The sequence below is a fragment of the Squalius cephalus genome (genome assembly GCF_949319135.1).
Source record: "Squalius cephalus genome assembly, chromosome: 17".
Taxonomy (NCBI): domain Eukaryota; kingdom Metazoa; phylum Chordata; class Actinopteri; order Cypriniformes; family Leuciscidae; genus Squalius; species Squalius cephalus.
The window spans coordinates 12,074,558-12,302,311 of record NC_137138.1 but is presented as its reverse complement, the minus strand read 5'-3'; the positions used below and the strand labels follow the sequence as shown (position 1 = coordinate 12,302,311).

Genomic DNA, 227,754 nt, shown 5'->3' with positions numbered 1-227,754 from the left:
TACATATATTGCAGGAGAAGACTTAAACCTGTTCACAGTCACTTATGTCCTTTGACATCAAAAGTGATACTACAGGCATAACATTACATGCGCGTATCAGGTGCCAGACAGACTACCATGATAACACAATAGGTTTTTGTTTGTTTGTTTGTTTGTCTTACATAGAATGCACAGATATGCATAACAAAGACAATTTTCTCAGAAAAATGATTCAGTTGTCATTTAGTCATTATGCTGGTGTTTATGACTTTTCTGGTACACCCCTGACAGAACAAGGAAGACTTTTATCATTTTTATTATTGCAATTACGGGTGTTGTCTCAACCTGTTTGGAAGGATTTTGATAAGGATTGTGTAATGATAAAGTCACTCTGACTGTCATAATGGCTAATTTTAACATTTGACTAGTGATAAATAATTGAGTAATAATCTTAAGCAGGGATTCTTATGGGCAGGCATCCGATGTTTTCTTTTTTTTAAATAATTGTGTTTAACAGTGGAATTCTGGGTGAAAAACATACATTACCCATGATGCTGTAAAGAAAATTATACCATTCTGCTAGTTGAAAAAAAGCAACAAACGCCTAAAATAGCTCTTTAGCTCCACCCACTCCCATGAAGTACTGCGAAAGACGTAATCAAGTCGCTCTCTCTACGCTCTCAAAATATGCAATGTTTGTGTGTGTATATATAGGCCTATATATATATATATTGCAATAAACTTAAAATATATTGTTTTATATATATTTATATAAAATATTGTATATGTTTTTTCCTTTGTTCTCATTTTATCGCCAAGTTAGTACCCATGGTTATTCATTATATGATTAATTAGATCACAACTGTTTGCATATTGTTTGTTATCCTGTGCATTTAAGCCGTTCAGTTCTTTATTTTATGGTATTGTTTGTGTTTTGAGCTCACTGTTATGCTGCAACTCTGTTGCATGATCTGGAATACTGTCTTTGTTTTGTTTTATTGAAGTTTTTTATTATTTACACACTAACCTTCTTCCTCGTCTTCCTTACTAACCGTGACAATTGCGCTTCACCTCGTAGCTGATTTATTTGCTATTATCTGCTCTTATCTGCTCTCTTACATATCTGCATCTCGAGAGATTGCAGATATATATTTATATATATACACACATATGCAGCCATCTCACCTAGTTACCTCGACAGTTTTCTGCATCCCTCTGCCTAAATTCCGAGCTCGGAGCCCTCGATCTCCTCTGATAGCATGCCACTTATTTTAGACTTAGACTTATTTTACTCGATTCGATCATTTGTAAGTGTGAACTTGTGAAAACAACTGCCACAGGCCTAATAGGAAATATATATATATATATATTTTTTTTTCAAAGACTTATTTTTGCCTTCTAATTTTAGGCCAGTGTGTAGACAGGAAGCGGGTTAGTGGGGTTAGGATTAGGCAATCGCACACTGCCCGAATATACAGCACGTTTGAGCTTCTGCAAGATCCAACGAGGTTCATTCTCGTGTTACCCAACACGTTTGAGCTTCTGCAAGAACCAATGAGGTTCATTCTCATGTGTTACACAGTGATCTAATTAATCATATAATGACAGTATTCTGTTATGACATATAACACAAAATGAATGCACTGTGACAGTGATCAACTGAAATCGTTAAAAACAATTTGAAATATGAAAACCATTGTAATTAAATTCTTTCATCAATCAATAAATCACATAATTATTAAAGGAATTTAAAATGTAGGGATTGTAAACACGGACTCTGTTACGATACAGGGATGTTTGTAAGCGTGACATGCAAGCCGGCACCATCAATTTGGACACCTGAGAGAACATAGCAACCAACCGTTGCTTGGCAAGAGACTGTACGCAACGGTTTAGCCATAGCAGAAGAACGATCGAAAATGAAGGTTACGAAAGCACAAACACCAATATCATCAACATATGTGTGCTAAACTGCGCTAAAGACTGCCGGATAAATCGGACTGTTTAGCCACAGTCTTCACTGCTCTAAATGATGACTATACCTTGGTGCATCCTTTGTCGTCATCGACAGACGTAGCCAAAGAGAAGACATTATTTACAATGATAATTCATTAAAAAAACTTTTTCGGAACAAGTCATTTTACTAAGTAACTTTGACGCTTCAAAAAGTTTATGAAGAGATCGTAAAACTAATCCATATGAATTGAGCGGTTTAGTCCAAATTTTCTGAAGATACATGATCACTTTATGAACAGATTGGATTTAGGCTTTTATTCACATATAAACAAATTTTATTCACATATATAGCGAACAAAAACAGAAGCTCAAACGTGCTGCGTAACGCAAGAATGAACCTCATTGGTTCTTGCAGAAGCTCAAACGTTGCGTAACACAAGAATGAACCTCATTGGTTCTTGCAGAAGCTCAAACGTTGCGTAACACAAGAATGAACCTCATTGGTTCTTGCAAAAGCTCAAACGTGTTGCGTAACACGAGAATGAACCTCATTGGTTCTTGCAGAAGCTCAAACATGTTGCGTAACAAAAGAATGAACCTCATTGGTTCTTGCAGAAGCTCAAACGTGTTGCGTAACACGAGAATGAACCTCGTTGGATCTTGCAGAAGCTCAAATGTGCTGTGTAACACACCAGAATGAACCTCATTGGTTCTTGCAAAAGCTCAACCGTGTTGCGTAACAGGAGAATGAACCTCATTGGATCTTGCAGAAGCTCAAACGTGCTGCGTAACACGAGAATGAACCTCATTGGTTCTTGCAGAAGCTCAAACATGTTGCGTAACACGAGAATGAACCTCATTGGTTCTTGCAGAAGCTCAAACGTGCTGTGTAACACACGAGAATGAACCTCATTGGCTCCGGACAGTTATTTCAGGCATCCACCAAGTCCTATCTGTTTGAATGGGGGAATCTTGAAATCTCAAAATTGCTTGCCGAACTCACAACTGAATAACATATTTCAAATCAGCAATAAAATCTGACATGAACTGTCCCATAAATGTTGTTTCTTATGCTCAATTTACATTAAAAAAGTGTATTTTTCACTATACAGCCGCATTGCGTATTGCATATGCAGTCCTTAGCACGAGACTTTATCAATCAGCGACCGGCTTTTATTTAGAGGGCGGGACTTATACCGCCATACTGTGCATTGCACTTTCTCCCATTCATAAGTAATAGAAGTGAACGGAGGAGTTTCCTTTGTTGTATTGTTTGTAGTGACTTAAAACCATCCTGTCCGTCCTGTTCATCCTCTCCATCTACCAATGACTGTCCTTTTGTGAATCTGCTCCATGTGAATCTATGAAGTGTATGTCATGTGAATTACTTAAGACTTCTTCCTAAGTGCATCCTGAACTTAAGGAAATTAAAGGAAGAAAAAGATTGGTGCTTGTCCCATGTGTTAATCAGACACACCACCAAGTTTCTACAACTCCAATGAACTTTGGATACATTTAACATCTGAAATCCAACATGAACCTCATTGGTTCTTGCAAGTCAAGCGAACATGTTTGAGCTTCCATTTACCACAACTGATTTGTGAGTTGATAAATGTTTAAATGTGAATAAAAGCCTAAATTCAATCTGTTCATCATATAAAGTGATAGTGTCTCTTCAGAAAATTTTGGACTAAACCTCTCAATTCATACGGATTAGTTTTATGATCTCTTTATGAACTTTTTGAAGCGTCGAAGTGGTAGTTACGTAGCTGTCTATGGAGGGACAGAAAGCACTCAGATTTCATCAAAAAGATTTTCAGTTGTGTTCCAAAGGTGAATAAAAGTCTTACGGGTTTGGAGTGACACGAGGCTGAGTAATTAATGAAAGAATTAAAATTTTTGGGTGAACTATCCATTTAGGTCTAGGTAGATTAGAGGGTAAGCAATCAATCAGTTTTCGTAATCAACATGTTGGATGCAGGAGAAATGGGCAGGAATAAAGATCTGAGAGACTTTGACAAGGGGCAAATTATTATGAGAAGGCGAAAGGGTCAGAGTATCTCTGAAACGGCAAGGCTTGTGGGTTGCTCCTGGTCAGCAGTGGTGAGAATTTACCAACAGTGGTCTGAGGAGGGACAAACCACAAACCGGCGACAGGGTGTTGGGGGGCACCTAAGGCTCATCGATGCACAAGGGCAATGAAGGCTATCCCATCTGGTCCAAGCAAACAGAAGGTCTACTGTGTGCATTTTAAATAATGGTTATGGGAGGAATGTGTGTAATGGAGGCCAGCTAGTGAGAGCTGTCCAGGTAAAACTCACTCCCCTGATCTAAAGAGAAGCAGTCTTTAGGCTCCTTGTTAGCGTGCCCACTTCCCATGCCGGAAACGCCGGTTTGAGTCCCGCTCGGAGTGGGGCGAGTAGGACCGGGGTTTACATTGGTGCCATGACCCGGATGGGAGTGAGGTTTAGGGGTTTGAGTGTAATGGAGGTAAAACGCACTCCCATGATCTCAAGAGGTGGACTAGAGACTGCCGTCTCTAGCGTCCTTGTTAGCGCGTGCGCCTCCCATGCCGGTTCGAGTCCCGCTCGGAGTGGGGCGAGTAGGACTGGAGGGGTTACATGTGTCACAACACATGTAGGACTGCATAGCCACAGACCAATCAGAGCATTTGACCCCTGTCCACTGTCGAAAGCGCCTACAATGGGTATGCAAGCGTTGGAACTGGGTCTTGGAGCAGTGCAAGAAGGCCGCCTGGTCCGATGAGTCCTGTTTTCTTTTACATCATGTGGACGGTCGTGTATGTGTGCACCCTTTTTTCTGCCCTTCTTTTTCCTTTTATCCCACTTCTGTTGGGATCTGTCTAAAGGCCAAAAGGGCCAAAGGGATTTTATATTAACAGCATTTATAACAGGTTTATTAAGACAAAATAATAACCAAATGAATTGCTAATGCATCCCCACTGTCTATGCAAATAAACTGACTACTACTTATATTCATTTCTGTGCAGAGAGCTTGACAGGGCACTATTAAAAAGTATGGTATATAGCCTATAAATAGGATATAAACCTAGAAGGAGAATTTGAACTTATTGAACTTGCATTTTTAATCAGGTCCTTCCTTTCTATCTTTTCTCACAATGATCATAATCCTGGTGTCACACTCATGGAATGTGGTCATGCCTATTTATTCTTGATTATTCTCTTTATATGTTAGGTGGCAAAACAGGAAACTAGTTTGACAGTCATTTTCTGAAAAGTCAATTTCTTCAATTTCAATTTCAATTTCATTTAAGCCATTTAATATATATAATATATATACTTTCAAAATCTAGTGATACCTACATTTAAACAGAACAGAAAAATAAATTAAAGATAATTAAAGATAAATTGTAATGTATGGAAGTGAACGAAATACTTCAAATACTCCATGCAACAACAACAACAAATCTTCAAAAAACAAAGTAAAATAAATGTAGGCTATTTTAAATTAATCCATACAATTTACCCCATCGAACAATTTTTAAAGAAAAAAATAGATCTGATGATAATAGCCTACTAAATAGACCATTTCGGAGTAGACAACAGTTCGTTTTGAATGGTGAGGAGGAAATTAAACAGTAGAACATGTCAATATGTATTGTGAAAATACAGAAGAAAGAGTAGGCCCAGTGTTATTACAAGAAATGAGGAAGGAGTCAAATATTGTATCTCATTGAATCCAGAACAAGAAGTAATAATACATTGTTCACATTTTTGGAGAATACTGTCTAATCAACAGGTTTTTTGTTGTTGTTGTTTTTCTTGTCCATCCTCTTCTGGCTTGGGGAGTCATGAGCAGAAGCCAGAGGAGCTGAAAGATGCAGCGCCTTAAAGGAATTAGGGATGCACCGATGTGAAAATTTTGGTCGATACCGATAATTCTTTATATTTGAAAGCCGATAACCAATATATTGGCCGATAAATCTAAATTAAAATTTTATATAATTTTTGAGCGCCTGATAAAGCCTGACAAAAACAAAAGTCTCACCATTAAATCCATGCCCCAAGCACACAATTATAATGATGTCCTCATTATAATTTTATGTAGCCTTAACCTATATGACAGACTTGCTTGACATGTTGCACTTAACTGTATTTTCCTTGTTGAAGTGATTCCAATCATATTTCAAGCAATTCAAAACTATCATGGCGAACAGTGCGCATCTGAAGTGTCTCAGCTGAAGGAAATAATCCATTACAGCTTTAATATATCAGACACATTTTCTTATTGGGATGATAACAATAACATTAAAAATGAACATATATAGGCCGAAAACCGATATGGTGGCCGATATATCGTGCATTACTAAAAGGAATTAAAAAATAAAAGTTGGGGATTGTACACCCACTGTGCAAAAAAAAAAAAAAAAAAAGTATCTGGAAAAAAAGGGGAAGTGAAAATAAAGAAAAAACTTTTTTATTTTCCCAAAGGAAATTACTTAGCATTTACTTTCTGTTGATATCAGCAAAAAACAGTCTAATGCTCAGGGGTGAATTCACTTTTGCACATGCTATTTCAGCACAAAAACCTTTTTTCACTAATCATCTAGAATCTAGCTTGACCAAATGTAAGATAAAAAAACAACAACTTTTTGGCAGCATTTATTCATCAAATGATAGTCGAGCACATTTTCTGAATGTTGAAGAGCTATTTATTTTAGGTGTCTGGATCATTGGGGTCCCAGTAGAATATGCCGGATCACAAGCCTTCAAAACCGCAAGATGAGAAATTGCAACATGCAAAATTAGTCAAGCTGTAATTTATTTTGGGGTTGTTTTAATCATTTGCATGATTTCTTCTGTGAATCAGGTGCAAAAGCAACCCAGGCAGCACATGCAAATTCATTCCTGGTAATTACTGCATACGTTGCTCTGTGTCAACATAAAGTTTTGCTTATCTATCTATTTATCTCTTGAACTTAATCTACAGACATGGACGATCCAGTGAGTTTGATTTTGATTCAGTAATTGTGTTTACAACTTTTGCTCAGAGAGAATATTTTTGTCAACAATTAACAAGTGTGTGCTCCTTTACTTTTCAATATATATATATATTTTTATAAACTGGGTAAATGTATTTGGGCTCCTTCACTTTGCTCCAATAAAATTCACATTTTGTCTCATTATGTTAATGACATGTCTCATAAACAAAAGAACAAGTGTTGACCTAAAAGAGTACTGGCATCAAACCCTAAAACATTTTTTGGCAAAGAATCACACTTCATGCTGGCTAATAACTATAAACAACACAATAAAAAGTGCATTTTCAAAGAATACTTCATACTCAAAGTAACTTCATTTGGATTTTCCAAAAATGACAATATATATAAAAAAAATTCACCAATGCAAAAGTCTCAACAGTATAAAAATAAAATCATTTCACTGCAGTTTTGGACGCTTTCTTAAAAGTATCTCTTCTAAACATTCTATAAGAACAGGATCCACTTTTGGATCTATTTTATTAGCAAACCAGTGGCCATAGTTTAGGAGCCATCTGAGCTCAGCAGCACCATAAATACACACTCCTCGCACATGGTCTCCAGTGCACGGTGGGTAAAGATTCTCTTCTAAATATGACCACTTCACTAGGCGAGTTTTACTTATCAGTTCTGAGATTTCAGGATCAGATCTTGGCACCTCACCTGGTACTCCAGGCACACGAACCAGAGTCGCCCAGAAATGTTCGTCAGGCGAGTATGTGTCCTCAGACCAAGCCAAGAAATCCCTGGCTAGGAAACTCCAGTGAACAAAAACCACAAATTCCCTTGAGAGAGTAAAGTATGCGCTGCCCACAAACATTTCAATGTTGTAAGGTGGTGGAGATTTCTCCTCAGAAGTGGTGACTGGTGTTTCATAGTACTCAAAATTGTCATTTTTCAGGATATGATGAACACTCCAGCGCCATTTCTTTCCTTCAGGCCGCTTGCTCTCCACCATGTTCCTGCCTTTCAACTCTTTTAGATCCGACACCAGCTCAGCGTTTGTCCGCAGTGGAAAGTCCTGACCACACAGGTTGATGACATACTTCCACTTTACCTCAGAATCTAGCAGGTCAGACAGGCAATTCAGATCCGCTTTGAGTCGTGAGATGCCTGCATACTGCACCCTCTCCAGTTTAGAGGCAATGAAGACGTTGGGGATGCAGCGGGCCAGACCTTTCATTGCTGAAATAAAGTCAGCTGAGGACTTCAGATCATAATGTATGCAATATATGTTATGCGGCATATAAATGGCCCTGAGTATCCGCTCCACAAGAGCTGCATCCTGGTGAACAACCAAAGAGTAAGCGAGAGGAAATTCACGCTCAAATTCAGTGCCTTGAATCGCATCATAGCCGTGCGTCGCAAACTGATCACAACTAGAGGTGGCCTCAGCGATAGTCTGGTCAGTTGCTGATACGTAGGTTTTTTGCTTGCGGATGGCTAAAGTTTTGCCCACTTCCACTGGTTCCATTTCATATATTGCTGTGCAATTAATGCCATATTGTACCATAAGCCGTGGCCTCTCAGAAACTCTAGTTTTCTGTCCTCCGCCTTTATTTACTCTTGAAAAAATGATTGTAAAAAAACATATAATAAGTACTAGTGTTACAAAGATAAATATGGCAGTTCTCAGTTTGAGGTGAAGCCAAAAACTTCTCATTCTGTAGAGAGAAATGAAAGCCCATGTTAGTAAAATTCATGCAACTTTAACCAATGAATTTGATCTTGTGTATTCTCTATATAGGAAGTGTGGTCATACCTTTGCAATGCTTTGAGGTATTAAGATGAAACTTGATCAGCGTTGGAAATATCCTCTGAGCGAACATGACCATGAGTTTGGTGAGCATGAGCAGTGCCACCTGTTGCCATAAAAATAGAATAAAAAATATTATAACTTTGGTATAAACTTAAGCTTCAAGTCTTCAAATTTTCCAGAATGATTGAAGAGTGTTATACATATATCCAGGTTGAATGGATTTACATGATGTTTACATTTTGAAAACCCACTCCAGGCTACGTTGTTTCAGGCTGGCTTTTAGTCTGTGAACTGCTTGGACTGCGTTTGTAACTATTTTATTGGCACTGTCACGAACTGCTCCGAGACACAAAGGTTGAGATCCAATTGCAGCTTTATTTGAAGCGTAATCCAGAATCGTAATCAGCACAAGCAGGGGTCAAACACAGGAAGGCAGTCCAAACAAACAAATAAACAAACAAACAAACAATCAAAACAGGCAGGGGTCAGAGGCAAAAGAGTAATCCAGGGAACAGGCAAGAAATCCAAAAAACCAAGAGACATGAAACCAGGGAAAAAACTCGGAAATGCAGTGCAACAACATACAAAACTTCGCCGTGAGTGATGGGGTGAACCAGGCTTATAGGGGGTGAACTAAACAAGAAGATGAGATACAGGTGAATGTGATAATGAGTGCTGATGAGTCCAGGCAGAGAATGATGGGATATGTAGTCTGTGAGTGAACATGAAAGTCTGGTGTGGAGTGCCCTCTGGTGGCTCTCATGGGCACTCCAGCTGGTGACCGTTACAGGCACAGAAGAAATATAGGCTACTAACTGTATTTTTTTTTTCTTAGCACTTGTTTTTTTTTTTAGTGTCATCCACACCATATCTCACAACCAGCTAGACATAGGCTATTATGTTGTTGTTACAAAACAAGAGATTAACAGTATCAATTAATTAGCCTACTGTAAACAATGAAAGCTCTAATAAATTGTTATAACAAGTTTTTTCATTATTTAATGTTAAGTCGTATTTAAGGTAGGCTACCACACATTCTTCCATCCTCCAGTCAGGTGTTTAGGTCGGTGTCATTGCATCGCATCGGACAGAAATGAAACGGCATCGTTTCCCACGCCTCACATTGTTCAACCCCCATGACTTTTCTTTTTCTGTGGAATCCTTAGAGCAGATAAACATTACGACAGGCCAGGTGTGAACTTTGAATTGGAACAGTTTTTGGGCAACACTGATGACGTGTCACAACAAGTCCACAAGTACGGTGACCGGGAGGGGACATGTTCGGTTCACTTAGTTTTGTCGTGGCCAGAACTCATGGGAACGTGATAATATGTTGTTGCCACGAGATATTATTTTGTGGGAACGTCATATTAAGTCGTGGGAACGTGATTATAAATTGTGGCCAAGAGATCATTTTGTTGAGGTAACGACATCATGTCGTGGCCATGCAAGGTAAAGTTGTGGCCTCGAGATCATATGTTGAGGGAACGATATATATTTTTCTTGTGGCCACGACTTCATATTTTGAGAGAACGACATCTATTTCTCGTAGCCACGAGTTATGTTGAGGGTACCACACCGGTCAATACTGTACATAAACAGCAGTCGGAGATGGAGATGACTTATGAAATAACATTTTACTTTAAATTAGGAATGTCATATAAAGATATAACGCGGCATTAAGACATGGGTACGTAAGTGAAAGACACCTGAAGCGCATTCTTAAGTCGAATGGGCTTTTTCGTCGGAAATTTGCTGGCTTGAAGGAAAAACTTGGGTCACGAATAAAGTCCCGTTTAAGGCAATAAACAAAAACAAATTATGAGAAACTTAAATTAACAAATAACAAAGTACATTATGGCTGGGGTAAAAGGAGGGAGCACATATCGCGTGTGAAGATTCTGTTCCCACATGTTATAAAACTGGTAGCCACGAGAAACGGATGTCGTTCCCTCAACATACGATCTCGTGCCCACGAGATATTATGACGTTCCCACGACTTAATATCACGTTCCCACGAGTTTATATGTTGTGGCCACGTCAAAACTAAGTGAACCGAACTTGTCCCCTCCCATTCACCGTACACAAGAACACAAGAAGGCATATCGAGAAATATGAAGGTAAAAGAGTAGTGTGGGATAACAAATTTAAGAATATTTTTAATATCTGCTGATCCTACATGCTTTTTTTCCTCTGCGCCTTTCAGAGAAGTAGTTAACAAACAGCTGTAGAGTTTGGTTAACTAAAGATAAGCCTCTAAAGTTTGCTTTTAGAGATGAAAGATATCCTCTGGCAGGCAGGGAAGATTAGCAGTACATGTTAATATTTGTGTGTATCCTCTTGCTAGAGAAGATCTATCCTCTTTAAGCTAGAGAAGATTAGCGTCATGTGCTAATAAGATTGTACCCTCTGTTTGTAAGACAGTAGAGAGAAGTTTTAGTGTTTTGTGATTGTGAAGTAACAAAGGAAGTCACAAAATGGTTAGAAGGAATGCTAGGCTGATTCTCACAACGGAGAAAGGTGGATTAGCTACCCCTTTATGGACAGACAAAGAGTTTAAGTCTTTGTTAGGAGAATGCATGGACTCAATCGTGACTGAGGAAGTCAGATTGAATTTGATAAAGAAATTTGGCATTCACCCAGACAAAGTATGGTCAATTGAAGATTGTAAGAAGGTACTAGGAGCAAGTATTCGCAAGAACAATGTGAAAGCCATTATCTGTTGTCACAGAGAATTTGGTTTAACACTAGCTACAGAACAGTCTAAGCGCAACTCAGAACTAGAGAAACAGATCAAAGAGCTCCATGCTAGATTATCTTCTGTGACTAAGAAAGTAAACCGCAACAAAGATGCAGAAAAAACTGATGTGGAAGAAGTTAGTCAGCCTGATAACAATTATCCTGACTTAAAAGTTTCTTTGAAACAGATGTAGCCATCCAATAAGAAACTGATGAGCCTGTAGATTCAGTGCAGGTTTGTGGGGCTAGGAGAAGATCTCAGGTAACTGAAAGTGTTACTCCCAACTCTTCTGTTGTCCAAATACAAACTGTTGCCAAAACATCTTTAGGTCCTAAGGAAATAGAGAGACTTGTTGAAAGTTTGCCATCAGTGCAAAGACATTTTTCTGAGTTTAGGAGAGAGTTGTCCAAAAAGATGCGGCTCTATGATATGTCTCTAGCTGAAGTCACCCAGCTAATATCACAGATCTTGACTGAGTCAGAATTCAATGATTTTGAAAGTGCTGTAAACAATTCTGAACTGCAACAGGCCAGTAAAGATGAATTGAAAGAGGAAGTTTTGAAAGTGTTAAAGAACATTGTTGGACCAAAAGTTGACTGGTCAAAGATCACCATTTGTTTACAGAAGAAGGGTGAAACTGTTTGTGAGTACACAGAAAAATTTTGTCAGTCAGCTGCAGCATACAGTGGTATAGCGGACACTTCAGAGAAGGTGTTAGATGATAATGGCCCTTTAGTTCGCACATGGTTTGATGGGCTTTTGTCAGAACACAGAAAGGCGTTGCCTTTCTTAAACATCACATGGGCTACGAGAACTTTGCAAAACAACTTGGACAGTTTAGCTACTTGGGAAAGAGACTCTGGTGTCAAAGAGAGAGTAAGAATTGCAGCAGTTTCTTTTAAGGTCAACTCAGAGAAGCAAAAGAAACGCAAAAGTCCTAGAGAAGCCAGTTGTTCTTACTGTGGTAAGCACGGACATTTTGGAAAAGAATGTAGAAAAAACAAAAAGTACTTTAAAGAAGTTAACAAAGTTACTCAGCTTCTGCTCAGCCTGCTTGCTACTCTGAAGCAGCCCCTCCCCTCCTCGTTAAACTCGTGGGGCAACTTGATAATGTGTTAACCATTTGGGCTGTGAGTGCTTAATTTCCCCAGTAACTTACAACAAAGATGAAAGACTGATTGACTGTCACAGCCTTTGTTTGGGGAACATTCAGTATACTCACAGCCGTAAATGTTATACCACAGAAATATTCCAGTCAGACCCCCATCCTCTATTATGATGTCTATTATGACTGATGTTTCACTGGAGAATGGAAATGTGCCAATTTTTCTCACACTGTACAGTGTGCACACAACAGGGACAGAATAGGACACACAGATGGTGAAGATTTCCTCATCCCCCCTCTTATCCCCACCTCACTGGTCCATAGGTGTCAAATCAATTAAGAAATAGGGAAAGAATGAAACAACACCAGCAGACTCTGAAAACGATACAACCCGTGTTTAAACAAATACTGCTACAACCATAGTGTTTGAACAAATACTGCTCTGTCGTCTTTTGTTTTCTTTCTTCCTCTGTACAGATACCAGTTGATGGCTGTTCCGAGATCCATATGCAACGACCGTCTCACCTGCATATGAAGCCACAACCTCAAGAAGACAACAAGACCCACTGCTGAACGAACTATCAAAAAAGAAAAAAATACACAACGCAGAGACTCACCTACGGGAACTTCAGTCATCCATCAGAGAACTTGAACAAAATACAACAAGACATTCTTGATCTTTCAACAAAATTACACCAGATGACTGAAGATAACTTTTCATGGTTCGGAAACCTGTTAGTATCAAATGTGTCAACCACGTCCAGCACAAGGAAATAACAGTTTCAACCAGAAAAGACTATTACTCGTAAGGACTTCACGGACCCTAACTTGCATGCTTGTTTCTGTGTCAGCATGCAATTACAGAAAATCAACACAGATACTATGCTACGTGCCTGTAACGATCACAAGTTACAAGAATGAACTTTTTAGTGTTTAAATTTGCATTTTGTGAGAGTTATTAGAACTCTCAAAGAGGGGACTGTGGGATTACAAATTTAAGAATATGTTTAAGATCTGCTTGATCCTACATGCTTTATAATATCACATGAAAAATTAAGGTGAACTACACTGTATTGGGCACTCAAGGTGAACATGATGGCATCAATTCACTGATTAGAAGTCAGCTGCAAGTCAGCAGTTGGTCTTTGACCTTCCTACTAAGAGTCAAACCAGGTGTGAATGTTTACATAACTTTAGTTCTTGTGACCATGTGATGTGGATACAAGTCTGGAGTACCATTTGTTTTTGACTCAATCACATTATCACAGTCGGGGGTAATTATCTCTATTGTCTTTAGATGATTAGATTTAGTGGTCATCTCTAAGACTGTGTCTAAGGTCAACATTTTAAGAACTGCCCACTGAATGCCTATAAAATACCATGTAAAGTTCCCTTAGTCAGACTTGGAAGAACACTACAGACGACACACAGCGAAGATCCCAATAAATCACTTCTGCTTATCCCAACGTCTCCTGGTCTTGCTTCGATGAAAGAAAACTTTCCAACAGTAGCAAAACTTGAGAGCACGTAGGCACTCGCCACTGAGTTGCAAGTGCACAAGTTAGTTTGCTCTAATATATCGCGAAAAGAGTAGCAAAAGTCAAGGTGCAAAATTTGAAATTGCAGTGACAGATTTGAGAAGTTGCAAGTGCCTAATCGAGGTTGTACTGCGAATGTGAATGTAAGAATAAATGCAAATATATATTACAAGTGTGTGTCTGTCATTGTATTTCTGTGAATGGCATTTTACGCATTTGTGACTACTTGTCTGCAGCTTCAAATTCAGAATACAGGTTTGTGACTATTGTCTGCGAGTGCAAATTTCAACATTCAACTTCAGATTTTTATTTTACATGTTTTCACATTAGAGCTGTGAGTGTAAATGTTCACGTACAAGTATGAATATTTATTGTATAAGTTCTCAAATTCACATCTACGTGCTCTCGAGTTTTGCAACTCTTTTACCTTCATAGAGAAACAGCTAGCCATTCAATTATGTAGCCTTAACAAGATGAATGGCGATTGTCAGTAAGTCCGCCTTTGATGTTCCTCGGAAGAAAGATAGTCGTACGGGCTTGGAACGACATGAGGGTGAGTAGGCTACCCTTACGAAAAATACGTTTATTCAAGTGTTCTATTAGTATACTTCAATTAAACTAAAAATAAGATCTCAATAATATCCTTTATGTACTTCTCAGAAATATATTTAAAATTACATTTAAGTGTACTTGACTTATACTGAGAGAAAAGTCCAAGTATATTTAGCCTGTGTTGTACTCAATCTTTTGATCGAGATTTACTTAAAAATATAATTAAGTATTCAAAGTATACTTGGCTTGTAGTTGTGTTAACTCTTTTGATCGAGTAGTGTAAGAATTGAGAAATTAGAAAATGCCAGACAGTCTGGTTGAAGAGCGACCAGACCCTGAGAGGACAAAGGACCTCTCTGGAAATTAACATTTGAACTCCCCCTTGTGCACTATCGAGACGAAAGTCTCACCTCCGAGTCATCCTAATCTACATTTCATTCCCTCATCCCTCACCCCCTCTCTCTCATGCTCAGATCACCTGAATTCACCCAAGAAAATATATAGTTTAATGTGAATGATTATCATCGAGTATTGTACATTTTGGTATCATTTGAAATGTCTCAGTGCGACTGGTACAAATGTCTCATTTCCAAATAAGTAAAACAAAAGGTAATAAGGTTTTTAAGAGTTTAGGGATAACTGGCACACAAAGGAAGGTGGTCTCCTGGCAAATGGTCTCACACCCCCAAAAGGTGTAACCTCTGAATGCAAATTTCCATTGTTAAAAGATGTTTCCATGTGAAAGAGGTTCTGTCTATATAATGGAATGCAACGAGAAGATCTGGGCCTTTTTGTAACTCAAGTTGGCCCATGATGCTAAGAGTGACTCTTACTTAAGAGTAAACTCTTAGCATCATGCATCTTAATGTTGGGTCGGGGCCTTTCTGTATTTCAGATTAGCCCGTGAGGCTAAGAGTAAGACTCTCAGCTTCATGTATAATGTTGGGTTCGCATGTCTTCTCTTTATTCCAGAGCATTTGATGTTTGTATCGATTATCTTTGAATTGATTATGAAATTGGCATGATACATTAACCTGACATAATAAATTGTTACATTTGATTATTCTAACTAACTTTGACATTATTTTCATTAACGAGTTAAAAGGAATAGTCAAACATTCGCTCACATTTAATGATGCACAGATATCATTAAAACCTTTTGATTTATGGAGTCAGATGAAATAACGAGAGAATACATATTCAAATGTATTGCATTTAATCAAAAAATACTTTAATCAAGAAAGACAGTAACACGTAGAGACCTTCCGCGCTGGTCGGATGCCGGACTTTGGGCCGATCGAGCGCGAGCCTTACATGTGGTGACCTCGACGTGATCTCACAACACAGGATCTCGCAACCTCTTGTTGATTTTGAAATCAACAAGAGGTTTGAACATCTTCTCTTGCTTCCGGCGTTGTGGTAAGTCACTTCTTTTTGCCTTTTTAGAAGTGCTAAGACAAAATCAGCCATTGTTGTATTGGCTTTGTTGCAACAAACTAGTAACACGTGATGAGAATGAACAAAGGACAGAATGAAAATTCTAAGTTTGTAAACGATCGGAAAACATGTAATTGGATAAACGAAAAGACAAGTCAATGCATTTGTTTATGAAAAGCAAGGTTGAGAAAAACAGGATGATATGATGCGCAGGTTAAAAATCAGATCTCAAGGCTAAGCTAAATGCTATGTCCATGTGTCTCCCAAAACGCTTAACAGCGATCGGACTAAAAAGCATGTTTGCAATGATTCTGTTTGGATTTTCAAATTTGTAGTTGTGCTTAACACATTGTGCTCATAGAACACTTTATAGTTGTTTGTGCTACTACAATGTGCACATAGGCTAGTTAAGTTTATTCTTTAAAACACATGATTGCTTTACTGTAAGTGTTGTATTAAACACTTAGGTAAAAGGTTGTAGATGCCATGCATTCTAGGCCACGTGTCTTGTGTAAACTGGATTAAATATCTTGTGTGTTTATGTTGAATTTGTTTGTTCCTTGGTGGAAATCTCTGCTATTTTTGATATAGCTGCAGTAAAACCATAACAGGAGCATAGGATTGCCATGTGGCTACAATGTAAATCACAAGACATTTGAAATCTAAAAGAGAAACAGCGAACGTGCATCTCATCAATCCTGAAACAAAAACCTTTTCATATTCAATGTTCCAGAGATGCATCAGAGAATGCAGTAACTCTGAACTTTGAACAAAAATTATAAATTGTTACGTTTGAATTCATTCTGAATTACTCTGCAATTATTTTTCCCAAGTAGAAACGGATTCGTATGTTACCGCAATTTTTGCGCCAGATTTATACGTGGTTTGCAAAGACGGGTTCATTTCCGTTTAGAAGAGCAAAATGCTGCTTGACCAACCTAAATTTGGGTACGTCTGTTTTACCTGTTTTAATTTAGTGTTACTTCAGATAAGTGTACGTGGGACTGACACCACGGGCTTGGCCAATTCAAAGCCATTATAAGAGAAGTAAAGTTGGTCAACAAACGTCTTTAATGGTGGCCAAAACCTCTACTGAGGTAAAATGATTCAATTAAATTCAGGTAGATGCACTTCCATGGGGGCTATACCAAAGTATCTTTGATTGTGTACGTGTGAATACGGCAAGTCTCAGGTATGTAGCCAATTACCTCTGTTTAGTGACCGAAACTGGCGGATTGTGATCATGAGACCAACGTTAAACAGAAAACGGGAGGACCTCTGAGCAACATTTTCCTAATTTAAAAAGGGGAAAATATAAAGTAAAGAGTAAATAGAATAATCAAACGTTAAAATGGCCACTTTGCCTTCATATAGTCTTTAAAAAGACTAGATGAAACGAAAAGGCATTTGAAATCTAACAAAGAAAAAAAAAGAGCGAATGTGCATCTCATCAGCCCTGAACCAAAAACCTTTTCATATTCAAACGTATTGACATGAGAACGAGCAGAAATTTGACCATGTGTTTAGCATGTGCTGGTGGTTCATTGAGTGTTAACAACAACAGAGTCCCTCATTGGCTTTCAACCTGACCTTTGTTGTACATACGATGCACTAGCCAGTACAGCTGCGACTACAGGGCCAGATCTAAACAAACAAAAAAAATATTATTTTGAAAAACGAACACTTTGACAAATAAGTTGTTCCAGAGACTCTTAAGAGACCAGAAACAATATTATTTAATTATATTCTTAAATATAATATAATTGTATTATAACTCAAATTATAATATACATTATATTATAATCACCAAGCAGGGCATTAATTGGAGAAGTGTGACATTAATCCTTAAAATTCAATTTCATTGGTGTGCTACCCAGTGCCAAAGGGGGAGGGGGTGTGCTTTTATTTTTTTCCTTTAAAAAACACGGCTAGGAGTGCCTAGAAGTGTGGCACAGGTAATAGCAAACCAAATCATCTTTGACTGGGGTGCAACAACTAAAATTTAATCTGATCAGAGAAGTAAATTTACAAGGAGGGTGTAAAATGATAAACATCAGACAGAAGTACCACATCCTTTTGCAGGTCACAAGAAATCTGCACTAACTAAATGTGTGAGCCACACCATAAAGCAGCAAATGCTAAGCAGGCAACCCACAGATCTGACTGAAATGAGAGCAACTTGAAGTAAAGCCATGAGCATTGACCCATTGGAACTCATGACACTACGAGTGATAAAAACGCAGATTAATCTCTAATGCTCATATGACACAGCAGACTGTGAAGGCTGAACTGCAAGAGCAGCTTTAGGTGTCACACACTGCACTAAAACAACGGCAATAATTCAGACTTGGTCAATGAAACTTGGTTTCATGTGACAACTGGAATTAAAATTGCACTGGACATGATAATGGAGCAAGTAAAATACTTGACAGTACAGTACAGTACAGTACAGTAGCCTATTAAATATACTTTTTTTTTACATAGTTTTTCATATACAGTCTCAGGGACGTTGTTAGGCCTAGGGGGGCTGAAGCTACCGCAAAATGTTCCTAAGCCCCCCTAAATGATAATAAGAACAACAATAACAATTCGATTTATCCATAACCGTATCCTCATTCATATTTAGACGCAACAAATTATAGCCTATATATCCAGCTACAAAAAATAGCCGAAAAGTCGGAAGTTGGACAGAAGTGCCAACTCTCACGCATTCACCGTGAGACACATGCAATTGACACTTTTCACACGCTCAGAAAAAAGGCGAAGCAAAGAAGACACGGAGGCCGACAGACTAGACAGAGGTTACTTTATGATATCAAAGAATCTCAACTCTCAGATTCTGTCAATTTTATTACGAAATTCAAACAATAAATACCGTTTTGGCGTTTGTAAATGTTACGTGACAGATCCCTAGCGTACGTGAACCGATCATCTCTAGCTAATAGTAAAAAAACACGAACACTGTTGAAAGATACAGTAGTAGGCTACAACTTACCGAAATGTATATTCCTCATACATAATATCGATCAATCAGTGTTTTTTTATCAACGTGAAGAGGTCAATAACATAGCTGGAGAACAATTATGTCACATTTACCTGAGGAAAGCCATATGAACATAATATAGGCTATAGCACGTATTTTGCCAAATATGTGTTCTATATTACATATTTATTATATTTTAACTTATATCATTAAATAAAGTGGTTGTTATTATAATAAAAAAAAAACGCATTATATTTAATTTGAGTTATTTTTAACCTTAAATAATACTACCAGCTGATAGGGATGTCTGTATGTTTACAGCAGGTGAGTTGTTTTTTTCTTGAGAAAAATTTACGCCTAGAGTACCAAATATTTATCCAAATGAGTCAATATTAAATCAAATCACAATAATTGAATTGAATTGAAATAATAAAAAAGCATAGCTTACCAGAAATTGTACCATGCACCATACAATTTATATATAATTTTACACTTATGCTATACTAAAGCGGCTGAAATGGGAACTTTTTGTGACAGCAACCCTATCATTTTTGATCAAAGATGTGGCTTAACTTCAGAATTTGAACTAAAATCAGTATTCTTATGATTGCTCTGAACATTTCTGACTAAGTTCAACAAACATGAACATAAACTTAAAAAAATAATTAATACAAATATGTGATAGATATGTACAAATAGGTGTGACGGGATTGAAGATGATAACGGGGTTGAAGAGACAAATACAGCTAAACATATACATAGTTGTTTTTTACTCAAATTCACTGTAAGATTTTCTATAAATGCAAGTTACAAATACCCTCTGGGCTAAGCCCCCCCTGTCTCCCAATCCTAGTGACATCCCTCAGTCTTATGAAATTTACATTGTTTGAAAATATTGATTAGAATATTGATATAAAACAGATATGTTTCTAATTCTGCGTATCTGAATTTTTGTGTTGGCTAGTCCACTGGTATAGGAATTTACTCTAATTCTGCTTTTCCCCATTGACTGAATTTTCCAGCTATCCATGTTTTCACTGTTATACAATAGGGGGCACTATGACACATCTTCTAGTATAGAATCTCCGGATTAAAACACAGGAGAAGAAGAAGCTGAAACAAGTGTAACGTGATCATCAATAAACAGCGTGTAAACAGAGAATGACGGGCTCTGGGGGCTGTTCCATAAAAGCCGCTTAGAAAAGCGGGGATTAAACTCCAAAACCGGACTTGAATGAGCCTAACAAATGAGTTGGGGCTAAAGTGGTTCCATAAAAGGTAATTGAAGCTCACGCAATCTCACTAATTTGATCCAGGTTTATCTAGTCTAGATAATTGCGTGTGCACGCGTTTCTTAAGCAGCCCTAGAGGTCGATCGTGGATCAAATCGATCCACCATCAAACAGCGTATATTTTGTGCTGTTTTATGCGTTTGTGACATGACAGATTTTTTTTTAAGAAACTAAATATATAAAGATACAAAATATAGTTTTGGGTATAGGACCTATGCTACTTAATAAAGATGATGTATACTTATTTAGAATGCTGAGAATTACAGCTTTTAATGCAATACTTTTTTGGAGAAAGCAAGAATCGCCAGTTTTAAATAAGTAGATTTAGTTTCTAAAGTACATTGAGAGGATAACATTAAATTAAGAGCAAATGTATACATTTTGAAAAGATATGTGCAACTCTAAAATCAAAGAATATTCCATAAAATAAAGGAATATATATTAGCCTACATTAACTACATTTTTATATAACCCTCCCTCCCTTTTATTTCTAGTTATTTGTTATTTTATTTAATTACTTATTTAATATTGAATATTTGATATTCAAATAATATTACTTGAATAACTATTAGGAATTATGTGTCATTATAAGAGTTTGATATAAATACACTGCTCAAAAAAATTAAAGGAACACTTTGAAAACACATCAGATCTCAATGGGGAAAAATATCATGCTGGATATCTATACTAATATGGACTGGGTAATGTGTTATGAACGAAAGGATGCCACATCGTTTGATGGAAATGAAAATGATCAACCTACAGAGGATTGAATTCAAAGACACCCCGGAAATCTAAGTGAAAAAATGATGCAGCAGGCTTGTCAATTTTGCTGAAATTTCATTGCAGCAACTCAAAATGGTACTCAGTAGTTTGTATGGCCCCCACGTGCTTGTATGCATGCCTGACAACGTCGGGGCATGCTCCTAATGAGACGATGGATGGTGTCCTGGGGTATTTCCTCCCAGATCTGGACCAGCGCATCGCTGAGCTCCTGGACAGTCTGAGGTGCAACCAGGTGATGTCAGATGGACCGAAACACAATGTCCCAGAGGTGTTCTATTGGACGTAGGTCAGGTGAGCGTGATGGCCCTTCAATGGTATCATTCCTTCATCCTCCAGGAACTGCCTGCATGCTCTCACCACATGAGGCCGGGCATTGTTGTGCACCCGGAGGAACCCAGGACCCACTGCACCAGCATAGGGTCTGACAATGGATCCAAGGATTTCATCCCGATACCTAATGGCAGTCAGGGTGCCATTGTCTAGCCTGCAGAGGTCTGTGCGTCCCTCCATGGATATGCCTCCCCAGACCATCACTGACCCACCACCAAACCGGTCATGCTGAATGATGTTACAGGCAGCATAACATTCTCCACGGCTTCTCCAGACCCTTTCCTATCTGTCACGTGCTCAGGGTGAACCTGCTCTCATTTGTGAAAACCACAGGGCACCAGTGGCGGACCTGCCAATTCTGGTGTTCAATGGGAAATGCCAATCGAGCTCCCTGGTGCTGGGCAGTGAGCACAGGGCCCACTAGAGGACGTCGGGCCCTCAGACCACCCTCATGAAGTCTGTTTCTGATTGTTTGGTCAGAGACATTCACACCAGTGGCCTGCTGGAGGTCATTTAGTAGGGCTCTGGCAGTGCTCATCATGTTCCTCCTCGCACAAAGGAGCAGATACCGGTCCTGCTGATGGGTTAAGGACCTTCTACGGCCCTGTCCAGCTCTCCTAGAGTAGCTGTCTGTCTTCCTGGAATCTCCTCCATGCTCTTGAGACTGTGCTGGGAGACACAGCAAACCTTCTGGCAATGGCACGTATTGATGAGCCATCCTGAAGGAGCTGGACTGCCTGCACAACCTCTGTAGGGTCCAGGTATCGCCTCATGCTACCAGTAGTGACACTGACCCTAGCCAAATGCAAAACTGGTGAAAAACAGTCCAAAAAGATGAGTAGGGAAAAAATGTCAGTGGCCTCTACCTGTAAAACCATTCCTGTTTTGGGGGTTGTCTCACTGTTGCCCATCTAGTGCACCTGCTGTTAATTTCATTAACACTAAAGCAGCTGAAACTGATTACCAACCCCCTCTGTTACTTAACTGACCAGATCAATATCCCAGGAGTTTAACTGACTTGATGCTATTCTCTGATTAAAAAGTGTTCCCTTTATTTTTTTGAGCAGTGTATGTTAATGTTAAATTTTTATTACTATTTATTTATTGTTTTTTGTCTTTTCCCCCTTAAATCATATGTAAAAGTGTCTATGTACTTTTTGGTTATTGTTCTAATCATGTGTGTTTTTAGGCTATGTGTTGGTGGGTATTATCACAAAAGAAAAAAAGTAGAAGGAAAAATAAGGAATATTTATTGGGGGAAAATATGATGTCTTTAAAGGAACTGTCAATTTGTATAATTGTGTTAAATGTGTTTGAATTGAAAGACATAATAAAGTACATTATATATATATATATATATATATATATATATATATATATATATATATATATATATATATATATATATATACTAAAATATTTGTTATTTGGACATTAGATGTGCCTTATTTAGAATTTTAAACCTGTGTGTATTTTTATGATAGCAATAACTGTAAAGGGGTAATAACTATTGTAATGGGGTAAATCAAATGTAGGCTAATATACTGTCAATTACTAAGCTCAGATTCATCTTACCAGTTCAAATTTATACTCTGCTTTTGTAATTATTTATTTTTAATTTTGTGATTTTAACTTCTGCTTTACAAAGCTTTTTTCAGATTGTGTTCTAATGTTCTTCTAATCATAAACATGTACTACAGCTGCCAAACAAAACCAGAGAGAAATGTATTCATAAATCTTTAAAACAATCTAATTAAATCTTGGGCACAAAACATTCAGCCAGTAAAAAAACCTGTAGTATATATATTGTATTTAGGCCTATCTATCTATCTATCTATCTATCTATCTATATATATAGGTCTATATTGTCTAATTTATCATTGTAGCCTTATTTAAGTTGATTTTCTGTATACTGTGTATTTATTTTTGGACTAATAGTGGTTAATAAAGTCCAATAATGGTATGAGAGAGTGTCAGTGGTAATATCATTGTGTTCCTATTGGTCAGTGTTAGAGGATCTGTGTAACAACTGAGGCTTAGCCTGACAGTTAGCCTGCCCTGGCTGGACCAGGCTAGTTTCCCAGCATAAGTTGCCAGGGTAACTGAGTTTGAACTATTTTAAGTTTGCTTTATGAAACCGAATCTACCAAAAATAAGCCTGACTAACCGAAATAAGCCTGGCTTATACTCTAATCTTGGTTTATGGAACAGCCCCCAGGTGTAAATCAAAACTGCTTAATATTACCAAATGAAATGAAGCGTAACCCATGAAGAGAAAACGACTGTGAAGCTTTGGGAGTGTTGGACTCGAGCTACTCCATCTGTGTTTTTATCTGATTTTCTCAACTTTTTTGCCTTTCTTTATGAAACTTTTCAAGTGTTGATAAAAAAGGATGCATGAAGCTAATAAAATGTTTTAAAAATGAAAGTACAGTTAAAGGTATTTTTCAAGTATAAAAAATAATATCTACATTTGAACATTGTACTGCAAGTGCAAAAATAATAATGCTATTGTTCACTTAAAGAAAACTTACAAGTATACTTGCAGAATAAACTACTAAACTAGTAGTTTACTGAGAGTAGGCCTACACTTCAGTGTGTACTTTCATAAACTAAAAATGTAGCCTACTACTTGTATTAAAAGTAAACTAAGTAGTTTACTACTCTTACACTTACAGTAGGCTAGGCTACACTTAAACGTTTACTTTTATATACTAAAAGTGGGCCAATTTAGACCCAAGCAGTATTGAAATAGTACACTTACACGTTTATTACAAGTAGGCTACACATTGATATTAGAATACTTAGACCTACTACATAAAGTACACTTAAAAATATACTTGAACATTACTTACGTATACTTCATCAAATGAACTTGAAGTATACTTCTTTTTCGTAAGGGTATGTTCGTGCAGAACTATATGACACATTTATTTATCGCGCGCGTGCACATCACACGTTCACAGTAGCTGAAGTGTGTGACCCAGTCCAACTTCTAACTTTAGTGGTTTCTTGTGGCTTTAATTACCTCGTTGAAGCATAATTATATTTGCCGTTCTCCCACGGCGACACAACAGCCCATTTGAGGTAAACTCTGTATGTAGCCTAATATAGTAGGCTATATTTGATCGAATACTCACGTTTATAAATGCAGAAAGTCAAGTAAGGTAAATTTGAATATCATTTTGGCATATGTTATTTTGTTTTTGCAAATGAATGTAGGTTATTTATAAATGCTTAATAGTAAATTTCTTTACATGAAACGTCATTAGTGTTCTGAAACGTGTACGCGGATTAAATTATAACATTACAAAGTGAAACTTACTATGCAGTTACATCGACGTCCTCCGCAAACATGGAAGTGAGATTCTGGAGCTGTAGTTCTGGTGAAAAAAATAAAATAAAAAATAAAATAAAATGTTAATTCCACAAATTTAACAAAGGATTTACATAAATCCAAGACAGTGCAGCCCAGAGAAAAGTATAGTGCATGCATGTTGCAAAATCCACTCGGTTTACTGACTGGCAGACACACACTTCTTCCCTATTTCAAATCTATTTTTAACACACCCAGACATACAGCAATAAATACCCGAACGATGAGATACACGTGAGTTCAGAAAAGTCCATTGCCATATGCAGACATGACGTTGATATTATAAAGAAATAACATTTATCTTTGATACGTTTTGCCCAAAGGCAGTTTATGCCTTATCTATAAACTGCATTCAGTAAGCTGGAAAATATCCAGCCAATAAAGTATTTTGCCTTAACTCACCTCTTTCGCAAGAATGCAAGCTATCAAATGACTGTCACACATCTGTTTTTGCTTATGACGGAGTTAATGCATGAGAAATCAAAAGTGATGTTCGAAGAGTTTGAGCAGTTCATGCCGAGTGAGATTGTTTTCACGTCCCTCCTACTTACTGTAGCCTAACCACATATGGCTTACTTCATTAACTACATGCGTGACAAAAAATGTGGGGCAATATAAACAAGTATCTTGCCTAGCTAAACAGTTTCAGTGTTGACTTTTTTAAAAACTATTGTTGATGTATTACTTTACATCTGGTGGCAGTGGGACAATGTAGTTGGATTTGTTAAACCCAGAGGAAGTGCAACATGTTGTGGGCCAAATGGTGGAAATAATATCAATTTACATAATAAATAGTAAGGGAAGTAAATACTGTGACTATATTTGACCAACTTCATCCTCATTGTTAATAGTTGTGTTTTTATTGAGGACACACACACACACACTCCATATATATGATTATATATGATTTTTATAATCTCTGTATGGGTTCACACACACACAGGGACCAAGATCAAAGATAAAAAATGTCAAGTATTCGGGTATACCTGAACCACACACACACGAAATGCTGTTCCATTTTCGAAGTTTGTGTATACATGACACGTGGGCTTGCCACAGTGACTTCCTGTTAATTTCAGTTTTCAGTCAGTCACATAAGCCAAGTTTGTATTACGAAAACAATCCCTGATGGCATAGGCTAGTTGTTAATGAATAAATAATGGTGCATATTTTCTGTATGTCTGTCTGCTGATCTTTACTCCTTTGGGGAATGTCATCAGTTACTGAATCATTGATTGGTGAACCCGCTAAACAAACAAAATGATTTATGTACAGTACACTTAATATGACAACCTCACATGTATGAATACAATATCTTTGTCCAAATCATGTTCAATGCTGATTTTTGTGAATGTGGGGCTTGCATGTCACAAACTACTGTGTGTGTTTGTATGAGAGAGAGAGAAATCCACTGATCCAGACAAGTTCCCCTTTAGAGCCGAAGAAGGTTATCAAGTCAAAATCAAGCATCATGTCCTCTCTCTCTCTCTCTCTCTCTCTCTCTCTCTCTCTCTCTCTCTCTCTCTCTCTCTCTCTCTCTCTCTCGCCTGCAAATCTTCTCTATCTCCTCATACCAGGGTCAAGAGATGTGTTTATTTAGAAATCACGAGTTATTTTGTCTTGGTCATTTCCTTTCTACTGTAAAACCTGATTGCAAGATGGTATTTGAGTGGGATGTGTACATTCATAATGTACCAAAAGAGCCATCAACTGGTCTTGCATTTTCATTTGACAGCACATGCTTTATTACATAATTATCATATTGGCTTACATGACATTGATTTTAGTTTTAACAAGAATGTCAATATTAACTTGATTATTCGTGGGCCTTATACATTTTGATAAGTATATCCATTTACGCCATCTGGTGGCTAAATAATAATACTGCCGATATATATATATATATATATATATATATATATATACACTTTAACTTGTTATGTATTTATATATAATATAATATATTACATTATGTATATTTAATATACAAACATATTTTAAAATATAATAAAATAAAACATATATTAATTTGCAAACTCTAATAAACATTATTTCCCTAAATAAATAAAGATGTTTGCCACTTTTTTTGCAGTTGATACCAGTTATTTTTTGATATATAAAACACAACATACACATACACAGTTGTTTAGAAACAATTTCTCTCTTGTCTTGTGCAAATTCTGTGAGCGTACCTAGAACTAATACAAAAAAGACACTGAACAATTCAAACAAAATACCAAAATAAAGCCTTTATTGTAGGAACTGCTGCAAATGGTTACACAATGCTGGCAGTAGGTTTACTCACAAACAGAACAAAATGTAGAACATAAAAAATAAATGGAAAAAAAAAATCACAGAAAAAAAAATGTTTGGATGTAAATGCAGGTCTAATGTGTTTGCTGGAAAGCTTGTTTCTTTGGACAAGGGCTGATGAGTCATCTTGGTGTCACTTTCTCTTTTGGAAATCCCGTATGAGGGCATCCAGCTGTTAAAGCCATTGAAACAAGTTAGTCATGTCTTAGAGAAATACTCAATATATTCTGTAATGTCTAGCGTATGCAAAAATATATATAAAAAATCAAGCCAAAACTAGAGCTGTATACCCACCAGTATTGTCTTCAGAATGTTTCTTCCCTGAGGTCTCAGGTAGCTGCATTTTCCTGCCTCACAGAGTTTAATTTCCCCTGAAACCTGATTTAAAGTAAAATAGAAGGCAATGTGATGGCTTAAAGTTCATCAAAATATGTCTTTCCTTAAACAAAGGCTAAGCTTCCACACAAACTCTCAATCCCATCAGGGTTAGAAACGTGACACTAAAATAATGCAATAAACATTCATTGGTAACACTTTACAATAAGGTTTCATTAGTTAACTTATTATGAACTAATAATGAACTGCACATGTACAGCATTTATTAATCTTTGTTCATGTTAATTTCAACATTTACTAATACATTATTAAAAATTATTTGTTAACAATGGTTAATGCACTGTGAACTAGCACGAACAAACAATGAACAGCTGTATTTTTATTAACTAACATTAACAAAGATGAACAATACAGTAACAAATATTGCTCATGGTTAGGTCATGTTAATACATCAATTTATGTTAACAAATAAAACCTTATTGTAAATTGTTACCCATTAATTAACAATGTAGTAATAAGAATAAACATACACCTAAAAGTTTGAGGTCAATAAGATTTTTTTTTTTCTTGAAATAAATTAATACTTTTATTCAGCAAGGATGCTTTAAATTCCTCAAAAGTGACAGTGACAACATTTATAATGTTACCAGCATTTTCTGTCAAATAAATGCTGTTCTTTTGAACTTTATATTCATTAAAGTATTAGGGCTAGAAAAAGAATATTAGGCATCATAACCATTTTTAACATTGATAATACAAAATGTGTCTTGAGCAGCAAATTATTAGAATGATTTCTGGAGAATCATGTGACACTGGCGACTGAAGACAGATGCGAATCACAGAAATAAACGGCATATTAAAATGTTAAAATGGAAAAAACATTATTTTACTTGTAATAATGTTTCACGATATTACTGTTTTTTCCCAGTATTTTTCAATCAAATAAATCATAATACATAAGAGACTTATTTAAACATTACAGAATCATAACCAATTCACTGTAAAAAATAAATGTTGATTAAAAAAATAAATTATATAGATCTACTTTTTTACTTAAAAAAAAAAAAAGTACAATAAATTACTTAAAATAAAAAAAAAATTATAATAATTTTTTTAAAATCTAACTCCTCACAGTATATGAAAAAAGCAACTTACCACATGATAACAAATCAGTCAACTAATGGTTTTTCATTAGAAATGATGAAGAATTTTACATTGTGTGCCACATCACAACAAGACCATGCTTTTCTAACTTTCTTGTACTTTCTTTAGTAATATTCACACACCTCTGATGTATCGTAAATGTCTATCTCTCGCTTTCCTCCAGGGTACCAGCCATGAGACCAGTGCTGAGAGCTGGCAAACTGGGCACTTAGACACAGCAACATCCCCATCAGCACAAGCAGCCTGCAGATGTGCACCATAACTGAGGGAAGAGGACAGGTTTATCACACAAAAAGAGTGAGCAATGACTGCACTGACACATTTAACCAGGTCTAGTTAATCAGGTCTAGGTTTATCAGCCTAATAACTTAAGGGAAAAAACTGACTGAAAAGCTCTAGACAACATGATGATGATCATGTTTAAAAGACAACAAAGCACAATGGATTACTCCGAATTACTGTCAATACATCAATAACAACCAAATCACAACTAAACAAATTTAAACACTGTTCTTACCTTTTATCTATTGGCACGTCTTCTCTTGAAGTGTCTTCTCTAGTAGTTCCTCTACTGTGAAGTCCTGGTCTTGGTGAACCTGATATGATCTGCTTTCCCTCAAGTGAATGGTTCTGTTCAATCACAGAGCTTCTGAGATGCGCCTGCAACTCATTCTCTGGAGTCTTCCTCCTCCTCTTCCTCACAATTTATGTTCCAGACCAGATCTCCCCTCCCTGTCTAAAAACACACTCACGCACACTCTGACCTCCTCAAACACTTTGCTCATTGTGGTTCCATTGGGAGGAGAGCATGTGGAAGATGAGCACAATGCCAATTATCATCTTCAAACACTGTTGACCCCAGCGTCCCCTATCTCACAAAAAAAAAAAAAAAAAAATACACACGTCAATGTACACATGAGTTACGCCCAGAAACATTATGCAACTACATCACACCTGCATAAATTTGAAGCTATCCAGCAGCTATAAAAAAAAGTGTCACGACCAAGTGTGCAGAAGTGCTAATTAAAGAAAAGAGGAAAAATGTCAAAGCACTAGGGAAATTATTCTATTTGTTTTATATTTTTTATTTATCGAATTACTGTATATTAGGCTATTGTATATTAATTTAGGATTTCATTTTAAAAAATTGACTCTTCATTTTATTTAATATACTTATTTATTTATTATACACAATACTAATATACTATATATATATATATATATATATATATAAAGAGTTCAGATGCAAAAGCCTCTAAGTGCCATCTGAAATTTTCTTCTAGAATGATCATTTTTATAAAGCTTGTATATTTAAGTTCAGTTATTTCACTTAAATGGCAATGTAAATTACCTATTAATTGTCATTTAAGTGAAATATATATATATATATACAAGCTTTATAAAAATTATCATTCTAGAAGAAAATTTCAGATGGCACTTAGAGGCTTTTGCATCTGAACTCTTCATATATATATATATATGAAAAGAAAAAAGTTTGGGGTCGGTAAGATTTTTGAATTTGTCTCTTATGACCAAACCTGCATTGAATTGTTCAAAAATAAAAATTGAAATAATATGAATTTAATTTATTTCTGTGATGGCAAAGCTGAATTTTCAGCATCATTACTCCAGTCTTCAGTGTCACATGATCCTTCAGAAATCATTGCATGCTGATTTGGTGCTCAGTAAACATTATTTAGATTGATTATTATCAATGTTGAAAGCAATTGAAATCATGATACATGTTTTTCCATGTCATTTTATACGTCTTTACTGTGTTTTGATCAATTGAATACATCCTTAATAAATAAAGTTTTAGTTTCTGACAAAAACAAATAACAAAACAACTATAACAATTTATCTTATTGACAACACATTTTTTTAACAGTATCTAGCAAAAGAGGCTATTCTCTGAGGTCATCTTTTAAGACATGGTACATTTTTAAGACATTAATTGTGCCATCAGCTGTCTAAATTTGATCATTGTAGATATTTATTGTACATGCATAAAATATTCAGTGAATTACTGTGTGTAATTCTGTGTAGTTTTCTGTGCGCTGTGTGTAGTCTAGTTTCCGTTGCCAGGTAAATATTTCAACAATTCCTCGATTTCTGAATTGTTGTTATTATACAGTGGGGAGAACAAGTATTTGATACACTGATGATTTTGCAGGTTTTCCTACTTACAAAGCATGTAGAGGTCTGTAATTTTTTATCATAGGTACACTTCAACTGTGAGAGACTGAATCTAAAATAAAAATCCAGAAAATCACATTGTATGATTTTTAAATAATTAATTTGCATTTTATTGCATGACATAAGTATTTGATCACCTACCAACCAGTAAGGATTCCGGCTCTCACAGACCTGTTAGTTTTTCTTTAAGAAGCCCTCCTGTTCTCCACTCATTACCTGTATTAACTGCACCTGTTTGAACTCATTACCTGTATAAAAGACACCTGTCCACACACTCAATCAAACAGACTCCAACCTCTCCACAATGGTCAAGACCAGAGAGCTGTGTAAGGACATCAGGGATAAAATTGTAGACCTGCACAAGGCTGGGATGGGCTACAGGACAATAGGCAAGCAGCTTGGTGAGAAGGCAACAACTGTTGGCGCAATTATTAGAAAATGGAAGAAGTTCAAGATGACGGTCAATCTCCCTCGGTCTGGGGCACCATGCAAGATCTCACCTCGTGGGGCATCGATGATCATGAGGAAGGTGAGGGATCAGCCCAGAACTACACAGCAGGACCTGGTCAATGACCTGAAGAGAGCTGGGACCACAGTCTCAGAGAAAACCATTAGTAACACACTACGCCATCATGGATTAAAATCCTGCAGCGCACGCAAGGTCCCCCTGCTCAAGCCAGCGCATGTCCAGGCCCGTCTGAAGTTTGCTAATGACCATCTGGATGATCCAGAAGAAGAATGGGAGAAGGTCATGTGGTCTGATGAGACAAAAATAGAGCTCTTTGGTCTAAACTCCACTCGCCGTGTTTGGAGGAAGAAGAAGGATGAGTACAACCCCAAGAACACCATCCCAACCGTGAAGCATGGAGGTGAAAACATCATTCTTTGGGAATGCTTTTCTGCAAAGGGGACAGGACGACTGCACCGTATTGAGGGGAGGATGGATGGGGCCATGTATCGCGAGATCTTGGCCAACAACCTCCTTCCCTCAGTTAGAGCATTGAAGATGGGTCGTGGCTGGGTCTTCCAGCATGACAACGACCCGAAACACACAGCCAGGGCAACTAAGGAGTGGCTCCGTAAGAAGCATCTCAAGGTCCTGGAGTGGCCTAGCCAGTCTCCAGACCTGAGCCCAATAGAATATCTTTGGAGGGAGCTGAAAGTCTGTATTGCCCAGCGACAGCCCCGAAACCTGAAGGATCTGGAGAAGGGCTCAGGGCTCGCAAAATTTCAAAATCGCTGGTAGCCCTTCGGGCAGGTACTCTTCAGATTTTGGTAGCCCGAAATGAATTTTACTAGCCCAAATAAAAAGACAATTTTTAATGTAGAAAATTGGTTAGGAGTCAAAACATGAATCAAAAACTTTTTCAAAACACAAATATCAACAATTGGATATAAAATAATCAAATTAGAATCATCAATACACATATGCATCTGGTTCTAACTGAACTGAAATTTGTGTGACCAGTATGAACATGAATCAGTCTGTGTCGGTGGCTCAGCCCCCAATGAGGGTATGATAAAAAAAAAAAAAGGTAACACTTTAGTTTAGGGTCTAATGCTCACTATTATAGTTTCATTAACATGCAGATGGCAGGGTTTTATCATCACTGAGGTCCCGAATGTGAGGTAGGCTAGTTAGGGGGGTTCAGGGAAAATTTTGCTTTCTCTGATCTACATATGTGCATTTTAAGATGTTTTAAAGGCCAAAAAAATTGGATAACAATAGCTTTAAAACCATGTCACGCAGCTGATTATTTTTCTCTCCTCATCAGCATCGCACTCTTTTTCTCTTTGTTTTTCTCTTGCTCTGTCTCTTCCCCTCCTAAAGCTGAGCTTTGACTGATATAGGCTTTTCATTTTTGTCTGTCAGTGAAGAAATCACTGAATTCTGTTTTAATTTAATGTTACTTTAGATAAGTGTATGTGGGAAACCACGGCGACTGGCGATGTTGGTCGACTTATATCTGTAGTGGCCATACCTCTGCCTGAAGTAAACGTTACTTTAAATTCAAGTGTATACAAAAACCATGGGGGCTACAAAAGTATCTTAGATTGTGTAAGTGTGAATGCGACCAACTCAGGTATATAGCCAATTACCTCTGTTTAGTGACCGAAAACTGACAAGCTTGTGATTGTGAGACCCGTGTTAAACAGAAGACGTGAGGACCTCTGAGCGACATAGTTTCCTAATATGAACGGGTAAAATATACTTAAAGAGTTTAAACTTAAACATTCGCTTACATTTAATGATTCACAGATATCATTAAAACCTTTTCATTTATGAAGTCATATGAAATAACAAGGTAATACATATGAGAAAATGAATTTAATTTAATCTTGTTGTGTTGCGTGAAAGGAAAGACAGTAACGCGCAGAGACCTTCACTCGTTCTATCAGAAACCGGCATTGGACCGATTTAGACGGGCTTACAAAGTGGTGACCCCGACGTCAAACATTCTGGATGAGCATGTTTCATTAAACGAGTCAATGTCTAGCTAATTTCCTCTAAGCTGTAAAAAGTGGCCACCGTGACCTCACATCCGTCGTTTGTGACCCCTGACCCTACACTGGCCCAGAGGGAAAAACACTGTGCAAACACTCCAGCCAGACCGCAGTGTTAATTACAGAGGAGGTCTCCTTCGAGGTGATCAGAGCAGAGAATGTGACGGACGCCGTACGACTGACTCATCACAGAGTTTCAAGTTCTGATTGAGTTCCTGTCAAACAATGTTTAAACACGCACAGGGGTCTGCTCGGATAATCCATCCACATCCCAGGTTTGACACCAGGTCTTAAGGGTCAGGAAGGATGGAAGACAAGGTGACACAAGGTGACGTGACTCACTCCCTGAATTTACCCCTCAGGGATCAAATATGTCTTTCCATGCTCAGAGATTCAAGATATTACAAATGCAGTTTATAAGAGATACATATATACCAATTCAAAGATTGAAAAACATTCTTCTTAATATCGATGTTGAAAACAGTTGTGTTGCTTAATATATTAGTGTAAACAGTGATAACTTTCAATTCATCAAAGAATGCAATTTTGTGAATATGTAAAACATTTTACTGTCACTGTAGATCAATTTAACGTGTCCTTTCTGAATAACAAAATGATATATATATATATATATATATGTGTGTGTGTTAAATCTCGCTGACCTTAAACTTTTGAATGGTAGATATTCAGAAATGGCAACTATACATTTCTAAAGTTTTGGAGATACACACAGCAGATAAAATCTCAAGCACTTTTATTAGGTTTGAACAGTATCTTGTTTAGAAAGGCCGTTTGGCATTATATAATTATATATAATTTGCATCATATATATAATTATATATACATATATATTCAAATTTAACAAAACACTAGAAAAAAAGATGCAAATTAAAAAATAAGCTCGTAAGACAATAATAATACCGAATTAAAAGCGGGGGGAAAAAACATCTAATACATTTCAAAATGGTCCCAGTACAGTTTAATATACAAGTATCTTAAAAAAAAATGAGAAAGATAAAAATAAAATAAAGGCAACAGATAGGAATGAATTATAAATAACCTTACATTATGTACAGAGGGGTGCATAAAGAGGAAAGAAAAATCAGAAAGGGGAACGTTTTAGGATTCATGGAACGTAAACAGGCTGTGGTTTAAATTTTAGAATTGATCCAATCGAAGACACAAAAGGTTCAGATAAAATCCTCAAAATGGGGTTTTTGGAGAGCAGAATCCTTTATTTTTCAGTCGTTCTCCTCAATCTTTCATTCTCTTATCTGAGCAGGCCGTTTCAATGTCACATTCAACAGGAGAATGAAGTGAGCCTCCAGACACGTGGCTTCCCTTCTCGACCAGAAGATCTAGATTGCTCTCCATACATTAAGAGCTTAAGTTTTGAGGGATTTCAACCTGAAGTCTGGAGCTTCCTCCAGGAGGAAAAAAAATAAATGCATGAAAATCTGACACACCAAAAACACAGAAAAGCAACCAACCAGTAACAGTTTGGTTTCCATTACAGATTATCATACGCCATATGGGCCACAATGTCCGTCTGTGAGACTGGGAGAACACGGGCTACAAAAGAGCTGGCGGGAATATGCTTGAAGCTACAGGAACGTGATGAGGCACTTTCCCACCTCTGAAGAAGGATCCTGCCCCTGAGAGGCTGCTATTGGCACAGTGTCTCATGTGGAAAAGGTTAGTGTGACTTTAAGCAAAAACGCAACAGTCGACTCACACAATATTCAAGCAAATCCATCAGCATTTCATGGAATATCAAGCCCGTAAGAAGCTGTACTAGAGATCCATAATTCTTTAATCCGTAACATTGTGGATCCTTTGGGGATTTCCATCGAGATCCTTGTTAATATGGAATGACTGATGGGCGTGTGATTTAGAGCGACACCCATTGGGTTTACATACATTTAGGAGCTAAAACATACATTTCATATAACTTATGTTTCCTGACACAAGGAAGTGTGGAACGAGGACTTAACCTACATAAAACATTCGCTGGAAAATAACTTTCTTACCACTGACAATCAGCTTTACACGTTCAGCTTTAATCACATAACTAGTTCAAATGACCTAAATGTAAAAGACAATCATCCTACACTGACCTTACCATCTACCTGTTCTTTTTGCAAGAAGTTAAAATTACTCTACGGACTGAAAGCAACGTGTATCGATCTAACTGGCTCAGTGGAGCAGGAAAGGGCTCATTGACTTCTGCACAACGACCGAAGTCCTTTACATGGGCAGGAACAGATGATCAGGTGATCATGTGTCATTTTTTTCTAGAACTTTCTGGATTAAATTTGCACCAGTACCTTGCAAGCAGACGGCCCGGCGGGATCATTTAACTTTGAAAGAAGGAAAAGGTAACTGCCTGTACATTACGAACCCTTATTGTCAAGTACAGTTGTTAAGGCCAATCAACAGACATCCAGGCAAGTAAACGCATCACTTCCTGGGTTACAATCGCAAACACAGAAGGTGCTTTTAGAAAAGAGGATGGGGGGGTTATTGAATAAAACTTCAAGGCAAAGTAGGGACAAAAATGATGTGAAGAGTCCGTTAAGCTGTATTTCCTCTGATCTAAAAACTAAGGGTTTAGTTTTATCTGTCTTTTTAAGTTTACGTTATCTTCCTCTACAAGGCAGAACACAAGTCGGGTCTGGCACGCAAAATTAACAAAATTGACACCACAAAGACACACTTGACAGTCTAAACATCTTACAATTCTAAGGGATGCCTTAGACACGCCCCCAAAAAAGGTTCCTGTTAAACACTCAAAATGTTATCCGTCACTCCAGTGAACCCAATCAAAAAGCACAGTGAAGTATTTTCTGCGAACGCATGCGTTTACACTGGCTCCGCGATTGGTTGATTTTGCCGCATTGTGCGTTACGTAGCTACAAGCAACAGCAAAGTGGGATTGAGCTGCCATTCAAATCGCTTTCAGTCACTCAACTGCAGAGAAAGAAGGAATTTTCTTGTAAAAACACCCAGTGGAAAAAAAAAGCACCCTCATCTTGCTACCGCTCTTTCGCGTCTGTCTCTATAGCGCCATCTTAAAATATTCATGTATGCATTTATATACCAGTAAACTATATTAAGGTCACTCTAAAAACCGCAACAAAACGGCTTCTAAAACCAAAAACAGACAAACAAAACAAAACCAAAAAAAAAAAAAAAAATACAGGAGCATATTTACACTGAGAGAAATGGGTAAGGGCCTTATTAACAAGAGCAATATTACAAAATATTCAAGAAGGCATCTCTAATGGTGTTTTCTTTGTTTTTTGTTTTTCTTTCCAACTTCGGCAGCCAACGTGTTCTCGTGCTTGCCGGCCAAAGGATTTTTTGATTCCCTTTTGCTTTGCGCTGGCAGTACGTCTCATTGAGCTGTTTACGTGAAAGTGTGGACGTGAGTGCATGACTGGGAAAGTCTGTCCGATTTTCTGCAGGTGGACGTGGCTTTACTTAAAGTTGGCGTAGTCAGAGAAGGCATCAATGTATTCCTGGACCACTTTGTAGCAGAACTCATACTGCTCCTGTGGGGAAAAGCAGGGAAACATGAGTTGAGAGGGACTTGAGATGTTTGGATTAAAGAATTGGAAGCAAAACCAGACAAAAAAAAAGGGGTGTAGGAACTATCTAAAAAAAACATCAGCATAGACCATGAATATTAATTAGGTGCTGTAATATTAGACCAATAGTCAGCTTGCAGTCCATTGGTGACGCAAACGGTTGGCTGAGGCTTCTGCTCGATCTTAATAAAAAATATTTATAACAAAAACAATAATTTGTTCCAGTTAAATTCAGCAGGTCAACACCTGCAGCGTGAACGGTGTGTTTTCTCACCAGTGTCTGCACCATGTGCGGTCTCTGTAGTCTTAAACTCTTCACTGTCTGAAAAACGTCCAGAATGCCCTCGGCCTTCACCCGCTCCAGGACCGTGCTCAGAGCACAGAATGTCCCTGTGCGCCCTGCGCCGGCACTGTTAACACACAAAAATCAATTACACACAGCTCTGTGGACATCAATGAGTCCCTTTCTTACTTTCCTTTCCTTTCCTTAATTGCCTGACCCTGAAATCCCACTGGACACAGCAGTCTCTCCATCTCTGTTTCATCATTACCCAGCGCTTTGGACAGGTTTTTGTTAAGTCATACCAAGCGCCCATGGATGCCTTCCAGCATTACAAAACCACTAAACCTTACTTGAGCTGCCAAACCAGCGAGACCTGTTAAACTTGGCATTCGTGTCTAACCAAAAGGTCCTGTATCCACGCTAGAAAAATTATGGTTAGGTTGAATAACTATTTATGTAATAAGCCGAGTAGTGTACAGCTGTAACAACCACAAATCATGCATTATTTCCTGTTTGTGTTTTATGAGTTCCCTTTTGGAGGGCCACACACAGATGTTTTTTCAAGTTAAATATAGATTACCATTAGAAAGAAAGAAAGATAAAGAAATGAATACTTTTATTCAGCAAGGCTGCATTAAATTCAAAAGTGTCAGTAAAAGACATTTATAATGATACAAAGGATTTCCATTTGAAATAAACACTGTTCTTTTGAACTTTCTATTCATCAAAGAATCCTGACAAAAATGAATTATGATTGATCCACTGATAATTTATTAAGCACCAAAATAGGCATAATAACTTGATTTTTGAAGTCAATGTGAGACACATGAGTAATGACTGATGACAATTCAGCTTTGCCTTCACATGAATAAATTACATTTAAAAATATACTAAAATAGAAATAAATTTAAATTGTAAAAATATAATGTATTAATATTTCACAATATTACGCTTTCTACTGTATTTTGACCACATAAATGCAACCTTGGTGAGCATATACTGATACTTCTTTTTTTTTAAATTACTGACCCCCAAATTTTGAAGGGTAGTTTACAATACAGCAGTCCAAAATTAACACACACAAAGCAGCAAACAAGAGTAAAAATAGGTTTTGCAAGTGGAATGTAGAATATTCCTCTCAAAAAGCCACCAAAGTACAATCTGAATATATATGAAAATACAAGTATATTAATACAAGCAATACAAAATAAAGTGCAATGCTTCTGATTGGCCAGAAGAGAAGTGTGGCTTACCTGCAGTGCACAGTGATTGGGTGGTTTCCAGACTGCTGCTGCTGTTTCTGAACTGCGGCGATGATGTTGATCATGCCCTTCCCGTCGGAGGGGATGCCCACCTCTGGCCAGCCGTGGAAATGAAACTGCCTCACAGCGCGAGACTTATTTTCCTGCGGAGAGAAAGAAAACGGCAAACATTAAAATACAGAGATAAAATTAAAACACATACGTATATCACAAATCATTTTTTTGTTCCAAGAGATCCTCTGAAGTGAACTCACTCTGTTATTGGTGACGAGAAGGTCCCTGACAGTGTAGCTTTCACTTTCCTCCTCCCTCTTCAGCTCAATGGACATGTCCCCACAAACCATCACACCATCACTAGACCAATACTGAGCACACTTCTCCTGCAGATAGTGGGGAAAAAAGACAGATTATTTTTTCTGTTTTAATGCCCCACCAGGTGGGTTCGAATATGTTTTTTCTAGCAATATGTTTCTGTTACTATCCCAATGTCCGGTTAAAGTGTAAATTTCCCTTCGGATCGCCCTTAGGTTTCCCTTAAACTTAAGAGTGTTGCAGGACCTTAAGTGTTCAGGGCTGCAGCGCATCAAAAAGCTCTTCTGAAACAGCCTGAATCATATGGATTTTCTTTTATGTCTTTTGATGAATGGACAGAAATGATGAGAGAATATTTAAAACATATTTATTTGAACTATCTCTTTGAGTTTACGTGTCATCTGGTCCTTCTCTTTCATACTTGGTTTTCTTTTTTGTTTTCCTTATCCATGTTACGTTGTTCTCTGTAAAAACGTACCGCTATCATACTGAGAAAGCAAGAGAGAACGGGAAAAAATAAAGGTGTGTGTTTGTGTGTGTAAAGTCAAAAGTGTGCATGGGCGTGCATGGGTGGGGGTTGAATGAAAAAAAAATCTGATTGGCTAGTTTAGGTTTGTTTAATTGACGCTTTTTCCACACACAAAAAATGACATTACAGATAGTTAATGTTTAAAACCAGGCACAAAATGAGTAAACGCTCTCTAAAACGTCTATACATAATTGAAACATTTGCAAAAAGGCATAATAGGAGTAGGGATGGAGAAACGAAGCCTCTAAATACTTTTTACAGCTTTTCTCTGTTTCGGGAAAAGATTTGAAGCATCGAGTGTCGAAAACAGTGCCATCTTGTGGCATGTCAAATTTAAAGCAGCCATGATCCATTACGCACAAAATAAAAGCCTGACAACGCTAAATGTGTTTAGTTTTCTGATAATATAATTCACATATTAAAGTGTGTCAATAAATTAAATGTAACAACAACAATAATTATAACAATACTAATTATAATAATACCAAAAGTGTTGTTTGAGGCAAGTAAATTGTGCTCTAATATGTTTTTTATACTGTTATATGGCAGAATATATGATAATGTAATATAGGCTATAGGTTTATATATAAAAAAATTTAGTGAATGGGAAAAGCACGTAAAAGTCCTGGCAGAAAGCGAATTATAAGGATGTAGTGTAATGACAAATTATTATTTTTTCCGAAGTGTTAACAACTTAGTGTTAACTAATAATTGTTGCAAACTGGCACTACCAACAAAATATTAGTGCATTCCTGAAACTGGGTGTCGTTACACTACATCCTTATGCATCGCTTTCTGCCAGGACTTTTACGTGCTTTTCCCAAACCACTGAAGTGACTTCGACGTCCGGGTTAGCAGTAGCATGAGCCGTCAGGCAAGTGTTATTTAAATAAACTCCTGATGTACTTACAAACTTTCCAATGCCTCGTTTTATGAGTACAGAACCTATTTGTACTACTGTATAAGTTTGGTACCATTCTGGGCATTATTAGTAGGGTAATTTACAAGATACATCATAGGATCCATTAGCGCCTGCACTAAGCCATCCGGCTGATTTCTCTAAATAAGCTCTAACTTTAATAATGTTCAACCAAGGGAAAAAATGCTTCTGGGGGGGGTGTTTGGCTCGAGGTCATGGTGCAAAGGACCCTAGGTTGATTTTACTCCGAACCATCCCTTTAAGTGTCACATTTAAGATGCTTTATGTAACCAGGCACAGATCTTTAACCACAAAAAGACACAAAGCAAGCATGATCACAGATTCTGCAAACAGAAAGTCAGGAAGCAGGTGATCTTACCTGTCCTCTCTCCTCCAACTCGGTCAGCATAACAATAGAGCAGCTCCTCCACTCCCAGATCATTCTCCAGAAGTCCTCGATGGTGTGCTGCAGGGGCCCCTGACATGCCATGTACGAGTCCTTTTGCCGATAACCCTGCATTCACACACAAAGTATGTCTACTTCATGCACTTGTATACATGTGGGCATTTTTCCAACTGTAATTATGGATGTCTATATTGTATTTGTATTGTATTTTATATTGTATATTGTATTTATATTGTTTATATATTGCAATTGTTTATATGATTATTGTATTAACAGTACTTTAAAAGCATTCATACACCACACCACTGCATATTTTAGATCTCCAGCACTCTTTGGGTGGTACCAAGCAGATTTATTCATATTCATTTATTCAAGGACACATACAGCAAGAAGGCACAATACTTAAGACAAAACAGGCTTTTGTTTATTAGTATAGCTATCTTCCAGATTGCAATGCAACTTGGGTTTCCAATGTAGCAGCCCTGGTGATATGTTCCTCTGTTGATTACCTTGATCGAGTGTTTCATTCCAACAAAAGAAAGAGGAAGTGAAAGGGCTTTCAGCCAGAACAAAGCTGTCCCACTCGCACTGCAGATCTGCTATGGAGGGACGGACTTTTGAGGTCTGTCTCAAAACATACTGAATTGTCTTGCTCCCTACTCCCTACTTAGGCTGCTGTCTTCCTAATCATGGGACTTCATAAGTGATTGATTTGGAAAAGTCTACATTGGTAGCAATTCAGGACTCTCAGATTTCAATAAAGTTTTTATTACGGATACTTTTCAGTGTAGAGTTAAAATACATTTATTTATAATAAGTCTCTAGGCCTTGGAACAGAGCGATGGCCACCTTCCCAGGCGGCTTATCTCAGTATGGGCATCCAAATAACTTCATGACTAAAAAATGTTTCTAAACCACACCCAAAAAGAAAAAAAAAGCAGACTGTGTGGTCTCTCAATAGAGCGTAGAATATTGTAGCATTACCTCCAGGGTTCACTGAGCGGTATTTCGGTTAGTTGGGAGTAAATGCTGGCTGAAGTCAGACGGGTTTTACTCACATCTATAAAAGAAGCGTTGATGTAGTCTGTGTTCTCCTCCCCTCGTTTTACAGGGATGATCACTCTGTTAAACTCATCTAGAAGAAACAGCAAAGGTTCAGAAACAAACACAGGAATGCACATACTGATAAATGGACACCTCAAATTCACTGCAAGTCGGTTTAGATAAAAGCAGCTGGCAAATGTATAACATGCAAAAGGATAAAAGTATAAAGATTAAGTATGATATAATTGGATAATATAAAGAAGTATAAACTAGGAAACTCCGAGGTGTTTTTTCCCAGCAGAGAGCATGTTAGAAACAACTACACTACCATTAAAATGTTTAGGGTCAGTAATACTTTTTTAATGTTTTGAAATGAGTCTCTTATGCTAGTCTCTTACACTATTATTACACTATAATAGTGTAAAATATTATTACCATTTAAAATAACTGTTTTCTATTTTAATATATTTTAAAATGTAATTTATTCCTGTGATGCAAAGCTGAATTTTCAGCATCATTACTTCAGTCTTCAGTGTCACATGATCATTCAGAATTTTTTTGCTGTTCAAGAAACAATTCTGATTTATTATCAATGTTGAAAACAGCTGTGCAGCTTAATATTTTTGTGGAAGAGGCGATACACTTTTTTAATGGTTCTTTGAAAAATAGAAAGTTATTATAAAATATAAAAACATTATAAAATGTCTTTACTGTCACTTTTGATTTTAATGCATCCTTGCTGCATTAAAGTATTCATTTATGAATTAACTTATGAACGGTAGTGTATTTTCGAAGTTATTTTCCCAAATCACAGTCTGGTTATTAAACATGGATACACAACTCACATGGAATGATTTGCAAAACACGATTTTTCTTCATGTTGGCAGGCAGGTTCCCTGTTCTCATCTTGTCATTCTGGATTTTAATGGAGGTAAGCTTCTAAAAGAGAGAAGGAGAGATATAATAATAAATTTAAACATTTCAAAATGGTACCAGAACAATATGTTTCCTAAACATGCAGAACAAAAGAAATAAATACAGAAAAAAAAAACAGTTTGTGCCACCTTAAACTCCGCCTCCAGGCCTCCACAGCCAGCTCCAGGTAAAGGAGCGTAGAGTTTAGACAGGTGAGACTCCAGAGACGTCACCTCTAACTCTGTGTCCCCGTACAGGTAGTGCTCTAGCAAAGCTTGGAATATAAACACGTACTGCATCTGAAGGGAGAAGAAGAGGGTGGGAGATTCGTTTCGTGATACATTTCTTGAGGTAACTTTATTGGGGTTTTTTTTTTTTTTTTTTTTATGAGCTCACATCTGTCTGGACCATCTGACAGCGCTGGGCTCTGATCCGTGTGACAAACCCGAAGACGTCGACCTTTCTTTCTGCACCCATCATGTCCAGCATAGCGTCTATCACAATGAAGGTCCCCGTTCTGCCCACACCCGCACTGAGATGAACAATTTAGAATCAGTTAATGAAAGGAAATCATACCTTCAACAACAAAAAACACGCACAAAAACCCGAAATTTGGGGGTCAGTAAGATTTTAAAATGTTTTTGAAAGAAGTCTCTTATGCTCACCAAGGCTACATTTATTTGATAAAAAAATAGAGTAATATTGTGAAATATTATTACAATTTAAAATAACCGTTTTCTATTTTAATATATTTTAAAATATAATTTATTTCTGTGATGCCAAAGCTGAATTTTCAGCATCATTACTCCAGTCTTCAGTGTCACATGATCCTTTTAATAGGTGGATTTGCTGCTCAAGAATCATTTCTCATTATTATCAATTTATAATGTCCTTGCAGAATAGAACTATTAAATTCTTTAAAAAAAATCTTACTGACCTTAAGCTTTTAAGATAGTGAAGCTCCTTACCTGCAGTGAACCACTATGGGTCCAGCATACTGTGGGTTGCAGTTCTTGACCTTTTTTAGGAACTTCAGCATGCCAATGGGAGTGAAAGGAACCCCGAAATCAGGCCAGCTGGTGAAGTGAAACTGTGTGACCAGCCTCTGGGGCTTCTTACCGGACACATCACCCACCTTAACACACAAAAGAGTTTTTCAATCTCATCATTCACCAAATAAATCTCAACAATATTTATTGTAATAACAGCTGTCTCTTTATAGGTTACAGGAATAGGCCTTTTTAAATATTATAATCTGATATCTAGGGGGCAAGGTGGCTCATGGCCAAAATAACACTGATATATATATATATATATATATATTGGTGCTTTGTGAATTGGGGGAACTTATCTGTAACATTAGATGATTTAAAAAAAGAAACAATAACACTGATAAAATCAATAAAATACTCAAATAAATAAATGGATAATTCAATTAAAGCTTAAAACCATTTATTGTGTTTGTTTTCTGTGCCTAATTTTGAAGTGCTGAAAGCTTTTTAATTCTCCCTCTATAATACATCTACAAAAACTTTTACAATTTTTCCTACGGCATTTTGGTGTACACTTTTATCACTGTCCTAAATACTGTCACTACCATCACGCCAAGCATTTGGGCCATTTCTTTTTGTTTTTACTAATTCAGACTTAACTGGCTGCTAGTAAAGTTGCTGTGATAGTCTAAGGATGTTTACACTTGTAGTTTGGTTCTTTTGGTCCAGGCCAAAAAAGAAAACGATACATTTAGTCCCTTGTACTGAACTATGATGTGCAACACCGGTTCAGGAATCAGAAATGCTTGCACATTCCTTTTTCAGGGTCATATCTTGTAACATCACGTCCTCTTTTTGGTTCGTTTAGATGTCTTTGGTTTGTGTTGCGTTCATATTTTAGTCGAACCGCACAAGAGATCGGTTTGGAAGTGGACAAAGACTCCCTGAAAATGTGCCTTATCCAATTTTCTTCAATTTTTTTTTATCAACGTAGTGATAAATGTACATCGTTTGAAAAAGGTAAAAAAATAAATAAATCAAAACTGGCACTAATTGAACAATCACCAAAAACTCACATTAACAGCTGTTAAGACTGTTGGTATATTTTGGGAGCTAGCACTTCTTTTAATTGGCTTAATTAGCCAGTTCCATTAATTTAAGTAATCAGCCTGTCCAATATAGAGGTAATGATTGTAACCCTTGTGGTCCTACCTGCTGAATGCAGAACTTGCGGATAGTATAGTCAACCAGAATCATCATGTCCTCCACTGACACGCGGATATTTCCGTAGGTCCAGCATCCCTGGTCTGGCCAGTACTGAGCACATTTACACTGCGGATATGAAGCACAGTATATCATAATCATCATCATCACTGCGGTGATCATACATCTTTATTAATGGCCATCTTCCTCAAAGTTGCACTCTAAATCCATTATGTGAGACCGCGATAAGAGCTGAGGCTGTAAAATCAAAGATCAGCTTACTCCTCTTTGACACTAGATTACATCTAATAGATTTCTTGCGGCATTTACCTCTTTCCTCTCTTTCAGATTGGTTACCATGACGATGGTGGCAGTGTTCTGTTCCCAGATCATCCTCCAGAAGTCATTGACCGTTTCCTCTTTTGGTCCTGCAATAAGAAAGTTTATTTTTTTATAATCATTAATCAAAAAGCTATGTAAAGCATTTGGATATTTATGAAAGAGATTTTTTTTTTACCTTGTGCAGCTATGAATTTGTTTTTCTCTTGGTATCCCTGAAAAAAAAAGTGTGGAAAAAAAGGATTATTATTAAGGATTTACACATGCATGCTCATTTCCCATATTTTTACATTTAGATTACCTTTCATCCAACACTCATTTAATCTTTAAAAACTCTAATGACTTAAAAATAGTGTTAATTGTAATCTTCAGCAAATCTCAAAATGAAAATCTATTTTTCATAATGTACATTATAATGTTGTGATGCATAAATTCAATGCTGTTATTGTTAACCAAAACTAAAATGAGCTAAACGGTTTTCAGAAATTGGAATTAGTTATGGATGCACTGATATAAACATTTTGGCTGTTACCAATTCTTTATATTTGAAAGTTGATAACAGATAAATCTAAATCCGAATTTGTATATCATTTTTAAGAGCCTGATTACAAAAAAAAGTCTCACTATTAAAAGCCTTGTCCCAAGCAAACAATTATGTTTTCATTATAATTTTATGTAGCCTAAATGACAGACAAGCGCTGGACATGTTGCACTTAACTGTATTTTCCTTTTTTGAAGTGATTCCAATCATATTTCAAGCAATTCAAAAACATCATAGTGAACAGTGTGCATCTGAAGTGTCTCAGCTGAAGGAAACAATCCATAATTTATAAGCTTTGATATATATATATATATATATATATATATATATATATATATATATATATATATATTAGAGGTGGGCATAGATTAATTTTTTTAATCTAGATTAATCTAGATTAATTTTGAAATTAATCTAGATTAATCTAGATTAAAATGGCTCATTTGAATTCTGCCGAAGGCATTCAGAGTATGTGTGCTACCCAAATAATGACTATAAAAGTAAGTCTTTGAGAACGGGTTTGTCAAGCCAGGTGGCGCATTAGACCAGGTGCTCATCTCCTGTTTCCAAAATGCATCACAAACTGCTTGAGAAAGCTGTTCTACTCATAGACTGTAAAAGGTTACTACTGTACTGTTACCGTCCGTAGGCAACATTAGGTAGGCCTATGTTATTATCAACTACTATAGGCTATCAATTAGGGATGGGCGATATGGCCTAAAATCCATATTGTGATATACATTGCAGCCTCATTGCGATAACGATATTATAATAAAACCATTTCAGAACAGGTTACACAGACCCTTTTTTTTTTTTTTTTTTGAAAGGGTGTATGTAGTTTTGAGAACATATATTGTGCAAAACTGTAAGTATACAACATCATTTTGCAGATAAATAAAATTTAAGTACACTAGCTGCAGAGACTTAAGTAGGTCTAATGTTTATTATGGCTTGGAGCTTATGAAACCCCAAATTTAAAATTAGAATATTGTCTAACTGATGTCTTTTCAGTTAAAAAGAAACACAACAACGATTCTTAAAATCGGGCGCTTTTAATAAAAAGAGATTATGTGCTACACCACTAAGATATATTGGGAATAATACGCGCGCGCTGGTTTTCAGTGATATGTTTCGTTTTGAATTTGAGGTGGTAGAACGGATTAGTCGTGTGTTTACTTACCGAACTGTTACACCACACAGTCTAAGTCGGACGGCTTAAATACAAACCAAGTCCAAATAATGGTTTGTTGCACCGATCTTTTACACCAGCTTTCACTTTCAGCCGTGTTTACTTAAGATGACGACGAATATGATGCGTTGCAGCCGGGTGTTCCTCGCGGCCGCGGGTAGATTGCGTCATCATAGCTTGTGTAGCTTGAGCCAGCTCCCAACGCTCCCAACCCAACTTGGAGAATAGATTAACGGCGATATTTTTTTTATCGCGCGATAAGAGTCTCGCGTTAACGCAGCGCGTTAACGCCGATAACGGCCCACCACTAATATTATATATATATATATATATATATATATATATATATATATATATATATATATATATATATCGGCCTAATTTTATAAATAATTTAAAAAAATGAATAAAAAATGAACATATATCGTCCGATACCGATATGGTGGCTGATATATTGTGCATCCCTATAATTAGAATAAAATAAAATATAAATATTAGATAAAAAAAATGTATGCCTTGGCAACTAAATGAAATAAGTTTAAGTTCTAAAATTACTAAAACTAAGACTGAAATTAAAATAAATTGAAGCTAAACAAATACAAAAATGAGCAATTGTAATGAGCAACTAAAACTAAAATTGAAATGAAAAGATAATTCAAAATATAAATAAATACTATAATACTATATAAATAATATTATAATAAAACTGCCTAAATTTACTTGTAGCATTTAAAACGATTTAAAATGATTTTATGTTTTAGGGATTTTATTCATTTAGACAAAATAGTATTAAGTTTCAAAATCTGCAGTAACATGAAAACACTCGTAGGCTAAAAATTTAAGTAACAGCGCACTCCCTCTCATGAGTAGGCTAGCGCTTGTGGTCTTACATTAATGTAGGAAGCGTTGATGTAGTCTGAGTCAGGAACACCCTCCAGAGAGGTCAAATGCACCCTGGAATGATCATCTGAGATAAAAATGAGAAACAAATTAAGAAAGGAGATTATAAGGCTCATAGCATTAATGTTTCATTTAGTACAGCCATTTTCACATAAGGAACTCCTTTGAAGGGCCTTGCAGTTCTGGTAAAAGCATGCTTTATTATCAGCTCTGGTTTAGAGATAAGTTGTGGGAAAGCCTTACAGGGCAGGATGTTGACATATCTGTTCTTCTCTTTATTCTCCTCCTTCGAGGCAGCATCACATGAGGCTTGAATGGGACATACAGGCAATGCCTGCAGAAAAAAGAAACCAATCACACAGTTCAAGTAGGGCGAAAGCATTGACAGGGACCATCTAACCAGCGGTACAGGAATATAATCAAGTTAGATTAAAACACTCTTTTGTGCTTCAAGCTGTATTGGAACTGAATATGGTACATAAAAAATCAAATCTACACAAACTGGAATTGTGTGTGTGTGTATACACTGTCTAATATGGAATTTTGTACTTTATCCAATGTGATTGTTAAGGTCTTGTGTTTTATGTGGCAATATCTGTGAATAAACATTGTAAGGGTCTGAGTATGGGTAATATTTGTGAATGAACATAACGTTATGAAAGAAAAAATTCAGATTTAGTCAGACAATAAAAGTCTTCATCATCATCCCCATCATCATCATACACCAACGGCACAAATGTATCTGCCTAAAGTGCACTCTTTTTGGGAAATTTGATGTATTTAATGCTGCCTTCATGTGTTATCAGAAATTTCCTACTGCCCACTTCTGAAGTCGTGATTACAAGATCGTCACATTCGGAAAGAACAGGAATAATGGAGGATACCAGGTTTATTCTTGTCTATGTATTGGGATAATCTTATTAAAGCCAAAATGCTATTTGGTGTCCCATTCATGACAACCATTTTTCAAAATGATCCCTAAGCTTTCCAGTGGTAAATAGTTCATGTCTAATTTTTAACTAGGAAACTCATATTTACGATAATTCCGATAGCAAATGAACGCAGCATTAGATGCCTTTTTTTTTTTGGTCATTCCAAAGATGGTGAAATGTCCAATCAGGTCAATTACTGAATCAGAGGTGTGTGTACGTGTGTTTGTGCACCTACGTTGAACTCTTCCCGGAAGAGTTTATTGTCATCGGCCATTCTTCGGTTCATCTCCTCCTCAAGCTTGTCGACAAGAAGGGGCGGGTACTTCCTGTTGGTGCTAGGAGAACGAGCCAATAGTGGCACACTCTGAAGTTCTGTGAGAAAGGAAGTGTAAGGAGCAGGAAAGCAACATGGGGAGGAGAAAGAAACATAAATATATGTGTTAACCACAAAAAAAGAAGAGTTTTTTTTTTTTCAATAAAATTTTTTAAGAATGACTTGCAGTTTGTCCTTTATCCATGTTGTGTACAGGACAACCAATAGGGGGCAACACAGTACAATTCAAGGTCAAATGTGTTTCAATCAAATCACTCAATCAAGATGGAAATGAAAAGATGACACAAGTAGTGCATCCAACTTACAAACCAAACAACGTACTTTACTGTTAACCTTAATATATTTGCTGCTTTAAAGGACAAACATTCCCAAGAACAGTCACAGAAACACACACACACACTCTTATTCCTACCTGTGTCGTCAGCTCTGCCATTGGTCAGGCGGAAGGAATTGGAGTGGCTCCCTGCCTGCTTGTACTTCTTAAACCTGCCACAACGGAGCGAAACAAAAAGCCAATCATTACCATGGTAACTGGACATTCAGCCCCATGGCCCCCTGCTGACATTGTGGGTTTCCTAATGAATGGAGCTTTCTGAACACTTTTTCTCATCTGTTCTATTATCTTCTATGCTCTAACTGCTTGTAACTTTGTCTTTATGTTGTTTTTTGAGCTGGAATCTATGCTATGTGCACTTTTTGTACTACATGAACATCTGAAAGTTTCTGAATATTGGGACTTACCTGAGCATGTACAGGACAATGATGATAAAGACAATGACCAGCAGAGAGGACAGGGCAACCATCACCGCGATGATCGCTGTGTCATCTGAGTTTAGAGGACAAAAAAGAGCTATTGAATTGCAGTTGCAAATCTTTTTTTTTTTTTTTTTTTTTAACATTAGCCACCCAATTTCTGTCATCATTTACTCATCCTCAAGTTGTTCCAAACCTGTATGTTTTTACACAGAAGACGATATTTGGAAGAATGTGAGTAACCAAACATTTTTCGGTAGCCATTGACTTCCATAGTATACAGTTCAGCAGAAGAAAGAAATCCATACAGGTTTGGAACAACTTAAAGGTGAGTTAAGTTTTTGGGTGAACTATACCTTCAAAACTTAGTACATATTAGTAATTATACTAATATAAGACCATTCAAAATTTTGGGGTCAGTAAGATTTTGTTTTTTTTCTTTATTTTTATCATGTAAAAATAAAAATCGCAGAAATATTGTTCATGTTTTATTTAAAATTTAATTGTGTGATGTCATAGACAATTTATTTGATTTATACTGAGCATCGGCCACTTTGCTCCTTAAGATTTGGACAATAGCTATTTAAAAACCCATTTCGGTTGACCACTTGTCGATTGTGTCCAAACTATTGACTGGTAGTGTATAAGCAACTCCTGACAGGTTGTGTAATAAATGGTTACTAATAAACTATAGAAAAGGCTTCATTATGCAAGCAAAGTGACAAATAAAATGGACCTTACCTTGCCCATTATCTTCATTACATAAGAAAAACAACAGAGATAGATTAGAGAATGACTAAATAACTGAAAAGAGCAAACGCAGTTCTTTACTAACAGTTGGAATAAGAACAGATCGATTTTCTTAGAAATGGTACCTGGAACGTCGCTGTCGCCAGTTGTGGTGGCATCCGCAGGGGTAAATGAAGTGTTTGTTTTGGGACTAGAAGAGGACTGAGTGGATGTCAGATCAGGTGTAGGGATCTCTGATGTAGACAAAACCGTAGTCTCGATGGAGGTGAGGGATGGGGACGCGGCAGATGGGGTTGATGGGGCAGGTGGTGTTTCGGTGGGGACGAGCGCAGTTGGAGGGGGGGCGACAGGAGGGGCTGTGGGAATCTCCGGCGTCACCATAACATCAGAGTCTTTGAATACTGTTGTTCCAACAAGTTCAGGGGACGGTGTCATAGATGGGGTGGCTGATGGGGGCGCCTGGGTGACTGCGATGAAGGGTGACGTGGGAGGAGGGGCTGTAGGTTTGGTGGTCAAGACTGCACCTGAGAAAGAGAGATTTTAAAGCTTTAAAAACAGATGCAATAATATATATATTAAATACATATGTAACAGACTTTCATAGACCATTAATGCTAAATTGTACATTTCCGTTCAAAGGTTTGAGGTTAGTAAGATTTTATTTGAAAGAAATTCATACTTTTATTCGGCAAGAATGCATTAAATTGACCAAAAGTGACAGTAAAGACATTCATAATGTTGCAAAAGAAAAGTTATATTAATCAAAGAATACTGAAAATAAAAATAATACATTATCATGGTTTCAACAAAAAATAAGCAAAACAACATTGTGTTTTAAACAGTATTTGTGATCAAATAAATGCCGTCTTGGTGAGCATAATGAACTTCTTCCATTTTAAAAATCTTACCGACCCCAAAACTCTATGTTCAACTGAAGTCTGGGATCTCAACGTTAACACTGAACATCGAGTATCTCACAAAACAAAATTAGGTGTGTGTGAAAATGCTCTATCCTCCAGGCAATTCCTGAGTAATTTTCTGGGCCTCAAATTTTTTACATTTTTTTTTTGTGTTGTTGGTTTTTGTTGATGGATTACAAAAGTTCAACTTCACATACTTTAAAGTAGACTTGTATTTAATTTCCTATTTCAATAACTGATATAGAATATTCCAGATTAAATACAATTTATCTCAATTTATTAAGATTACATAATAACTTACAGGAAGTTTTAACTCACAAGCCAAGATCAATCTGGGGTAAAAGCAACTCTGCAGGAAATGCATCATCACCAAAAAAATACCGAGGCCTTTCAAAGGATAACTAGTTTGTTTATCTAATGGAGGAAATGCGATTGCGTAACTTTTTCAAAGCTTTTTGTGTGTCATAAAATTGCCTTACCTGAAGGGTCAGGGATTGTCTGGGCCGTGCTGAGGGCCACAAAGGCCACATGGAGTAGCAGGAGCAGGGGATACACACCCATACTGCCCTGAAACAGAATACACACAAGCCAAAATCAATCTATGACATGTTTCAGTCTAATAAATGAGCACTACTTCACAAATTCACACGTTAACGGCACTATAGAGACGTTTTGGCAGGGATCGTCCGCATGGGGACTGTTGCGCTTGTCAAGAATCATATTAATTCTTCAAGTTTGGTACGGGCTGTTCTGATGGAGGTGGAGTGAAGAGACTTACCTGAAGAAACGAAACCTGCATCACTCACTCATTCGCACAATGATCTCCTGTAGATGACAGAAAGAAATGGAGAATTCATCATTAAACTCAGCAACTACATTAACATTTGCATCTATAATATCATACATTTATCACATCGTTCACATTGGAATTAACTTTTTTTTTACTCGAGGAAACTTGAAGATTATGATGCAATTGTTTTAATTACATTTTTAACATTTTAACATTTAATTCGTACAATAAAATAAAACAAGACAATTATAATTAATTACCTTTTTTAACTACTTTTTTTTAATCAAAATTTATATTGAATAGTGAAGTTTGACTAATATTGGTATCAACAACTGATTTTTATTATTGTGACAAACCTACTGCCATAAATAAAATTACATGCCATTCATAAATTAAAAAATAATTCATAAATTCATTCATAAATGTGCGCACACTTTCTGTATTGAGACGGAAAATGAGTCATTTCTCTCAGACTAACACAAGCAGAGATTTGAAGCTCATGCCATCAATGTGAAATGTTCAGATAAGACTGGGTTTTTAAATTCATGAAAACAAACTCTCTCTCTCTCTCTCTCTCTCTCTCTCAAAACAAATACAATTATATAAAATAAATTAATGAAAGAGATTGGCATCATGGCAATTTGGAAAAATCTAAAAAAGAATATCCATTTACAACTCTACACACAATCCAGCCAAACGCGGCGCACATGGCCACGTATCAAGACAAGAGCAACCGATACTAGACAGACGACGTCCAAGTGTCTTTATTCATCCAGCAGATTGCCTGCGGATTTGGTCCGAGGGGATTAAGCTCTGAGTTGTGAGATGGTTTGATGTGAGGAGTGAAAATATAATCACAACATCTGAAGCCAAGAGCCTGAGGGTAGCGGGCTGACCGCTAACCCGTGCTGTAATCTCAATGGTGTCTCACTGACTAAACAGTGATAATCCTAGTGCCAATCCGAAGGGTCAGACACTGAAATAATCCAGCCCGTCTGCCACTCGTCAAGCAAGAGCATCCGTGGTACTGCTGCTCCTCGGACGGTCCAATCAGCTTCCACCTGACATCCAAACATCCGCAGGCTCCGCCCAGTAACCCTCCAAGAGATTTCGTTGACAGTTTGAGCTGCTTACATGAGAATTTCAGGAACTACACCACAATTTATTGTGATGACTTTACATAAAGAAACCTTTATTATGGGAATAGCTCACCCAACAAACTAAAATTGTTATTTGCTTACCCTCATGTTGTTTGAAACTCTTACAGGGCTCAACAATAAGAGATTTGTCTAGAGATGCACCGACTGCAATTTTCTTGGTAGATTCAGACAAACTGCACTAGCATGCCAAGTCAGTAGTTGGTGATGTCACATTGTCTATAGACAGAGCACGTAATACGCATGCGGTATGACGTCATTGTTTTCACAAATTTGCGTTTTTGTAGTTTACATAGAGATAATGGTATTTTTTACTGGGTTGACAGAATCATAATAAATATAATTCTTGTACAGCCAACATTTTATATTTGTTATCCCCAATCACTCTCTCTTTCTTTAGGGGAAATTTAAATGTAAGATTAGTGGGATTTAGCGGGTCGGGAATTAAATCATTTAAAGCAGATAGCGGGTGAGCAGAGTGAATTTTAAGCGGGAGCTAGTTTGTGTGGAATATAACCTAGAAGGAGTGGGTGGGAGCGAGACAAAAAAAAAAACCAGTCTCGCGCAGACCTCTACTAGAAATTGGTGTGTTGAGACAAGTTAGAGCTAAACTTTGCAGGACAGTGGCCCTCTTGGAACGAGTTTGGACATCCTGCGTTAAGTGATTACAAATCTCACCCAATGAACTATCAAATGGCAAAGAAGTTCCATAAACCGTTTAGGGGCGGGTAATGCTTTTAAAAGTCTAAATATGCTCACCAAGGCTGCATTAATTTGGTTAAAAATACAGTAAAATTGTGAAATATTACAATTCAGCAGCCATTACTCCAGTCATCAGTGTCACATGATCCTTCAGAAATCATTCTAATGGCAACCACTCATAATGTGGTAGCGAGTTTTCCCAAACAGTGTCTTTATTTGTTGGATATCGTTTCACTTCGTCACGCTGCCTTAGCTCATTTTGTGCTATGAATGGCTACATGTTAATCTGTGTCCCTCCAGCGTTAATTCGGATGGAAATTCGCAGTTAGGTAATGCAAACAGCTGACCATTTCCATACAAAGAAGATGCACTGACAGTGAAATCCATCTCTGACAATTTAATCAAATCAGTCTCGCCACAAAGCCCGTTATTCTACAGCCAACCGCACGAATTCTAGAAGCTCGTTGTCAAATACAATTTGTTTAAAGGCTGAGCATGCACATGGCTGAGCATTCTTCAGGTGGAGGGCAAATCTGAAACGATTTGAGCTGTTTTTGGCTGAGCCTGCAGAAATCCTTCAGATGGGAGGGACAGATGGTCTCGTCTCTCCTCTCTCGCTCTATACATTAATCGTCGGTCTCTATCTGTTCCCATCTCTCTTTCTGGAGTTGGCAGGAAAGCCGTAAACCCGAGAGAGCACATTGCTTCCTTCCTTCCTTCCTTCGCCGTCTGTCTGATTGTCTGCCAGATCCGTCATTCAGCCCAAAAGGCGCCACACCCTCACCTAACTAACACATCACGGAAAGTAAAACAGCATTTAGGAAATGTGCCAAGCGATTGCATAATTTTACTTTTAGTCAAACCACTCGAATATGTATATGCAAGCTGTCCATCCGCTTGTTTCAGGACTGATGAGTCAGGCATGGTTATCATCTTAGTGAGTTACAGAGGAAATGGCGCACCTCTAATACATGACACCCATAATAGGGGTTTTCCTCTGAGATCTGACATCATTTATTTTTAAGTGCACAAATGGCCCGTCTCCAGCTCCACCAAGAGGCTTTTTCCTAAAGGACGAGCACGTTGGGCGTGTGCAGAATATCTACATCGCACCTCGGAGTGAAAGAGGGTTTTCAGAACATGAAAATGCATTAACGCATAGGTTGCACATTCCTCTCTTGCACAAATTGTTCCTGTTAAGTTGCACCAGATTTGAAATGAGATAAAGTTGACCTTTACAGTTCTTCTTGTTGTTAAAGGAACAGTTCGCACAAAAATTTAAATGGTAATCATTTACTCACAACATCATGATGTCTTGCATGAGGAAATTTTGTGTTAGGAAGTCATAGAGATTTGGAACAACATGATTGTTTTAAGATAAAGGTGCTTTACATGCTGCATTTGAAACATTGTTATCTGAATAAACTTACACTACCAAAATAAAGTTTGGAGTCGGTAAGACTTTTCAATGCACCAAGGCTAATCAAAAATACAGTAAAAAACTGTTTAGTTTAATATGTTTTACAATGTAATTTATACCTGTGATCTGCAAAGCTGAATTTTCAGCATCATTACTCCAGTCTTTAGTGTCACATGATTCTTCAGAAATCATTCTATGCTGATTTGCTGCTTAAGAAGCATTTCTTATTATTATTCATGTTGAAAACAGTTGAGCTGCTTAATATTTTGCAGAAACCATGATACATTTTGGTTCAGGATTCTTTAATGAATAGAAAGTTAAAAAGAACAACATATATTTCATATAGAAAACAAAACATTTGTAACATTCAAATTAATAATGGTCACTTTTGCATCCTTGTTGAATAAAAGTATATATTTATATAATTTTTTTTTTTTAATCTTACAGACCCCAAACATTAAGCACTCCCTGGGTATCGAACCAATGACCTTGGCATTACCAGTGCTATGGTTTACTGTTTGAGCAACAATACTACATCCAATAGTTGAAATGAGGAAAGAAAAAAACACTGCGAAATGCATTGCAAAGTGAATAGCTAAATTAAATCTGAATGTATTTAGATAAATTCTGTGCAGGTCAAATCCCTTCATGTACACAAGCCATAACTCAAATCATTCAGCTTGTTGAGCATAGGTGTGATATTACGTTTCTAACCAATCAGGATTGTGATTTTCACCTAGTGGATGATAAAAACCTCCCATAAAGTTGATTGGATGAGGGACCTGAGGTACATTAAAAAAAAAAAAAATAGAAAAAAAGATTAGACACTCTTTTGAATTGGGGAAGTAACAACTACGTAAGCTAAGAACACCTTAGCAACACGATGACAGCCCATTATTGCATGTGCAGTTACTCTGTCTTGAAACGGCCAAAACTGATGACTGTGATTAATTGTGCAGCTCTTAACACATACCAGAGGAATCATGCTTTAAATACAGCTAAACTAACACATATTACTAATGCTCTCTTTATCGCTCAAACCCTCAAACTTGATAGCATCTCATAAGAAAAGGCTCTAGTAGTCATGTCATGTTCCTCTTTTCCACATCCTTTACAGCAAGGCAAAACCGTCACAATAAACAGTACCACTATTCTTCGAATTACCAACCTGTGAACAGGTGGAGTGTGCTTATGCTTTTAGAAACCACAAATTTAAGAACACAAGAGTGGAAAAGAAAGTAGGGCTGCCCCCAAACAGTTGACTAAAATGTTAGTCAACGAGAAGATGTTTAGTCAGCTTCATCAACTTCATATTTGCAGCCGACACCGATTCAGAAATTGCTTGTTTATTAACCCTTGTGTTATGTTGGAATTCTGTGTACTCCCCTTATGGTTCGGGTCAAATTGACCCTAATTGGATTCAATACAATTCCTCAAAAATCACACTATGAAAAAGATTCAGGTACAAACTGTAAACTTTTAATATCAACATTTGTCAAAATATTCCAAAAAATATATATCTGAAGATATGATTTAATGAAAATGTTTTTTAACCATTTTTTAAAACTGTTCTGTTTTGACAAAATTTGAATATATATTATATTTATATATATATTTGCATATACATTTTTTGCTTTTGCTTAGAACATCATAACTGAACAATTAATCAATTAATCTGAGCTCATTTTTCCTGCTGTCTATGTCGAATTCTCAAGATATTTCAGATATCTTGAATATATAAATGAGAGCTTATTTTACTATCTGTGTCTGTCAAAGATTTTCATTTGTAATTTGCAATTAATTCTGAACACCATGATTTAGCTTTTTCAAGTGTGTTTGGTTTGGGTTAGAGCACTTTTAGATACACTTACACTTTAGAACTGGAATTGATGCCCTGACATACATAAAATAATTGTTTTTATTTTGTGTCTGTACAGTTGCTTTTGAATAGCTGCCTATGATGGTCAAATTGACCTGCGAACATCACAAACGTAATAGTAATTTTGTTTGTATATGTAAAAAAAAACAAAAAAACACCAGCATGTTGAAACTTTGCATGCATGTTCATGATGATAAATGCGAAAAAGTCACAAAATATCAAGAAAAAAAAAAGATTTAATATTATTTCAGGTAGCTTGAAAAAATAAATGATAGGTAATTTTTACCATCTGTGGCTGACAAAATATTTTTCTGTATTGAAATAAGTGTGGAAAACCTAATTTTTTAGCTTCATAAGGTAGTAAAAAATTTAAATAAAGTATAACCAAGAAATGTTATTATTTTGGGTCCGTACAGTTGCCTTAGAGCGTTAAAATATGCGGGTCAAATTGACCCGCGAACATCACGAACGTAATACTAATTTTGTTTGTATATGTCAAAAAACACCAGCATGTTGAAACTTTGCATGCATGTTCATGATGATAAATGAGAAAAAGTCACAAAATATCAAGAAAAAAAACATAGGTTAACCAGTATTTCCAACAACTATAAAATCTAAACGGGTCAAATTGACCCGCAACATAACACAAGGGTTAATAAATTATTAAAATGTCCAGACAGTCTCCTTGCTATTTTTTACTGACAGACACATTCATAAGCATTACTTTTGCCGGTGTGCTGAGCAAGTTTTATGCAGTGAGCGCTTAAATTATATGTTAAATGCTTATTATTATGGTTGTAGTATTTCTCTGTAAAATAGAACAATGATACATATAATATTATTTCTCAAACCTGAAACTGAAACCATTTTCTGATGGCAAGTATATATTTTTAAGTAAATAAATTAATATCATAAACGTCTGACTAGTCGACTAATGGCTTAAATGAGCTACTAGTCGAGTAAAACAATCTTTAGTTGAGGGCAGCACTAAAAGAAAGTCAAGACACTCTTTATTTACTGCAGTCGAGTTTGGGTCAGGGAATCAGTCAGGGCCCTATGTATGTGTTTCACTTTTCCCAAGTTCATTTTTTTTCTGTTTTAATTTTTATGGATTACATTTTAATGGTTTAAATTATATTTTTAAAATAATGTAATTTATTAGATTAAACTTACAAAAAGTTTAATTGGTTAAATTAAACTTACAAAATCAAACGAAGGCATAAAACATTAACAATTTAAATAATCTTTTAAAACGTAATCCAATGAACATTTACCAATTTATTTTATTTATTTATGTTTGGCAAACAACATTAAAATTAAAACATGGAAGAAAACTTTATTTAAAGAAAATCCCACAATTTTTAATTATTTATAGTTATTATTTTTGAAAAGTACATTCTACTGTACAATAGTAAAATTTGTCACAATTTCTTAAATTTAAACTAATTTAGCGTTTATTTTGATGGGTTGTCGTAAAGACCTTTGAGTTTATGTGTGTATATGGTGTGGTGTGATGTGATGATATGATAGTTTTTTAATCAAATAAATGGTGAAATGTTAGTGAAGACATCTCTTAGAAATGCACTTTTGTTGTGTATGTAGAGGAGATAAAACCACGTCACTCATTCACGCAGAGATGCATTCATATTTAAATAGTCTATTAGCACTAGAACATTTACAGACACTAGAACATCTCACAATTTAAAGCTGCAGTCTATAGTTTTTCCTCTTTGTCGCCCTCTCTGTTCAAAATCTGCAATTGCGGTTATTCGCGGAATTATCAACTTTACGTGGGTTGTGCCTCGGCACGGCACAGCGCGGGTGAATCCAATGTTTTGAGGAGAATGTGCGGCTGTCAGTCGCTGCGCCAGTGTGGATACTGTCATTCGGAATCACAGATTCTACTTTTGGAAGTGTGACCAACATAAGAATTTTCACCGGAAAATGTCATCTGAACAAGTAACATCCACTTTTGTTCTGACCAACTAAGGGAAAAAAAGCATTGCAGTAAATCGTGCTGATTAAATCTAACGATCGCTTATCATATCACGTCAAACCGTGCAAATTATACTTTGTTCTCAAATTGTTAATGTTAACAACATCAGCATTGCGTGACTACATTTAATGTGTATTAGGGCTACCTGTAGTTCAGTAACGTTACTCCGTAACTGTATGAATTAAGTGCGCCACTGTTACATAATTGAACCATTGAAATGTCTTACCTATCCAGCAGAAAAAAAGCCGTCTCTGCATCCGTTTTGATTCTATAACAAAACACGGAGTTCACGCCACCTTTCAAAAGTCCTTCCGATATTTATCCTTGTTTTCGCACAGGCCCGGTTGCAGTCTCTTTTTTTCTGTAGCCACTCTGAAGTCCGAAGTCTTTTGCATTTTACAACGGGTGAATCTCCAGTTGTCACTGGTGATTGTCGTTTGAACCTTTCTGGATCCGCCATCTAATTGATAAGTTTAATTAAAAAAGGCTATAAATCTCCACCTCCAACATCCTCACACGCAATATAGCCTACTAGCCGAGACTCCTTCTTTATGTGTGCAGATGTGACGTAATGACGCAAAGACATGCTCGAATTTCCCGCGGAAATCCACCAGTACCACTGGAATTAAAAACATTATTACAAGCTTACCATTTTAAATTGAGCTAAGGCAAGCAGATAGTTGTGAACACTGGCTGGTTATGTACTTGCACAAAAATGTATTTTAGATAATTTTTAACCCAAAAAACGTTACGGACTGCAGCTTTAAGTGTACAGCCCTTCTTTTGATTTATTCATCCAAAATCTGCCAAATTCCATGACATTCTGCGTTATATTGTACATATTTTTTATTCTGCGATTTCGTCTGTTATCTCTGATTTTAAATTACAATTTAAAATCAGTCAAAGCTATAGACATGTATCTTTATATATTTACAACAAGTAAAGAGCTTCTTATTGTGCGTATAGGGTATGTTTTCTAACATTTTGCTTATTTTTTACACTTTTTACAGATATAGAGACTAATCTACTTAGTTGCTTTGTACATTCAATAACATCTGTCTGATAATCTCAGATTCTCGTTGTTTTTCCGTATGAAAATTTCCTTTCATCCTCCATGTTGTTTGTTAGCTGTGGTAGCATTTTATATACCTCAGAATTCCATTTTTGGTGATTAAGTTTAAGACTTTATTTAAATGTATTACATTTGATCTGTTCTGACTGTTCTCGGCCTGCCTGGTGTGATATTCTGCCAATGTGGCCCCCGACCCCAAATGAGTTCCCCACCCCTGCCCTGATCAATACAATGCCCACTGAGGTAGCAGAGAATGCTGCAATGGAGGTCCTTTCTGCAGCCAGAGAGCATTTTCTATGGAGAGATAATGGGTATCTGTCTGTCCCCATTCACAGTTTATTAATACGCTGCTCTGCACCCTGGAGGAGTGTGCAGTGTGACAGGAATAATCTCAATGCCTCTCTTCATCTCCCTCAAACTGGGACAGCCTAGCGGACAGGCAAGATGACACTGTCACAAGAAGAAAACTCTGATGGTGTTTCATAACACACACATCCTGCCATTCCGGCAACTTCCTGCGCACCGCTTCCAGCAACTCATTCAGATGAGCCGGGATCTAATGATTTACTCAAGTTACCTGGTTACAAAATGGCTAAGGGAGAATTTTCATTCTCTAGTAAACGCACACCAAAAAACACTGATCTAAAGAAAGACAAAACAGACTCTCAGCTCAGATGAACACAACTGACCGTGATTGCTACAATTCCACACCACAGAAAACTCAAAAAGGTTCTGTCTGGGCCACGGCTATAACTTCTTTTGTTGGCTAGTTCACTAAAATCCTTGATTTGGCATGATGTTTGTGACACCGTTCCTAGGCATAACTTTAGCTCTTACTTTGATATAGTCTTTAATATCATTTTCTGGTATAAACATAAATGCATTTAAAACCTATTTAGTTTCTTCTTAGACTTAAGTAAATTATATCCTATTGTTATGATAACATTTATGTCCATAATGTGATTTATTTCTGAAAGGAAAGATGAGATCATGGAATTGGACAGTAAATAATTTTTATTTCACAATAAATATTGTTATGATTTTCAGAATAGCATATTTAAATATGCACAAATGTTCCAAAGTTTGGGGTCAGTATTCTTTAAGTTTTTTTTAAAGGAAATTAATACTTTTTTAGTTGTTTAGAACTTTCTATTAAATCAAAGAATCCTGGAAATATATGTTTCATGGTTTCCATAAACATAATAAGCAGCACAACTGATTTTAACATTGATAATAATATGAAATGTTTCTTGAGCAGCAAATTAGCATATTATAATGATTTCTGAAGGATCACGTGACACTGAAGACTGGAGTAATGATGCCGAATATTCAGCTTTGCCATTACAGGAATATATTACATTTTAAAATATATTAAAATAGAAAACGGATATTTAATAATTGTAATTACATTCATCAATATTACCATTTCTACTGTATTTTTGATCAAATAAAATGCCTTTGAGAGCATTAGAGACTTAAATAAAAAACATAAAATATATATATTTTTTAAACTTGTTCGACAGTGTATAGTTTCTGTATCACTTCAGATTATATTAATGGTTAGAATAATCAACATTTGTTTAACAAAACAGCCGTTAGAAGCATGAAACAGAAAAATGCAGGCTAAAATGAGAAATCAGCCAAAAAAAAAAAAAAAAAAAAAAAGGAATTGTGGTTAACCTGAGAGTCACATACAATAGCTATACTGAAGACTTTTTGTCTTTATTTGATCCCTAATCATTCCCACAGTGTGACTTGAGGAATTATGTGCAAACAAGTACTGAAGTCAAGGTAAACAGATACCTTTGACCCATCTGGGGGAGGAGGAGGGTTGTGTGGTGTTCTGCCGGCAGTCTTGTGTCAGGGTTTCCCAGAGAATGCTCTGGTCTAACCACATCACACACAGAGGGCAGGAAGTGGCACAGATGAGGTCAGTATTTAGCACACAGTCAGACTGAGCCACACAGTGTGTCTACACACATACAGTGGACATCCGAAAGAGCGCTTTCTCACAGCTCGTGCCTTTCTCTCTCAGAGTCGACAAAGAATTTGAGGAAAAATAATGTTATATCATTATATTTACTCACCCTCATGTAATTTCAAACCTGTATTCTTTCTTCCACAAAAGGTTCAATATACTGGCTTGGTTTTCAATATTATGAAAGTGAATGAAAACTGGGGTTGTCAAGCTTCAAAATTGATGCAAAATCACCAAGCATCATAAAAATGGTTCAGGACTTATATTTAAAGTTTTCTAAAGCTTTACGACTTTTTGTGACAAACAAAACAAAAACAAAGTCGTCATTTATTTATAATCTTCACTTAGTGATGTTAACTTTACTGCCTGATTTGTGAATAGTAAAAAAGGTTTCTAAAATGGATCGTCTGACTGATTTGCATGGATAAAAAAAATGATTAGAAGTTTGTTACAAAATTATCACAATTTGTACATCGCTACTTATTTCATGAACTCCTCATAATCAATAAAAAATTTGCTCATATGGAGCACTTTTATGATGCTTTTTTTGCTCCAATACTAATTCACTTTCACTGTCTTGAAAATATTGGTTAGGACATTCTTCAAAAATTCACTTTTTACATTCCATCAAAGAAAGAATGTCATGCATGTTCAAAATGTCATGAGGGTGAGTAAAAAATGACTTTGAGTGAACCGTCCCTTTAAGAAAACAAACTTGATTGACTATTACTCAAAGCACTATAATTCACTTCCTAATGAGTGATCAAACCCGATCAGCCTTTAACTCCTCAATGAGATGTCTCGCAAATCCTTCCATCCGTAGCTAATATAAACGGGCATGGATTCTGTCTGGGCCCTTGTGCTTACTGAAAGCAAGGAGGAAACCAACGGCCAAGAAGCCACCCTCTCCACTGATCCAATGGCTTATCCTTTCTGACATCTGTAATTAGCTAAACTGCTTCTGACTTCAGAAGTCTCACTTCAAAAAGTCAAATACAGATGAAAAATGACTAATCATACACTGTAAAAAGTGAATAGTTGGATCAACTTAAAAAAATTACTTCAATTGGTAACACCTAAAGAAATTAAGTTTTCTCAACTTAAATTATCATGTTTTATCATGAAAAACATGATAATTTAAGTTGAGAAGACTTATTTTCTTTAGGTGTTACCAATTGAAGTAATTTTTCAAAAAGTTGATCCAACTGTTCACTTTTTACAGTGTAGAAACTGGATCAGAAGTCCAACATGTCAGAAAGAGCCTCCAAGACCGTTAGAATACAGTACTATGAACTTTTGAGGATGCTACAGACAAATTGAGCATTACATGCAATGTTTATAAAATGTTTATTTTGCTAAAAAAAAATTAAAAAATTAATGCTTATCAAGACCGGGTTGAGACGAAACACAAATCTTTGCCATCAGCACATATTAGGTGTGCATTCATGTCTATATTGCTTTACATGACACGAGTGTGACAAAAAAAGGGCATGTTCATGAAGAATAACCTCTCTGGAATTAACATTCAATGTCTATTATTTAAAAAAAAAAACACATACTCAGACATGCACTATGTTGGAATTGTGTCAGAATGTGTGTAAAATATACCTAATGTCTGTGATAATTACTGGCTTTGTAGTATTGCAGGATCCGTAAAGCCATCTAGCTACCCAAGATGGTTGGATCAACGCAAAAGTTAAGCTGTGGGAGAACTACAGGGTGTCATCTCTCGTTGCCAAAAGTGCAGGTCTATTTCATAACCTCATGGATTGCAGGGAGAAGTAATAACAGGTCCAAACAGGACAAGTCGATAGAGAAACCCAAGCAGGGTAAGAATAGACCAATACATCAAATGTACAATGACATGACACTGGCTGAATTGTTAAGAACAAAATGTACAAAATATGTTATTCCGATTCTGCGAAGCTTTGGTTCCTTGCCATTGTCACATTTGGCTTGCTCAGATAAAAGACAACTAACATTGAGAAAATATTACTGATCTGACTGTACTGACACTCTCGGAGGAGATTGCAAAACTGAGCTGGATAATGAGCTGAGACTGAACTGTTGTCATTTCAAAATTGAACTTCGCAATAGACACATTGAACTGAACTGAATCAACATTGGACATAAATTGAGCTGAATAATGACACTACCATGTTCTGTAGAGTTGCTTTAGTTCAAATGTAAGTTGTTTCATAACTGATGAACTTTGCAAGACTGTTATTGAACCAATAATCTGAATTGAGCTGAAAAATTACACCAATGTCTTCTGTAGCTGAGCTGCTTTACAGCTAAAACTGAAGCTGTTTTTTCCTGTTAATTGCTGTGAATCAGTTTTGAAACTATTTGAAAGGAATTAACAGCTATATAACAAAAGTGACTTGACTATAGTCTCAATATTAATGCGTCAAGATACATCATTCAACAGTATTCTACCATGTGCGGATGGTAAAATACATATATATATATAAAACTGCATCAGCTAACCATGTGTGCAGCAAAGAGAGGGAACCTAAATTATTTTAGTTAGGCCTATTTCTCACACCTTCAAAAGGTGAACAAACAATATAGAAACATTTATATACAGTCTTTATATACACATAGTGCTCCATAACTTTTTTGACATATATGACCATTCACACAAGACACAAACACATCAAGTGGCAGAGGCCAAAGATAGTTAAATTCTCAATCCAGTATTCCCTAGGCATGCTAGCACTGCAGTGGCGCGCAAACTAACGTCGAATAGAAGTAAAACTCCTATTTATAACGCAGAAAAGGGCGAATTAGAATGGCAACTCTCACCTAAGTGCAGACAATACTTGACAGGACGTCTAAGTGACATAATTCCTGTGTTTGTGAGATACAATCTACCAACTCCCTCGCGTGCCCCCCTCCCCTGGACACACACACACACATAGCCCACTCTTTAAAAACATGTAGCGACAAAGCGCTGATCAATATGTTGACTTGCAGCGCGCACACAGCGCGTGACGCGAACGCACTGGACTGCCATTGTCTTCCCATTCGTTATTGTTACAATGTTCAGAATGTATCCAGTCTGGGATGATTAATATTGCTACAATGTGTCCAGTCAGATAGCATATGCTGCAATGTATTCAGTCTGGAACCATAGTTAAAACATTTTCCAGTCAGAAATCGTACATATTTGTAAAATGTACCCAGTTCAGAAACATTCAAACTGTTACAATATATCAATGAATAAACCATTCATATTACTATGCATCCAGTCAGAATTTATTTCAGAAATTACATTGTAGTAGTACATTGTAAATAATTTCTGAAATGAATGTAAAAAATCCAGTAAAGAAATATATATATATATATAGACATTGCAACAATGTATCCAGTCCGGGACTTTTACTGATGGTTATCTATTAGCCTATTATTAACAGATAAGCATTCAGAAATGGTGCATATTGTTACAATGTATCTAGTCATAATTTATTTATGAGTTTATTTAAATGTCTACACTGTATCTAGTCTGAGACCATTAATATTATCAAAATATTGATATTGAAACAATATATTCCAGTCAGAAATGATTGATGAAATGAATGAAATGATGCTGTAATGTATCCAGTCAGATATACTGAATACTGGTTTAATATTCAGTCTGGAAGCATTACTATTGCAACTATTTAACCGGTCTAGAAGAACCATCAATAATGTTGTAACTATGTACCGAGAACTAAATCATGTATACTGTTACCGTTTATACAGTTAGAAATGATTAATATTGGTACAATATCCAGAAGCATTAATAGTTTTTCTCTGAAACCAGTCTAAACCATTTGTTTTGCTGCAATATCTCAAATTCCATTCACGTTGCTACAATGCATCAAGTCATAAATTATAAAGACTGCTACAATTGTCCATCAACCATTAATAGCAACAATTTCTAGTCAGAAATCACTTTTAATTTCACAACCTATCCAGTCTTGAGCCATTAACATCGACACTGTGTATCAAATGATGAATCTTTCGTAACGTTCCATTGTATCCAGTCAGAAATCACGCCTGCGTTCTGGCGCACAATCTGCCTGACTTCCACTAAAAGCTATGCGTGTCTCTCTCTCTCTCTTCCTCTCCCCCTCCTTTTCTCGGCAGACCCCCCCACCCCCTCATTTTTCCCTCCTTGCCTCCCAGCTAGTTCGGCAAATGTTCGCGTTGCTTCAAACATTATTGGATGCGCTCCCAAAACATCCTTGCGCGGTGCGTAAACATTACATAAATCTGCGTCTGGGTCTCGGATGTGCCACAAAGGGCTTTGCTTTCTTTGGCTAGACGACCCACAAACGTGACAAAACCTGAGTGACACAAGGGATAAATATCAGACAAACTGAGGCGATGAACAGAAGTTTGCGCTGTTAATATACTCAGAGAAGCAGCGATGTAACTCACCTTGACAGCCCTGTCCCGCACTACGGAGCCCGGTGTTCCAGATAAAGTGCGATTGTTTTCCACTTCCCCGGCCCCTGTCTCCACACCCCAGGAACCGAGAGTGTGTTCGGGGTGGGGGGCCTGGGTGATAGGAATGATCTCGGACAGACAGCCAATTTGGAGTTGGGCAAAGCAGCGAAGGCGCTTACTGGTATCCAAAATGCATGTCTCGGAAATTCTTAAAGGTGTGCGTTAGCTTTCCGAAAAGCCTATATTCCTGCCCTCTCCACGACACGGGGAATCGGTATCCCACGATTTGTTCGCTGTATCCGGGCGCGTCGGTCGCCTCCTAATCCGCCATGTTGTGCCCCTGCGCCTGGAATGGGAAGCAGCGGATTCCCAGGCCAAGCCCCTCCTCTCCTCTTCCCACGCAGAGACGTCGCGACATCTGGCGGACGACTTGCTTCCAGGAAAGGGGAATGCGCGAATGCGCAGCGATTAGGCGCAATGCGCCACCATGCGGCCGGTTGAGGTATTGCATGGAGAGTAGTCGGAGAACAGCACAACTGGAGACTTCTTTTAGATTCTAGAAATGTATCTAGCCTCTTAAAATTTAAAAGGCAGTTATACTTTCATGTATGAACACCCAATTTATACTGTGAAAAAATATTATTTATAGTTCACTAGTAAAAAAGGCCCATTATTATATACATTTTATAAGTTATACACAACATTTCAGTTTTCCCCCCACATAATTCAACCACGTAAGCATAACATGGTTATTGTAGCAGTTGCATCATTTAGCAAATAGAGTACTTATTTACTGTAATATTACTGAAAAAGACCACACACTTGTCACTATATTATAATGTTTTATTAATGTTAATGAACTTGTAGCAATTGCAATTAAATAAATAGCTGAATAAATATTTTTTTCTTAAGCAGCATCATAAAGCAATCTGGTCGGTCTGTAATAGTCTGGAATGTCAGTGGTTCTGGCCAGAGACAATATATGAATCTTACAACACTTGTGCTCTGTTGTGATAGTCTGAAATGTTAGGCCACTAGCAAGGCTTGAGCAGGGAAAATGAGAAATGTTGGACCAAAAGACTTTGATACTGGAGAACCAGCGCTGTGGATTGGTTTAGACAGCCAGATTAGCGATGACGGCCCTGGTGAACTCATCGCTTGACGCGTAGCCTCCCAGGTCTGATGTGCGAACCTACACCCAAGAGAGCAATAAAATATATTTTTGTTGTCTGTTTGCATTGAGAGGTGTAACAAATAAATACATCAGTATCTAACGTTTTCTCTCGCAAACACACTCCTCAGACATTCAGCACATCCCGGCTATATCGGTTACTTTGACTTCCAGTTTGTGATGGTTAAACACAAAATGTTAAATGGGGATGAAGGTCTTCAAACACTGCAAGCAATCCACACAATACAAGTGACTACAAAACGACATTTCAATCCTTTTGGTTTTACATATTTATTTTTTGGCATTGAAAACATTTATTTGACAAAGCATTGGTCAGTTAATCAATGGCACGAATAAACCTTGATAAATCTGTGAAATTAAAATGTGTTGTTTCCACCTTCCCAAACACCATAAGGTAGAAAATATCAATACTGAGAGGCAGTGATATCATTTGCCTTTGATATCAGTCAGTCACGGTTAGTCAGCAATGGCACGGAGCAGACTTTCTGTCCAGAACATTTGCATCACCAAACGAAACCAATAACTGCCTATCTGACTTATGACGGCAGCAGATTTGATTAGTGATGTTTGCGTTAGTAACAGTGCGAGGGGAAAAACAATCACACTGCTGGAACTTCCGTCTCAATAAGCCAAATGGCCTTTGAAAACTTGTTGATAATCAAATTCACTGAGGTACTGGAACCACAAAGGCAATTCGACGAGGACCAGCCCCAAACAGAGATGACGTAAAAGCAGGAATACAACCGAGCATTACAGAAACAGCAGGGTACGTACAGCTTAGGATGAACGAAAACTTCCATTAAAACTTAAAACTGGAGTGAACAAAGTAGTGCAGTAAACTGATGTCAGACATGCACTAATTCAAAAGTGTGTGTGTGTGGGGTTAACACTTTTATTCAGCAAGGACACATTCATTTGATCAAAAGTGACAGTAAAGAAATCATAACGTAACAAAAGATTTCTATTTCAAATAAATGGTGTTCTTTTAAACTTACTTTTCATCTGGAAGAAAATCTAAATGCATCACAATTTCCACAGAAATAAAAAGCAGTACAGCTGTTTTCAACAATGATAATTAGAAATGTTTCTTGAGCACCAAATATTAGAATGATTTCTGAAGGATCGTGTGACATTTAGCTCTGCCATCTAGAAATAAATTACATTTTCAAATTTATTAAAATAAAAAGGTTATTTTAGACTCTTGTGGTATTAAGAAAATATTACTGATTTGACTATTTTCTGATCAAATAAATGCACCTTTGATGAGCATATCATATTTTTATCATTTAAAATATTACAGACCCCAAACTTTTAAATGGAAGTGTGATTCTGGTTAAAGATGCATACAGTGAAAAACAGAAATGAAAATGTAGGCCTACATGAATACATAACATTGGGGGGGGGGGGGGGGGGGGGCAACAATAAAACAACAACAACAACAATAAAAACGAAACAAAAATGCATTCATTAACCAGTGAAAAAAATGAATAAGAGACAATGAAAGTGAGAGACGGGAAAAGGGGATCCGGGATAGGTATTGGGTTTGGCAAGCATCTTCAAACAGTCCGATGACCCAGGTTGGCCACAATCGCACGGACAAAGTCACTAGTGGTGCTGTAACCCCCTAGGTCTCGCGTCCTCACCTGGGACACACACACACACAAATAGACACAGACAGTCACATACACCCAGAACAGGATGTGATGGCAGAGGAAGAAAGGTGGAGAAATGGGAGGTGAAGACCACATCAGAATTTATGGACAACAAGCACAAACTTGGCTAGAGTCTGACTGCAAGACAGCTTCTTTTAAGAGGAAAAAATAAATGTATCCATAGAGGACATCCATGTCAGAGTATTTAATGTATGAAAGTAATGGATTAAAGACCACATTAAATCAGAATTTATATTTTGTGGCTTTTAGTTCCTGTCTTAGTGCACTTCTAAAAGTAACAATTATCTAGCAGATGTGCATTTACTGAAAATGCTCTCAATTACAAATACCACCTGCTTTGACCAGCGACAGCAAACCATAAATTATTTCAGCTGTACTGAAGCTTGAACGTTATTTTTTTTAACACTTTAAGCCAGTGGTTCTCAAAGTGTCGCAATATTTTTTTTTACAACATTTATTCATCTTTGTTAATGTTAGTTAATAAAAATAGAACCGTTCATTCATTTAACTTTAGATTTTTAAAATGTATTAGTAAATGTTGAAATTAACATTAAGCTTTAAAAAAGCTGCAGAAGTATTAACTCTTTCCCCGCAATTAACAGATTTTTCAGGCAATCCATGCTTTTCACTGTTATACGGTAAAGCTCTTCTGAAAGATACAGAATCTCCAGACCAAAAGAAACAGCAGAAACAAGCAACAGAAGCATTGCCTGTGCAGTGTGCACATGTAAAATAAAGTGATCATCAAACATTAACAGCTTATAAATCGAAACTGAGACCTTATTGTAAAGCATTTCATTTCTTTTTTTATTTGCTGTTAAGTAAGAGGCTGGAATGGATTCATTTTGAAAGTCTTAAAATAAGGTCTTTAAATAAGACGAGAATGATAAAATATAAGAAAAGGCGAAGTTAGTGAGCGTGATAGTGAGCAGAACCTCAACCCACAAAACTAACCAAAAAGCCCCACTATCCACATAAAACAAAGAGGGTGTGTTGTGGTTAGGGTCATTAATCCAAAACCATTCACAAAGAGAAACCCACCAATTAGGATGAAAACCAGTGCCACCAGGACTATATAGACTTGCATGTAAAACATCCATCGACAACAAATTGTGCAACTTGAACTCATATAAAAACCATTGCAACTCTTGCACTTACACGATCATATTCTCTACACAATTCAGAGATACATATAAAGTTCTATCATATAGTTCTATCAGCCACACAAAACACCATTCTCTCCCATTTTATACATACATACAACACACAAACACACAATCACTTCTTACCTTGCCCTGCTTAATGACTTTCTTGACAGCCTCAGACACCATGTTTGAATGATACTCAAGGCTGAAAGAAAAATTAACCACTCACTCTTGGTTTCCCCAAAAATATGAAGCAGCAAAAACTTTTTTCCACATTGATGATAAATGTTTGCACCAAATCTGCATATTAGAATTATTTCTGAAGGATCATGTGACACTGAAGACTGGAGTAATGATGCTGAAAATTCAGCTTTGCCATCACAGGAATAAATGAGTTATTGTAAATTGAAATAATATTTTAACTGAAATTAATTAATTATTTTTTTAATCAAATACCTGCCTTGGTGAAAAAAAAAAAATATATATATATATATATATATATATATATATATATATATATATATATATATATATATATATATATATATATATATATAAAAATGTATTCCAAACTTTTGACCAGTAGTCTATATACAACAGCAAGATAACAAATCATGATGTAAAGTGTAAATTCAGATAACAAATAAGCCACATTAGATCTGAAAACCATGTTTAACATGAATAGAAAGTCAAAACCGAGATTAAAGGTAAAAATGTTAAGCTTAAAAACATAAGATATGATGGTGAAAAAGTAAATATGGAATATCAGTGCTGGATAACAGTGGGAAACTCACTTGATGTGTCTCAGCATGTTCGCTGCACTGAGGAGCATAGCGGTGGGGTTTGCGATATTCCTGCCGACAGCCTGAGCAAAGGGATGTCTGGCACCCTGAAATGAAATGCAAGAATACAGGAATAACTGTAAAAATCACACGCTGCAAAGCAATTCATGAGTCTGAATCTGTTTATGTGTAATGAATGAAGAAGGTATGAAAAACTATTTAGATTTAGACTCCAACCGTTTCAAACACAGCATATTCTGCGCTGTAACTTTCGCCTGGAACTACGCCGGCTCCGCCCACCAGCCCAGCCGCCAGGTTATCGATGATGTTGCCATAGAGATTAGGCATCACTAGCACATCAAACTGATATGGATTCTGCACCAGCTGTGGGACACAGAACAATATGCTTACTATATTTATAGGCCATCCTCATTGCCAGCCACCAATAAAAGATTGGAAATAATACCTGCATGCAGCAGTTATCAATGATGATGGTTTCGTATTTAATCTTGGGGTAAAGTTCAGCCAACTCTGCACAGCTCTGCAGGAAGAGACCATCCGCAAGCTTCCTGTGGAGATAATCCAAGGCGAGTGAGTCTATGCATTGAGCTTCCAAAACTGTATGGGCAGAAATATCCCATCACACTTACATAATGTTTGCCTTGTGGACAGCGGTCACTTTGCTGCGGCCCTTCTTGGTGGCATAGTCGAATGCAAATTTAGCGATGCGGCGAGATTTCTCCCTGGTGATGATCTTTAAGCACTCAACCACTCCTGAAACGCTCTGCAAACACAGAGGTACTCATGATGCAGAGGTACATTATCTTCATTATTATTTTCTTTAAGAAATTAATACTTTTATTCAAATTATATTAAAATGATCAAATTATCAAAAGTTTCAGTAAGGACATTCATAATTTCTATTGCAAATAAATGTTGTTCTTTCTGTTCATCAAAGAGTCCTGAAAAAAATGATCAGTTTCCACAAAAATATTAAGCAGCACAACTGTTTTCAAAATTGATAATAAATAAAAAAATTACTTGAGCACCAACCACATCAGAATGATTTCTGTAGGATCACGTGACACTGAAGAATGGATTAATGTAATCAATTCTAATAATATTTCACAATATTACTGTGTTTTTGATCAAACAAATGCAGCATAAGACACTTCTTTCAAAAAACTTAGACATACCAATTAATAATTTTTAAAAAATTACTTTTCTAAATATGTTTTGTAAAGCCACAATACAAAAACCTCATATTTATGTTAAAAGCAAACAAGATAGAAAGGGGTTTATATTAAAAGTCTATGACAATTTTGATTTTCAAAAACTGCTTTAAAAAAAAAAAAATATATATATATATATATATATATATATATATATATATATATATATATATATATAGAGAGAGAGAGAGAGAGAGAGAGAGAGAGAGAGAGAGAGAGAGACCTTAATTTAAATCACTGATTATGAACATTATGATGCCATAATGTTCCCTTCCAGATCTGTTGAATCAGGGTCCAATATGTGACTAGGAACAACTAGTTCACTGAGGACAATTGGCTTAAAAGTTTTATTTATGAAAGTTTTTGCTGTATTACCACCTCGGTCTCTTCATCTATTCTTCCTTACTTAAAAAGAAATAAATTATAAGCACAACAAATACCTCATGCTCCAGAGAGCTGTATTCTCCCTCTGTCTGCTCCCGGATGATGACCAGATCCAGGTTATTGTGGCGGGTGCTGTAACCAGGCAGGCTGTTCACATGAACCACATTGGCAAACAGGTCCAGCTTTCTCCTGTACATTATAACACAAGAAATAACCAACTAATCAAAAACTAGCAGGAGAACCACGAGTAGTAGAAATCAGCCATGATAATACGTCAAAGAAGTACCGCAGTCTCATCTCATATGATGCCAGTTCACCCTTGTACTCCATAGGAGTGTGAATCTTTCCTAAGCACAGAGAGAATTAAAACATTTATTTTAAGTGCCAAATAAGTATATTCTATGTCAGTACATCAATATATAAATCAGCTCACACTAATTTAACATGCTGAATTAAAAGCCACTGTATTAAAATGTGATTAGCTGTTAGAAACATTACCTTTGATGGCAACTCTGTTGCTCTTCATGGAGGACAGCACCTCTTCCAGTTTCTCCTCACTGGCCATGTTCTGCACCTCGCTCAGATGAAACTCCTCAAACTCCACAGGAACATCAGCTGCCTAGAGGGTGAAGTCAAAAGGAATTGGAAACAAGCATAGATGCAATTCTACTGCTGCAAAGGTATTTCAAACTTCATCTACCCCTAAGTGAAGGATGAAAGAACTTCACCGTGAGTATATCGGCTAAGAATGCCACTGAAGGTTAGATGTTCAAAAATTTCCTCAAGTCTTTGAAAACATGGCTGAGAAAGTGCATCAGTACCTTGAAAACGTCTTTGACAGCAGTCATCAGCTCAGGTCCAACTCCATCTCCAGGGACCATGGTGACCTTGAAGGTGCTGTCAGCACGTGCCGGGGGACTCTCGGCCACATTCTGACCGGTCAAACTCAGGGAGCGGGCGCATAACGGCTGCAAACGGGCAGCACTCAGACCCTGAGGGGTCAAAAATAACACAGGTCAAGGGCTATTATGGGTTGGCATCACAGACAGCTCAGTTTGTTATTTACGAAGTGAATTTAAATTCTGAATTTAACAGTCTTGATAATTAAAGAGATATTTAGTCATTGGAAAATGGATTTGCATGAACCATCCTAAAAGGTCTTTCAGATCCTAAAAGCCCCAGGCCAATTAATCAGCCAAAATGTTTTACATTTTAAGTCAACTAATTAAGAGAATACATTCCCCTTGCATCATTTCCCAAAAATATTGACAGCCTTTGACACAAAAGAAGATATTTTAAAGAATATTGGTAACCAGAGAGTAATCAGTTTTTTTTTTTCCTACTATGGAAGTCAACGGGTGTCGTCAAGTGTCTGGTTATTCACCAACATTCTTTAAAATATCTTCTTTTGTGTCCAACAGAAGAAAGAAAATCTGTTTGGAACAATTTATGACATAATTTTAAATTTATTTTGGGTGAACTATCCCTTTAAATGTTATGTAAACAATCAGTGTTTCTAAAATTGTACTATATAATGCTCATGGCAAATAATAATTAAACAGTAATAATAAAATACATGTACAGACGAGTTTTAATGGACCTCTCCCGTGAGCTGTCATCTAATATATTTATATAATTTTTTTACCAGTAACAGTTACCCATCGTCATGTGTAATGCAATTCTGAACTTAAACACGTCTACAGACAGCAGTTTATTCTCCAGTTATTCTTTGTATTTGGCCGTGTGACGCAAACTTACATTAGTAATATTTCAGTGTAAACTGAGAAAATGACAGCATGGTGTTTCAAGACTCACCTTGGCCAATGTTACTAGGCTCCCTCTCAACGCGGCCGCCATCATGCATTAACGTGAGGAAGAGGTAGCTCGCTGCGATCTTCCTCCTGAACTAGGAACCGTTAAGTGTGTGTTTCTCTACTGACCCCTGCTGGATTCAGTGTTACCGCAGTGCTTCTCAACACACACTAGGGGTCCTCAGTAAACTGAATATGCATACATTACAGAGCTCAATCCCTTTAACAAATCTACAGAACTCTACAGCCCTCAAAGGGTTTCAAGTTGAGCTTTATTTAAGTTCAAGTTCAAGTTTGTTTGACAGCAGTTAATGGTTGTAAACCATTTGTACTGGCAAATATTTTTTTTAGAGATTTATTATATTAATTATATTTCTTTTAAAAAATAGTTTAATGTGGAAGCAAACAGAACCCACATCACCCCAAAACTACATAAAGTAAATCACACTGATAATTTGTATTTGTATTTTTTATTCATAGAATTTCCCTGATTGTCCATTCAGAATAACATTTAGAACCTGAACAAATACATTCACTTCATGATGAAACTTGCATAGAATTAGTGTAGAATCAGTAGCTTGAAGATCTTCTATGTTTCTTCATTTGATAACTAATTGAAAGAAATATTTAATGTTAGTTCCTTGTGAGGCACAAGAGCTACTTACTTTCAATTAGCAATTCTAGAAAGTTAACCAGATGATGTCAAAATATTTGATAACTGAGGCCATAAATACTCACAAGTCCATAGTCATCAACATATGTATACTTCTGGTCTCTGTAATGATGCTTTCTTGTCATACAGGTCAGGACGATCCAATCACATATAACGTTCACCTGAAATGGACCACAAAAGATTTTATTAATATAATTCTAATTTTTTTGGATTATTGTAATCCAGTAAGTAACAGACATACTTACCAGGCCTAGAAGGGCCAAACCTGCACCAATATTCAGAAGTGTTGGTACGATATTGAATTTTCCTGCCTGTAGAAACAAAAGAATAGTATGTGTTAAAGAGCTAAATTTTAATGCTAACCTGCATAACAGGAGTCTAATTTATAACATTAGAAATGTCAAAGTGTCTCACCTGGCCAAATACCATGACATCAAAGCGAATACCATATCCCTTGATAAGTGTCCTGGACTCTTTGCCATCATTGTTCTTGTAATATTTAGCAAATCTATAGAGATTTGACCAAACCACACTCATTTAATGCAACCTACCTTCCTCTGAGGAACCACTTTTATTAACTGCAAACACCTCTTACCTGAAGTTGTAACCTGGTGCCACAGTATTTTCTGGGTCTTTGTTGTCTAGTCTGCGGAAAGCGTAGACAGGGACACACCAGCTCTGTGGCATGTCAAGGTCACAATCCCACCGGATCTGAACTCCCATCACTCCCCCCTACACAGAAGGAAGAACGTGCACACACAAAAAAATAGATAAATATAAAAGATAAATATAAGATAAATATACAGATAAATATAAATTAAGTGTCTGACATGGACAGCCATGGTCTGAAAATCCTCATCAGCTTCTCCGACAATGTCTTTGAGTCTGAAGATTGGGCAGTCAGGGTCTGTTTTACGGCTGAACACACACTGTGTCAAGTATGAGCTATTTACATTTGGAAGGATATTCCTTCTGTAAGGACAAAAGGAGCACATTTTATTCAGTTAATAAATTGGCTTACATTGTTTTATTTTGAAGCCACCCAAGTAGAAAAATATAATGCATTTAAAAAGCTTACTTGTTGAAGTTAAATTTGGGATATCGGATATTATTCTTGATGAGCACAGTGAAGTTTTCGGCATCTGCCAGAAGTGGTGGACTGAGAAGTCAAGAAGGGAAATAAAACATAATATTACCAACATTAGACACATACAGTATATTCCTTCAGAAATCATGCTAAAATGCTGATTTAGTGCACAATTATCATCTTACTTAACCCAAACTTTTAAATGGAAGTTTTTCATGGTTTCCACAAAAATATTAAGCAGCACAACTGTTTTCAACATTGATAATAAGAAATGTTTCTTGAGCACCAAATCATCATATTAGAATGATTTCTGAAGGATCATGTGACACTGAAGACTGGAGTAATGATGCTGAAAAATCTTTTAAAAATAAAATATTTAAAAATATTACAATTTGAAAAGAGTTATTTTAAATGGTATTAATATTTCACAATATTACTGTTTTTACTTTTGATCAAATCAATGTAGCCTTGTTGAGCATAAGGCCCGTTCACACCAAGGACGATAACTATAAAGATAACGATAAAGATATAATTCTAAAAATCGTTCTCCATATTAAAGAATAACAGAGTTCACACCACAACTATAACGATAAAGATATGAGGAACGATATCGTTGGGATCACTTTCAGAACGATTTTTTTCCAGCTGTCGAACGATAAAACACTGACAGCCAATCAGAATCCACTCTAATTTAAAGGTCTCGCGCATTTAAAATGGATCTGGATCATCCGGGCGCGCGCGTGCTTAGAATAAAAAGACCGTTATCGGTCGTTGGTGTGGACGCATATATCTTTATAGTTATCGTGCTTGGTGTGAACGGGCCTTATTAGAGACTTAAAAACTTTTAAAAAAATCTTGATTTATTAATTTGTGAGACTTTACTTTGGGGGATCAACAATCTTCTCTAAAGGACACCAGGACAGCACCTCACAAGTCTTCACTGTGTCATTGTAATTGACACATCTGCCTGTCCGAACACCTGAAAAAATAAAACACATTGTTTTGTGTATATAAAATGATCTGCTTGCTGTCTAAACAGATGGGATTGCAAAGATGACAAGTCACAGTAATGTCATAATGCATAATGTAAATACTGAAGCCATACCATCCCCACGAGCATCATTGAAGCCTCTCTTGCAGTCCCTGTGAGAGGTGCATATGGATGCTGGATTTGGATTCTAAGTCACACAAATTTAAAATAAGTTTAAGATACATGATACAGAAAATACATTTATTTGAATGTAAAAAAAAGCAATATTTTCTAATATATTAGACTAATATTTTTTTCTATTATTTAATTGCGCTTTTTTATATGAAATATTTCATTTTACAGTCACAAAAAAATCTTATCTTTTTGGTATTTGATTTCAGCCAGTAAGCTTTGTTTTACTTTTTATTAAGTGACAAACGAACAGTATAATGGCTCACCTCTGCACATTTGGACTGTGTTTGGTTAGGGGTGATAATCATGTTGGTCAGCACAAAGAATGAGCCATCCTCCTGAAACATTCAAAAGCACGTGTTTTCAAGTAATATCGAAAATATACTTCCCCATAACTGAACAATGCCCAGATGGCATGAACACTTTTCCATTTCCTTTAAGACGGTGTAAACTGCTAAGTCACTGCTATTTGCAAAAAGTATGGTCTGATGTGCATGTATATTTAGTTTTTAAAAAAATTGGATACTTCTAAAACAGAGGCTTTCTTAAATTTGAAAAGGGGCCACAAGATGTTTTAACACTATTTATAATAAAATATATTTAAATCATTTAGTAATTAAATTGCTAAAACTCTGGGGGGAAATCAGCACCACTGAGCTCTAACTTGACATTATTTACTGTATAGCATACAACCGTAGGCAAATTAATTTGAATAGGGAAATTTTGTGGGTTTTATTCTCTTCAACACAACATATTTACTCACGCTTGTTTGTTTTGGAAAATTAAATGCTAGCTGAGGTGTGAGTATTGAGTTCAAGTTTTGCATAAAAGTCTGCCTTCAGAAAAAGCAAAATGCAACTGTTTTTATACCTTTTTCTGACCTTAAAAAGCAACCAAGTGAAATTACTTGTTTAATTTTTTTTATGTATTATTGACAGTGCTAGTTTGTCTTCTCAAACAAGCATGAAAAGAAATACATTTTAAAAAATTTCAGCATGAGAAAAAAAAAGCATAGCCTGAGTTGAGGGCCTTGGGATATTGAGAGTGACTGAGCTATTAAGGTTGAAAACCACTAGTTTAAGATAATTAAAGACATAACATTTATTGCTTAAGATACATTGTTCAAATACACCACAATGAAAAACATATTGTGTATACATTTTCAAAGATTGCACACAGCCCTTAAACAGTGAACACAACATGCAGGTGCGATTAACCAGGTACTTTGTAACCCATAAAGGTGGTGGTGGCACCAGTGAGGGGTCAGTGGACATGTAAATTGTCAAGCCTGTACCTCCTCTTTGTCAAATCGACGGACTACCTGAGGTGGGATGATGTAGTCAGCCACATCCCAGATTCGTTCGCCCAATTCAGTTGTGTTTGTTAAAGCAATGCCTTTCACTTTGGTCGTGACCGAGCTGAGGACGGTGTCCGTGTCCTGGTAGCCTTTCTTGAGAACACACACATATCTGTACCCAAATAAGGGCGTTTTTATAAACGATATCATTTATTTTTAATAAAGAATAATGGAGCGTAAACAACTTACCCGATGATGTATGCTATGACTAAAGCTTGAGTGAACCGATTCAGCGTTCCCACTTTCCTGCTCCTTATCACCAATATTTTTGACGAGTAATAGTCGAAAAAACACTGACCTACTGAATCACAGCAACCTTTTTCGCTCATTATGATCGCTTGATTAAATAGTTAAAACATTTCCCCCACTGTGTTGAACTCAATCAAACTGAAAAACAAGTTCAGTAGGTTAACTTTCCTCGACGCCGCAGTCCGATCAAAACTTACACGCTTCCCGCTTAAGTATTGTTTCACTTTCAGAGATTGGAGATCCGACCATTTCCTAATTCCTTCTCAAGAGCAGTTTTAAAGGAATAGTTGGCTGTCAGGTGGTTCCTGTACATCATTAACATGTTTTGTTCAGTGAAATGATGATGACGTTGCTGTTTTCTGCACAATGAAAGTGAACAGTGAGAAGCTCCTTCAATAAACTGGCTCAGCCAGAGGCCTCCATACATTTTAATTGAAATAATTTAATAATTAAAATTCTAAGTCTTCCATAAGGTTTTCAAATACCACTGAGCTATCACTTAACATCATTTACTGAAGTGCACAACTGTTAACAAATAGTCTATTCAACCCTTAATTTGTATAGGCAAATTCTATACAGAGTCTGGTGATGAAAGATATATTTATTTACAATACAGGGGAGATTTAGGGGAAAAAAAAAATCGGACAATTTTTTTTTCTCCACAAGAAATTAACAAAAAAGTGCTATTCGTGCAGAATTGACTAAATGTACCTTCTTTTTATCCACATAAAGGTCAAATAAGACAGACAGACAAAGACTGGTGACGAAATATAACTTTATTGACAGTATTTGAGAGATATGGGAAACAAATCTTTTCTACACAAGAAATTAACAAAAAGTGCTATTCGTGCAGAGTGTATGCTAATATCTGATTACATTCCATTAACACACAGGGAGGAAACATTCCTCCTAGCTCTTTCCCATGGGTGTTTAGTGATTTTCTGGAACAATGCTGTATTGAGTGTCTGTGTGTTATTGCCTAGTTTTTTTAAACGATAAGGTCACAGTGAGTGCAGCAATTCAGAATTTGAGAGTAAACACAGCTGGAAACATGCGATTTAACAGTTTGATTCTTTTTATGAGGTAAATTCTACACAGAAACATTAATGTTTGTCATATGATTGTCTTTATGTCATATACAATTTAATAAAAGCTAATTTCATTCTTAGTGGTTAATGGAAATGGAAAGTATAAGGAATTACTGAGAAAATTATAAAGTATGTTTTGTATAATTATAAGGTTTCATGAATAACTGGCTGTTTTAACCAGCAATGTCTGCCAGTTTGTTTATGAGAGGAAATATTTCAAAACTTTGGGTTTTAAAGGGTCCATCCTTTTGGGATCCATGGTTTTCACGTCCTCCTGGAGAGAGAGGAGTGCCCGGTGGGCCTCATCAAACAGCTCAGCCCCAATTTCTTCTCTGACTCTGTCCTTCCATGCCTTGAGCTTGGGTCTGTTCTCAAACACATCCATTCCAGCACCTACAGGCTGGAACAAACCATCAGAAATGACAAGGCGTTATCAAATATGAATATTGTGTCAGATATTATTCCCCCTAAATTCTCAGGTTATCATTTTGCTTTATCTTGAATTGAATGGATACCTGCATGATTTCCACAATAGCAACCAGGTCAGCCAATGAGATCTGATCACCAACAATGAACGGTTTGTCTTGCAGGAACTTCATCTCAAAAAGTTTCAGTGATCCGTCAAAATCCTCTACTGCATTGTCGATCTTTTCTTTAGGGACCTCAACTCCCATAGCTTTTGGGATCAAAAGCTACAGCAATACAAGAAAACAATTTAGTTCCATCAACAAATAACAATCAAAAAGCTAGCAGTTAGCTGAGTAGCAATTCTAAAGATTAGGTTTCAATCCCAAAGTCACAGAGCAATTGTAGTCAGCCATCAACAAGGGATTTGCTGAAATCTAAGCACTGTTCTGTTCACTAGTGCCTTCGAATAAGAACAAATACACTTAACTCACATTGAACCACAGTATCCTGGATCCATGTATCCGTATGGAAGAGTGTTGCCATGACAGATATTCATTTACTCTAGCACGCTTTTGCAAGTCAGCTGGGTACCAGTGGTCCGGAGTGTGGAACTTCTCAGCCAGGTACATCATAATCGCAACACTAAGAGATAATTTGAACAGGAAGTAACAGTTAATTTACACAATGAACAGTTTTACAGGAGGCACAAAACAAACAACAGGTGCATCTTAAACTCGACACTTATATTCATATTTATCTGGAACAGTGGTTCTCAAGCAGGAAGCCTCAAACTTCAAGATTTATATAGAATTATTTAAAATAAAACAAGCAATAAAATAAGCTATCAACCAATAAAATAAGCTAAAACCACAACAACATCAAAAATCAAGATATTTCTTATTTCAATTTTAATTTCTAACAACACAACACACTGGAAAAACGTATTCAGACCAAAAAAGGGTCTATCAAAAATAAATCTTTATTTTTTACTTTTGCATTATCTTACTCCTCCATGGCACAACTAGTGAATATTGGAGGGTTAGCACGATTCCCAGGGGTCTTAGGATTCAAAAGTCTCCAAAAATTTAGGGTAGAAGATTCAGAATTTTGTAAAAGATGGTGTGTAATCATGAATAAAGCTTCTTTAGATCTCATCCTCTTAGTTGTTGAATAAACACAGAAAGAACTAAGATAAATGAAGAAATTACTGAAACCACAGCCTCAATTATTTCTTCCTACAGTGAAGCTGATTTTAAACAACAAGCAGAACCTAAGCTTTCGCTTTAGACTCCATCGACTACAAAAAAGTATATCCCTGGGCTGGCTTAATCGAAGTGGCACCAAGCCATTCATGCAAGGTCCATTTTCAAGGTGAAATCCCTCACATAACTCATACTTGGATTTTTTTTCTTCTTTTTTTTAAAAAGGATCATTCAAGCGACACAGACAATCATTAAGAGAATCGCACTCCTGGAGTCAAAAAGGTTGAGAGCCACTGATCTAGAACTTTTTTTTTTTAAATTAGATCTTAAATTAAATTGAAAACAAGAAATAACTTGCATTCCATAGACCACATACCTTTCAGCCAAGCAAAAGTCTCCATCTTTGATTGCTGGTAGTTTTCTTAGCACGTTGATTTTCCCAAACTCTTCACCATATTGATAACCTAAGGGACAATTACGTTTCGGTAAAATACTCATGTAATATTATCACGGTTTTTATTTTACTTAAATACAATTAGGCACAATTTAAATGTTCAAAGACGTGCAGGAATAACTGTTTGCCAAGTAAGCTTGACTAACCACATCTGCCACTAGGATTGCATGTAGTAGGCTAGTCTAAAGTAACCTCAACTTTCTCCACACACATAGCCTAATTGAATTGTGACAAAAGGGGAAACGATAGTTACATTTCATTTTAAAATGAAGAACTTCTAATTTAAAGCTTTTCCGTCTTATGAAAAACTTGATGAATGCTGCAAAATCAAAGTAAAGTGCACACAAACAAACTCCACGCAGTTTTATACAAATATATCATACCGTCAAACAGCGTCATCTTCTTGTGGTCGAACTGGATGTTGTTTTTCTTGGTAAAGATGTAAACAGAGCGACAGGGCTGCGAAATCAAATCCAAATAAATTTCCAAAGGCATTTTTTTAAAGGACCTGACTAATACACTGAAGCACAACCCAGTCCAAAACTGCAATCGAATGAATGACTGCACTGCCGCAAATGAACTTACTGCCTACTATAGGTTATATAACCATTACTAGCCTACCACACCCCGTTGAACTCTGTTCCTAAACACTAGAGCACGTCATCTTAAGTGTGTAAAGTTTTCTCACAAAGAACACAAAATGACCCAATACTGGTAACATTTAAAGTTAATTAATAATGTCAAATGAGAAAGAAAAAACTTTGGATACATTTTTTCCATTTCTTTTCTTCCCTCTCTGAAACAATGAGCGCCATCTGTCGGAAGTCAAGGTTATTTTGACCGTGACAGCTCATATTCTTTACAAATTAATTTATGTATATTGCTTTGATCAGTGTCTTGTAAAACTACAGATATTGAAGAAAACCCTACAGAAGATAATACATAATACTAATAAACTACTTTTCTGACTTTAGAAAGTCTTTATAAAACTTGCTTGGAGATAAAATGGTCTATTCACTTTACAATTACAATTTATTAATACATGTTTATTTATGTGCAGAAACACTCACAGTGTTTTACCTTTCTTCTTGAACCATGAGACACAGAGTTCTGAACTTAATTTGTCTACTTTCCCTTGGAAGCAAATGCAACCTATGTCATACCAAATCCCCCGAATGAATTACACAGACATTTTACTCATTTTTTTTATTTTTATTATTGTTTTTGCAAATCTTCATTTGGAAGGCTGAATCAATGTTCTAGACAAACACAGTCTGACTCTGTACTATGCCAAAGAAAACATGTTTGAAAATTGATGTCTTTAAAATAAATGTGCAATTCATAAATCACTCTAAACTGACTACATTGGCTTTGAATAATTTCTATGGCTTTTGTAAGCTTGTGATTAGATGATTATTTGACTGATAGATGTGGTTAATAGGTAACTGATTGATGTGGCACTTTCCCTAGAAAAGTTTGACAAACACAATGCTAATGGAATACATTATTATAATATACTCTTATAGCTTCATTTCTTCAACTTTTTAAAACTAAAAAATAGACACACCCAACCCACTATGACTTGCTATCAAAATGCTAAATGCATTTTATATTTAACATATTAGTAAACCGATTATTTTCAAATCACATAAATTAGCTACTTTTCAAGAGAACCTGGAAATGTTAATGCTAAATATTCTTAATCCTATAAGAACACAACTTCCTTATAAACCCAGCTGGCTGAATCCCAAATAGGAATCACATATGAAGAATTCACTTTCAAACAAGGAATGCCTTATAAGAAGCTCATAACTGTTCCTTTCTTCCCAATCTGCCATGGCTCCAGAGGGTAGAACAATATTAAAATTCTGCAACAGAACAAAGAAGAGAAAGACAATCAGGACATTATATTTTATAATGCAAACTATGGCTTGAAGGTTGCTTTTAAGGTAAGTTGGTCTGGTAGCCATTTTGAGTCTCAATCAGATCCCTAGTTCAGAAGTCAGGGCACTGATCAGGGAGTCTGACATTTTAAGGGCTGTCTCAATTGCAAAATCCTATCAGTGCACTGAAACATTTGCTCCCTAAAAGTCCCACAATGCACCATGAAAACCAGGGAGCATTGATGCCCCGTGGGGCTGCGTCCAAAATCGCATAGTCTCTTGAGTAGGTACTTTTTTTGAAGTACTTCACAACCGCCAACAAGTACGTTCTATGTAGAATGAATGTGTGTAGTATGAATGTAATCCATATGTACTACATTTGCCCTGTTGTAATTATCATGTGACCTACCAACATCAATTATATCGCTTTACTGCCATTCACAAATCCTCTCCCGTGGTCTCATGGGATAGTAAAGTGTCCATCATATACACACTTCAGAATCTCGCCAGAAGTAGTAGGTCATCCTACTCTTTTATGATTTTTATGACTCAGACATACTTCTTTTGTCACATTGTTTTTCACCCAGTATATAATAGGGAAGTATGCGATTTCGGATGCACCATATGTTCCCTTGACTGAAATTCTGAAGCGCAATACAAAGCATGTGAGCCAACTCAACACACATAATGACACGCGATAGATGTTTTTAAAATTCAAACTATTATTTAATTATATTTCAGCATAAATATACATCTCTAGGCAGATAATGAACAATCTAGCTAACATTTGTAATTTTGTTTACGCCTGAAATGTATACTAAGCAAAGTGTTTATCATAATGTACTTTAAATAACATATAAAAAATAATGTCAGAAAGACATCAGTTCTGCTGTTGTGCATACATGCCAGTAATGATGTTGTACAATGAGGATGGTGTCATGTCGCCGAAAATAGCGTCACCAGCAAGGGTTGCCTGGTCTGTGCAACAAAAGTAACCCAAAAATAGCTCAATGAGATTTTCTCCATCGGGCAGCCGAATTCTCTGCTGAATTTGAACGCCTGGGGGGTGTTTTGGGTGTGTTGGACCGCCGAAATCATACTTGCAGTGATGGAAAAACGCAGACTTGGCAACACTGGTCATCAGTGTCCCATGGCTGTATCCGAAATTGTTTACTTCTCAACTATATAGTAGGTGAAAAACAGTATGTGACAAAAGAAGTATGTCCGAATTCAAAGTACTCATAAAAGAGTAGGCAAAAAGTACTCAGATGACCTACTTCTGGCGATTTATGAATGGTAGTGAAGCGACGCAACTGATGCTGGTACGTCACATGATAATAAGACCATGGCGAATGTAGCCTAATACATCCAGATTACATTCATACTACACACACTCATGCTATTTATTCAAAAGTACCTACTCAAGAGAGTATGAGGTTTCAGAGGCAGCCAATGTGTAGTGAGCCAGGGTCCTTACCAGTGCCAGAATACGTACATGATATACTGATTCATGACCTAAGCAACTAGTAGGGAGCTGAATGAGATGCACCCACTGATTTGCTACTTACTAACTTGTCAATGGCAGGTGGGGTTATATATAATTAAGGGGGAGGGACAATATCAGATAGTCACGCACATTACTGTAATGTCAATCAACAATATTTTGGTCTGTCTTTCACAAAGATAGTAACAGTTAAATAAGTATGTTAAAAGTTTTTTTTTAAGTTTTTGTTTATTAGATTTCAAGCTCTACACTATAACTTTTATTAAAAGATCGCCAATATATTCAAGGTGTGTTCAACCCTGTGTTTTCCGTCTTTTTTGTATTAATTTACCGTTCATCGCTCAGCCCAAACTCTCCTTTCAGGAACTGGAAGATTTTGGCGCTGTGCTCCTTATTCTTCTCCGCAGTATCAGTCACTCCAATGGCAGACACGGACATCAACACACACGGGGAGCAGGACCCTGCGATCATCATCGGCAGGTCAGCCTTTACCACCAGATTCATCCTCTGGAGACACGGAGGCGGAAGTCATATGATCAAGGTCAAGGCACGTGGAGAGAAAAATCTCTTCTGTCCACAGACCATTGTAAGAACCACAATTTTTTCTTTTTATTTGCATAACTTATTTTGTCATACTTACGTCTTCCGGTTTCCCCAACGCTGCAGCCAATGTAGTGCATAGTCTTTTCAGAAAGTCTTCTGGAAACTTGCTTGCAGGTAAGTTAGTTTCTAAATCTATGAACGGCATTTTTTTCACAAGTTACTGCTGCTGACTAACGTGTGAGAACGACACGTTACAGCCCCTCTTTCTTCCGTGTGATGCACCGCCCTCTCTGATTGGTTGAAAGACAGAGACGCCTGTTCACCGAGCTCTGTGATTGGTCAGCGTGCCGAATTCCTTTCACGCCTCTCTTGTGCGATGAGATTTTATCAAAGATTTTTTTTCCAAAATTAATGTCAATGAAATTGCAATGTTACAAAATAGTGTTTCTATTCTGCATACTGAATCCAATGCTCTGTGCCTTCTTGTTTGTGTAAAGTAAAAAATGCTGTCAGTATTTGTTTTTTCTTTACTTCTGACAAACCGAGGTTGTGTAATCAAGTCTTGCTGTGCAAATGTAGTTAGGAAAGAGTGCCATATCACTAGTTATCAGGCTTTTGTTTTGTAACTCTATTAGATCCTTGTAAGTCATTAACAAATCACTATTAAACGGCATACACTGTTTCACGTGCACATTAAAAGTTACACATCAGAGCAGCATGACGACATATTTGTATGACGTGCCATCCTTAAAAAAATAAACCAAAGAAAAAGGATAAATAGCAGCTTTTTAATTGTACAACATCATTTTACATTACATGATCTCACATTCAGAAGTACTGGTATGTATTACACAACTATCTACATAATAAGTAATTCAAATTAACTGCTGGAGATTTTGAGGACCAATCTTCAATCTAGTGTTTAGATCTTCCAAGTTCTCCATCACACCAGAGATGTTACACCTAAAGAGACAACATATCATGAAGTCATAACAAATAACGGTTACACTTTATTTTAAGGTGTCATTGTTACAGTGTAATTATATATTTAAGTACTAAGTAATATTAATTAACTACATGTACTTACTATAGGGTTAGGGTAGGATTAGGGTTTGGTTGAGGGTTAGTTGCATGTAATTATGCATAATTTACTGTTATTACTATGGTAAGTACATGTAACATATGTAACAAGGACACTGTAAAATAAAGTGTTACCCAAATAACAGTAACAGTTTTTATTTGACACATTACATAAATGCAAGTGTATCTTTCACTTTATTCGTGAGTAATTCTCACAAAACAATTTGTCGCATTTCAAGCACTTTAAAAAAACAAAATCCGATCTGAAATTGTTGTTGTCTGTTGGCGAGAGGCTTACCCTGTGAGAGTTTGCACTGCTTAAGAGCTTCATTGAAGCCTTCGCACAAGGTCAGGTCAGCCTGAGTCGTGGCGCAGTCCAGGAACTGCCTCACCTCAAAGAGACATGGGCCAGACTGAGAGGGTGGAAGTCGTGAGGGCTCCTGAGAACATGAAGAAAACAGACAGAAATACAAGATGAGGAGATGTAACCACTGCCATGCTTCTCGGTTTGTTCCATATTCTTCATGAAGATAAAAAAAGCACATTAAAATCCATCTTATCATCATCACATCTGCAAGCCAGCAATCTATTAGACAAGTTTATAGTGACGTTGATAGTGACATTAAGGAAGACGAGTGCAACAGTCGGGTTCTGGAAGTAAAAATCCCATTCATTTTCTCCATAATGTAATAAGTTCTTTAACAACAACCTATAAACCATTAAAGACAGAACTAATGTGAGTTACGAGGTTGTTAATCAATGGTATATGCTTTTATTGATCTAAGCCGCATTATTTCAACTTTTTTAAATGATCATGTTTAACAGCAGAATTCCTGGTGAAAAACTACATTACCCATGATTCTGCACCGATCAGAAAAATGTAAGTCCCATGACGCACTGTGAAGGCGCTCCCTACGCTCCCAAACTACTTAAATATTTGTAAACAACATCTCTAAATCAACAGTTTTATATCTGTGTTTTTTAATGTCATTTGCAATGCTTCATAGGATTTTAGTTCTTTTCCTCAAAGCCTTTAAGTCTTGTACCTTTATCTTTTTGTAAATACTTTGCTTCAAATCAAAGGTTGTAATGTTTTAACTTTGGATGTGGTTCATGGCTTATAACTCTGTAATGAATCCATTTTTAAAAATCCCAATAAAACAGTTGCACTCAATGGAAAAGAAAAAAAATGAAATATGAGAAATATGACGTTTTCCAGGCATCACCTGATATGTAGGTGCTGGTTTGGGTGCCTCCGAGCTGCTGCTGCTGCCTCCACTGAAAGCACCTGTGATGGCACTGCCCATCACGTGCCCTACAGCCGAACCGACTGCCACTCCGGCTGCTGTGGTGGCCATTTGGGCCATGAGACCTGGCTGCTTGGGCTGGACCGCGGCAGGGGCCACTGCCATTGGAGGAGGTGGTGCGGGGGCTGGAGCATAGGATGGGGCAGGAGCACTGACAAGGAAATAAGGTGAACTATGTTATTAAGTCTAGCAACTAAGTATAAGCAAGTTATACATACATAACGAATATATTTTACATTAACCTGAATTAGTATCACGTGATGCAAACACGACTTAGTTTGAGCTGCTTTTGGCAACTTTAGATGGAAAGAAGATAAGTCTTATACCTGCTTTCGTCATAGGCTATTAAATGACAGACATTAAGCATAAATAAATAAATACTAAGCAGATATTAATGCTTTTCAACCCCTTGTCATTACGAATAAGGTTTTTGGTTTGACCTTTCACCTAAGTTACTGCTCTGGATGCATTTGATTTGGGATACACAAAGGGAATATCTGAATTCCCTAATTTCTAAGCAAACAAATATTGTTTAGTGTTTTTTTTTTTCTACAGTCCCAAAGTCTGGAGTTTTTCCTTGAATGCAGCTAACATGTCGTGTAACTTTACTTCAACGCTGAGTCAAAATAAGCTTGCAGCTCGCTAACGCAGATTTACAGTGTGTAAAAAAACTATCAGTTGGCAATGCATAACGTTACCTTGCTTGTGCTGTTGAAGGACGACTGCGGCTTCCTCTTGCCATTTCAAAAGTAGATCGTAACCGCAATTAATGCCGCAATTATTATTATTATAAAGTCTCGAACAAAGCGCGGGGGTAGTTATATCCTCTCTATCCACACAGACTACTGAATGACAGCCGGTATGCGCACGTGCGTTTGACCTTGTGTGGTAACTCTAACTACAGCCATGGCGCATGCGCGCGTCTGTGTTCTAGAAATTTGTAGAAAAGCGCCGCGATTAATTTGGTTTATTTTTGTCTGTGTGTGTGTGACGTAAATGTATTATGTATAACAGGTATGCTCACGTGATTCCTAAGATTTTCCTAAACTACCAAGGCAAGATTGTAGAATAGCCTACTGGCTCCTCTCTCTTATAGGATATTTGAGATTTAGGGTAGAATGATTTGACATATTTTTTCATTTCATTTCATTTTCTAAATTCATGATTGTGAATGTGAAATCCTTTCCTACATGTTACTAAACAGAAACACTACACTACATTACATTAGGTTCGTCTAGTACATCTTATGTCACACTCACAAGCATTCCCACTAGATGGCACTAAAATATCGGCATTGAAACCATCGAACGAGTGGAAAATGTAGACAAAAATACAGAGGCTCTATTAAATGTGTTATGTTTTATTGTAGGCTATCATGTGCTTGATTGAGATTCTTTCATTGTTTAATGCTGTAGGCTATTTTATCTCTCAGTTGGGAAGATAGACTCAGGCCTATATGCCTAGCCTACTGTTTGTCTTCTTTAACCCATTCGATTTTCCACATAGTGTCATGTAGAATTATTTGCATTTGAACATATTCAGTTCTTTTGCTGGTTTTAAGTAGGCCTATGTTTAAAAATGTGATGTGATTATGTTTTATATGTTCTATGAGCATCCTTGCTTTTCTAAATCAAATTTAAGTTCAGATAAATCCTGTAATCCATTTGTTGATAGTTCTGTCAATGTTCACCTCATATAATTTCAAACCCGTATGGCATTCTTTCTTGTGAATGCCCAAGCTCTGATTTTTCAACTCATTTCAACTCAAACATTGGGAAATTTTCAACTCAAAAACAGCTTCACCATTTGCTTTCATTATAGGCATTCTTCTCAAGGATAACGTTTTTGTTCTACTTAAGATAGTCATAGGTTTGAAATAACATGAGGGTGAGTAAATGAGGACAACGTTTTGGGATGAACTATACCTTTAAATTCTTGAATCACACAAGCATCTGCTATAGTCAAATAAATCTGTGAAGAAAGGTTAAACTTTAGGCGAAATGGAAGATTGTAATTTGACATAAATGCTTTTTAGTCAAATCCAGGGACATAAACAGAAAAACAACACAAATAATGTCCAAGATTGTGTTGTGGTTACAGCTGGCCTGATCATTTCTGCTTAGTGTGTGGCATGCATGGGGGAGCTCAAATTTACTTAAATTGGCATGATTCACACCCCATTCTCAGATGGCAGGAGGTGATTCAGCATACATTAGGTTTTGTATAAGGTTCTGACTTATTTCAACATTATAGGTGGTCTGTTGTGTCTACATTATATGACTTTATGAGATTGAACTTAAATAACCAATAGGGCTCAACAGGAATTTCATTACCATTTCCAATATGGTCCGTGATGAGGCATGCACCAGAGTTTCACAAGTGTCTGTGGTGAATTCCAAAAATGATTCATTAAGTCTAAAAAGCAATTAAAAGCAAAAAATCCAAGAGGTAAATATAGTGCAATCATTCTGTTATGTAAGTTTTGAAAAATTCTGACAGTTTAAAGGGTTAGTTCACCCAAAAAAGAAAATTCCGTCATCGTTTACTCTCCCTCAAGTTGTTCCAAACCTGAATGAGTTTCTTTCTTCTGTTGAAAATATTTTGAAGAATGCTGGTAACCAAACAGTTGACTGTATCCATTGTATGGAAAACCACAGTATGGGGGAAAAAAATACTATGGCAGTCAATGGCTTCCATCAACTGTTTGATTACCAGCATTCTTCACAATATATTATTTTGTGTTCAACAGATGAAAGAAATATATCACTGTGCCAACATTTGCATCTCGCATCACAGTGCTAAACAACAAGTTGCACTAAAGCCAGCTTGTGTTTTATAACCTCCACTCCTTCTCCATGCTCTTTCTTGTGGTCACAGGCACATGGGATGGAGGGCTCAGGATGAGGAGGGGTAGAGGCTATGATTCATTTCCACGGGGCTTTCTTTCATGTTTCCACTGAGTGACGTTTAATAGAGCCTCAGGGGTCTGGTTGAAGCTGCTTCCATGGTGGAGTGTTTGAGGAGTCTGGCTTGCATTTTATCAGACTGAGGGGGGCCCAGACCCCGAGAAAGACCGACAACAACACAAAAGAAGCTTGTTTTGAACCTCTTGGTTTTCATGATCGAAACCTTAGCTTTATTGTTCTTAATCAACATAGAATTTCACAAATAAACATGTAATTAACAGCTGTGCTGTTATGGAGCCTATGGACCCCTGTAGTTCAACTTGCATGGTACACACATACTGAAGGTATGTAAGTCGAATGCGTAAATGTAAAGCAAACATCTTGTGTGATAAGCATAAAGATTGCTATTATTATTACTGAAATGCACAACATAGACCAACACAATACCAATACAGTAAACATAGAAGTGAGTCTTTTGTTGAGTTGTTCATTAGATGCTTCTGAATGCCATTCGTACCCCAAAGGTTCATGATCCTGGTGGGATGTGAGGGTTCCAGCATTGTAATTTCTTCACAGGATTCCTTATTATTGAAAAGTCCCTTGGGGCACAGAGGAAGAAAAGGGAGGCTTCAGGTAGTTTTGGCTGTATGATCTTTTTCCACTGTTAACTTTCTCTCCCTATAGGCGTCATTAGTGATACCCGCCTCTTACAAACCACTGAATCTTAAAGAGTTGCACTCCCAAAATAGCTATAAATGCTTTAAACATTTGGCACTGAAACAAAGAACTTGTCTCAATCAGTAAAAACCCACCTGTAACTGCAACCACGCGTTCATCTCTGTAATCAAATTGCACAATGCTGTGTGGTGTTTTTATGTGTGTGTGTTGATAAAATACTAATTTAGCAGGGAAACTAACGAGTTACTAAACTAGACTATCTACCAGAGGGGTAATTACTAGTGAAAGATTTCTACTGAGGAATCTCAATGTAAAGGACATTGACTAAGCAGAGAAAATGTATGCACTTTATCTTAGATGTACAGAATAGGGGAGGCAGACAGGGGTTATTTTCACTCATTTTACTCCAGACTATTTCTGTATAAGTGCACATCTTAAAGCTATTGAACATTTCTATAATATTTGCCCTGGAAAAAAATGAGAAAAAAAACCCCACATTGATCTATTATGACAGCATGTCCTATTAGTGGGACATGTTGTTACACTATGGGGTAAGATGTCACAACTGAACCAATCAAATATCATATTATAGCATTTTCAGCTAAATTTAAGCAGTAATAATAATAATAATAATATGAAACATGCACTTGTAACATGTATGTTCTGTTTTGGTTTAGTTTCGTTGTGTTTTATTTCTGTGTTCCCTTATTGGTTTAATGATTCTGTTCACCTGTCATTCTATTAATTACCTCAATTAGCCTGTGTAAATATTCTCCTGTTTTATTCAGTTCTTTGTCTGGTCTTTTCTTAGTGTTGTGGATGTGTTTTTCCCTGTTATTCTGCTCTATATTCTGTGGTTTATTGTATTAAAGACACTTTACTGGAATTCGTTGTCCCTGTGCGCTTTACTTTAGGCCTATAGGCCTGTGACAGCACTATGGTTCACAAGTTTAGGGTCGGTTACATTTTTATTCAAGGCTTTTAAAAGCTCTAAGTCTTTTATGCTCACCAAGGCTGCAACAAAAACACAGTTAAAACAGTAATAATATGAAATACACTATTACAATTTAAAATATCTGTTTTCTATTCTAATATAAATTGTACATTTCATTTGATGGTATTTTCCAGCATCATTACTCCAGTCTTCAGTGTCAAAGGATCCTTCAGAAATCATTCTAATATGCTGATTTGGTGCTCAAGAAACATTTCTTATTATTATAAATGTTGAAAACTGTTGTGCTGCTTAATATTTTTGTTTTGTGGAAACTGATCTTTTTTTCAAGATTCTTTGATTAATAGAATTTAACAGCATTTATTTGAAAAAGATTTGTGACAATGTAAAAATCATTCTTGTCACTTTTTAGCAATTTAATACATCCTTGCTGAAAAATTAAATCTTACTGACCATAAACTTTTGAACACAATAACAGCATATTCTATTCCCATATGTTTAGTATTAGCTTTAAGTGTCATTTCAGGTCCTGTACGGATACAATCACTTGTGGAAGAGAACCAGCTGGAGAAGGCATGAATTCAGATCATGTGCTTGATGATACATGAATCATTTTCAGCATGTGTCAAATCGGTCTTTTACCATAAAACATGTATTTTCACCCCTGGGAAGAACCCAAAGCTGTCGTTCACAATTGACTCACCCAACTATTTTTGGAGGAATTAAAAAAGGACTATAATTCATGGAAGGGCGAGAAATAAGTGTTACCAGAAAACCTCGTAAAACGGAGTTCAAGTGTTGAATGTCAAAAGACACATTTGTATTCCATTTACTTCTAAGGCTCGGGTTTTGCTATCAGAAATGTCCTTGATACGTTTAAATGTTTATGAGCCAGTGTGTATGATGGCATGAATTGTACCATTAGACATCACTCTCTTAAACGGATCAATGTGTCTGCGTGTCAGTGATTATGTGATTATGTGATTCAGTCACAGCTTAATGCAATGATGGGAAGCCTAAAGATCTCCTCCCTAATGACCCCTTGTAGATGCTGACTTTGATTTTTGCAGGTGTGCAGATGAGAAAGAGAGAGAGAGTAGACATACCAATGTTTACAACCAAAACATCAAATAATGGCGTAAAAAGACAAAAAAGCACATTTGAGAAGCATCTCTAGAGATTTTCCTGTTTGCGTATACTTTGATACTCCCTGCTGTAAATGCGCTTTGAATGTTCAGTAGCAGAGAATTTACAGCAAGGAGGCCCTTAACTTTACAGCTATCGGTATATACACAGTTAAGCTCACCGCAGGGCTGTCGCAGCAAAGTGTGAGTGAGTTTAAAGTAAATAGTAGGTGCTGTTAAGGTAGACGTACCTTTAGTAGATGTGGAAGCGTCTGTTGGTATATTGCGTTCACACGGAGCTGACAGTGCAAACAGAAGTGAATTCACTATCTGTGCTTTTCATTTTCTGATCTCTCCGGCTTTGCGCACCTGGGATGCCTGGCAGAAAACCGAGAGAAATAAAACATGTCCCCCCCCGCCCCCATCTAATGGGGGTTTACAAGTGACCCTGTTATTTGAGATGAGTCAGCCTCATTGTGGTTCTTTCCAAAGTGAGGGGGATTGATGGATTTTAAAGGAAGTCTGGACAGTCTTCCTTTGTTTTCAGACAGCTATATGAAGACATAATTGATTTATATGTGTGTCTCATTGGCTTTGTTGTGGTTGGCTCAGGTCAAAGGGTTAACGAACACTGGCATTTAGTTTGAGGAAATGGGCAGCACTCTTAAAAATAAAGCTTCAAAAAGAGGTTTTTGCAGGGAAGCCATTTTGGGTTCCCCAAAGAACCTTGAAAAATCTCTTAAAATAACTATTTTAAGAAAATTTTAATAATCTAAAGAACCCTTTCCCATTAAAAAGAACATTGTATGCAATGTAAAGGTTCTATGGAAACACAGATGCCAATTAAGAGCCTTTATTTTTTTAGGCTGTAGGTGAAATCCACTCACAAAGGTGGATTAGGTTCAGGAGTCCTGGACCAAGTAAAGTGTGTAACAACACGCTCTCTGTTTATCCACAGGATGGTGCTAAAATGTTTTATTAGGATTGGAGGGTTCATGTAAAATTGAATTTGAAATTGTGCAGAAGCTTCATCTTAAAAAATAGATGAATGCCTCTTATCGATTGATAGAACGCTGAGGGGAAATAGAGCTCCAGCTGGAGATAAACAACATCTCCTGAATAAAAGCTTATCTCTGAAATTGCTTGAAATACCCAACGGTCAAACCAAACCTTTTGGGATTAGTTCCAGTGAAGTTTAGAAGAAAAAATCGGGCTTTAAACAGTAATAATTGTTTGCTTGTTTTGAAGAAGCTTGCGTGTCCCTCCGAGGACAGCTATTGAAAACCATCATCAGCCCACTCTTTCAAAAAACTGCTTCGCATTGCAAGATTTCTCTTGGTTTGGATCCAAATGCGTGGAGCAAAATTAAACAAGGCTCTTTGTTACAGTGACGGAGACAAAGAAGGGTCTGACTCATTTGGCAGGAGTTCTAAAACAGGATATAGATATAGGTTTCAGCATTTTCCCCAGCTGTGATTTATATCAAAACAAAATGAAAAACTGCCAAAAGTTTGAGAAGAAAAATCAAGCTGGATCTTTCTCCGTTAGTTAGTACACAACAAACGAGTGAACAAACAAAGCACATGAAAGATGTGGAATGCTGTTCGAGTCAGTCAAAATGTTGATCGTTGGAACAAAGTTGTTCTATAAGGTCAGTATTTGACACTGGCACATCAGCTCCGTTCCTCGAAAAATACAAATTTCTTGACACCACAGACTGATGCTGTTGAAAAGAGATCGGCAAAAGCCCTTTAATTTGCTTGCTTCCCGAGCAGGCAATTTCCTCAACAATGGACTCAACACTAATGACACTGTTCATGCGCTTTAACCAGAGGCATCTGAGAAATGTGTCTTCTCATTGTCAGGTGCTTTTAGGGTCAGGTGGATAAATCAAGCATGCCACTTTCTGAGCGGTGCCAAATAGAGAACACAGCCTTTGTTTCAATCTCAAAAAAAGCAAGTCTGTATTTTACTCACGTATAAACCTTTCATCTCCAGTATTGTTTCTCCTCTATTAATGATTTTAACCCTTATGTATATGAGACAGGTTACTGTTTATAGTAATTTCAAATTTAATGCCTTATATTCCTTTTTTATTTTTTTATTAGTTCTTACAGTAAACAAATTCAAATTGGTAAAAAAGTGATACAAAAGTAAAGTTTTTATAACCCAATTATTCTGAATCAACACTATATATGTGACCCTGGATCACAAAACCAGTCACAAGTCGCACGGGTATATATGTGGCAATAGCCAACAATACATTGTATGGGCCAAAATTATAGATTTTTCTTTTATGCCAAAAATCATTAGGATATTAAGTAAAGATCATCTTCCATGAAGATATTTTGTACATTTCCTACCGTAAATATTATAAAACATTTATTTTTGTGAGTGAATGCAACACAATCGCGAACATAAATGGCCAACTTTAAAGGTGATTTTCTCAATGTTTTGATTTTTTGCACCCTCAGATTTTCAAATAGTTGTATCTCGCCCAAATATTGTCCTATCCTAACAAACCATACATCAGTGGAAAGCTTATTTATTCAGATGATGTATAAATCTCAATTTAAAAAAATGGACCATGACTTTTTGTGGTTTTGTGGTCCAGGGTCACACATATATACACACACACTATATATATATTGCATTTTTTTATTTGTAAAATATTTAACATGATATCATTTTAATCTGTAGATAATATAATTTAGGGGTTAAATGGAACAGGTGCACTTTAGAAATTGGCTTAAAATCACCTATTAAACAAGTAAGCAGGCGGACACGTATTTAATAAAACGACTTACAAAATGTTAACAGCATATTATTACCTTATCCAACTGTTAGAGAGGAGGGTTACTAGCCTATCTAAACCTCTCCTGCTAACCCACATCACTGAAAACCAATCCTGCTCTCTACCCACAGTCTCCCCTCTCGCGACGGAGCGCGCCAGAGGAATGGAGGGCTGGATCACGTGATTGCCGATGAACTTGCCACCCCAGCCCCTGAAAGACAAGTGTAATTTGAAGAAAAGAGAACAAAGAAATCAGAGAGTATAAATCCCTCGGCTAGTCCGCGCTTGGTCACAGTAAAGCTCGACAGACAGGCGCGCGCGCTCTCTCTCTCTCTCGCGCTCGTCTAGTAAAGTGTCCCGCGCGCATGCAGGTGGTGCGTGCGGCTCTGAATCACAGCAGGATGATGCGATCTGCACAGCTTGTCGCTGCAGTCTTATACTGTTCAGTGTGCATTCATTCCCTACCGGTTCCAGACGGAAACAGCTACAGGTACAACAAACCTGCTGCGGTGAGTGATTTTAAAATTATTTTAAGAGACTATCTCTATAGAAAATAGTAACAATTAACATAAGTAACTTGAAATAAAGATATACTTGGGGGAAAAAACATATCTAAACGAATGAGTCGCAAATATTGACATATAAGCCTATGTTTCACTGTGAACAAGTGATGAAGTTTCTTGGAACATGATTTATTACCCGTTTGTTACCATTCACCTGTTTCACAGGGATCTACACAAGATATGCTAGGCCTATATAATAAACAAAACTTGTGTAGATGAGAAAAGAAGGCAATACCTCTGACCAGCAGAGATTAGTTTTTGTTTAGTTTTTTTATCACAAAGCTCATAGTTGCATCAGTGAAATGTTTGGCAACTGGAGATTAATATTATCTACGTTTTTTGTCTTTGAAAAAGCAAAATTTTGATTAGTTGCGTTCACATTTTATGCTGCTACCAGTATTCTCTTAATGTTCTTTATTTAGGTATTTAGTTATTTATTGACTTGTTTTACTCATTTACCAAACAACTCATACACCTTAAGAATCTTGTCTCGATTCTATTCTATTGGATTCTGTTATATTTTTATGACTGTGCCATCGAGAATTTCGTTGTAAATGTTAATAAGTGTAGTTTAGCATATTTGCATTTGTCTAAAGGGTGGGATATACTATTGGAATGTTGTTGTTTTTGTCAGGTAGTGTGTTTGGGTCAATGAGTTATTGGCAGTAAGTGAAAGGCAGTGTTTTGTGTGTGAATGCACCGATTCAAACTGGCTTCCAAAAACACCATAACATAACGTCTAAGGGTCTAAAACAATTTATAATGAACCTTAGCATAGAATTCTTATTTCTGTTTAGAAATGGAATTATAGGTTCATTTACATTTATAAATGAACTCACTTCAACTGCTCCATCAGATGCCATTTAGGATGTGGTGCAAGTGTTTGATTTTGTATTTTTATTACATATAGCCATTGTTAAATAAATTCACTGCTTTTGCATTAATTTGTCAGTATCATGCCTTTGAATACATAAAGCTGAATGTTATAACCCAGCTCTTTTATGTTGAATTGGTTTCAGAAAAGATGTTTAACTGTCCTGTAGTCTTTATGGTTTAAACTTCTTGCTGATCCTCGAAGAACTAAAATCTGGCTATAAGAACTTTGTTTTGCACAAAGAAAGAGAGGGCTTGTAGGGCTTAGAGGAAGTGGACAAAGAAGAACTACAGATGGCTGTTGTAACCCAGTTGGCAAATATCCATACAGAGATTTTTCCAGGGAAAATGTCGGGCTAAAAAACACATATCTATTTGAAACTGTGAATGAAAGAGCAGAAACGAGTAGTTGTAACAGGGCGGAGAACAACTGAACACTGTCTTTGTTTCAGAATGCAAAGCATTACCACAAAATGACAATGAAACAATGCATGCTGTCAATATGGTTATAAAGAACAGCTTACTTTTATTGTATGTTTGTCTTGACCCACTTTGCCAATCAAATAGGAATGGCACCTGCAATCAAACCAGCTCCAGCCGTTTTTAAAAAACAGTGTTCATGTTTGAAAGTAGAGAGGCAGCTCTGATGCGGAGCATGTGCTGTCAATTTGTTCTTGAATGTTGACAAAGCGGGAGCAGGAGATTATGCAGGCAGGGACAAGTCATCTGGTACGCTGAGCAGGATAACAAACCCTGTGTTTGCTGACAGAGAGGAAAATGGAAGGATCCAGATAGCTACCACTGCATTTGTTGACCCCCCTGAGAAAAAGAAAAGCTGATGTCCTTCTTTAAGGCATTGTGCACGCATCGCAAGCTCCATGAGAACTGCCAAAACATTATACAACTCAGTCAACACACTAACCAAACATGACTAATGTGCAGTCCACAGGGTTATGCCAAATTCTGAATTCCCTTTCAAATCATGAGCTAGAATTTGAATTGAATTGGCCACACAATACAAGGAAGTTTGATTGGAATTTGAGAAGAAGATTTTTATCTATCTATTTATCCATCCATCCATCCATCCTCTTTAAAATCATCTATCTATCTATCTATCTATCTATCTATCTATCTATCTATCTATCTATCTATCTATCTATCTATCTATCTATCTATCTATCTATCTATCTATCTATCTATCTATCAATTGACCGACCGGACCGACCGTTCTATCTATCGGTCTATCATTCTATGGCACCGGTCTATCTGTCTGTCCATCTGTCTGGATTTTTAAACCTTCTTTTTTTTTCTTCAAATTTTTAAACAAGTCTTTGTCAAGCCAACATTCAAAATTTGTCTTGACAAAAGTTTGTTATATTATTTTCTTTGAATTTCCGTTGCATCCAGTTTCAAATTCAAGAACTGAATTGCAATTTAAAATGTGTTCTCAATTCAGTTCTGAATCGTGCACAATCCAGGTTTTAGAGAACCTTTGTAAAATTTTAGGGAGAGGAAAGGAACAGATCTTCTTACCCATTCTAGGCACCCTTGTTAATCAGCACCAATTATTTAGTTTTGGTTATCCTTATAACTCAGTCTCAACATATGAGAAAAAAGAACACACAAAGTTAGAGAGGGTCGAATCTATAGGTCAGGGTCATTTGCAACACAACACCTGTGGAGCGGTTTGGTTTAGCTTTCTTGCCCGTAGGCTCACATGAGAGCATGATTGACACCAGAAACCCTGATGTACCTGGTTCTGATTCAACCCCCCATTTTCCAGTCACCTGACCTTTAGATCTAGAAACCTCTCACCAGCTGTTTCCTATTTCTACTGAAATTAAGAGACAAAAGAACTTATGGTCTTGAAATACCTTTATTTCAAGTTAATGGCTGCTTCTGGCAATACATCAGATGTGATATCGGCTAATCGTTCCACATGGAAGCGAAAGAGTTGACAAGTGGAAACCATTAAAACATTTATAAGCACTTGTATTTTCCCTCCCTAGACTTGACTTTAGAGTAGACACTGACGGTCTGCCTTGGATGCACTAGGCTACACTCTTTTTGCATGAACATCTTCAATCAACATCCTTCAATCCTTATCCTGTTCCCACTAAACAATCTTCCTTTTCAGTGTAATCACTTACTGTAACTTATGTATACAACCCCAAAAGAATGCAGATCTCTGGAGGTCTCTGCATGTAAATATTTACCCTAGTCCGATTTCCTCTGGTTCGTTCATTATCTCTAGTTGTGGGCTATTTGCAATGTGCCAGAAAATGCCTGTTATAGGCTGGAATTTCTTGTTTGTAATTTTTCCCTGGACAATGGCATGCTTGAGAGAGACAAAGAGACAGAGCCAGGATGTTTGTATCATAGTTTCACTGGAAATAAATAACCAAGCCAGAAAAGCAGGATGATAGGAAGTGCTGTTGGCTGTATTTTTAAGGCTTGCTGAGTCAGTAGTAAACAGTCATCCGAATGTAGATAGGCGTTTGAGTTTGTTTTGGAAACGCATAATGTTTGGCTCCTGGTGCCGGCTGTGCTGATGAATGTAAGGGATCTGTCAGGAGTTGGTGACATCATTCGGATGCCCCATAGAGAAAGATTCGGCTACAAACAAAGAGGTTATCCTCAGGAACCCTATAGAGATGGCACGATGCCAGGCACGCCATCTCTCTCTAGACCTTCTTCTTGCACTGACATGTCAGCTCTTTTCTTCTGGATTTCCCCCAAAGGCTTGTCGTCGGCTCATGATCTCTGTGTTTTGTGTCAGCATAACATACTGTATCATGTTAGAGTTTTTACCCACTGGCCTGTTGACCTACAGATGCACATGCTGGTGGTGAACATGGTGGTGAACATGAGCAGTGAATTACATTTATGCAGAAATGCAGCCTAGTTGTTTTCATTTACATAAAAATGATTCCCAAATGTTGGATATTTTATATTATAAATGGAGGTGTTAAAACTAATAGTTCTTCTGTATGGTTTAGAACATGCCAGATCTTCCCACAGGCGCAAATGCCTGATGTTTCAATGCGTAAAGGTGTTACTACCGCTTAAGGTAAAATAATTCCCAGTTGTTTTTGTTTCTCAGCTGATGAGAGGCATATATCTGTCAGGAAGGTATCATAAAAATGTCAAAAATGTGCACAACATGATGAGGTTTGGAAAAAGAGAGTTTTGTTTTGTATGGCCGCAGTGGTAATTCTGAAGCCGTTTCAGTGGGTTTCCGAATGGACTTCCATTTTCACGTTTCACTACATGCAGGTGGATGCTGTAAAATATGCCCAGACTTGAGGAATGTCTGGTTGAGAAAATGTTCTTTAAATTGGGCCTATTGTTAAAATGAGATGTGTGCGTGTTGGGGTAATTTGTTGGCACAATCTAATATTAAAACTAAAGATTTCCCAGCACAGTCCCTCAATAGTGCAGTAACATTTTATCTTTTTTTGAATTAGTCATAAAGGAACAGGTCACCACACCATTTTTGGTTTTCATTTTTGGAGCTTGAAAGATGTGTATGAAAAATTATACGGTTTGTAAAAATGAACATGAACATGAACTATGAACATATCAACAAGTCTCAGTTTAATTTAGCTCTTAGATTCACCACAATTATGGAGCAGTGTTTCATAAGATCTAATTATAGATTGATAGTTGGGATGTTTGTTGAGAAAATGATGTTCTGGCTGCATTCTGTTTCTCACGAGACTTGGCTTTGAGTCTATGCTTATAGCAGTTTCAGCTGATATAATATACACATATGTGTCATTACATCAGCAACCTGATCCATCTTGTTTGCACTTAGCACCTCCACCTTGTATAACATACTGATAGCATATTATGAAATGTGGTAACAAAATTGGATCATAGAGTTCATAGTATTTCTATGACTTTTTTTATAAAGTTTATGTACACTACCATTCAGTATAAGATTAGTTTTTTTGAAAGAAATTCAAACTTTTATTCAGCAAGGACACATTACATTGATCAAAATGTCACAATATTATGTTTTTTACTGTATTTTTGATTAAATAAATGCAGCATTGATGAACATGAGACTTCTTTCCAAAAAATGTAAAAAATAAAATAAAAATAACGACCATAAACGTTTGAACGGTATTGTGTGTTGGTTATACAGAATTTATCAGTTAAAAATTTCTAGAAGGGGAAAAAACATTGGCTGTCTGCTGAGTTTTGGTTTGAAATGGGAGTATGTGTGTTTACTTTGGCCCAAGGGGTCTGTTTTATTGATTTAGGCTTTAACCTTTGACCCTTGACTCCCGTTGAACCTGAGACACCCGGGTGTTTTTCTTCCACCTCCGTCGCTCTCTAAGTAGTCTTGAGGCCAGTTTGTCATTGCTGAAAGGTTTGACTGCTCTACAATAAACAATCTTGACTGTTGTACAAAAAACTTGCCTGTCTCCAGGTTGTTTAGAGACTGCTTAAATTACATGCTTTCAACATGTATGACCATTTAATGATGGTTCAGCCCATGGAAAGTCCATGCACACTCAGCGGATTTGAGAAACAAACTGAGAGTAGATAAAGTGCGGTGAATTCTTCACTTCTATCTGTGGAATTTGTGCGGTTCCTCATTGCCGGGGGTGTGGGGTCATGTTTTAGCAACGCTATCAAGTTCACATGTCAGTGGATTTTTACCAAGGTACTATGTCTCAACTTGCCCACAAATATTTGGTTGTTTTTCCTTTTATTTGTTAGAATTTGTCTTGATTTACACCGTGTTCTAACCAGATGCTACGCAAAAAGTTTCCAGCAATAAGCAATTTGCCACTTTGCACTGAATGGGAAACTGTTTGTTTGTAGCCAATCAGATGATATTTGATGTTTGATGTAAAGAGTGCTGTAGGGATTGCATATTTTTTAGGCAAAAACCCAGAAATTTGCATTTACGCCTTTCTAGTTCCATAGTCCTGAAGTCAATGGGTTTTTTGAATGTTTTTTTTTTTTTGTTAAATGCTTGAAATAAAGTCTGTGGTGAACACAAGCTCAAGTTATTTTCATGTCTTATTCTATGACATAAAATACATCAGATTTTGTAAAAAAAAAAAAAAAAAAAAATTTTAAAAGGTGGTTGCTAACAAGCGGCTAAATGGGACTTCAGAGGTTGTCGGGATATTAAACGTCACCACACCGAAAAGGAAAACGAATCTACTCATTAGTTTGCTTTCACAGGTTTTCTGTGTTTATAATCACGCTCTTGCAAACTATTCTAACTCAGAATTTCATGAAAAATGTTTCTGAAATAAAGTTTCAAGTTCGTTTTTTTATTTATATAGCACATTTAAAAACAGCAAGCACAGCTGACCAAAGTGCTGAACAACACAAAAAACGACAAAAGCTCACAGTGAATTGAAAGCCAAGGGGAAAAAAATAGTTTAAAGAGACGATTTAAAAATAGTTAAGGACTGTGCCGATCTGATATACGGCGGAAGGCTTCAAAATAAAGACTTAAAGAGTTGACGGAAGATTAGTGATGGTGACTTTGAAGTCATGCAACCATTCATTTATAGCCTAGGTTTATATATTTTTTTACTTCTGGCAATGTATTAAAGGCTTCAAAATTTTTTAAAGTTGTGTTAATTTGTGAAGATTAAAGCTGTGATTAACAACTTGTGATTAGTTGTGATTAGTTGTGATTAGTTGTGAACAAGTTGTGATTAAAGTTATGTTAATTTTCAAGATTTTCAATGATGAACAAAACGTGTAAATGTCATAAACGTTTGTTGGCCACGTTTTCTGCAATAATCCAATAGACAATGTAAAGATCCTATTGTTTTTTTGTCGAAGGAACCAGGGTGATTCTATCTTACGGGTTGGCCTACAAAAATACATCATCACGGCAGCAGCTCTCTATAATGTGGAGCACGCTTTTGAACCAATGAGATTTTAAAGTGGGCGGGGCAAGCCAGTGCGACAAAAAAGATACAGAGAGATTAACTGTCCTGTCATTCATTCTTTGTCGTGGTCACAAGATTTTATCCCTGGTCGTTTTACCATTTTGTTAGGACACAGTGTTAACTGAAGAGTTGTCATGAATTGCTTGTTGTCTACAGCAAATGAAAAAAGTCAAAAACATGGGAAAAAAGCCATCCATGGCCACTCATTTTTAGTCACTTTTAAAGCCACTCGCTTCAAATAGTAGTCCAACCTGCTCTCTGTGATAAAGAAACACTTAAACAAATGGCTTTTTTCTTTTCAGACATGCTGCTTTATATTTCTAAATGTTTTATGGTTGTCTAAATATGTCTTGTACTTAAATTACAGCTTTTAAAAGACTTCTTATGGCTATGAGTGGCGGAAGGATTTTTAAAAGCATTTAAAAAAAATAGTTCACCCTATACCACCCCTGGCCTCTTAACCATGCACAAATTAGAGAGAAGTAGGTATAGAGAAGGAAAGCGAGAGAGAGAGAGAGAGAGAGAGAGAGAGAGAGAGAGAGAGAGAGAGAGAGGGGGGGGGGGGGGGGGGGGGGGTTAAACCAGCACAGCTGGAGTAGAGAGGTTTGGAGAAAGAGCGATATTGGGGCAATCTGACTTTCCCTTCAGGCAACTAACCTCCTAGTCCATTAACATAACTATTTCCTTGAAATTTGGTTGAGGAAATTGACTGTGATAATGCTTCTTGCAAATTATCAGTGACGTAAAACCAACTTCTGTATAACTATAATTTGACCGCTCCCAATGTAGCCAACAATGTAGCCTTATTTGCCCCCTTCACCTTACTGTTTGTCCAACCAGAACACCCAAGCAACCACCATGCAACACCTTAGAAACTACCCAGAACACCCTAGCAACCCAAGCACCCAAGCATTTTTAATTTACTATTATAGTATATATTTGGAATTGTATCTTTTTATCAGCTTTTTAAAAAAAAAACAAAAAAAAAAACACGTTACCGTTTATATTTTTTATAATTTTTAAAATGATTCAAATTAGTTTTTATATTTTTTTAGTTTATATTTTAGTTTATATTTAGTTACATTTAAATTTTGGTTTGTTTTAGTAATTATGTATTATTATATTTTGTATTATTTTTTAAATATTTCTATTTAGTAATTTATTTTTATTTCAGTTTTAGTAGTTTTAGTTTAAAAAAAACTTAACCTAAAATGAGAAATGTTGGCAACAAACTGAAAAAAAGAAGTTGAAGTTAATAAGTTTTTCATCTAATATTAATATTTTATTTTATTTCAGCTATTGTTTTATTTAATCTTTTTCAGCTTAGAAACCACTCAGAACAGTGTTATTTTAGTATTATTTATGTATTTTGAATTGCCATTTATTTTTATATTTTAGTTTAAGTTTATATTTTTAGTTATTTTAGTTTCTTTGATATTTTAGTTACATTAATTTTTTAGTTTAAGTTTTTGTATTTTTGTAATTTTGCCATTTTTATTATTTTAAAAAAATATTTCTATTGAGCTTTATTTTATTTTTATTTTATTTAAGTTTTAATTTTAGTCATTTTATTACTTCAACTTAAACTTGTTTTTTTTTCAGCAAGTTGCTAAGGCAACATTCCTAATTTCATTTAGGTTTTTTTAAGTTTAGCATCTTTCTATTTCAGCTTTATTTCAATTAACAGAAAGATTTGTAATAGTTTTAATTAACAATAACAATACTGATAGCATCACCTTAAAGGGGGGGTACAATGGTGTTTCATGTATTCAGAGTTGTTTACAGTGTTAAAGAGATAGATTCTCATGCTAAACATGGGCAAAGTTTTAAAAAAATATTTTGGACGAATAACGGAGAATTTCTATGCTGAAAATCTTACTTCCGGGTTGGTACAAGTTTCGGCTGGTTTTTTTAGATCGTGGATCTAATGACGTAGATCAGAGTGGAACTCCTTATATGAGCATTTCTCTCGGAAAAGCTCGCCCGCGAGCACGTCGACTAGAGGAGAGCGAGACCGCGCACATCAACGCGCTTCAACAGGAAATCATCGGCAGCGCTGCATAGGATTTGTTCAAGAATGTCTCCAAAAAAGTGTGTATTTGGATGTGAGGGAAAGCTTACCGTGTCCAGCTTTCCAAAGAACCCAGTGTTACAGGAACAGTGGATGCAGTTTGTTTTTCCGGGGCAGCAACGGAGTGTAGGAAGTGCGGTTGTGTGTTCTGGTCGTTTCAGTGACGAATGTTTTATTAACAAGGCTCAGGTCGACGCTGGATTTGCAAATCGTTTGCTATTAAAACGTGGAGCGGTCCCAGTGATAAAAGACCCCATTCATGTAAGTACAACTGGATCAGATTTCTGTCTTTTGCTGGAAATCAAGCACTACCGCTTGACTCTATAGCTCCGCCTCCAGGACCTCGGCTTTTTCCGGAGAGAATCGGAAAGCTGTATTTTTCTTTTCTAAATATAATAAAACTAAACACTTTTTTGAGATATTAAGGATGCACTACTACTCTATAGGTACTCAAGATTAACATGAGATTAGGTGAAACTGTGCATGTTATGTACCCTTTAAAAACCACCCAGAAAAAGCCACCGCAAAACCAAACCAAACCAACCCATTTAAATTGTGTAGCATCTAAGAATGAAGGTGTTTCTTGTCAAAGGTGCATTTGATTGACAGCTTATGTTTGTGTTGACAGGACTGGCCTCAAAAGACCCATCACCATGGCCTCAAAAAGATGAACCAACTTCATTATGTTCAGGATACCCTGAGTGAAGACTCTGGCAATAAGAGAGTGCACCCACACTCGGCTCTTCCCAAGAATGACACTGAGTTCTGGAACAGGCCTCGCTGTGGAGTCCCAGACTACCCTTCAGAGAAGGGAGGGAACGCCCTTCATTACTCAGCCCACAAAGTAGGTTTGCTTGGGGGCCGTCATCGCCGAAAACGCTTTGATTTGTTCGGAGGACGCTGGGACAAAACAGACCTCACATACAAGTAAGACTTGCACGGATGGTGGTTGCGGTTGTATTTGGTTGCTGTGTCTACACTTATTGCGATGATAGACATAAAATGAATGAAACATAAAATCGTAAATGGGGGAAAACAACTTTGATGTATTTGCCAACGCACCATTTTGAGCCTTACACAACAAAGGCCTCACTGAGGCAATGATATTATTTTTAGTATTCTAAATTTAGTCAACACACATCTGACTGAATCTATTCATTAAGGTTTTTTTTTCTTATTAAAGTGTGTTTTTAAATGAAATATTAGCTTTTTATGGCAGAAATACAGTATTTTACACCCCACACAGGAAATGCTAGGAATATAAATCAGAATGTTTCTCTCTTTATCTTCTCACATTTCCTATAGTTCTTATCAGTTGTAAAGAAGACCACACACTCTTTCCAGCATTGCACCCATTTAATTAGAAGCAGTAAACTGTCTCAGACCCGGGACTGCATGGCTCCAGAACACAGCTAAATACCAAACCCACTTTGATTTAAAACAGTTAATCATTTTCTTAAACGCACACACACACACACACACGTTTTTTTTCATGTTTTATGGGGACTTTCAATATGATTTTATACTGTACAACCTAATCTATCCTATAAACCTACCCATCACAGGAAACCATCATCACCCATCATCATGGGGACCAAAAAATGGCAGAACCACACACACACACATGGAGAGAGAGAGAGAGAGAGAGAGAGAGAGAGAGAGAGAGAGAGAGAGAGAGAGAGAGAGAGAGAGAGAGAGAGCACACAGGTGCTATTCAAGTCAACTTGAATTTTATTGGTTTTTAAAGGTAGTGTTCACCCAAAATGAAAATTACTCTTTACTCACCCTCATGTCATTCCAAAAACTTTCTATTGGAAAAGAAGATATTTTGAAATGGTCTCAAAATGTCTTTTTTTCATACAATGAAAATCAATGCTGTTTTGAACGTCACTGGCTTTCTTCAAACTATCCTCTTTTGTGTTGCACAGAAGAAATAAAGGCAAACAGGTTTGGAATGACATGAGGCTGAATAAATGGTGACAGCACAATGCATTTTTGGGTTAACAATCCCTTTAAGAACCTTTTTGATTGACATGATGACCTTACTATTGTGGTTGTCTGCTCACCACTTCATGTTTTGACTGACTTGCCTCGTACGTCTTTGTCTAAGATGGTTCCCACCGGACAGGACTCCTCAGTAATCTCAAATCAGTAGATCAGGAGAAGATCAGGGTTACATTTCAGAGCACTCGTGTGTGTTATTACGGCAGCGGAGCCCAAATGCTTCTAGTTTTCTGTTCAGTGCTCAGCGGGGGGTGAGATGAGGGCCTTAGACACAGAAAACCAGGCGTACAACCATGATTAAAACTGCCCCTTGATTTATGGCCCTTCCCATAAAATATCACAGCCCATAAATCTCCCGTGGTTCTCCATCCAAATCAACCAACTTTTCTGTAGGGCAAACTTTACATCTGCATACTGTAGAGACGGAAGTCTTAACAGAAAAATAGTCCTTTGGGTAGCAGGGAAGTAGTGACAGATATTTTCTTCCATATTGTGACATACAGCACTACATTATCGGAAAAGGAAAAAAAAATGTACAATAGGGTCTTGGATTTACCCATCGGTTATTTATTGAATGGAGGCAGATCTGAATGCAAGCTTTCTGTCTATTGTAAGAAAGAAGTGGGATTTCCGTGAAATTTCCATTTCATTCCGATTTTAAAGTGAAAATGAAGAATTTTAATATTGGTCCATCCCTTGCAATTCTTAATCGCATTTAAAATTTAAATATAACAAATATATAGCAAAAACCTTTTTTTTTGTCTCAGTTGATGTTTGGCCAACTGGGTTGAGCAAGACAAACCTAACCGTGTTGCACCCTGAAAATGACCATTAGATTCCTTCCCGCCCGAAATCGTGTAATTTGTAACCTAGATGCTGCCTCATCAGAATCTGATGACAAGACAACACACACACATACCTTATCCCCAGCATACCCCAGTCAGCACCATTCTAATGCTGTGCCACTATGTGCTGTCATGACTCACGTCTCTGAAGGTTGTTTATGAGCTATAGCACCTCACTGTCCTCTGTAATTTGTCCCCTCACTTAATGACGGACTGTACATGTGCACAGTGAGCTCAAAAACACCAAACCCCGTCCTACCCCCACTCCCACGCTTTCAATTGAGTTTCTTTACTTTAATGACTGTTTTAATGAGTATGTGTTTCTCATGTCACATGTGTGCAGTTTTTTTGAGTCTGAAGTAATTTGCGTCTTAGGGCGTTTTCAGACCTATATATCGTTTGCTTTTTTCCGAAACAGGGACATAATTTGTTACAATGTTGCATTTTCTTCCTGGTTCGGTTCGCTTTCACAAGGCAACATTTCAAAGTGTACCAAAATGTGTTTATGCAAGTCACATGTGAGTAAAAGTGTCCTCTTATTGGTCAGAATTCACCTGTTTACGTTCCCTGCGTCATCCATCAAGATGGATTGACATTCACTCCGCGGGTTTATTGTGGTTTCATCTGTAGCTGTCGTGACACTCGCAAACACTTATGAATGCACCCTTGATTCCCGCTCTGATTGATAAATCAAACTATTTTGGCGTTAAAATACTGTCAGGATTTACTAAAGACGCAGTGAAAAATGAGCGCTGTAAAGGCGTGGACGCAGCTATTCTTGTGGCTGACCTTATTGCATATGCATTTGTAGGAGTTTCCCTTTCCTTTTCAATTGCCATGTTCATATACGAACCAAACTAAGGGTAGAAAACACACCAGGTTCCAGGGCAAAATGCTGTGAGCCAGGAAAACGCCCTTAGGGTGTGAAAAAACAAAATAATACTTTTTGTCCTGGTTCACTTAATGCTCACACTGTCATTTTTAAGACAGAACCTAAAGATAAAAAAGAAAAAAAACGTATTTGTGACGGAACTTGTCAAACATCTAAAACTATGCTGTGTTCTGGGCTAAATGTGCTCATTGTATGTGCATTCGTATATAATATTTTGACCATCTGAAAATTTGTGAAGAGCTTATAAAATGTGTAAAGGAGTCAAAACAGTGGCAGGAATCCCTCCACCACACACACAAACAAAGATCTCCTGCAATGAGTTGGCGGATCAGGTGCATGTACCGAACTGTGATGGACATTGTAGCTCCTTATACAGGTATGATTGAGCCTTCTATCCTTTTTTAGGGTTGCATCTTGTGATGTCATGTCCTGTTTTTGCTTTGTTTAAATTACTTTGGTCCGTGTTGCGTTCATATTTCAGTCGAACCGCTCGACAATTTGTATGAAAAAGGTTGGTCTCGATCGCTTGTTTGGTCCGCACCAGGGTTTGGATGGCAGTGTTCACACTTATTCAAGTTAACCTCACTAACAGAGCAATCGCACCAGAGTCTGAACCAAATTGAACCAAACACACTCTTAGGATGTATTCACATCTGTCTTGTTTGGTTCGATTGAATCCAACTTAAGGTCGTTTCCCCTCTTGGTGTGGATCTTTTGGGCAGATGTGAATACAGCAATCGCACTCGGGTGCGGACCAAACACCCGTACCGTGATCCAGCTGAAGAGGTGTTCTCGGTCCGGTTCCAAACGAACTCTGGTTCGAAAATCTGTCCAATGAATGGATGACCTTAGCACACGTGAGGTTTTGTTTACAAATTTTGGTTCACTTGCAAAAAGGGCAGTGTTAAAGCGAACCACACCAAATAAACAAAAATCAACACTGTATTTGGTCCGGACCAAAGCAAGTGAACTAGCGGACTTTCCTGGTGTGAATACACCAAAGTCTAGTGTAAGTGCACCTTCAGTGGATAATAATGAACAACACCTGTGCAGCGAGTTCCATATGGAGGCCTCTTGTGGTCCCCTGGGGAACCCCAGTTTAAAAACCATTGACTTTATGTTTTTTGGGGCCACTGTAAAAGTCACTAGTCTAAACCTTGACTGTAGCGAGAGTCAAGAGTTAAGAACATGATCCTAGAATTCTAATTGGAACAGCGAATATGGCAGGACATTTTTTTTAATCCACAGACTACCACACTGGGCTCTCTCCCGCTGTCATAGCTCCTGTCTGGGCTTGCAGACGGCAGAGGCCCCACGATCTGAGATGGTCTGTGGCTCCAACATGCAACCCCAGAGCGATCCCCCGTCCCACAAAGCTAATAATGACCAAAGCATGAAGGTGTCCAAGCATGAAAACAACATAGAGGGACCAGTCACTATAGCTGCAGGTCAGGAGCTAAACAATACTTCAGATGTGCTGCTTTAAAACATTTCATTATTTTTTTTTAATGAAATGCACCAGAGGGAAGCTTTGTGGAACATGATACAGACTTGTGGTCCACGTTTAAATGCGCTCGGTGGGGATTCAGCTTGTGAAAATAAGCATGCATGTCTCCATCACTCAGCAAGCTTTATGATGCAGGTCGTCTTTCATCTGAGAGAAGTTAATCCTCTGGGCTCACTCCATGAGGGATGAAAGTAGCATTTTAATTTTTAAACAGCATTCAAACATCTTAGCTGTTTAGCAAGAATAGAAAGAACAACTGTTTGTTTTTAGGAGGAAGCAAATCTAATTCAAGGAAGAATGCTACTAAAGCCTCTTCAAAAAAATTGCCACTAGTGCAGTCTATTGTGAATTGTTTTGAATTAAGAAACAAAAGAGTGGAGAAATATGATGCTATGTATTTCTACAATGCTTAACCACTTAAACAATCCTGGATAGGGGTGCCATCACTGTCACACACTGATCAAGTATCACATTTGTTTTGTGATTGTGGTCAGAGAGCGTAGTAGTAGTGGGTATCGTGCCTAACTAGGCAAACATTCAGACTGTGCTTGGCTTTTCACACAAGACAGATTCTGATCCAGTTCCTTAGTTCACCACCAAGAAGGGTAGCAAACATGTTTAAATAAAGGGGATTATGGAGGTCATGCACTTTCATCCAAATGGGTGGTCTGTAATGAGCGTTTGCGCTCGTGTTACAGGATCATGCGGACCCCTTGGCAGATGAGTTTAGAGAAAGTCCGAGAAGTGCTGCAGGAGGCACTGCGGGCCTGGAGTGACGTCACCCCTCTCACCTTTACTGAGGTCGTCAGCGGACGGGCGGATATCATGATCGACTTTAACAGGTAAAAAAAAAGAAGTTTTTTTCACTGTCCACTGTGTGCCTTGCATGTGTCAGAATCCATGATGACCTCACTGTTGATGTGTTTAAAGGGGTCACAAACATTTTGTCATTTTCTTTTTTTCACTTGAGGTCCAGTCAGGGGTGTAGCACAAGATCCCGGGCCCTATGCATAGGCAGTCCTGATGGGCCCCCATGTTCCTCAATTTGTAACTCCCAATGTAGGCTATAAAATTGCTAATTATTGCTAATTTTAGATATTATAGCCTATTAATTTAAAATTAAACAGGTTTCAATTTAGGCTATTATAATGGTGTGTTGTATGCAAACAGCATTGTTAGTGTACAGTTTATTTATTTAGCCTTTACCCCAGATTACATGTATAACCAAATTATCATCTGAAAGTGTATGTTCTGCTCTTTCAATGGGTTGTCTTAGTTCATTTTTAGCTCTAACGATCGCGGAGATATTCAAGCAGTTTAGCATTATAGATTTTGTGTTCTAGTTTGTGCTCACCTTTCTTTGAAAAGAAATCAGTTACCAATTGTTTCCCCTCATTTTGTTTTCTTTCCCTTCTTTTTTGGTGGTCTGATTTGGCTTTCTTTTGAGAAAGAAATTTCTACAGCAGAAGTTTGCGCTCCACCAGATGCTCAACTAACATAAACAAAATGCGTGCAGATGGACTAAACCATTTGGCGCATTAGCAAGGGGTGGGACCAGTTAGTCAATCATCCAAGTTATTCAGCCAATACATCAACTTTACATTTCATCTGACATTCATTATGAAATTTAATTAGGAAATGAAAATATCCAGGTAAAATCAAATATATTCCAAGGGCCCTCTCTCCCCTTGGGGCCCTGGTAATCAGTACTGGTTTTACCCCCAGTACGATGCCCCTGGGTCCAGTTTAGGAGTCTTGCATCATAATGTATGCATGAACATTTTCAACCCGGTTTGATGTTTTTTATTGCACCTTTAGGGGTATGTAAATGTACTCTGTTGTGATTGGCTGACGTCCTTGAATATGTAATGAGCTTGTTTATGGGGAGAAATATTTCTGAATAAGTCATATTTGCAGCTTAATTTCAATAGTCTTATATTATCTTTTGGAATTTGGAAGAAAAAGCTCTGAAAATTAGCCTACAGAATGTTTCACAGTCCATGAAACTCTTATTTTAAAAAGATTAATACAATTCTGATTTATTGTGACCCCTTTAAAGTGTGCAAGTTGCATTCCAAGAATCTGCAGTGAAAAAAAGAACACATTAAGCAACTACTTTCTATTTAGCTCACTTTCACTTTATATTCTAAAAATCTGTATTTTATTGATGAAAACTGTTTCTCTGGCTCTCATTTCACTGAGCTTGTAACACCACATTGTCAGTTGAGAGATGTGTGTTCATTGACACAAAGAGGAAAAGTTTCCACTTCACTAGTCAAACATAGATGCTTTTCATCTCCCCTAGAAGTGGGAGATTAGAGAGGGTGTCGGTTTAGGATTATAGGTTGAAATTTTACACTGCACGTCCATTCATGCACGTGTGTTACGTTTTAAATTCCCATACAAGAAAAGTCATAACTCGGATCACCCGTGGGGTTGAGCTCTAAATGTGGACACGCAACACTGCGGCTTAAAATCAATCCCACAATTTCTTTCTTTTTGAAAAACTAACCTGAATGTTATAAAGCATTACTTTAGGTGGTAGCAGATTACTCACCACCTGGTAGCATAATAAACAATTTGGAGAAGAAACACAATAATTGTCATTAAAAAGCTGAGGTGTTTTAATGCTTTTTACACAACACATCAGACCAATATAAATGTCCTCTTTTTCAACAGTGTATTTTGTTTTGCTCAAGCCAGTGGCTCTCGCTCCCTGCAGCGCTTCATTTTCTCAGTTTGCAAACTAAAGTCCATATAAAAACTTGGATTTTTATTAAAGCACGGATATACAGTCATTGTTTTTCTGAGATACATACGTTTGAAGCTCCAATGAGGGATAGCGTTTTTCTTCAAAGCAGAGTGAAATATCTAGATCCATCTCGCATAAAGCAAAACATCTGGGTCGATTTGTGTAGTTAAGTGTGGAGCTCTAGGCATGCCAATTTCATTTGTTCTAACTCAATCTCAGATTCCATCAATGGGATAGCAGTTAACCGAACATTTGAGGGTTTGTTTTAGCCAGAATAGTGGCCTTCCTCGACCTTTCAGGTCTTCAAGATTTAAAGATGTATGATCCTGCAAGGATGTGCGTAATTTAACCTCCCTACATTTCACAATGGAAAGTTTGGTTTATCCAGTACCATTCAGCCAGGGTGGAATTTGGCTTTCCATTAAAAACAAGGGAATCAGGAAAGTTACTGAGGTGTGGAAGTTACAGTACTATAATGTGGAACAGTTGCACGGTATTACAGCAATGCCTCTATGCAGGCCATTATTCTCACCCATTCCATACGAAGTGTGCTTCTAAAATTCTTTTCAGTGATCAGCTCATTAGGCATGTTGATGAAATAAGATAATGAGAGTCATTGGTATTGTTCCGTTGCCTGAGAGACTGTGTTTCACATTCAGGTACTGGCATGGAGACAATCTTCCTTTTGATGGTCCAGGAGGAATTCTGGCTCATGCCTTCTTTCCCCGAACGTACCGGGAGGGAGACATTCACTTTGACTACGATGAGTCTTGGACAGTGGGCAACAGTATGGGTTAGTGAGAATCCTGGTTCATTTGGTGCCCTGCACTGTAAAAAAAAAAAAAATTGTGTTTCTTTGTAATTATTTGTGGCATATAGCCATTTAGCCATTTTTATTTTTCAGTGTACTAGAGAAAATATACTTTTTTAACAATTTAGCATCTTTATTCAGCTGTTCAACAAAAGGAAGTTTGCACAACTGTCTTGTGCATTTAAAATATTTCCATATTTCCAAAATACCAAAATGTCAATTTTTACTGTGCAAAAATGCTTCCAAACGAAGTCCAAGCAAATATAAGCCCAGCCCATATCCGAGCAACACACTGTAGTGGTGTTTTGTTTCTGACTGAATCAGTGTTTTTTAATCATTTGAGTGAATGCTTAAAGGGCTCAAAGTAGAGAGAGCTTTGGTGATAACTAAGCTAATATTTAATTACTACAATAGCATTTTCGTGCTAGAAATGACATCAGAAGTGGAAAACATTGGTCAAAAGCGTACAGACACAATACTGTATTTACACACAAACTGACCACCAACTTTCAGATGCCATCTTTATTTTTTAGCTCATCTGTCACAGAATGGAACATTCAACAATCCTTGATCCTCCAAAGGCAACATTCTTAAGCTTTCGGACACAGCTTGAAGCTTGTTTTGTACCTGAATGAATCAAACTAATCGTTTCAGAGAATGTTTCAAGACTCCCTCATAAAGGCAGTCACTTGTTTCGAAGGAATCAGTGTGCTTGAGCGAATCAGTTGAATCACTCAATGATATTTGTCAGAAATATATATATATATATATATATATAGTATATAGAAATTACCTTCTCTCTCTCTCTCTCTCTCTCTCTCTCTCTCTCTCTCTCTCTCTCTCTCTTTCTATATATATATATATACATATTTTAATCCTCTTTCTTTTTACTAGGTACTGACCTCCTCCAGGTGGCTGCTCATGAGATTGGTCATGTTTTAGGATTGCAGCACTCCATGGAACTAGGCGCAGTGATGTCTCCTTTCTACACCTTCTCCTACCCGCTCCAACTGAGTGAAGATGACAAGCGTGGCATACAGTCCCTCTATGGATCCAAACTTTCGGATGATAGAAGGAAGAAGGAAGAGAGACCTCCCAAAGTCACAGAGACCAATGAGATTGAAAGTACAGTGGTGAGTTATACAGTATGGCTGATTCTGTCTGATCTTGGGAATCTTGGAAATCCTTCTAATATTTTATATTTATTTCCTATCTTTCCAGCCTGATGCTTGCCAAACCGACTTTGATGCTGTATCCATGATCCGAGGCGAGCTGTTTTTCTTTAAGTCGGGTTATGTATGGCGGATCCGTGATGGTACACTCCAGGCTGGATATCCTGCACTGGCATCCAGGCACTGGAGAGGAATCCCAGGCAACATTGATGCTGCTTTTGAAGACAAGTCTGGAAATATCTGGTTTTTCCAAGGTAAATTGTCTCAAAATAAATTAGACATACAAAAGGTCTGGGTGGGTATGAAATTTCTTTTTTGATTTTCTTTTTTTTAAGATGTCTCTTATGCTCACCAAGTGAGTTTTGTACAGTAATATTGTGTATTATTATTACAATTTCAAATGGCAAAGCTGAATTTTCAGCAGCCATTATTTCAGTCTTCAGTCACATGATCCTTCAGAAATCATTCAAATATGATGATTTGCTGCTCATTAAACATTTCTTATTATAATTAGTGTTGAAAACACTTTTGTGCAAACTGGGATTAACAGAATGTTCAAAATAACAGCGTTTTGTAACATGTATTTATTGTCACTTTAAATTTATTGTCATATCAAATTAATATGACCTTGCTGAATAAAAAAAGTATTTCAATGAATGAATGAATGAATGAATGAATGAACGAATGGTAGAGTATGTGGAAAATGAAGGATTCTGTGGTGATTTCTCATGGGAGCACTGGCGCCAAAACAAATCATTAAGAAATTGCTCTAAGCAAACTAGATCTTTTAGCTCAATTACTCAAACGAATTTGACTACAAGAGATATCTGGGAATAACCCTAGCAAATAACATTTACAAAACATTATCCAACAATTTTTATCAAAAAGATAATAGAGAAAGAGACAGACTGAGGTGGGGTATGAGGGAATCGGCTAGCTATGTGTTCTGGCATATTTCTCTTCACATAAACAGTCATTTTCTGGTAGAAGTATTTGTGCATACTGCATGAAATTGACTGCTTTACATGGTTATGACAGGAGTTGAAATTTGGGGTATGGGATATGGACAGGTTTAATATCATGTACCATTTTCAGTTTTGCAGCTATACATTTGAAACCGTGTATATTTTTATGTTTGTTAGTTTATCATTTGTTATTTTACTTTGATTTACAATGCAAATTTATTTGAGCTTTTTTATTTTTTGTATCATGTCACAGATGCTGTGATGTATTAAACCCCTAACATTCATTTAATGTTCCTTAAATATAAATATAGAAATCCTGCAATCCCAAGCATGCAATTCTCCAATTCCAAGCATGCATTTCATGCATTGCACTTTATAATCCAGATATCCTTTGGTGCCCTAATAATCCAGTAAACTGAGCAGCCTTAGCAGGGGTTCAAGATGAATGGAAAATTCATAAGTCGCTGTTTAATGTAACTTCTCTCACCCACTATTCTCTCTGTAGGCCAGAGTTACTGGGTGTTTGACGCAGAGCGGCAGATCACAGGGCCGGACTCTGTACGCCGACTTGGTCTAACAGTGAACGACATCCAGGCAGCCCTTATGTGGGGGGAAGATAAGGCCCAGAAGATCTACTTCTTCAAAAAAGGAAGCTACTGGCGATTCAACCTGAAGGAAAACCGTGTAGACAGCATCCACCCTCGCAGCATGAGAGACTGGAGAGGCATACCCAGTGACATTGATGCTGCTTTCCAGGACCGATTCGGTACGGTTGTCACTGAGACATGGACTAAGTTTTCTTTTTTTCTTCTAATAATCAGAGTTAAGGACTTAAAGGGTTAGTTCACCCAAAAATTTAAATTATACAGAAATTTACTCACCCTCAAAGCCATAGGTGTATATGACTTTCTTCTTTCAGCCAAACACAATCAGAGTTATATTAAAAAATGATCCTGGCTCTTCTAAGCTTTATAATGGGAGTGAATAGTACCTGAGATTTTGAAGCCCATAATAGAGCATCCATTCATATTAAAAGTAAATATTCATAAAGGCTTCCGGTAACGGCCGTACGCGAGTCTAGTTCCAGCGCAAGAGTGACCTCTGACCTGAAGCATGACGTAGGACGTAGGATGTTGGAGTAGTATTAGACGCCTCTAGCGAACAATTTAGACTTCTAATTCGTGAACGGTGTTTTGTTTTGCTCTATCCTCTGTGCTTCCGTGTTCGTCAATACGCCATGCGTCGGGTCAGAGTTCACTCTTCTGCCGGAACTAGACTCGCGTACGGCCGTTACCGGAAGCCAGTGATTATAGTTACAAATATGGACTACTTTTATGATGGATGGATGCGCTTTTTGGGCTTTAAAATCTGTGGTACCATTCACTCCCATTATAAATCTTTTTTTTTTATATGACTATAATTGTGTTAAATAATTATATAATTGTGTTTGGCTGAAAGGAGAAAGTAATTTACACCTAGGATGGCTTGAGGGTAAATTATGAGATAATTAACCCTTTAATCGCAGTAAGATGTTTATGTGACACGAGTAAACTTCTTCACTCATGTTTTCATGCAATTTTCATTATTCACAAAAATTTTTGGTTATTTTTACCACTGTTATTCCCATACCTCACACACAGTAGCTGTGTTACTGGTTTTAATCTACAAATGTCTTCATTACAATGTGTTTGACCATCAATACACTTTATTATATTTATTATACACCCAAAAATGTAATACCTTTACCACTATGTTTACGAATCTGCGCATGACAACGTCATGATGTATGTCACAAGCACATGCACACTTTGGTCAGAATGGAAGAGATGCTATTAAAATGTAAAAATGCCCGTATATTGTGATTAATGGCACAACTTTTACTATGATTATAGGTTCTATGATTATGAGATTAGTCAATTTGATCTAGGTATTGTGTTTACATGAGTCACACACACACACACACACACACACACACACACACACACACACACACACAAACACACACACACACACACACACACACACACACACACACACACACACACACACACACACACACACACACTCCCTCACATCACAGTTGTTATTGCAATACATTGTATTGCCTAAATCTCATTATAAACACATTATTAGGGTGCATGTAAACATAGTTTCTTAAATGTTTTTGAAATTACAAAGGTCATTTTAGAGTCATTCTGTTCCTTTTCTTGCCACAGGCTTCGCCCACTTCTTGAGAGGGAAGCAGTACTGGAAGTTTGACCCAGTGGAAGTGAGGGTTCTGGAGGGATACCCACGATATATTGGCATGGATTTCTTCGGTTGTTCTGCAGCCCTGTATCGATGAATCATGGGTGCAACTAGGCATAACTAGCAAATTAGTTTCTAATTTGTTCATCTTTTTCACACACCTAGTGCAACTAGTACCCCACAAACAGTTTTGAATCAGTCAAGCTCAAGTTCTCAAGTTCTAGTTTTTCGAGCAGGGTTATTTTTAAAATCAGGTAAAGTGTCAGATATGCAGTCTCCATATCTGACCACTGGATTAAACACTTTTCTGTGGTTTCAAGCAGATACTGTGTATCTATTCAGTCTGTCACTCAAGATGCTACATCTGCGCCACTTAAAGGGATAGTTCACCCAAAAATGAAAATTGTGTCATTACTTACTCACCCTCAAGTTGTTCCAAACCTGTATGAGTTTATTTTATCTTTTCAACACAAAAGAAGATATTTTGAAGAATGTCGGACTTCCACAGTAGGAAAAAAGATTCCATGGGAGTCAATGGGGGCTACCAACTGTCTGGTAACCAACCTGCGTTCAACAGAAGAAATAAACTCATATAGGTTTGTAACAACATGAAGGTGAGTAAATGATTACAGAATTGTTATTTTTGGGTGAACTATCCCTTTAACCATATACGGAAACACATTGACTCTCATCTCTCAGGAAAAGCAGTAAATTCTGGCCTTAAAATCTTTTTCGTACGTATTGTGTAATTGATTATTTATTTTTTGTATATTTTTTGGCAGTATTGATAGTGTTAGGAAAAAAGTAATTTTTTTAACAAACCATATTGTGCCATGCCATTAGATAAATTATTTGACAAATTGAAAGAATTTTATGGGTTAAAAAACAGTTACATGCTGTTGATTACCGCAGAAGATAATTGTGCCCTTAAAAACAAGCAAAAAATAAATAAAAAATGCATTAACTATAATGCACTTACAATGGAAGGGTTAGTGATTTAACTAACTTGTAATTTCACTTACAAGTGATTCCTAAGGGGGTTAAAGCAGAACGTTGTGCTAATAGAAAGAGTAATTCCTCCATAAAAATGAGTTTTTTTTTAGTTGTAACGTTATCTAAATTGTTCTTTTTCAGTGGAAGAACTGGTAATAGACAGCGTGTCAGGTGCTGTTGCTAAAATGTGTATTAAATCTGGAAGGTTCCTTTAATGCCCTAAATATTTCAAAATAAAAGTCCCCATATCTACTTACATTAGCAGTTTAAGTTCAGTGGCACTTTTAGGTGATATATACACAAATATAGGTGATACAAATTCTGTTACCAATGTTTACTGGAATTTGTAGATCTAGCTGAACATTTTTAAAATTTTGTTTGTTGAAGCATTTAGTGCTCTTCAAACCGACAGCGATTTCATTCATTTTCAATGAGAAATGGCAATTTCACAATGGTTGTCAGTGTGTGTAAAGGACTTATGAAGACCTCTTCTTCAATTGTGATAATTTTACAGTGCAGGTCACTGGTGCACATGTTGTGTAATTCCAATCAAACTTTTTGCATAGTGGGGCTACTGAGGTATATAATCCTTACGGCCTGGGCAATGATGGCTTTTGATATACAGAAACTGTACACTTCTCATTCACTGTTATTATAATTTTTGACATGTAATCAGTTCTTTCTCTTGTTATTGTTTTTAATGATCCATTTACTGTGTAAATATTTTGTAAAAAGAACTGTATTACATTTCCAGCTCCAATAAAAGCCTCTCTTCGTTTATTGTATTCTGTCTAATTATCTGTTGTCTCGGCTCATTTCAGAGATAATTTGATCATATGAATAATCAAAGGTTCTGGATAGAGCTTTTGCTCCTAAATTACTTTACAGCTTGTAATATTATCAGTGTTTGTGTGTTTCTTAAACTTCGGCCACTTTTATGATTTTTATGAAACAACAGATTATTTTTTTTTTATTGTTTATGAGAATAACATAGTGGAAATTATTCACTATGCCTTCATTATTTTGCAACCTGTTTTTTATTTATTTATTTTTTACTCTTGTCCTTGACTCAGACTTTTATTTTATTGAGCTCAATCCATCATAAATATATTTTTTTAATATATAAAAATAATATTTGAAAACATTAATTTTATATTTAAAATATACTGTATTTAATTCTAACAATTTTTGGATAATCTACAATTTTAAATGTCATTTCCACCACAGAATCTTATCAGATGCATTAAATGCAATGGGAATAATATTATGGTGATGTAAAAAGGGCCAAATGTGTCCATCCCACCCTCTCTGGTCTGGTTCTAATATGTTCTATCAGAGGTTTTGGGGTGGAAATGGAAGACGGCTGTACCGCAGACCCTCCTGCCGAGACAATTCCAGAATCCTGCTGTCTTGGCTCGTTTTCAGACTGAAATTCCCCTTTCCCCCGCTTCTATCACACAGAGCAAATTTGTAACACAATGACATTGCAACATGATGACATCATTATTTCAGTTCCGTTTTATGTGAAGCATCTGTTGGCGCCATCCTTCGCCAAGTTAACACGTTTTGTAGGGTTTCACTTTAGTGACTACAGATGTCGGGCTTCTTTGGATGAAACGCAAACCCAGATTCTTGCGTTATCAATGATTTGAAACAGAATCGGTTCATAATCGTGTTTACTAAATGGGCTCACCAGAGTCATGAGTGGCTTTGTGTTTTTTCACATAAGAAAGCCACTTCTCTGACCTTTATAGAAAGTCTTACACCAAGATTACCGGGCTCTTTAACAGTCAAAACATTTCAGAAGCATTGTTATGTTTCATGCTTTTCATCCAAGAGCCTCTAGTTCTGTTTATGCATATTACATCCTTTTCTAACACCCTGAACACTCTGGCAACTGACTAGCAAACAAACAGAAGCCATTGTATCAGTTGCTAAGTTAGTGATTATTGCACACGTCAACACCATGTTGTCATGAATTAAGACTAACTTTTGCAATATAAATAAAGTGGCATTGTTTTCTTTTTCAGTAGTCACCGAGGCCAGACACTGTGCCAGACGTCTTAAAGTGCTGCTGTTACGCATACACATGTACTTGTTCTAAGAGTATGTTGTAAAACACATGTCTGCATTTTGAACTTGAAGAAGGACGTTTACCTTCAGGATAAAACAAGCCTGCACAGGTCTAACCACAAGCATGCGCACACAGCTGACCCGATCAACCCCTGCAATATTTCTCTCATTAAATTAAAAAGCAGATTGTTTGTATGTCGACATATTTCCTATGAATCACAGAGAACATTTCAACTGAAAAACATGTGGTTTTTAATGATTGCTGCAGAATAAAACCTAACTTTTCAGAATCATGTCTTTCCATAATCCCGATCTGATTAAAAGTCAACAGAGTCAGATTTTCAGTTTGTTAATCATGTACTGACAACCTCTCCTGATAGCTGATCTTCATAAGACTGGAATGTCCAATTTGTTTGTTCGAGTAAGGAGCTACATCTCTTCATTGGGTTGTACTGTTATTAGGGGCCAAGCACCGAAAGGTGCATAGGCAACTATTGTATCTGCTAGCTTTCTTCTTCTTTTCTTCTCTTCCGATCTTGAGTCTATGGCAGTATGGTAAAAAGTTGTGAAATTTGGCACACAGATAGAGGACAGTCTGAACTTTAACCACAGCAATTTTGGAGTCTATAAGTCAACCCCTCAAGCGCCACCAACTGTCCAAAGTTTCACTTATGTTTGTACTAATAACTTTTGAACCATTCTTTTTTTCATCTTATTCCTTGGCTCAAGACAATTCAATCATCTTCAGACCATGCTGGCAAAAAGTTTTAAAAACCTTTTTTGATAAACCCAACCATTCTCGAATAATGTGCAAACGAATCCGACGAAGAGCACACCAAATTGGATGCGAGGCTTTATTTCTTGAGTCTTGCGTGTCCTCAGGCTACATGAAGCGTTTCGTACTCGAAAAGCTCCGCGATTAGCGATGATGCGCCTCTTGATTATTGCACGTGGAATTCACCTTCAAACTTACAAGGTGATATTTGTCAAAGCTGCAATGTACATAACAGAAAAATAGCAGCATTTCTTTACAAGCCCATTCGTTTGTTTACTGGTTTAAGTGAACAGTTTAAACTTAACTTGACAAACATAGAAATGCTGTGTCTGAAAAACCTTTTTTGTTGTGGTTCAGCACTAGTAAGTTACTTCAGTCGCCTATTAGCCTAATAGTGTTTTCTTGTTATACTTAATTTAGTCACGCATAAAATCCCGTCACAGTCACACAGAGATGCTTGTGCTTTGGTTTTAGTGGTCAAGTGCAAGAAAGAAAAACATCCTAATAATGTGAAGAAAAAAAAAAACCCTGTAAATATGACTTTCCAGAGTTTTAGGCATGCAGTAACACATGTTCAGGTAAAGTTCCTACATTGCATCATGTTCTATTTACATCTATTTTATAGGTTTCAAATATTCAGTGAACAAATAATATACAGTAAAAAGTCTGAAATGGACCTATTGTTTACTCAATGTATGTTAGTGCTTGCTTAAAAGGATATAAAATTGAATGTCATTGATTCTTTAAGCGCACAACAAATGTCAAGGGGGTTGGAACTCTACTGTATTTATTATTTCCATTACTTTTTATAGAACCACCAATTGCGTGTTCTGTGATGGATTGGCACAGGGTTATAGGAATGCATAATCTATCACAGGCATCGTCTAATGAGCGCTTTCTGGATTTTGATTGAACTGCTTCCAGTTTCCATACACATTAAAAACACATCATCTCAAATTTCAAAAGAATGCTTTGGAAACTGAAGCAAGCGGTCCTTTGTGCATGACGTATCTGGTTAAGAGAACAGATTCTGGGCCCAGCTGATGAACTAATGCACAGATTGAGAGTGCATAGAACATTTAAACATAAATGACTGCTGAAACAGACATTGAAAAACTTGTTTTTAAGCACACCAATATAAACCAAGACAAATTCATAGTTCCCACAGCTTTAAAGCGAGGAATTGGTATGACTCAAAGTGCAACATCTTAGTGAAGAATAGAAAAAACAGCATTCACTATATAAATTAAAATAAAATTAAGATTTTATTCATTTCCATGATTCCTGGAAATAATAATTGTTATTATATTGACATTGACATTTAATTATTAAAATATTTTCTAATTATCATTTTATTATTTTTAGAATTACTTAAAAGGTTTTTAATGACTGAGATCATTGTACTTAATAAATAATAATAATAATATATTTATATAAATATATACACAGAGAACTATAAGAATACAATTTGCCATTGTCTTTATTTAAAAAAAAAGCAAGTCAAGTTCATAGTATGCATTAGCACCTTTAACGAAAAACACAATACTCAATCAAACCTTCTCAACAATGTCCTGTTCTTACAACCAGACTAGACAGAGGTCTCTATAACTGAAGACCAGATAAACGGCAACGGCAGGCATTCTAATGAGACGTCCCGAACAGCCTCCATGAGGTTGCCAGATCAGAGTTTAAAGGCCTGGTATTAAGAAAGTGTGTAATGCTGTGTGGGTTGAGGAGGTCAGAAGGCTGGAGGAATGTTATCTAGAGCTGTGTGGATCTGTGCAAAGGCCTCCAGCAACCCTGAGGCCACTCGAGAGACTGAGCTTATTGAGTGGCAGCATCAGTAACGTCTTGTCTTTACCAGGCCGGGGCGGTGTTGGCAAGTCGTCGCATACGCCTGCGAAATAAAAAAAAAAGCAATAGTATTCAGGTGCAATACATATGAATTCATTATATATAAAAACAAATAAAGGTGTCTAGTAGGCAAGGTCTAATTTGTCACCTTGTGTTTCTGTCCTGGTCTCTGATTTTCTTCTCCATCTCTGCATCTGTCAGGGTCTCCAGCAGAGGGCACCACTGGTCGGCATCGCCTGTGTTCCGAATGGCAATCTCAACCGTTGGTAATGGGTTCTCACTAAAGGAAACGAGCCAGATGAGGTCAAAAGTGGACAGCATCACTTAAACATCATGGAAGACCAATGATGCATCATTGATGACCACTGAGGCACAAAGGTGATGACTGATATGTAGAAATACCTATTCAATTTTTGTTAAGAAAAACGGTTTATATAAATTATACGATTTACTTTTAACCGTCATACAGATATCAAAGCCAGGCTGTGGCAGCACATGCAGGGGTCAAACAGAACAGTCTGTTCTGGTATCACTAGGTTTATGCTACGTCATTTTTAGGAGGAAAACTGAATTAGGCATTATCGGAATGTCAATATACAGGGACAAGTCCTGCAAAGATATAAAAATTAAGAAAATATGAAAGTACTCAGCTTCCCAGGGTATGAAACGTGGGGGGTAAGAGGGAGAGAAGATCAAGAAATTTTGAAGCATATTGACCTGAAATCAGACCTATTGGAACAGACAGTGGGAGAAGCAAACAATTAGAAGGTTATAGCAAAGCAAAAACAAAAAGCAATGAAGTTAATCACAAAGAATGAAACAAACTCTGTAACATTTTAACTAAACCACAAAGCGAATAATGTGCCATTTTCACCTATGATCTACAGACAGCATGATCTCATGGTGAAAATGTAATGCTAACTGGTTACGCCCCCACAAACCCCAACCTCTTAAAGGCAAAAGTAAGGTTGCAAGCCATGCAAGAGAAAAGCAAATGAATTATGAATCATTATGGAAGCAAAAATCAATGTAGGCTGTACTGCAGGGAGAAAATGTTGTTACTTTATAACCAACGGAGGAAAGAAAAACACATAAAACTACTTCAGGGCATAATAAAGAGAAGTCACAATGCTTAAACGGTTGTCTGCTTGCTGTCGGACAAACGAGATTGTAAAGGCCCAGACCGCATTAAAGATGGTCTCAATTTCATGGCGTAAACAAGACATGCCGTGTGTTTGTGTGTATATATGACCACATTATGGAAATTCCACTTCATACGACCTTCTATAAATCATTGTTTAAAATGGAACCAGGCCCCTGACATCTCTACAGACACACAGGATATAGATACAGGTCAAACAATACAGTACAGCACAAACAAACACAGATAGCAATGTAAATATTACATGCAAGAACACCATACATGTGAGACATATGCTACCGTCCAAAGAATTTGGGTTTGTATGGGTTTTTTTGTACTTTTTTAAGTCTTCTCTTAAGTTCAATTCTGCATTTATTTAATCAAAAATACAGTAAAACAGCAATATTGTGAAAAAATAATAATAAAACAAAAATTATTTTATAATGTATTTTTTTCCCTGATGACAAAGCTGAATTTTCAGCATTATTACTTCCATCTTCAGTTTCACATGATCCTTCATAAATCATTCTAATATGCTGATTCATATTATTATAAATGAGGAAAACACTTGTGCTACTTAATATTTTTGTGGAAACATGATATATTCTTTCAGGATTCTTTGATGAACAGAAAATTTCGATTTCAATTTATTGCATACTTGATGAATATAATTAATTTCTTTAAAATATATATTACTTATTTAATAAGTTTATTTAAACATGTATTACTACTAATTAACTTATTATTACTTCTAAAAATGTTTTAATAAATACAATCCTCTGTACTCATCCATAACCATTTTTTTCACTATGAGTTTTATAGTTCGTTGCTTGACAGTGATTAGAATGCCATCCCAGACACATAACCCATACAAACATCTGTCTCACTGGTAAATAGGTTTTTGTGGCAAGTGCAAAGAAATTCAACCTACACGCAAATAAATTGGATCATTGTCAAGGCATGCATAGTTTCTTTTTTTTTATTCTTCTGCGAAAACTGTGAATAGGTTTTTAGTCTGTTTACAAAATACCTACTGATTATTGGGTAAATTCCAAGGCAATATTACAGGCTAGGGAAATAATTCATTCTCTGCCTTATGACAGTGAAGTGGCGGTATAAATACTAAAGAACAAATCATGTCTCAACAGTGAGCCGCAGAGGGAAAACCACAGCGAGTCTTCCTTTACACTCACTCGGTTTATAAATGAGTTTGGAGATCATGACAGCACATATAAATCATGGCAAGCAGCGATTTTGAAAACAAGAAACTGTCCTAAAATGACTCTACAGGGAATACAGTGTTTCTAGAGGGGATTGTGCATCAAGCCACTTCATTTATGGCCTACTGCATAAAAATGGACCATCATCATCCTGAAACTGAAAGCCCCAAGGCACATGAATTTTCTATCAATAGTTTTCACAAACTGTGAAGCACTGCTTGTCCATATGAGAAAGCAAAAGAATAAAAATTGAACTAGAACTCAAACTGATGTTTGAGGGGAGCCAGTATTGGAAGTGTATGCGTTGCCCACCTGAAGGCGTACGTCCGCTGGTGCCAGCTGAGCTGTCCGCGGATGCTGTAGGCGATGGTGGTGACGAACTCTCCTCCGAGGCCCAACTCAGAGCAGAGCTTCAAAGCAAACGTTTCTGGTGAGTTCTCCTTCTCTGACATGTCCCATTCGAACTGGTCCACCAGAGAGATGTTCCCCACATGAATGTTTAGCTGAAAGCACAATGCAGGTCAGCAATGGAATTAACTAGGGATGCACGATATATCAGCCACCATATCGTTATCGGCCGATGTATGTTCATTTTTAATATTATCGTTATCGGCCCAATAAGAAAACTTGGCCGATGTATTAAAGCCGATAAATAATGGATTATTTCCTTCAGCTGAGACACTTCAGGTGCGCACTGTTCGCCATGATGGTTTGAATTGCTTGAAATATGATTGGAATCACTTCAAAAAAGAAAATACAGTTAAGTGCAGTGCAAGTCTGTCATATAGGCTAAGGCTACATAAAATTATAATGAGAATATCATTATAATTGTGTGCTTAGGGCATGGATTTAATGGTGTGACTTTTGTTTTTGTAGGCTCTCAAAAATTATATAAAAATTTGGATTCAGATTTATCGGCCAACATATCGGTCATCGGCTTTTAAATATAAAGAATTATCGTATCGGCCACGATATTGGTGCATCCCTAGAATTAGCCACATGCATTATGATTGGCTTTCCGGTCTCAATGTCCCATTCACACAGCAACTTACCGTAACGCCTCGAATACTGTCTGTATGAATGTACAATGGGAGGCAAGCCTGTATTCTCTAAACAGTAACCACAGTTACCAAAGTAATATCAAAGATGGCGACGTCCAAAAAACGGAAAAGTCGTATCACTTTTAACAGCTAATTAAGTCTAATTTAGTCCAAAATTTTCAATTTGCTTTTGGGTATTACTGTAAAACACACCTTAATGATGACCCTCTGGTCTGTCTGCTCATCCAGAATGCTGTCGGTAGGGTAGGACTCGATCTGCTGTCTAATGGCTGAGGCGATGGCAGGGACGAAGGCGAGAGGATTCAGGTCCAGGTCATCACACAGGATCTCAGCAAACATCTCTGGAGTCATAAGTTTCTCTGGAGAAGCAAAAGCAGACACTTCTGCACTTAAATGTCTTTAGCATGAATGCATCTTACAATCAACAGCAAATGTACACTACCATTCAAAACTCTTAAGTCAGTGAGTTTGTTTTTTTGGAATAATAAAAAAAAAAAAAACTTTTATTCAGTAAGGATGCATTAATTTGAGCATTAAAGTGCCATAAAGACTGTAACAAAAGATTTCTATTTCAAACAAATGCTGTTCTTTTGAACGTTCTAAGCATCAAAGAATCCTGAAAGAATTGATCAGTTTCCACAAAAATATGAAGCAGCACATTGTTTTCAACATATTATTATTAAAAGTAATAAATGTTTCTTGAGCACCAACTCAGCATATTAGAATGATCTCTGGAGGACCAGGAGACACTGCAAATGAAAATATACTAAAATAAATAGAAAAGTTACTTTAAATCGTAAGAATGTCACAGCATCTAAAACACACACAGACAGATTGTGTCTGACCTTAATTTCTTAATAAAGTGAGATTAATAATGAGAATGAGAGTTTTGCACCTTACTGTAATGACTATTTGGGGGGAAATTATGCATAACTGTCATGAAAACAATGTGCATAAAATGTGAGCTTTCTGAAAAACTTCAAGTAAACAACAGATTTTCTAATTTTGCCGCCTTACCGTTCATGTTCCAGGTGAAGGCATCTCTGAGCTTCTGCCCATCGATCTCCATGTCCAAGCGGATAGGCACCAGGACCTCAGCCTGGGATGCATTTTCGTGGATGACTGCTGGGTCGTGGTCATCGAAACTATGCATTGAAAGAAAGCAGAGACCCATAAACACACTCTAAAATTAATTAGAACCATGTGCGCAGCATGTGCTCTTCAACTCCACACCAGGGCTCTGATTCTGAACAACTGCCCACATTTTTCCTTCATGTCCTGCCCTTTTCTGACACAACAAATGCCTGAAAGTTTAACAACCTACATATGTGATTATGTGAGGGATTTAAAATGCTTGTCTTGTAAGTAATGACAGCAGAATGAAGTTGTTTTGGAGCATTGCTTTAAACCAACAGCTGTCTGGTGGCATTCTAGTCTGAACTGTCTCATTTAAAGGCAATCATTGACATTTACCACAGTCCTCAGAAGGGTACGTTGAAAAATTGCAAGGGCCATTACATTCAGCTAAATATCCCAAAATGACTTCCTCTTGGAATAAGATGATGTAGGTCAATTGAGGACCTAAAAACACAAATGCATCGGGCTAATTTCGGTTTGTCTTCAAAACTGGGACTTTCTGAGCGTTTGAACCTTTATCAGGTTATCTTTTCATGTAGGAAATGAGGAAGAAGGAAAGGAAAATTAGCCTATCAAGGGTATTTGCTTTTCATAACAATCAGAAAAGATTCTGTCAGCGATAAACAACATAAAGAACTTCTTTGCAATAACAAGCCAGTGTTTTGGACAATTGCTTCATCTGCTGACCCAAAACAACTAAGTCATAGGAAGTATATAGCGGAAATGTGGTTTGGTTCATTCATAAACATCCTTTGGTTCGATATTGTCCTGATAACATCATGCATTAATCAACAGTTGCTTAAATAATTATCCAGAGTTTTACATTTCTTAATTACATTTAGATTGAGCAACATGCCGATGATTGTTGACAAGTCGAACCCAAGAAATGTTTAAAGACCTGTGAAATGGCTTGATGAGCACATTTTCTTTCCTGTGTTGACATTTTTCCTACTGAAATATTTAAAAAGGAGGCAGACAGCATCAAATTGGCTTTGTTTCCCCATGCTGCCTGCGATTTTATTCACGCTGCTAGGCAGCCTGGACACCATGGACCAGATTTTCCCCTCAAAAAGGGAACCAATCACAGAACGGGGAGGGAGCAGCAAGACGACGACGATGTCTATGCGACACACCGAAGCAGTTTGTTTATATCTATGGATCCAACATGGCATCAGACGCAAAGTTACCTTTCGATGCAGCCTTAGATAGTGTTCTAAGTAGTTTAGAACGCAAGTTTATTTAGTCTTCTTCCTCGTCGAATTTCTGTCACTCTACATACGTCATCTGGTATAATTGAAACGACTGGCTATGAGCTACGAACAGGCACATTTGATAGACATTCGTAGCGCCCAATAAACGGTTCTGGGCATTCGTAAACCACGCCTCAAATACGAGAAAATGAACATGTGGCTCCCAGACCACGTCTCAATGAGACGAGGTCTGACGTTAGCCAGGCCAGTCAACATTTAGAAGTACGCAAGCCAATTACCAATCAAAAGTTTGTGGTCAGTAAGACTTTTTAATCTTGAAAAAAATCCCGCAAAAATGCATCACGGTTTCCACACAAATATGAAGCTGCACAACTGTTTTCAACATTGATAAGAAATGTTTCTTGCGCAACGAAATCAGCATTTAAGAATGATTTATGAAGTGTCATGTGACAATGAAGACTGAAGTAATGGCAAAAAAATTCAGCTTTGACATCACAGGAAAAATTAAATTTTAAATTATAATCAAATAGAAAACAGTAGTAGTAATAAGTAGTATTACTATTTATAATTAAATTATTGTTATACTAACTTTTAAGTAGTAATAATAATTTGCAATATTACTGTTTTTACTGTATCTTTATTAAATAATTGCAGCCTTGGTGAACATAAGGGAATTTTTTTTAAAACATCTTACCGACCCCAAAACTTTTGAACAAGTTCAAGTTCACTTTATTTGTATAGCACCTTTACAACACATTAAACACAAATAAGAGCAGCAAAGCTAAGCGAAACCTTAAAACCGTAAACACTTACACGACCGTTCATAAGTTTGGGGTTAGCAAATATATAATTTATCTTACTGACCCCAAACTTATGAATGTTAGTGAATGTTTTTTTGTTTTTTTAAAGCTAACAGAAGTGGACGAAAAGCCATAAACAGAGTGTGTACTTGTCAAACTCTCATTACTCATATTACCATAATGGAAATGTCCTTTTCTTGTCACGTCCCATTCGGTTTCTGTTGATAGTGGTGGAACAAGGCACTGCGTCCAGGTGATGGGAGCTGTTGGGTAGGGTGGGCACCCATTGACTGCTCCTCTTTGCCTTCTGCTCCCTAAATTTCAGATACAAAGTTACAACAACATAAACTCCAACAGAAAATTCTCTTTTTGGGGACATACATAGTAAATATTAAATTATATATATTATATATAAAACACATAAAAAATAATTATAAATAATTTATATAGAATACAGAATATAAAAATCTGCTATAAAATACTTTTTTTAAAAATCTATTCACAAAACTGACTGGAAGTGTCCATATGTGTATTAATAAAAACAACCCCAGTTGATTTGGTGCTGTATTTATTATATTTTTATCACTTCTTGTTCTCCATTTAGACCTGTACATCACATAACCGAGGACCACCAGACTCCTCACCTGAGATACGCCGGCGGCTCTGTGCTGATGGACACTGCCTTGTACTTCTCATCATTCCCCTCGAAGATCTCCTCACATTCAGACGCCTTCAGCAGGGTCACACTGGTGGCTAAAGTTGTGTAACCATGATTTAAAACAAAAAGAACACTGCACAAACTGCTGTCTAGAAGCAGGACTAAGGGACTATGAGGTAGGTGCTCCTTACAGGTGCTTTCTGGACCTAAGACTTTGAAAAGATCATTCAAAGGGAAAGGAATCACTTACCGTGTGATGATGCTACGATCTTCTTCCGCTCCTCCACGGATGCAAGGCGTCTCCATAGTGACGGGTACCGCTTATACAGAGAGCCTCTGAACATTCGCAGGTAGTTGCCAACCTAAAAAGCAAAGAAAACGTAAATACTAGGCTAAATGTGTTTAAAGGAAGACACTACACTGTTTTTTCATTCACTGGTCAATTTTGAGATTTTGGGCTATTTTGCTCCCATAACATGACTTTGATTCAGACTAGTGTCTGATACATATATCATTCAGCTGGTTTATCTAACATTTTACTCCTAAAGATATAGTGAATTTTTTTTCTGGCAGTCGACAGTATTTTCTCGTTTTATAGAGTAATAAAATGAGACATCCAAAATCCCCTCTGAAATGTAAATTTTGAACCTGGCTTCATCCAATGTTCAGATTTCTGTTCTGGAAATGTAAGAAAATGAATGCACATTAATGCAATTAATGCATATTTAATTCGATAATGCCTCATTTGCATATTTAAACAACATTTCAGAAAACTTGTAATACAAAAAGAAAAATTGTCTTAAGATTTATCAACTTAGTAAGTTTGGTGATATCTAGTTTTTACACTTTCCACATGTGGGGTCTTGTCTTAAAGGGTTAGTTCCCCCAAAGATGAAAATTCTGTCATTAATTACTCACCCTCATGTTGTTCCAAACCTGTAAGACTTTCGTTCATCTTCAGAACACAATTTTTTCTAAGCTTTCTATCCTTCCATAGATAGCTACGCAACTGACTCTTTGACGCTTCAAAAAGTTCATAAAGAGATCTTAAATGAATCCATATGAATTGAGCGATTCAGTCCAAAATTTCTGAAGAGACTCGATCATTAGGCTATATGGTGAACAGATTGAATTTAGGCTTTTATTCACATATAAACATTGATCAGTGAACATCAACAGAAGCTCAACCGAACCTGCTTGGCACGCAAGAACAAACCTCTTACGGAGGCTCAAACGTGCTGCGCAACATGAGAATGAACCTCATTAGTTCTTGCACGTCAAACGAACACGCTTGAGCTTCCGTTTACCACAACTGATGTGTGAGTTGATGAATGTTTATGTTAATAAAAGCCTAAATTCTATCTTTTCATCATATAAAGCACTTGTGTCTCTTCAGAACATTTTGGACTAAACCTCTTTATTCACATGGATCAGATTAACAATCTCTTTATGAACTCAAAGTGGTAGTTGCGTAGCCGTCTATGGAGGGACAGAAATCTCTCAGATTCCATCAAAAAGATCTTCATTTGTGTTTCGAAGATGAACAAAGGTCTTAAGGGTTTGGAACAACATGAGGGTGAGTAGCCTAATTAATGAAAGAATTTTCATCTTTGGAGGAACTATCCCTTTAAAAGAAATGCATTGCTGTATTCGCAAACACATACTACTCTTACTATCTCTGCCATAGAAAGATGTGCTAAAAATAGTAAGAGTAGTGTACTAGTATGCGTTTCCGTGTGCATGGTGTGTCAGAGTATAATGTTTAAGACAGTTGAAAGAGTTTTAAAATCATTCACACTCATGTTATTCCAAACTCTAGGTCACCATTCACTTTCATTGTGAGAACAGAAGCAATGAAAGTAGATGGAGACTGAGGCTGTCAGTTCCTAACATTGTTCTTAACATCTCCTTTTGTGTTTCAATGGGGGAAAGCATAAAGGTTTGGAACAACAGGGTAAATAATCACAGAATTACTTTCTGTGTGAACTCACTTTAATATGTTTAACATATTATTGAAAAGAAAAACCGCTATATTTATAACGTTATCTGCCAACTTGTCTGGCCCAAATATAAATATCGCACTTCAAATCTGACTTTTATAGATCGGAAAGGCAAGTGCTTCACTTTATAGTGGAACAGGGATGATTGCAAGCTCTATTGATCATTTAATCATTCATTCATAACGTCGATATGCAGATATCAGCATCTTTAACTGGCAACAACCAACAAAGACAAGTCAAAGATGTTTTAGTGTTAATACGATGGCTACATTAATGCATATCAGGTGTAAAAATACGCATAAATCTCTGTGAGACAGAAAACGTACCTCTGAACCTATCATGTAAAAATCCTCATCTTCCTCGAGTTGAAATTTTATTGGTTTTTGTCCAAATGTTTTACTCAACGCCATCTTTGCGAACACAATGAGCGACAACGCGCATGCGTATAAAGGAAGCAGCGAGGTGGGAAGAGCTCATGCTCTGGGGCGCAACGCTGCAGCCGTGCAGTAATGCCTGCTGTTGGAGGACACCTCACTGGATATGTTACAATACTAGGAACCCCTAAAACAGTCTACTTTTCTACGGAATATTGCAGTAGGATATTTATTATAAATGATTAAAAACTGAAACTAAACAAAACTAGAAATTATGCCAAGTTGGCAATAAACTGAAATTAGTTTAAAGGGGACATATTATGCAAAATTCACTTTTACATTTAAACATAAATGTTTGTTGGCACTGTGTGTACACACAACCACCCTATAATAGTAAAATCCATCCACTGTTCTTTTTTTCTTTCATAAGCTGTCTCAGAACAACCCATTTGAATATTCTAGCATTTGTGATGCCCACAACTGCTGAAGGACTCTGCCCTATTAGCATAGACCCCGCCCTGAGTGAGCTGTACACAGTCCACCATGTTTATCTCCTCAACAGAACATTTAACAGTTAGACTGGGTAAACCCAGCCTGACCTGCCGGCGATTTGATTTGATTTCGCCCTGCATCTCAGGCTGGACACCTGTACATTCTTCTATCCTGCTTCCGTTACAAATTTGCTGGGACCAGTCACTGGCTTATCCACCTGGCGCGCTATTGGCGGGTTTAATCCAATCCAATTCCGTTTAACCTCTCCACAATGCTCAATGGCTTCTTTAGTTTAGCAAACAAATCGCTTGAGTGCGTTCATGTTTTTTTTTTTTTTTTTTGCACAACCTGCAAAAATTGCTCGATGCCATTGCTGCTTCTGCAAACCGCTGATCAATGCTACAAACCAACACATCTGTTGACACATTTTTTTAAAAAAATTTTTTATTGTAAATTTCAGTACAAGTACATAAACAAACAGAGGTTGTTGAAAGTGATAACAGAATAAGTACAAGTACTTGCAAAAAAATACATTTCATGAATAAAATGACAATACATAAGAGGTTACGGGGATTTCAATAGCTTAAACATACATTGTAGACGTGTATTTATAGCCAAAGGGCTTGTTGAATGTTCAAGAGAGAGCAAGTATTGGCTAAAGTCCTTTAGAAAGATACAAAAAAGAGGTTTTCTATTGATAAACTTACATTTGTGGATAAAAAGCTTTGCTAGGAAAAGAAGCAGATTAATAACAAATTCTCTATTAGAAATATCACTTTGGACTTTGGGGACCCCACAATATATATTTTTTTTAAAGTTAAAGTAAAATCTTCGGAAATGTTTTTATTCACATAGTTCGAAAAATCAAGCCAGAAGATCCTTGAATATAAGCACTCCCAAAAAATATGATCAATAGTTTCTGGGTAACACAGACAAAAAGAGCATTCCTCTTTGATACTAGTATGAAATTTAGACAGACGATAGTTACAAGGGTAACATTTATGAACAATCTTGAGGGAGACCTCAACAACTTTGTTGGTAAGCAAGAACTCTTTTTTTAGAGACCAAAATCTTTTCCAATCGATATTTTCGAACTTATTATTCCAAAAACTGATGCAAGGGGGAACAGAAGCACAAGGTTTGAGAAGGATTGATCTGATTCACTACTGACAAGGAGACAGTTATCTATATAGAGGTTAGAGGAGTCTAAAGAGGGAGGAGAACAAGAAGGGCCTTTAGGACTGGACTGAAGTAGCATTCTAACACCAGAGGGGATAGCATCAAAAATGACTGCATATTCTTTTGGGGGGACCGGAAAAGAAAATGCATCCATAAAGTCTCTATAAGACAAGAAATTACAATTTTCATCAAGAAGCTGTGACACTAAAAGGATATTTTTATCAAACCAAGAATGGTAGAATAATGTTTTATTCTTATGTAATATCCTTATTGTTCCAAATAAAGTAAGTGTGTGGTGAAAAATTTTGATTGTACATAAGAGACCAACAGGATAACATCTGTTTGTGAAAGTTTGCCAACTTCAAATGGAGCTTGGAGATATTATAATTGCAATGTATAAGGAATTCAAGCCCACCCACAGGCTTTAACAGGAAGTTAGGGATACAGTTCCAGATAGAAGTGGGGCTGTTGACACATTTCCTGCCTGAAGTTTTCGCTGCAAAGTACGTCACCTGGATCAATGGTCTGATTGGTTGAAGGACTATCCAATTGCGTACAGAGTCATTTGAACTATGCCCATTGATCACGCCTCTTGTGCAGTAGAAAATACATAGCAGACTCCCCAGACTAATGTTCAATCTTAAAAGACTGACACATGCGATTTCTTTACTTGCTGTTTACGTTCACAGACATAACCGACTGAGTTTACGTGAGTATTTGTGTTTTGACACAAACTTGAGTGTATTTGAAAGTTGAAGCGCAATAAGATGTGAAAAAGAACTTAGTTTAATACTCACTGGACGGTGCGTAACTGCGCGTGCTTCGGGTGTGTGCGCTCAGAAAACCATATATCACAAGTTTATACAGATATGGCTTTAAAATGCATGCAGATAAAAAACTATAATGATGAGGAAGAACTGCAATGTCACATGAGCGTGACCGCAAATGATAATCAAAACCAAACAGATGTTTTAGTTTTTGGCAGAGTATCTGAGGCAGTAGCTATAAAGGCTCCGCCATCTTCTGGAAAGTGCTTATTTGCATTTAAAGTAGTGGTGGGCATAGATTAATTTTTTTAATCTAGATTAATCTCACTGTAATCTTGGAATTAATCTAGATTAATCTAGATTAAAATGGCTCATTTGAATTCTGCCGAAGGCATTCATAATATGTGTGATACCCAAATAATGACTAAAGGGCACGTGTTTCTTAAATACAAAGTGACATTTAAAAGAACTTGTGAAGAAATGCCAGAGATTTTTTTTTTATTATTAAAACTAACATAATAAAGTATGATTTATTTATTTACTTTGATGAGCATATAAAACAAAACAGCACCTTGGAAAAAATGAAATGTAGCCTAATATTGTAGTAGCCTAGTTATAAACAAAGGTCTATTTTTAGTTCAGATTAACATTTGAGGGCAGCAATTTTATTCATAATGTCAAAATAAAACCAACGTAATGTTACTTGAAAGCATTATAGCCTACTATTCCTGCCAAACTTCCATGGTTGCAGTTAGTTTTACTACAGTAAATCCATGGTAAATGTTGCAGATCTGTGGACACTGGATAGTTCATTCATGGCACAATGTTTCTTCCTGGCTTACGCACTGTTTGATCCGTTAATAACGGAGAAATGTGAATGTTTCTCACTAGATCTCGCAGCGATGTTATTACTTAAGTATCGAATTCAAATGATTTATTTACTGGATCTCTTGATCAAGATCGGCTCGCGCTGCTTTGGTCCAAACTGATAAACAACGGTCCGTCAACCACACAATAACGAGTAGCTCAGTTTCGTTCCGCTTGCATTACGTTTGCCATTTGATGTCGGACAATGTTGTGGTCCCACCAGCGTCTCTTACATTATGAGCGCGCTTGCACGCGCGACCCGTCTACATTTGAAATAACGAAATTTTGGTCGGCAGGAAAAATGGTCCAACGAACCGTTCGGTTTGAAAATGCGTACCGAACACCGAACCGAATCCGCGCTAAAATATCAAGGTGAAAGTCATCATAGCTTGCTTAGTATAGACCCAGCTCCCAACCCAACTTTGAGAATAGATTAACGGCGATATTTTTTTTATCGCCCGATAAGAGTCTCGTTAACGGCTGTGTACAATACATTTTATATTGTATAGTCATCATTTGTTTGCCATTGCTTGCTGGAAAACTGAAACTTGCAGTTTTATGCATGACCTTTCACTCAAGTTGTGTTACTTCAATATTCAATCAATTAATTACAAATGTATGAGACAAAACACGCTACACGCTAAAAGAAAGGCCAGTAAGAATTAGCAGCTATAGGCTGCTAAAACTATTTACTTTACTAATAGACTATTAAACCAGCATTATCCATTAGGGTAGACTGGGTACAGTTGAGACATAGGTACAGTTGAGACACCTTTAAAAACTTGCGTTCGCAGCAAGCACAAGTTGTGATTTTTGCTGTGCACATGCGTATTAGTGTCCTCTTTGTTTGTGGGAAATTTGAACAGTGGACGCATCTCCGATCCGAAAATATCGGGTAAAGTTTTTTTTCTAAAGTAGGACGTTCACTTCACCATGCACTCTCCACAATGAATAGCTTATTATCCATATGACTGTTAAACGTAACTGGTATCACCACAAACTTTATTCTGTGCCCTAAAAACTGGCATATTTCATGGTATTGTGTCATGCAAGGTAATTGCAAAATCTAGAGAAATGTGCGAGGTGGCCAGCGGGGTATAGTTGAGACACACGTGTAGGCCTACCAACTGTACCCCCGATAGAGCTCTATTAGGAAACACACTGTTTAATTGTTCAGTGTTATGATAACAGGTTAAAGGTCGTAATTAGCCAGCATAGGACGCAAATGAAAATAAAATTTGATATTTGTGATATTTAAACTGTGTATTATTAATAAATATTGTTTAATATCTTGTTCCTGCTTTATACATTTTAACCAGTGCTAATTTAAATAAAATGAATGAATATAAATGGTTGAATAAACAAAAATGTTGCCCAATTGTTATTTTCTTTATTTGTCTTTATTTTTTATATTTACAATGAATGGTAAGTTATCTTTACATCATTAAAAATGGGTGTCTCAACTGTACCATGCACTGTCTCAACTGTACCACATATGGGTACAGTTGAGACAAGGTTGAGACAAAAAGCACCTTATTTTTATTAGGTAATTGTGGAAAATATAAACTACTTGTGGGTATTATTGATTGATAATATCTTTGTCTACAAGCTAATGAAATGTCATGTGGCATGCCATGTGGAAATTCACTTCTTTTCAGTATCTATTTTTGTGTGAAAAATCAAAACGCAAAAAGTGTCTCAACTGTACCCAGTCTACCCTACAGGGTTTCACTGGAGAACATCTTGCTTGAGATCTGTGAGTCATATAATCTAAAGTCAAATTATTTAAATTTATTTGCAATTATGTGACTATGGCATAGTCACTATGCTAATTAGACTGGGAAGTTTGGAGGAAAATGTGCTTGCGATTAAAGGGTACAGACATAAATGTTTAAAACAGACCTTTTAAAATGGTAATCAGGTGTGACATCTCCATTAGAAAGAAGAAATTTGCTCATTCTACATTCCTGTGGTGGTATTTCCTAAAAAGGTGGTGAAACTCTTAAATCTGCAGCACTTTCCAGACACCTGAAACATAGCCCTGATGGATAGAAGCTGGCATATTCACTGATCTAAACCATTAACACAGGTCAAAGCCTGAACTCGCTTCATTAACGCAAACACATATTTTCATTAAACATGATGCATTAAACTTCACATTATCCTTTGGCTTGGAACATTAATAATCAGTCATTACCAATAAGATTCACAAATACTCTTTCTGAAGCAGTTTAATCACATCCTTTGGTGTCCTTTAGGGGGAAACAACTGTGAAACAAAACTAATCGACGTTGTAAAATGTTCGGCAAAAACATTTAATATACTTCACCCAAAATGAACTCCCCATGTTTATTAACTAACATCACATCACAGTTTTTTAGGAGGTGGGGGATATGGGATGATGGGTTATCGCAGGGCATGATGCATGATGAGTTTATCTATCTATCGCACTTTTTTAAATTAAATATATAAAAGAGCCTAAACAAAGATAGTTCAATTAAGACCCGAATGTGCTAAATAATCTAAGGGACACTACTGTCATAATTGTTTCTGCAAAATGAAATAGGCCCAGAGTGTTATGTGACCTCATTTCATAGTCAATCTCTTCAGTCAATTAATAAAGAAAATCATAATTTTACAAGAGTGCTCCTCTTAGATAGTTTCACATGAGAGATTCAAACACAGTGGAAGATAATAGAAAAGACAGAACTGAGCCTCAGAGGAAATAGAAACCGCCATCTAATTATATGTGTTTCTTTACTCAGTTGGTTTTTGGATTTTCAAGCAATTTGCCCTCATACTGGTTTATAATCCTAATGAAATGATGGGATAATCCCACAGATCTAACACTTCATTGCCTGTTTGAATAGAAAGTACCTTTATCCGCAGTTGGATAGTTGTAGCTTATAAATGATACATCTATGCTTTTCTATATTTAAGAGTGTTAAACACTAACCACGAAAATTCAAATGAGACTTAATTGATAAGATTCACTTGCATCTATTTTCCAAGCATATCTTGTCCCGTTTTAGATTCTGCTGTCCATGTCTGCTATGAACACTAGATGGCAATCTTGTATAAATGTTCCTCAACCTATGCCTTTCATAAAATTGAGATGGTTTCAGTGAGACTATGCTGGAAATTACTGTTTCACTGGTCTGTCAGCCCTTATTCACTATTGAAATGTGTATACTGAGGGAGTGTTTGCTCAGTTTGAACGTTTTTATGTGTGATTCAGCATAAAAAATGTCTCGAACACCTGCCAAAGCCCTCAAAGCCAGCAGAGAACTGCAAAGGAAGCAATGAAATGAAATGCAGGCACATTTAATATTTCTCAAATACCAAATACAGGCACCTACTGTTGTCAATAGTGTGCTATTTTGTGTTTTGCGGCATTTTTTAAATGCGTCTTCCCTGAAAATGTTATATTTATACTTCTCTGTGTTTAAGTGCATATTCATTTGAAGAAAAACATTTTTTTTAACCAATTTCTGGTCATAATCCAGCACTCACAGTGGCCATAAACTTTACAGGGCACGCAGGACTTCCAATGAATTCAATATTGCAGACATAAAAACCCGTCTTCCAGAAAGGAATTATTATGATGAATTCCTGACATAATAATTTAGTGCACATATGGACATACCAGGCTCCATGCGCACTGGCATGATTGTTTCTGACCCTACAGAAAGCTTTTATTCTTTATTAGAGAAATGGATTGGAGTGCTGGCAAGCACTTTCAAGTAAAAAAAAAAAAAAGGACCAGGAATCGTCCATAGTGGGAACTAAATGTCTGAGACCACATTGCAAATCTGGTATTCAAAATCAAATAAGCCTGGGGGAAAAAACAGAAAGCTTAAGGATTTTAAAAAATGAAAAAAAAACAAACAAAAAAAAAACATTATGACAGGAGATATTTCAGATTGTGCTCTATTTTGAGGTAATTTAATTTCATGGATAATGCTTCCATTGAAGCTCAAGATATTGATGGATCATTCATGGAGAATTATGCTGGAGAACATGATCATCAGGTTTTACACAAACTTGTGGAGTTCATGCAGCTGGCCTGCTGCTGTCATTAAAGCAAAAGGAGGACAAACCAAATACTAAAGCTGCGGTCACATTAGCGAAATTTAGACGAAATTGTAGTTAAAGGAGAAGTTCACTTTTAAAATGAAAATTCTGTCATCATATACTCACCCTCATGTTGTTTCAAAGCTGTATGAATTTCTTTCTTCTGCTGAACAGAAAGGAAGATATTTAGAAGAATGTCTGTAACCAGACAGTTTTTGGGTCCCATTGACTTCCATAGTAGGAAAAAAATATACTATGGAAGTCAGTGGGACCCAAAAACTGTCTGGTTACTGATATTCTTCTAAATATCTTCCTTTCTGTTCAGCAGAAGAAAGAAATTCATACAGCTTTGAAACAACATCAGGGTGAGTATATGATGATAGAATTTTCATTTTAAAAGTGAACTTCTCCTTTAATTGTAGTGACGTATGACATACAGCTCACAGAGAAGTCACTTTCTAAACAAGCAGTTTTCTGTTGGTGACCAACTTGAACCTGTTTGGCCTTGAACCAACTTGAACTTGAATCACGCACAATTGCCAATCAGGCAAATTCCTATTGAAATGGAAATTCGACAAACAAAAGTATATGACCACACCTTAAATGGATAGTTCACCAAAGAGGAAAATTCTGTCATCATTTACTCACCCTCAAGTTGTTTCAAATCTGTATGAGATTCTTTGTTCTGCTGAACACAAAAGAAGATATTTTGAAGAACGTTGGTAACCATAAAGTTGACAGTAGCCATTGACTTGCATAGTATTACAGAAGACAATATCTACCGTCAACTTTCTGGTGACCGACATTCTTCAAAATATCTTCTTTTGTGTTCAACAGAAGAAAGAACTTCATTACAGATTTGTAACAACTTGAGAGTGAGTAAATGATGACACAATTTTCATTTTTGGGTGAACTATCCCTTTAAGAAGTTCTAAAAAAAGAAATACTTTTTTTTTTTTTTTTAATTAAATGTAATTAATGTTTCACTCAAATTGCTATACTGATAATATAAAAAGCAATGACAATGTTGTTTTAAATTATACAAATTAGAATAGAAGTTGAAATTGTATTTGTGCAATTGCCTGGGAAAAAAAAACAGTGTGATTATGGTACAATAATCACTCCTTTGACAGCATAGTTTCAAATAGCCTTCATTTTAATCTTGTGACACACTAATTAGAGGTCACTTCCATTTGCTTCATCAACATGACTCTCCCTCATGACTGTTGTTCACTAAATAAGGTTTATGTTTATTACTGAATAAGAGTTATGTATATTCAACTTTGAATTACAATGACATTGCTTTTTGATGTTTGGTTAGGGCTTATTAAAGCTAATGCATACAAGGTTTTCATTGCTGCTTTTCTATGCAAGTCAGATGGGACTACAGCCTCAGTGTTGTTTAGTATAGGTGCCGACATTACATAAACTGCCATGAGAAGAAAAATCAATAACACCTCTGCCCCTTCCCATGATATCATCTGTGAATATTTCCAAAGCCTGATCTTGTTGACACTTTAAAGATGGCCCTGGTAAACTGCCAGAAGTCTTCACTCCTCTTTCCTTTCTTTTCTAGTTCCATTTTTGTCAATGTTTTGGCCTACTACTCCCTTCACTTCTCAGCTCAACTCTTCAGCATTTTAGACAGCTGTGAGCTGCCATCCTTTACACTGCGGATTCCCAGTAATCGATTTTCTGTGGAAGTGGATATCCAAATGCATTTCAAGCCAGAGTAGAATTTTCTATTGAGAATTAAATTTACTGGTTAATTATCAATAAAACTGATTTTTGTTAAAATAAATCTATTTTTCAATGTATACTTTTAATATTATAATGTCTGGGTTTGATTTGAACACTACTCAGGAACCCATCCAGAAGATTATGATTATGTTTTTAATTACAACTACCAGTGATTGATGCATTGTTGTCTTGAGTGCAAATGAGCATTCAAAGCATGAATTTTAAAAGGGAGAGAGAGAGAGTAAGAGAGAGAGAGAGAGAGAGATAAAGGAAGAGAGGAGTGAGAGGGAGGCACTTTAATATGTCATTTGGGATGGCTCGCATTCAAGTGACTCTTTAGTAGTAAAAACGATTCCCCGTCTTATCCTGATGATGCCGCTCTGGGCCCTCAAATCCCAATGATATTCCACAGAAAATCTGTTGAACCTCTCAGTGATGAGAATGAGACAAAATTGCATGAGCTGATGCACTTAAGAGGACTATTCCTTTACAAACGTCGCTATTAAAGTTATAGTTCACTCAAAAGTCAAAATTTGATATATCAGAAATTTATTCACTCTCATGTCATTCCAAAAAACTTTCTTTCTTCAGTGGAATGCAAAAGGAGATGGTGACCAAGGGCTATCAAGCCCCAAAATAACTAAAAGCATCATATTTTTGTGGTATATACTGTATAGATAGTTCAGTCATAAAACTCTTCCAAGCAGCTGATTGGTTCTCGTAAAGCCGACTGCTTTGGCCAATCGATTTGTTTGTTCTATATACTTAACCTTTCCTTCCCAAAATGGAATTTCCATCCTAAAACGACCCAAAACAGTGCAGCGTGCAATACAATATATATATATATATATATATATATATATATATATATATATATAGTCATCTCATTTTGCATTCCACTGAAGAAATATATTTATAAATATTTTTTGTGGTCTTTGGATGAAGGAAAGTCAAATGGGTTCAGAACAACATGAGAGTGAGTAAATAACAACCACATTTAAATTTAGAGGAAAACAAATATTAAGCATGTATGCATTGAAACAAATATGTTCCATGCTGAGTTTAGAACTGTTTATTTGAAAGCATAACAGAAGCAATATACCAACACAAGTAACTGCCTGTGGCAATGGAAAGTTGGTATAGCAGTGGATTTAATTTTCATTTATGCTAATTTCTTCAAGCATGTTTGGAAAACAACTTTTCCATTGCTTATTTATAGCATGTGAAATAATAATGTTGGATCATTCTTGTTTTTCTTTATTGTTAACGTATTTATGTGATTATTATAAGATAATGATTTAGGTTGGACAGTTGCCCTGAGGTTTCACATGAAAAAGCACATTGATGCCCTCCAGATTTTGTTTTAATGCTGCTTGATCCAGTTGATTGCATTTGGATTTTTCACTTTTTTTTCTGAGATCAGCACACAAGACACATGAGACTTTGCTGTACTAGTTGTAGTTATGTATCATATGCTAAATATTCCCACTATAAGTTAATTTTCAGCGCACACACACACACACACACACACACACACACACACACACACACACACACACACACAGGCTTTGTGAATGTTTAATTTGCCAAATCCACTCGCACTCCTGTCATGTATCTGACACTGTCTTTCCACTGCTTTACTGAGCACAATCCACAGGATGAGGAAAGGATTTAAATCTAATGTTTCCAGCTAACTTGAATAGACAAGAGTGTGCTCAATGTCTGATCCTTCTATAGTCATTCAGATCACAACTTTAAACGCTTCAATTCAATTTCAGATAGATGTCCCTGAGAATGACAAAAGGAGATTTAAACCATTGGATGTCTCTGAGGAGTGAAGAAACAATCAGCTTTTTACAGAAGTCATCGGGGAAAATGCCTGCACCACCATCATGTTTGCTCTCGTTCTTAGGTGTACAGTTGATGTTTGGATGAACAGTTAACATCATTTGTTCACCATATAAGAACGAGAGCAAACATGATGGTGCAGGCATTTTCCATTGATTCCATTTTATGATTATCGTAGGGATGTCTATCTAAAATTGAACTGAAGTGTTTAAAGTTGTGATTTTTATGGAAGCTTGTTTATGCCACAGAATAAAACATTTTAAGATAATTGCGATATAAACTCGCAATTGTGAGTTATAAATTCCAATTCTGACTTTATAACACACAATTGGGAGATATAAAGTCAGAATTACATGTTGTAAAGTCAGAATTGTGAGATATAAACTCGCAATTCTGAGGAAAAAAGTAAGAATTGAGAGATAAAAAGTCGTTTATTTTTTATTCTGTGGCGGAAACAAGCTTCCACAGATTTGAATGTTTTGAGAACATATAAAACATAATAATTACTGCAATAATGATCCAATCATAGACTCTTAAGCATTTGCCAATTTAAATCCAAACAGCGACTTTCTTTTTTTTTTTTTTTTGGCAAGGCATGGCAGGCAGTGAAGTCTAATTATTTTCCAAATACACACAGTAAATGTAAATGCATAATGGTGTAATTACAGCATGTGAGGACAGGAGCCGCTGTTACTGACCAGGTGAACCACAGGATATTTTCAGTCGCTTCCGAAAGTAAAAATTCTCGTTCTGCCTTATAGCCGTCACCTTTCTTGTTATTGGAATCAATCCTATTTTCCTTCTGGTTTCTGGGAAGCATCCAATTCAGTTTTCAAGAAGGCACTGGGTTCTGAGATGGCGTCCGATGATGGGGTCTGCACATAACAGCGGGAGGCAATCAGAAGTTGACTCCATTTTGACTGTTTAACTGCTACCCAGGATCACACCACAGCGAGATAAATCTGCCTAAGGTTTCAACAGCGAGTGGGTCTATTTACCTGAGTTGATTGGCAGCGTGAAAATGAAATGTTAATCTAGGCAGTGCTCGTCAGCCTGCCGTGTCTAAAAGCATGAAGCCATGCCAGAGTTCGCACAGACTCCGCTGTGGACTTGGAAGCCATTAGCGTGATTACACTGGGGGAAAAAATCCTTCATTTCCCCAAAGACCCTCTGCCTAAAACTTGAATTCTGTGCTGCACACTAAAATGAACAAAGGATACTAGAGGGTTTAGGTGTATAGCATAGGTGCATAAGCAAACTGTGCAGGTAAATTGAAGTTAATTAGTCATTCAGAACAGTTTTCTTAAAATAAAAATAAAAAAACACATAAAGGCTCTTTGGAAAAACATGCCGTTTCCAACACTTTTTGCTAAACTGAACTAAATGTACCTACAATTCCCTGTAGTTTCCAGCTGAACCAAATAACCAACTCCATATGTGTGGCTTTTCAGACACTTGCTTGGCAACACACCTGGTACACTGATGCGGTCCTGTGAAACGCTTCCCAGCAAGCAATAGCAGTCATTCCTCAGTTAACTATAGACCCGCTAGTCCGGCTATATGAGTAACCCACTTTTTGCCAAAATGACCTTGAATTTGGTTACATGTTGTTTTTGCCAAAATAACTTGCGGATGTATGATCTTTCATCATGTAAGCAAAGTCAACAGTGATTACAAGGTGTTTGGTTTCATTTCTTTGACATGTTCTATGCGTAGCCTGTGCATCTATTCTTGGGCTAGGGTTAGACATCTATTAAATTTTCAGGCCAAATTTTGCCTTGTTTTAGCCTAGACGTCAGGGCTGTGTTTGGACGGATATTAGATGTCTTTTAAACGCAGAATTGCTTGCTGGGATGTCATGAATCATGATATTTGATAGATGAGCCTATATTCTTGGTTATGCGAACGTTAATGGAGCATTTCTTTTGATCCTTTTTTTCAAACGTTATGGAAATGTTACTTTTGAATGTTCTCTGAACCTTCCGAAACAAGTAATATTTAAAACATGCAGCTGAAAGTCCAACTAAAACATTTCAGGAAAAAAACATTCCATGAACAGAGAATGTTTTTGTGCTAATGTTTTGAGAACATTATTAAAGACCACATTCCTTTGAATGCACAGTCTATTAACATTAGCGGAAGAACGTTAGCCAATGTTCTGAGAACGTTACCTGGGGTTTAGTGTACAGTAGATCGTACATTAATTTCAATCGCATTACAGCATTAACCTATTGGCGAGACTGGACATTTAATTTCCGAACTGCCACTATACATACAATAGCAAACATAATAAAATGTTGCAACTTTCATGTTCACCTCTTCAGGATAAAACTGAACATGCTTTGACCTCTGGTTTCAAAGATGAGGCCTTATTAAGCATATTTCCAGACTGAAATACATGTTTGAGCTGTTTTAACTGAAAACAACTTGCACTGACATATCTTACAAATATGTCACTGCCATTGTTTTGTCTCTAGAATAACACAAGTAAGGTTTTTTCTCTAAGACATGTTTATAAAACTTCTTAAATATCCTAATGGAAGTTGGAACCAAGGCCTAATCCTGGCTTAATCTAAACCCTGTCTGTGAAACCAGGCTTTAGTGTCTGTAACTGGAGGTTTCACTTTGAAAGTTTCGTGAAATGTGCAATGTAATATCATTTCACAAAAATATGTCAGTGCAGTCATGGTTTTTTTCAATGAGCTTGAATTGGGGGAAAAAATCCTTTGCAAATCTGCTTGACTTTTATTCTCAAAAACTCTTATTTACATGCTATATGGCACCCAACTCACCCTGATGCTGTTTGCCCTGCATCTCCTCCCAGAATGCAATGTCTCTCTTCAGGATGCTTACAGGCTACTTCATGCTGTCTCACTCATCCACCTGCAACACTCCGTCGTCACGGAAGAGTGCTAAGCCCCCCATTTCCAATGGAAATTTCACTTCTGATTCACGGTGCAGCTGTGACGGCTGGCCTACTTTGAAAAATGATGAGAGCACAGGGGATCTCGCAGAAAGGGCCCATTTCCCCTTTAAAAATAAGTATACTTCAAGTTTATTTTATTAAGTAATACTTTAGTAAATGTCAAGTAAATTTTTAATCATACTTTATGTAGTAGGCCTAAGTATACTTATATCAATGAACTAGAAGTATAACGTTACTTGTAAGTGTAGTTTCAATACTACTTGGGACTAAAATGGCCCACTTTTTAGTGTGTAAAAGTGAACTAATACGTATACTGATAGTTTACTAATCAAATATTGTAGCACATTTTTTGGTTTAAGAAAGTACACTTTGAAGTATACTATCAGTAAACTACTAGTTTAGTAGTTTTATGCTGAAAGTATACATGTACACTGTAAAAAATGATCGTGATTTTAACAGTAAAAGACTGTAAAAATGCTACAGTGAAAAACTGTTAATTTGTTAACAGAAAGTTTCCTTACTATATACGGTAAATAACTGTGATAGATCTAACGGTACATTTAATGTAATTTTACTGTAAAATACCGTTACATTTACAGTTTTTGGAAGTAAAAACGAACAAGTGATTGTATAATTTACAGTGAAAAAACGTAAGTTGACATTCCCACAATTCCCTGCGTGACACTTCACATATGATGTATTTTTGTTGAAATAACTATGTTTCGTCATAGTTTTCTTAGTTTTTTATAATCAGTTATGCACATTAGGGTTTTATGTTACATTTAATGTTGTTAAATTAATGTTTATTGTATTTTTAAAATTTCATGTGTGTTACCATGATGGTGTTTAATGTTTGTGTGAATGACACTGTGCACCTTCTACATATTAATATTAACTTTCTTGTGGAACAACTACTTGTGATTAGCTTTGATTAATCATGTGACTCTCATTACTGCTGTGATTGTTGGTTTGTCAGTGTAATACTATGGTACAAAACAGATATTAATACTTCAACAGAATGATGAATTCACATGTTTAAAATGTTAATTTTACATGTTACTCCGTAAGTATGTTTACGGTTTGATGTGATTTTTACAGTATTGTTCTGGTAACCACAGCTGCCAGTTTTTTTCCGTAAAAACAACGGGATTTTTTTTACAGTGTAAGTTTTCTTTAAGTGAACATATCATACTTATAGTTTACTATTTATATATTATTTTTGTATTTTAAGTATAATACTATGTTCCTATGTAGGTATTCATTTTTTACTTGAAGGCTACCATTTTAAAAATATTTCATTCTAGCTTCATGCATCATTTTTTTATCAACACTTGGATGTGGGTAAGTTTCATTCAAAAGAAGCAACATTTTAAATAAAAAGCTGAGAAAAACGCATTTTTGTCAAAGACTATGACCGGATCGGATTCAGAAGGATGATCAAACTTATAGATAGAGTCCATCAACATCCCCAAAGCTTCACAGTCGTTAAACCTTCCTGGGTCGACATTTCATTCGGTAACGTTAGGCAGTTTTGATTTATATGCTGTTTGATGATCGCATTGTTTCCATAGACTGTAAGAAATTTTTTGTTTCACATTAACATCAGCAATTTCTGTCACTTGTTTCTGTTTCTTCTTCACCTGTGTTTTGGAGATTCTGTACTCCAGTGGACTAGAGACAAAAATTAAGATACTCAGAATTAGGAACATATTTGTTTTCTTTATAAAGCAATATTTTCAATCGGCTATTCAATCAAAAGAGTAAACACAACTACAAGCCAAGTATACTCAGAATACTTAATTATACTTTTAGGTATAGCTTGAACAAAACATTGAATAGGCCAAATACTTAGACTTTTCTGTCAGTTTAAGTCAAGTGTACTTTCGTCCAATTTTGAGTGTATTTCAGAGAAGTACATACAAAGTAGACTGAAAGTATACTTTCTTATTTTTAGTTTAAAATAAGTATATCACACTTGAATAAACTTCTTTTTCGTTAGGATCTGGCAATCCCAACAACCCTCTGAAGATTCAATCGGTCGCTCATTGTCCTTTAAATTAGCCTTTTTGTCTCAGTAGTTCATGACGCTATAGTTTTTCACATAGCCAGGCTTGCGTATTTTGTGTGAACTCGTTCTTGGTGAGGTCAAGGAGCTTTTGACAATAATGCTGATTAGGACAGCCAGACGGAACTATAGCACTTTTATTAAATAACAGGGTTCTGATTAGCTAATTAGGCTTCTAAGAGGTAAAAGGGGGCCAACGTTTCTGCAAAGGGCTGTACAGCACCACTCGTGCTTGGTAACATTTGGCTCATTATAGGGAATTAAAAACAGGCACAGCTGTGGTCAGCTTGTCTTATTTTCATTTCACACACAGCGAGATGGCTTGGTTATTATAAGCCCAAATTTGTTCATGTTTTTTAGGTGGGTAATATATTCCATAATAATTTTCGTTGACGCTGATGGTCCCTTTTTATGGTTTAGGTTTAGTCTTGGTCATATTACAATGTAAATCATATGCACTGCATATCGCATGCAAGTGTCACGCTCCAGGCTGTTGTTGGCAGTAATATCATATAATGTGGACTTCTGACTTCAGTGATGAAAATTACCCCAGAGGCGTGAGATTTATGTCTTTTAGTTTTATTTTTTCACTTCATATCAGTAAACTAAAGAACGAGAATGAAAAGTGAGCAGAGGTGTGATAAAAATTGATGCTTACCCCCCTCCCCCCCTTTTTAATGCTTTCGGAGGTTGACATAAACAATCTATGCGTTCCCATTTCAGGCTTCCAGAGATGTTCTGTGCAGGAGTTGTTGTTCACACATTTAAAAGTGCAATGCACTCTAATTTACTGTGAAATGTGAAAATCACAAGTAGTTTGACGGGTCAAGGACACGCTGTTCAGAGAGTGTGTGTAGTAGTCAGGCGAGATGCATGGATAATGGATCGTACAAAGGTTTCCGAAAGCCACATAGCATGTAAAAGAAAAAAGAATAGGGCTGCCATGTTCCATATGTCACTTTGATCAAGACTACCAGGCCCTTTAAATGAATGGCATGTTGTGGAAACTGATTCAAACTGACAAGACAATAAAGCACATAAGGTGAAGAGAGGTGTGTGTGTGTGTGTTTACTTGTGCCAGCTGGTTATTGAGATGATTTATTTGATGGAAAACAACACTAAGGCTTAACTTAACCTGTCAGGTATAGCAGGATGTGTCGTGGGAGACACTTATCAGATGACAGATTACATTTGGGAAGCTTGTCATATCCTGCAGGACAAACAGATTGTTCATTTAGCTAAACTAAAGTAGCTCAGTGAATAGGCTTGTAAACACCCTTTAAGCTTATTAAGAATGCGGATGCTCTTAGGCATCAACAAACACCATTTCACAGTCAAGCTGGCCATATCACTTCCCAGCATTATGACCCTTAGACAATATGACTCTTTTTAAATGTGGTGGCCAGGAACGGTAGCTCTTGCGATGCAAACTGAGTATAAATTAAAATGGTATGATTCAAATTTTTTATTTTAGGTGAAAAATCTCTGGTGTGTGTCTGTGCCTCGATGTCATTATGTTATCAGTATTAGTAGCCAAGTATTAAGGGTTAATAGAATAAGAGGTTATGGTTAATAGTAAGTTGATATGTACTTGCAAACTTATACTAAGTTATGTCTGTTGGGGGACCATCAAATTAAAGAGTTAGCAAATATTCAGTAGACAGACAGTCTACTACTCTACTAATACTCTAATAACTGGTAGTTGACATTGGTGCAATGGTTCCTTATAGTCAACAGAATGTCTAAAGGGGACCATCAAAATAAAGTGTTACTGATTTAAGTCTACAAAGCCTTAATGCATTAAATGTGAGCAATTCTATTTTGATAATTAATATAAATGTAATGTAATGTATAATAAAAATGAGCTTTAGAATTAATAGTAATATAGCTTTTAAAAACTTGGGGCCAGTCACATTTATTTTGAAGAGGAAATGAATGCTTTTATTAGATGCATTAAATTGATCAAACGTGTCAAAAGATTTCTGTTCAAATTAAAGCTGTTGTTTTGAAATATATTCATCAAAGAATCCTGAAATAAATGTATCACAGTTTCCACAAAAATGTTAAGCAGCACAACTGATTTCAATGCTTTGATACCACCTGGGATAAGAGAATATATATATATTTTAACATCCAAACATTGACACGCTTGACATTTAAATGATTAGAAAACACTTATATATTCAACATTGCCCTGCAGTGAGAATGACAAAGCTGAGTCTGCAAATCCAGAACTGCTGGCCTAAAACATAATTAAAATCCAAGTTTCCTTTTGTGTAGAAGCCCCTGTGGGAATCCATATCAGTATGAGAAGTTCCCTTTCTAAGTAGCTCAGATAAATACTATTATCATTGCAAAAGGGGCTGAGTCACATTCTCCATGCTAGTTAGAGATGAAGATACACTCTGTAATTTTCAAATTAATTCAGGCGGCTGACGACCGAGCTGCTTTCGGATGATGCTGAATTTAAACTGCACTACATTCATTGTGGCCGTCCTTCGGGAGTCCACTAATATTCCTGCATGCAAATGCATGAACCTTCCACAAGGTCAACACAAGAGCTACAGCCATTGTGGGCTGTGAATGATACTGAAATATGAATTTCAGTATACAGATGCAAAGTAGACGAAAGCTTGAAGAAAGATACGCAGTAGTCAGTGAGAGTGCAACAAGTTTACTTTTCGCCAGAGGAGCCTGCTTGTCGGCGCTGATAATGAATGCTACGTTCTGCTTGTTATTGTCAGCAGAAAGGGGTATCGGTTTGGCATTAGGAGACTGGCTGGGAGTGGCACCTGGCGCTTCCTGGGAGGTAGATGAAAGGATAATAAGGGCCAGCCGTGAAGGTGATGTACCTGCGAGAAATTGTTGTTTGGTGTGATGCATTTAATAGCTCATAAAAACACCTACAGATTCACTTGCACACACAAGCATGTGTTAATTAACACCTGTCTCTGACTCCTGAGATAAAAAAATAAGGCAAATTCACCTGGCTGTAAGGTTTCCCATCAAATGAGGAAAAATAAATAAGAAAGCTCCTTATGTAATTATGTTAACAGTACAAAAATACTTGCAAATCTTTCACAATCCTCACACTCCACATGCAGATATACAGTTGCAAGAACATGTTAATGAATTCTTCAAAACTTCGACCCGCAGGGCCTGGACAGCTTGCTTTTCTTGACGGTGTAATAAATCCCTAAGGTTTTCAGGAGATTTGACATGGAGAATAACGCCATCTGTTTGCAAATGGAAGCTCAGCAGAAGTTGGGTGATGCATTGAACAATCAGCAGTTTTATAAAGAGGAATGGTGAAAAAAATCAGAGGTTCACATACTTTTTCTGTTAAATGAAAAAGTATTCCTAAATGTTTAGGTAAAACTTTATTTTAAGATGACGTAGTTACACGTTATTACTTCTGCTTATTATTGTAATAACAGTAAATTATGCAGAATTACAAGTAATTAACCCTAAACCAAACCCTAACCGTAACCCTATAGTACAGGGTTCACCAATCTCGGTCCTGGAGAGCCGCTGTCCTGCAGATTTTAGTGAACCCTGCTATAGTACATAGTTAATTAATATTACTCAGTACTTATTTGAGTAAGTACAATGTAACTACATCACCTTAAAATAAAGTGTAACCATTGTTTACACTGTATTTAATACAGGCATGAAACTGCATTTGTGTGAATTTTTGTAAGCAGATTGTGTTGTGACTTAACTGAAGCTCATCAAAAAGTATTACCCATTTATACAGAAACTTATTGTAAATCCATAGGTTCACATGTTCTTTTTTGCAGCTGTAGAAAAGCAATGCATAATATTTACCTTTGGAAAGAGTCATGTGTATTGTATTTTCGCTTTGTCACTCAATCAGCCTCCTTTTCCTCTCCTTGTCTGCTTGTCAGTCACACCTGAATCTGTCCTTCACAAAGCCCCCGTTCTATCTCCACCTCCCCATCTCCTCTGCTTGCTTGCTCCTGTAGGTTGGCTAATGGAAAGCATGTTGGTTGTGGTTAAATCTCCGTAGGTGGCAGGATTAAGGGATGCAGCAAACGGCTCAGCAGCCACCTCACAATACTGACATACAAACCTGCTCTGCTATTCAATTCAAGATGAAATTAGATAGCCGTGTGCCAGTTTCATTTCCTGGTGGGTTCTTGCTGCGTCTGATGCTGGACGTCCTTGCAACTTTTACACATTCTATCCACCTCCCGTCCCGTTTGAGCATGTAATCTGTGAGCTCCTGGAGAGAATCCTCCAGACACAATTTGCACAAATCGAACAAATCTTTTTGATATCTAGATGTGTTATGTTTTCACTGGAGCACTCCTTAGTGTATTTTGAGTATGTAATAATTGACTCTTGCCAACAGCCTGAGACGCTGGGATAGGCTCCAGCACCCCGCGACCAAGTGCTTTGGAAAATGGATGGAGGAAATTATTGATGACAAACCAATATATTGCTCTGAAAATGAATGCACATCCAAGTAACTGTAACACAATGTAACAATGACAAATATGAACATTAACAAAATGAAATTGTGAACTGATAAATTTACATTAAACACGTCTATGATTTACCAGATCCATTTGGATGAACTGGATTTTGAAGGAGACAATTTTAAAGAGTTTTTTATTAGTCAGATGTTAGTGTTGCATGTGCAATACAATGTGAAATAAAAAATCTCTGTATAGCACTTGAGTGTTTAAAGTCGGCATGAAACAGAAGTCGCAATATTCTTTTCTTCTCAACCAAGAAATATTGGACTTGAGAGAGCAAGCGCAAAATGCGGCATCGGCATCTCGAAGCGGCACTTCCGGCGGCATCTCCAGCTGCCATCAGTGAGCGGCATCTCCAGCGGCCAAATGCGGGAGCGGCATCTCCAGCGGCCACCAGTGAGCGGCACTTCCGGCGGCATCTCCAGCGGCCATCAGTCAATTATGATTTTAACATGATAAAAAAAATCAGAGCTTGCAAGTATTCTGATTATTTATAATAGTCCAACATAACATGTATGTGGCAGATTGAATGCACCAAGGAAAATTATTAAATAGCATATTCCTTATTAATTATAATAGATAAAAGACACATTTATTAAAAACATACGTTGTTCAGTTGTAGGCTACAGTAGGCCTACAACAGATATGTTTTTAATAAATGTGTACTAATATTTTTAATATTTATATTATTATTAATAATAATAATAATAATAATAGTATATTGATTAGTTGAATCTAGCTCATATAGCCTATGTTTGTAAAGACAATTTAATTTGAAGAATAACAAATGTTAAATAAAATTACAATTAGGATATATTTTGGTGTGTTTCTAATTAATTAGCTACAGTTCTCTATGTAAAAACCTTTAAAATTATTAATTATAATTTTTCACATGAATAGCCTACATGATGTTCAGTTAGCCTACTTTTTTATGAAAAAATAAAAAAGCTGGACAAAGTATTGGCTGCTGGAGATGCCGCTACGAGATGCCGCTGGAGCGACAGCTGGCTGTTGGAGATGCCGCCGCCGTGCGTGGGATTTCCCCCTTTCTGGTCAATGTATCCCTGCCTCTGCTTAATTATTTAGCAATTATAAATAATATAATTGCCCCCCCCCCTCCTCAAAGTGATCAGTGCTACTACACTAGTGGCGAGGCGGATCACAAAACCTATCACGGATCCGTGGTTTGATTAAAATCCATTTTATTTTAAAATGCGCTACTTTGACTGGCTCCGCAGCCTCTCTGTAATCACCACTCTGCAGACTTGCTCAATGTCCCGCCCACAGCGCTATATGATTGGTTACACCTCACGAGTAATAGCCTATCATCACTTGCGAGACGGTTGCAGGTCTTTTTATTCAGAATATTACTGAAGCGGGAATAAACATCACAATCTTAAGTCAATGTAAAGACGCGTTTACGCGCGTCTAGAGGTCCTGCGGCGCGAAGGCGTTTCGCGCGGCGCGGTAGACGCGAAGCCCGAATGAGGCGAATTGACTTTGTCGGCCCGGCCCGACACATTAACTGTAATTATGAGCCAGAGCCCGATTTAAACCTGGCGCCAGGGAAGTTGAGATGAAGCAAAGATGAAGTTGACGATCGCCATCTCCATAGAGAATGCGCATGGAGAAATGCATGGATTAGCCTACATCAGTGTGATGCCTATTTATTTTCGTTTTGAATTGTTTCGTTTAAAGACATTTCAAGCTTTCTTTAGATATATTTCTTAATATTCTCTGTGAGGCATACACTTAGTTTCGGTTAATTTATGATGAGATCCGCTCCAGTTAACGTGCAGTGCAAGTGACCGCGGCGGCGCCTCTATGATTATAGCCTATGTATCTGCTATATTTGCTTCTTATTTATTAAATACATGCAATTCGTTGATGAAAAATGTATAAAAATTAAGATACAATTTATACAAAACGAAATTCACTTTAAAGAAAGGCTTTCTACAAAACAAAACTTAATGAAGTGGTCAAAATCATGTCTGACCCACTCCAAGTCTCCCGATATACTGCACATCCTATCTTACTCAGTTCACTTTTCATAAATCAACATAGATGGAAAAAATAACATTATAATATTTTTAACAAATGAGCTTATTTAATGGCTACAACACATATAGTAGGCCTACAGACACTCTATTTGTACAAACTGCTGCACATTTATTTCTACTGCTTCTGAATTTTGCACACATAAGTTGAAAGGCATTTGTTTGTGCATAGTAAAACATCTGCAACATTTATCAAGTTCACGGATAATTGTGCGTGCATTTATTAATTATTATCATAATGAATAATGCAACAAGGATAAATCATGTAAACTGCCTTGTTTGTTTATTCAGAATTAAATGGATCGCAAAAGGATCCGAATGAAGAAACGTAAAAAAATAAAAATAAAAATAAAAAACGTGAACAATGATGAACACAGAAGAAAATGAACAGTTTAATTTAATTTAATTCAACAAGGTTTTAGAATATAGAATAGTTTTTAAACAAAATAAATATTTTTTAAAGTTTATTATCCCGGGCCGGTGTGATGCGTGCGAGTGGAGGAGCCGCTGAGCATGACACGTGACGTGTTGCATTTTGTAACACAAGTGCTGGATCAAGGGCCCGGCCCGGGTCGGGTCAAGTTCGGGCTCGGGCAGAGAATCTAAGCTCTGATTTATCTGATCCGGTCCATTAGCTTTGATCCATGTATGGCTTTTCAGAATGTCACCAAGTACAAATATGTAATTTTTCAGTGCGAAAACTCTAGCTAGCTAGCTGGGAACAATGAAAAGGGTCCAGAGCAGCAAATGCAGTGAATGAAGTTCATGTTCTCATGATTTATTTTTATGAATAAAAATGTTTCAAAACATCCCCCCCTCTGTTTTTTTCACAAATCGCACCCTGGATATGCTTACACATGATATAGCTATATGCTACTCTGTGGTAGCTACATAATGTTATTTAGTTAAAATGCAGTTAATAAAATAAAAAAAATATTGATTGCTGGAGATGCCGCTGCACCGGAAAGTCCTGCCCGCTGGAGATGCCATCAGTGAGCGGCATCTCCAGCGGCCATCAGTGAGCGGCATCTCCAGCGGCCAAATTCGGGAGCGGCATCTCCAGCGGCATCAGTGAGCGGCATCTCCAGCGGCCATCAGTGAGCGGCATCTCCAGCGGCCATCAGTGAGCGGCATCTCCAGCGGCATCTCCAGCGGCATCAGTGAGCGGCATCTCCAGCGGCATCTCCAGTGGGCAGGACTTTCCGGTGCAGCAATCAATATTTTTTATTTTATTAACTTTATTAATTATTTTATTGTCCAGCTGTGGCTGCTGCCAAAGTAGGCCTAAGTGCTGATACCACTTTCTGATTAATTAGTTATGTTTCTGCGCAGAGGAAATTATTAAATCCAATTTTTTCATAAAAAAGTAGGCTAACTGAACATCATGTAGCCTAGGCTATTCATGTGAAAAATTATAGGCCTAATTACTAATTTTAAAGGTTTTTACATAGAGAACTGTAGCTAATTAATTAGAAACACACCAAAATATATCCTAATTGTAATTTTATTTAACATTTGTTATTCTTCAAATTAAATCGTCTTTACAAACATAGGTACTATTAATAATAATAATAATAATAATATTATAAATATTAACAATATTAGTAGCCTAGTAGCCTACTAGTACACATTTATTAAAAACATATCTGTTGTAGGCCTACTAGCCTACAACTGAACAACGTATGTTTTTAATAAATGTGTCTTTTATATTATAATTAATAAGGAATATGCTAATAATTTTCCTTGGTGCATTAAATCTGCCACATACATGTTATGTTGGCCTATTATAAATAATCAGAATACTTGCAATCTCTGATTTTTTTTTATCATGTTAAAATCATAATTGACTGATGGCCGCTGGAGATGCCGCCGGAAGTGCCGCTCACTGGTGGCCGCTGGAGATGCCGCTCCCGCGTTTGGCCGCTGGAGATGCCGCTCACTGATGGCAGCTGGAGATGCCGCCGGAAGTGCCGCTTCGAGATGCCGATGCCGCATTTTGCGCTAGCCCTTACTGGATTAAAGATCACAAGGGCACATGATTCAAAAAAGATGTGCAGTGCACATATAAATCATTTATAATAAATACTGCAAAAAAAAAAAAAAAAAAAAAAAAAAATCAGTTTAATTTTATGGTGACTGTGACTTTAATTGTTGGAAAGTCTGTAACCGTTGCGCTGCGTCCTTTTCAGCGTTTCACGCACAATACCATTCTTTCTTTTCCAGTTCTCGTCGCTGTTTTGCGGGTTTTCAACACAGGAATGCATAACAAATTCTAAATTGTTGTTTAGTAATTTTTATACTACAGGGCCGTTGAATGCTTGAATCTGATTGGTTGACGAACAAGGTGTGCATTATTTTCAGGGAAACGCACAGCTAAAGTAGTTCCAGGCAGGTCTTGACCGCATTATGGGCCTTTCACACAGGACGCGGTATGCGCGCTTGCTGCTGGGTTCAGCGTTGCCCTTCAGATACAACGCGATTTTATATAGGCTACTTTAATATCTGAATCAAAATAAGAATCATGAAGTCAGCTCTTTTTTAGAATAAAACATTTATTCAAACATTAAACCTGATACTAAAAAACAAATTATATATATACACACTAGGCTACTAGCCGTTCATCCATTTTGATTTCCGTGCATGGATCCCCCGATTCTATTGGCCGCGCTGGTAATCGTCACAGAGCGCAGCGGCAAAAGTTGAACTATTTTGAACTTTGACCGCGGCTTGCGCGTGAGCACGCCAATAGCCGCGTTTCCATTACCCTTCAAATTGCGCAAATTGAAATTGCGAATTAAAAATACGCTCAATGGAAACACGTCAATTTCGCAAAAACTCCCGTTTATCGCAAAAAAGTTTTTACGCTCTCATGAGGTGGTTTTTCAGGCAATTCGAAAAAGGAATATTTCGCAAAACTGCAATGGAAACAGTTTTTGCGCATTTACAGTCACCTGACTTAGAAGACGCGGTGTGTTTGAGGTCCATGTATAGCTACGCAAATAGGCCTAATAATTATTTTATATTATTTTATTTTAACATTTAATAGGCTATATTTAGAAGACGCTTTTATGCAAAAAAAGAACAAAGCGTGAGGAGCGCGCACTGCATGGCACAGAGGCGCGGGCGTGAACACTTGCATTTTCCTATCAACAGTGGAAACAACTTAAAAATACTCTATCATTTCTGGCCATACAGAAAATAATAATACATTATTCTCAACTACTTTTATTTGTGTAAACTCACAATAACAAAATAAAACGTTGTGCTTTTGTAAAGTAAAAGAAAACAATCAGACGCACTTTCATGATCTCCGTAAACTGGAGCGCGAGAACTGAAACAAAATATAGGCTAAAGCTTGAAATGTCCACTTTAAAACGAACAAATTCGAATCGAAAGCTAATACCTTCTGATTTTGTAATTCGTATGAAAGGTGCATTTCTCTCTAAAAGCGCATCTGCTTAACAGCGGAGATGGAGATGTGATTTTAGCCAAAACAATAGTTTATTAATAATATTAATGGCTCTTCTCATTCAGCACTGCGGGAAAACATCAATTCCAGGTTCTAATTTGGCCTTAGAAAACCAGTAAAATCGAGATGTTTTCCATATTAATTTGTGACTATTTTAAATGTTTAATAAAGGGGCAAAAAGTCATAAACAAAAATCTGAAAATTCTTCGATATTTACTTTTTTTTGCGCAGCAGTTGGTGTAGCCAGTTCAAATTAAAATTTTGGTGTTCAACTTTGCGTTTTAAAAAGACAACAACCGTTCATTTTTCGTTTTTCAACTACGGGTTAAAAAAGGAAAAACGAATGGACACAAAATAGCCTACATGGATCGTTTGGACAGAATACGAGACAGAGTTCTTTATTAAATTCATTAAAAAAAAAAAAATAATTAGACTATAGGAATACTGGATTCTAAATCTCAAAGAAATGCCACAATCAAAACCTCGGAGCAGAAATGAGGGCGAAACACCCAGAAACTCCATGTGTCGTTCGCATTATAAGGGTCTTTCCCTGATGCTTGGATAACACGCCACGTACTCCTTCCATTAATAATAATAATGTCTAATGCGTTGGCTGTGATATGTTATAAACCAAAGTCAGTTGCCGTGATTTTTGGAATGACTTATCGCGAGAGAAAAAAGGACGTTTTAGTCGCATAACATCGGTTAATGGAAACGCCGTCATTTCGCAATAGTTTTTTATCGATATTTAGATAATAGCGCAAAACATTTGCGCAAATCTGTAATGGAAACGCGGCTAATGATGCGCACCGCTGCTCTTGCGCTTTGGTCGACGCAGCAACAAAACGACCTTGCGCGGCGCAAGCCATTGAGATGAATGGGTTTTATAGCGCAGCGCCGCGCGCCGCGTCCTGTGTGAAAGGCCCATTACAGTTCCATATCACTTCGCGTAGTTAACCGTAATAACGGAAAATAGGATACAATTCATAACAAGAAAAAACATAGCCCCATGCGCTTTATCTGCAATTTTCAATGTCTAGCTTCACAATCAATGGAAACATGCAGTTTACTTTTAATAAATAAAGTATATTCCTATCTATAATCAATAGAAAATTAAACTAAATATATGCTAAATAAATGGATAGTCCTGCAGCACGGATTTTTATTGCAGATAATATAACAAATAAATAATTATTGATAGGCCTTACTTGTTAAAAGGCTTTTTTTTCATTTATTTGGCTAGTCTACTGTCATCTGTCAATAATAGAAAAAAAGAATGAACGAATGAATTAAAACGAATTGAATTAATAAATAAATAAATAATATTGACGCACATGCTTCTCTGTCTCATTATTGCAACATCTCTCTCTAATAACTGCATAAAGACGAGCCGAAGACACACTTTAAGACCGGTTATGAATGTAATTTGATGACTGATCATGCCCAAACGCGTGTTCAGCGCGTTCAGTCTGTGTTCAAAGTCGGTGTTTAAAATATGCTGCGATGAAAACAGTCAGAGAATGTGTCAGCTAGTCGTGTGTCCCCAGCATTAGTCTGCTATCAGTGGCTTAAACCTCCGTTACTAACTCTAAAATGACGTTTTGGAATTAGCAATGGAGGCATTGGATTAGATGCGTAAGAAATTAGTCCTACATACAAGAGCGTTTTAATGACAAAAACTTTACAAACGTCTTGAAATACATAATCTGAACAATGTTTCGAGGTGTGGTAACTGTAGTATAAGCGGAATAATTGACTTCAGGCCGTTGAATTATTAGAAAAATAATGCACACCCGAGGTGTAACGGCCACTCCGCGCATTACCACCTCGGGTGTGCATTATTTTTCTAATAATTCAACGGCCTGTCGTCAATTATTCCTTACTTATGGAATGCTATGCAGAAAATGAACCTAATTCGCGAAAGATTTCGTGCGGAACTATATGTGACAGCCCTAAAGTCTCTGTATAAACAGTAAAATACAAAGTGGCCACCACGCACATTTTTTGTTTAGCCAATGGACCCTTTTCACATTTCCGGGTTTCTCAAAAGCGGAAGTCATCATACACTTCTAAAGCGGTGAATGAGAGACTACATTGGATATTTTTGTGTTCCCATTTGCTCAAATAGCAAAAGAAAACCCCCACAATGTTTTCACAACTTTCAAAGAGAGGAAAAAAATAGAGAAAGATTGATAACGGCAGTCAGAACTCAGAGATATAAATTTTACCCTCATTCCAATAGACGCTGTATTAGAAACACCCTCACAGCGTTAGTTTTTTGTAATTTGATGCAAAAGTAATACAATATAGTAGGCTAGTTATACAAGTATAGTGTTGTAAATGTAGGCTACTTTTTTTTTTACAAAAAAAAAAAAAAAAAAAAAGAAAATTTAGTAAACTTTGCAGAATTTATGATGTTGATGATGTAAAAGGGTCCATCGGATAGCTTTTGATGCATTTTCTACTTGTCAATCATTTTGCGCTTAAGATCGGGCATTCCATATATGGGAAGCCGGAAGCCGATAACGTGCCTAATGAACTTGGAGTTTGTATGGTGCAAACTAACTATCCTTAATTTCCAATGTCAACAACAGCGTAAAGCGTATACGGAATATACGAGTCCAGAGAACAATTAAAGTGAACATCAGTAAAGTTTTTAATCGATGGAGGGAGCTGATCCAAAACGCTTGAAAACAGATTCCGAGCTTGCGGGGCTTCAAACGTTACCTGACAGGTAAGTAAATATGTTGATTGTTCACCCTGGCTAGGTCAGAGCGGAGAGGTTGTAGAAAGCGGGTTTAATTTGGGTAGTCTGGCTGACGTTCAAACTAGAACGGTAAACATGCTTGCACCTTTTAAGTTGTTTTAGGTAGGCTAAGTTGTGTGTGTCACGTGCGTGACAAATACCAAGGCTATAGTTTAAAAACGCTTCAATAGCCTACTTCTCAGTAGTGGGCTGGTAAAGTTGATTTTGTCATTCAGATGTTGACATTTCTGCGACTTCAAAAAGTTGTATTTATATGATAATTCAACTAAGAGCAATTTCATGACCATGTAGGCCTATTTATGGAAAATAGATTTCCGTCTGCTGTGGTATAGGCTCACTACTCTGTTTACACTAAATGAGATAGAATAACAGCTATTCAGTCTTCCATTACAGAAGTAAAGAAACGTCTTTTATCTTGGTTTTTGATGACAAGGTTGCTTCACTGACTATACAACTGCATTTAATGCTCATAGCTCGGAATTATAGCTCTCATTCCATTATTTCTATTTCAATGTGGACAAACATCCTTTGTAACAAGCCAAATGCATGTTTTTGTTGTCCTAAAAAGTGTTCATTATACTTTTGTACCCACTACGTTTTTCTTTTCCTCGGGAGAGACCAATTGTTGTCTAGCTATTCAAATTCAATTTTGACTGAACTTCCTTAATGGTACAAAGGAAGTGGAAGCTTGATTATTGCCTTTTATCTGAGGTTTGATTTTTCTTTTGTGTGTTTGGATGGTTGAATCAAAATCATGATTAACAATTTTATCACAATTGTTTTTCATGTTGGTTTTACTATTTTGCAAGGGACTGAGCATTACAGCCAAACTAAAGTCCCTATTTTAAAAACAAGGTAACTTGCCTTACAAGGAAACAGCCTAGGCTAAAATAAAAAAGAATGGCAGACATTGAGGCCAAAGTGGCAAAATTAAAAATCTTTGTCATTATTTTCTTTTTTTATTAAAAGATAAGAACAAAGATACATATTACATATACAAAACATATAATATACAAATGAAATAAACAGTTAATTTTGCAAGTGAAAGTGGACACTACTATTTTGCAAGTGACTGAGCATTACAGCCAAACCAACATCCCTATTTTAAAAAAGTCTTACAAGGTAACAACATATAAAATAAAAAAGAATGGCTGACATTGAGGCCAAAGTGGCGAAGATAAAAATCTGTGTCATTATTTTCTTTGTGATAAATAACAAAACCAAAATCCAAGATATGGTGCAAAAATGTTTTTAATAATTTTTATGCTAGGCTATAGGCTACCACACGAGCAAGAGTGCTGTTTTCCCGAATATCAGTGATATAGGCTAATATTGATTTTAAATAGTTCCTAACAGTAGAGCTGTTCTTTGAGGAACAGTTTCAGTTTCTTACTCAATAATTGGCTAAATGAGTCAATGATTTTCTGCCACCTACTGACAGTTTTAGTACCATTTAAGTGTAAGTAAGTGCAGTCGTTTCTTTGAAACGGGCCTCCGAATTGCAAAGGCTGCCTTTGGTTGTCTGTTACAGTATGTCATACAGTGCGAGAGAGCCGCTCTGCGCTGCACAAACACCTTTCCACCGTGTGTTGCAGGTTTTCATGTGTGGTTTTGCTTTTTACTACAGCGACAGAGATATGTGCTGTGTGTCATCTGAAGGTTTTAGATCCAGTCCCTGTTCTCCACCGGATCTGCTCCCGTCATTTCTGTGTTCTACTCGCGACTCAAATGCTCCACTCTCCACCCAGATATAAATGTAGATTTGATGGATGAACTTGATTGGACTTTTGTCGTATTAAAAATGATAAGACTTTTCAGTTTTATGGATGTCGACATCTTGGATATTACTATGGCCACTGTCGCTATGGTTACTGGTAAGAGAATACGGGCTTAACTCCCGTTGCACGTTATTACAAACAGTATCCTATTCAAGACACTACTGTAAATTGCTGTTTGAACGGGACATTCACTCACACCTGTCAGGTCCCAAATCCCAAAAACTGACAGCGTGAATGTTGCCAATATGTTTTATTTAATTTAATTTACAAATCAAATTTTTTATTATAAGACATGCTTTATAGCCTATACAAAATACTGCGTAACTGCAGGAACAGGCCATCTGCTGCAACACGTGTTTAAGCACCTTGCTCAGTGTCACCCTAAACTTGAGAATCCGAAACTATTGAGTTCACAGCCCACATGCTTAGTGAACAAGCAACAACTGTTGTTGGAAGCCGAGGCATTCATCTCTCTTTGGGGGCTTGCAGTCATCTGGATGGATGGTGCTCCGCTCTTATGCTAGTGTTATGCTGAAGTCAAGTACCACATTCTGCCAGTGTGGGAGGTGAGCATTGTTGGCTCTCAACCAAACAGGTTTTTCTCTTCCATCTGGCCCGTCATTGTGATGTAGACACTCTTGTGTAACATCAGCGGGATGGATTCTGAAGAGGGTCTGCTGGTATGTTGTAAAGAATTCACGAGGGACTTGACATCTGGACTTGTCACAGCTCTGCCATCATTAAATCGCAATGAAAACACTGAATGAACAGGATAAATCACTCTGCTACTGATGTTTGGTGTGCTGAAATTTGTGTAGCATTTCTAATATTTGTCAATTTATAATAGGCTACATTTAATTAACATCAAGCATTATATAACGTTTCTTAATTAGTAAATTAAAATAGTATTTGGGTTCCAATGTAAACTTTTGCTCTGGCCTTTAATTGTTAATATTGTTATTAGTCTTTTATGGCAAAAACTCACCAAACTTTGAGTGCATGAAGGATCCACGGGTAATTGTATTTGTCTACTCAATGAATGGATTGGATATATGGTTATCTAGAAAATTAGCCATTAAATTTGTGCTATTCCATTTGATTTAAAGAGACTTTTAACCAATTTGAGTCAACTCCACAAAATACTTGAGCCTTATCAGGTTTAAAGGAGAACTCCGGTCAATTTTAACATTGAGCTAATTTTTTTGGACATTTGGAGTGCTGTCAATACAGAGAACAACGACAAAAATCGGTGTTGCCTACACCGTGTTATCCTCTTTTTTAAATTTGCACCCTGTTGACTTAAATGGGGCAAGTTTTAAACCTGCTTTTAGCCTCTTAACATCCTTGATGTGTCATTACAAGTGCACAGGTCATGTGAGTGATTCCGGAGTGAACGCGGGTGAATCTGACTGCAGTAGATGTGAAAGATATGAATAAAAATATTTATTTAGCCAGCGCTCATACCTGTATTTACATCCTGTTTTCGGTCAAAGTCCATAGTAATCGATTGTCGAGTTCACGCGCATTGGTTTAGTACCTATGATCATGCGCGTGAACTCGACAATCGATTATTATGGACTTTGACCGAAAACAGGATGTAAATACAGGTATGTGCGCTGGCTGAATATACATCATTTTTATTCATATCTTTCACATCTACTGCAGTCAGATTGACCCGCGTTCACTCCGGAATCACTCACATGACCTGTGCACTTGTAATGACACATCAAGGATGTTAAGAGGCTAAAAGCAGGTTTAAAACTTGCCCCATTGAAGTCAACAGGGTGCAAATTTTAAAAAGAGGATAACACGGTGTAGGGAACACCGATTTTTGTCGTTGTTCTCTGTATTGACAGCACTCCAAATGTACAAAAAAATTAGCTCAATGTTAAAATTGACCGGAGTTCTCCTTTAAAGAGTAAGAAGTAAACTTTAGTTTAGGGTCCAATTCTCACTATTAACAAACTATGAACTACAACTTTTGCCTCAATAAACTCCTAATTACTGCTTATTAATAGTTAGTAAGGTAGTTGTTAAGTTTAGGTATTGGGTAGGATTAAGGGATGTAGAATATGGTCATGCAGAATAAAGCATTAATATGTGCTTTAATAAACAGCCAATATCCTAGTAATATGCATGCTAATAAGCAACTAAATTGGACCCTATAATCTAAAGTGTTACAAAACAATTTTTTTTGGATGGATGCCTTGTAAAAAGTCCATATTATAGTTTCATAGGCTTGCATTCTAGTAATTGCTGCTTCTTGCAGCTGCATTTATTGTTACTTTTCATCATTTTGAACAGCTAGGCTATAACTTTTTATCTTTATGCTGCAAATTCACTATACTTTGCAAAGTGTCTACAGCTAATTGCATTTTATGTTGGATGGAAACATTGGATGCATTGGATGGATGCTTAGCAACTCGCTGTTAAATTTGCTCAATTCAAAACGTCAGACCAACTATTTTGAGCTGGAGACTTCATACGAGAGTCCCACTCCTCATGGAGAACCAATTTGCCTCAAGGATCCAAAAGTTCTGTCATGACTTTTTTTCTTCAGTATTTTACACAGTAAAACCTTTAAAGGTTGTCTTCTCATGAACCATTCATTCAATGAATCTGAGATTTTTAGGACATTCTGCTTCTTGCTTCTTGCAGCTAAATATATTTCATTTTAAATATACAGAACTGATTTTTTTAAGAATTGATTTGTTCATGAAAGTTACAATGGAGTGCTGCAGTACACTTGAGTGGCATTTAGTATAAATAGCAGTGCCATTTTAGCAGCCATTTTAACAACCCACAGAATAAACCTGACAAGAAGAGTGGATGGCACCATCGTAATGATTATCCACTATAAGTCCAAATCATCTTTATCGAATACTTATTTGCTGACAGAAATAAAACATCGGAGTTGCACAACTGTGTTAAGTTGAAGCGTACGTAAGTGCTCATTTTCAATGTTTTGTCAGCTGTTGTGTGTGTGTGTGTGTGTGTGTGTTTTTATCATCAATCCCAGGCAGTTTGGTTTACCATAATGAGCATCACTTGTGACCTCTAGCTAATCCCTCCCAATATGCAGTTCTGCCATAAACAGGGAAAAGTTGTAGATGCTGCATTCGCGGGTTTAGCAGGCTGCTCAGCTGTGAAATGGACCTTAAACTGTGAGCAATTACTTCACAATAAGCCCACTGCTTCATCCCAACAGACCTGCAGAGATAATTAATAAATTAAATTTCTAATTACCAAAATCTGGTAGGCTATTTGAAATTAACTGCAGAAGTTTCCGATCTGGCATTCGTACTCAGAGTTGAGGAATAATAAGCGTAGAGCGGCTCCAGGTTCTTTTTCCGTCCTCTGTTACTTTCATTTTCTGCTTGTGTGGAATCAAAATCCATTTATGTTTCTGTGCCTAGCAGAAAAGAGTAGTAAATGATTATCGGAGGGGATGTGTGAGGATGAAACCCACACACACATAGAAGAAACTTCTACGAGCCTCTGTTTGAATTTTCACAGATCTACGTTCCCACTCTGGCCAATTAGCAGGAATCTTATTCTATATGTGTTTTCACGAGGGCACTACATCACTGTCATTCAAGGATGCGGAATGAGCGTAAAGCTGAATCCTTTGGCTATATCTCCTCCTGCCAGCTCCATGTTTTTGGCAGGCCATCTCATGGGGGCTGAATCATTCGTTCACTTCACTTTTCTGTAGTGGCATCTTCCCACTGGGTATGAGTGGGTAATGAAAAACATACATTTCAAATGCCTGTTTTCACTTCCTTCATATTTGTTATTATTATCTATTGTTTATCTCTCACAGTCAGTCTTTCTCCTGTAGTGTCCTTTTTGTTCTGAAACCTGAGATTAAAAGCATATTTTCTTTTTGCTTTTGAGTCTTCTTTGTCCTCGCCATGGAGTGTTGAGAGAGCACAGAGGGACAGATGTTCAAACGATGACCGTATTCGCCCTTGTGTATTGCTGCTCTTCTTCTGACTTTGTTTTTGAATGTAGTTGAACCTCCACTTTCTATTTCATGGAAGTGTCTTTGTGTTGTCCATTGAAACACACATTTAAATATACATGGGCAATTACAGGCACATTCAGGCACATATACAATTACAGGCACATTTGGATTACAAAATTACACTTGAAACTCTTAAAATAAAGACACCCCCCAACAAATGGTCAGTGAAAAGAGCTTCCTAATGTTGATAATCAGCTTTAGGACTCATGCCAAATATAATATTTCTTATCATTACATGAAGCATGTGATTTTTGCATTTTTTGGAACATTTTTTGCAAAAAAAATCCAAATTAATTTCTAGAAAAAATTAATACACAAAAATGATAACATTTAAAAAAATAAAAATAAATAAAAATAAATTAAATATATATATATATATATATATATATATATATATATATATATATATATATATATATATATATATATATATATAACAAGAACTAAAAATTACTAACAAACAAGGTTGCATATTTAGTGTAAATTGAGTTATCACTCAGCAGGGTCTAGCTAGCTAGGTTGGAACCTATTTGGTTTGCAGTTATTGATAAACTTATATTTCGTATAAGTCTTCTTAGAATATCTTTGGTTGTATGGTTAATCTTGATGAATGCTTCAAAACGACAATATTTGTATAGAGAAGATGGAATGAGATTATTTTGTCTTCATGCTCTGCTGTAGAAACGGTCCAAATTATGTCACTTCCTGGGTGTTGCAATTGTAACACACAGTGTTGTCTCTGCGTTGTGTTTAACTCACGATGGACACCAATTTGCACTTTATGATGGATTTTTATTCTGTTGATAACAGAACAGCGGTGATCAGATTCAGGAATCACCCTCATGCATATTTGCAGCCATTCAGTCTCTCGGCTAGCGCAAATCTAAATGACCCTACTGGAACCAGTTTATTATACGACCAGATCTGGGCAGAGAGTGCGATTAATGGGCCCATACATGAAAATAAATGTAGCAAGTGGAAGCACATATTTGACCCGTTACACTATTTTAGAGAATTTGACATTTTTTTGTAATAATGAAGCAGTAACAGAGTTGTGAGAAAAATGTGGTAATAACTGAAAATAGATTTTAACTGTTGAATTGATATTCAAATAATTGCTTACATGAAAAAGTACAGAGTTAGTTACAAACTAGCTAGTAGTTACACAGCCTCTAGTGTGGACTTTACGTTCCAGTTTAACAACTTAGGAACGGCTGGTGCAACCCTACCCAGAGCTGTGTCAGAATGAAATCGGACATGTACACTGGAACAGAAACCGGCACGGACACCGGCACGGACACCGGCACGGACATGGAAACTGGCACAGACACCAGCACGGACACCGGCACGGACATGGAAACCGGCACAGACACCAGCACGGACACCGGCACGGACATGGAAACCGGCACAGACACCAGCACGGACATCGGCACGGACATGGACACCGGCACGGGCACCGGCACAGACATGGACACCAGCACGGATACGGACAACAGAAATGGACACCGGCACGGATATGGACACCGGTCCCCTTACAAACTGATGTACTGTATCAAATGTATACAGTAAACTTTCAGTCGCACAAATTAGAAAAACAATACATTTACCTGTTCTCTTCTCTGAATGTCCTGATTATGGTGGCCACAGAGAATCTGCTCTGGGTTGTACTCTTTGTCCTGCTTCCCTCATTGTCATTCCACGAACAAGAACATGGTCTATCACAGTTGCCCGAATTTGATCTGAAATTACTATTCTTGGTCTTGCTCTTCGTTGTCCTTGTACTCTTCCTCCTCGTCCACCACCTCTTACACAAACTCGTCCTCCTCTGCCTCTCACATTGTTTCCATCCATTGTTGGAATCAACATTCAACATACCTGGGCCCCCTGTGTACTCTGAACTGGCTTATATTCTAGACAACTGATTTGATCACATCATTAGAAACAAGTGTGAACAATTTTGAGTTGTGTGTAAACGATGACAGCGGTGTTGTAGTTGTGTTTAACTTTTGCCACATGTATTTACCATTTTGCAACACTGTGCAAAATGTGTTTTAGTGAGTGAGAATGTGTTTAGAGTTTTGCAAAAAGAGTGGATGAGATTTGCAAACAGTGTCTTAACTACCTGAATTTGTTTAAGGTTTTGCCTACAGAGTGACTGATTCGACAAATGGGTTTAGGCCACTGAGCATTGGGTTCAGAGAATGGGGTTTAGTGTTTTAGCAATTGTGAAATACTGTAATTACTCACCCTCATGTCGTTCCAATCCCGTATGACTTTTGGTTCTGTTGAGCTTCTGTTTATGTTCGCTGATCAATGTTTATATGTGAATAAAAGCCTGAATTAAATCTGTTCATCATATAAAGTAATCGTGTCTCTTTTGGACTAAACCACTCAATTCATATGGATTCATTTTATGATCTCTTTATGAACTTTTTGAAGCATCAAAGTGGTATTTGCATAGCTGTCTATAGAGGGACAGAAAGCTCTCAGATTTCATCAAAAAGATCTTTATTTGTGTTTCGAAGATGAATGAAAGTCTTACGATTTAGAACACAGTCAACTGATGTTGACTATCCCTGCTCTAATGCTATAAAATGTAATAGGACACCAAAGTTATGGAAAGTGCCGTAAGGCAAACCTGAACAACACGAGAGAGAGAGAGAGAGAGAGAGAAAGACCCTGACCAAGTACAGGCTGAGTGACCACAGTCTGGCTGTAGAGAGAGGCCGGCACAGGCAGAGATGGCAGCCGAGAGAGCAGAGACTGTGTTCACTGTGCTCTCAGAGAGAGGTGGAGACAGAATAACACTTCCTGATACACTGTGATCACTATCACAGCATTAGATCAGACTATTTCACTAGATTCCAACAACTAGAACCAAATTTTATGGCATTACCAAATTCAGAAAAAATAAATCATATTTTGGGAGAGAACTCCAGCTCAATCACAACAGCAGCAAAATATGTGACAGCCTGCCACAAACTCAGAGAGTCAGCCAGTGGACAAAACTAAAGTCAGAATCATCCTTATCTTGTCTGAATGTTGGTACTAATGTACAAAGGTGTTTTTTTTTTTTCTTGTTTATATAAATGTATTCATACATTTGTTTACTGATTGATTTATTGAATTTATTGATTATTTGTGTATGTAATGTCCATTTATGTAATGGCCAATGCTTTGGCAATCCTGTACAAGTCATGCCAATAAAGCTCATTTGAATTTGAAAATCATTTGAATTTGAGAGAGAGAGAGAGAGAGAGAGAGAGAGAGAGAGAGAGAGAGAGAGAGAGAGAGACAAAAGTCAGATTGGTTTTCTGCCCAAACACAGAACATCTGACCACATCTACACCCTCCACACCATCATTGATAAACATGTCTACCAGAATAAATCTAAAGTCTTCGCTTGCTTTATTGACTTTGAGAAGGCTTTCGACTCGATCTGGCACGAAGGACTCTTCCTAAAACTACTGGAAAATGGGATTGGAGGGAAAACATTTGATCTGATAAACACCATGTATAAAAACAACACGTGTGCTGTAAAAATAGGGAATAGTCGAACAGAATTTTTCCCCCAAAATCAAGGAGTCAGACAAGGTTGCCCATTGAGCCCCACTCTATTTAACATCTATATAAATGAATTAGCCAAAGCCTTAAATACCTCCACTGCCCCCTGTCCAACCCTGACGGACTCAGAGGTCAGATGTCTCCTCTTTGCAGATGATCTAGTCATTCTGTCAGAAACAAAAGAGGGACTACAACAGCTCCTCGACGTCGTAGAGACATTCAGTCTAACGTGGGCTCTCAAAATGAACTTAACTAAAACAAAAATAATGATTTTTCAAAATAGATCCAGGTGTAGGGAAAATAAATATGTCTTCAGAGCAGGAAACCAAGTCCTCCAACACACCCACGAATACACATATCTGGGGCTAAAACTGAGTTCAACAGGGAACTTTAATATGGCTGTGAATGAACTGAAAGCAAAAGCAATGAGAGTCTTCTACATGATTAAAAACACTATTCGGCATGAAATTCCAATTCAAACCTGGCTAAAAATCCTAAAAGCAATAATTGAACCCATTGCTCTGTATGGCAGCGAGATATGGGGACCTCTGAAAACCCAAGATTTCTCAAAATGGGAAAAAGAAGAAATCGAAACTCTGCATACCCAAATTTGTAAAAGCATCCTAAAAGTTAACAGAGCGACACCAAACAACTCGTGCAGAGCTGAATTAGGACAATACCCCCTGCTGATCACTATCCAGAAAAGGGCTGTGAAGTTCTACCAGCACCTGAAGCGCAGTGACCCGAGCTCATACCAGGCTGAGGCCCTGCGGTGTCAGGAACAGAACCGGCACCGGAGCGTACTCTCACAGCTGATGCTGAAACTACAGCCAGACCAGCACAGCACTATCTGGCCCAACCAAATTATTAAATTACAAAAACAAAATTACATTACCTATTGGAAAGATGCTACTAAATCACAAAAGAAGATGGAACTCTATTTACACCTGAAAAGAGACTATACACCAGCAGAATACCTGAGCTGTGTGAAAGAGCATAAAGTGAGAAAGACCCTGAACAAGCACAGGCTGAGTGACCACAGTCTGGCTGTAGAGAGAGGCCGGCACAGGCAGAGATGGCAGCCGAGAGAGCAGAGACTGTGTTCACTGTGCTCTCAGAGAGAGGTGGAGACAGAAGAACACTTCCTGATACACTGTGATCACTATCACAGCATTAGATCAGACTATTTCACTAGATTCCAACAACTAGAACCAAATTTTATGGCATTACCAAATTCAGAAAAAATAAATCATATTTTGGGAGAGAACTCCAGCTCAATCACAACAGCAGCAAAATATGTGACAGCCTGCCACAAACTCAGAGAGTCAGCCAGTGGACAAAACTAAAGTCAGAATCATCCTTATCTTGTCTGAATGTTGGTACTAATGTACATAGGTGTTTTTTTTATTTTATTTTTAATTTTTTTTATATAAATGTATTCATGCATTTGTTTACTGATTGATTTATTGAATTTATTGATTATTTGTGTATGTAATGTCCATTTATGTAATGGCCAATGCTTTGGCAATACTGTACAAGTCATGCCAATAAAGCTCATTTGAATTGAGAGAGAGAGAGAGAGAGAGAGAGAGAGAGAGAGAGAGAGAGAGAGAGAGAGAGAGAGAGAGAGAGAGAGAGAGAGAGAGAGAGAGAGAGAGAGAGACTAGTTTGAGAACTGAATGCATGGACAAACTTATGCAATTAAATAGAAGTAAAATGAACGTTTTACTACATCATGTGTTTGCACGGAGACTAATGTGGCATTTGTCTGCGGTATGCAGCCAGGCGCAAGCATTAGCATATTTTTTTTGGTGTAATTTTGTATTATTATAGCAATAGCAATCATCATTTTCTTTTACAGTACACCCTGCAATCTGGATGAAAAATAAACTCCTTTTTACATCCTCGTATCCTTAGCTTCATACTAAGTATAAAATGTAACATTTTTCCCTCTCATGAATATGGATCAGAGAGCAGTGTTCTGGTTTGTTTCATTGACTAAACAAGGTAATGAATAATCTCTTCCCTTTTCTTTATCACAGGCTTTGATCGCTTTGTATTTGATGAAGGAAGCCATGTAGTGGCTATGTGTGCCTGTGCCTGGCGGTAATGGCCCGACTAATTAAAAGTCAGTCTAGTAGGTTGAACTGCACAGTTGCGGTCAAAGACCTTCTTTTCTGATGTGTTTTTTTTAAAATCATATTTGTGTATGATCCAAACAACATGTTGTTCATACCATCCAAAATATTCATGGTTACCGCAGGGCCATTGGAATGACAATTAGGATGGATGGACACATTATAAACTTTAGCAGTTTATCACATGAATATTAATCATGAATATTAATGAGGAAATATCAATTGACAACTGATATAATGCAAGGCAGGTAAATGGGTGCTAATCAGAATTGATTACCATTGATTACCATTTACATGTTCGTTCCATTTATGAGTCAATTTCGATGCAGCCGATTGGCAAAGGCTCCTTGAAGGCGTGACGCACCAAGCCGACGTAAAAGAACTAGCGATGACGAAAGCTGACTGTGTTGTCGTCCCTTGTCGACTGCATCTCGGCCAAAAATCTGCGCTTGAGAGAAAGGTCTGTCTGTAATATAATAATTCATTCTTAAACCTCTTAAACCTCCCTATTCCTCTGTTTTACAGCTTCACAATTGTTCACTTTTTGTTTTAGGGCAATATTTAAAGAAGAAAGCTGGGTGAAATATTCAGAACTCTCTGAAGCTTTCTCTTTCTGTCTTTGCTTTCTCTCTTACTCTTCCTCTCTCTGCCTGTCTCCCTCTTTTCTGTCTGATTGTTTCTCTTTGTTGCCAGTCTGCAGTGTTCAAAGTCAGGGCAATCATCTTGTGCGGGAAGGAGGTACATGGTAATAGGAAACACATACCAGGCCAGTTTAGTTATTTTTCTACAAATATACGATTTTTTTGTGTGTGATTAGAATAGATACAGAGACATGTGATAAAGTCATTTCATCTCAGCTTTAGAAAGAAAATGTAAACAACCACACACCTGTAATTGGATTGGAATAAAACCAGATAAAGAGCATGAATAACTTTAATATTTTTATTTTTAATTAGCTATAACAGCTCAGCTCTTGCGTCTTGCTGCAAACAAAAATGAATAAATAAATAAAACCTTTCTTGTGAAAAGGGGAGAATTTGTGTCTTGGTAAGGAGCTTGTTTTGGCATGTGCAAAGACCGATAGTGTTTATCCCATAATTAAAATCCTCTGGATGAGAGTGGATTATGCTAAATATATATAATCTCTGTTTTAGACACATCCTATATCCTTTTACAGAGATGTACAGGCTCAAATTTACCCTTAGTGCAAATATAATATTATGGTACAAGATGAGAGGTCAATAGTTTTACAACAAACACACATTTAACATTTTTCCAAGGGAAGGAGTGATGACAAGGAGGAGTTTGAGTTTATGTAATTACATGTCTCAGTGGCTCTGTATCACAAGGCAAAATTGTATTATAATGCTTAAAAAATAAATGCGTGGTAGGGGAGTATTTTTGTTTAATTAATTTTAGTTTTCTCCATTGGATTTTTAAGAATAAACATCACTAAATTATCTTAGATTTATATGCTAAAACTAAATTAAATTGAACTTAATTAAAGATATTATCTGAAAAGAAATATTAATATATGTTGTGATATTACCTCTCTAGTAAATGTATTTTGTATTAAGGAAAATTGAGCAAGGGGAATTGTAGTGGCACAATTTCTGAACCTAAGAATCTAATCAAAGATGTAAACTTGATTGACAGAAGCTGCTATTATGCAGAAAGAAGTTTATTTATTCATTTATGTATTTATTTGACCTCCCTCACTCATTCACTCACTCACTCACTCACTCCCTTTCTTTTTCTTTTCTTTTATAAATCAAGTATTTCCTCCAAAGCATTTGAGCCAGCTTTATCATATATTTTCAAGTGTTGATGTACAGAGTCCTATCAACTTTTTCTGCAGTCCTTCTCATTAGGAAAATCTGCTTCATGGGCTCATTAACCAGGCCTTGGATCATTTCTGTTGCACGTGTTCAGATCATAGGGTGTTTTTACAGATAGTGCATTTTAAATGAACCAAACTCAGTTCAGATCAAGTGAACCAGAAAATACTTAATTTTGTCCATCCGGAATTGATTGGTTCATTGAATGGTTGTGGTTTGCAATGTGATCTCATGTGATTGACAGGTTGTCCTGTCTCCGCACAGAGAGAAATTTCATCAGAGAAGAGATGTTGCTTGTAAGTGGGAGGGGAAATTACTTTGATTAAAGATTACGAGGGCATATGAATCAAAATAAATAAATAATGATGTGCACGGATAAATCATTTATAGTAAATACTGCAATATTCCATAATTAAATGTTTCAGTCTGAGATCATTTGGGTTGTTCATATGTGTATGTTACAGTATATTGGCCCGAGCCTGCTTGAAGTACTCAGATGAACTGTATATACCCCCATAAATATGATTTCACCAGTTGTAATGCATCAACACATTTAATGCACAGACTAAGACACAATTGCTTATAGACACAATGCTCTATCTATCTATCTATCTATCTATCTATCTATCTATCTATCTATCTATCTATCTATCTATCTATCTATCTATCTATCTATCTATCTATCTATCTATCTATCTATCTGTCTATCTGTCTGTCTATCTGTCTGTCTGTCTGTCTGACAATTTGTTTTTTGTGTCTGCTGAATTGTCGATCTGTCTGTCTGTCTTGTGTTGCAATGCTCAAATTTACTTAGAAATGCAGCTTTCTTTTTAGTTGACCTGGATCAGCTGAATAATTCTCTGAAAAGATTTCTGAAAAGTTCCTTTCTCTTTCAGAGCACACAGTGCTGTTTTTGTTACAAAGCCAGTCATTGATGTGCTCAACCTCTTTTATAAGGACATTTGCCCACTAGTGTCGTTCCTCTCCTCCTGCCCACCTGCACTTCAGAGCCAAACCACTCCACTCCCAAAGCGTGTGGCAGTCAGCATTCAGAGTGGCTGTCGCTTTAAAGGCAAGTTGCTGTTCAAGTGAAAGTAACTCCCTGAGAGAATTCAGTTTGGTTTAGTGGATTCCGTTTGAAGTCTGTTTCAGAGTATTGTCTGCTTCAGACGCAGAACCAACTGACCACAAGGCTTTGTTTATTTTCTTTTGCATTCTAACGTATGGGTCACTTCTAAGAATATGTGCTGAAATATGGACTTTTTATTCAGACATTGTGATAAATCCTTTTTTGTTTTTGATTGTTTGTGATGATGTTGATTTCTTCTAAACATTAGGACACATCAAACCCTTTGCATATATACTGAGTGAAAGAGAACGCTTTGTTAATTTGTAAAGTGAGCATGTTGTAATTATACAAAAATATATATCGTAATATTCAGTCTGATGTTTATTTAATGCAGTGCACATGTTTGAGTTATTTTTATTGCTTTATTAATTTGGTTTATCAATTTCGGAAACCTTGCACTTAGGGATGCACCGAATGTTCGGCAACCGAAATTATTCGGCCGAAAATAGCAAAAAAAGCACTTTCGGTCTTCGAAATAAGTAAAAAGACAGAATAAATTTTGCCGAACAATGACGTTTTTGATGACGCGATCAAATAGTAACTAGCGTAGAGTGAGAGGCGCGCGCTTTATAAATGCAGCAAAGATGCCGGAGGTGTGGAGGAATGATCCAGGCCGAGTTGGATTTGGGAAAGCCGCTAGGTGATGGAGACGTGCAAGAGATGAAAACAGCGCAGAGAGAAAACAGACTCGCACTTGTCCATTATTAAAATGTTGGGAAATCTTTAATAATTCATTGCCTGCAAGTTCTTACTCAGAAACCCTCTGGTGGTGTTTCATTTACCAGCATCTCATAATAAACTTTTCAACATTGATTACAAAAACATGCATAGTTTAGGGGGAAAATTTACAGTATTTTGGAGACTTACTATACTAGGGGTGTAATGGATCATAGTTGATCATAGGGGTGTAATGGATCATAGTTGATCATCAGCGATCCGGACCCGGCCCAACAGTTTAGCACGATTTTGCAGATCAATTGCAAAGTTTAACCATCATAGAGTGAAAGTTTATCATTTGGACGTGTTTTGTCTTGTCAGTTTACACAGTCAAGCGATTTTAAACTATTCCAGTGCAAGAAAAGGCAAAAAAAGACTCAATTCGGTACTCACGTGCTACATTTATTGTATACATTTATTCGGTTTGTATACATTTATTCGGTACTCGCGTGCCACATTTATTGTATGTCATTATGTCAGTATCAGTATTTGCTTTCTACCATGCACAAATAAAAATGTCACTGAACTTTTGCTGTGTAATTGTAACAATGAGCACTCAAATACACCAAACCAACAATTACTAAAAACACACACAAAAACTTTGCACACACTTTGCACTGCTCACTGAATCGACGCGCTTATTCATTTGTGGATGTTAACTGAATCTGTAAGTCAGCTATGCTGTTTACTTCTGAATATTATATTTCATTCTGGTGCGCTTAAAGTTATCGCTGCTGTGTAATAGTAGCCTATGCTATTCACCAACTAAACATATCCTATTCAATGCGTTCACAGTCTCTTTCACGGGCATCATTTGTAGTTGCCTATTCACAAACTGTTTGCTCAAGCATAGCGTTTCCTCGGAGTTCACTGTGTGCTTTCTACCATGCACAAATAAAAAAAGTCACTGAACTTTTGCTGTGCAATTGACAATGAGCACTCAAACACACCAAACCAACAATTACTAAAAACACACAAAAACTGATTTTGCACGGGCATTTTGCACTAGTTTAATTAATATCTATGCAGATATAAAACACTATGCAGTGTTACTTGTTCGATTACTGTACCTGAATACTACTGTTAAACCTTACTTTATTTGTATTTTTGTTACATTGTATTTATCTATGCTTGTAATTAGTGTATATTGTTTTTTTTACTGACTGTTCACTTGTCTTTAATAATGTTTGAACTTTTTGCTGATCCGCAAAATGATCTGATCCGTGACTCAGAGTTTTGTAAGTCAGTCTGGTTAAAGGAGAACTCCGGTCAATTTTAACATTGAGCTAATTTTTTTGTACATTTGGAGTGCTGTCAATACAGAGAACAACGACAAAAATCGGTGTTGCCTACACCGTGTTATTCTCTTTTTAAAATTTGTACCCTGTTGACTTCAATGGGGCAATATTTAAACCTGCTTTTAGCCTCTTAACATCCTTGATGTGTCATTACAAGTGCACAGCCAATGTGAGTGATTCCTTCAGAGTGAACACTGTGAATCTGACTGCAGTAGATGTGAAAGATATGAATAAAAATGATGTTATTTAAGCCAGCGCAAATACCTGTATTTACATCCTGTTTTCGGTCGAAGTCTATAGTAATCGATTGTCGAGTTCACGCGCATTGGTTTAGTACCTATGATCACGCGCGTGAACTCGACAATCGATTACTATGGACTTCGACCGAAAACAGGATGTAAATACAGGTATTTGCGCTGGCTGAATAAACATAATTTTTATTCATATCTTTCACATCTACTGCAGTCAGATTGACTCGCGTTCACTCTGAATGAATCACTCACATGGCTGTGCACTTGTAATGACACATCAAGGATGTTAAGAGGCTAAAAGCAGGTTTAAAACTTGCCCCATTGAAGTCAACAGGGTGCAAATTTTAAAAAGAGAATAACACGGTGTAGGCAACACCGATTTTTGTCGTTGTTCTCTGTATTGACAGCACTCCAAATTTACAAAAAAATGAGCTCAATGTTAAAATTGACCGGAGTTCTCCTTTAATAGGAACTACAACCTTTGTCATTAATTTGCTAATTGAAGAACAGTTGAATTGCAAACTGAATCTGCACAATAAATGGCCACATGACACAAGAAAGCATCCTTCATGCTAACCAGTAAAGTATTTGTCAGCATTCTGCTCACGGGTGGTGCTCACTGTCCAAGGCCCCAAGGAGTTATGGGCCAGGACAGCTCCTCTATAGCCTGAGCTATTCAGCAGGGAGCTTCTGCTGTTTGAATAAGCAGGACAGGCTAATGGTATACCGTGACCGTGGCATGCCTGACTGATCATTTTGTGTATTTTCCTTTTATTATATCTTCATTACTGTGGTGGCAGCTCACTACAGCTTGCAGTTGACTGCACAAACCTGGATCCGAATCTCATTGCGTTCTGAATTACATAAAATTAAGCTTTATTTTCCAGGCTATAATTATACTATCACATTAGTTCAGTGGGTAAAAACAAAGAAAGGAAAAGTTAATGTTGTTTTTTATATATAAGTCTATCTACTTTGATTACAGGCTTGAATTAAGTGCTGCCAAAATGGTAGGTCTAACTTCTTTTCTTGCTCAGCGGAACAGCTAATTCATCTCAGCAAAGATTGATGTGTATAAGAATGCTATCAAATGATGAATGGGTTTATTAGTTTACAAATTAAATCAAGAGCTCTGGATTATTGTATAATCATAAAGTACTCATGACCGCGCAAGAACGGAACAAGCATTTCACTGCTGTTAAAACAATCCAACACAATGGTTTAAGACCACCCATTTGGCTTGCAGGGTTGCAAGGTTATCCCCTACTTTGTTTTAATATCCTGGTGGATAAGTGTAGATGAAATCAGACATGACAACGATAGTGACCCAAATGCAAAGTGTAGCATTTGAAACAGCCGCGCCGCAGTTATGATGCCTTTGCAACAATGTTTTGACATGTTATTTAATTTGGTTAGTTTTCAGAGCTCATGCTAAAAGTTATTGCAGGGATGACATTGCACTATATTATTATTTAGGCTATATACTGGGGATTATTATATAGCCTACTTTCTGATTCTGTTGTCGCCTGAATCACAGAAAAACTTTTTTTTAGGTGCTATATTCTTCCCCAAGCATTAGTTATCCAAATTATACCCGTGTCTTCCAATTTTAAAAACCTTTTTGCAGAATTATTTCAAAATCATAACTTCATCTTGAGTCGTTATGCGCCCTGGAGAGATGACGAGAGGGCCTATGACACGGCTGTCAGGACTAATTCCTGTGAGTGGCAGTCTGTGTTTGTTGTGTCATGTTTTCAGAGAAAGAGGGGGTGAGTAATTTGGCTATTATGCCAAAATGGACAGCAAGATGGGGACAACTTTAGATTCAGAAGGGACAGAGAAATCCCTCAATGATTTAACTGTAACAATGAGTAAATTGATGAAAAACTGAATATGAGGATCACTAAAAGATCTTGATTCCTGATTCCTGCATGTTGTTGGGTTGGATTTATTTAAATAGTAATAGACCTTATTCAGAGCAGCGCTATGACAGGTATGAAAGCGGGCTGAATTTAAACTGATTTGGATTAGGAATCCCTGTTGACTCAATAGAGAGAGTCCTATCTGCTCACATTAGGATAGGTAGGGAACCATGCAAATGAAGGCCATGTCAATCCCACTGATGCAATTAGTGAAATTAACTGGTTGTTGTGATTTGTCTTTCCATTTAATTAGTCATTTATATCTAAATTGTAAATCCCATGCGGCAATTTAGAAAATGAAGCAAATTATCTGTTTAAATTTATTTCATAAACACAGCTTGAGAGGTTCAGGAAAAAGGCCAGGTATGTCCATACAGGGTGCAAATAAACTACACCTGCAAATGTCTGTTAAATTGAGAAAATGTAACCGCCATAAATATTTATTATCATCCAGGATTTTGTATTGCGTATTTTGATTATGTTTAGGGTTTTGGGGGGTTTTAACAGTTTTTTTTCGCATGACTGAGTAATGATGACCTTGGTAAGATCAGTCTCTCTACAATTTCACATTATTTTTTACTTAAAGTCCCCCTGCAGTCAATAATTTTATTCCTTAAAACTCTTCTTTGATAATAAAAAATGATGTAGGCTATTTAAACTATTTATGCCTTAAAATAGCTTGAATGTAACTCTATATATCCTTGCTTCATTTATTATATGCGGATCTATGAATATGCTAATTAGTTCCCGCATCCACTCAATCACACCAGCTTAGACTTCCTGATCCACTCGGTCAACTGCAGTAAACGCTATTGCAAGAGGGAATATTGGTTTAATTCAGTCATATGTTTGAACCAGAAATCGCTCACTCAAGCGTCAGACACATAAAGGTAATTGATATGATTAGTGTCACGTAACGTGTGTAGTGAAAAGCACTATGACGAAGGAGAATAGGAGTAACGGTATTTATTTACAGAACTCAGAAGAACAGACTGGAAACTCACATAACAGTTTAACATTGACGAGAACAGACGAAGACTGAGGGAGAACACATGGTCTAAAATAAATACACAGAGCAAGCAAAAGGAACTTAATTAGATAATTAACAGGACACAGGTGAAGGAGATGACCAATTAGACAGACAGGGGAAAACTGGGTCACAGAACTAAACCAAAAACACGATGAACCGGGAGACAGACCATACATGTAACAATTAGCTTTTGGCTTGACTGCGTTATCAAACAGCTAATAATGTTTTGCTAATGTTACACAAACCATGTTCATTCAACAATGCAGTCAGACAGTTTTTGGGGGGCATTTTTTTGTCATTAATTTGCTAATTGAAGAACAGTTGAATTGCAAACTGAATCTGCACAATAAATAGCCACATGACATAAGAAAGCATCCTTCATGCTAACCAGTAAAGTATTTGTCAGCATTCTGCTCACGGGTGGTGCTCATTGTTAGCCTGGATGCCAGCCGAACTTAGCTCCGCCCACAAAATTTTTAGGTCGGGAAGTTCGGTCTGGACTTGAAGTCAGATAGAATAAATGCATATTTGGCGTGCTGTCTGAGGAGAGGCTCTGGGCTCGGTATTCGGCCCGAACCCAAAGTACTCCCCCTGTATTTCTGGCTGTGGAATAACAAGCCAAGAGTGAGTGGTGGAGGGATGCTGAAAACTGTCAAGGAATGTTAGGTGAGTTGACAGAGTGAATAAATATATGCTTCCTCTCATGCTGATAGGGTAGACCTGGTAATTGTTTGATGACAAGTTGATTGGATTGATTATTTGAATGTGCTCTTCCCGAACTTTGTTTATAAAACATCATGTGTAGATTCCGCCATCGCGTCTGTTATAGAAGATATCGACAGCACATTCATTTTAAAAGAGGAACAGAGAACCGCGATCAAGGCATTTGTCTATCGGAAACATGAATGAAAACCATACGTCACTTACTCCGTTGCTCTGATTGGTTGTAGGTCTATCCAATTGAGTGCAGAGGCATTTTCTTTCCTGGTTCGGTTGAAACACCCCCCATAATCACAGCCCAATGGAGCAGTATCAGACTCATATTCTGACTAGAATCTGAGTATGACGACGTCAGGCTAGCTCACTGTTCAAGGCCCCAAGGAATTATGGGCCAGGACAGCTCTTCTATAGCCTGAGCTATTCAGCAGGGAGCTTCTGCTGTTTGAATAAGCAGGACAGGCTAATGGTATACCGTGGCATGCCTGACTGATCATTTTGTGTATTTCCCTTTTATTCTATCTTCATTACTCTGGTGGCAGCTCACTACAGCTTGCAGTTGACTGCACAAACCTGGATCCGAATCTCATTGCGTTCTGAATTACATAAAATTAAGCTTGATTTTCCAGACTATAATTATAACATCACATTAGTTCATTGGGGTAAAAACAAAGAAAGTAAAAGTTAACATGTTGTTTTTATATATAAGTCTATCTACTTTGATTACAGGCTTGAATTAAGTGCTGCCAAAATGGTAGGCCTAACTTCTTTTCTTGCTTAACGGAACAGCTAATTCATCTCAGCAAAGATTGATGTGTATAAGAATGCTATCAAATGATGAATGGGTTTATTAGTTTACAATTTAAATCAAGAGCTCTGGATTATTGTATAATCATAAAAGGACTCATGACTGTACAAGAACGGAACAAGCATTTCACTGCTGTTAAAACAATCCAACACAATGGTTTAAGACCACCCATTTGGCTTGCAGGGTTGCAAGGTTATCCCCTACTTTGTTTTAATATCCTGGTGGATAAGTGTAGATGAAATCAGACATGACAACGATAGTGAGCCAAATGCAAAGTGTAGCATTTGAAACAGCCGCGCCGCAGTTATGATGCCTTTGCGACAATGTTTTGACATGTTATTTAATTTGGTTAGTTTTCAGAGCTCATGCTAAAAGTTATTGCAGGGATGACATTGCACTATATTATTATTTAGGCTATATACTGGGGATTATTATATAGCCTACTTTCTGATTCTGTTGTCGCCTGAATCACAGAAAAACTTTTTTTTAGGTGCTATATTCTTCCCCAAGCATTAGTTATCCAAATTATACCCGTGTCTTCCAATTTTAAAAACCTTTTTGCAGAATTATTTCAAAATCATAACTTCATCTTGAGTCGTTATGCGCCCTGGAGAGATGACGAGAGGGCCTATGACACGGCTGTCAGGACTAATTCCTGTGAGTGGCAGTCTGTGTTTGTTGTGTCATGTTTTCAGAGAAAGAGGGGGTGAGTAATTTGGCTATTATGCCAAAATGGACAGCAAGATGGGGACAACTTTAGATTCAGAAGGGACAGAGAAATCCCTCAATGATTTGACTGTAACAATGAGTAAATTGATGAAAAACTGAATATGAGGATCACTAAAGGATCTTGATTCCTGATTCCTGCATATTGGGTTGGCTTTATTTGAATAGTAATAGACCTTATTCAGAGCAGCGCTATGACAGGTATGAAAGCGGGCTGAATTTAAACTGATTTGGATTAGGAATCCCTGTTGACTCAATAGAGAGAGTCCTATCTGCTCACATTAGGATAGGTAGGGAACCATGCAAATGAAGGCCATGTCAATCCCACTGATGTAATTAGTGAAATTAACTGGTTGTTGTGATTTGTCTTTCCATTTAATTAGTCATTTATATCTAAATTGTAAATCCCATGCGGCAATTTAGAAAATGAAGCAAATTATCTATTTAAATTTATTTCATAAACACAGCTTGAGAGGTTCAGGAAAAAGGCCAGGTATGTCCACACAGGGTGCAAATAAACTACACCTGCAAATGTTTGTTAAATTGAGAAAATGTAACCTCCATAAATATTTATTATCATCCAGGATTTTGTATTGCGTATTTTGATTATGTTTAGGGTTTTGGGGGGTTTAACACTTTTTTTTCGCATGACTGAGTAATGATGACCTTTGGTAAGATCAGGAACTTGTCCGAGCATGTTAACTAACTGCAAGACTGTCTCTCTACAATTTCACATTATTTTTTACTTAAAGTCCCCCTGCAGTCAATAATTTTATCCCTAAACTCTTCTTTGATAATAAAAAATGATGTATTTAAACTATTTATGCCTTAAAATAGCTTGAATGTAACTCTATATATCCTTGCTTCATTTATTATACGCGATCTATGAATGTACAAATTAGTTCCCGTATCATGGAGACAATTAGCATGATATATTATATTATTATATAATTAGCAAAAATACATGTAACAATTAGCTTTTGGCTTGACTGCGTTATCAAACAGCTAATAATGTTTTGCTAATGTTACACAAACCATGTTCATCATTCGTCATCTCAGAGTCAGACAGCTGCCTTCTAAAAATCAGCATCCTTAGAAACGTCTTGAACATCATTGAAAGTCTATAAGGCATATAGTTGATCATAACATTGTGATATTCATAATGTACATAATTCACCCGCTATATTGCTATATGTACCTGATTTTTCCTGACTCTTCTTAAAGGGGTTATTTTGCTCTCTGTGGAAAATCCCTGCCCTATGCGTTGACAGTTTGGTTTGTGACGGCAGGAATTAGGGGCACGTTTTTTCACTGCAGGTTTAAAATACTCAGCAATGGTGATGACTGATGAATTTGCACATGGTTTGTCTCAAAGCATAAAAACACCACATAGACAGACATATAAACAACAATAAAAATTGTATTTTCTCCACAGGGGGTCTTTACACTTTTTCCACTATATGACAATGGCCTCATTTAGCTGTTTTTCATGCTATGTACCTGTCACCAAAAGTTGAAGGCACAATTCAGCTTAAACCACCTAATGGCTGGCTGGTTTTATTTAGCCTTGTCAAGATGTTTATCGTCCAGTACACTTTTGTGCTATTTTTGTGCTCCACTGTTAGAGAAATAAATAAAAATTGGAATATAGAAAATGGAAATGTTTTAAAAGATAATAAAAAATTGACCTTGCCAAAGTAATTTGTTGTACTCTCATTTGGCGACTCGTGTTAACTTTGGATCCTGGCTGTAGCTACAGTATTGATACAAATCGTTAACTAAAACCATCCTGTCTTTTAAATATTCTAGAAAAGAAACCTACTTCCATTTAGCAAGAGAGACTTTGAAGAATCTAATCATAGCTGCCATGTGAGGTTAAGTTGCAAGCTTCCCAAAAAAGAAGCTTAAGACAGGGATCTCAGTGGGAGCTTACTGAACTTCACAACAGTACATTGATGGGCCTACAAATTCCAATCCTCTGCGAAATAAACTAAATTATACGGTTTGCCTCAGTCTTTCTGATTGTAAGCTTATCACACAAGACACGTTTGTTCTCCAGGGTATAAAAACAGCTTTTCCTTTCCTAAATTGTGAGGGATGGAATGTGATGTGATGTGACTAAAACATGTTCTGATTGTTCATCTTTTAATATGTGCAACTCACAAACTTACTTTTTCGAGTCAAAGAGGCCTTGATGGATAGAGAGTTGGCGTAGGATATATGTATTGTACATACTTTACGTGATGCTTTGGATTGCAAAGGCATTAATTATTGATGTACATATTTTAACAATTTTTTATTTACTGTTGTTCCTTTTTTAACATATAGGCCTGTTTAAATTTTACTGTTTAAACAAATTTGAGAAGGACCATGAAACATTTAGATGTACTTTAGCTTCTTACTTTTAGCTTTGGTTGAAGTTAACTCTGTATTATTTAGTGCAATTTATTTAATTTTTATTTTATTCGGGCACAGTGTTATTTTGAGTAGTGCAAATTTTCTCTCCTTTTCACAAAATAAATAGTTGAGCTCAATAAATTATTACTGGACCCCCTGCAGTGTATTTTTTATATTGTCTGCCAAACCAAAATGGTGGCGTTTAGACTTGTTTGAAAACGGATAACAATTGTGATTGAGTTATAGATTTTATTTGCGTAGCTCAGATCAACCTGTGAAGTATGCCTTGATTTAGTCACTACAAGGCATTGCCATCGCTTTCATATAAACACAGCTATTGTTTCAAAGGCCCCCCTTCTTTCAAAATCTTCATTTTGAAAGTCCCCACAGCCAAATTGATTCTTGTCCAAAGCACTATGTTTTGGACCAGTAACAGCTTACAAATTTGTCCTAAAAGTTCAATATTCCCTGTTGCATTACACCAGGTGTCACCAACCCTGCTCCTGGAGGGCTACAGTCCTGCAGATTTCAGCTCCAACCCCAATCAAACACACCTGGACCAGCTAATCAAGCTGTTCAGGGTTGCTTGATAATTACAGGCAGGTGTGTTGGAACAGGGTTGGACCTAAAGTCTGCAGGACAGTAGCCCTCCAGGAGCAGGGTTGGTGACACCTGCATTACACCTACTGCCTAGTCCTATAAAATATTTTATCTAAACCTCTCTCAGGGTTTCCCAGTGTTGCCTACATAGCCTGCGGACTTGTCAACATTACGTCTCTGTTTAACCTGTCATTCTTCCCTCACACTTTATGAATTATTTATACCATCAAATAACACAAAAGGCCCTTTCCCCAAGCTCTACTTTTAGACGTCCTATAAATTATTGAAATCCAGTATTTCCCCTGGCTCAAAGCGCCTATCCAAAGGCTAATTTTAATGCAAACAAGATGAAATGAACTCTGGCACTTAATGGTATGTTGTTTTGTTTTTCGAATTTAATTGATGTTTGCTCCTGTTTGTTGACTGTTCTGATTCCTTTAGGATTGAATGAGGTTATAATTAAAAAATATATTTTTTTTTGCCATAAATGTCATTCAATGTGCAATTTGTTTCACTGTTTCACAATTTTTTGTCTTCTTTTTTTTTTGAGTGCTGCTACATAATAGTTTTTCTTCCTTCAGGAGAAATGGTTGACATGGTTATGTTTTTCGCATGAAAAATAATATAATTAAATTGAGAAGAATAGAATAAATAGCATAATGTAGCACGTTAAAAAAATGATATGATGGCTTGTAAATTCAAAATAATGTTTCCATAAGAACAGCTGTGGTCAGTACCTCACAAAATTATGAGCCGGCAGACAAGACAAAAACAGTTGTGATGCAAGCATGATTTAAGAATAACTTAGCCTTGTGTATCTAGCAATGCAAAATAACATTTGTAAAACAGCGAAATAACTGATAAAAGAAAGAAATGGGAGAAACAGTATCTTGAAATCATTTTTATGACAGCTTTCAAATAAAGCTATGTAACCTACATTCTTTGTGGCACGTCAAGCGAGGACTGAGACACTTTTTTTAAAGAGAAAAAGAACATGTTGGAAGTGAGACTATGAATGAGCACCCGTAGGGCTTCAGCTTTTCAGATTCTTTGCCAGACCTTATGGTTGAATTACGCAATGAAGATTTTCAGCTTGATGTACTTTAACTTCCGGCGGATTATATGTCACACTGTTGTTATTTGAGAGGAACCCAATGGTGTCCAAACAGCCCCGGGTCTGTTAGCAGGAACGTTAGCTATACATCAAGACACTTTTACCGCCTGAGCTCAGCTAGAGATGAAGAATGTTTGTGGTAGATAAAAAAAGCTTGTTGAATTGAAAGTAATAATCATGGTCATCATTGAAACATTGTTCCTCCAAGCTTATTCATCAGACTGAGTTACAGAACAGTATCTTGAGTGATTGATTGATTGAATTATCCAGGGAGGTCTACATTGTCTGCATTGTCGTTCATCTAAATCAGTCTTTCTGAGGACTTTCCCTGGCTAGGATGGTGTTTAGTTGGGCAGCCTGACCTGCTCAAAAGTGCCCCAAAACCATTTTGTGTATTTTGTTTTTTGCTATTTTCTTTCCAAAAATCAATTGGATAAATCTTGATTGGATATTGGATATCTTTTTTTTTTCTTTTTTTTTTTTTTCACTTTTTACTTTTCTAACTTTAGTTAGTGTGTAATGTTGCTGTTTGAGCATAAACAACATCTGCAAAGTTACAACGCTAAAAGTTGAAGGCAAAGGAAGATATTTGCTTTTATAGAAATCGTGTTTTAAGGACTACAACAAACGGCTGGTAGGGACTACACGACATTCCTACAGTGACATCACTAACCCTACAATTTACATAAACCCCGCCCCTGGGAACACGCAGCCTATGTTGAGAAGAAGAAGTGATGTTGTAGTAAATTTAGTTTTTTAGTTAAAATATTTGTGGGGTATTTTGAGCTAAAACTTCACATATAAACTCTGGGGACAACAGAGACTTATTTTACATATTGTAAAAAGGGGCATTATACCACCCCTTTAAAATAGCATTTTATTTTTATACATTTTATATCAAATTACACTTTATTTTATTATTTTATTTTTGTTTACTAGGGGAGTTTATATTTATTTTCCATTCTTCTTGAATAAAAGTGTAAATCCCATTTATTTTAAATATTTTATTTAAATTTTTTTAATTTTATCTTTATTTTTTCAGAATAACAATAAATCTTATTCATTTAATTTTAGTTAAATAAAAAAAAATATTTTTCATTTGTTTTACAATGGGAATTCATCTTATTCAACGTGGATATGCTCTGATCTACAAAATCAGTTAAATCAATGAATCATTTATCAAATTCCTGACGGTTATTCTGCTTTATAGAAACGCTGAGAGGAAAATGATACATACAAAAACAACTGAATCTGATGGATAATAGAACATTTTACATGCATTACATCTTGCAAATGTGAAATGGCAAGCCCTTATGTGAACGCCAGTTCTGATAAACCTGAAAAATGGGTTGTGGGAAGGATCTCACTTTTTGCCCGAGTACAAAGCAGCCTATTCCATTGCTCACAGAGATTCTTCACAGACAGACGATACAGGAGTCCAACTGTGTGTTTGTGAGCAAGACTTCAATAGGAATTGGGTATGCAGTGCAGAAAATACCAGCATTTCATCTCTTTAATTCATGCAACTGCTGCATAGCTGCGGAGGAGGTTTGATGAAAGCTCAATGTTGGCTTGTTGCAAAGCAGAGACACATTCACACGACATTTCTGAATCATTGTCTGTCTTTGCTCATAAGAGACAGAACAGAAAATATAATAGTCTATAGGCTTTGTATTTACTGACAGAGACAAACATTCTTCTTTTGTTACGACAAGGCTGTCAGCTTGATCAAGCTTGAAAGGAAGGGACATTCAACCATGACTCAAATATGCTGCTTTTGTATTATTTCAAGTTATGTAATTAAGTTTAAGGCTTTTATTATGATGATAAAAGAGAGTCAGACAAGAGCATAAGATGTAATGTGTGCTTTATTTTGTAAGCATGGCCCATTTAATTGCTCAAGCTGAATATGAATGTTTTGCAATTACATTTGGGAAAATTTGTTTCGAGTGATGAATCAGTTTAATATGATTATTATCTCAATTAGTCCATGCTTACCACATAAAACGTATTAATTGAGGCTCAGTCTACAGTTGTTCCTCGAATGTTGTAAACTAATTAGCTCAAACGATAATTCTGTAAGAACTGGGTAACTTTCTCATTAGCGCTATAGCTCAGTGAATGCCATTAAGTCAATCTTATAAAGCATCTAGAACTTTAAAGTGCGTCCCAAATCTCTTGAGCTAATGAGCCACACAATTTTTAGACAGAACTGTCTTAGAATAGAAGATAGCATGAATTAACTGAATCTAATGTGCCTGGTGGAGTGTCTGGTGCTTTTAACTCTTTGAAACAGATAACTGTAGACATGTTTTAACTTCATATCCTTGGAAAAGTTTCAGAAGTGATGGAACTGACCTTTCTAAATGCTTAAACTGTCTGTTTCAAAAATATCCAAGAGGAATAAGGTCTGACAACTATTTAATCAGAATGAATGGGCTGAAGTTTTAACAAAGCTGTCATAAAGAATCAACTAAATAGTGTTGTCTACTTCTAGGAGAGAAGATCATAGATTTAAGTACTTGTCATTCAGCTATTTCCAATGGGGATTGGAAGCACTTATCAGAAATATAGTAAATATAAATACCGTTCAGTCAGGAAATTAGTTTTCATATAATGGATTTACCCAAAACATGTTTACATGCACGTCAAGTACCCAATGAAGAGTTCTGGCACACTTGTTTAAATCGGAGACTGAAAGTCATTTTGTGAGATATAGATAATAAAGTAATATTGTGAGATATGAAATCATACAGAATATTGTGAGCTATAAAGTTGCAATTGTGAGATGCATATCACTATATGACCTATCAGATTAGCTCACAATTGCAACTTTATATGATTATATAAATGATTATATTTGATTATATTTATATGACAATATGATTTTATAGCTTTCAATGTTATTTTTTTTATCTATGAGGTATAAAGTTAATATAAGGACAAGTCTTATTGTCAGATATGAAGTAGCAAATGTGAGAAATAAATAATAAACCTGGTCAAGTCAAGTCAAGTCAAGTCATCTTCATTTATATAGCGCTTTTAACAATGTAGATTGTTTCAAAGCAGCTTTACAGAGATAAACGTATAATTTAAGGTAACAGAGATTGTTTTGGCTTTATAGCGGTTCTTTAATAAAGTTATTTTCCAGCTAAAGTTAGTTTTGATTGATTCGATTCCGTCGCAACGATCATTTGTTATTAAATTAGGGGCCGCTAAGACGACACCATTCTCTCTACACAGACTTTAAACGCGAACATGTGAGAAACGCTGATGGCGGTCACATGCGCATTAAGAATTGGTTCTATAGTTATGTGCGTTTGAATATATGTGCGCAGGTTTGGAATTCCCTACAAACCAAGCCTAAACAAAGTACTGGTGTTTCCTTATAATTTTTGATACAGAATTTTATTTTATTTTATCAATTCGGGGTAGATACGCAAATTGAGTTTCCCGACGACGCTTTATCTGTAGAGTGGTAAAGGGATCCTCCATAGGGAGAGACTAGTTGGCACTGCAGCACTGCGTTGTCATCGGGTCCAGGCGCAGGTCCTTCATCAGATCTGGATATGGCCTGGATCCGGCAGGCTGAGGGAAAACCTCGGGATAAACAAAAGACACTAAAATTAGCGTAGATGCTATTCTTCTTATGATGTAACGAGTACATCAGGATTTATGGGAAGTGTTCCCGGTTCCAGCTGACCTAATCTATGCAGCCTAAAACTGAATTATAGAAGTCTATAATGTATTATGCGAATGCTAGGTCAAAGAGATGTGTCGTCTAGCTTTGAACTGACAGAGTGTGTCTGCTTCCCGGACAATGTTAGGAAGACTGTTCCAAAGTGTTGGTGCTAAATAGGAGAAGGATCTACCGCCAGCAGTCGATTTTGATATTCTAGGTATTATCAACTGGCCAGAATTTTGAGATCCCAATAGACGTGAAGGACTATAATGCGTTAAGAGCTCGCTCAAGTACTGCGAAGCTAAACCATTTGGTGCTTTGTAAGTGATCAGCAATATTTTAAAATTGATGCGATGTTTAATAGGGAGCCAGTGCAGTTTTGACAGAACCGGGCTAATATGGTCATACTTCCTGGTTCTGGTAAGAACTCGAGCTGCTGCGTTTTGAACTAGCTGTAGTTTGTTTATTAAGCGTGCAGGATAACCACTCAGTAGAGCATTACAATAATCTAGCCTTGAGGTCATGAACGCATGAACTAACTGTTCCGCATTTGTCACTGAGAGCATATGGCGTAATTTAGATATATTTTTAGATATATTGCAGTTTTACAGATACTAGACACATGACTTTCAAATGAAAGATTGGTATCAAAGAGCACACCCAGGTTCCTAACCGACGGCGAAGACTTAACAGAGCAGCCATCAAGTGTTAGACGGTATTCTAGATTATTACGTGAGGAAGTTCTCTGAAGAATCTCTGTTTTTTCAGAATTTAGAAGTAGGAAATTACGAGTCATCCAATTTTTTATATCATCTATGCATTCCGTTAATTTTGTGAATTGGTAGGTTTCGTTTGGTTTTGAAGAAATATACAGCTGAGTATCATCGGCATAACAGTGAAAACTAATGCCATGTTTCCTAATGATGTCTCCTAATGGTAGCATGTACAGAGTGAACAGCAGCGGTCCTAGTACTGAGCCTTGTGGTACGCCATACTGAACTTGTGATCGATGAGACATCTCTTCATTTACTGCTACAAACTGATAACGGTCAGATAAGTATGATTTAAACCATGCTAGTGCAATTCCACTAATGCCAACATAATTTTCGAGTCTATTTAAAAGAATGTTGTGGTCGATAGTGTCAAATTGCAGCACTAAGATCGAGTAACACTAATAGAGAGACACAACCACGATCGGATGATAAGAGCAAATCATTTGTGACTCTAATGAGAGCTGTCTCCGTACTATGGTACGGTCTAAATCCTGACTGAAAGTCCTCGCAGATATCTTTTCTTTCAAGAAAGGAACACAGTTGTGAAGACACTGCTTTTTCTAATATCTTTGACAGATAAGGTAGATTCGAGATCGGCCTGTAATTGACTAATTTTGTAGGATCAAGTTGCGTTTTTTTTAACAAGCGGTTTAATCATAGCCAGCTTAAAGGTTTTTGGTACGTATCCTAGAGACAAAGACGAATTAAGGATATTAAGAAGAGGATCTATGACCTCTGGAAGTATTTCTTTCAGTAGCTTAGTCGGTATAGGGTCTAACATACATGTTGTAGATTTAGATGATTTAGCGAGTTTAGTAAATTCTTCCTCTCCTATAGCAACGAATGAATCTAATTTTTCCTCAGGGAGACTACAATGCACTGCCTGATGCGATACTGTAGTAGACAGTTGCATAGTTATAATTTTCTCCCTGATATTATCAATCTTATAAGTGAAGAAGTTTATAAAGTCATTACTGCTGTGCTGCTTGGAAACTTCGGTGCTTGAAGCTTTCTTTTTCGTTAGTTTAGCCACCGTTTCAAATAAATTATGTTTATTTTCTTCTAATAGGGTTGTAAAATAAGCGGATCTAGCAGCTTTTAAGGCCTCTCTGTAAGTAATCGAGCTCTCTTTCCATGAAATGCGAAATACCTCTAGTTTTGTTTTCTTCCAGTTGCGCTCCATTTTTCTGGCTGCTCTCTTAAGGGCCCGAGTGTGCTCGTTGTACCACGGCGTTGGACTATTTTCTTTAATCTTCTTCAAGCGCAATGGAGCAACTATGTCTAAAGTGCTGGAAAAGAGAGAGTTAAAAGTTTCTGTTGCAATATCGAGTTCTTCTAAGCTATCCGGGATGCTGAGATGATGAAACTGATTAGGAAGATTATTAATAAAGCAATCTTTAGTGGCAGAAGTGATAGGTCGGTGAGTTAAGTCATGATTGAAAGATAAGGACATAGGCAAACATTGTGAGAAATAAAATGATATTCAAAGTAGTAGTATGTGCGCATCCAAAAAACTTTAGGCAGGTGCGCGATCAAATAAAGCACTTCACTATAGAGTAAGCAAAAGTCGGCACACTGCCACTACTGCTTCCAAAAATCAGTTTATTAAAATGTGCAACGTTTTGACCCGAAGGTCTTCATCAGACAAACAACAAGTACACAGCAACTCAACAAGGTACAATTTATATAAGCGTGATCTGTCACACCTGATCTAAATAAAATTAGAAATAAAATCATAGATTAATTTGCTCGCTGTTGAGAGCTATATGGTCATATTGTGAGATATGAAGTTGCTGTTGTGAGCTGCTGTATAAGGTCATATTGCCAGATATGACGTTGCAGTTGTGAGATGTAAATTCATTTTGTGAGATATACATTCACATTTGAAAGATACACTCTAAAAACTGCTGGGTTAAAAAATAACCCAACCTTAACCACACCGCTGGGTCACTATTGGACAGAACACGCGCTGGGTTGGTTTGACCCAAGTGCTGGGTTTTACCATTTAACCCATATTTCTGGGTCATTCATTTGACTCAACCAGTGGGTGAAATTAACCCTCTTGCTGGGTTAAGTCTTACTCATGTGCTGGGTTATCTCTTGTCTCATTGCCTTAATAAAATTAGTAACAAATATTTGTTATATTACGAATGTAAAAAAATTATTATCTCTGTAATACAATAAACCAGAGAGGCCACAGTACAGGTATATGTGATTTCAATCTCATTTAATTTTTTAAAAATTTTATACATTTCTTTAATACTTTTCGTTATTGAATACAAATGTTAATCAATGTCAAAGGTCTGACATGTCCCCCTCATTTAATCCCTGAGGCACAGAATGTGCAGCAATTCACCAGTCATCTCATTTTGTAAATATTCAACAATGTTGGTCCTCACCTGTTGATTACACAAGTCAAGTAAAGTCATCTTTAATTATATAGCACTTTTTGCAATACAGATTATATCAAAGCAGCTTCACAGTAATACTGTAACATGAAAATAATACAACAAAGTTTGTTTCTAGATGAAAAATTGCGTCATTGTCCACCTTAAGGCAAATCAATAATATTGTTGAATATTAAATGTCCCCAACTAAGCAAGCCAAAAGCCAAGGCAACAGTGGCAAGGAACCAAAACTCCATCAGGTGACAGAATGGAGAAAAAAACCTTGGGAGAAACCAGGCTCAGTCGTTCAGTTCTCTTCTGGCCATCGAGCGAACAGTGTATGATTATGATTCAGGCAGCATTACAGGTCAGAGGTCAGATTGAATAAGAAAATTCAGAATATTTATCCAGTTCCATCTGGTTGGAAGTCGGAGTCATCACACCGGTATGGAGACGAGTTTGTTGAGGATCAGTCGTGTCGATGAGGCCTTCACAGGGCTGATGAGGCTGGCCCTTCAGGGATGCGTCATGGATGGGTCCAGGCGCAGGTCCACCTTCTGATCTGGATATGGCCTGGATCCGGCTGACTTCAGTAAACTTTAGAATGAACAGAAAGACAAAAATTAGCATAGATGCCATTCTTCTTATTAAATAATGAGTACATCAGGTGTTATAGGAAAGTGTCCCCGGTTCCGGCTGACCTATGCAGCCTAATAATCATTTAACTGATTTGAATAATAGAAATGTATAATGTTCTATATGAATGCCAGGTAAAAGATATGCGTTTTAGTTTAGATTTAAACTGACAGAGTGTGTCTGCTTCCCGGACAATCACTTAGAGTGTTGCAATAAAACTGACATGCAAGTTAAGTTTTTTTTGTGGAAGTATCAATTTATTATTGAATATGCAATTAAAATATTGCAAACATTAAATGACCAAATGTGAAAAACAAACAAAATGTGTATTCAGTATTTGCAAACTGAATTATAGTAATAGTAATAAAAGAGTAATTTGGACAAATATTATCAACATTAAGGCATTCAAATAAAACATTACTTTATTAAAAGTAAAATATTACTGTAATGTTGATAGTGTCTAACGTTAAAACTCACAAACCCACAAAGCTGCACAAGTTACACACAATAAAATACTTCGGGTAGGCTATCATGTAAGTTTGCATTTTTTAAGTTTTAAATATTGACGATCATTCGTTCAACTAAACGGGTATAATTTTCTTCTCAAAACTGACGCCTGTCCATTTATTTCTCCTTTCCTCAGTCGCTGTAACGTTATATAAAGATTGCAAGTCATATCCTACATAATAAAAACTAGGCTATATCAAGCTCTTGAAAGCCTTTTTTGGCAGAACGATGCAGAAACGATGGACATTACAGAAAACACACGCAGACTGTGCTGGAACTTACCTCAGTCACTTCTTCTGACGAGTATTTCTAAAACTACGCCAGCAGACTTTTCACTCACAACTCACTAGCTAGCCTACATTAGAGACTCATTCCCCGCTGATTTTACGTGCGAGCCCTGTGAGGAAAGTGCGCGTATGGATTTCATACAAAACGCTTATCTCACTTTTAAATACGCAACGTTCACAATGAATAGGCCTACGATAATTACATGATGAATTTAGAATTTAAACTGCATATTTCAAAAAGGCTGCTGATATAGCTGGTTTAATTTCAACTAAGGATTTAACGTGGCATTTTGTCAAAAAATTCTAACCGGCTAGCTGTGGCTATTTAATGTTTCACAGAAATAAATAGTTACCCCTCACACTTCCATATCAACGACTGTATGTTGAACAGTGAAATTAGCTTGCTGCTACCACCACAACTTATTAAAAATATAGGTAAACATTCATATTAACTTACCATAAAACACTGCCTGCTCCGAGTGGCGTGCTCCTCGAGTCAGAAGTGAAGAATCCAGAAAGTTCCACAAAGAATGAAAAAAGTAACCAGTTGCTGGGTCAAAATAACCCAACCAGCGGTTTATTTGTGAATGACCCCCTTACAACTCATTTGACCCAGCATGATCAACCCAATAATGTGTTTACAGTACCCCAAACAGCCCAACTTTTTGACCCAGCACAATCAACCCAACAATTTGTTTACAGAAACAACCCAGCATTTTTTTGAGTGTAAGAACATAACTTGAGATAATAAATCATATGTGAGCTACAGTACATGGTCATATTGTGAGATATGAAATCACAATTGTGAGATAGAAATTCATATTGTGAGATATAAAGTTAAGCTATTTTGAGATATAATGCTGTGGTTGTGAAAAATAAGGTCATATTGTCAGATATGAAGTTGCTATTGTGAGATATAAATTCATATTGCAAGATACAAAGTTTGTATTTGTGAAACATACATTTGTATTGTGAGATATAAATCCAATTATTCTGTGTTGTTTACCTGAAATGGCTGTGCCATGCTACTAACATCAGCAAGAATCTCTGTTTCTTGCTGTCTAGTGCTCATTCACATACAGTAAACCTCTATGTGCTGCACACCCCGGGTAGCTGGAATGAGTAATGAGTCTGAATTTCAGTGCTGCCAAACCATCTTTTTTGGTAGTTTAGCACAGGGAAAGACAGCTAGGGTTGAAACCAAATGAGACACTGCTGGTCTATGGCTTAGTGACGGATAGACCATTGTTTGAATGTTCTTCTCATTGTTTTACACTTTGTGGATGTCAATTAATTTACCATTTGTGTTAATGGTGTTCACTGTTGCTCTTGCTACAATTCTGCCTCAGGTTCAGTTATTAAGGCACCGCAGTCGTGTTGCAAATGAGTCTTAATCAGATGTCAGTGTGAAATTCATAAGCCTTCATTGAGTCATTTGTGTAATACAACATGACTGCACCCCTTGTGTGTCTGCTAATGTGATTATAGAAAGCCAGCATCACAGACTGAAGGTCGCATGAGGTGGTAAATGAATAAATGAATTGATCTGTGCGTACTGTATTGATGTGGTTGTCTGTACTCAGTTTCTAAGCGTGCAAGGTCCAAGGTGCTTTCTCTCAGGTCCAGTGTTTATACAGCGAAGAGAACGACTGCCATGGAGACTATCACGTCTGTTTGTGCGCGTTCCCCTTGCTAGATCCCTCCACCCTGATTGCAGCAATTATGATCAATCCAAATAGTTCAGTATGCATATTAATAACAGTCATCCAAATACCCTAATCATCATTATGTGGCTATTAATTCACTCAGGTTGTAAGTAATTTCTCACAAATCAAAAATATGTTTCGTTTATTCAGCTTGATAAAATATCTTAGCTGTTTATTTGTATCTCGTTCCCTTGCAGTTATTTTTCTAAGAGAAATAGATGAATTTTATGGAAGCCCGTTTCCGCCACATTGAGTAAAAAAAATAAAGATTCTTTAAGTCATAATAATGAGAAACTTTCTCATAATTATGACTTAACATCTCGTAATAATGAGAAACTTTCTCGTAATAATGAGAAACTTTCTCGTAATAATGACTTAACATCTCGTAATAATGAGAAACTTTCTCGTAATAATGACTTAACATCTCGTAATAATGAGAAACTTTCTCGTAATAATGAGAAACTTTCTCATAATTATGACTTAACATCTCGTAATAATGAGAAACTTTCTCGTAATAATGACTTAACATCTCGTAATAATGAGAAACTTTCTCATAATAATGACTTAACATCTCGTAATAATGAGAAACTTTCTCGTAATAATGAGAAACTTTCTCGTAATAATGACTTAACATCTCGTAATAATGAGAAACTTTCTCGTAATAATGACTTAACATCTCGTAATAATGAGAAACTTTCTCATAATTATGACAACATCTCGTAATAATGAGAAACTTTCTCATAATTATGACAACATCTCGTAATAATATGAGAAACTTTCTCGTAATAATGACTTAACATCTCGTAATAATGAGAAACTTTCTCATAATAATGACTTAACATCTCGTAATAATGAGAAACTTTCTCGTAATAATGAGAAACTTTCTCATAATAATGACTTATTTTCTCGCACTTCTACGCATGCGCAAAGCAGCGGAGCAGAAGGGCGTGCCACACTAGCGACATCCGCTGGTCAAAGCCGTGTAAATGCATCACAGCAAACTTGGCACGCTCTGCAGTGAATAACATTAAAGATAAATGATCAGTATATGAGACAGGCTTCCATACTAGATAGTCTTTTATTCATTTGTAGTATTCATTTGTATTTTTGTGTATGAACAAGCAGCAATACAAGGGTGATCCATGGATTTCAAATAGACGGAGGAATGATAAGACAGCACACCTTTCCAAATCTGTTTAAGAACACTTCATCTGGAAATCTGTGTAAGGGTCAGTTCATACAGAACGCGCTTTTGCATTGCTTTTCTAGGCAAACGCGCACTAGACGGACGTTGCGCTCGCTCTTCTGCAGCGTCTTGCGCATGACACGGCGTTCTAAATTGAAAAGAAGTTCAGCTTTTAAAAACACGTCTCGACCTTGCGTTTTCCCCCATTCCACTGCCCACTTATGTTTAAATGTCCCCAAAGTCATAAACATCTTAAAGGTGATTTCTGTATTGATATCTTCCAGATGAACCTGCACATCAAATATCCTAGCATCTGCAAAATACGTGTTATATTAACACACATATGTGTTACACTTAAACTTGACGAATAAATGTAATATTCCAACTTTAATCTGATAGTTTTGTAAATTCATGTTTACAATTTCCATCGGTGTGCACAAGCGTCCTTCGTTACCATGGTAACCGTCCTGCTTCTGCATTCCACTTTCACACCTTATCGTGCGCATGGAAAAGTATGGAAGATAGGCCTACTGATGATGTTATTTAATGATACTACAGATTGCACTTAGTAGATCAAACTGACTTTAATGAAAACAACTGTTTTGCAGAGCGTGCCAAGTTTGCTGTGATGCATTTACACGGCTTTGACCAGCGGATGTCGCTAGTGTGGCACGCCCTTCTGCTCCGCTGCTTTGCGCATGCGTAGAAGTGCGAGAAAATAAGTCATTATTACGAGAAAGTTTCTCATTATTACGAGATGTTAAGTCATTATTTCGAGAAAGTTTCTCATTATTACGAGATGTTAAGTCATTATTATGAGAAAGTTTCTCATTATTACGAGATTTTAAGTCATTATTATGAGAAAGTTTCTCATTATTACGAGATGTTAAGTCATTATTTCGAGAAAGTTTCTCATTATTACGAGATGTTTAAGTCATAATTACGAGAAAGTTTCTCATTATTATGAGATGTTAAGTCATTATTACGAGAAAGTTTCTCATTATTATGAGAAAGTTTCTCATTATTACGAGATGTTAAGTCATTATTATGAGAAAGTTTCTCATTATTACGAGATGTTTAAGTCATAATTACGAGAAAGTTTCTCATTATTATGAGATGTTAAGTCATTATTACGAGAAAGTTTCTCATTATTATGAGAAAGTTTCTCATTATTACGAGATGTTAAGTCATTATTATGAGAAAGTTTCTCATTATTACGAGATGTTTAAGTCATAATTACGAGAAAGTTTCTCATTATTATGAGATGTTAAGTCATTATTATGAGAAAGTTTCTCATTATTACGAGATGTTTAAGTCATAATTACGAGAAAGTTTCTCATTATTATGAGATGTTAAGTCATTATTACGAGAAAGTTTCTCATTATTATGAGAAAGTTTCTCATTATTATGAGATGTTAAGTCATTATTATGAGAAAGTTTCTCATTATTATGACTTAAAGAATCTTTTTTTTTTACTCAACGTGGCGGAAACGGGCTTCCATAGTAACGGGCTTCCATAGTAACGGGCTTCCATAGAATTTTCAATATGGACAGTGTGAAAAAAAAAAAAAACATGCTCACTCTCATGATTTTTTTTTTTTTTTTTTTGACAATGCAGTGTAGGGGCTGTGTTGCTTTGATTTATTGCTCATAAATAAGTCTTGCTGTTGGCCAAAGCCTAGACATTACAATTAGTTAGTTTATGGACCTCAATATTAAGTTACTGTGCATTTGGACCTTGTTGAGTGTCTAAAAACGAGGTGAGAACTACTGGATAGTAGTTCCTTCAAAGTAATTCACTGCACACAATGGCCATCTTGGAAACACCTGCAGGCAGCAATTTTCTATTGTGCAATTGTATTTTAAATCTGTTTGAGAAAAGACAGAAATATATGAACATTTGTTAAGTTGATGTTTCAATAACATAAATCCAAAAATATCCAACAACAAAAAGTATTGTATCATGATTAAAATATAGGAAACAAGTTGTATTGACCAGTGTTGACCACGATTGTTAACTAAAACTATTAAAAAACATTTACAGTCATTGATGTTGTCTAAAATAAAGTCTAAAAAAGGCTGACAAAATCTAATACATTTTTCAGTTAGATGCCAAGTCAACATTTCTAATTTTAGTTTAAGTTAAAGTACTAAGATTAAAATAACTAAAAGAAAACTGAAATAAAAATAATAAAAACATATATAAAAACAAAAACAAATGAACTGACGAAGACTAAAGCTGCTGTAGGATCACCTATAGCTACTTCTTCCGGCGAGATTCTGAATTGTGTATCCCATGATACTATTATTTTTACAATACAAAATAATACTATCCCATGAGGCCACTGGAGAGGATTTGATCTTTTCTTTCCCAAACCATCTCCTGACCTCCAAGGTGCAGTCCGACAGTCGTGAAGTGTTGCAAGACTGATCATCAGAAAACCAGAACACTATTCAAGTAAGGACAACGTAAGGACTTGCATACTGTTCAATAGAGTTGTCTCAAACTGATATTATCACCAAGCCTTGCATAAACGAGAGTAACTCTCAGATCTCCATGGTTATGCTGGGTTACGGAGATGAGAGAGAGAGGCAGCGAGAGACTAGGACAGGCGAAACCTCCAAAACAGGTTATGCATTTAAAGACGACAAAGTTTGTAATTGCCGATGGCTATGTTGGTGAGCACCCTGGAAATTGTTGCATATTCTTTTTGATGGATCTTCATGTTTATAGAGCTCAGAGCTGTATAATGATTCACCCCAGCTAGTCGCTTTAGCGCTTTCCCCATGTTTATAATTATGCCTAATATGAGAGAAATTTTTCATCTTGAGCCTAAAAAGCAGCATACACACCGTAATAGGTGAAAATGTGCAGTGGTTTCCTTAAGGAGCAATTTCCACCTGACCTGACACATAAATTGGGTCTCCGTTGGAGAAATCCAGAGGTGTACCGAGTTGAAAATTATTTCATGTCACCATAGAAAAGTGACTCAAAATGCAGTACTAAACAGGGTCATTTGTAAGTCATTATATTAATTATAGTTTTAGATTTACTGTTAAACTTAACTCTGAGGCTCCATTGGTTTTAACTCTCTCTCAAGGACGCATTCAATTGATCAAACAGTGAAGACATTGTTAAAAAAAAAAAAGTTTCAATTTACAAAAATATTAAGCAGCACAACTGTTTTCAGCATTGATAATAAGAAATGTTTCTTGAGTAACAAATCATCATATTAAAATTGTTTCTGAAGGATCATGTGACACAATTGCAGCTGAAAATTCAGCTTTGCCATCATATGAATAAATTACATTTTAATATTAATCATTTTATATATATATACAATTTTAAATTGTAATAATTTTTCACAATATTACTGTTTTTACTGTATTTTGATCAAATAAATGCAGCCTTGAGAATGAGACCAATTTAAAAAAAATATTAAAGAAACTTATTGACCCCAAATTTTTTGAACATTAATGTGTATATGCTGTATTAGCCTATATACTGCATATAGCCTACATATACATACTAACTTATAAACTAATAAAATATATGTATACCTTGCCTTACCAAACGCCTGAATGTATTGTGAAATATATTATGTTATGTAGATGAAGTGCCTATGACTATTTTACACACTAACCTGTGCAATGCTTTTGAGAAGTTTTCTGTTTAGTGTTTATTTCATTGAAAATTTACCATAGAGGAAATTATGTATTCGCTTCAAGAGGCTTTATGCCATTTTCCTTTAATAATAATAAAATAATAATAATAATAATAATAATGTTTATTTTTATAGCGCCTTTCAAGAAAGCAAGGTCGCTTCACAAAATAATACAAACAGTTGACAGACAAAGAGACAAGCAATCTGCTTATTATAATAATCAAACAAGCAGAAAAGCAGATGGAGACAACCAATAACTACAAATGATTAACATGAGAAGTTATAATCAAAGAAAACATCAATTTCGATAAAAATGTCGATGTAACATAAATTAAAAAGTGGAAGACAGAGAAATAGAATGGAAAATAATTATTTACTGAGCATGGTGAATAGATGAGTTTTAAGTTGAGATTTGAAGGTCTGGAGGTTAGTGGTGGCACAAAGATTAGGGGGCAGCTTATTCCATAGCTTAGGGCCTACAACACTAAAAGCCCTACCACCCACAGTAGAGAGTTTATACTTGGGTACAACAAGCAAATTGTCATTGCTAGATCTAAGGGTCTGAGCAGGAACATATGGGTGCACTAACTCAGCGAGATATTGAGGTGCGGGGCCATGACAGGCTTTATAAACTAAGACTAATAGTTTAAACTGGATGCGATTGACCACAGGAAGCCAGTAAAGTTGGTAAAGGATAGAAGTGATATGAGCTTTAAAACTATTACTGTTTAAGCTCCATCCACACACAGAATAGAATAAGCATATTTTAAGCCTATACATCAACATCTCTCATCATTGGGGTGGGGGAACGGATTTCGACAGCTGAACTATTTGCCGTCGGATTCTGTTCCCCCTATGTTTCTTACACAGTAAGGCTCTAATATTTATCAAATTGCAGCAAATTGCTAGTCTTAATAGCCTAGTGGTCAGTGCCCTAAAAATATTTATTTTTTTAGCTTTTGGCATCCCACGTTCAAGTCCCGGGTCGTCGAACTTTCTTCATACTATACTTTCCTATCATAATAAAAGGCAAAACATATATTCTTTAAACTGATGCAAGTTAAGCTCCATCCACACACAAAATAGAATCAGCATTTTTTAAGTCATTAGGCTACATCAACACCTCTCATAATGGGAGTGGGGGAACGGATTTCGAAAGCTGAACTATTTGCCGTCGGATTCTGTTCCCCCTATGTGTCTTACACAGTGAGCTATAATATTGATCAAATTGCAGGAAATTGTTTGCCTCAATAGCCTAGTGGTCAGTTCCCTGACAATATTTTTTTTAAGCTTTGGGCGACCCAAGTTCAAGTCCCGGGTCATCGAACTTTCTTGATACTATACTTTCCTATCATAATAAAAGGCAAAAAAATATATTCTTTAAACTGATGCAAGTTAAGCTCCATCCACACACAAAATAGAATCAGAATTTTTAAGTCATTACATCAACACCTCTCATAATGGGAGTGGGGGAACGGATTTCGACAGCTGAACTATTTGCCGTCGGATTCTGTTCCCCCCATATTTCTGACACACTGAGGATCTAATATTTATCAAATTGATGCTGTTTAAGCTCCATCCACACACAGAATAGAATAAGCATATTTTAAGCCGATACATCAACATCTCTCATCATTGGGGTGGGGGAACGGATTTCGACAGCTGAACTATTTGCCGTCGGATTCTGTTCCCCCTATGTTTCTTACACAGTAAGGCTCTAATATTTATCAAATTGCAGCAAATTGCTAGCCTTAATAGCCTAGTGGTCAGTGCCCTAACAATATTTTTTTTTTAGCTTTTGGCATCCCACGTTCAAGTCCCGGGTCGTCGAACTTTCTTGATACTATACTTTCCTATCATAATAAAAGGCAAAACATATATTCTTTAAACTGATGCAAGTTAAGCTCCATCCACACACAAAATAGAATCAGCATTTTTTAAGTCATTAGGCTACATCAACACCTCTCATAATGGGAGTGGGGGAACGGATTTCGACAGCTGAACTATTTGCCGTCGGATTCTGTTCCCCCCATATTTCTGACACACTGAGGATCTAATATTTATCAAATTGATGCTGTTTAAGCTCCATCCACACACAGAATAGAATAAGCATATTTTAAGCCGATACATCAACATCTCTCATCATTGGGGTGGGGGAACGGATTTCGACAGCTGAACTATTTGCCGTCGGATTCTGTTCCCCCTATGTTTCTTACACAGTAAGGCTCTAATATTTATCAAATTGCAGCAACTTGCTAGCCTTAATAGCCTAGTGGTCAGTGCCCTAACAATATTTGTTTTTTTTTAGCTTTGGGCATCCCACGTTCAAGTCCCGGGACGTCGAACTTTCTTGATACTATACTTTCCTATCATAATAAAAGGCAAAAAATATATTCTTTAAACTGATGCAAGTTAAGCTCCATCCACACACAAAATAGAATCAGCATTTTTTAAGTCATTACATCAACACCTCTCATAATGGGAGTGGGGGAACGGATTTCGACAGCTGAACTATTTGCTGTCGGATTCTGTTCCCCCCATATTTCTGACACACTGAGGATCTAATATTTATCAAATTGATGCTGTTTAAGCTCCATCCACACACAGAATAGAATAAGCATATTTTAAGCCGATACATCAACATCTCTCATCATTGGGGTGGGGGAACGGATTTCGACAGCTGAACTATTTGCCGTCGGATTCTGTTCCCCCTATGTTTCTTACACAGTAAGGCTCTAATATTTATCAAATTGCAACAACTTGCTAGCCTTAATAGCCTAGTGGTCAGTGCCCTAACAATATTTGTTTTTTTTAGCTTTGGGCATCCCACGTTCAAGTCCCGGGACGTCGAACTTTCTTGATACTATACTTTCCTATCATAATAAAAGGCAAAAAATATATTCTTTAAACTGATGCAAGTTAAGCTCCATCCACACACAAAATAGAATCAGCATTTTTTAAGTCATTACATCAACACCTCTCATAATGGGAGTGGGGGAACGGATTTCGACAGCTGAACTATTTGCTGTCGGATTCTGTTCCCCCCATATTTCTGACACACTGAGGATCTAATATTTATCAAATTGATGCTGTTTAAGCTCCATCCACACACAGAATAGAATAAGCATATTTTAAGCCGATACATCAACATCTCTCATCATTGGGGTGGGGGAACGGATTTCGACAGCTGAACTATTTGCCGTTGGATTCTGTTCCCCCTATGTGTCTTACACAGTGAGCTATAATATTGATCAAATTGCAGGAAATTGCTTGCCTCAATAGCCTAGTGGTCAGTTCCCTGATAATATTTTTTTTAAGCTTTGGGCGACCCAAGTTCAAGTCCCGGGTCATCGAACTTTCTTGATACTATACTTTCCTATCATAATAAAAGGCAAAAAAATAAATTCTTTAAACTGATGCAAGTTAAGCTCCATCCACACACAAAATAGAATCAGCATTTTTTAAGTCATTACATCAACACCTCTCATAATGGGAGTGGGGGAACGGATTTCGACAGCTGAACTATTTGCCGTCGGATTCTGTTCCCCCTATGTTTCTTACACAGTAAGGCTCTAATATTTATCAAATTGCAGGAAATTGCTTGCCTCAATAGCCTAGTGGTCAGTTCCCTGATAATATTTTTTTTAAGCTTTGGGCGACCCAAGTTCAAGTCCCGGGTCATCGAACTTCCTTGATACTATACTTTCCTATCATAATAAAAGGCAAAAAAATATATTCTTTAAACTGATGCAAGTTAAGCTCCATCCACACACAAAATAGAATCAGCATTTTTTAAGTCATTACATCAACACCTCTCATAATGGGAGTGGGGGAACGGATTTCGACATCTGAACTATTTGCCGTCGGATTCTGTTCCCCCTATGTTTATTACACAATAAGGTTCTAATATTTATCAAATTACTGCAAAATACTATCTTCAATAGCCTAGTGGTCAGTGCCCTAACAATATTTTTTTTTTTAGCTTTGGGCATCCCACGTTCAAGTCCCGGGTCATCAAACTTTCTTGATACTATACTTTCCTATCATAATAAAAGGCAAAAAATATATTATTTAAACTGATGCAAGTTAAGCTCCATCCACACACAAAATAGAATCAGCATTTATTAAGTCATTACATCAACACCTCTCATAATGGGAGTGGGGGAACGGATTTCGACAGCTGAACTATTTGCCGTCGGATTCTGTTTCCCCCATATTTCTGACACACTGAGGATCTAATATTTATCAAATTGATGCTGTTTAAGCTCCATCCACACACAGAATAGAATAAGCATATTTTAAGCCGATACATCAACATCTCTCATCATTGGGGTGGGGGAACGGATTTCGACAGCTGAACTATTTGCCGTCGGATTCTGTTCCCCCTATGTTTCTTACACAGTAAGGCTCTAATATTTATCAAATTGCAGCAAATTGTTAGCCTTAATAGCCTAGTGGTCAGTACCCTAACAATAATTTTTTTTAGCTTTTGGCATCCCACGTTCAAGTCCCGGGTCGTCGAACTTTCTTGATACTATACTTTCCTATCATAATAAAAGGCAAAACATATATTCTTTAAACTGATGCAAGTTAAGCTCCATCCACACACAAAATAGAATCAGCATTTTTTAAGTCATTAGGCTACATCAACACCTCTCATAATGGGAGTAGGGGAACGGATTTCGACAGCTGAACTATTTGCCGTCGGATTCTGTTCCCCCTATATTTCTTACACAATAAGGTTCTATTATTTATCAAATTCCTGTAAATTACTATCCTCAATAGCCTAGTGGGTCGGTGCCCTGACAATATTTTTTTTTTTAGCTTTGGGCGACCCGAGTTCAAGTCCCGGGTCGTCAAACTATCTTGATACTATACTTTTCTATCATAATAAAAGGCAAAAAAATATATTCTTTATACTGATGCAAGTTAAGCTCCATCCACACACAAAATAGAATTAGCATTTTTTAAGTCATTACATCAACACCTCTCATAATGGTTGTGGGAGAACGGATTCCGAGAATCCAACGGCAAATAGTTCAGTTGAACTATTTGCCGTCGGATTCTGTTCCCACTATGTTGCTGACATAATGAGGTTCTAATATTTTTCACATTGCAAATGATTACTAGACCCAATAGCCTAGTGGCCAGTGCACTGACATTAACTTTTTTAAGCTTATTGCGACCCGAGTTCAAGTCCCGGGTCGTCAAACTTTCTTGATAACATTAGGTATCACTGGTGCGGCTCTTCAGTGGTTAACTTCATATCTATCGGATAGATAGCAATTTGTAAGGATAGGTGAGAATCGATCCCGTACCATCACTATATCTCATGGTGTACCTCAATGTTCTGTATTTGGTCCTCTCTTATTTCTCATTTATGTGCTGCCACTAGGACAGATCATCAGACAGCATGGTCTCAACTTTCATAGCTACGCTGATGATATTCAGATTTATTTCAGAGATTTAAACTCAGTTTGTCCACCCACTTCTGTTATCTCTTGCCTTCAGGAACTTTAGGTTTGCACTTGCACTTTAAACAGTATCAATTTGATAAATATTAGATCCTCAGTGTGTCAGAAATATGGGGGGAACAGAATCCGACGGCAAATAGTTCAGCTGTCGAAATCCGTTCCCCCACTCCCATTATGAGAGGTGTTGATGTAATGACTTAAAAAATGCTGATTCTATTTTGTGTGTGGATGGAGCTTAACTTGCATCAGTTTAAAGAATATATTTTTTGCCTTTTATTATGATAGGAAAGTATAGTATCAAGAAAGTTCGACGACCCGGGACTTGAACGTGGGATGCCCAAAGCTAAAAAAACAAATATTGTTAGGGCACTGACCACTAGGCTATTGAGGATAGTATTTTGCAGCAATTTGATAAATATTAGAACCTTATTGTGTAATAAACATAGGGGGAACAGAATCCGACGGCAAATAGTTCAGCTGTCGAAATCCGTTCCCCCACTCCCATTATGAGAGGTGTTGATGTAATGACTTAAAAAATGCTGATTCTATTTTGTGTGTGGATGGAGCTTAACTTGCATCAGTTTAAAGAATATATTTTTTTGCCTTTTATTATGATAGGAAAGTATAGTATCAAGAAAGTTCGATGACCCGGGACTTGAACTTGGGTCGCCCAAAGCTTAAAAAAAATATTGTCAGGGAACTGACCACTAGGCTATTGAGGCAAGCAATTTCCTGCAGTTTGATCAATATTATAGCTCACTGTGAAAGACACATAGGGGGAACAGAATCCGACGGCAAATAGTTCAGCTGTCGAAATCCGTTCCCCCACTCCCATTATGAGAGGTGTTGATGTAGCCTAATGACTTAAAAAATGCTGATTCTATTTTGTGTGTGGATGGAGCTTAACTTGCATCAGTTTAAAGAATATATGTTTTGCCTTTTATTATGATAGGAAAGTATAGTATGAAGAAAGTTCGACGACCCGGGACTTGAACGTGGGATGCCAAAAGCTAAAAAAATAAATATTTTTAGGGCACTGACCACTAGGCTATTAAGTCTAGCAATTTGCTGCAATTTGATAAATATTAGAGCCTTACTGTGTAAGAAACATAGGGGGAACAGAATCCGACGGCAAATAGTTCAGCTGTCGAAATCCGTTCCCCCACCCCAATGATGAGAGATGTTGATGTATCGGCTTAAAATATGCTTATTCTATTCTGTGTGTGGATGGAGCTTAAACAGCATCAATTTGATAAATATTAGATCCTCAGTGTGTCAGAAATATGGGGGGAACAGAATCCGACGGCAAATAGTTCAGCTGTCGAAATCCGTTCCCCCACTCCCATTATGAGAGGTGTTGATGTAATGACTTAAAAAATGCTGATTCCAATTTGTGTGTGGATGGAGCTTAACTTGCATCAGTTTAAAGAATATATTTTTTTGCCTTTTATTATGATAGGAAAGTATAGTATCAAGAAAGTTCGACGACCCGGGACTTGAACGTGGGATGCCCAAAGCTAAAAAAACAAATATTGTTAGGGCACTGACCACTAGGCTATTGAGGATAGTATTTTGCAGCAATTTGATAAATATTAGAACCTTATTGTGTAATAAACATAGGGGGAACAGAATCCGACGGCAAATAGTTCAGCTGTCGAAATCCGTTCCCCCACTCCCATTATGAGAGGTGTTGATGTAGCCTAATGACTTAAAAAATGCTGATTCTATTTTGTGTGTGGATGGAGCTTAACTTGCATCAGTTTAAAGAATATATTTTTTTGCCTTTTATTATGATAGGAAAGTATAGTATCAAGAAAGTTCGACGACCCGGGACTTGAACGTGGGATGCCAAAAGCTAAAATAAAAATATTGTCAGGGAACTGACCACTAAGCTATTAAGGCTAGCAATTTGCTGCAATTTGATAAATATTAGAGCCTTACTGTGTAAGAAACATAGAGGGAACAGAATCCGACGGCAAATAGTTCAGCTGTCGAAATCCGTTCCCCCACCCCAATGATGAGAGATGTTGATGTATCGGCTTAAAATATGCTTATTCTATTCTGTGTGTGGATGGAGCTTAAACAGCATCAATTTGCTAAATATTAGATCCTCACTGTGTCAGAAATATGGGGGGAACAGAATCCGACGGCAAATAGTTCAGCTGTCGAAATCTGTTCCCCCACTCCCATTATGAGAGGTGTTGATGTAGCCTAATGACTTAAAAAATGCTGATTCTATTTTGTGTGTGGATGGAGCTTAACTTGCATCAGTTTAAAGAATATATTTTTTGCCTTTTATTATGATAGGAAAGTATAGTATCAAGAAAGTTCGATGACCCGGGACTTGAACTTGGGTCGCACAAAGCTTAAAAAAAATATTGTCAGGGAACTGACCACTAGGCTATTGAGGCAAGCAATTTCCTGCAATTTGAAAAATATTATAGCTCACTGTGTAAGACACATAGGGGGAACAGAATCCGATGGCAAATAGTTCAGCTGTCGAAATCCGTTCCCCCACCCCAATGATGAGAGATGTTGATGTATCGGCTTAAAATATGCTTATTCTATTCTGTGTGTGGATGGAGCTTAAACAGCATCAATTTGATAAATATTAGATCCTCAGTGTGTCAGAAATATGGGGGGAACAGAATCCGACGGCAAATAGTTCAGCTGTCGAAATCCGTTCCCCCACTCCCATTATGAGAGGTGTTGATGTAATGACTTAAAAAAATGCTGATTCTATTTTGTGTGTGGATGGAGCTTAACTTGCATCAGTTTAAAGAATATATTTTTTTGCCTTTTATTATGATAGGAAAGTATAGTATCAAGAAAGTTCGACGAACCGGGACTTGAACGTGGGATGCCCAAAGCTAAAAAAACAAATATTGTTAGGGCACTGACCACTAGGCTATTGCGGATAGTATTTTGCAGCAATTTCATAAATATTAGAACCTTATTGTGTAATAAACATAGGGGGAACAGAATCCAACGGCAAATAGTTCAGCTGTCGAAATCCGTTCCCCCACTCCCATTATGAGAGGTGTTGATGTAGCCTAATGACTTAAAAAATGCTGATTCTATTTTGTGTGTGGATGGAGCTTAACTTGCATCAGTTTAAAGAATATATTTTTTGCCTTTTATTATGATAGGAAAGTATAGTATCAAGAAAGTTCGACGACCCGGGACTTGAACGTGGGATGCCCAAAGCTAAAAAAACAAATATTGTTAGGGCACTGACCACTAGGCTATTGAGGACAGTATTTTGCAGCAATTTGATAAATATTAGAATCTTATTGTGTAATAAACATAGGGGGAACAGAATCCGACGGCAAATAGTTCAGCTGTCGAAATCCGTTCCCCCACTCCCATTATGAGAGGTGTTGATGTAATGACTTAAAAAAATGCTGATTCTATTTTGTGTGTGGATGGAGCTTAACTTGCATCAGTTTAAAGAATATATTTTTTTGCCTTTTATTATGATAGGAAAGTATAGTATCAAGGAAGTTCGATGACCCGGGACTTGAACTTGGGTCGCCCAAAGCTTAAAAAAAATATTATCAGGGAACTGACCACTAGGCTATTGAGGCAAGCAATTTCCTGCAATTTGATAAATATTAGAGCCTTACTGTGTAAGAAACATAGGGGGAACAGAATCCGACGGCAAATAGTTCAGCTGTCGAAATCCGTTCCCCCACTCCCATTATGAGAGGTGTTGATGTAATGACTTAAAAAATGCTGATTCTATTTTGTGTGTGGATGGAGCTTAACTTGCATCAGTTTAAAGAATATATTTTTTTGCCTTTTATTATGATAGGAAAGTATAGTATCAAGAAAGTTCGATGACCCGGGACTTGAACTTGGGTCGCCCAAAGCTTGAAAAAAATATTATCAGGGAACTGACCACTAGGCTATTGAGGCAAGCAATTTCCTGCAATTTGATCAATATTATAGCTCACTGTGTAAGACACATAGGGGGAACAGAATCCGACGGCAAATAGTTCAGCTGTCGAAATCCGTTCCCCCACCCCAATGATGAGAGATGTTGATGTATCGGCTTAAAATATGCTTATTCTATTCTGTGTGTGGATGGAGCTTAAACAGCATCAATTTGATAAATATTAGATCCTCAGTGTGTCAGAAATATGGGGGGAACAGAATCCGACAGCAAATAGTTCAGCTGTCGAAATCCGTTCCCCCACTCCCATTATGAGAGGTGTTGATGTAATGACTTAAAAAATGCTGATTCTATTTTGTGTGTGGATGGAGCTTAACTTGCATCAGTTTAAAGAATATATTTTTTGCCTTTTATTATGATAGGAAAGTATAGTATCAAGAAAGTTCGACGTCCCGGGACTTGAACGTGGGATGCCCAAAGCTAAAAAAAACAAATATTGTTAGGGCACTGACCACTAGGCTATTAAGGCTAGCAATTTGCTGCAATTTGATAAATATTAGAGCCTTACTGTGTAAGAAACATAGGGGGAACAGAATCCGACGGCAAATAGTTCAGCTGTCGAAATCCGTTCCCCCACCCCAATGATGAGAGATGTTGATGTATCGGCTTAAAATATGCTTATTCTATTCTGTGTGTGGATGGAGCTTAAACAGCATCAATTTGATAAATATTAGATCCTCAGTGTGTCAGAAATATGGGGGGAACAGAATCCGACGGCAAATAGTTCAGCTGTCGAAATCCGTTCCCCCACTCCCATTATGAGAGGTGTTGATGTAATGACTTAAAAATTCTGATTCTATTTTGTGTGTGGATGGAGCTTAACTTGCATCAGTTTAAAGAATATATTTTTTTGCCTTTTATTATGATAGGAAAGTATAGTATCAAGAAAGTTCGATGACCTGGGACTTGAACTTGGGTCGCCCAAAGCTTAAAAAAAATATTGTCAGGGAACTGACCACTAGGCTATTGAGGCAAGCAATTTCCTGCAATTTGATCAATATTATAGCTCACTGTGTAAGACACATAGGGGGAACAGAATCCGACGGCAAATAGTTCAGCTGTCGAAATCCGTTCCCCCACCCCAATGATGAGAGATGTTGATGTATCGGCTTAAAATATGCTTATTCTATTCTGTGTGTGGATGGAGCTTAAACAGCATCAATTTGATAAATATTAGATCCTCAGTGTGTCAGAAATATGGGGGGAACAGAATCCGACGGCAAATAGTTCAGCTGTCGAAATCCGTTCCCCCACTCCCATTATGAGAGGTGTTGATGTAATGACTTAAAAAATGCTGATTCTATTTTGTGTGTGGATGGAGCTTAACTTGCATCAGTTTAAAGAATATATTTTTTGCCTTTTATTATGATAGGAAAGTATAGTATCAAGAAAGTTCGACGACCCGGAACTTGAACGTGGGATGCCCAAAGCTAAAAAAAACAAATATTGTTAGGGCACTGACCACTAGGCTATTAAGGCTAGCAATTTGCTGCAATTTGATAAATATTAGAGCCTTACTGTGTAAGAAACATAGGGGGAACAGAATCCGACGGCAAATAGTTCAGCTGTCGAAATCCGTTCCCCCACCCCAATGATGAGAGATGTTGATGTATCGGCTTAAAATATGCTTATTCTATTCTGTGTGTGGATGGAGCTTAAACAGCATCAATTTGATAAATATTAGATCCTCAGTGTGTCAGAAATATGGGGGGAACAGAATCCGACGGCAAATAGTTCAGCTGTCGAAATCCTTTCCCCCACTCCCATTACGAGAGGTGTTGATGTAATGACTTAAAAATTCTGATTCTATTTTGTGTGTGGATGGAGCTTAACTTGCATCAGTTTAAAGAATATATTTTTTTGCCTTTTATTATGATAGGAAAGTATAGTATCAAGAAAGTTCGATGACCCGGGACTTGAACTTGGGTCGCCCAAAGCTTAAAAAAAATATTGTCAGGGAACTGACCACTAGGCTATTGAGGCAAGCAATTTCCTGCAATTTGATAAATATTATAGCTCACTGTGTAAGACACATAGGGGGAACAGAATCCAACGGCAAATAGTTCAGCTGTCGAAATCCGTTCCCCCACCCCAATGATGAGAGATGTTGATGTATCGGCTTAAAATATGCTTATTCTATTCTGTGTGTGGATGGAGCTTAAACAGCATCAATTTGATAAATATTAGATCCTCAGTGTGTCAGAAATATGGGGGGAACAGAATCCGACGGCAAATAGTTCAGCTGTCGAAATCCGTTCCCCCACTCCCATTTTGAGAGGTGTTGATGTAGCCTAATGACTTAAAAAATGCTGATTCTATTTTGTGTGTGGATGGAGCTTAACTTGCATCAGTTTAAAGAATATATGTTTTGCCTTTTATTATGATAGGAAAGTATAGTATCAAGAAAGTTCGACGACCCGGGACTTGAACGTGGGATGCCAAAAGCTAAAAAAAAAATATTGTTAGGGCACTGACCACTAGGCTATTAAGGCTAGCAATTTGCTGCAATTTGATAAATATTAGAGCCTTACTGTGTAAGAAACATAGGGGGAACAGAATCCGACGGCAAATAGTTCAGCTGTCGAAATCCGTTCCCCCACCCCAATGATGAGAGATGTTGATGTATCGGCTTAAAATATGCTTATTCTATTCTGTGTGTGGATGGAGCTTAAACAGCATCAATTTGATAAATATTAGATCCTCAGTGTGTCAGAAATATGGGGGGAACAGAATCCGACGGCAAATAGTTCAGCTGTCGAAATCCGTTCCCCCACTCCCATTACGAGAGGTGTTGATGTAATGACTTAAAAATTCTGATTCTATTTTGTGTGTGGATGGAGCTTAACTTGCATCAGTTTAAAGAATATATTTTTTTGCCTTTTATTATGATAGGAAAGTATAGTATCAAGAAAGTTCGATGACCCGGGACTTGAACTTGGGTCGCCCAAAGCTTAAAAAAAACATTGTCAGGGAACTGACCACTAGGCTATTGAGGCAAGCAATTTCCTGCAATTTGATCAATATTATAGCTCACTGTGTAAGACACATAGGGGGAACAGAATCCGACGGCAAATAGTTCAGCTGTCGAAATCCGTTCCCCCACCCCAATGATGAGAGATGTTGATGTATCGGCTTAAAATATGCTTATTCCATTCTGTGTGTGGATGGAGCTTAAACAGCATCAATTTGATAAATATTAGATCCTCAGTGTGTCAGAAATATGGGGGGAACAGAATCCGACGGCAAATAGTTCAGCTGTCGAAATCCGTTCCCCCACTCCCATTATGAGAGGTGTTGATGTAGCCTAATGACTTAAAAAATGCTGATTCTATTTTGTGTGTGGATGGAGCTTAACTTGCATCAGTTTAAAGAATATATTTTTTGCCTTTTATTATGATAGGAAAGTATAGTATCAAGAAAGTTCGACGACCCGGGACTTGAACGTGGGATGCCCAAAGCTAAAAAAACAAATATTGTTAGGGCACTGACCACTAGGCTATTGAGGATAGTATTTTGCAGCAATTTGATAAATATTAGAATCTTATTGTGTAATAAACATAGGGGGGACAGAATCCGACGGCAAATAGTTCAGCTGTCGAAATCCGTTCCCCCACTCCCATTATGAGAGGTGTTGATGTAATGACTTAAAAAAATGCTGATTCTATTTTGTGTGTGGATGGAGCTTAACTTGCATCAGTTTAAAGAATATATTTTTTTGCCTTTTATTATGATAGGAAAGTATAGTATCAAGAAAGTTCGATGACCCGGGACTTGAACTTGGGTCGCCCAAAGCTTAAAAAAAATATTGTCAGGGAACTGACCACTAGGCTATTGAGGCAAGCAATTTCCTGCAATTTGATCAATATTATAGCTCACTGTGTAAGACACATAGGGGGAACAGAATCCGACGGCAAATAGTTCAGCTGTCGAAATCCGTTCCCCCACCCCAATGATGATAGATGTTGATGTATCGGCTTAAAATATGCTTATTCTATTCTGTGTGTGGATGGAGCTTAAACAGCATCAATTTGATAAATATTAGATCCTCAGTGTGTCAGAAATATGGGGGGAACAGAATCCGACGGCAAATAGTTCAGCTGTCGAAATCCGTTCCCCCACTCCCATTATGAGAGGTGTTGATGTAATGACTTAAAAAATGCTGATTCTATTTTGTGTGTGGATGGAGCTTAACTTGCATCAGTTTAAAGAATATATTTTTTGCCTTTTATTATGATAGGAAAGTATAGTATCAAGAAAGTTCGACGACCCGGGACTTGAACGTGGGATGCCCAAAGCTAAAAAAAACAAATATTGTTAGGGCACTGACCACTAGGCTATTAAGGCTAGCAATTTGCTGCAATTTGATAAATATTAGAGCCTTACTGTGTAAGAAACATAGGGGGAACAGAATCCGACGGCAAATAGTTCAGCTGTCGAAATCCGTTCCCCCACCCCAATGATGAGAGATGTTGATGTATCGGCTTAAAATATGCTTATTCTATTCTGTGTGTGGATGGAGCTTAAACAGCATCAATTTGATAAATATTAGATCCTCAGTGTGTCATAAATATGGGGGGAACAGAATCCGACGGCAAATAGTTCAGCTGTCGAAATCCGTTCCCCTACTCCCATTATGAGAGGTGTTGATGTAGCCTAATGACTTAAAAAATGCTGATTCTATTTTGTGTGTGGATGGAGCTTAACTTGCATCAGTTTAAAGAATATATTTTTTGCCTTTTATTATGATAGGAAATTATAGTATCAAGAAAGTTCGACGACCCGGGACTTGAACGTGGGATGCCCAAAGCTAAAAAAACAAATATTGTTAGGGCACTGACCACTAGGCTATTGAGGATAGTATTTTGCAGCAATTTGATAAATATTAGAATCTTATTGTGTAATAAACATAGGGGGAACAGAATCCGACGGCAAATAGTTCAGCTGTCGAAATCCGTTCCCCCACCCCAATGATGAGAGATGTTGATGTATCGGCTTAAAATATGCTTATTCTATTCTGTGTGTGGATGGAGCTTAAACAGCATCAATTTGATAAATATTAGATCCTCAGTGTGTCAGAAATATGGGGGGAACAGAATCCGACGGCAAATAGTTCAGCTGTCGAAATCCGTTCCCCCACTCCCATTATGAGAGGTGTTGATGTAGCCTAATGACTTAAAAAATGCTGATTCTATTTTGTGTGTGGATGGAGCTTAACTTGCATCAGTTTAAAGAATATATTTTTTGCCTTTTATTATGATAGGAAAGTATAGTATCAAGAAAGTTCGACGACCCGGGACTTGAACGTGGGATGCCCAAAGCTAAAAAAACAAATATTGTTAGGGCACTGACCACTAGGCTATAGAGGATAGTATTTTGCGGCAATTTGATAAATATTAGAACCTTATTATGTAATAAACATAGGGGGAACATAATCCGACGGCAAATAGTTCAGCTGTCGAAATCAGTTCCCCCACCCCAATAATGAGAGATGTTGATGTATCGGCTTATGCTTATTCTATTCTGTGTGTGGATGGAGCTTAAACAGCATCAATTTTATAAATATTAGATCCTCAGTGTGTCAGAAATATGGAGGGAACAGAATCCGACGGCAAATAGTTCAGCTGTCGAAATCCATTCCCCCACTCCCATTATGAGAAGTGTTGATGTAGCCTAATGACTTAAAAAATGCTGATTCTATTTTGTGTGTGGATGGAGCTTAACTTGCATCAGTTTAAAGAATATATGTTTTGCCTTTTATTATGATAGGAAAGTATAGTATCAAGAAAGTTTGACGACCCGGGACTTGAACGTGGGATGCCAAAAGCTAAAAAAAAAATATTGTTAGGGCACTGACCACTAGGCTATTAAGGCTAGCAATTTGCTGCAATTTGATAAATATTAGAGCCTTACTGTGTAAGAAACATAGGGGGAACAGAATCCGACGGCAAATAGTTCAGCTGTCGAAATCCGTTCCCCCACCCCAATGATGAGAGATGTTGATGTATCGGCTTAAAATATGCTTATTCCATTCTGTGTGTGGATGGAGTTTAAACAGCATCAATTTGATAAATATTAGAACCTCAGTGTGTCAGAAATATGGGGGGAACATAATCCGACGGCAAAAAAAAACAGCTGTCGGAATCCGTTCCCCCACTCCCATTATGAGAGGTGTTGATGTAATTTCTTAAAAATTTTTTATTTGATTTTTGTGTTTCAATGGAGCTTAACTTGCATCAGTTTAAAGAATATATTTTTTCTTTACTTTTCTTTTTCTTTTTTTCTTTCTTTTTTTTTCTTTTCTTTTCTTTTTCTTTTTTGCCTTTTATTATGATAGGACAGTATTGCAGACAGTCAAGAAAGAAGTGTGGAGTGGCACACAGTCTCTGCACTGAGATCAAGAAGAACCAGGATATTATGAGCACCAGGATCAGAAACCAGAAGGAGCTCATTTAGCAATTTTAAAAGTGCTGTTTCTGTTCTGTGATATGGACGAAAACCAGATTGAAGCGGTTTAAAAAGATCATGTTTCTCTAAATGTGACTGCAGTTGTGTCACAACTACCTTCTCAAGTAACTTGCCAATGAAAGGGAGGTTCGATATTGGTCTATAATTGTTCTGAATGGCGTTGTCAAGGCCGGACTTTTTTAGAATTGGAGTGATGGCCGCTACTTTCAGATAATGCGGAACATAGGCAGTGGCAAGAGATCTGTTTATGATATGAGTAATAGGTTGAATAAGTGAAGGCAAAAGGCTTTTTAGAAGGTATGCTGGAATAGGGTTGTAAGAATTGATAAATTAGGAAATTCCGGACAGTCTGTTTCGGGGGGTGACCAGACCCTGAGAGGACAAAAGGACCTCTCTGGAGATTACCATTTGAACTGGCCCTCATGCACCATCAAGACGAAAGTCTCACCTCCGAGTCATCCGAATCTACATCTCTTTCCCTCTTCCCTCACCCCCTCACTTTCAGACTCAGATCCTCTGAATTCACCCAAGAAAACGTATAGTTTAATGTGAATGATTAACACAGAGTATTTTTCATGTTTGGTATCATTTAAAATGTCACAGTGTGACTGGTACGAATGTCTCATTTCCAAATAGTTCAAACAAAAGGTTTAAGGTTTTTAAGAGTTTATGGATAACTGACACAAAAAGGAAGATGGTCTCTCAAGCAAATGGTCACACGCCCCCAAGAGGTGCTACCCCTGAAAGCAAATTTCTATTGTTAGCACATGTTTCCAAGTGAAAGGTTTGTCTATATAAGGAAATGCAGCAGGGAGATCGAGGCCTTTTCTGTACTTCAGATCGGTCCGTGAGGCTGAGAGAGAGAAATCTCTCAGCCTCATGTATTTCTTAAAGTTCTCTCTATTCCAGAGCATTTGATGTTTTGTATCGATTATCTTTGAATTGATTATGAAATTGGCATGATACATTTACCTGACATAATAAATTGTTACATTTGATTATTCTAACTGACATTATTTTCATTGAAGAGTTAAACGGAATAGTCAAACATTCGCTCACTTTTAGTGAGGCACAGATATTATAAAAACCTTTCATTTATGGAGTCAGATGAAATAAACGAGTATATATATGATTAATGTATTACAAATTTAACCAACCAATACTTTGCATGAGTGAGGACAGAACACGTGATACCTTCCCCGTGTATTGGCGAACCGGCAATTGGACCAATATAGCGGGCCTTACAGGGTCAAGTGTACAAGAGGTAGAATTAGATTTGATAATCAGTTTTTCAACCACAGATGTGTTTGTGAGTAAAAAAAAGTGTCTAGCGGACAACCTATCAAGGAAGTGGCAGTTGGAGAAAAAGATTGATAAATGTTATCAATTTTTGTATGAAAAATGACTGAAAATGAGCTTTAGGTTTGCACTTAGGTTTGCACTTGCACTTTAAACAGTAGTTAATTTTATCCTTGAGAGAGTAAAAGGAAATAGTGAGTTCCCATCACTGATGAAACAATACAAATATGAAAGTCTGAACTGTAAATAATCTGCATTTTGTTTGGTGTTTACACCATCAATTGTATCAGATAGGATCTGTCTCTCGCCATCTGCTTACCCATCTCTCCTCATTTCACCTTACTTCATTTTACCTCTTTCTCCCCCTCCCTATTCCTTTCTCTCTAAAGTTTCATTAAAGATTATGGGTAAAGTTTGTTGCTTTCGCATACTCAAAGAAAGTTCTTGAACTTAGACTGAGAGTGATGCACATGATGGACACAGCCTAACTTCTCCTGCCTTGTCCTGTTTGATAGAACAAACTAGTTTTAAAAAAACAGTAACCATTCCGCAGTAGATTTATATCCAGTATTAGTATAAAGAGGTGGAACAGATTGGAACAGCTTCTTGACTCTTTCATTCTGTCATACATCACTGGAAAATTGTTGAATGTGGATGCAATTGCTCCCATTTCCTCCAGCACGATACCGGTCGTTTGAGCGAGCAGGTACATTCCACAGCATCATAAGTGGCACATCACAGTTTGAGCACAGATTTAGTGCATAGCATCATGCCCCTGTGTACCAGTGTACTATATGTTGTCAGTAATTACTATAATGGCTCATGTGAATACAAGCCTACGCTTTCACCTATTGGCACGTAATAATGAGGAGAACCTGCACATTAGGATGCTATGAGCACATTAGATTTTCCCTGTCGACTCAGGGGTCAGGAGTCATGGAATGTAAAGATTTAATCAGAAATTAAATTAGTATGCAGTGGACTGATGTGACTTGGGAAAAGAAAAAGCAGCTGCATGAGTATGGATGCAAGGTGAAACATGAAGGTGGCTGTGCTTATCTTTGAGATAAACAAGGTTATTCAATGCTAGTGGCAAAATTTACCCTGGCAGATAGCACACGTACATCACAGAGACGTCTATTTGATGTGCGTGTTTATATCTGGAAGACGTATTTTTTAGAGTGTTTGCTCATCTGCAATACGTCTATAGGACGTTTCCTGTCAGATGTAAAATAGACATTTAGAAGATGTCTTTAACTGACATCTTAAAGATGTCTATCAGATGTTAATAAACAGCAGATGCTTTCCAGATGAAGTGATCTTTAACAGACATCTTGCAGACGTACGTGTGCTAAAGGTAGGCAAGAAACCATTATGAAATGATACTATTATACAATTTACAGGTGAAATTTCAGAATTTTCTATTTTAAATTGCCAACCATCAAAGGCCTGTTAAAGGTGTCAGTTTCAAAGGATGTTAAATGTAGATGTTGGATACGGTGTCTCAAAACCTAGTGAGCTTACAGATGGTGTTTTTAGTTACCTTAGAAGTTCTCCATATCAGTATTCCATTTTGTCCATAACTTTAGGCAAAATCATGTCCTTCCCACATTTCACTAAAATAAAAAATAGGTTCTGAACCCCTACCTTAGCATTGGAATGACACATCATTAATTTCTTAGTGATGTCTGTATGTCTGTTTATTTAATTTTTGGTTATTTTATTATTATTTTATTGTTTATAATCATACTTATTTGGATGGGGTCATATCATATCTTCATGATTCATTGTCGAGGCATCTGAATCACCACCAGATAAAAAGTATTAACAGTTCATCTAATTAAGCAATATCACAATATTGTCAAGTCAAGTCACCTTTCTTTATATAGTGCTTTATAAAATACAGATTGTTTCAAAGCTGTCACATGTACTGTATGTTCAGGCCTTGTCCACACTAAAATTATCCTGCCAGAAGAATTGCGCGATAACTTTATTATTTATTTTTCCGTCTGTTTCATCTCATTGAGCTTTTGTGAGGTTTAAGCATGCGCAGACGCAGTAAGGTGTATTTAGCGTTTTCAGGCATTTTCCAAAAGTATTTCGTCCACACTGAAATGTCGGAAAACGCCTGAAAACGCTAGTGTGGACTGAGAGCGTTTTTAAACGAAAACATTGTTTTCAAATGTGTCCGGATTAATGTAGACGTAGCCTCAGTTTAGTTCAGTTTCTTTCTTGTCTGTATTAGGCTGTTTACACGACACCGTTTACACAAAACGTAAAACTTTTTATGCATTTTGGCCGTTCATTTACACGACAACAGCGTTTTGGGTGCCTGAAAAAGTGCAAAAAAGTTTCAAAGTGCAAGTTTTTGAAAATGGTCTCCTTGTAAACAACAAAAATGCAAATCTCTGAAAATGATGATGTCATGCACATGCATATTATGTGTTCAATCTATAGACCTATGTAGCCCCGCCCCTTTTCATCGCTGCGCTCGTTGTCTTTTGACTCCCGGTCTGTATTTTCACAGCGATTTTGCGTGTTTATTAATGAACGGCTCGTTTTAAAATCTTCCCGGTCGACTGACATTTGTTTAGTCATCTGCTTTAAACATCACAGTCCTCATGATAACTTTGATTTTTACATTAACGTTAACGTTACATTAAGTAAATTCACTTCAAAAGCTAATTACTCCTGGACAGCAATGCCATAGAAATATACAGAGCGACCACAAAACGTAAGTTAAAAGACAATATTCTAAAGATGGCGGCGCCCTCGTTTCTCTGGCGCATAAGGTCTATAGTGTTTCATCGCCATCTGCATGTAAACTGAGAAAAACTGAGTTTTAGGCAGTCGACGTCACAGTATGCGACAGAACTTGCACTGCGTCAAAGGTGCGACCTATATTTTCGGGATTCTGATTGGCTAACATGGGCTTGAGCTTCTCGTTACACTGCCACCTACAGGTTTGGCATGCTCTTGACGGCATATACACGGGTTTGTGTAAATGAACACTTTTCTGAAAACGGAGAGGGTGAAATGTCCGTTTATGAAAATAACCGGCCATGTGTAAACGTAGCCTAAGTCACTATGGTTTCTAATTAGTTAAGTCTTGTCAGCTGATCCCGTTTAGTGTCCTCATTTACTGAGTATTTATAATCCCTCTTCTGTCCATTGTTTGTGTTGTTACGCTGTTACGTTCTTTCACCTGTTTGTGGATTAAACATTGCTTATATTGTGAATCTGCCTTCGCCTGTCTTCCTCCTCAGTCTAGTGACAAAAGCAGCTTCACACACAGTAATAAACATGGAGAATAACGATCAATGATGCAAACATGCATTTTAAGGCCAATTCACACAGCGCCGACAGATGCAGACTAATGGCAACAGACACTTTGTTAGGTTTTGGCAGATTAATGTGTTACTGGTGTCTGTTGCTGTTGGCCAGTGCTTGTTTTCACCGATTGATCAGTCGGAATTTGTTGGGAATTGACACCATGTTGGTTGGTGTTTGTTGGTGCAGTGTGAATTGGTATTTAAACAAAATATTGTTAGGTAGGCCACTTATTTATTTGGCGGACCAAAACTTTTTCTGTTCCTGAATAAATCGTTGAGTGAATGAATGACTCAATATTGAATGAATCTTTTGTCATCACTGACTGGCGTAATGATGTGCAGAAAGGTAGGCTACAGTGAAACTTTATTTTAACAACATTTGTGTGTGCTCTGTATTTTCTGTGCTTACTAAAATAAAAAAAGCTAAGAATGGCTAGCATGCCAAAGTAAGAATTAACTAAGTTCTAGTTATGTTTGTGTGAGATGTGCTATTTATTTAGACAGGTGACCACATAGGCACTAAGTTTATCAGGTTTTGAGAGATGTTTTTCAGGACTGATAACTTTGTGCATGATCATCAACTGAATCACCTACTGACATGGTCTTCTGTGGTTCATGTTTGGTTTACAAAAGAGTTAGGATCAATGCTTAGACAGTTATTCCTCATATATGCTGCACATATTTTAAATGATCGACTCTAAGTTGACATTTCAAGGACTGTACTTACAGTTAGCTTAGATACCAATTGAGCTTGCAGTATTGGCTATTCCCAAGTAAAAATATTAATATTAATAATGTCAGATGTTAACTCTTTACTAAAGAAAAAATAAACATCTGGCCCTTCTGTTAAAAGTAAATCCAACCAAAGTGGTTTGTTGAGGCCACAGGCTGTTCTGTTCTATTCTTTACTGAAACACGTTGAGTTATTTTAGATAATAGCATGACTATCAATCAAAATGATGTTTTTTTTAAAAAGTAAATCGCCTTGTCTCTAAAAATCTCTGTGGACATTGCTTTGGTATTTTGGAACTGAAAAGTTGTACAGCTAATTAAACTCATGTAAGTTTGTTTGAGATCTCTCCTAAGAGTCAGTGTATTATAGATTTTTATGGACGAATCTTTTCAGTGGTAGAGGCTGTAAATGAGATTGTGTATACCAAAATAATAGTGATTTTTTAAAAAAAAAGATCTAATCTTACAATCAATCAGAATGAGTCAGAGCAGTTAAAAGTCTGACACTATTTAAATGTGATGCGAGCGCAGACAGAGAAAAGTTAATTCTAATTTCAATCCCCCCGCTTCCTCTCTCATCAGAAATTAATGTGATTGTTCTTTGTATTATATAACGAATGTGATGATGTTTTGAAGTAGGCCTGTGCATGCATATCTGTAAAAGTCTGAAACAAAATGATTATCGGTTGAAGAATGTATGTTGTTATGATTACACACTCTTTCTGAAACTGCAATGAAATAAATATTCAGGCAATTTTAGATTTTAATAGCCTAATGCAAATGATTGTTTTCAAGTGCAAACAAGTACTATAAAACATGGTATAGTGGTTGTCAGAGATAAAAGAATAAAAATGTGTGTGTGTGTATATATATATATATATATATATATATATATATATATATATATATATATATATATATATATATATATATATATATATATATATATATATATATATATATATATATATATATGTATAACCAGCTAAACCTTTCGATTAGTTATTTTCACTCTTTACTCTGAATGTTAGATGTACTGCTCATGGCTTAAAGTTGAAGGGGTTTACATTTAATTCCATTTTAGACTGCAAACAGACTCATGTTTTAATCATTAAGCTTGAAAGCAATGTAAGCAAGTTGTGTGTCAAATGCAACAGGGCGCAAGTGAGCTTAGAGAAGAAACATCCGATGCAGTCCTGATGAGTCACAAAGGATTAATCTCTTGTCTGTGCGCATGACTTAAAGTGCATAGGAGAGGAGACAACAACACGCTTGCTTTCTTTTATCTCTTTCCCCTATCTCTCTCTGCTTCTGCGCATCTGTCACATCAAGGCACCATCACATCTGTCAC

General features: G+C 36.9%; 9 protein-coding genes and 1 long non-coding RNA gene across 21 annotated transcripts; 2 read left to right on the top strand and 8 right to left on the bottom strand.

The window, feature by feature from the left end:
• Nucleotides 1–6,469: 6,469 nt before the first annotated feature.
• LOC307145170 (beta-1,3-galactosyl-O-glycosyl-glycoprotein beta-1,6-N-acetylglucosaminyltransferase 4-like) lies at nt 6,470–25,398 on the bottom strand. 7 transcript variants are annotated; one of them, XM_079848031.1, is made up of 5 exons: nt 25,256–25,398; nt 24,803–24,860; nt 17,677–17,730; nt 8,718–8,817; nt 6,470–8,619 (listed from the first exon to the last, which is right to left on the bottom strand). In XM_079848031.1, the coding sequence occupies exon 5, from the start codon at nt 8,616–8,618 to the stop codon at nt 7,356–7,358; it is 1,263 nt and encodes a 420-aa protein (XP_079704157.1). In that variant the 5' UTR covers nt 8,619; nt 8,718–8,817; nt 17,677–17,730; nt 24,803–24,860; nt 25,256–25,398; the 3' UTR covers nt 6,470–7,355. The 7 variants fall into 7 exon arrangements, with proteins under 7 accessions (XP_079704157.1, XP_079704156.1, XP_079704161.1 ...); XM_079848030.1 differs by lacking the exon at nt 17,677–17,730; XM_079848035.1 differs by lacking the exons at nt 17,677–17,730; nt 25,256–25,398 and adding an exon at nt 25,070–25,215.
• A 1,828-nt stretch (nt 25,399–27,226) lies between these two features.
• On the bottom strand, nt 27,227–29,412 carry gnrh2 (gonadotropin-releasing hormone 2). 2 transcript variants are annotated; one of them, XM_079847900.1, is made up of 4 exons: nt 29,184–29,412; nt 28,789–28,928; nt 27,461–27,544; nt 27,227–27,338 (listed from the first exon to the last, which is right to left on the bottom strand). In XM_079847900.1, exons 2-4 carry the CDS (start codon nt 28,924–28,926, stop codon nt 27,300–27,302), a joined length of 261 nt encoding a protein of 86 aa, XP_079704026.1. In that variant the 5' UTR covers nt 28,927–28,928; nt 29,184–29,412; the 3' UTR covers nt 27,227–27,299. The 2 variants fall into 2 exon arrangements, with proteins under 2 accessions (XP_079704026.1, XP_079704027.1); XM_079847901.1 differs by lacking the exon at nt 29,184–29,412 and having other exon boundaries at nt 28,789–28,952.
• A 4,917-nt stretch (nt 29,413–34,329) lies between these two features.
• ptpra (protein tyrosine phosphatase receptor type A) lies at nt 34,330–67,309 on the bottom strand. Of its 2 annotated transcripts, XM_079898675.1 has the most exons (23): nt 66,903–67,271; nt 52,259–52,305; nt 51,960–52,047; nt 50,686–51,084; nt 50,552–50,563; nt 49,799–49,883; nt 49,470–49,543; nt 48,959–49,095; nt 48,035–48,125; nt 47,782–47,858; nt 45,340–45,376; nt 45,153–45,250; nt 44,832–44,951; nt 43,596–43,762; nt 43,024–43,159; nt 42,777–42,926; nt 42,558–42,651; nt 41,727–41,803; nt 40,642–40,776; nt 38,757–38,882; nt 38,494–38,645; nt 37,232–37,367; nt 34,330–36,921 (listed from the first exon to the last, which is right to left on the bottom strand). In XM_079898675.1, exons 2-23 carry the CDS (start codon nt 52,277–52,279, stop codon nt 36,847–36,849), a joined length of 2,487 nt encoding a protein of 828 aa, XP_079754801.1. In that variant the 5' UTR covers nt 52,280–52,305; nt 66,903–67,271; the 3' UTR covers nt 34,330–36,846. The 2 variants fall into 2 exon arrangements, with proteins under 2 accessions (XP_079754801.1, XP_079754802.1); XM_079898676.1 differs by lacking the exon at nt 50,552–50,563 and having other exon boundaries at nt 66,903–67,309.
• Nucleotides 67,310–67,735: 426 nt separating this feature from the next.
• idh3b (isocitrate dehydrogenase (NAD(+)) 3 non-catalytic subunit beta) lies at nt 67,736–75,245 on the bottom strand. Of its 2 annotated transcripts, none has more exons than XM_079847246.1 (11): nt 75,135–75,245; nt 74,141–74,311; nt 73,818–73,938; nt 73,606–73,666; nt 73,376–73,508; nt 72,354–72,487; nt 72,170–72,272; nt 71,941–72,087; nt 71,716–71,810; nt 71,066–71,126; nt 67,736–68,103 (listed from the first exon to the last, which is right to left on the bottom strand). In XM_079847246.1, the coding sequence occupies exons 1-11, from the start codon at nt 75,177–75,179 to the stop codon at nt 68,026–68,028; spliced, it is 1,149 nt and encodes a 382-aa protein (XP_079703372.1). In that variant the 5' UTR covers nt 75,180–75,245; the 3' UTR covers nt 67,736–68,025. The 2 variants fall into 2 exon arrangements, with proteins under 2 accessions (XP_079703372.1, XP_079703371.1); XM_079847245.1 differs by lacking the exon at nt 67,736–68,103 and adding an exon at nt 69,641–69,746.
• Nucleotides 75,246–75,605: 360 nt separating this feature from the next.
• On the bottom strand, nt 75,606–80,000 carry p2rx4a (purinergic receptor P2X, ligand-gated ion channel, 4a). Of its 2 annotated transcripts, none has more exons than XM_079846545.1 (12): nt 79,599–80,000; nt 79,374–79,521; nt 78,319–78,390; nt 77,996–78,068; nt 77,773–77,869; nt 76,882–76,962; nt 76,634–76,775; nt 76,399–76,535; nt 76,218–76,311; nt 76,049–76,114; nt 75,869–75,964; nt 75,606–75,740 (listed from the first exon to the last, which is right to left on the bottom strand). In XM_079846545.1, exons 1-12 carry the CDS (start codon nt 79,736–79,738, stop codon nt 75,720–75,722), a joined length of 1,167 nt encoding a protein of 388 aa, XP_079702671.1. In that variant the 5' UTR covers nt 79,739–80,000; the 3' UTR covers nt 75,606–75,719. The 2 variants fall into 2 exon arrangements, with proteins under 2 accessions (XP_079702671.1, XP_079702670.1); XM_079846544.1 differs by having other exon boundaries at nt 79,347–79,521; nt 79,599–79,868.
• A 419-nt stretch (nt 80,001–80,419) lies between these two features.
• On the bottom strand, nt 80,420–86,998 carry gstt1b (glutathione S-transferase theta 1b). Its single transcript, XM_079846961.1, has 8 exons — nt 86,838–86,998; nt 86,529–86,704; nt 84,624–84,678; nt 83,194–83,269; nt 82,733–82,820; nt 81,646–81,796; nt 81,262–81,438; nt 80,420–81,146 (listed from the first exon to the last, which is right to left on the bottom strand). The coding sequence occupies exons 1-8, from the start codon at nt 86,943–86,945 to the stop codon at nt 80,946–80,948; spliced, it is 1,032 nt and encodes a 343-aa protein (XP_079703087.1). The 5' UTR covers nt 86,946–86,998; the 3' UTR covers nt 80,420–80,945.
• LOC307144531 lies at nt 86,703–87,108 on the top strand. The gene is made up of 3 exons (XR_013818786.1): nt 86,703–86,783; nt 86,864–86,914; nt 86,998–87,108. It is a non-coding gene; the product is annotated as an uncharacterized lncRNA (long non-coding RNA).
• A 401-nt stretch (nt 87,109–87,509) lies between these two features.
• chchd10 (coiled-coil-helix-coiled-coil-helix domain containing 10) lies at nt 87,510–90,047 on the bottom strand. The gene is made up of 4 exons (XM_079846962.1): nt 89,826–90,047; nt 89,047–89,278; nt 88,119–88,260; nt 87,510–87,703 (listed from the first exon to the last, which is right to left on the bottom strand). Exons 1-4 carry the CDS (start codon nt 89,867–89,869, stop codon nt 87,684–87,686), a joined length of 438 nt encoding a protein of 145 aa, XP_079703088.1. The 5' UTR covers nt 89,870–90,047; the 3' UTR covers nt 87,510–87,683.
• Nucleotides 90,048–97,812: 7,765 nt separating this feature from the next.
• On the top strand, nt 97,813–121,999 carry mmp11b (matrix metallopeptidase 11b). Its single transcript, XM_079898677.1, has 8 exons — nt 97,813–98,090; nt 107,647–107,945; nt 112,965–113,108; nt 115,678–115,811; nt 116,724–116,962; nt 117,051–117,255; nt 118,472–118,732; nt 120,183–121,999. Exons 1-8 carry the CDS (start codon nt 97,947–97,949, stop codon nt 120,308–120,310), a joined length of 1,554 nt encoding a protein of 517 aa, XP_079754803.1. The 5' UTR covers nt 97,813–97,946; the 3' UTR covers nt 120,311–121,999.
• A 3,518-nt stretch (nt 122,000–125,517) lies between these two features.
• Nucleotides 125,518–135,577, bottom strand: smarcb1b (SWI/SNF related BAF chromatin remodeling complex subunit B1b). Of its 2 annotated transcripts, XM_079898679.1 has the most exons (10): nt 135,463–135,577; nt 133,387–133,498; nt 133,123–133,231; nt 132,655–132,792; nt 130,348–130,475; nt 129,523–129,689; nt 128,582–128,772; nt 126,626–126,637; nt 126,057–126,188; nt 125,518–125,951 (listed from the first exon to the last, which is right to left on the bottom strand). In XM_079898679.1, the coding sequence occupies exons 1-10, from the start codon at nt 135,544–135,546 to the stop codon at nt 125,912–125,914; spliced, it is 1,113 nt and encodes a 370-aa protein (XP_079754805.1). In that variant the 5' UTR covers nt 135,547–135,577; the 3' UTR covers nt 125,518–125,911. The 2 variants fall into 2 exon arrangements, with proteins under 2 accessions (XP_079754805.1, XP_079754806.1); XM_079898680.1 differs by lacking the exon at nt 126,626–126,637.
• Nucleotides 135,578–227,754: the final 92,177 nt, after the last annotated feature.

Bases quoted from the DNA above. Each gene is read 5' to 3' on its own strand.
- chchd10 (XM_079846962.1), bottom strand. From the start codon at position 89,869: ATGGCAAGAGGAAGCCGCAGTCGTCCTTCAACAGCACAAGCAAG. The intron at 89,279-89,825 runs GTAACGTTATGC...TTTCCTTGTCAG, and splicing joins CCTTCAACAGCACAAGCAAG to TGCTCCTGCCCCATCCTATG. The intron at 87,704-88,118 runs GTAAGCCTCTCG...TTGTCTCTTTAG, and splicing joins GCAGTGCAAACTCTCACAGG to GTGTAACATCTCTGGTGTGA.
- smarcb1b (XM_079898679.1), bottom strand. From the start codon at position 135,546: ATGGCGTTGAGTAAAACATTTGGACAAAAACCAATAAAATTTCAACTC. The intron at 128,773-129,522 runs GTGTGTTTTACA...TTGTGCTTTCAG, and splicing joins ACCAGAGGGTCATCATTAAG to CTAAACATTCATGTGGGGAA. The intron at 125,952-126,056 runs GTGACAAATTAG...TTTATTTCGCAG, and splicing joins GACCAGGACAGAAACACAAG to GCGTATGCGACGACTTGCCA.
- idh3b (XM_079847245.1), bottom strand. From the start codon at position 75,179: ATGATGGCGGCCGCGTTGAGAGGGAGCCTAGTAACATTGGCCAAG. The intron at 72,488-73,375 runs GTATTTGTTGTG...CTGTGTTTGCAG, and splicing joins ACAGCTCTCTGGAGCATGAG to AGCGTTTCAGGAGTGGTTGA. The intron at 69,747-71,065 runs GTAAGAAGTGAT...TGTGTGTCCCAG, and splicing joins AAGTCATTAAGCAGGGCAAG to GTGAGGACGCGAGACCTAGG.
- LOC307145170 (XM_079848031.1), bottom strand. From the start codon at position 8,618: ATGAGAAGTTTTTGGCTTCACCTCAAACTGAGAACTGCCATATTTATC.
- mmp11b (XM_079898677.1), top strand. From the start codon at position 97,947: ATGCAGGTGGTGCGTGCGGCTCTGAATCACAGCAGGATGATGCGATCT. The intron at 113,109-115,677 runs GTAAAAAAAAAG...TTTCACATTCAG, and splicing joins ATCATGATCGACTTTAACAG to GTACTGGCATGGAGACAATC. The intron at 118,733-120,182 runs GTACGGTTGTCA...TTCTTGCCACAG, and splicing joins TGCTTTCCAGGACCGATTCG to GCTTCGCCCACTTCTTGAGA.
- gstt1b (XM_079846961.1), bottom strand. From the start codon at position 86,945: ATGCCGTTCATAGATTTAGAAACTAACTTACCTGCAAGCAAGTTTCCA. The intron at 86,705-86,837 runs GTAAGTATGACA...CCGTGTCTCCAG, and splicing joins CGTTGGGGAAACCGGAAGAC to AGGATGAATCTGGTGGTAAA. The intron at 81,797-82,732 runs GTATGTGGTCTA...ATTATCTCTTAG, and splicing joins GACTTTTGCTTGGCTGAAAG to TGTTGCGATTATGATGTACC.
- gnrh2 (XM_079847900.1), bottom strand. From the start codon at position 28,926: ATGGTGCACATCTGCAGGCTGCTTGTGCTGATGGGGATGTTGCTGTGT. The intron at 27,545-28,788 runs GTGTGTGAATAT...ACTTTAAATCAG, and splicing joins ACATTTACGATACATCAGAG to GTTTCAGGGGAAATTAAACT. The intron at 27,339-27,460 runs GTGGGTATACAG...TGGCTTTAACAG, and splicing joins ACATTCTGAAGACAATACTG to CTGGATGCCCTCATACGGGA.
- ptpra (XM_079898675.1), bottom strand. From the start codon at position 52,279: ATGCAGGTTTCGTTTCTTCAG. The intron at 49,544-49,798 runs GTAAGTCCCAAT...CCGTTGTGGCAG, and splicing joins ATTGTCCTGTACATGCTCAG to GTTTAAGAAGTACAAGCAGG. The intron at 47,859-48,034 runs GTAAGGCTTTCC...TTTTTATCTCAG, and splicing joins ATATGTCAACATCCTGCCCT to ATGATCATTCCAGGGTGCAT.
- p2rx4a (XM_079846544.1), bottom strand. From the start codon at position 79,738: ATGAGCGAAAAAGGTTGCTGTGATTCAGTAGGTCAGTGTTTTTTCGAC. The intron at 76,963-77,772 runs GTAAAGTCTCAC...TTGACTTCTCAG, and splicing joins AAGATTGTTGATCCCCCAAA to TCCACCACTTCTGGCAGATG. The intron at 76,115-76,217 runs GTGAGACACTTT...TTGTTTCTACAG, and splicing joins ATGTCATGGTATTTGGCCAG to GCAGGAAAATTCAATATCGT.